The sequence below is a fragment of the Acomys minous genome (genome assembly GCF_964271855.1).
Source record: "Acomys minous genome assembly, chromosome: 11".
Classification (NCBI taxonomy): domain Eukaryota; kingdom Metazoa; phylum Chordata; class Mammalia; order Rodentia; family Muridae; genus Acomys; species Acomys minous.
In genome coordinates, this window is record NC_140492.1 from 3,529,515 (window position 1) to 3,804,057 (window position 274,543).

The window sequence follows — 274,543 nt, forward strand, 5'->3', positions numbered from 1 at the left end:
TCTCTCTCTCTCTCTCTCTCTCTCTCTCTCTCTCTCTCTCTCTCTCTCTTAAATATATTTTAAAGGTAGGAACTTAGAATAGAATATCAGTCATTGCTAAGAGCAGGTCTTGATGAGCCCTTCATCAGAAAGAGTCCCCTTGAATTGTGTGTTTTGTCGAATGAAAAGCCTCTTTTCTGAGGCTGCTAAGTAAACAGGATAGCCTGTTATTAAATGCGCCATTACAGAATCATCAGCCAATAGTGTCAATTACTTATGAAACTATTTCTCCTTGGGTTAAAGATGCAATAAACAGGGGTCTGATTCTGGGCAGAAGCCGGGTGTGAGAAGGCTTTAGAAATGAACTGCTCCCAATGACTTTAAAAGAAAGTCGGGTTGTAACGGGGTTCACTGTGCATCCCTCTGGGAAAAAAAAACATACAAAGCAGGCTAAATCCAGAGTAGGTAGCTGTCTGGAGGTGTGTGTTTGCAGGCAACTGGGATTATACCTGGAAAACCCACATCCTTTATCTCAGAATGTCTCAGAAAGGGATAACCACAGCAGGGATGAGGACAGCAGCTGGCACTAGATAGTCCCAGGAGCTGTGGATAGGATAGACAGAGAGAGAGCACTGGACCTGGCCTTGGATGAGTGTGAGCAAAGCCCTTGGGTGTAGACCCTCCCCTCAGACCCTCAGACCCTCAGACCCATCTTGCGGCTGGGCCCGCTCCAGGACTGTGCTGACCATGTGGGCGGGGGGGTGAGGGGGGGTGGGGGGGAGGTTGGGGGGAATTACAGCCCAGTGGGAGGCAACGAAGAAACCAACTTCACGTCTCCTCAAAGCCCGAAGAAAAGGTACAACAAGCAGGCATAAAGTGATGCCTGAGTTTAGAACTTACTAGTGACATGAGGACATAGGGTCCCCCGGGGATCTAAGCCCCAAAGGCAGCCCCTCAGCACTGGGCACTCCCATTTCCCGGTTCACTTTGGAGAGATATAAAGCCCGCCCGTTTCAGCACCCCAGTCAACCCGCAGGTTAAAAAGAGCGCGAGGCTTGTGTGGCTCCGGTCAGCTCCACCTCAGAGGCCCCCCGCCGCCGCCTCGCGGTGCTGCTGATGCCGCTGCCTGCATCGCCTCGGTTCTCCAGCGCGCGGCGCTGCGCCCGCTTTTATCCAGAGACGCGTCGCTTCGTGCGCTGACAGCGCGGCTCAGCCCGTGGGGCTGGAACCGAGTAGCATTCATTGAATCTGCGGCTTTCATGACGTCTCCCTGCTAGGTCTATCACTTTGCTCCTTAAAGGAGGATTTTTTTTTTTTTGCCCCCTTGCCACTCTAGGCTTTCTCTCGTCTCCTCGCAGCCCAGGCTCCCTCCTCCGTCCCTGCCCACACGCGCGCGCACTCCTCTGCCCCGTGGTGGCCCCAGCACCCAGCCCTCCAGCCAGAGGGAGCCAGTCACCAGACGGCAGCACCTGGCTGGAGAGGTTGGGCAGGCGGGCCGAGGGTGGGGATCCGCGGGAACCGGCGAGCCAGAGCTGGAGCCGGAGCAGGAGCCCGAGCTGGATCTACCGCCCCGCAGCAGAATGGAGTCTCCTGACAGCCTGCCGGGGCTGATGTGAAATTAGACCATCTGCTTCCAGTTGGTCTGTTTGCTCTTCTTTTTTTGTATTTTCTTTCCCTCGCCATCCACTGTGGAGTGAATGTTTAAATCTTGCTCCGTTCCGAGAGAGGAGATCACGATGGAGTGAACCCACCCTGTCCGCCACAAGGTAAGCAGTGCGCTGAGTTGCTGGAAGGCAAGGTGCTGGCATGGATCCCTGCCAGATGTTCCGCGTCCTAGGATCCCCTAGGCTTCGGGTCCTGGCTCCCAGGTCCCCAGCCCCACTGTGGCGGCATGCTTTCCCGACTCCGTGGAGACATGATGGTGAAGTCCACCAGAGGCAGGAAAAGCTAGTTACATAACGAAAGGAGATGTGTCTCAGAGGGTTTTCATTAGCAGCTTAAAAACTCGCCGGGGGGGGGGGGGAGGCTGGAGGGAGGAGGGGTCTGCCTGCCCTGGACGCAAAAGAATGGGTCAGTTACTATGGGCCTCACTTCAGCACCTCTGGTGAAGATCAAAGCTCTGATGAGCAGGCAGGCAGGCAGGAGCGGCTGGCGGCTGTAGGCAGCGAGAGTTAGGAAAAGCCCATTGTCTCCGGTGGAAGGCTGTAAGCCCTGTTCTGTTGTTTTGGCATAAAGAGGGGAGGATTCGAAGGAGGGAAAGTGGGCAGAAGAAAGGAACAAGCCATATGACAGGGGAGGACACCACATGGTCTTCACCAGTAAACCGGAGATGTGGCGTGCTGACTGAAGGCAGGGACTAAGAAGATGTCCCCACAAGTAAACTACCTGAGAGGAGGGAGCGCCTTGAATCAAAGGAAATGTTTATGGCATTTAGGGACTCGGTGACTCTCCTGATTCAGCTTTCTCCCCGAGTATGTGTTCATTTGCACCGAGACTTTGAGCTTGGATTACTTTGGGACTGAAATGGCATTCACATTTCCCAAGCCCAGTGAAGCCATGGGTGGATCCACAGGTAGAGAAAAAGGAGAGTCTTGGGGGGTGGGGGGGCGGGGAAACAGACCTCCATAAAAAGGGTCACAGAATAACAGAATTTTCCAAAACAACCCCTTCTCCACCTCGACTCCCCCACAAAGAGAGAGGGCGAGACCCTCCAGTGTCTGGGAGTTGGCAATTTATTACATTTTTAATGCACCCTCAACAGCTTTATCCAAAGTCTCGGGGTCCTAAGGAGCTCGCAGCTACCCGGCACTATGCCACTTCCCAGCAAGCACTATGCCCTGGCTATCTTTCTCTTTGCTGAAAAAAAAAAAATGGAGAATAGCAATGTCCGAGAAAGTGAGCTTGCCACAGTCAGGGCTGAGCTAACTAAGCTTCGCCCATTTTGCTTGGAGAAGGAAGAAGCCCAGTCTCCATGGCGACCCAGGTGGGAGGGGACATAGCAGCTCCACCAGTGACAGGAAAAAGCACTGAACAAACTTTCTTGGCTCCAGATATGCCCACCATGTGCTCCCCCATGGGGGTCCTAGGGCATCATCTGGGCCAAGCTCCTAGGGGTGACCCACAAGAGAGCACTTAGACCCGGCCAGGCTCTCCTCCAACCTGTCGAAGTTTCCGGAGTCCGTGGGAGCCATTCTGAGCAGGCTCCGGGTTCAGCACCAAGGCCAGAGCAAGGTGCGGAGGTTTCACCTCCCCAGTTGGATGGCTGCCCAGCAGGCAAACTCTACACCTCCTGGTCTTGGGAAGGCAATCATGTTCTGTCAAATTCCCTGCTCTCGCTGAATAGGGTTTCAGGTTACCCATGGAATTGTGTGTCCTACAGGAGTTAGCAAATCAACCATTTCATGCATGGTGGTGTGCCAGAGTAACTGTTCAGAACAAACACTCAAACTGCAAAGGATGAAAGCTGACCTAAGAATAGAGAAAAGATTCCTCCTCAGTGGAGAGGGACACACACACACACACACACACACACACACACACACACACACACACACACACACACACACACTCACCAGACCCTGAAGAAAACAGTTGATTTTGAACCAAGTGTCTGACTCACAGAAAACATCCCTTGGTTCCTGTCCCTCTCACTCAGGAAGGCTTCATGACCATGAGGGAGACCAGCTAATCAACTCCTGCCCGGGTCTAAGCTGTAGAGAGTGGAGAAGCAATTAACCCTTCATTTGGATGTAGCTGCATCCTCAGGGACATGAGGAGCTCTTGGGTTAGGGAGGTAGGAGCCAATGGTGAGCTGTTGTGGCCAGCGTGTGAAGGCAGGATCTGGTTTTCACACGTACAGACATAGCTAGGTGAAAGGGGTCAGTCCTGTTATTACAAACGAGGATAGAGCCTGTGCAGGCGGGGTGTCTCACTACTCACACTCACTCGGACACTGGTTCCGGTGAGCACCCGACCTTATCTTACTAGAAGTTGGCCTCGGCTTTGCCTCTTCCTTCACTGGTCCTGGGCCCTCACTGATTATGATTGATGCTAAAAATAAAAAATAAAAAAATTTTTAAAATTAAAAAAAAAAACAGCGCAGGCAGTTGCAAGTAAAAAGCCTTGACTGGTGGCATGCAGGTGCAGTGGGTACCGTTTAAACTGTGGAATTTCACCGAGGTTTAAGGAGCAGAAGGAATGCCAGTAGCACTTCTAAGGAAATCCTTCTCTTGAGGACGCATTTGAGTGCAAGATCTTAAGTTGGTACTGACTTGTTGTTCATAAAGGTAAACACAATATACCTTGGTATACATCTGGCCTTTCCAATACCACGGACATGCTGATGTTCCTGAAGAAAGTGTATGCAGAGTACTCGGGTGTGGTTAAAGCAACGTGTGGAGAGCTGTTGGACTTTTTAACATATCTGTGGGTGGATGTGAAAGTGGAGCCATGTATTCTGAACGTGGGCAGAGGGGTGAAAGATTACACTGTTTGTTGGTTTGTTTGTTTTTAATTTTGGATCCTGATGGATGCTGACACGTTTATGCATGTTTAATTTATATGGTTTGTTATCTGAAATAGAAGTGGTGTGTGGAGCATCCGGGGACCTAAGCAGTCCATCTGCTATTGCCAACAGGAGGGGAGCGGAGATTACAGGCGTGCCACAGTGGGGTCTCTTAGATAAAAAAGTGGCCTGAGTGTGAATTTGGAAGTTCGAATCCTCTCACAAACTTTAAAAGAGAGGGCTGTATATAAGCAAGTGCAGGAAACCGCTCTATCTTTAGTTCCAGTGACTTCTATGGAGCAACCAACTGATTTCTCAACCAACAGCCTTTGGTCCTGGCGGATTCTGTGCTTGCAGATCTGGTGCTCATTTTCCAAACTGTGACTTGCTGACTTCCTGGTGGCTAATTACTGAACAAAGTGCCATTGTGTCCTTATGTAGCTGACAGCACACTTTAGATTAACTGGTTTATCCATCGCAAGTAAGCTTAGTTAAGTAGAGCAACTTCTCAAGACTCATCCCACATGCAGTTCTGTTTTGCATTTTTTCAAAGATTATACAGCTGCCTCACTTTCATATTCCTGAAACATCAGCAAGCAGCACGTTTGTGTGTATGACCCAGGTCTTTACTGCGTCTGTAGGACTCACACATAGTTTCCTCCGCACTACGCAAATGCTTCTGTTCTCTCCCGTGTCCCTCCCTGTCCCCTTGCAAACCATCTCTACTTTACAGAATGGTTTAAGATAGAGAAGCCACCTTAGGATAAGCAGCAGGGATCTCACTGGTGATTAAAATAGGCGAACAGACCCTTATCAAAGCTTAGCACCATCGCCTGATGTTTACAAACAGAAAGTGAGTCGCCCTTCCAGGGCTCAGTGCTGACGGGAACCTGCATGAAGGGAAGCTCTGCCTAAAACAGGATAAAACCAAACCTCACCCTTGATTGAATAGAACATTAGTAACATGTGGGTTTGGGAGGAAAGGCGGCCAGGGAAAAGCACAGTAAGAGCAAGCAGAGAAACTCGGAGAAAGGCAGCTTTTGTTTTTTCATCAAAGTCCTTCTTCCCAGGTCACCTTTTAAATGATTTTTATCAGAACTTTAAGTTTGATGAAAATTGGATGCTTAAATGTAATTAATTCAGATTTATAATTTAATGAGATGGTGCCTACCATTTCCTTACTTCGTAATAATTGTCACATAAGTGCTGAAAGAGAGTTTATTCATTCTAGAACTTTACCAAACTATGAAATCTGCTCATATCAGGAAAGTGGGAATTGGCTGTTAGGATAAAATGGTTTCAAAATGCCCCCAACCCACGAGCAGCTTCATTTTAGCTGTGGTTCCCGTTCACTGTAGTTGAAGTGTTTGGGAATCTAGCAAAAGAGCATGCAGCCATTTGGGATTAAAATGTATTTTGAATAATTACAGGGAGTTACTTTTACCGATAACTAGGACCCTTCACAGAAGGCATCACAGTGACTGCAGGTAACGTGCTGACGGACTCGAGGTCTGCCCTTGCCCTAACATATGCACCTACCTGATGTCATTCAACAGCATTTTTAATGGCAGTGTTACCTGGCTTTGATAAAGGAAGAGTATGCCATCTTTAAACGCATCCTAATCTGTAGCCTTCATCCAGCCATTCCCCAAACCAATTATAGCCATTTGCTTATTAATGAATAGTTACTTAAACAAACCCTGAGGGAATTCGTTTGCTCAGGGTTCAAAGCTCACATAGTCCTTTGACTCGCTAGACTATTCAGAATTTAGCAAGGCCATCTCTCAACTTTCCAAATGGCAACACAGGAAGTTAGTGCTGAATTTTAACCAAAGGGTGGTCTGATTAGCACCAGGCAGGTCTAAAGCAGGCAGATGCATCCAGGCTGAGCTGACCGCCTTAACCCCTTCCTGCCCAGCTTCCTCTGAACTGATGATGCTTTCGGTAAATAAATGTTAGCTGACTCCCCCTCCACCCTGGAGTCCAATCCTCAGCCACGGAGACATCACTTCTGGTGTCAAATCTTAACAAAAGAACCGGCAAGTACATCTATCTGTGAGCGGAAAGATTCACACCCAGCAGCGGCTGTGTGAGGCAACCCGGGAGCAGCAAGAGACACATTTGCAGGGTTAGTTTAAAATCTTGGTTCTAGATAATCTCTCTTTAAACTTGCAGGCATTGACTTTTCCCCTGCACAACATGGGGGTTGGTTGGTTGGTTGGTTGGTTGGTTTTTTGTTTCCTTCATGACATTCAGCAGGAACTCCTGAGGGTGGCAGCGGGCAGATGGGTAATTAAGCCCTGGCTCTGGGGTCTCATAAATGTACTTAGATGGAGGTGTAGGTGTATCACTGCCTTCTCTCTGATTCAGTGGAGTCATAGCAGCCCCGCTGGCTGTAAACAGAGGCTTACTCCTCCCTTGCTGGCCAGTGGAGGCTCTGCCCCTGCGTCTTCTTCATACAGAGATCCCAGCTGAAGGGTCGGCATGGTCTGGAACGCTTTGTTCCTGGGTGAGGGGAAGGAGAATGTCAGCTAAGCCACACCCACTGCCAGTGTCTGACAGGATGGCAACATGCCTTCCCCCCACAGTGGGATAGCACAAGCCATTCAGCAATGATGAAGTCAGAGATGCCATCTTCCAGGACAGAAAGTCTGGTGGTGGTGCACACCTGTAACCACAACAGAGTCAGGTAGATCTCTACAAGATCAAGGCCTGCCTGGGCTGCGTGTTGAGATCCAGTCTAAAATAAGATTTAAAAAGAAAAGAACAGCATCGCAGGTGGACAACTAGGGACAATTAAACAATCTGTGATACTAGCTGTACCAACTTTGTGCTTTAGCCTTCCAGTCTATTCAGTGAAAATAATGACACAAGTATCTCCGCAGGGATGTCAGGACCAGCCTACAGTGTACAGCTCTGAGCAGCACCCAGCATGAAGGAAACATTGTATAAGTAGCAGGCACTGCTGTGGCTTTGTCCTCAGTGAGGCTGTGTGTGTTGTGTTGCAGTCGCTGCCCTCATCTTAAGGCTTCCTCGGCTTTTCAACTACCCCATCTGAACACTAACGTTTGTCTCAAGCCTTTGGGGACAGCATGCACTCACACAAGTTTTGCTAGATTGTGTTGTTCTATTTTATTCACCACATTATTGTTAATTTCCCACTCTGCCTAATCTATAAAACAAATGGCATCATCGGTGCATGTGTGAGCCACAGAGCATTTACAACATTTGGCACTGCCATCTGAGGTATTCACCGGGTGACTGGATTAGCTCCCCCATAGAGAACAGGGATTGCTATCATGGGGTAGCTGCTACAACAGAAAATCCCCCAAGTAAAGCAATTTAGCAAGATGGAAGGTTTTTCTCACTCCTCTAAATGGACTTTGCTGATGCTCCCCAGGAACCTAGATTGATGCGCACTGTTACTTTAAAACACGAATCCCCTGCTCTTCAGAGTGATAACACCAGCAAGAAAACAAGAGGGAGGAAAGGCCAACATTGCTTTATGTCTTTTAAGGCCATAGCTAACTGCAAGAAGACCTGAAAATCAGAGCTGAACTCTGCCCAAGACAAGAGAAACTTCTTAGAGACCACACACTGAAGATTTCAGCATATATACCATGATAAATATGTGGCACAAATGAGATACACCTAATACCGGCCAGGAAGAAGAAAAGGGAAGCGAAGCGCATACCTCAACTGCACGAAGGTTCAGGGCTGGGGTGCTGGGAGTAGAGTTTGGTGGTGCCCTTAAGCCATTGTTGGGTGACGTATTATTTAAAATAAATTAGTTGGGGGCCTTTTGACTTCAGAAGTGGGTGTAGATGGTGCTTAAACAAAAGAGATGCAAATTCATATGCTCTGACTTGCGCTTGCTGAGCTGTCGGAGAAGAGATACAAAGCAGAGCCCACTTCACAGCCCTTGCTCAGGAGTGGCTTTCTCATCCTGACAATTACACCCACGCTGTGTCTACACGCGTGCCGGAGAATTAGATGCTGTCTTCCAGCACCACCGGGTGCTCTCTGTTGACTAGCGATTTGAATTTTGTTTGGTTTCACATAACTGTCTGTAGGTTAGACACTCACCATAAGCTCGGGTTGAGCCTGCCTAACAGCGGTCCGTGTTCTCCTGGAGATGGACCGCTGGTGCTTCAGAGCCTCTGCTTGCGTCTTCTGGTAGAGCTGGGACCCTTGGGGACTGAGCTTTCCACATTCCTACTAGAAGCGAGGGGCGGTATAGTGCTGAGGGGCATCATGGGAAGGACTGAGCTTTCGACCTTCCTACTAGAAGCGAGGGGCGGGGTTAGTGCCGAGTGACGTCACGGGAGGGAGAAGCGCCATGACTGAGAGGGAGAAGCGGAAGGATCAAGGTGGAGACGGCCATGTTTCCATCTCTCTCGTATCATTTCTGCTCCCCAGGGAAGGGGAGATGACTCAGTGGTGTGAGGACCAGCCTGTGACAGCCTACCTGTACTTATAAGTACTCCAAAGGCAGAGACAGAGCTCTCTGAAGCAAGCTGGCTAATTAGATTAGCCATGTTAGTAAACTTAAGGTTCAACCGAGAGACCCTAATACACTGAATAAGATAAAGAGCAATCGAGAAAGATTCGAGATGTCAACCTCGGGAACATGTGTAGGCAGCACACACACACACAAAGTATTCACATATTACACACAAGGGAGTAAAAAGCCACAGTCCATCCACGCAAGACCCAGCCTGAAATAGTAAATACCACTGCTACACACCTCCTGTGGAGTACTTAACTGAGCCAAAGACCACTCTGTCTCATCATTCCAAAATAAGTAGTATCTCGTCATAGGTTTATGTTTCGTTTATTTGTTTGTGTGTGTGAATGGGGTGGCAGTGGAGGTGTGTATGCGGGTGTGATGTACATCCAGACGCATGCTATGATAAAACACCAACCGAAGGATGGCAGAAGTGCCTCAGCGGCCTTTCTTCTTGCCTCACCCCACCACAGAAGCAGAGACAGAAGGGCATCATAACTCAGCCCAGAACGAGCTGCTCAGAACAACTCACTGTTTTTGCAGTCTTGTCATCAGTCTCTGAGGACAAAGGCTTCCTCAGCAAATCCCTCCTATTAGGCCCTAACTCCCAGCACCATGGCGCCGAAGGCACACGCCAACATTGCATGACACTAATAGGATGTCGTTCCTACTCTCAAAGAAAGCAGTGTTGTAGGCTCAATTTTTTAACAATTATATTTTATTATGAACTTGTTAAACAAGCCTACCTCCCTTACAACCCGACTAACCCAAACAACAGGAGAAGGAGATTTAAGAACACAATAGTGAAACCTTAAGGATATTAGTTCTGAGGAACTCCTGGCATAGTCAGCAGAACTCAGCAGACCAGCAATCCCACCAAAGTTGCTGCTGGAACCTGAAGCCTCAGCTGGAGTCCAAAGCCTTGAAGCTTCCCCTGGAGCAGTTCTCCCAGGAGCGTCTCTGGAAGTGCAGGGAAAACAGCCAAAACAATCCCAAGTCCTTTCTCACAAGCCTCTTGTTTTGGATATATATACACTCAGAGTCTCTACTAGGATGTTTTCAGCTAGCAGCACCCAAGCTCCCCCAGGAAGTGGTTCAACTTCTAAGGAGATAAATATCCGGCTCTCTCACCAGTCTGTTCTTAATCCCACACTTGGGATCAACACAAAAACATGTTTATCTCTCCTACACAGTGTCACGGTAACAAAGAAGGGGCGCACACTTCAGTTTGCTTTCTCTTCTTTTTTTAAAAAAGACTTAGGTACACGGAGAGTTAGATGTGTATGAATGTGAACATAGGTGCCCACGGAGGTCAGAAGAGGGCATCAGAGCCCCTGGGACCTGAGCTACAAGCATCTGTGAGCTGCCTATTGTGTGTTTTCTGGGGACTGAGCTCGGGGCTTCTGGACAGGCAATACGTGCTCTAAGCCTCCGAGTCATGGCTCCATCAGCCTGCAGCTCTTTCTTGAGGTTCTCATGAGTAAATAAAAGTCGAGACTCACTGAGGAGTCAGGCAAAGTCAGACACACTCAGTCTTAAAACTTTTGTCATCTCTCCTGGAGCATCCAGGTCCAGAGCAGGGAAGAGTCTGGACAGAGAAGAGACGTTACATGACACACTAGCAGGCTAGGATCCCTGGTCTGGGAGGTCCCTACTCTCACCAGCACACCGAGGGCTCAGCCACTCTCTTAGCCTTTCCTACAATCTCCCAGAAGGAGGAGATCCGAGACAGGCTGCTCCTCGCAGCATTGTGGAGGCTCCAAGCATCGCTCGCTGAGGAGCCAGCAGAGTGACACCAGGCTCTGACGCAGGCCTGCCTTCCAGCTGTGGGCCGAGCTCACTGCCTGGCAGGACGGAGGAGGTTCCGGTCCAGCAAATCTAATCAGCCTGATCCTCCACGTCGCACGGATTTTGGCGAGGCAAGGCTCCTCTGTGTTATTAATGCATCTCTGGGACTTTGAGGTGATCCACCAAGAAGGTTTTCTTTTCTTTTTTGGAAAATCATTCTTTAGAGGAAAGACAGTATCAGCACGTAGGAACAGTGTGCCACATTAGGAAAATGAATAGAGACCTCGTCGGGGCAGGTGCTCCTTTGGGGGGGGTGGTTATAATCACGTAACATGTATTTCACTTAAAGCATCTCCTCTCTTCATGTTTCTAACTCATCTTTTAGTCACAACATCCTTTGTCATCCTGGCTCCTGGGGTTAGTGAATCAAATCGCTACGAATAAGTCAAAGCAGGGCCTCGGCGTAGATCATTTGCCCAGCACGTGCAGAAGCCTAGTTCCATCCCCAGTACACGTGTGTGTGTGTGTGTGTGTGTGTGTGTATGCACATGCATGTGTGCAGGTGCATGTGTGTATGAGTCTGTGTGTGCATGTGTGTGCATGTATGAGGGAGGATTATGAGACATACATAAACAACCAGGGCTAATGTCTACCACTCATGGAGAAGCCAGGGCCACATATTCCTATGGTATGTGAGTGTGCAGACCTTTGAGAAGTGACTGATTTAATTGGGAGCAACCTGGACAATAATACAGAAAGGATTTTCATCTGGCGGCCAGGAGTGAGGCGTTCTTGACAAGAGGTGTTGGGTTTGGGAGACAGATGGGAAAGGAAAGGTACCTAAGCATGCCCTAGCAGTAAACTAGCAACAGAAAAATGATCCAGGTTCCATGCTATCAGCATTGCTGAAAGCAGATGATCACTCATGAGCTCCGGGTGCCAGCTGATGATGGATCCTGCCCAAGGAAAGCTCCCACACTGTGCCCCGTGAGCAAGAGGAACCACACATGGCCAGGGTCCAGGTGCAGAGTGCTGGTTCCAGGGATAAACAGCCTTGCTGGAAAGGAGGCTCCTCGGGAGCTGCTGCACCATGCACCCAGAACCACAGTTGCTGGCTGGCAGCACTGAGGAGCACATCCTGAGGGACACATCCTTCCTCATGCATCGAGCCCAGGGAGCATTCGTAGCTGGTGACAAAGAGAAATTAGCTCATCCTCAGTGACAGTGGGTTGCAGGTAGGCAGAACAGGCATGCTTCTTGCTCTTTGTTACTGGGGTAAAACAATGTGTAGGAGAGAGAGTTCGTTTTGGCTTCAGGTTCCGGCGGGGAGAGTCCATAGTGATGGGGGGAAAGGGGCACGGCACTAGGGTGTCAGACAAGGAAGCTGAGAGAGCGCATCTTCAATGAACTGGAAGTAGTAACAGGTTATAAACCATCAAAGCCCTAGTGAACCACTTCTCCCGGCAAGGCTCTACCCCCCCCCACACACACACACACACAGGTTCCACAACCTCCCCAAACAGCGCCAAATGGACCCAAGTGTTCAAACGCTCTGAGACAGACAAAGGTGGAAATTTCTCATCCAAACCACCACAGTGGCCGGGGTCAGAGGGAGCAACACCGTGCAAGAGCTGAAAAGTAAGGAAAGGCAACCATTTCACGGTTGTCTCGGAGAAATCAATGGGATGCCACTGAATCTGAGACCTGGGTAGACAGGTGTAGCTGCATCTCTAAGCATCCTTTGCCTGAGGCCCTAGGACTTTAGCAGAACTTCCGGAGACTAGTCAAAATGATTTTCTCCGGAAGATGAAAGCAGACTGCATTTCCCATGTAGGCAAAGTGTAGACACTTGCATAAGGTCAACGAAGACGTGTGAGAAGTCAAAGTGCTTGGGTCCTGGGAATGGAGGTTTCAGGGGAAGGCCTGGGAGGGAGCGTGAGCCTTCTCTGGGCAGCTCACACTGTCCCTTGGGTGCAGTGTATCGACAATAGAGAAACAGGAATAGCCTGGTGTGTCAAGTGGGTAATGTTTCCTTCTCTGATGAATGTGGAAGCTGGAAAAGACAGGTCGTTGGTTTCTGAGGTTGCGGTGTTGGTGTCGTCCTTTGAGCTTGCTTTAGATAGCTTAGTTGGTAAAATGCGTGCCACACAAGCCTTGAGGACTGAATGATCTCAGTATGCACATAAAAGCCAGGCTGTGATCGAGGGATAATGAATGCCTGAAATCCCAGAACTGGGAGGTGAGTAGGAGCGGAGCCCAGGGCTCACTAGCCAGCCAGTCTAATCTAATTGATGAATCTCAGATCCCAGTGAGAGACGCCTGAGGTTGGCCTTCGCCTTCGACATCTGTGTGTCTCTATGAGCCCAGACATAGACACACACAGAGATGGGGACGCACAGATTTTCAAAATCTAGGACTTTATGCTGTTGGCTGTAATCATATTTCCTTCGAGAGGCCTGAGAAACTAGGGGCCGCAGTGTTATGGCACTCCATAGAAAGAGCTTTGATGGATCCAGAGCTCTTCTGGATAACAGGTTTGATTTCTTTGTGTACCACATTTTCCAGGTACAAAATAGGGACAGAGGAGGAAAACACATTTTGTGTTCCTCTTTATGCCCTCTGTCGCTAGGAGGATGTGAAATATTGTAATAGCTTTGTCATCTTACAATACTTGTTTTCCGTGCCAAGGCTACTTCGTGAAGTGGTAAGCTCAGAGACCCTGATGGAACTTTAAAGGGGAAACTGTGAGGCTTCAGGGCAGTTGTGTGGCCTCAACACATCAGACACTGCATTCTGAATGATGCAGGATCTCATATCTAGAGAGCATCTTTCTTAACAAGTGAACGTGGCATCCTGGGTTACAGTGCAGCTTGAGCCTAGGCTGGGAAAGATAACTTGAGAACGTACCTGAATCAGGCAGGTCTTCTCACAGCTCACAGCAACACTGAGGTCAGCACAGCGGTGATGACAAGTGAGACTCATCCTGAGTGTAGACGCGTGTGGGAGGTGGGAGGAGCACCCCACGCTTGTACCTATATCTGAGGGGGGTTCTTTTCGGATCCACCCCTGGAAACTTCTACCCACAGAAACGGAACTGGAATTTATGTGTGGCCTCGCTTTTCAAATCTCACCCACTTTCTCTTTGCTCACATTGAAAGTAGCTTCCAAGTTTCACTCTTTCTACTTTTGAGCCCTACAGAACAAGGGCGTTTCCCACAAGTCTTATGATGTCTACACTTATCAACTTGACCAGCAAAGGCAGAATCTCGTCCACTGCTCTTTCCCAGACCTTTCTCATTTGCGCACTGGACAGAGTTCTTTCTTCGTTGTGTTGCTATGACAAACACCATGACGCTGAGGGAATTGAGAGCAAGAACTCAGGCAGGAACTGAGGGGCCAGCCTGTGTGAAACATCACACAGCATCACCTCCTACCCAGGAACTCACTCGCAGCCAAGGAAGTGCAGTACCAACCATGGTGGGTGGGGGCTGGTACCCAGGCTCATGCCCAGGTAGCTTCTGATACAGCTCAGGGCCACCGGCTCAGGGAATGGTGCCGCCCACTGTGGGCTGAGCCGATCTGATCTAGGCAATGCCTCAACTGAAAATCCATTCTCAGATGACTCTAGCCTGTTAAAGTTAAAGTTAACTAGGCCAGGTCAGCTCTGTCAATGTGAGAGAGTGTGGGAATTCAGATAAGCTAAATCTAAAGGGAAGGCAGAAAGGAAGAAAATAAGGATGAGAAAGAAGAGGAGGAACAGAGGGGAGGAGAATAGGAAGAAAGGATGGAGAAAGAGATGAGGGGTGAAGAGAGGAAAAAGGAGAGAGACTGAGGGAGGAAATGACATATGCAGTAAACACAGCAGGTGTTTCATTGTTCTAGCTGAAATTGGATCATTCTGTAGACCATTTCACTGGAACATTCTATAGGCCATTTCATTGGTTCATTCTATAGACGATTTCACTGGATCATTTTATAGACTATTTCACTGGATTGCTTTATAGGTCACTTCACTGGATCATTTTATAGACCATTTCATTGGATCACTTTACAGACTATTTCATGCCTTCTTTCCTTACCAAACAGTGAGCACCTCCTTTCTGAGTTGGAACTGTGGGTGGGCGGTAGACTCCCTATTGCTGCTGCCACCTTGCAGGCATCTTGGGGCTCCTCAAGCTGGGCAGGTCAAAGGCTCTTAGCTGACTGTTGGTAGGGCCAGGAGATTCTTCAGCTTTCTTCTATCCTTTTGAAATTGCCACCTTCTAAGTCAGGGCCTCTGTCCACATGTTCCTCAAGCCGGGAGCAGGAGCACGTGTGCTCATCCAGACTGGGCTGTGCCCTCTTTATGGCCCTAACTCCCACCACAGCACTCCTCACCTCCTCCCCGCCAAATAAAGTAGATCCTGGTGTCATGGTTGGTGAGGTCTTCTGGAGCAGGTTTGTCTGTGCTCCCCACTGACATACATCTGGCATCACAGGTGTGGTCAGGCCCAGAACAGGTGGCTAATACCATTGGATAAATGTATGGCAGCCTTGTGGATACATTGGGGGATGTATTTTCATTCAATAAGTATTTACTGAACACTTACATTGCACTAGTTGCTGTACTAGTTTCTAGGTACAGCAACTCCGTACAATACAATATTTTTAATATATGGGTACATGTGTGCACAGGTGCATGTATGTGCAGGTGCATGACGATATATATATATATTACACACACACACACACACACACACACTTCTTTCAAGTCCAATGACCAGTGAGCAGGGTGGCCCAGTGTCACGGCTTGTACACTCAGTCCCCAGCTAGTGGCACTCTCTTGGGAATTTGTGGAAACTTATAAATAACAAGACGTGGCTAGGGCATCTCAAGGGCTATGTCTGGCTTCAGGCCCAGGCCAGCGCACTGATGTGGTAACCATCCACACCACAGGCTTCTGCCACCACACACAGACTGAGCCACGCCAGCTACCACGGCTCCTTGACATAATGGAACAGTTTCCTCTTTTCCCTGAACTGTGAGACAGGAAACCCTGCCTTCCTTCAGTGTTTTCATCAGGTACTCTGTCACAGAAATGAAAAGAAGTAACCACCTAGCTTGAACACAGTGTTCCTGAAGACTTGGGCTCAGCGCAGTGCCTGGCCCCACTCCAAGGCACCTAAACCCCAGGAGTGAGGCAGGGAAGCCAAACTGACAGCAGGGTGTGGGTGGAGCAGCTACCCGGGGAAGCCTGAGTCCTAGCGACCTGGAGGTTTACTTTGGGTGTTCATGTAGTCATGAAGTTCTCTGAGTGGAGGGCAACTTGGAGCAACAACAGGCAATAAAACCCCTTCCCATGGCTACAGAGGCACACCGCAGGTTAGAGGTGGACACACACTCCAACAGGACAGCAGGACCAGTGCTTAGGAAGGACACAGGCGACTAGGAGCTCAGGCTGGGGCTCGACCATGGGCATGCCGCCTCAGCCTGTCTGCTGCCTGTGGACTTGAAGGCAGCAGCAAGGTGGATGGCTGTACCTCTGCTGACAGCATCAGAAGATCTTGCTGCCGCCACACATCTAGAAATTTCCTTAAGTAAGGCAGGTCAAAAAAACTTTACCTAGGAGTACATACACACATACAGGAGCCCTGTGCCCAGAAGATAGTCGTTCCAAGGTGTCTTGATGCAGGGAGGCAGTTTGCAAACCCTGAAGTCCTCTTCTGATAACAACCTTCAGTGAAACTTCTCCTCGGGATTGCTGGGCCTGTGTCTGAGGTGAGCCCTCCACACACACCTGCATCCCACCCCATTCCCCCAAGAAGCTGGGGCTCATCTCTTAGACATGGTCTTATCTGGGGGCTACAGCTTCCAGGGAGAAACCAGAGGGAGACATTGGTGTTCACTTGGTGTCACCCTGGGGACGGGAGCATTAAAAGAGCACAGCAAATCCACTCCCTGCCTCACGAAGGTTTTCAGACACCATATGTTTGTGTCACCGCTTGCATTGCCCTCTGTGCACAGGGCTCAGTCAACTCCATGTTTCTAGAGCAGTCTGTTTCGCTGACACCTGTATTACCCAGAAACTGTCCTCTGTATCCTGCATTGGGAAGCTCATCTGTCCACCCAAGGCAGCATCTCCATCCTGGCTACAGCATTGGAAACTGGAGAGAGAAGTCATTCTGCACACACAGAAAAGCCCACCCGGACAGTGAACCCAGACAGCATCTCAGAGGAACAAGCCAAGGGCAGGGACAGCACCTCATCCAACGTGGATAGCGGTGCCAACGTCAGCTCCTGCCACAGAGAAAGGGTTGAGCACACACCTACTGAGCCCCCAAAGGAAGCCAGCAACCGTTGGCTCCCCTCCATCCCTCCAGGTCCGTGCCAGCTCACTTTCTCCTTTTGAAATAAGAAGTGTGGTGCCAGCGAACCAAAGTGTTTTCAGCTCCGACTCTGAGCTTTTCAAAGAACTCCAGACCCCTTCAGGTCCCAGTTTCAGGAGAGTTCTGCTTTTCTGCTGCCTTTTAAACACTCCCTTACTCGATCCATCTCTCTTCTAACCCGACCACAAGGCCCAAACACACACATACAGAAAAGAGGGAGAGAGATACACACAGGCAAAAAATAAACACATTCATACACAGAGGAGGAGAAAGAGAAAAATAGACACACACACACACACACACACACACACACACACACACACACACACGAGCATAAGTACATTCGCATAATCATATGCACTTCATTGTGAGTCAGACATTGAAGTGTTCCCAATATCTGGGCATCCGCTTCAAGCTCTGCATTGCCTATTTATAACTCTAAAAAATTCAGACCACCCCAGGCTTTCTCATGGGGAGGAAGATGTTATGTGGAGCACTAGGCCTCCCCTCGTATCAGGCACTGACCTCAGGTGAACCGAAGCAGGGTGCAGCCCCGGCTTTAGCTCCCGAGTGGCTGAGTCCACAGCAGCCCACATTTGTCACAGCTGACTCCTTGGCGAGGTGCCTGCTCAGCTGATGCTACAGCACCGGGAAGCCATGAGAAAGCACGGAATCCAACAGATCGTCACCAGGGAGACACTGGGTGCTTTCTGGAGGTCAGTAACACACCCCAACTTTGTTCACACTTCCTTTCCAGGCTCTCAGATTCAACAGTGGCTGGCATCCTAACTGATGCTCTAGGGAGCTGCCTCAAGTCTGTCACGCCGGCAGATAGGAAGGGCACTGAGGCCGCAGTCAGCACCTGCCCCTACAGGCTTCCAACCCCCCCACTCCAGGCTCAGCCCATTTTCTTGGCTGCACACAACCCGATCAGATTTTTTTTATTGACTTATAAAATATGTCATCGTTTTGTCTTCCTTAATTGACCCAATTAATACACAGTGGGTATGATCAGGCATAAGAAATGATCACTGCACAGCCCCTGCCTTTAGGATGCTCACAGTCTAGCAATAATGTGAGGTGGGCGGCATGGAAAGTGGGGGCGTGGTGGACATCACAGAGGAGCGATTTCTTCATCATCAGAACTTAGAGCCCGCCCTCTTTGCAGCCATTTCTGTCTCCTCTCCCACCCCGGCCCCTCTCTACTACTCACACCATCTTTCCTCCCTCGGCAGTCCACTGAGTCCTCCCTCGGCAATCCACTGAGGGGCAGAGTTTATTAGAGTTCCAGGTGTCACAACGGAATCTCAGCTGAGCAGCAAATCCAAACACCTGAGAAACCAAGAGGCTTCCTGGTGTGTGATGGCCAGACTGCTGCCGAGGGTGTCTGTCACCTGAGTCCTCCCTAGCTCATACCACTGCACTGGCTTAGGGTCAAGGGTCAAGTGGCCGCTTAGGGTCAAGGGTCAAGTGGCCACAGTGATGTCTACAAAGCCATCACTGCCTTCAAGTCATATAACTTCTTGCCTAGCTCAAAAAAAAAAAACCTTGCTAAATAAATCATTGCAAACCCTCACAGCTATTTACTTGGAATTTCAAATCACAGTTTAAGGGAAAGAGGTTGAAAATGAGCATATTTATAAGCAATGCTTATTAGCTCAGCTCCTCTCTAGAGAAGGTAATTCTTTTTTAAAAAAAATATGCCATAAAGGAAGCAATAATCACACAGGAATATGACATTATAGCTCTACACCCAGGAATAATTCAATTATCCTCAAAGGCGACTTATTTTGAAGGCGGCATTTTGAAGGGTGTGGGTTCTTCCCCGGGGCCCTCAGCATTCGATGCCAAACACTGTTTTTACGGTGCCCACCGACAGCTCATTGAACAGGTTTCCAGAAAAAAGAGCTCAACCCCCAAGGAAACCCTTTGGCCATGGCTTCTCCTGAACGTATCTTCAGACTCAAGTCCCTGCAGCTCTCCTTGAAGACACTCCTGGCCCGAGCCTTTTCCTTTCGTTGTGTTCTTCTCCAGCTTCTGTTTTATCTCTTCAACATGTCCAACACGTCAGGTGTTTGAACTTCCGGCACGCACGCCCGAAGGCGGCAGACAGCACACACCGCTTTTGTTCTAAAATCGAGCATTCTATTAAGTCCACAGAGACAAGTGTCCGAGCCTCACGCACAGTCCCAGGAAGTATGGCCTCTGCTCAGAAAGGAGGCAGCCAGGTGTGTGGTCCCAGGATATTCAGCTGCTGAGCAGACTGGGAGTTGGGGCAAACTCCGAAAAATCCTCTCGAAGAGAGAGCAAGCTCAGCCTGTAGGCCTCTGTCGTAGTGGCCTGGAGCCTGCCCAGTGCTTAGCACCACTCATTCATTTGCGTTGTATTGGCGAGCAGAAAAACATCCAAACTCCAGCCCCTGTTCTTGGGAAGCAAATTGCTCCTTGGGATTTTGCATCGAGCCCGGCATTTCTCCACCGAAGCAGCTCAGGGACCAGAGGCCTTGGTGCCTCTCACAGCAAACCATTAGGCAAGAGTGAGGGACAGCCATTTTCTCAGGCAGGCAGCTCCTCGTGAATCATTGATGCGCATGTTTTGTAGTAGAGACTGCAGATCTGAGCAGCCATGGGGGGAGATGGCCACTCTGGCTTAGAGCAGACTTATCAGGAGAGAGACCTGAGGAGGAGAAGAGCCAGTGGGGGAGGCTCCTGCCTCCTGATTGTGTCATTATAATCAAGACATTTCTCAAATCAAGCTTTGGCGTGCTTATCTGTTTCTTTAATATGTCACTGAAGTTCACTGGCAAAGCAGAAAATGCGCATAGTCCATGAAACACCCAATTGTCAAGCTTTAATAAAAGCCATTAGACATCAACTGCAGGGCCCAGCACTTCAAAACAGGGGGGGAAACGGTAGGCTTTCTGTGGCTGGGACCTCAACAGGGTGAGTACACAGCGAGCCACTGGTGTCCACAGGCAGAAAAGACAAACCAGGCACATTCGTGTTCCACAGGAGCGACAATGCTGCCCCCAGAGCACCTCCAAGCTTCAAAGGACGAAGCCGGGGATGAAGTTGCCTCCGTGTATGATGGATTGAATGTGAATTGTCTCCCATGGGGGCCCCTGTGCTGTTTGGGGAGGTTGTACAGTCCCTGGAAAGCGGGTCCTAGTTGGTAGATGGAAGTCACCAGGAGCAATCCTTGAGTGTTTAGCCCATCCCTGCTTCTGGTCCAATTCTCTCTGCATTCTGTATACCGAGATGTGAACAAGCCACATGCTGCAAGCTCGTCATCACAAATTGGGCCATGACAGCCACAAATGTTCCTTGCCAGAAAATTAAGAGCCTGAGTAAACATCTCTCCCCATAAGTTGCTTCTCTCATGGCAGTGAAAAAAGCCATAGATGGGAAGGTGGCTTTCAGGTTATGATTCTAATTGTGTATACATGTGTCTAATTGTGTATACTTAAGTGTGTATTGTGTGTGTGTGTGTGTGTGTGTGTGTGTGTGTGTGTGTGTGTGTTCGTTACTATTACCCCCAACCCCCATCCACCAACTGGTCAGTCCATCCACCTAGCTGTCAGACAATGGATGTTTGTTATCTATGGATAGACCCCTGTCTATAATGTGTACTTCATGTATAATATATGTTTAGATAAAACCAGGATATCTATGTGCTAATACCATAGGGTTGTTGTAATTTGCTTCTTTGTACTTTATTTTTCCAAATGCCCTGGGATAAATGGTGATGGTTGTATTCTAATACCAAAGTGAATATTAACTAACACAGGCATGGTGGTGTACACCAGGAGATCTAGGCAGGAGGATTACAATCAGGAAAGCTATTTAATGAGTTCCTGGGCTAGAGAGAGAGACTCTGTTTCAAAAACCTCATAAAATTGTAAACATGAAAATGTCATTTATAGAAGGAAGGAACAGTTGGCAAGAATACTAAAACCAGGTGTGTGGAGATGGTTCCTCGAGGGTCGCAACGTTGGGCTGCGTTAGTTAGGGCATTTGGACAAGGACTTTCATCTTGAAACCTTGGCTTTATCATCCATAGAAATTAAAATGATAGGGGTGTATGTCTCAACACATTTGGGTGAGGTTTTATTGAAACCCTTTGTGTGGCCCATGTACCTTAGAGCTAGCCCCAAGTCAGTACCACTGTGCGGCCAGCACAGTTGCCCGTGTGGCCCACGTACCTGAGAGCTAGCCCCGAGTCAGTACCACTGTGCGGCCAGCACAGTTGCCCATGTGGCCCACATACCTTAGAGCTAGCCCCGAGTCAGTACCACTGATATAAAGTACAGGGCCAATCTGGGAAGCAACTCCTTGGGGGCGACTAACAGAGAGAGCCAAGGCGACCAGAAATCTACTCAGAGAGCATGGGAGCCCAGCCCACTCGGGTGAAGTGGGTGTTGCCAAGCGTTACAATCGGTATCATATCCACACTAGAGGTTGTGACTCCCGTGTGGGCTGAGACCTTCCTGCTGGTGGCCAATATACCCCATCACCTAAGCAATGCCAGTGACATGAGGAAACCTGCGTGATGCCCCCCACCTAAGTCCAGACCTCAGACGGTCAATCCTCTGGGTGTCCTCATATGTTCTTCCTGGTTTTTCGGTACTGTTTGCTTTCTTCAGCACCATGGAAGCAGGGTTAGACTCCCAGGCTGGGCTGGGCTGTTCCGCCCTGGAAGGCACACACTCTCTCGATGGTCTCTGCAGATGATATCCCACATTGTAATCAATGAGTTACCAACTTAGCCCTCAGACAGCACTCCACACCTCTTCCCAGCTCTACGCTAACCTGCTCATGAGGTCTTGGCGCCACCCGTGCCCCACACAGCTTACTTTTGATGTTTCTACTTTTGCTTTTTAATGGTTAGCTTCCTCTCAGGGTAAGAAAAGAGCTAAGCTGCATGTCCATGGCTAACTTGCCTTGCAACCATCCACATACTAAATTTAAGAAAAAAAAAAAAAAAGAAATCCATATGTTTCTAGCTTATTTGTTATTTTAAAGCCATCAAAACATTTTAGCAGCTGCTTAATGGCCAAGAATCATTTTGATGTTTCTTAATAGGCTTCCAAAGGCTTTGCCTTTAAAAAATTAACAAAACAAGAGATGAAACAGGTGTCTGTGCTGGATGAATGAGAAATACAGCAAAACACCAAGCCCCTGTTGCACTGGCCTCATTTCATTATACAATCCCGCCTCTCTGTCACCAGCCATAAGGACATTCTTCCATGTACAGAGTCACACTGGTCTTCCAACAACTTCTTCCAGATTTGAACTGAAGCCATGAGTCATATAAGGAGTGTCCCACGGACATGGGTCTGATTGACATTCTGAGAAACATCTCAGAACCAAGTGAGAGTGTGCCCAGACTCTCGTCCTCCTCAAAGGGTGCAGTTGGCCTCCGCTCCTTGTCTGCCCTCCTCTGGAGACTGGTGGACAGGTAGAAGGTGTCCAGGGTCCATGTCTACCCTTATGGCATACCTTGATTCCAAGCCACAGAGAGCATCCAGTCTGGACTCAAGAGGGACGTTTACACTCATCTATGGTTGCATGAAAGCAGAACATCCATAGACCAGGGAAAAGGACACAACACGCACCTGTGGTGACTAGGTGCATGGTGGACTCTGCTACCTTCCTGGCTCCTGTCTTAGTCTTAGATAAGGCTTCACCACCACCACCATCACCACCACCACCACTACCACACAACCACAACCACCATCACCACCCAACCACCACCACCATCACCACCACCATCACCACCACCATCACCACCACCATCACCACCATCACCACCACCACCACCACCATCACCACCATCACCATCACCACCACTACCACACAACCACCATCACCACCACCATCACCACCATCATCACCACCACCACCACCACCATCACCACCACCATCACCACCACCACCACCACCACCATCACCACCACCACCATCACCACCACTACCACACAACCACAACCACCATCACCACCCAACCACCACCACCATCACCACCACCATCACCACCATCATCACCACCACCACCACCACCATCACCACCACCATCACCACCACCACCACCACCACCACCATCACCATCAGCACCACCATCAATCACCACCACCACCACCATCATCACCACCACCACCACCACCATCACCACCACCATTACCACCATCACCACCACCCCTCCACTGTCTTTATCTGTGATCACTGTTATCTACTCAAGACTGTCTCTGTCCCTGCAATATTATCACTATACAGAGAGCTGGAGATAGTCAGTGAGGACTTCAACATCCAGACAGGAAGTGAGGAAAAAGAAAACCACCTGGGGAGACAGAGATGATGTTGCATCTCTCAAGATTTGAATTGATGACAGAGTCAGTGATGCAGACTAGGAATTCCCCAGCTAAGGGCTAGAGGCTCATAGGAGCTGCGGGCCAAGTTCAGGACCAGAGACAGCCCCCAAAAGGCTGGAGGTTGAGGGACACTGTCCTCATCAAATTATCCTTTGCTGTGAGATGACACCATTAAAAAGTCATTGCAAAATTTGTAACTTCTTCCTAAATAGGAAATGCCTGATTATAAAAGAATTGATTTGTTACATTACCCTGTGTTTGATCCTCTCAAACGACTTTAAACCACTTTAAACATCCTCACAAGAGCTGCTTTTATTCACACAAAAAAAGAAGTTCTCGAATTGTTTCAAATACATGCCCACTGGAGTCTGAAGTCCCCCAGTTTATTCCAACAGAGGTCTTAAAGCGCGTAGGAGGGATGTGTTTTCTGCCTGACAGCCTGGGTTTGGGGCGCTCAAGGCACGGGTTGGATGGCTTTGGTTCCCTGCCAGTGAGGTACTTGGTCCTGAGCCAAAGAGATAAACACGGGGCTTCAAGCGAAACAGATGTTTAACAGGTCCGACTCGCTCCTGAGATCTTTGCTTAATGGAAGCCATTGCTATTGTTGGCATTGTTGCCTTCACATCTGCCCATCAATCTGGTCAGCGCTGCAAAGCCACCCACCTGCTCGCTGTCAGGAGGCCAGGGGAACACACCATGGGTCTACACAGGAGCAAGGAGTTCCTGTGCAGGACAGCAGCCTAAGAGAACTGAGGACTTGGTTTTCTTTATTCAACCTCTGCGGGGTCTGGAGGAAACAGGCTAACCGTTTGCTTGCCTGCTCTCACTGTCCCTGGAGAGCTGCCTTCCGGGATCCAGGCACTGAACTAAAGGGTCACAGCCATCCAGTCGGCCACAGTGCCACTGGGAAAGGGTGGGCATAAGTCGGACCTTGCTACCTAGCTCCGAAGTGTGAGTGACACATAGGTTTGAAAGAAATGTGAGGATAAAGTTGCCATGTTGCCCTGCAGTGGGAGAAGGCCCAGGGTGAAGTAAGGCCCTGTCTCATCCCTTCATGCCCCTCCAGGCCGTCAGCCACCTGTAGCCTATGTGGAAACTGGTCCAGTTCCCGTCAGAGTTCGAAATGAGCAGATGAACTCACCCCACGTTACACGTATGTGGGAGCCTGAGGTCAGTCTCCATGTACAAACTCGCCTCTGCTACATGTGAGACCTGCTGGAGCCGGCAGCTTGTGGAAATGGTTCTTTACTGAAAAGTCAAGCCAGCAGCTAGTTTATTTGTGATGAGGTTTTCCATCCCAGGCTCTGTAGACCTTCCCAGACTAGCTAGGGATCTACCCATGAAACTGTACCCAACAGCAGCTTTAAAAAACTGTTTATCATTGTTAAATCATAAAAAGGAGTGGTCCGGCAAGATGGCTCCGTGGGTAAGTACGCTTGCTAGCAAAGCTGATGACCTGAGGTCAATCCCCAGTGCTGGAAAGAGAAAGCAGACTCCGTAAACTTGTCCCCTGACTGCCACACATGTGCCACAGGCCTTCCTGCAGGGCCTTCCCCAGCACAGAGAGTCGGAGGGTCTTTGCTAACAAGGTGCCCACAGGGCTGAGCCAGGGGAAGGAGGGGGTCAAGCGACGGTCAGGAGAATTTAGCAGCTCTGACTGTCTGGCAATCAGGTCGCTTCTGTGGCTCTGACTTTTAGCAGCTGGGTGCTTCTTTATTTATATAAGTTTCAAAGAACAAAGACAGGCTAATTACTATCCAAATGGTACAGTTTGTGTGTTTTATTTTTCATTATATATCCAGGGTTACAAGTTTAGTTAGAATTAGAAAATACAAACAGAACAGATTTTGTTCTTATTATTAGCCCTATAACTCCAATTTAAAGAATCTAAGGACTGTCTTCTCCAAAGAAAACACATTTAATATATGAAAACCTGCTTTTAGGCTGGCAATGTTTGTAGTGTGAGAGCATTCCAGACAAATGTAAAATATCAGAACCAGTCTTTTTATGAATAGCAAATACTAATACTTAACTCCTTTTACTATTTGTGTCATTGCCTATGATATAAAGTAGGAAAAGTTTATTTTAGTCAATTTATCTTATTTACTGAATTTTACTCCTCTAGGAGTACTCCCTGTCCACCCCCTAACTTTAAATTATATTTTCAGAGAGCTCTAAGCCTATAATAAAAAGAGACTTGACTCTGGAACCTATTCTCCTAGCGAGTCAGGGTTTGTCAATTGTCTCTGTTTACTCTGCACCGATTATACTTTTGTGTTGGCTCAGGGGCGGAACCCCAAGAAGATTCCTGGAGTAACGGCCTCATCTAGCTATGTGCTTCTCTGTGCTTAAAGATCGCCAGGGCATAAGAAAACTTTCAAATAGTGGCCAGATAAAGTTAATTTTAGGATTTTTCCTAAAAAGACTCAGACATCATTTTCTCAGGAAAAGACATAAATTGAATCATAATCCAGAAAGTCCCCAATAATGCAATTCACAGAGACAAAAACCCAAAACTTATAGATAGAAGGATAGTGATTGTAGCAATCTGCTCAGCTGTGCTGGAGCTGTGTCAAGCAGCTGTGCTGGCTTCATGACTTTCTCGGTTTCCAACGGGTATGGCTGTGCCGCGCACACACACACACACACACACACACACACACACACACACACACACACGCACACACACACACCATACACACATACACACACACACACACACCATACACACATACACACACACATGCATGCACACACTTAATAACTAGTTAATTAGATTAGATTAATAATTTAAAGCAATAAAACTTAGGAATGGAGTGGCCTGTATGTTGAACGTGCCTTGGACACACAGAACCATAGAGACACGGTCCTCCTGCCTCACCAGTGCCATCTCCACACAGGCAGGGATGCCCGTGGCTCCACATCCCCCATTGTACAAGGCAAATACTGACTCCCCAACCCTACTACTGGCTGCTGCACAGACAAGGGCCACAGTCCCAAGAAAGAGCCCACTGCCAAGATTCACAGCTCGGGGCTCACAAAGTCTTGTCCTTCCATGGGCCACCGAGTGTCCCTTGCCCAGTGCACAGCAGTCGCCCCCCCCCCTGTCCTTCTCCGCCTTCGTTTTTGTTCTTCTAATCCACGAGCTAGACAGTGGCAGAACAGCTTGAGCCCATGCCGTAAAACCGTCACCCACACAAATAGCTTCCACGAATGCCGTGTTCCAAAGAACACATTTGCCTTGTTTTATAACCACCGGCCCCACTGCACCCTGACTCTGCCCTGCCCAGCATGGGAGCCCATTGTAAATCTGCCCAGAATATTACTCAGCTTTTGAGCCTCTGGGTTTGCACAGTGACTGGCTCTGGACTGATACCTTTCCAGGACTTTGAAGCTAGTCATCTCTATGTCCTGATGAACTTATGTGCACTGCTCCTTCCCTGTGGGCACGTGGACCACCAGGGCTTTGGGGCTATCAGCCCCTGTCACTGTTTCCCCCACATTCCCGGAAATTTATCCTTCTGTTCCTTGTCTAAGCTCAGTCTTAAGTCTGGAAACTGGTCTGAGCAGCAATCTGCAGACAGTAAAAGAGCTGATATTTTATCTTATCTATATAAAATAGGTGGTGTGCTTGTCCAAAGTGTGTGTGTGTGTGTGCGCGCGCTCGCTCACATGCCACTAGAGACCACAAGTTGACATCAAGTGTCTGTCTCAACCACTCCATTTTATAGTTTGGGACAGGGACTCTGAGCCTGAAGCTCACTGGTTGCACTAGGCTGGCCAGCCAGGGAACTCCTGAAGGACTCTGCCTCTCTCCGCCCTCCAGGCACGGGGGTCGCAGCTGCACACGTCTGCTCACAGCTTTTGTATGAGAGCTTGGGAATCCTAACTCAAGGCCCAGCACTCTGTTGATCGAGTCGACCCCACCCCCACCCCCCACAAAACACACAATTTCTCATAGTCTAGATGCACATGAGGTTTGCAAACCTCACATTTCATTCTATAGTGTTTTCCTTTATTAAAAAAAAGAAGAAGAAGAAGCTGCATTTTAGATAGTAACATAAACATCTGTAACCACGGATCTCTTACAACTCACGTCAGAGTTTGCTGCCCTCTCTCTTCTTCCACATGGAGCCATGAAGAAATAAGTAGCTTCCTCCCACTCCACTGACAGAGCCATCCTCACCTCAACGTGGGGCTGACAGCAAGGGACACGGATGGAAAGGACCTCCAGTGAGCAGGAAGTCTGGGATAAAGTCTGATTCTCCCATTGGCCCTGCCGTCTCACATTCCTGCCCCAAGGGCTCCAGTTATACAAAAGAACTAGCGATCTCTGCCAACATGGCTGGCACCGTTGTTCTCAGCCGTCCCCAGTAGGAGGACTAAGTTACGGTGAGGTGAGACCACACCCAGCTCTTTGGAGACAGTCGGCACATAAACCTAAAATAAGAGGTACCGCTACTATCTTAGAGTCAGTGACCTTGGATGGCCCGCCCCCTCCGGCTCTGGCCTCCCCCCTTCTGTTCATCAGCTCCTTGGTAGTCTAATTGTTGTAGCACATTTACCACCCAGCCTTCTGTTATTTTTATCATATGGTTTTCCACCATCTGCTCTGTGCTTCTACAGAGGACACTGCTCTGTGCAAGGTGAGGTCTGTTTGCTACCCAGGCATCTTTTCTCTCCTACTACGCATGCGTAGCCCATGTCAGGTGTGGTTTCTGGAGGCAGGTGGCATGCAAATTACTAATGTGCAAACAAATGTTTATATAAAGGTGAGACGGAAAATAGAGTTAATTCCTCACAAACTATAAAACACCCCTTAACATAATCTTAATAGATAAGAGTAATGATCCGTAGATTTGACCTGAATGAAGAAGGCGAATAAATAAGGGGTCGGTCAATAACGTGCTTGCTGCACCTGCATGACAGCCGGAGTTCAGAACCCAGACTCACACAAGAGCGTTGGCGGGCACGGCAGTGGCTGCCCTGGCGTTGGCGGGCACGGCGGTGGCTGCCCTGGCACTGCTGATGGGCGAGCTGCACATGCATACACACTTGTCCACCTCCATTACAAACAGTAAACTTTCGTTCTCATCATCCCATGTGAACAGGCTGGTTGCACAGATCATCCTGGGGGGCAGCGACTGCCCGGCATCCCTAACTGGGCGGGTTTGCAAACCTCACAGCTGACGTCAGTATTGCCTGGGATGTTCCGTCTTGTGTGTGGGCATCAAACATGCCTCAGGAGCTGGTTTTTTTTTTTTTAAGGGATTTTCTAAAAATTTAAAGGGAAAAAAACCCACAATCCTCATGAAAATTAAAGGTGGATGTGTCAAAATCTTTATTTAACTCACTGATTAAATAGCAAGGGAAATCACGAAAATGTCAAAGCAGGTTCAAGAAGAAGCTACAGAAAGATGGGTGTGTGTGGACAGGGAGAAGAAAGAGGCTGTTTCTGCAAGGACAGAGGTCATTTGAAGATTGCCCAGCAAGTCCCTACACTGCAGTCATTTGCATTGCTAATTACACTAATTATAATCACGCCGCCACCAGGTCCCTACAATTCACAGGTTACAAAATCAGCTCGACGCCAATTAATAACAAGAATCAAAAACCAACCTGGACGTGTGCACTGTAAACAGGACGCTGCTTTCCACTGAGGACACCCAGCAACCTTCACTGCCTGGTCTGGTTTGCACAGGAAAGAAGCGTACCTCCCATTCCCCCTCCTGCCTCCTCTCTGTGGCAGCCCTCCGATGTCGCCAGCTCCCTCTGTGCACTCCAGAGGCCTCTCTTGACCCGGCCTCAGGTACTTGGGATGAAGTTCTGACTTCCCAGAGACGGAGTGGACCCACTTGCTCACTCGTCCTTTCTAAGTTTCCGACTCCCACCTCTTTTGCCCACCTTTCCTTCCCACCCACCAAGCAGCGGATGTGGCCAGGACTCAGCAGTTGCAACTGACTTCACTATCCAGCAAAAGCCAAGACTTCTGCTTTGGCCAAAGCTACACAAAGATGTGGGAAAGTCAGCATCCTGGCTCAGTGAAACAGGGTCTGGGACCCTGGGACCCGTTTCCTCTTTCTGTCCTTCTGCACAAACTTGATTATATGTCCTCAGTTTGTCAAATTCAGTTTTGCTGTCGAATTCACCATAGGTAGCGACATCAGAGGGCAATAAAAGAAAAAAAGCTAAGCTAGTTGACCATCCAGTGTCCTGGGGTCCGTCTGCATCTCCTCCCATCCCGCCATGCCTGAGCACTGCACCTAGCTGGGGTCCATCTGCATCTCCTCCCATCCCGCCATGCCTGACCACTGCACCTAGCTGGCTACTTGGTTCCTGGGACCTACGTTCAGGTCATCATGCTTTGAGACAGGTGACTGATGGACTTGCCATCTCCCTGGCCCAGGACGTCAGTCTTGACAGTCATCATGATGGGATCCAGAACCGAATGGAGATAAAGTCTCTAGGCACAACTGTGAGAGTCTCCCCAAAAGGCTTCCATGAGGTGTGAGGAGTCACCCACCCTGATAAAGGCTTCCATGAGGTGGGAAGACTCACTCTGAATAGAAACAAAGCATCCTGAGGGTTGGGAACCTGAGCTGAATAAAAAGGAGAAATGACCTGAGCACCAGCCTTCCTCTCCAGTGTGAACACCAGCATTCCTCTCCGGTGTGAGCATCAGCCTTCCTCTCTGGTGTGAGCAGCTGCCTCACACTCACACTGTGACTTCCTGCCATGATGGGCCGCACCTCAGACTGTGAGACAAAGCAAACTTCTTCTCCTTAAGGTTCTTTTGGCATAGCAATGAAACAGTCACGAGTCCTGCCGCTGTTTCCAAGAAGAAGGTTTACTCAAGAATTGCCTGTTATCTCCCTGTGTCTCTGTCAAAACTCAACTATGGACTAATGTGCATTTACACGAAAGCCACCCATTGCTTCTGGATGGCATGGCTGCAGCCCACTTACAGCTCTGCGAGCTCCTGTTAGATGGACCCTCCTCCACCTTGGCCACTGGATCTGCTGTCCCAGGCAGCTCAGTCTCATCCCACACCCTGACAATAGGGCAGAAGCTCACCATTCCGCCCAAAGCTCCCCGAAATACTAAACTCTGCTGTCAGAGGAAAACACAAGGCGGCTTTTGAAAGCCACAGAGCAACTTGTCCCACACGCAAATTGAGCAGTGCATACAAGTATCAGCTAAATGTTATTTTAGAGCCAGAGCCTTTATGTTATAAACTTATCAGCATTTAATTCTGGCTAATTATGCATTTTGTCATGGGTTGCAAAGAACTTGTAGGAATCCATTTTAATAATATTTGATAACATTACTTCTTTATGCATAAAAAATGATTTGAGATGTCAACCCCACACTGAGAGTATAGCAAAATTCACTCCAAAACATCACACGTGTGGACATCTGGCACAGGATGCACTTCTAGAAGAATAAACTCCCAAGGGCTCAATAATAAAACAGACACTGCTCTCTTCACACCTCCCCGCAACCACTGGAAATCATATTTGCAATGTATCTAAGCTGGTACTTGTGAGACGCTCACCAGGGTTAGGACGTTGGAGACGTGCATGTGAGAAAAGAGCCTTGGCGCTCTCATCCGGTCATTGGATGTTATGGTCTCAATGCCTTTAGAGGCAAAATAACTAGGTCCGATATAATCCTTTGAAAGATATATTAATAGGTCAGGAATCAATCACCCATCTAAAAATATCAATATGTCCAAAATAAAGCATAACTTTTAAAGCAAAGAGACAAGCACGCAGCGCGCTCTGCCCGGCTCCTCTGTTTCATGAGGCTAATCCTCAACCTCGGTGTCTCCTGAGCGCTCAGCCTTTTACGAGCACTGCTCCCCTCCCCCCATCCACCTTCCCGTGTTTATCCATCAGAACCTCCTGCCCTTCCACTCTGCCTTTGGGAAAAGCCTCAGAAGTGTGTTCTCTTGTGTAGTTCTTCCTCGCTTGTCTTAACCCAACTCTGAGCTCTGAGGTGTCAACAAAGAATTCACACCTGTGCATGTCACCTGCCTCCTTCCAGGCTTGTCTGCAGGGAACGACTTAGCAGCTTCTGCATGGAAGGCATGAGAATTCTCTTTTACAAAACAGCTCACATTCACATTCACCAGAAAACACCTTAGGAGGAAGAAGCCCACTTCCTTCTTGCTTCCCTGGCCATCTCTGCAGAGGCCACCCAGGGCCCAGCAGGATGCCACAGGTGCCGTTCCAGGCTTTCCACGCTGCGACAGATGAAATGGCAATTATAATTCTTTCCAAGGTTTGAGCCACTTAATACAGCTTTCCATAGTTACAGTTAAGCTTTGGTGTTCACAGATAAGACTGAAAGAGTACATGTGAGAGCATATGGTTTCTGTATACAGATCACAGAAATCAGAAAAGGCACATCAGAAGGCTTCCCTGTCAAAATAGACACAGAATATTTATTATAAACAGTGGCCCCTCTAGTTCTGAAGAGTTAAGATAACTTGGACTTGAAGTTCACGTGCACCTTTGGGGGGCTCAAGTACTGTGCCGCGGTCTCTTCAACCTTTGTTTTATTTTCTGCCATTTTAATGAAAGCCAGAAAAAATACCACATAGAAATCTCTAGAAATGAATCATGTTTTAACTTTTGTTATAGTATATTGATGTAATTGCTCTGTTTTAATATTGATGGTGGTTATTGTGCTGTGTCTAATTTATAAACCGTCTCGCAGGTTATAAGAATACATGACGTATATGGAACTGAAAACTATGGGGCATCTGAGGGGGTTGCTGGAATGTGGTTCCATCTGGGTGAAAAGAAAATATTGTAAGGAATAAGGTTGATTGAAAAAAAATAATTGAAAGATAGTCCCTTTCTCTAGACTCACAGGAGGAGAGCTAATCATCAGCTGCTTGACAACTCATATAAGGTCAGCGCTCCTGCTAAGAAGTGTGCACCCAGGCTCCGTGAGGGCCTCCAGCAGCATGGCCAAGTGGGGACCAGGCTCCTCTGTGTGGTGGGGTGGGGTTATGCTGGCAGGCAGGAGCCTCGTGCAGCCCAGTCTCTGCATGGTCTTCCCCATCGTCCAGTCACCAAGTCACTCAGGAGCACAACGTAAGTGCCTCACGGGGCTCAGGAATCCCTCCAGGCTCCTTGACTATAAAAGAGCCATTTAAATGTTAGGGGACAAAGCCCAAGGCCTGAGCACCCCTCAGTTGATCCCCAGGCACCATCAGCTCTGATACTTCTGGATTGACAGAGAAGGGACAGTGAGCCAAAGAGTTCAGAGGTCATCTCGTGCTTCGGAACAGCCGAAATGTGCAGAGGAACACATGTCCAGAAAGTCCAGAAAGGAGCTTAAATATGACCCCGAGGTTCATGTATTGAACTTATAAGCCTCAGCTAGCTCCGAACATGACTGTATTAGGAGGTCCTCTCTAAAGAGATGACTAAGCTTAGGTAAGGTCATACAAGCGGTCCTCAATCCAGTACCACTGGTGCATAATAATGAGAGATTGGGCCACAGATACACACACTCTGGAGGAAAGATGTTGTCTAGAAGGACGCTGACTCAGAAAAGCCAACCTCTGGCTTCCGGGATGGCGAGACACTACATGTCTCCTTCAAGCCAACCACCTTGGGGTGCTCTTTAGGGAGCCTTAGCCAGATAACGCAACAGAGTTGACAGCCTAGGGTGGGGAGCCAAAGGAAGGAGGGTGAAACGAACTCTTATTTTATAACAATAGCAAATACTTGGGTTGTCCTCGCCACCTGCCTGCCCTTTCGTACGTGGTCTCCAGCTCTGCCTTGGATTTCAGAGGAAGAGCTGAGCTGAGGACGTGGCCAGTGTCCCATAGCATAAGGAGCTAGGTTCAGACCTAAGCCCAGGAAGACCTGCTCCATCCATGCAGGTGGCCAGGAAGAAAGTTACAGAGATAAATCTATCAGGGTGCTGTCAGAACACCCTGGGGGGCTGGGATATCAAACTGGATGATGTAGCAGCGAGCCTTGCAGGGACGTCATAGAAGAGCATCCATGGTACGTGAAGTGGCCTGGAGCAACCTGGGCTTGGCTTGAGTAGGAAATCCAGAGGCCGTGGGAGCTCGTGATGGGAAGAGGCAAGGAGACGAAGGCAGGCGGAATGGAGTATCCCGTGGGATGTTTCTGTCGCCCAGCGATGGGCTTGTCCCCGGCACACGGGAAAGTCCTCACTAGCTTTAAACTAGAGGGAGATATGATCTCTTTTGTGCTTTAAAGCCCACAATGGCCTAGACTGCCACGTAGGGAGCAGGCTGTGAGGCCCAAGTAGCAAAGCAAGGAGGCCCGTGATGACGCCAGATGAGGAAGGATGGGTGACTGCAGCTAAGCTGGGAGAGGGAGGGAAACGCTCTCCTGTTAGAGAGTGGGGCCTGCGCCTGCTCTTTTTCCTTAAAGGGCGTGAGCTTACGTTGGTGCAATATTGTCACAGCTGGAGAACAAGGAAGGGCTAGACTGGGAGAAAAAAATAATTCATGTGGGACTGAGGTGTGCTTGGGACTATTCCTGACTGGGAAGGCAGGCAGGCGACAGGCCAGGGTGAAAGGAAACGCTGCGTGTGTTATTCCCAGCCACCTGGAGCAGTGCATGCTGGGACCATGTTCCCCTGGGGGTCAGGAGTGTAGAACGGAACATGCCAGGGGCACCTACGGGAGCCGTGGTGCACAAAACACACAGGGTGAATATGGAAGAATGAGAGAGCTGGAGGCAGAGAGGTCAGCGTGCAGGACGTGAGCGAGAGGCCAGTCTGCTAGTTCAAGGTGTTAGAAGGGAGACGCTCCACCACCCAGAAGAGCTCAAAGCCCTGGCCCGCTGTATCTTAAAATCAAGACTTCTTTTTTTTTTTTTTTTTACCTTTCTTTAAGTTGACCTCAAGTTTCCTTTGAAACCAGGAAATTTCAAACACAAGTAAATCAATAAAACCATTTGCCGGTCTGCTCAAACCCAGCGTGAAATGGAGAGGTGGCGATAGGCTTTAATCCTACCGCTGAGAGACGATTAAACCAAACCGAGTGAGGCTTCGGGAGGCCTGAAATGAAAAGCCAGAGATCCTCGGTGCCGGGCACATTTCCAGATCACCTGTGGAGCTCTGGGTGTTAGCTGTATTCTGAGAAAATGATAAAAAGTATAATTAAAGCAAAACTCACCCTGTTGGAGATTACACACAAGAAAACCCTCCCCAGTCTTCTAGCCCAGAGTGGGGACTCTTAGCAGTGTGTGTGTGTGTGTGTGTGTGTGTGTGTGTGTGTGTGTGTGTGTGTGTGTGTGTACGTGCACATACACCTTTACAGAGACCTCTAGTCATAAGCTCAGATGTGTTTTTACATGTTCTCAATTGTTAGTGCCCGGCTGCAGCTGTGGAGAGGTCCAGGGCGGGGTCTCTGGGGCTGGATGCGGATGCCCTCCCAGTTTGCTTCCTCTCATGGGTGGCCAGAGCTGATGGCTCAGGCAACTGATCAGGACTGAAAGAGAAAGGAGGAGAGGGGAAAAAGAGCCCAAGGTTTCTTCTCTGGGACTGGCTCTACTGCAGCCAAGGAGAAGTTAAACTGACCACAAGTTTCCTATGGCTGAGGCTGTACAAGCAGCTTCTGGCTAGAAACTGCACTGGGGCTGTAAAAGGCGGCTCTTTGATCTGTAGCTAGGCCTCTTTGTGGAGACCTCCAGTAAGCTGGTGTAAACTTAGGTTTATTAGCCATAGAAGGCTGATGGCCCTGAGTCTGCTAACTTATTTGCAAATCTACAGAGAAATAAGAAGTAAGAGAGAGATAGAAAATAAACCACTCACACGCATACATTCAAGAGAAAAGGTAGATGGAATTAGGCATCTCGACTTCAACTGAAGTCAGGTTTCCCAATCTCAGCACATACATTCGAGAGAGAAGGATCAACAGAAGAGGTGGATGAAGTCAGGCATTTCAACTTCAACTGAAGGTAAACTTCCCAATCTCAGCCCCGTTTATTGTAGATGATCATACTTGTACTTCTGAGACAAGGGAATTACCTCACAGTCAAAAAGAGTACAATTAATCACAAAAACAGATGAATTCTAAAATATAACAGGTTACACATTTTAAAGCTAAACATTATTTATCTATGTATCCATTGCATAAGTTCATAGTGAGTTCAGAATGATGAAGGTTGGCAGGGCCTAAGGTTAATAGGGTCTGAAACTTACAAGAGTATATGACTCATCAATTAGGGCTGACCTAACTATACATTATCCAGCTATCTCTTAGTTCATAATGAGCTCAGGACAATGATTTTATCTGTCTTTCATTCTAAGAAACGGAGTAAATTCAGACCTCTCTAGGTAGCTTCATTTCACTTGGGTTCATGGGAAGTTTAAACAAACTTGTCTATATTTATGGTGAAATACCAGGATTCGTGGTGCCATCTGCAGTGGAGGCTTATGTGAAGCTACAAATCTGCTAGTAGGCTATCCTTAGTGAGGTATCTGGAGGTCCACAAAGGTATTTATTGCAGCCATAAACTAACTTTAACTTTTAAAACTATTTGAATCAAATTAGGAATTCCATAATCAGGAATTAATTCATCTGAATAACAAATAGTGCATCTTCAACAAGACCCTGCAGGAAGTTTGCTCAATGAGAGCTGGTCAGTACCCAGGAAATAACAATTCACCCAATGCCAGATTTATTTACTTTTGGTTTTTCGAGACAGGATTTCTCTGTGTAATCTTGACTGTCTTGGACTTGCTTTGTAGACCTGGCTGGCTATGAATGTAGTCCTGCCTGTCCTGGACTCGCTTTGTAGACCAAGCTGGCCTTAGACTCACAGTGATCCACCTGCCTCTGCCTCCCTGAGTGCTGGGATTAAAGGCGTGCACCACCATGCCCGGCTCCAATCCAGAGATTAGCATTGGATAAAGGTTAGAGAGATACAGCAAAGCACAATTGACAGGGTAGTCGGAGGTTGGAAGCAATTTGGGGTACATCACGGTACAGACCTTGCAAGTACCGGATCACCTCCAGAGATCTCTCATGCCTCCTAGCCTTCCCCAAATCAATGGCTCCTGACAGCATGTCAGAGGCTGCAAGCAGTTTGGGGGTGCATCGTGGTACAAGACCTTGCAAACACCAGATTACCTCCTAGACAGCGCACATGCCTAGTGAGCTCCTTTAACAGGATGGCTCCTGGCACTCAATGACAACATTTAAACTAGTTGGGGTGGTTTTCCCTCTCAAAAACAAGTTTAATACACACTAAAATACCAGCATGGTGGCACATGCCAATAATCCCAGCATTTGGGAGATGAAGGTTAAAGGTTCATAAATGTGTGACGATCCTTGGCTACATAGCAAGTTCGGAGCCAACCTGGACTACATGAAAACCTGTCCCAAGTGGAGAAAACACTACAACAAAAAGATAAGACAAAAAAACAAAACAAAAAATGTACATGACTTTTTTCCAAAGTAGCTTTTAGCTTAAAAATGTGCCTTGATTTTTTTATAACTAAAAGTATATTTTGTCCTTATTTTTATATTTCCATTAAGCCTGCAATCTTAGGGATATTTTTTCTTCCTGCTTCAGTTTTGCAGGGTGTGCTTTGAAATCTGGCAAATTCCATAGGCCCAGCCGTTGCCTTTTGCTTCTCCTTCCTGCATCCTGCATCCTGCGTCCCGAACTTCCGTCCCTGCCCTCAGGGCAGGATCTGTTCTCTCTGCCACACACACTGTTTACATTCACATGTTTCAGTTTTCTGTTTCCGTCTATATTTCTTCTGCCTCCTTCGCCATCTGTGATCAAATCTTTCATTACCCCTAATCCATGCGGAATGAACTTTATTTCCTTGAATAATTTTCTTATGGTTCCCTCACTTGAGGCATCTGCTTTAAACATTTCTGGCCCCTTCTACTCTGTAAGGGAAACCACTGAGCTCTGCCCTCCCCCTCACTACCACCAGGCTTTTCATCCTCCAAGCTGCGTGCACTCTGTCAGAGAAATGTTTTAACACCACTGTTGCTTTTCACTTCTCTTTTATTTTCATATTTTATTTTATGTGCATGAGTATTTTGCCTACATGCATGTCTGTGCACCACACGTATGCCTGATGCCCACAGAGACTAGAAGGGGGCATCAGATCCCCTGGAACTGGACACAGGTGGTTGTGAGGGACCACGAGAGTACTGAGAGGTGAAGCCAGGTCCTCTGGAAGAGCCCTGCTCCTAACCACTGAGCTCTCTCCCCAGCTTCCTCTTCTACTATTGTCTGTGTCCTTTGCTCCCTCTTTCTCATTCTTCCCAAAAGTTGTTGGGGTTTGTCTCCACGGTGCCTTCAAAACAGACTCCCTGAGAATTCCATCTGATGCATGAATCTTCAAGAACTCTGTGTGTGTGTGTGTGTGTGTGTGTCTGTCTGTCTGTCTGTCTGTCTGTCTGTCTGTCTGTTATCTGTCTCTGTCTCTCTGTCTCTCTGTCTCTCCCCCCCCCCACCTCTCTCTCTCTTTCTGGCACCATTTTGCCTTGTGCCAGTGTGACTATGTCAAGGTCAAGGTCAGTTATTTCTCCTCACAGTGCGTTCAATGTCTGCAGAATTATTTTCTGAAGCCAAGTAACCAGTCAGAATGTGTATGTATCCATGCCTATGAGCTTCCTTCCCCAAGATAGAATTGTCATAGTAGGTAGACATAAGAGATTGATTTAGCAGATAAGTGTAGTAGACATAGCAGACTGATGTAGTACACATAGTAGATAGATGTGGTAGAAATACTAGATAGATTTAGTAGATAGATGTAGTAGACTGATGTAGTAGACACAGTAGACTGATGCAATAGACACAGTAGACTGATGCAATAGACACAGTAGACTGATGCAATAGACACAGTAGACTGATGCAATAGACACAGTAGACTGATGCAGTAGACACAGTAGACTGATGTAGTAGACACAGTAGACTGATGTAGTAGACACAGTAGACTGATGTAGTAGACACAGTAGACTGATGTAGTAGACACAGTAGACTGATGTAGTAGACACAGTAGACTGATGTAGTAGACACAGTAGACTGATGCATTAGACACAGTAGACTGATGCATTAGACACAGTAGACTGATGTAGTAGACACAGTAGACTGATGTAGTAGACACAGTAGACTGATGTAGTAGACACAGTAGACTGATGTAGTAGACACAGTAGACTGATGCAATAGACATAGTAGACTGATGTAGTAGACACAGTAGACTGATGCAGTAGACACAGTAGACTGATGTTGTAGACACAGTAGATTGATGCAATAGACACAGTAGACTGATGCAGTAGACACAGTAGACTGATGCAGTAGACACAGTAGACTGATGTAGTAGACACAGTAGACTGATGTAGTAGACACAGTAGACTGATGTAGTAGACACAGTAGACTGATGCAGTAGACACAGTAGACTGATGTAGTAGACACAGTAGACTGATGTAGTAGACACAGTAGACTGATGCAGTAGACACAGTAGACTGATGCAGTAGACACAGTAGACTGATGCAGTAGACACAGTAGACTGATGTAGTAGACACAGTAGACTGATGCAATAGACACAGTAGACTGATGTAGTAGACACAGTAGACTGATGTAGTAGACACAGTAGACTGATGTAGTAGACACTGCAGTAGACACAGTAGACTGATGCAGTAGACACAGTAGACTGATGTAGTAGACACAGTAGACTGATGTAGTAGACACAGTAGACTGATGTGATAGACACAGTAGACTGATGTAGTAGACACAGTAGACTAATGCAGTAGACACAGTAGACTGATGCAATAGACACAGTAGCCTGATGCAATAGACACAGTAGACTAATTAGTAGACACAGTAGACTGATGTAGTAGACACAGTAGACTGATGCAGTAGACACAGTAGACTGATGCAGTAGACACAGTAGACTGATGCAGTAGACACAGTAGACTGATGCAGTAGACACAGTAGACTGATGTAGTAGACACAGTAGACTGATACAGTAGACACAGTAGACTGATGCAGTAGACACAGTAGACTGATGCAGTAGACACAGTAGACTGATGTAGTAGACACAGTAGACTGATGTAGTAGACACAGTAGACTGATGTAGTAGACACAGTAGACTGATGCAGTAGACACAGTAGACTGATGCAGTAGACACAGTAGACTGATGCAGTAGACACAGTAGACTGATGCAGTAGACACAGTAGACTGATGTAGTAGACACAGTAGACTGATGTAGTAGACACAGTAGACTGATGTAGTAGACACAGTAGACTGATGTGATAGACACAGTAGACTGATGTAGTAGACACAGTAGACTAATGCAGTAGACACAGTAGACTGATGCAATAGACACAGTAGCCTGATGCAATAGACACAGTAGACTAATTAGTAGACACAGTAGACTGATGTAGTAGACACAGTAGACTGATGCAGTAGACACAGTAGACTGATGCAGTAGACACAGTAGACTGATGCAGTAGACACAGTAGACTGATGCAGTAGACACAGTAGACTGATGCAATAGACACAGTAGACTGATGCAGTAGACACAGTAGACTGATGTAGTAGACACAGTAGACTGATACAGTAGACACAGTAGACTGATGCAGTAGACACAGTAGACTGATGCAGTAGACACAGTAGACTGATGTAGTAGACACAGTAGACTGATGTAGTAGACACAGTAGACTGATGTAGTAGACACAGTAGACTGATGTAGTAGACACAGTAGACTGATGCAATAGACACAGTAGACTGATGCAGTAGACACAGTAGACTGATGTAGTAGACACAGTAGACTGATGTAGTAGACACAGTAGACTGATGTAGTAGACACAGTAGACTGATGTAGTAGACACAGTAGACTGATGCAGTAGACACAGTAGACTGATGCAGTAGACACAGTAGACTGATGCAGTAGACACAGTAGACTGATGCAGTAGACACAGTAGACTGATGCAGTAGACACAGTAGACTGATGTAGTAGACACAGTAGACTGATGCAATAGACACAGTAGACTGATGTAGTAGACACAGTAGACTGATGTAGTAGACACAGTAGACTGATGTAGTAGACACTGCAGTAGACACAGTAGACTGATGCAGTAGACACAGTAGACTGATGTAGTAGACACAGTAGACTGATGTAGTAGACACAGTAGACTGATGTAGTAGACACAGTAGACTGATGTAGTAGACACAGTAGACTGATGCAATAGACACAGTAGACTGATGCAGTAGACACAGTAGACTGATGCAGTAGACACAGTAGACTGATGTAGTAGACACAGTAGACTGATGTAGTAGACACAGTAGACTGATGTAGTAGACACAGTAGACTGATGTAGTAGACACAGTAGACTGATGCAGTAGACACAGTAGACTGATGCAGTAGACACAGTAGACTGATGCAGTAGACACAGTAGACTGATGCAGTAGACACAGTAGACTGATGTAGTAGACACAGTAGACTGATGTAGTAGACACAGTAGACTGATGTGATAGACACAGTAGACTGATGTAGTAGACACAGTAGACTAATGCAGTAGACACAGTAGACTGATGCAATAGACACAGTAGCCTGATGCAATAGACACAGTAGACTAATTAGTAGACACAGTAGACTGATGTAGTAGACACAGTAGACTGATGCAGTAGACACAGTAGACTGATGCAGTAGACACAGTAGACTGATGCAGTAGACACAGTAGACTGATGCAGTAGACACAGTAGACTGATGTAGTAGACATAGTAGACTGATACAGTAGACACAGTAGACTGATGCAGTAGACACAGTAGACTGATGCAGTAGACACAGTAGACTGATGTAGTAGACACAGTAGACTGATGTAGTAGACACAGTAGACTGATGTAGTAGACACAGTAGACTGATGCAGTAGACACAGTAGACTGATGCAGTAGACACAGTAGACTGATGCAGTAGACACAGTAGACTGATGCAGTAGACACAGTAGACTGATGTAGTAGACACAGTAGACTGATGTAGTAGACACAGTAGACTGATGTAGTAGACACAGTAGACTGATGTGATAGACACAGTAGACTGATGTAGTAGACACAGTAGACTAATGCAGTAGACACAGTAGACTGATGCAATAGACACAGTAGCCTGATGCAATAGACACAGTAGACTAATTAGTAGACACAGTAGACTGATGTAGTAGACACAGTAGACTGATGCAGTAGACACAGTAGACTGATGCAGTAGACACAGTAGACTGATGCAGTAGACACAGTAGACTGATGCAGTAGACACAGTAGACTGATGCAATAGACACAGTAGACTGATGCAGTAGACACAGTAGACTGATGTAGTAGACACAGTAGACTGATACAGTAGACACAGTAGACTGATGCAGTAGACACAGTAGACTGATGCAGTAGACACAGTAGACTGATGTAGTAGACACAGTAGACTGATGTAGTAGACACAGTAGACTGATGTAGTAGACACAGTAGACTGATGTAGTAGACACAGTAGACTGATGCAATAGACACAGTAGAGTGATGCAGTAGACACAGTAGACTGATGCAGTAGACACAGTAGACTGATGCAGTAGACACAGTAGACTGATGCAGTAGACACAGTAGACTGATGTAGTAGACACAGTAGACTGATGCAATAGACACAGTAGACTGATGTAGTAGACACAGTAGACTGATGTAGTAGACACAGTAGACTGATGTAGTAGACACTGCAGTAGACACAGTAGACTGATGCAGTAGACACAGTAGACTGATGTAGTAGACACAGTAGACTGATGTAGTAGACACAGTAGACTGATGTAGTAGACACAGTAGACTGATGTAGTAGACACAGTAGACTGATGCAGTAGACACAGTAGACTGATGTAGTAGACACAGTAGACTGATGTGATAGACACAGTAGACTGATGTAGTAGACACAGTAGACTGATGTAGTAGACACAGTAGACTGATGCAGTAGACACAGTAGACTGATGCAGTAGACACAGTAGACTGATGCAGTAGACACAGTAGACTGATGCAGTAGACACAGTAGACTGATGTAGTAGACACAGTAGACTGATGTAGTAGACACAGTAGACTGATGTAGTAGACACAGTAGACTGATGTGATAGACACAGTAGACTGATGTAGTAGACACAGTAGACTGATGTAGTAGACACAGTAGACTGATGCAATAGACACAGTAGACTGATGTAGTAGACACAGTAGACTGATGCAGTAGACACAGTAGACTGATATAGTAGACACAGTAGACTGATGTAGTAGACACAGTAGACTGATGTAGTAGACACAGTAGACTGATGCAGTAGACACAGTAGACTGATGTAGTAGACACAGTAGACTGATGTGATAGACACAGTAGACTGATGTAGTAGACACAGTAGACTGATGTAGTAGACACAGTAGACTGATGCAATAGACACAGTAGACTGATGCAGTAGACACAGTAGACTGATGTAGTAGACACAGTAGACTGATACAGTAGACACAGTAGACTGATGCAGTAGACACAGTAGACTGATGCAGTAGACACAGTAGACTGATGTAGTAGACACAGTAGACTGATGTAGTAGACACAGTAGACTGATGTAGTAGACACAGTAGACTGATGTAGTAGACACAGTAGACTGATGCAATAGACACAGTAGACTGATGCAGTAGACACAGTAGACTGATGTAGTAGACACAGTAGACTGATGTAGTAGACACAGTAGACTGATGCAGTAGACACAGTAGACTGATGTAGTAGACACAGTAGACTGATGCAGTAGACACAGTAGACTGATGCAGTAGACACAGTAGACTGATGCAGTAGACACAGTAGACTGATGCAGTAGACACAGTAGACTGATGTAGTAGACACAGTAGACTGATGTAGTAGACACAGTAGACTGATGTAGTAGACACAGTAGACTGATGTGATAGACACAGTAGACTGATGTAGTAGACACAGTAGACTGATGTAGTAGACACAGTAGACTGATGCAATAGACACAGTAGACTGATGTAGTAGACACAGTAGACTGATGCAGTAGACACAGTAGACTGATATAGTAGACACAGTAGACTGATGTAGTAGACACAGTAGACTGATGTAGTAGACACAGTAGACTGATGCAGTAGACACAGTAGACTGATGTAGTAGACACAGTAGACTGATGTGATAGACACAGTAGACTGATGTAGTAGACACAGTAGACTGATGTAGTAGACACAGTAGACTGATACAGTAGACACAGTAGACTGATGCAGTAGACACAGTAGACTGATGTAGTAGACACGGTAGACTGATGCAGTAGACACAGTAGACTGATGTTGTCGACACAGTAGACTGATGTAGTAGACACAGTAGACTGATGTAGTAGACACAGTAGACTGATGTAGTAGACACAGTAGACTGATGCAGTAGACACAGTAGACTGATGTAGTAGACACAGTAGACTGATGCAGTAGAGTGATACAGAAGATAAAAGTAGTAGGTGTAGCTCTACTGCTAAGTACTACTGAGTAGACATAGTACCCTATCAATGGTAAAAATTGAACTTTCTCTGACATTTCCCTTAAATCATATGCTCATTCTCTACTAACTACTCAATTTTCCTCTTCAAAGATACAAGTTGTGGGTGTTGGAGAGATGGCTCAAGTGACACTTGCAAAGCATTGAAGCTCAGTCCCCAGCACCTATAGCAGGCAGTCCACAACCACCCCTACCTCTAGCTCCAAGTGATTTGATGCCTCTGGCCTCTCCTCACACACATGCATATACCTACACACATAAAAACACACACAAACACACAGACACACACACACAGATACACATACCTGCATATTCCCCCCCACACATACAGACAAGAACAGACACAAAGACACACACACACAGACACACATACCTGCATATTCCCCCCCCACACACACAGACACACAGACAAGAACACACACAAAGACACACACACAGACACACACATACCTGCATATACCCCCACACACATACAGACACACAGACAAGAACACACACACAGACACACATACCTGCATATTCCCCCACACACACACAGACACACAGACAAGAACACACACAAAGACACACACACACAGACACACATACCTGCATATACCCCCACACACATATAGACACACAGACAGGAACACACACAAAGATACATGGACACACACACCACACAAAATCCAAATTAATATAAATAAGTCTTTTGGTTGTTTTAAAGACAAATTATGTACACATGGAATCATCTTTTCTCATCTTCCATATCTGTCATTTTCTATTCAATCGTTTTTGTATTCTTTATACTTTGCTTTATTTCCTGAATTCTGTATTCCATATTCACGTGTGTGTGTGTGCGAGTGTGTATGTATTATGTATAGGCTTACATATATCCCTACATGTATACATGTATACCACATGCATGCTCAGTGCTCACAGAGGTCAGAAGAGGCGTCTGCATACCCTAGAACTGGAGTTGCAGGCAGTTGTAAGCCGTAAACAAGCGTGGGAACCTAACCCAGGTCTTCTATAAGAGCAACAAGTACTAAGCCATCTCCCCAGCCCCAGTTATATTTTATTAGCATACATTAACTCCACAACATAATGCTGTCACTAAGTATTTCCATATTTGATCCTGTTCTACAAGGCTCTTACCCTCTTTCATTCACTGCCCCGTTTTTCTCCACTCACCAGCTCAGTCCATTTGTTCTGAGTCCACACACTGGGAAACAGACCACACTGGGCAGCGTCTATCTGCTTAGCTTACAGTCTGTGGTGATCTCTAGCTCCACCCATCTTTCTGCACGTGACTTCTTCTTCTTTAAGGCTGAATAAAAGCCCTTTGTAAGTACTGGCCGCGCTCTCTTTCCACTCAGCTGTGGGGAGGGACCTACGCTGACCCTACAGTTTGGTAATACTCGTGGGTGGTGTCTACTGTACACTGCCTCTGTTTCCTTTGGGTGCAGAGTCACAAGTAGCCTAGCTGAGTCATGGCAGAACCCCCCTTTTCTGGTTTGTAGAGGAAGTCCCACACAGACGTGTACAAGGGAGGCGGGTTGTACTGGTTGTGTGACTCAAGTGGGGCAAAGGAATCTCCACAGAGGAACTCTCTGTCACACTGACCGGCAGGCAAGTCTGTGGACATTTTCTTGGTCTAGATTGATGTGAGAAGGCCCAGCCCTCCTGTGGGTGGTGGCACCCGTTGGTAGTCGGGCATGGGAGGCATAGCAAGGGTGAGACAGGTGAGCTTAGGACAAGACGTTAAACAGCTTCCCTCTGCTCCCTGCCTCGGCTCCCACTTCAGCTCCGCCCTCACTTGCCTGTGATTGACAGCCACACGGAAGCGTAAGCCAATCAAATCCTTGACTCACCAAGTCGCTCTCCATGGTATTTACCACAGCAATGGAAAGCAAAGGGGACCTGCTGCACCAGTTTCCAGTCACGAGGAAGAGGGTATAGGGCTCCTTTTTCTCTGCATTCTCGCCAGCATTTGCTGTTCAGTTTTTAGTCTGCTGTCCTGTTGATAGCCTTGATGATGTGAGTGAGGCCGGATCTCAGTGTAAGCGCCTCGTGGTTTTTCTGTCTGTCGTCTGTCTGTCTGTCTCTCTGCTTGCTTCTTATAATGCTGGGGTTTGAACTGAGGCCTCACGTATACTAGGCAAGCCTTCTACCACTGAGCTCTACCTGCAGCTCTCTGGTAGTTTTGCCTTCCCTGATGTTTATGGACAGCAAGCACCTTTCCTGCATTTGTTGCCCACTCGTGCTTCCTTGTTCTCCTGATTGCATATTCATCAGGGCCTTCACTCTTTTCCACAAAGCCCGATGTTGTCTTTATTTCTGTTTTCACTGCAGCACTTCACTTTAGTATTTGCTTTTATCTTCCCAGTCATGTTTCAGCTTCTAGGGTTTGTTGTTGTTGTTGTTGCTGTTTTGTTTTGTTTTGCAATATTCTGAATAGGTTAAGTGATGGTTTCTCATCAGCGAAGGGATGTCTTCCTGTGTCAGCAATCTGTGAGAACTGAGGACACCCAGGGAGGGCTGAGGGGACAGCTCAGCAAGCGAAGCGTTTGCTGCCCAAGCTGCCCAAGGACCTGAGGCTGAATCTCTGGACACACACAGTAGGATGTGTCTGAGGAGAATCCCACTCATGAGCCAGCTAGCCTGTGTCTGGTGCGAATGGGATGTGCCCAGGGTCTGGGGATGGCCATGGTCAGCCAAATCTGCTGTAGACTGTTGGGCCTGAACATGTTTGTCACCAAGTGCCTTCATCACACCCATCTGCTGCCGGAAACCTAGGTCTTCCCACATCCCTTCTTCAACTCACTGATGCACAGGCCTTTCGCAGGGCCACCTAAGTGAAGGTTGTGCATGTGCTGGGGACATGATGCTTAGTCTGTGAAATGTCCTCACAAGTGTGAGGACCTGAGTTCAAACCCTAGAACCCATTTAAAAAGCTGGTCAACATGTTCCCTGGATGGGGAGGCCTGACGGCACTCAGAGGAGGGATAGCAAGTTACCAAGAAGAGACTCAATATCCTAAGAGCATATATAGGGGGAGGAGATCTCCCTCAATCACAGACATAGGGGAGGGGAGAAGGGGGGAAGTGAGAGGGAGGGAAGAATGGGAGGAAAGAGGGGAAGGGCTAACAATCGAGAATAAATTAATAAAAACAAAACAAAACAAAAAAGCTGGTCAGGATGGCATGTGCCTGTAACTACAGGAGTGGCAAGAAGAAAACCAGAGACAGACAGATCCTGGAACTCATGAGCTAGCCTGGCCTACAGAGAAACTTCTAGACCAATGAGAGACCCTGTCACAAATGAAAGGTGGAAGGTGCCTAAAAACTAACACCTGAGATTGTCTTCTGACCTCCTACACTCTCTCTCTCTCTCTCTCTCTCTCTCTCTCTCTCTCTCTCTCTCTCTCTCTCTCTCTCTCACACACACACACACACACACACACACACACACACACACACACATTTCTGTTCTTTTTCTCACTAGCTTTCAGTAAGATGATTCCATAGCTTGCAGTAAGATGATTTGATAGCAAGTGGTTTGAAACAATGCATACCTCTGCTTCTGCCTTCAGAAATTTGGTGGAACCTCAAGGCACCTCAACACTCCACCAGAGGCACAGGCCACAAATCTGCAGTACATGGGCTGTGGCTCCATGCTGCACCTACCCTGAGTGTTGAATAGGGTGCCATACCATAACACCATGCCAGAGGAGCTGAAAAAAACCCAAGCAACTAGTGCATTCCTCCAAGTCCCCACCCTGACCACAAGTCCTCCTAGGTAAGAAAGACATTCATACTCCCCAAAATAATCTTCCCAATTTTTTTTGCCTTAAAAATCCTCTCTAGTGAACTCAGAAAAAGGCTACAGAGTAGATGGTGATGGAGCTTTTACTGAGATGCCCTGTAGGTTACAAATGTCACCTTGTGTCCTCTTCCCTTCTCCCTCTCTTCCTTCTCTATCCTGCTCCGTTCGAGTCATTTCTGGATGTCGGGATGTGTTCCCCACAAGTGCATGAGTGTGTATCTCCTGAGAGATATCCCTTCCTCACACTGTGTGGAAGTGCACCTGGTCCCCGGCCCTGATGTGCTCATCTCTATAGAAACAGAACTGGGAACAGAGATGCTGGCTTTGCCTAAAGCCAGAAGCACAAAACCATAGTGACTGGGGCCAGAAAAGAAGCAAGAAAAGTAACTCAGAGTCCGGGTGGAGGATCCTCACCTCAGGAAGGAAATGGAGGGGTGGAACCGGTTGCCCCCTCAGGCACATCAGTCAATCCCGGCCCACGGAATGACCAATCCCATAACAAGTCACTTCTGTGACGCTCTGCGACAAGGCAAATTCTGCAGTTCTAACGTTCAGAGAGCATCTGTAAAGTACATTTGGGCCTGTTTCCTCTCACCCACCCCCATGCCTCTGGCCACGACTGCCCAGCCAATGGAAAAGCAGGTGCCATCTGCCTCTGCCTAGTCCTGGGGAACACAGAGCCTTAGGAAGGAATCTCTGCCTTGGGATCCCTGGACTCTGCTCCATTCCCCCCCCCACCCCCCTCCCTTCTGCCTTCTGCTGTCCTTAGGGACAAGGAGTTGAGCAGCTGCTGCCCAGCAGAGACACAGGCCCCTGGCTGTGCTTGGCCAGCGGCCCACCTTTCAGCCCGTGATGAGGGAACTCATTCTTTGTTTCCTCTACATGTGCGTCCAAAACTCAGAGGCCCCAGGGTTGCCCGTGAGAAGGCTATTATGGGGAATATACGGTTTTGATAAAATAACCATATTTGGCAGAATAGGGTTCCATGGCTCAGCAATACAGAGGGTCACGTGAATACAGCACACTTATGCAACGGCTGGTCCACAGGGAGAGGCTGCCCAGCGGCTGCACCCAGACTGACTTCTGCCTTGTGAATTGGAAGTTTGTTGTTGGATTTCAGGTCTCATAAGGAAAGCTATTTTTCTGCTCCATTTAATTGTGTGTTTATTTGGGTTTGGGGAACTGTTTAAACACTGCCCATCCTCTGTAATATACAATCAGACCCCTCCATCTCCTACTGCCCTCTGATCTCATATAGAAAGGTTCAGGTACAGTCAAATGAGGTGGGGGTCATGAAACTCTCCAAAAGGAGAGAGAAGATTCCAGGTTTCAGAAAATGCAAAGTCCAGTCCTCTCATTTCTTTATAACCCTGCGTGAGAAAAGACACTCTACTCTAAAATCTTCCCCCTACTCTTCAAGCGAAGTTGACCAAAGTCAGAGGGGTAGAGAGGGGAGGAAGAGAACGGAAAACAGATGTGGGGCATAGAAGAAAGGGGAAAGATACACACTTTTTAGTTTATGATGCCAAAGTACAGTCTGTAGGGTTTCAATTCCTTTGTGTTGGCTGACATGCGTTCTATACCCCATCCTGCAGACGGCCTTTGAAAAGCAAGTGTGTTCTGCTGTTGTTGGGTGGATGCCACGTTAGCACTGACTACATCCTATAGCTGACAGAAGTGCTGAGTGGCTGTGTCCTGGCTGGTATCCTCTCTAATGGTCCCAGCGATTGTTAAAAGTTGATGCTTTCAACTACTTATAAAATTCCAACTTCTGCTGTGTGTACCAGCTTATGCTCACATAGCTTATGCTTCTACCGTTGGACTGCGCTTACCCCTTTGTGATTATGTTTGGCAGAGCTCTGATCTTACTAATGCTGCTCTTCACCTCTCATTTGGTGTTCGCATTGATCTACTCTCTATGGTAGAGCATCATACCTGCCTCGTTTTGGTTTTTCTTTGGGGGGGGGGTGTTTTGTTTTGTTGTTTTTGAGACAGGGATGTTCTGTTCGGTGCCAGCTGCCCTGGAACACGCTCTGTGGACCAAGCCAGCTTGAACTCAGAGATCTGCTTGCCTCTGCCTTCCAAATGCTGGAATTAAAAGTGTGCGCCACCACCATATAGCTTGTTTATATTTTTACGGTGTGTAATTTTCAGTGATTTTGCTTTAAATCTACAGAGCAATATTTAAATGGATCTCATTTAAACAGTTGTACTTCCAACATACAGATTTTTCACTTATACGTTCTTTTAATCTCTGCCTTTAAATTCACATGTTTAAACCATTCACATTTAATACAATTACTGGCGTATGAAGAACTGAGGTGTTGACAAATTCTCTTCATTTTCTTTCTCCCTGCTAAACAAATCTGTTAACTTCTGTCGTCAAGGTTGCTGTGTCTGTGTTCTGTCATATCCACTGAGGCTTTTATTTTGGTTACTGTAGTTTTTTGTTCCAAATTTTACCTTCAGTTCTTCTTATAGCTTCTAATATCCCCCAAGACCTACTATTTCTTTGTTGGAACTTTTTTCATAGTTTTGATCATGTCCATAATTGTCTTGAATATGGCATGCCTTAAACTCTTAACCCCTTTCTCATGTGAGTCTAAAAAAGCCATGTCACGGCAGTGTCTAGATTCGTGTTCTCTCATCCAATTTGAGCTTATTGATTCTTGGTGTTAAGCGTGACTCTTTTGGGGGCTGGAGAGATGGCTTAGAGGTTAAGAGCACTGTCTGATCTTCCGGAGGCCCTGAGTTCAATTTCCAGCAATGACATGGTGGCTCACAGCCATCTACAATGCGATCTGGTGCCCTCTTCTAGCAGGCAATCACACACGCAGGCAGAACATTGTATACATAATAAATAAATCTTTTTAAAAGGTGATTCTTTTTCTACTGGAACTTGGACACTTTGAGCGCTGTAAGATTCTGTCTCTCATTACAATTTTGTGTTGTAATAGGTCTGCTTTGAAACCACTGTGGTGAGTTAAGAGGGCATTCGTCGCCTTACTGGTCCCTGGGAGGCATCACGTGTCAGTGGCAGCTCTTCACCGGGGATGGTTAGAAACAAGGCCAGGCTCATCACTGAGCCTTCAGGGTGTCATGTGAACTAAGGCATAAAGGATGTGGTCTCATTGTTACTTTCCATGTGGCATCCACTGACCCTTCGTGGATATAGCTTGGCTGTGGTTGAGCAGGGTTTAACAGTGGCAAATGTCCCAAGTCCACCCTATTCCTAACACCACCTCAGTGTGGCTAGGCAGAGTCACCTCCTCCTGTCAGATTCCAGTAGATGTCTAGACCTCAGGACTGGTCTGTGAGGAGTCTCCCTACCCTCTACAGTTATAGGAATCCTTACTCCACACTCTGTCCCTCACAGGCTGGCAAAGGTAGCCACCTACCCTCATCACCTGACCTTGGCTTCCAGCATGGGTGCTGCTATTTCCTTTTCTAGCCAGAGTCAGAGAAATTATTAGACAAATGCTTTGTTTTAAATTTATGTTTTCTTGATTGTTTGGCTGGAGACTTCAGGGTGGTCTCCTGTAGCTTTATGTCTCTGAGACGCTGGCTTCTGTAATGCCCAGTCCTAGGCGTACAAAGCAAAGAGAAAACCCAGGAAGGCATGCCCAGTGTCCCAGGTCACTGTCCGGCCCGCTTCCTTCTGCGCACCTGTCAGAGCCTTCGTATATTAAAAAACAATGACCAGAGTCCAGGAGATAGCTCAGCCAGTAAAGTGCTTGCCTTGCAAGGACATGGTTTTAGCCTCATTAATCTATATTTTCTTTAAAAAGAAAAGAGTCAAGCATGGAGGAGTGAGGTTATGTTCACTCTACTGGAGACGCAGAACCACAGACCCTGTAGCTGCTTGGGCAGGCAGCCTGCCCTCCATGGTGTGCTTAGGATACCGGAGAGACCCTGTCTCAAAAAAGGATAGGTTGTACCTGAGGAAAGACACGCATGCTTTTCCCCTTGAAATCTACATGCATGAACACACATGAACTACATGAATATACACACATACACATACACACAAACTGTGTAAGTGAAAGGCATAATTGTCCAGAGCTTTTAAACTGCCTTTGGTGAGAGAAATGGGGAGAAGCATATGAATCTTGTCTTTTCAAATGCTGACATCAATTTAAAATTAAGAAATTCATCATAAATAGAAAAAAATAAAGAAGAAGCCAAGGAGTAATATGAGAGAACGGGTGATTTTCCCTCGTTCTTCTTAGAGATCCCTGCTGCCAAGAAGCAATTACTGGTGCTCACTGATGGGTCACCCTCCCTCCCTGCCCTCCGCTACCTAAATGCAAGCTCAAGCTGAAAGCACATGTGGGAGGAAGCACAAGAAAATGACACGCTTTCCACCCGTGAATTTCCCTCAATCTTCAGCTCCAGTAAATGTCAGTTTTGCTCATGGAGAAATTTTCAAAGTATTCCTTTTTGAAAACGCTCCCCTGACTGGGTGTCGCACATGACCACTGATGCCCCTGAACAGCTGAGAAACGGCCTCACAGCATCCGCCCCAGACCGACTTCCTAGGTGATTCCAGTGAGCAGGGTCCTTATGGCAACACATGATGGCTAGTGCTTTGCTTTGAAAATAAGCTTCTGTGCCAAAATCCTGGTGGCGCTCAGTCTCTTCTCAGAAAGCTGATCACAACCCTCCAAATGCATGTGCTTTAACACACACTTACACAGGTGGTCCATGAGTGGATAATTAATTAATTAATTAATTAATTAAAATAACTAATTAAAGACAGAGATAATTGAGTGGTGGGGGTACCGAAGCATCTGGCTGACACCTTTTGCAGGGGACTTTCTAACATAACACTAACTGTAGGCAAACCAAGCATTCTGGTGACTATTGTCACTGTCACCTTGGGACCACAGTGACTGCTTAAGCCAGGACAGCCTGTGGGCCAGGTGGCTATTCCCTAAACATCCTGTCTATGCCAAAGGAAGTCACCGTGCTAACTGTTGTAGTGTTCTCGTCACATCAACCCAATTCCCATTACCTTCTATCTACAGCAAAGCATTAGCTCCACACAAACAAAACTGAAGGACATCAAGGGCTCTCCTCAAAATAAGTCACAAGCAGATTGAGGCTGAGTGCAAACACTGGGCTTCTCCTGGCATTCAACATTGACACGTGGATCCTGGGAATCTGGGAATAGAACTTAGAACAGGTACATCTCATGGCCATGTGCATCCCAGGGCCATGTACATCCCAAGGACCAAGTGCACCCCAAGGGCCAGGTGCATCCCAGGACCAGGTACATCCCCAGAACCAGGTGCATTCCAAGAGCCAGGTGCATCCCAGGGCCATGTGCATCCCAAGGACCAGGTGCACCCCAAGGGTCAGGTGCATCCCAGGGCCATGTGCATCCCAGGGCCAGGTGCATCCCAGGGCCAGGTGCATCCTAGGTCAGGCACATCCCAACAGCCAGGTGCATCCCAAGGGCCAGGTACACCCCAAGGGCCAGGTGCATCCCAGGGCCAGGTGCACCCCAAGGGTCAGGTCATCCCAGGGCCAGGTGCATCCCAGAGTCAGGTGCATGCCAGGGCCAGGCACATCCCAGGGCCAGGTGCACCCCAAGGGCCAGGTGCATCCCAGGGCCAGGTGCATGCCAGGGCCAGGTGCATCCCAGGGCCAGGTGCATCCCAAGGGCCAGGTGCATCCCAGGGCCAGGTGCATCCCAAGGGCCAGGTGCACCCCAAGGGTCAGGTGCATCCCAAGGCCAGGTGCATCCCAAGGGCCAGGTGCATCCCAGGGTCAGGTGCATTCCAAGGAGCAGGTGCATCCCAAGGGCCAGGTGCATCCCAGGGTCAAGTGCACCCCAAGGGCCAGGTGTATCCCAGGGTCAGGTGCACCCCAGGGCCAGGTGCATCCCAGGGCCAGGTGCACCCTAAGGGCCAGGTGCATCCCAGGGTCAGGTGTATCCCAGGGCCAGGTGCATCCCAGGGCCCGGTGCATCCCAGGGTCAGGTGTATCTCAGGGCCAGGTCCATCCCAAGGGCCAGGTGCATCCCAGAGCCATGTGCATCCCAGGGCCAGGACCACCTGTCAGGATAAAGGACAGTGGTGATCAAGCAGCATGTCCTGGCTCTCTGGGATCCCCTGTCCTGGCTCATGTAAAGAAAGATGCTTGGTGGGGCTTGGGGAGTGATGCTCATTCTGGGATTTATCTTCCTGGCATCTAGGAAGACAGGATGAGTTTCTCATCAATATGCCACGAAGCTGTATACCTTGGGGGAACTCTCTAAACTCACCTGAACTTTATCAAGCACACTAGGATGGTGGTTGCTCCCAGGGAGGTTGCCTGTGGAGCAGAAATGTAGAGAACTCGGAAGGGATCGGCAGCTATGGCACCCAGCAGTGTCTCAGGCTTAGGCTACACCTGTTTCTCTTGGTGGGATCTCATGTGTTCAACACTCAGATAAATGCTCTGAAGAGGCTCCATGGACCTGCTTTCCTGTCATAGCCTTGCTCTGGGAGGAAGGACAGGGAAGCCCTGTCAGGTTCCTGGCTGCAGTCTCGCTGCCTTCATCTTCATCCTGTCAGCTGGGTTTGCTCTGGTGAACCGTCTCATTCCTTCATGGTGTCAGGGCCCATCTGATCAACCAGGCCACAGTGACGACAGCAGAGGGGACCAAGCAGGGCGTCCATGTGCTATAATCCTCAAGGGATGCTCTTTTTTTTTTTTTTTTTTTTTTGCAAGGAGGGATGCGTCACCAAAAGTGCCCTGTATATCCTGCCCGACAAAAGCTTCACCTCTGCCATCTAATACACCACACACATTTTCACCCCAAATGAAGAAATTTTGAGGTTGACTTGAGGGGTCTTTGTAAAGTTAGATTTGCTTTAAACTGGTATATAAAACCGCAGAACTGTATAGATTCATGTGGTGCCATGTGGTGCATGATATGTTTGTACACCGCGTGATGCTTAAGTCAGGGAAAACACATCCATCTCCCCAAACAGCGATCGTTTCTTTACACTAAACTTTTGGAACGCTTCCTTCTGGCTCCTGAAACGCAGAGAACATGATCATTACCAACACCCTGCGGCTCAACAGCACGTCAGAAGCCGCTCCCCTCCACAGGTTAGCTGGTCTTTAACTGAGTCTGACAGCAATGAAAGCCAACGGTCTGACTGAAAATGTCTCGCTCCCTAAATCCCCATATCACTTGGCATCCAGGAAGGAATTGCATCCCATGTCACCAGCCACTTCCCGTGGCTCATCAAGAAAGACAGGGAGCTTGCCCAGGTCCTGGCCTTGCCTGTCGCCTTCCTCTCTTCCTTCCCTCATCCTGACTGTGACAATTTTGATGGCCCCACCTCAGCTTTTTGAGTCTTCTGAGCCACCTACCTCCCCATACCTCCCCGCCCTGCCCCATGTCCCTGCCCCATGTCCCTGCCCCATGTCCCCTGCCCCCGCCCCGCCCCAGCGGACAGGAATGACTATTTCAGTTCAGAAAATAACTGCATGATGGTGTCTGTTTATAGCATTATATTCTAAATACATATTGTCCCCAAATCGTCCTAGCATGATGGCCACCCATTGCCATTAGTTTTGCACCAGGCAGAGTTACCTAGTGGTTCTTAAATGTTTGAGCCTGCATCTCTCTCGAGCTATTTGTGGCCATAGAAAGGATGCCACAGGCAAGGGGCACCCATGTGGCTGCCTGCCTAAGGATGCTCCTCCCTCATTCCATGTGTTTTCCAGGGACTTGTATAGCCTCAGGCCAGAAAAGGAAGCAGGGAGGAGCCAGGGACATCACTTGGAGAAACCGCCCCCCTACCCCCACCCCACCCCACCCCACCCCCGAAGACCACAGCAGAAGGCTTGAGGCCTTGCATAGCCTAGGGAGGAGGTCCGCTTGTAGATAAGAGCCGATGGACTGCCTCCCACCGTGCAGAAATGGTCCTTTGCCGGCTTGTAAAAGGAGATCACAGTTTTCTGGTGACTGTGAGCACAGTTTAGAGAGATAAAAATATCTGAGATGCAAATATGATTGGTTTGAAATATATCAGGCTGAATGAGCCTCTCCTCCATCCTGTATAGCTTCTGCCTACAGCCATCCCTACCTGGGGCCGAGGGTACCCCAAGCAGCAGGAGAGCCTCCTCCACCCTCTGAAAGCTCTAGTCTGTGAATGTCACCTCCCTCCTCTCTCTCTCTCTCTCTCTCTCTCTCTCTCTCTCTCTCTCTCTCTCTCCCACCCACATGTATATACAAACACACACTCACACATATGCACACATGGATGTATATACACATCACATGCATACATTACATTCCAACACATATGTATACATACATACACACACCACATTCACATGCATATACAAATTGTGTGCACATACACGTATACAGAAATCTCTCACACACACTCATGTGCATTCGTATACATATCACACACGAATACCCGCACATATCACATACACATACTAGCACATACAATACTCACATGCAAGCATGCATACACACTGGCACATGTGCATACACACTCAGTCACACACCAACCACTGAGCCTTCGGTGACTCCCAGGTGAGTCAGAGAGAATGCCACCAGACAGAACAGTAAGCATCATTACCCTTGGGAGTGGAGCTCCAGCGGGAGTCTCACGCCACTCTAACACAACAGTGAGAGCTCCCTCAGCACCGGTGACATGCTTGGTTCAACTTACAGAAAGAGGGCACCACCACAGGAGGCTGCCCTCGGAGCTAGAACCCAGCCCTCATGAGCAGTTCACCAGGTCCCAGGCCCTGGTGTCTCGTTTTGTTGGGCTGGGGTGAGTTCGCACGGTCTCACTCCTGGCGAGTCTACCCTGAGGGACTGGCAGTCTTGTCAACTCCAGGGAAGATTCTTTTGCCCGAATGTCAAAGTCAGCGTTTGTTCTCAGATGTGAAGGCAGCCGCAGCCGTACCCCAGCTTCTGCACGGCAGCTGAAGGGCACTGGGATAGGGGACACATGGAGCCCTAACTCCTCAGTGTGTTTGTGCCCACCGTCTAGTGTGCTTGGCAACAGGCTCCCAGACGGGGACGTTCACATGCCTCACATCCCCACTTACACAGAGGATGCTGAAATGCCCACAGAGAATTAGTAAACGGCTAAGAAGTGGTCACGCCAAGACCCCTTTTCCTCCAGGCTTTCCAACTCCCCCATTCAAATCTGCTTCCTCATAGCGTCTCCCTACCCCAAGCAAGACCCAAATAAACAAGAGCGCCACTCTGCAAGCCAGCCTGAGCTATTCTCGGAACAAGGAAGATTCTCTGGATTTCTTTTCCTTTGGAAGGGTACACTGAGATGATGGCGACCTCTGGTGCAGAACCCTTGGCTCCCCGCGGAAAGCCATCGCACAGGAAAGTCCCTGGCACACAGAGGCACTGTTTGTTTGTTCACCTTAGGAGGCCACCAGTAGTCACATTTAGAAGCGAATCACAGCCAAGTCTGGCAGCCCATTCCCAGGGCTGTGGTGGAGGTTGGGCAGGATCTGTGCTCAGCAAGCCACAACTAGCTTCTTCTCTGCTTATTTTTATTTAACTCATCTTTGGGTTTTTAAAAAAATGTTTTTATTGATTCTTTGATAATTTCATCTGAAATATTTTGATCACATTCTCCCCAACTCCTCCCAAATCCACCCCGACCTCCCTGCCCACTGTAGACTCCAATTTGTGCTGTTCATGCTTTCCTGTCAAGGGGCCATCCGCTAGAGTGTGGATGACCTGCCCATAGCTCCTCAGTTAGGCATGAGGGCTCATGGGCCCTGTCCCCTTCCACACAGGAAAGTATCTATGCATGAACACAGCGCTTACCAATTAAACCCAAGAAGGATGCTCGGAAAGAGTAATTAGAGACAGGACGGCAGCTAGTGGAGTTCTTCGGGATCACTTCTGGCGGCAGGGAAGAAGGGCAAACAGAATCTGGGCTGTCTAGACAGAAGGGATGGTACTAACCAGGCAGGAAGGTACAAAGCAGCCCTGGGATGCAGGGACACAGCCAGCCCTGACTAAGGACAAAGCTGACAGCATCTTTAGCTAGGAATACTCACTTCAAGCACAACACCTGTGCCTCTATGGCCACTACAACCAAATACTAAACAGTTGGAAGGGAAAGGGTTTATTTTGGCCTATGGCATCGGGACTGCAGTCCGCCATAGCAGGAAGGCACCTTGGCTGCAGCGGGTCCCTAGGGGAGCTCCCTGTATGGCTTGTTACATAACAGCAGCAGGCAGCAAGCGAAGAGCTGTACTGGAGCAGGGCTGGCCTAAGGCCTCTGGTGCCTGCATATACAGCCCCACACCCACCAGCTAAGCTCATGGACGGCAGGTTGTACAATCTCCCCCAAGCAGTGAGACCAGCGGAGCAGCAGGTGCTTGCAATTACAAAGCCTGGAGAAGCCGGTTACACTCAAACTGTAGTGGTGGTTAGGTCCAGCTTATGTGTTGAGGGTTCCCTGGGACAACTTAAAGTCACTCTTCGGTGTTTAGAGTGGAGGAAGGGAGGACGGCGCTGAGTGGACAGAGCTGGGAAGAACAAATGTAGGCCGACTGAGGTGCTGGGGCAGGGGAGGAAGAGGAAATGGGTGGTCACTGGGAGTCCCTCCCCTGGCACGGCTCTCTCTCCTGAGTTTAGTTGTATCGACTGCCATCTCTGTGGGGCTGGACTTGATCAGTGCTGGCAGAACGTCTTCCCGCTTTGCCGGGCTGTATTTCAGAATCTCTTCCCAGTAATGCAAATCCAACAACCAGGAAGCCACTTACTACGGAGGGAGCCTTGGCTTAGAATGTGGAGCGCTTACTTGGGACCAAGAATGGAATATGCAGGCTTTATTGGGTCCACATGCCATGCAATTGCAAACATCAGCCTTCTGATAATAAGGGGAGGCCATAAGGAGTTTAAAGACACCCAGTGGAGTGACTAAACTACTAACCCCGAAACATATGTCGTGATTTCCACTGTACGTTATGCTATAGATGAGTCAGTCTGAGATAGCTAAACTTGGGGTTTTTACAAACCCTTCCTTTTGCGATGTCAGAGCTTCCCTTTAAGTACAGAGAAGAGGGAAATGATGGCGCAACTAGGAACTGGTGTCTCTAAGCCTGAGACACTCGTTCACCACACTGGAGTGAAAAAGAGCTCCAAGGGCCGTCCAGTAGTAAGAGAAAGAGTCCAGGACATGGCCGGCAGGCTTGTCCTGAGAAGAGATGCAGCCACACACAAGAAGAGGGATTACCTTGAAGGGCATTTTTAAGGACAGAATGCCCCAAATCTGGGTGTCTCTGTGTCCAAGTGAGGGTTGCTTTCACTGTGAGAAAAACAAAGATTAAAAGCGCTTAAGGGGGAAAGGGTTTGCTCCACCTTACAGCTTGTAGCCCACCATCCAGGAAGGTGGTAGCAGGGACTCAAAGCAGGAGCTGATGCAGAAGCAGTGGAGGGGCGCTGCCTGCTGGACGGCCCCTCGCCGGTTTCTCAGCCTGCTCTCTGACCACCAGCACAGGGACGGCACTGCCTACAGTGAGCTGTGCCCCCCAACTCCACCCCCAGCAGTCACCAAAGGAGAAAACACCTCACAGGCTTTCCCACAGGCCAATCTGGTGGAGGCATTTTTCTCAGTTGACGTTCCTTCTTCCCAGAAGTGTTAACTTGCCATAAAACTAGCAGATTGTACTGTTGTGTTGGGGGTCTCACGCCTGGGCCAGGAAGAAGGGGACAGTTATCCAAAGGAGGTGTGAGGAACTCGGAGCTGGCCAATGAGAACGAAGGCCGAGGGCCAGATCGAGGGCGTGGGGGCAACAAATAGAGGGAGTTCAGATGCCAAGCCTCCACGGCAGAGGTTCCTGGAGGGCAAGGGTGAAACTCCCCGAGTCTCTTCCGGAACTGTCACAGCCTCCTCAGGCCTGCTGGTCCCTGCAGCCGTCCCTTTGCATACTGGGTATACATGGCATGAACCAGTGTCACATGACAGGCTCCTCTCGGCCACCGTACTTGTTTGTGCCACAGGACACTCAACATCTCCACTGGCCCACAACGTGTCTACGTGAACTACAGGGGGCTGGCTAGGGCTCTCAGTGCTTTGCTTTCACTGTCATCACTACGGGCTCAGTGACTCGGGACTCCTGTCAAAGCACACCTCTCAGTGTAGGAATATCCCACAGGAAGGGTGTCTAATGGTTCTGCTGGCCGAGCTGTGACACCTAAGCCAGCACAATACATTTCAGGTGTTAGCCAAGCAGCTGTGCTGTGCTCGGTATCCTGCGAGGCTGGCCACTGGGAAACGGAAACGCCACCCTGGGCTTCTAAGAACGTGTGTTGATGTCAGTGAAGCCGAAAAACGGCAGCATAAGCCAAAAGTTGATGGTTTATAAGCAAACAATGGCCAAGGAAAAAATATGTGTAATAACAAGGCACCAAGTTCCACCTGTCATTTTGTCAAAGATGGGGAGGCAGGTGTGGCTGTCATGGGCAAGCTGGCGAGCAAGGAGGGAGAGGCAGCTCTGCACACTAGTGAACGCTGCTTCCTGTGGGTGAACGCAGGGAGAGGCAGCTCTGCACACTAGTGAAGGCTGCTTCCTGTGGGCAAATGGGGCATTTTATAGAATAGCAGAAAACAAGTGAACAAATGAAAGGGAAAAGGAATACACTGTTGCAAATAAATTAAATAGAGATTTTTCTGGCCGCCAGGATGAAAGCCACAAAATCTTGAAATGATGATGTTGTCTTTTACTGACATGGGAAAATGTGAGCTCGGTATTCAAGATTCCATAGCTTAAAGCATCAGGTGTGCTGTGCTGACATTTATAATGCTGTGTTTCCATGTCAGTAAATAGGCAGACACAGGAATGGGGCTAGAAGACCAGGGAGATATGGCCCAGAGGGCAAGGCCCTCGCTACACAAAAGTGAGGACCTGAGTTTGGATCCCCAAACCCACACAACGCCAAACACACAATCCTAGCATTCCAAAGGAGACATAAGAGGTGGAGTCAGGAGAATCCCTGGAGCCTCACAGCCCAGTTAACCTAGGGTGTGCAGCACTGAACAGCATAGAGAGGTGAAGACTGACACCTGAGGCTGCCTTCTAACTTCCACATGCCCCCACACACATCCATACACACATGCACACACATACGCATGCACAAACATACATACACACGCACATAACACACATACATGCATGCCTATACACATTCACACACAAACACATGTACACACACAAATACACATATATCTACACGCACATACACACGTGCACATGCACACGTACACACACATACACATATACACATGTACATACACACACATGTACACACTCACACACAAACACACACACACATACACACACTCACACATACACACGCACATACACACACATGTGCCCATTCACACATATATGCCGATCCACACATGCATGCCCATACACACACATGTTAATGGGGACAGAAAGCTGCTCACTCCTGCTCCTGTGACTTTGTCAAGACATGGAGTTAGGAGGGAGCAGTTTTCCTGGGTAGTCTTCTGTACTTTATGGTAAAAATGTCTGATTCTCACAACCAGACAGTTACATGGAGCAAAGCCACCATCACTGATGTCTAACTGGCTGCTCAGGTGAGGAGCTGAGGGAGCAAAGGAAACCACCATCATCTGAAGGGGCGGGAGAGAGCTCAGAGAGAGGGGCTGCTGTCCTCTACACCCCCAGAGTCTGCCTTCAGTTAGGACAAGGCAGTCTCTGGGTGGCTCAGCTTGGCCACGGCTGGTTGCAGCCTCTATCTGGTTGAAACAAAATCTTCATCTCAAAATAGGTTAGAGAACCATCAAACAGACACAGGGACTCTCAGAAGACTCCAAAGGAACCCAAAAAGTAAGACAAAGGAAGATGTATAAAATCTATCTAGTTTTTTGGAAACTAAATGACTACAAAAATATCAACTCTAAAAATACCAAAAAAAAAAAAAAAAAAGGATCCATAAGGGAAAACAGAGAGCAAAAATTTGGCATATGGATGTCAAAACTCCAGTGTCAAAGAGGTTTTGAAAACTGGTCGTGCGTCACCAATTATATATATCCAAGATCAGTGTGACAGGCGCTCACTGCCAAGAGCAGTAGAAAGGTTTTTAATGCCTTAAAAAAAAAAAAAACCCTCTTTTCAGTGACTCTCTGGTAGCTGAGCTGTAATATGACTGACCTAGGGAAAAAAAAAGAGAGAGAGGTGGCTGCAACCGGTGTGCTATATCTATTCATATCTAAGACATGTTTTATTTATAATTATCTTTTCTTCTCTCCCCCAGGAAAAGCACAAAGAGGAAATGACCATGGCCAAGCTAACTGAATCCATGAGTGAGTAACTTAAATTTTATTATTTACTTTTGGCTTTGAATGAAGAAACACAAAATCCTGCAAAGACCGAATCCTGTTGCGGCCGTCTGATCTGTGCTCCATCTTTAATTCTGGGAAGGGCAGAGGTCTATCTGATTTAGTGTACTGCACGGTATCAATATCGCTTTATGCAATGCTTAAAATTCATCTTGGTTAGGATCAAGTTTCCAGACTAAACACGGTGCCCAAAAACGGAGCTAAAGTACGGAGGTAGGTTCATTTTGTGTTGCTGCTTTGGGAGTTGGGAATCCACAATAATTTCAGTCTGACTCGCCGGACATTCAGCCCAGGTTAGAAGAAGCTTTAGGTGTGCCTGGCCCATGGGCTGGATGGTGTCAGAAGAGGAGGAAGGAATGCTGAGTCATAGCTAAGACAAGAGGAAGGAATGCTGAGTCATGGCTAAGACACTCAGGTGTCATGCAGCCTCCCAACAGAAAAAAGCAGATTGCACCAAGTGTAAGTAGCTTGCAGTGATTTTCATTCTGAATAGATACGTGTCACGATGCCCTAAGCTCTTAAGCTGAGTGAATGGAATCCGCAAAGCATCTTTAAGAAGGAAGGGAAAATAATTTTAATAAATCACTCTGCAAATGACAAGTGCAATTTCCTCCACTGACATTTAAGTATTAAAGACCGCGAGACAGGAGTAAGCTGACTATGGCTTCTTTCGAAATTACACCTTGCTCCTGAGAATGCTTCCGCGTGGACAGTCCCAGAAGGCCTGCAAATGCTTGTGTGTCGTCACCAGGGTATGGGCTGCCTTCCTTTACTCCTCTGATGATGTGGCTACTAATGGTGAGAACGCCCCTCTGTGACAAAGTGCCTCCTGCTTGCCTGGTTTTGGCCCTGGAACCCTAAGGCCAATAAGAGAATGACAGACCCACGGACACAGAAAAGCTGAGGCTGGGTGGGCTGTGTGCATTCCTGTGGAGAAGCCACAGCACTGAGGATGCTCCGCGCGCACGTGTCTGTTATATGTGGTTAAACAGGAAGGCAGGATCGCACATAGAGATGAACAAGGAGGTAAGGTTAGCTCATTTCTGCAGGAGGCCATCCTCAGGACATCCAGGGAGAAAGACAGGATGGACATTTTCTGTACTGTCAGCATTCACATGCAAACAAGACAAAGGCTTTGCCATCCCTCCAAGCCTTACTCAGGAAAAGTTTTGCCACTTCCATGAGGCTGCGGCTTTGGTATGTGACATGGCAGTACCCTTGTCAGCAATACATATTCACTCAAGACCTCACCCAGTCCCTACAGCAGAGTCAAAAGTCTCAATACCAAATGCCTTCCATACCTAGATAAGACGCTCTTGAAATGTCGTTAGCTCCTGACCTCAAGCCTCTGCGTTAGTTCAGATAAGTCCTAATGTAGGCTGATGTCATTGTGTAAGCAAGAACCATGTCATCAGGTGGAACAGACACACTAAGCATCATCCTTGGTCTCTTCAGCTCTCCCGTTCTGTATCACTCTCTGCTCTCTTGCCTGCCCCATCTGCGCCACCCGTGATCTTACACACACTGGAAACATCCCCCTCTTGGTCTGAGGCATGACAAATTGGGTCTTTATAACTAAAGCCTTCCCAATTCCACACTGTGTGTGCACTTGTCAGATCTGGCATGAAACAGAGTCACACAACTTTCACAATGTGGCACAAATATGGAGAGGGACTGTGGGCAGTGGCCACTCCTTCGCTACCCACAGTCAAAACCTAAGTCCTCGTCTCTGTGTCTTAAGGACCACTGTAAATGACTTCTTCTTCTTCTTCTTCTTCTTCTTCTTCTTCTTCTTCTTCTTCTTCTTCTTCTTCTTCTTCTTCTTCCTCCTCCTCCTCCTCCTCCTCCTCTTCCTCCTCCTCCTCTTCCTCCTCCTCCTCTTCCTCCTCCTCCTCTTCTTCCTCCTCCTCAGCCTCCTCTCTCCTGTTTTTCATTTCTCCTTATTTTTTTTTTATTCTGCATCTCCTCCTCACTCTACAACCCAGACTGCCCTGTAATTCATGGAAGTCGTCCCACCTCAGTCTTGTGTGTGCTCGGATTACAGACATGAGCCTCTATGCCCAGTCCCACAGTTCCCCTGTGTGCTGAAAACAGCAACAGCTTAGAACCTAGCATCACTGTCCACAAATGTGAATTCAGTCTCCAGTGTGTGAGTAAACTAAGGCAGAGAGTATTAAGCATGGGCTGTGCAGCTAAAACTTCTCCACAGGGCCTCTGTGAGAAACTTACTCTCGGCTGCAGTTAACACCATGTTTTAGCTCTCCTAACTGAATGAAACAAAAAAAAAAAATATTGCACTGTCCTGGTCACTGTTTGTGATTAAAACGTTTGAATTCTCCTATCCTGCTGGACTCGGGATCTTCTCTGGCGGTCATGGGGTTGGTGTCAAGTTTCAGATTTGTCTCCTATTTTTTTTTAATGGCTTTGGATCCTCTAACTCAGAAAAACACTATCAAAATTGGGTTCTGGGTTCTTAAGAGCAGAGAAGGAGACAGCCATTCTCAATCACTTTGTCTTGGGGGGGGGGCGGGGAGGCGATGTTAATCACAGCAATTTCCAATGTACAAGGAAATTTAAGGTTAAAGAAAAGAGTTTATAATCATGCCCAAATGTAGCAGTTCACCGATTCCTAGGAAGATGCCCCACGTTAGGATGTATACCAGATATGCTGTCACTCTTCTAGGCTCCGTGAAATAGAATCATGGGTTAACAAATAAACACTATATTAGAATTAAATTCATGAATGATGAAATACACAACTGAATATTTACTCTGCATTAAAGACTACTGAGGGAAGAGGAGCACCGTTATGTAAGGAAGTTCAAACCAGTAAAGTGACGAGAGGTGAACAGTCACCACTCCATAAAACGAATGGGAACACCACATCCATGGCCACCGGAGGACAGGGACATAAACAGAGCCACAGACACCCAGGACATGGTGCCCTGAGATGGGTTGGCAGAGCTGTAAACACTGCACTTGACACACGGCCAAGCAAAAGCCATCTGGTTACCAGATCTTGTCTCTGTGTTTGACAAGAGCTGTGACGGAGCTTCTCGGGCCACTGTCAGAGTACCGCTGAAGACCCAGCCGCTTGCACCTTCCTCTCTCCATCTTCCCGTCCCCTGCCACCAACAGCCACAGCCACCTCAAGAAACTCAGCGGTGAAAAGCAAAAATATCAATGGACTGCTAAGTTTCCAATGAAAAGCAGCCATGTTTAATACATAGAATACTTTAAAAATGACTTATCTTTGAAGTGAGGAGGGGCAGAGGAAAGGAGATTAAAAACTGGATGAAAGAAAAATGATGTGGAGAAATAGAGAAAGCAAAAGCACAGAAAATTTATATTATGGAAGTCATGAGAGAGTAAACAAGAAAAATGGTGAGGGGTAAGGCAAGGCATGAGAGCTACGTGAGGCACAAGAGAGGCCAGTGGGGAGAAAACTTAGCACAGTGCACAGACCATAACTGGCTGCCTACTTACAACCTTCCAAAGGCTACTTCTTAAATAGCCTTTAAAGTTGTAATCTCTGTTTGCATTTATGAAATGGATATTTTCCTACTTTATCAGAAACCCCATTTTAAAAGAGTAGACAGAGGCTAGTGAGGGGATTCCATAGTTAAGATCACTAACTGTTCTTCTAGAGGACCCAAGTTCAATTCGCAGCACCCACATTGCAGCTCACAACCATCAGTAACTGCAGCTCCACAGGCACATGGAACACACATGGTGCACAGACATGTATGCCGACAAAACACTTACACACAAAAAATAATTTTTTTTTTTTTTTGGTTTTGTTTTGGTTTGGTTTGGCTTTTCAAGACAGGGTTTCTCTGTGTAGCTTTGGCTATCTTGGACTAACTTTGTAGACCAGGCTGGCCTTGAACACACAGAGATTCGTCTGCCTCTGCCTCCTGAGTGCTGGGATCTCACATTGGAAGAAGTCTCTGAACTAGGCCTTCAGGTACCCAGGAGTTAATGCCCATCCACTCAGTGGCCTGAAAGGCAGAGCCCAGCAGTCGAATGCTGTCTATAAATAGACACACAAAGACTCAGGCGGTGCCATCATCAGAGGTGACACTGGAGCAACCAAGTCCTGACATGAGCTCACAAACCGAAGCCCCAGGATGACAAATGGGAGGTGTGAGGCTGTGCAGAAACTTCCAAGGCCCTCTAGAGCCACCGTCGGCACCTGTGGGCTGTTCTTGCATAAACATCCTAGGCAAATGACTTCAGGGTCACACCCTTTTCCTGTTCCTCCTGGCCCCCACTTCCGGACTCATGGGAATGCGTTGGGAAACCCCGTCACACAGGCCCATCCATGGGGCGGACTGCAGTCAGAATATGACCCTGTAGGGCTGCAGGGATGAAGCAGGCTGAGGACCTGAACTGGCACCGTCTCCAGCCCCGTGAAGTCCCCACGCAGCCCCTGCTAGTGTCCTGAACTGTGCTCCTGCCTCCTTGCCCTAAACAGCAGATGTTTGCAGGGTGTTGCTGCCTCAGTGGATAGAGGCCTCCCAGTACACATGGGGTTCATCCCAACAGTCCTGGAGATGAACTGCTGCCCTCTGCCTCCCTCTCACCTGCCTCTCTCAGGCTCACGTGTCTCAAGCCTTTCCTTCCCTATCAAGTGTCCCTTGTGGTCTTTGCGGTCTTTCTGTCCTGAACATGCACTTCACCTGGATATCACAACCACAGCACAAATCCTGGGAAAGGGAGGAAGTGCTCGGCTCCCTTCAGGATGGAGACAGAGCAGCCGGCTGCAGGCTCCTTCTCAGAGGCTTCAGAGACCGTCCCGATCCAGCCAGGGAGAGACAGCAGTCTCCAGAGCCACGGACCCTTCGCAGACGGTGCCCAGAGGGTGTGCCCACGTGCTTTAAAGTAGAGGGACTGCCTACCCTGATTAAAGAGACAGATCAAATGCAGCTCAGATTTGAACATTCCTCCTGTCACATGAGATGAGGAGACGGAACAGATTACAATCGCCACACATTACATTAGCTCTATTAAAGCAAAGTGGTTTTTAATCATGTATCCTTTGAGGAGCAGCTGGTGTAATCTGGCGTTGTGTTAAGGCGCGTAAAGGCGAGAGGATGGGTGCCTCCCGCACCACGTGCAGCCTTGGGAGCTGACACCTACGGCTCTCGGCATACGTGTTGCAGTGTAACCCAACAGGTTGGCACTGGTGGCAGTCACAGGCCAGCAAGGCTTTTCCTTCAGATCCTAGCATGCCCCCGGATCTGAAGGTCAACCAAAGGGTGAGCAAGCTTCCAGCAGGCTGATGATGATGGTGATGAGAGCGTGGGTGTCCAGTGTAGAACAGACAGAGCAGCATAAGAAGTCCGAGATGGGAAAGCAGCTCAGAGAAGCGGGGAGCACAGACGGCAGACAGTGGGTAACATGCCTGTGAGTGGCTAGGAGTCTTCCTGTGGGAGCGGAACCTAAGGTGTTGAAGCAGCTTAGCGGTTTTTAGAATGGTTCTACAAAGGCATTATGGGTAGACTGCGGCATGTTGGACAAAAGTAGAGAACTGCAGCTGGAAGCCTGAAGAACAGATACACTGAGAGACCGCATGCAACATAGGGTGGATCTAGAGTGTACCAGAGGATGCGGTGGACAGCAGGAGTAACCGAAAGGCAGGGGGGGACCTAGTGATGTGGCTTCCTGGGCTTAGGGAGGGGCCTGGCCGAAGCAGGGAAGGAAGCAACAGGCAGCGGCAGGAAGGGTGTGAGAATCCGGTGCCGGTGGGTTTGAATTTTAATGCATTAAAATTGAGGGCTCAGCAATGGCAGGAATGTGCTTCCCTGGTCTAGAGTTGTTTTTGCCATACAGTCAGCAGACTACGAAGGAAGGATGCCCCTCCTCTTGCAGCAGGCAGGCACAGCAGGAGGATACATGGTGCTGTCATGACAAAAACACTGCCAGGGCTCAACAAGACACAAGTATACTGTACCAGGTCCATTCGGCAGTACTTAGGCTCCCCCCACCCCGACCCCCACCCCTCACCCGCCACTGCCTGCCAAAGCTCTGCCTTAAATATGGAAACCTGCTTCTCCGGCTCACAGAGACTACAGCATCATCTCAAGTGCACCTGGACTTGAAGTTACCCCTCCCGAATACTCAGTTCGTCTCGGGGCACTGAACCACCGCTTCTGGTAGGACAGCACCTTCCCGGACCCCAGGACTCACCTCTAGTGGAGTCTTCCACCCACTGGGGTAGCTAGATAGCCACAGCTTTGAGGCCTCTAGCTCCTCATCACAGCAAAGAGGCGCATTGAGAGGCAAGGATTGGTAAGGAGAGTGGGCAGCCAGGCTGCTGCGGGGCAGGTATTCCTGCAGGCTTTAATTGGCTGGCCACGGACAGAAGTGGCCCCACCATTACCCTGAAGCTTTGTTTAAAAAAAAAAAAAGAAAGAAAGAAAGAAAGAACAGGACTAGGTCCTGGAGGCCCCTCTTAAAGATGGGTTCTGCCTGTGACGCTAAGAGCTAATCCACACCCTGAGAGCTGTCCACACTGGCTTCCTCTCACCCGCATGGTCCCTGTTGTCTCCACTAGCAACACCAGCCATAAAACAGATGCTCAGGGGGGCCCTTAGAGTACCACCAAACACACTGCTCGCATCCCAGATCACAGGAGAGCAGCGTTCGCTCGATGCATCATTTCAGTTTCAACGCTAAGCAGAGGTGGGTTGGCAGCCTCTTCCTCTTACCTGTTGCATTCTGAGAAACTGTTGTCTTTCCCTGTAAGACCTTCGACCGACTGGGCTAGGAACATGGGGTAAAGTGTTTGCTGCACACGTCTGAGGAGCCGGGCTGGACTACCAGAAAGCCCATTAAAAACCATGAAGTATTGGTGCATGCTTGTATGTCCACCTTTCCCGAGCTCTGATGTCAACCAGCCTCGCATAACTGGTGAGCCTCAGGTTCTTATGAGAGGCTCGTAAGACAAGGTAGATGGTACCTAATGGATGACTCGTGCACACACGCGCGCGCGCGCACGCGCACGCGCACACGCACACACACACACACACACACACACACACACACACACACTGTATGTGCACAGGAATTGCCACTACTAGGAACACACAAGATCTATAAAACAGCAAAGTCAGCACGCACACCTCGGTCTCCTTATGCCTGAGGCTCTTGCTAGTTATGGGAGCTCATTCAAATGGAAGTTAAGGAGACTCGCCTTCTTAAACGTATGGCCTTTCCGTTTGCATCTTAGAAGTCACGGTGACCCTCACCTTCTAATAAATATGTGAGTAGGTGAAAAAATCACTCTCTAACCCCCTCACCATACTCTTTCTCTGATACTAAAAACAAAAACAAAAACAAAAACCAATGAAAACAAAAACAAAAATAAAAGTAGTCTTGGGATTTCTCAACTTGGCACCATTGGCATTTGGGGGCCAGTGGGATCACAGGATGTTGATCAGCTGGTGTGATTCTACCCACGGCAGGATGTTAAGGGAGCATTCTTGACTTTTAACCTACTAGGTGCCAGTAGCATCCTCCTCATAGACATGAGAGCCAGCAGTCTCCAGATATCACGAAACTTGAGCTGGGGGGGGGGGGGAGCTAGGGAGGGGACATAGTCACTCCTGGCTAAAAGACCGAAGGTCGGGTCTACACTGAAGGAGGAAGGCAGGGGAGGGCAGGGGAGGGCAGGCCACCCTGTTTCTTCTTCCACAGTAATGGCAGCATTTGTTCTTGATGCCCTAACCCTTCCCAAGCCCACCAGCCCCAGTGTTAGTCGCACCACTCCCTCTCGTGCCCTCTTTATTCATGATTGATTCAGAATTGGCCGGTGTGTGCCATTTCGTGGTGGCCATCTGCTCAGTCACCTGACCTGGAGAACGCGGAGCCCTCAGCGCTTCTGCCCTGTCCAGATGCACCTGAGCCTCAGCCCTGCAGAGAGGCAGCGCTCGTGAGTAGCAGCACCAGCACAGCCTTTGGGGCTGGCAGATACCGGAGCAGGCGAGGGGGTGGCAGAGGAGGCTGGCTCCAGAGCACAGTTGTCATTCTGTCCCGGAAGCTGGGACAACAGTTTTTAGGACCTGCCTGTTGACTTTCAGAAGAAACCACTCTCCTCACTCGTTTCTTTTTTCCAAGCCGTTGCTCATGTCAAACCCAGCTTGAAGACATCCGTGTCTCCTCCTGCCATCCTCATCTGCTTCCATCGGGCTCTGTTTCAGTGTCACGGGCCGGGTCCCGCATGGCATTTCGCTCAGTGTCTACCCCCTCACTCAGGATCGCGGGGATCTGGGTCCTCGTTCATCCTTTACTTCCTTTACAACGGGTGACCACAGACAAAATAGCTTTGTGTCACCAGTAGTCAGCTCAGCTTCCCGATCAAGAGGCAGTGGCCTGAGCCAAGCTGCCACTACCATCTGCTGGACCACCATGCTCTGGACCACGGTCTATCTGCTGGACCAGCACTTCCAGAAGTCCTGAGCACCACTGCCATTGTCCCCTTACTTTCCCACTTCTGCCAGTGATGCCTTGCTTCTGGCTCTGCAGACTTCTCTCTAAGCTAATATGGTTGGGGTCCTGGTCCCACTCTGGACCCAAAACACAAAGTAATCCCCACGAGGGGGTCCAGACCTCCACTCCGACTTGCCTTTGCCGCAGCCCACAGAGGAGAGTAAGTACATTTTAGACTCCTCGCCCCACACTTCACTCCCTTACACTCCCCCTCACACCACCCCTGCCAAGCCCATCGCAGGGTCCAGCCCCTCCCTCCTCCCACAAGCTGCCACCTGGCTCTGAGCGCCTGCTCCTCCAGGCGCCTGCCAAGCCCAGGGTTCGTCCCCTCCTCCCACCCACGGCGCCAGCCCCCTCTCGCATCAACCTCTGAAAACAACAGGTTTCAAGGCAGGAAAAAGAGAAACTCTTTCTGAGGCGGTGCAGGTCCCGCTCAGGCTGTGAGGCTAGAGTCTGAGATACCAAGCTTTCCTTGGTCCCTTCTGTGAGTGGAAGAGAAATCTCAAAAAAAAAAAAAACAAAAACAAAAACAAAAAACCGATGCCCATAAGAACAGAACACCTAGTCATGGTCCTGAGTGAGGCCACAGGGATACCGAGGCAGCCAGCCAGAGATACAGCCCACCCACAAGGAAGGCATGCTCAAGGGAGCAGAGCCTCCCATGATGCTCTGGGAGAGCGAGCAGATGGCCAGGGCGAGCAGCAAAGAACACTGCATTTTAATGGCTCAGACACCTCAGAGTACAGCAACCAAAGACAACTGGAGCTGGCTTTTTATCCAGCCCAGCCCGCTTTGGCAGTTCCCAGTCCCTTCAGGCAATTGTTACCAGTAATCTGCTGCCCTCGCTACCTTGCCCTACCCTCCCACTCACACCCTGCTCTGCACCCCCATTTCCCAACCTGGCTCTTCATCCTGCGACAGATGCATGTGCGGAGCCAGCCTATGGACTTCCTGCATTCACCCTAGGAAAAGAAGCTTCCAGTCTTCTCCCACTGAGCTGGATTAAACTCGGGAAACAGAGGGCACCTGCAGATGGGTACCACCTTCTAAGCGCAGCGCAGAACGGGCTGCTGAGGGGCACAGCAGGAGACCCCTCCCGTGTTCCTGGGCACGGCCCTGCTTTGCCTCCATCTTGCTCTTCTCAGGCGCCAGTGCACAGGAGGTGGTATCTCGGTGCTTAAATAGTGACTCTGGGAACTGCTCATCGGCCCAGAATGCAGTCATGAAAGTTTCTAGGCATTCAGCAAAACGTTCCTGATGGTTCAATGGGGTCCTAAGAGGCGTCAGGGTGGCCTGACTGTGGTACCAAGAGGCTGTGGGCACATCACTCAGGCCCTTCCCTCTGAGCTTCTGCAAATGAGCTTCACAAAACTGCATAGCGAGGCTAGAGCTGAACAGCATGTGCGCTCAAGCCGACGCCTGTGGTCATGCCTACAACTACACATAATAAATTTATTACATCGAATGTACATGTGTGTGTGAATAAGCTAATAGGCACACTGAAGGCTAATGTTATATGTTGAATATATATTTATATGTGAAAAGCCAATGCATAGTGAACATAAAATTAGCGGCAATTGTCCCCTACAAGGCATTCAAAGCAAATGGTCTCCTTATTTATCTTATACCACATTTTTATTATTATCAAGGCCATCTAAGGATACTTAGAGCACTGGGCTGAGAAGTCTCCCTTGGTAAAGCACATGTCACATAAACACAAAGAGTGCGATTGATGTTCGGTACCAATGTGAAAACCAGGTGCAGTGGCATGTACCTGCCATCCCAGTTTGGGAGAGCTCAAAAAGGACGGACATTAACTTTCCTTGAATGTTTGGTAGAAGCCTCCAGGAGGCAAGCTGAGTCTCGGGCTTTTCTTGGACATCTTTTGGTCATGGGCTCCCTGTCCTGGCATGATACTGGTTACCTGTGAATCGCTGCCTCTTCATGGTCCACCTCATTTGGCTCCAGATTTATACACCTCCAGTGTGCTCTGTCACAGTCACAGCGACTCGACTCGACTCATGAGCTCTGGCCTCTGGTGGTGGCAGTCGGGTGCCTCTGCCCTTTCTGCCCTTACCTGGGCCCACCTCCCTCCCTTTTAATTTTAAGGCAGATAAAGTTCATTCTGTTTACCTTTTCAAGAAACCAACACTTGGCCTATTTGTGTGCTCCACTACTGTGCCAACTTGGCCATTTTCTTGTCATTTGGTCTTAGCTGTCTTTCTTTTCCTAGTTCCCTGAGGCACAGAGTCTGGCCGTGGAGGTCTTTCTTTTTCATCAGCGCACACATTTATTGCCGCACCTGCTCCTCTCAGAAGCCGCTGGGCCAGCTCCTGTGAGTTTTGATACACTGCTTCCATTTTCATAGGAAACATCTTATCTGGAGATATTTTTAAATATCTTTTAAGTTTCTTTGATGCATTGTTGGCTCAGGGGTGGTGTTTGATTTCCACATGAGTTTTCCATTTGTCCTGTTGTTAGCTTTCCTAATTCTCAACTCCTATGGCAAGGGGGGAAAACCTTATGTGGTTGCAATGGGTATAAATTATTAAGATTTGCCTGTGTCCCAACCTACAATCTATACAGAGAACACTTTGCCCACTCTTCAGGAGAACGTGTGCTCTCTGCTTGGATGGGATGTTCTGTGGGTTTTTATTTGGCCGATTAGGTCTGGGGTGAGGTAACATTCCTGGTGGTTTCATATTGATTTTTTAAGCCCAGGTGATCAATCCACTGCCAACAAGCAAAGGAATGAAGTTCTCTGCAGTCTGCAAATCTCTGCTTCTCTTCTGTTCATATTTGCTTTCCTATTCAGGGTCTCCAACACTGGATGCTTCTTATGTGTTGGTAATCTGAACTCCTTAGGGTTCACTAAAGATGCTCTCATCTTATGTGACAGTTCTTGACTTGAATTCCTGTCTCTTCCAGCTAGCGTCTTGTTTCTGTGCTAGACCCAGGTGCCCCGTTTTATCTGGTCTAGTCTCCTTTCTATGGAGGCATTTTCATGTGAAGAAGGTGGCAAGTGAAGCCCTGCTACACCAACATGCAGCTGCTTTCAGGAGCCTTTGTTATGACAATTTTGTTAACAGGGTTTGTTAGCATGATTTGTTAAAAACAGGTTGAGTAGGAGCTGAGGAGATGGCTCAGTCAGTCAAGTGCCTGCACACAAGCATAGGGACCTGAGTTCAGAGTCTCAGCACCCACATGTGACCCTGGGGTGGCGACAGGACCTCTAACACCTCCTGGCCGGCCAGCCTGCCAGGGTTCAGAGAGACCCTATTCCAAAGAATGGAAGCAATGGAGCAGTCACCCAGGGTTGAACTCTGGCCTTCTTATGCAAATACACATACCACATGTGACACACGCCACACATTACACACACATACCGCACACCACACACACACAACATACCACACACACACATCACACACTCCATACATACACACCACACACACACTGCCACTTAGGGGTTCACTGTGCATCACCAGTCAGGGGCCTTTCTGTTGTGTTGACCATGGATAAGACAAAAGTGCCCGATCTACTTGCCCCATTAAGTCACAGTTTCTGAGGAGATATGTCCACCTGGGGTCTGGTCTACTTGGAGCTTTACTTATAAATACGTATTCCTCAAAGAGAAAGAGCTCTGCAGCTGATGTCTCAGGCGTGTGTGACCTCCACTCACACCAGGGAAGAGCATCCTGGGAGCCAGTTACTGGTTCCAGGTAAGGAGAAGGAGACAGAAGCAGGTGAGCAGTAGGCATATCCGAACATCCACGCTAAGGGAACGATTTCCCGCATAGGACGCAGAGTTTGGAGAGACAGAATTCAAGAATAAAATAGCTAAAATAACAGTTTGGGGAGGGAACAAAGCTCACATGCCTCGGTGGTTTGACGTATTTTTGGCAGACGGTGTGACGCTTGATGGTAATTCCAGAGAGGAAGTGAAAATTTGACCATGACATACCTAATACTGTAGAAGAAATGAGGCTTTGTCGAGGGGGGGCGGGGCTTGTCAGTCATTCCTGGACTGTGCCATCATATAGACTGCCATATCTGTGTGGCTCCCTGGGTTCTGATAAACAAAAATGCTTCGTGGTAGAATTCCCTTAGTAATGAAAGAGTCTTCCTTATGTAAATGAGGTGAATTATGATGGTAGGCCAGATAGCTCCAGGATACACTGTCCAAACAGGACCTCTAAGAAGGGAGGAGGCAAGAGGCTTGAGTCTGGCTGTGGGACCAGCGCTTTGGGTGTCTGCCTCACTTGTTCATGCCTGGTAGTTGAACCCCAGTAAGAGCTCTAGACACAGAGTTCAGTGGAGTAGTGGGACACAAAAGCCCCAGGCTGCCCGTCAGAACGAACCTCTGAGCATCCACCACCATACAATGTACAGAAATATAGCAAACAGCCAACCCTCTGCGTGGCTGGAAGGTTGATTCGAGCATCTCTGGATAGCAAACCTCAGGTACTCAAGTCCCTCCTAACAAGTACTGTGATGTATGCCCAGAGACTGCAGACATCCTCGTGGGAACTCTAAGTCACTGCTAGATGCCTTGTCATGCCTAACCCCGAGTAAGTGCTGTGGAAACGGCTGTGACAGTTTGTCACCTAGAGAACAGTGACAAGGAGAAAGTCTGCACAGCAGCCTTGGGAGCCTAGGATCCCCAGTCAGGTGCTAGGGAAGCAGAGTACAGGCACTGGCCACATTGGAGGGACAAAGAAGCAAGGTTCTAAAGGCAGCAACACTGACAGCGGCAGCCATAACAGAGCAGAGGCGGTCACCCAGTCACCGATGCCAGCAAGCTCCCTCCAGCAATAGTTTTCTCCATAACTCTCCATGTATCTGGGCAACTTCCAGAAGATGCTGCCCACCCCGGATCAGACAAAACTAGACTTTCTAGGAAATATCCCCACAGACGTACCCAGAGGCATGTCCCTCATTTGACTCCAGACCCAGGAAAGATCAATCACTGTCTTATCTAACCTGAGGGGGCGTCAAGGAGAACATTAGAATTTTAACAAGGAGTGTGCAGAGAATGAAGGTCGGATGAGTAAATGGCTTGCGACCCCTGGTGTGTAGCTGGCACCTGAGAGCAGGACAGAGCTGCAGAGGATGGGCCCCACCTTGCAGGATCCAACGTGGATCCACACTTTACAACGCAGTTAGGAAGGGGATGCTCTAGGACCTTGCTGTGACGTCCTCGCAGCTTCCAGGTCCTTCTGATCATGATCACCAGGATTTAGATGGGGCACAGACTGTTGTACAGAAGACAGGCAGAATTTACTACGTATCTTGAGGTAGGGGTGCTCTCAAGGAGTGACAGTAGGCAGTGGCCAGAGAGATGACCCACCAACCCTCCCGCTTGGGCTTCCTCGGGGGCTGTGCATCACCTCAGTGCTTGCCAGGACCATTTGGAGCGGCTGCTAGGAGCCCAATCTCTCTTGCTGTGGCTTTGAGCCTTACCACAGATCTTCAGCCAAGCAATCACCTTACACCTCCCAGGCCACTCAGGATGTCATCACCACCCAAGCCAGAGACAGGCCATGCCTCAGAGCAGGAATCAGTGCCGTGTGGCTTCAGTTCCTGGTTATGAAGGAAGGTCCATCCCCAAAGACCTTCAAGCTAACTACCTCCCAGGAGCATAGTCACATAGGTCAGCTTCTTCACACAATAAAAACACCCTTCCTGTTGCTATAACTAAGCACCTGAGATAGCCAACTTATGAAGATGGCGTCTTACTTTGGCTCACAATTTTAAAGATTTCAGCCATTAGCCTGGCACATCCACAGTTTGAGGGGGGGGGCTGTCACAGAATAATATATGTCATGAGAGGAGACAGGTGGTAGAGTGAAGTCACTCGCCTCCTGGCCACAGAAAGAAGAGGCCTGGGTCCTACGGTCCTCTTCAAGTACACACCCTAGTGATGTAGATCTCCTCCAAGCTCCACTTTTCTTCACAGGAGGGTCCACCTCCCAAGCCTTCCACATACAGGCCTTTGGAGGACATGTTAAGACCTCAGCCAGGGTGAGTTCTGGCAGGGGCGTTAACTACAATCATCATAGAAGATGATAAAGCCATAGCAGTTAGTGCAAGAAAAGAAAGCTGGCTCATAGTTCCATTCAGGAGTGAGGGTTATTGGGAGGAAGGGCCTTGCGCAGCCAGGTAGGAGAAAGAGTATTAGAGAGAAAATGGGGCAAGTGTGAGAGAGAAAGGGGTGGAGCATAAAGGGAAAGAAGGGGAGCTTCATTAGGATTGAGAGTAAGATAAGATAGTCACCGTGCCACATGTGGGGGAGGGGAGGCAAGCAGGGGAATCTACAGAGGCTTCTTCAGAGCAACCCCTGACCCCCGGAACCCCCACACACACACCAGCAGCAATCCAAGGACCTAAGGAAATACCAGGATTTCATAAGTTTGGGGGACTGGCTGAAAGTTTGACACCATGTGGTTTAGCTCACATCATAGTGTGAAGGAGGCAGTTGTATTCAGGGCCAGGTTTGTTCTAAGGAGTTGAGCTTTGCAAAGCAAACAAGAAAAGCTCCTTTGCCGCTTCACTGTACAGTTCCTTTTCATGCAAAACCGTGAAGTCTCTAATGCAGATCCCATCTCGGGTCCTTTGTCCCCAGCACAGGCAATATTACGTCTACTTGGTGTGAAGTCACAAGTGTGTGTAGGCCTGTTAACCTATGTTCTTGCTTGCTGTTCATTTGTTCAGATTTTTCTAGGAAAATATTACCTAGAATTTAATGAATATCTTCTAGATGACCTGGCTTTCTTAATACAGAAACGACTTTGTTTTAAGTAAATAATAAACAAACTCGGCACCATTTTTAAGGATTTACTTCATTCTGAAGGGTGTCCTCGCTCAGATAGGAACCTCTAAGGTGAAAGCACAGAGAATGCAAGCTTGAGGGCCAGCACGGTCACTAACATGCAGACCACGTGTGGCTGCCAGAAGCTCCTCACCTGGGAGGAACGACAGCTCCAGAAGTTACTTTGCCCCTAAAAAAGTCATTGCCCTTTGGATTTGGTGGATGGAATTTCCATGTCTGAGCATGCTCAAAATAACACGGGTGGGTGTTTTAAATGCCAGCCATTAAGAAGTCAGAGAGGCAAATCAGACAACAATGCTGAGGCAAAGACACCCTGGTCCCTCTTCTGCAAGGGCAGACACCTTAGCACAGTTTGCTTCTCAAATGAACCGATCCTGTGGGCTTTCTTTTTCCTTCCTGAAGGAAAAAAAAAAGGCTAATTAGTTGAACTTTAGAAGTGTTCACCACTTCCTGCCAGGGAGACCCATAAAGATCCACACAAGAAACTATAAACAAAATGAACGCGGTGACAAACTGGGGCAAATAATCAGCCCGTCGCTGTTTGGGGTGTCGTGGAAAGCTGCTGCTTTTCGCAAAAGAGATCAGTGACCCTAGAGGAGGGGCAGGTGACACGCCTGTGGGAAAGCTCTGGACTGGATATTTTTAACTCACCAGATAATAATTTTTATCCCATCTGCCAATACTTATAACTTCCTAACTAACCCTTGAAGCCCAGCTTCCATAGGTCACTCCTCTCACCAGCCAGAGACATACGCATTTAGAGCCCTGTGAGAAACTTTAAACGATTGACTGTGCATTGATTGGAGCCTCAATATCCATTCCCTAATGCACAGAGGGGAGAGGAAGGAGCAAGACAAGAAAAAAAATTTAAAAAAAGAAAAGAAAAGAAAAAGAGAGAAAGACAGCCCCAGACTAACAGGGATACTTTTCTTGAAATCATTCCATTCTTCTCCGTGAATTGAAAAATATCCATGGAGGAAGAGGAGCGAGGGGAGGGCGGAGAATTATGCCAACAGTAGAAATATAAATGGCTTCTCCGTGGTTGGAGAGTTTTGTCTTTACGGAGAAATTATCATTTTAAAGTGATTGCGTTGCAGGTTACTATGGAGACCTCTATGTGGTGGCTCTGTGAGGGGGACACCCCAAAACTGTCCAAACATCAAAAGTGGGAACCTGGGAGCTTTATGAAGCACAGCACCTGAGTCATTCAGAGGCCTGCAGCTAATTAGAGGCTGGAGGGACGGAGCTCTGTTCTAGAAGGTCCTGGTGTGCGTTCCATTAGGTTGCCTCATTAGTCCCAGCCCGCCTTGAGGATTATGCATTCACACCACAGCGGCCTGATGGATGGAGAGCCAGTTTCCATGGAGACACTTTACAGCTTTGCTGGTTCTCCACACAGAAAGGAAAGAAACCACTCAGCGTGCCGTATGCACAGGCACACGCACATACCTCACCACACAGGCATGCACACACATACAGAGGTGTACATACACACCACACAGATGAGATGACATAGCACATACATCCAAGCATGCAAGCCAAACATACACAGCGGCACAAAACACACAGCACACCTATGCACTTACCACACAGACATACACACAGACATAGCACATGGACACCACACACACACACACACACACACACACACACACACACACACCAGTTAAACCAGTTGGCTCTATACAGCCGGAGCCGTAAGATGACTAAGAGAGAGGCTCAGGGCCTGGCTGGGGAAATGTTTGGGGCAGACAGATGCTTTTCAGACCTCTAGAAGCGTAGAGTTAGCTGAGAAAGGAGAGGGTACTTCCCACAGCACCTGTCAGCAAGCCCACAGGTGCATGGGAAAACATGCTTCCTACGCAGGGGATTTCAGAAACAAGGTGTGGGTTCTCCTGAAGACTTCTCTGGAAAGAGCTGCGCATGGCCTGCTGGGTGTTAGGGCCACAGGAATGGCTCCGCCCACCTCACAAAGGGAAACTTTGGAGAACACAGGGGCACTTCTCCTCAAATGCAGGTGTGTGGCCTTTCGTGGGCTCAGCACTGCTGTTGCACCACTGTCTCTATGGCTTCAGGGAAATCACTTAATCTCCGTTTCCTCGTTAGTAACACAAAACACATTAAACTAATAAACTCATAACACTTAGGATGTTTCCCAAACAAAACAGGTTTTTTTTCTCCCAGGAATCCTTCAGCAGCCTTTGGTTTTAATGGAGTTTGTGCTGGAGGTGAGGGGTGGGTGGAACACAGACAGGAGAAAGAGTCCTTGTGACAGGACTCCACAGGTGCCTGGGTGAACACAAGCACTCGCTGCACAAGTGGGACAGCTGCGGTTCTGATCGCCAGCGCCCCCCTGAAAGCCAGGCAGTGTGGCACATGTCTGTAGCCAGCTCCTCTATGCACAGGGTGGTGCACGGCCCTGGCTCTGTGAAATACACCGTATTTTATTGCTAAACTATACAGTGCTATAGAACCCTAGCGCTTACAAGTCTCAGGTGAATGTTTTCTACACAACCTCTTCCCGTCTCTGTGTGGGAGCATGTCCTCGGTGTCTGCACCTGGTTTGTTTTCCTGACATGACATCCTCCAGGCTCACCCACAACGCTGCAAGAGACAGGATGCTGGGTTTCCCTTAGGCGGGTACCGTCCCTGTGTATATTCAGGATGCTTTCCTACTTCTTCGCTAGGTTGGGGCCGCGCGGCAGTCGTTGCGAATTCTGCTGCAGCGCCACGAACACTTCTCCATGATCGAGTCAGGTGACTCTTCAGCTCACTTATCCTGTCTGGAATGATGGGCCACAAAGGACACCACAGTGAAGGTGGTGTGGCCTCGGCGTTTCAGTTTATGGCGTATTTTACGTTCTCTCTGGCATTACAGGGAGAGTCATTCAGCTTCTCCAGTGTCGCCCTCTAATGGGCTCTCCACCTGAGCCCTAGGAAAAGCTGTGTAGCATCCTCCCACCACATCTGTGGACCGTGCTTCATTCTTAAAGGTATCTTTATGTTGGCAGAGCATCTCACCAATGCTCGCCTCCCAGCCGGTCTCCCAGGATAGACGCTTTGCTTGCAAGATCACCCTTAGTCAGCTCTGCACAAGCCTTGCTTCTACAAAACCACAGGCATTCCGACAGTTTGAGGTTGACAGGAAGTGCCCCTAAGTTCCCCAAAGGTCATATAAACTCTAGCACTCGAGTTATGGAAGCTTTCCTTTAGAACATTCCACCATCCAAAAGCACAAGTATGTTGCACAGAGGGCAAGCTCATGCCAGTGGGCTCAGACGAACTCCCTAGGAAGAGCAGCACTCATGACGACGTCACATGACACTCTGATGCTCAGTCATTAGTTCCAGTGCTGAGGCACTAGAGTCTGGTCTAGTCAGGCAGGGTAGGCCCTGCTGCGTTGAGAAATAGCCTGATGTGTGAATACCAGCACAGGGGGGCTGCCTCCCCAGGTCCAGCCCAGGGACTGGCATGATAAGCTGGGTACTTGGAAGGCACAGGCCTTCGATGGCTCAGTGAAGCTTTAGAGTAGCCGAAAGTCTTAAGAGACTGTGGGGTGCAAGGCAACATAGGCACAGCTGCTTGTGTACTCTGTGGTCCTTTTCTTTTGCTTTCTTTCTTTCTTTCTTTCTTTCTTTCTTTCTTTCTTCCTTCCTTCCTTCCTTCCTTCCTTCCTTTTCTTTTTTTCTTTTTTTCTTCATCGAAGATAGAGTTTTTCTGTGTAGCCCGGGCATCCTGGACTTACTTTGTAGACCAGGCTGGGCTCAAACTCACAGAGATCTGCCTGTCTCTGCCCCACAGAGTACTGGGATTACAGGTGTGTGTCACCAAGTCCAGCTTCTGTGGTGCTTTTCTGTGTCCAGTATGTAGATTCCAAGGTCACTCTGTGAGGTGACTCTGTGAGTCACGCTATAGGTTACTCTGTGAGGTCACTCTGTGGGTCACGCTATAAGTCACTCTGTGACGTAAACACTAAGCATCACATGGAAGGGTTTGGACAAGCTAGCCCAAAAAGCTAGGCCTCGAGGCCCTTGCTAGGATGGAGGCTGAGATATCAGTGCAGCCAGCAAGGAGGAGGGCAGGAAGTGGCACTGACGACGCCAAATCCCAGATATAGCAAGTGTTTTTGGCTTTTGTCATTTTCTGGGTTGCTTGAATTTCCCCCCAAAATTTTTTTCTTTTTTATTTTTACTTATTCAATGATTTATTTATTCGTTTATCTGTTTGTTTATTCATTTACTTACTTACTTTGTGGAGGCCAGAGCTTAGCATCAGTGTCTTCCTCTATCCCTCATTACCTTGTTTTTTTGTTTTTGTTTTTTGTTTTTTGTTTTTGTTTTTTGGGGTTTTTTTTTTGAGACAGTCTCTACCTGAAACCAAAATTCACCAATTAATTAGACTCAATGGTCACAAGAATCCTCCTGTGTGTACATCCCCAGCATTCCCAGCTAACTCACTTGCTCACTCTCTCTCTCTGTCTCTCTCTGTGTCTCTGTGTGTGTGTGTCTTTGTGTGTGTGTATGTCTCTGTGTGTGTATGTCTCTGTGTGTGTATGTCTGTGTGTGTGTGTGTGTGTGTCTTTGTGTGTGTGTATGTCTCTGTGTGTGTATGTCTCTCTCTCTCTCTCTCTCTCTCTCTCTCTCTCTCTCTCTGTGTGTGTGTGTGTGTGTGTGTGTGTGTGTGTGTGTGTGTGTGTGTACTGGGGATCTACCTCAGGTTCCTGCCTGTGCAGTAATCACTTTATTGACAGAGCCATGTCCCCAGCCTGCATGCATTGCCTTAATAATCAAATATTTATTACAACAAATAGTGGGAGGGGGTGAGGGGGACAGAGAGAACCTGGACAGTCTGGAAGAGGTGACCCAGGAGGGCACAGCTTAGAGACTTGCAAGGCCAATGTAACTGGGGGTCTGGCTCTTTCACCCCAGAGGCAGGAAATGCCTCTTGCTGGATGTTCATACCTTTAACGTCATTCAGCAGGAGTCTAGGAAATGGAACGGTCTTGGCTTTGTAGAATTAGTCTTTCCATTCTAACATCTCAGCTCTTTGGGACACAAAATAGAATGATGTAGTTAAACTTTATTTTTAATGCAAGGAGAAGTGGGTGTCTTCACTAACAGATAACCTGGTACCTTTGAGATGTGCGTGCCAGGCCAGGAGTGGAGTAGTCTATGGTGAAGGGCCCTGTGTAATAGATTCCTCAGATGAGGGGCTGGGGTCTTGTTAAAAGTTTTCACCTAGCTTTCCCACAGTCTGTCACCACATCTATTCAGACTTTAGCTGTTTCTTGGCTCCGTCTGTAGAGTAATAAGGCAGAGCTAACTTGGTAGCCACAGCCAAAGCCCTGAGCCTGCTGAGGCTGTGCACAATGGCCACTCAGAACATGCTGCTTCATAAGCTCCCATAGAACAGAACAGGTCTTGCAAACTTCAGTGGACAAGCTGCAAATATGTGTCTGCAGCTCATGTTACTGTTCAGTACATAAAAGAAAGCATGTGATCTGTGCACATCTGACCCCCATAGGCTGTAGGTGGCTGCCATGAACTCTGTAGAAAGGATCCTTCTCAGGAAGAAAGTGACAAATTAGGCACGTGCCCCTGGCAGCATCCTGTGGCATCACTTTGTCAACATGGAGTGTTCTCACTGTCACCTCAACCCCTGCTCGCCTGAGTGGCTCCCTGACACTTCTGCCATGTGGGAAACGCTGGCTGCTCAGAGGCAGGCACAGTTCTCAGCTAGCCCAGTGTCTCAAGGGCCTCCAAGCTCTGAGGTAACTAAAGCTGCCAATTACTTGTTAGGGAGGGAGGAGGCATCAAGGCACAAGTAGTTGCCCGTTTGGCTCTGGTCCTACAGAAGAAAATCTCTGGTTCAGGCAGGCCGGGGCTCAAGCCTGGTGACCTTGAGGAACAAATCACGCTGGCCAGGGGTGGGCAGCTTGTCCAGGTGCTGACCTTTACACTCCTTCTTAACGGTTCAACTCAATCATCATGTATTGTTTTCTGCCCATGCTTCTCAAGACTGTTACGGAACGGAACAAACTGTCCCCAATCACATCAACAATTGCTCTAATGAAAATAATCTCCAAAGATTATGTAACAGCGCCATTTAACTACGCACGATGTCCTCAACACGCGGGTGAGCGTGGGTCGTGTGGTATTAAAAGCTGTCCCCAAGTGCGCAGACAGGTCAGCTATTTCAAAATAAGCCAGTCCTCTCACGGGTCCCTGAGAAGATGGAGAGAGGAAACAAATAGCCACCTTTCGAAACTGCTATAAACATATTTCTTTTAACTCCTATGGGGGAGATGAAGAGGAGACGGTTAGCATCACAGCTGCGCTTGCCGAGGACCCACGTTCAGTTCCCAGCACGCTTGTCAGGCAGCTCACACCACCTGTAACTCCAACCCCAGGGCATGCCAACGCCTCTAACACTCAACAACACAAACCCGTGCACAGACACACATTTACGCTCATCATTTAAAAGAAAATACTTTTCTAAATTCTAAAACTTACTCAGACAAGTAGAATGTTCTCTACATCCTGTTAAAGTTATTTCTACTTACCCCTGCAAAGACAACGAAGCAATACAATCTCCAAGTATTTTATAGGGATGTAAATATCCATCAGTCATATCACCTAGGAGAAATGGAGGTTGAACCTCGGGCTAAAGGATAAGTGAGTCCTTCATTGACAGAGGACATTGTGAGGGCATTGAGGTGGGTTAGTGGGTAAATCCACTTGCCACATAAGTCTGAACACACCTGATTCAATCCCTGGGACCCACGTAAAGACACAAGAAGGGAACTGGCACCATGAAGTTGCCCTTTAGCCACAGACACAAGAATAAAAACAGAGAAAAAAAGGTATTATGTATCTTAATATATGACCCTCACAAGGGAAAAGTTAAGCCTCAAATATCAACAACATTATCTTTGTCTCATGAAACATAAGAAAAGGGTTTTTTTTTAATGACTATAGATCAAGCCCACAATACACAGTAGGTAAATAAGGAGATTGCAACTTTTCGTTTTGTTTTGTTTTGTTTTGTTTCTTTTCTTCTTGTTGTTGTTCAGAGACAGTGTTTCTCTCTGCATAGCCTTGGCTGTCCTGGACTTGCTTTGTTGACCAGGCTGGCCTCGAACTCACAGAGACCTGCCTGCCTCTGCCTCCTGAGTGCTGGGATTACAGGCGTGCACCACCACACCTGGTTGCAACTTTTTGTTTTCAACCTGAGTTTTGCAGGATGAGTGGACCTTCAGTAACTTGCAAACATACCTGGAAGTTTAAGACGTTTGAGAGCTGCGTGAAGAACAGGTTTCTTAGATGGCCAGCCACAGAGCAGGGTCTGGGAGCCCTAAGAATCTGAGGCAGAGTTCTGGTGTTACCATTTACTAAGTGACACCAGACATAGGGCTAACTGACCTCTGACTTCATGCCACCTGCCCAGGTCTCAGGAGTGTGGACGAAGAGGTAGCATGTCATGTAGGGCTATTGAAATAACAGTCAAACATCACCACGGGCTCCTGTGACAAAGATCTTCCCTTGTCTATCAACGTCACTGGCTCAGAGCTGGAAGACCCCAGTGACTTCTGGGCACCCGACTCTGATCCCTCTCCGGGGACCCCACATCCATCTGGGTTGCCCCTTGTACTGACAGGCTAAGGTTTCTGGGATCTCGTTTTGTTGGTGCTAGGAGTTGGAAGCTACCTCCCCTACCCAACATGTCTATTTTTATCACCCTATTCCTGGGGCTCCTTTCGTCACAGACACCACAGGCCATACCAAAGCAGATGCGCTGTGTGCTCAGCAAGCATGCTTGGACCTCTTTGTGCCAGATCCCAGGCCAAAAATGAAATGTATTTCCTATGTGAGAAAACAGCACAACATGGGCTGCTCGACACTGCAGAAATTCATTACTCACCATTGTTGAGGCCAGACCTCCATCATTAAGGGGTCAGTAGATGCGTGTTACCTGGAGGCTCTGGGCTAGGGCACTGTCCTTCCTAGCCTCTTCCAGGTGATAGAAGCCTGTGGCCAGCAGCCTCTGTCATTGCACACTTTCTCCCTGTATATATTCACAGCCTATTACTTTTGGCCTGTGCCTCTGTGTCCACGCTTGCTTCAAGGTTGTGGTGGTTTAATCCAGCATTGCCTCTGTTCTAGTGTGCTTCCTGTTGCTGTGATAGAACACTCTGACCAAAAGCAATCTAGGGAGGAAAGGGTTAATCTGGTTTACACTTCCAGATCACAGTCTGTCTCTGAGGAAAGCTACAGCAGGCTCTCAAGGCAGGAGCTCGAGGCAAAACACATGGAGGAATGCTTCTTGCTGGCTTGTCCACTGCCACCCCTTCCCCCGCCCCAGCACCTGCATAGGGATAGCACCGCCCACGGTGAGCTGAGCCACCCTACATCAATTAGCAATCAAGGAAATGCCCCCACAGACCATGCCCACATGACCGAGGCAGTTCCTCAACTGAAAGCCTTTCTTCCCATGAGCTGTCAAATTGACAACCAAAATCGGCCACCACAGCCTTATGTAAGCTTGGCCATTCCTGTGGAGACATGATTTCCAAGTAACACCGAGTTCACAGACCTGGGGAGTGAGGCCTTGATTGTCTTTTTTTAGGAGACACAATTCAACCAGCAAGTAGAGCTACCTTGGTGCTGAGACCCTGGGAGCTTGAGGTCCTGGCTGTTGGCTCAGAGAGCAACGAGATCAAGCCTAGTGTGTGAATGGTGGGAAGATGCATTGGCCCAGGTGCTCAGGAAGGGAGAGCCAGTCACCGGACATCAAGATGGAAAGGTGATCGTCCCCAAGGCTGGCAAGCTTATTCTTACACGTTTATCATGACTTTTTTTCAGAATATGATTTTGAAAATTCAAACAGAATAGAACCACAATCCTGCCCCCAGTTTCATTCCTCAAAGATGATTTTTTTCTCGTATAAGTTTTTTACTGAAATATTTACTTTCTGGAGCTGGGAAAATAGTTCAGAGGGTTAAGAGTGCTTTTTGTGCAAACCTGAGGACCCCATATCAAATCTTAAATATCCATATAAAAGCTAGGAATGGTGGTGCGAGCCTATGACCTCAGCTCGTGGGAGCAGAGTCGGGAGACAGCGGTTGTGACAGAGGCAGGAGGATCACTGGATTTCTCTAGCTGCCAGTCTAGCCAAATATTGATGAGCTCTGACTTCAGAGAGAGACTCTGTCCCAACTAGCTAAGAAGAGAACTTGCCAATAGACAGGCATTCAGCTGTTTTCACTGCCTGGCTACTGTGAATAACAGTGTTTAAATATTCATTTGTGAGTTATCTATCATCTATCCATCCATCTATCACCTATCTATCTATCCATCCATCTATTTATCAATCTGTCATCTATCTATGTATTCATCTATCATCTATCTATGTGTTCACTTGAGACAGGCTGGCAAACACAGATGCCTCACTGGTAAATGGTAACCTAACAGAGACGAACCATTGACAACAAGAGAAGGAAATCATCTGGAAGATGGCAGGCTGGGTAACCTTTCAGGATGATGAGTATCAGGAGATGCAGGGACACTTAGAGGTGTGACCCTGCTTGTCTTTGCATGAGGACCCTCTCTGTGACCTTGTAGATGAGCTTGGTATACAAAATGGCCACCGTGGATTCTTGGCAGTAAAAAAAATATCACCCAAGCAAAAAGCAATCCATACTTTATTCTTGATTTTTCCCCCCAAGAACTTGAGTTTTCTATAACCAACATTCTACTGCCTGTGAGAAAATCAAGCCGTGTTCACAATTCGTGCTTCTGGTTTCAGGGGGAGGTTTCAGTAACTCTGCATTCTTTTAAAATTTATTTTACTATTCAATAGAGAGCTTTGACCCCCACTTTAATAAGTGGGTTCCCCTATATGGCCTTCCTATAACTCATGAGGGCCGCTGCACCCCATCTTCTCCTTGCCATCCTGTATGAATAAGTGGGTGCCTTGGTGCCTTGCCAGCTCGTGCTGGCCAGCTGCCTCTGCAGGAGTCCCTCTATTCCAGAGAAATGGAGCACAGTTTGTTCCAGCAAAGCCTTCCTTCAGCTCTCGGTACATGCTCCGTTGCCAGCATCTAGAGCTGCAGCTCAGAGCCACCGTTCCATCTGAGCTGACTCTTAGAAAAGCCAATGGCGAATGTGCCGTGACCTTTGACACTGTCTGAGGGATCACAGTCAGGACTTAATAGGCAAAGCCATTGGGTGCCTCTCTTACCCAAACCCACACTTCCATGGGAATTCTTGAAGGAGAAAAACTAATAAACTGATAACTTTATATTAGAATCCATAGGGAAAATAATAAAGAAAACAAATCTGTGGCTCAAGAAGTCCTTTGCAGTTAGCACTCCTGAGGAGATACCCAAAGCAGGCCTGTGAGAGCATACATCAGGGACGGTCAGTGGTGCAACTAAGTAACATCTGAGAAACTTAGATGCTCCATAAAAGAAAACCAAACAAGTTATTTTCAGACATGGGACAAAAATGTGAGCAGATATTTCCTGAGTATATATTCTTCTCCACAAGATGGAAATGTTTGAGCTCCTTGTACAAAATTCTGTTTTAGTGAGACTTTTATTCTTTGAATTTCTCATACATTTTATACAATGTATTTGATCATGTCAATCCACCATTACCTGCTCTGAATATACCTGTGGCTAATGCTGTCACTTCCCCACTTCCTGCCCTCCTTTTAGAACTGTATGTATAATAAACCCAGGTCCACTGCAGGGGCTCACACTGTGTAAGTCGGGATAACAGCCACGCCTTGACGAGACGCCAGCGTGTCATGGTTCTCCTCATCTGTTCGCTCCTACGTCTTCCCTCCCACTGTTCTGTTATGTTGCCTGAGCCTTGCATGGAGTAGGTTAGCATGGATGAATCAGCCATAGCTAAGCACTCACATTTGGCTTTGATTTGACACTTGGACCAGCTATGCACCTCTGCATAAACTGTTACCCACTGTGGGAAGAGGTTTCTCTGATCAAAGTTGAGAGCACACGAATCTATGTGCATAAGTATAAATATTTAGAAGGTGGTTCAACAATCAACAACAATGCTAGGTTCGCCTTGTAGAGCCTCCAATCTCCAAAGCCCTGGGTACCAGTCATAAGATCCCCATTGAGGAAGAGGTCTCACATACAATCAGGAAGTAGTTAGTTAACCCCATAACTATTATGCCACTGTACCACACAAGGCCCAGCACTGAGTAAAGCCATACATGTTTTCTCCCCCAGCAGCCTGCACAGCAACTTCTAGAATGATGTTCAGACACGCATGGTCTCCATCTTCAAATGCACAGTCCCGTATTGGGGTGCAGCCCATAACTCCTCAACCAACTAGGAAGCATTCTCCTTAAACTGTTCTTAAACACAACAGTTAATTATGAAGAATTAAGACATTTGAACCATCGTTCTCAGCACATGAATATCAGATTAGTCTATCTTTGGTTTATCTTAAATTAGACAAGCAAACATGTTCACTTTTGGTATGCAAGTTTGCCCTTTAATAAATGGTAAATTTTTATATATACATGTATATGTACAGAGAGAGAGAGAGAGAGAGAGAGAGAGAGAGAGAGAGAGAGAGGAGAGAGAGGAGAGAGAGAGGAGAGAGAGGTGGTACATACAAATTTCTTTGTGGTCTCACAGGCCCATGAGCAAGCTTGGCTGCCCAATCACGTGCCACAGGACCTTACTCAGTATGTCTTGCAGAAATGTCCAAGCCTATAACCACCAAAATAATATATTCCTTAATAGCATTATTTTAAATAATAATAATAATAATAATAATAATAATAATAATAATAATAATAATATCACATAGCCTGCCAGAATGATCAGCCTTTACAAAATATGGGTGTGTGTGCATTCTCTCATGCCCTTTCTCTGAGAAACACTTCTTAATTAAAGTGGACATTGCGGATCCTGTCCTGGCCAAGGGGATGCAGTGAGTGGTGAGACCTTTAATCCCAGCGCTTCAGAGGCAGAGGCAGTTGCAGCTATGAGTCCAGTCTGGGCTACATAGAAAGACCAAGAACAACTACACAGTGAGATCTTGTCTCTAAAAACAAAAAAAGTAGCTCTAGGCTCTCAGGAGCAAAACCTGAAGCTACACCTGAAGTCCCTAAGCCTGTGACCTCCATCTACGCAGGTATTAGAGAAGTGGCCACCATCACAGGGACCCATGGCTCACAAAATGTGGAGAATAGCAATCCCTTAACCTACTGAGGGGAGCAAATGAGAAGCTCACACCGTCAGCACACAGTAGGTACTTTGTAAGCCTCTGATGTTCCTCCTTCTCTGTTTCTGTCCCCACCTTAGCCAGTTCCAAACCCGGCGCTCTGGCCACAGAACTGGCTTGCTGGCGAATTGTCAGCATCCCCGCTCATCAAAGAGACAGGCAAGAGAAGAAGTATATTTTCCATGGAGATGAGATGAGGAGCGGGAGCTAAGTTTGAAGGCACAGTGATCTTGCTGACAGAACTAGGCAGCCACGGGCTACACCAGAGTCTGAGCCAAGACCACGAAACACCACCATCTTCTGGAGATGGGTGGAGCTCCCTGAGGCGCGAAGCCTACAACGGAGTCGGATAACCCTACCAGGGAGCAGCCATGAGCCTGCATCGTGGCCCGTGCACTGAGTTTTTCTTTAATTACTCTTTTGTGATCCATCTCACAAAACACACTGATCCACAGGAATGTACACCTACCTCTGTGACCTCTTTGGCAGTTAAACAGCCGCCATGGAGCCTGGAGATACGGCTCAGCAGTGAAGAGCACTTGCTGCTCTCCCAGAGGACTTAGGTTCTATTCCAAGCTCCTGTCTGCTGGCTCACAAAGGCCAGTCATCTGACCTCTTGGGGTGCCAGGCATACACGTGGTGCATAGATATGAATGCAGGATAAATAGCCATATACATACAATTAAAAATAATAAAGTGTCGATTGTAGAAGTGAAGAGGTGGCTCGGGGTTATGAGCATCTGCTGCTGCTGTAGAGGGCTTAGGTTCAGTTCCCAGAACTCATCCATAACTCGGTTCCAAAGGGTACAGTGCCCTCTTCCAACTTCCAAAGGGCATCAGACACAAATGTGGTCCATAGACACACAAGGAGGCAAAAGAAAAACCTCATACACATAAAAGAAAATTAAAATTAGTCTAGGGAGAAAAAAGAACTATACACAGACCCGTGACAACTCAGCAATGGCTGGGCCAAGTCACCACTCCTCCACAGCTGGAGAGTGCCTGTGTCCAGCTGGGTTGAAGAGAATATGGCGGAAGACCATGACAACACCGATAAAGCCTGGTATAAGAAAAAAATACAAGTAAACATGCAAACTCTACAAGAAATAAACACTTTTAAAAGAAGATATTTCACTCTTTGCCAGCAGACCAGAGAAGCAATGCTGCCAGGCGTATTTTATTTATCTTGGGGGATGGTAGCCAAGGAAGCCAAATAAGCAATGAAGATCTCCCGTGAAGAAAACCCTCTTCAAACATGAGACAGCCATGGTCAAGAATATTCTAGAGTGACATTTTCTGCTATGTATCTTGGCGCCTTCTTCGATGAAGAGATGGTGCCAGTAACAACAGTCATCCCAGACTGCCAAGCCAGTTGTGAAAGTGTCCTTTCTTGTCAGAAGACAGTGTGTTCACACTCCATGGATCCCTTCAAGCCTGGCCTCCAGCTCCATGCGCGGTGGTCCCTGCATGGACCACAGAAACTGTAGTAGAAGTCAGGTCAGGCACAGAAGCCCCTGTCTCTCATAGGGGTGGAATCTGGCCCCACAAACCCCACACCAGAGACACAAAGAGTGACACACATGATCACTTTTCTTCATTGTAGACTACAGAGGGAATGTGCTTTTAAACTCCCCTGACTTGGGGCTAATCAGCATCCTCCCTAGAGAAGAGAGGGGGAAAGCTGAAGGCATATTGGAAGACAGAAGTAGCCTCATGACCTCACACTGGGCCCAGAGGAAGCTGCATGGCTGGAGGACAGGGTCCCTTTTGCAGCTGATGCTCCAACGGCATCATTGAGCAGAAGCGCCCAACTGGATTGTGAGACATGTTTAAAAATAGACAGAAAAGACCTAGTGGAGAAGAAACCCAACGTAAATTGGCTTTTGCGATCCGACTGTGATAAACAGTGGGAAGTAATGGAAATGTAATTGTCGAGGCCTTGGATGAGGTATTAAGCTTTGAACAGGAAGGATTCACATTAGCAAGCGCCAGGGTGAGCCTCTGGAGGGCCGGGTGATTTCCATTAGATGAGCTTTACTGCCTCAGTCCTGTTTACAGATTTCTTCAAGGCGCATGAAAGGTATAGGTGGGGGGGGGGGAAGGGGGGTAAGCAATAAGTTATCCCGAAATGCAGAACCTCTGCATTTTAAAGAAACCAAAGCCACAATCCCTCGCTAGTGTCCAGATCCATCAACACTCAGCAGAAATCCACACCGGGTCTAAATTCTGTGGTTTTGTTATACATAACACTAAAGTCGGCGGCCGTCAGAGATGGAACTACTTCATTCCACTTTGGAGTCACTCAGATGTCACTCTCGAAGCCCACAGCATCCCTGGCCCTCTCCTAGCCCCACCCTCACACATCCAGATACACGATTTCTTTTTAACTATTGGGTGTTTTGAATCATTGATCATATAGTCACTTGAGTCATTGATCCTAGGCACTAATAGATTATTAGCCCAAGGAGCTTGAGACACTGAAGCTGTCACTCAAAGTATCGCTTAGGAAGGCTTTGGGCCTCAAACAAGATGAGCTATGCAACAGAGAGATGTTGGTAAATCGGTTGGTATCAACTCAGTGACCGGTGAGACCATCCGGAATCCTAGGCTCTGCATGGGGGCAGGGGGGGCCTACAACTTCCTGAACACAGTGCTGCATGGGGAGGCTAAGGAGAGGGCTCCCTCCAGGCTTGCAGGGGAACACCTTCTTGCATCTTTAAGTCTTTCCTAGCATAAGGAAGGGATATGGGGGAGAGGCAGAGGGAGGGCCGCGGTCACAGGCAGAGATGGGGAAGAAGGTGGATGTGGCCGAGGCCAGACAGTTCTACACCTATCCTGGGCAGGCTGGTTCTGTTTCGTCCACAAGAAGCCTGCTGAAATGTGAAAATTGCTCTTAAGTAAAAATGTTAAAAGAGCAAAGAGAAGATCTATGTCTGCTGCTAGAGACTGGAATTTTAGGTCTAAAACTGTTAAATTTTCACATGCCTCATTTTTTTGTTAAAGAGAGAACAAGCATTTTGATGAATATTATTTGGCTAAGATGAAGGCAGAACTGCGGAGGGAAGCTGGAGATCCATGCGCGGCTCCATTACGTGCTCGATAATCAAAGAACGATGCTAAAACCACGTGAGAAAAATGCCTCCAGCCTCGCCAAGTCTCCTCCTCGGCTTGGGGTCGGGGGCTGCACAGGAGTGCCAGACCATAATCCCTTTAGCTTTCTGAGCATGACCTTCAAGAAGACGGCTCCCTGCCCGAGGCCGCCATGGCCCAGGGACGAGAACAGAGGCTCTCCAATCCATTGTTCTTAATTAAAGAAATCGCTGATGGAGCTGAGAGACCTTAAGGAAACATTTTTGACCTTCCCATGACGAGGCTCAAATTGTAACTTTAATTAATAGTCCTTTCTAATTCCATCTCAGATTCACTGGCTGATTTTTTTTTTAAGGCCAATTCCCTTATGCTTTCTGAAACAATCAGTATTACATTCCTGCGGGCATTGGCCATCACTCCTCTGGGTCTTTCCCAGCATAACTGTGTCCATCAGAATCCACCGTGTGGCCCCGAACATGCTTCTGCATTTGGAGACGCTTCCTCTTAGCTATGGCATCTAAAAGTTCTGTACGCCGCAGGGCAGCTGGACATACGGGATTCACAGCCGTGTCAGCACACGGGAGCTCCAGGCAAGCTGGAGCCCAGACCCAGCTTGGAGGGCATGTGGCCATGAGCCCTTCTCCCCCCCCCCACCCAAGGAGTTATCTATCGGCAACTAATAACGCTGGGACAGGGAGAGTCTGTTTTCCTTCACGGTATTGCTACTGTGCTACTCTGCTGGAAGGCCACACATCCATGAACCCATGAGAAGTACACATGGTCTTGGAAGAAAGGAAGAAAAAAAAGACACGTGTTTTGGTGAACAGGAAGGGAGGGTTGGATCTGAAAGGAGTTGGGAGAGGAGGTGAATATAGTCAAAACTACACAAAATTCCCAACAATCTATGTCTTTAAATAATTAAGCTAATAATAATGTGATAATTCTCAGAGTGGAAAAGCCGCCAGAGGCCATCTCCACCCCCTGACCTTACTTCGTAAGCCATGAACACTCCAGTCGCTTTAGCAACTTCTGAAGAAGGAAGAAGAGAGAGACGGCCTTGGCTTGGTGTCCCCACGGATACTGCCCGCTCCGACATGGAGAACATAGGGAGCAGTATCCACAAGTCTCTGCGCGGCTCCTCCGACACTGAACATGCAGCAACGGGCGGGCATTGTCTTAATTTGCTCACAGTGTCATTATCAGGGCCGTGTGACATGGAGGATGGCAACCCCATGTACGTCACCACCTTCCTCGGCTGTAAGCTGTGGGGGCCTGTTATTGCAGGGAGTTTGACGACTAACATAGGATGTATTAGCAGGATAGTTTCCCACTGACAGATGCAGGGTGGCTTGTGAGCATTTTACGAGAGACGCAGAACTCACCTAGGGCAGAAGTTCTTGATCGTTGTCACCCTTGGCCACATGTTAGGCACATGAACATGGCATGAATCCCCGGGCCTGGTGCTTCCAGCCTTCTCTATGGTCCCTGAAGGTCTTGCAGACAAGCGATGGTCCTGGAGACATTTCTCATAAGTAAATCTTCCCTTTTCTAGTGCTGTGCAATCAGGGTCTCCGTGGTCACTGGTGATGCCTCCCCTTGCCCCCTGCCCAGGTCTGCTTGAAACATGTGCTCTTTAAATAAGCAAAGGCAAGCACGGGACTCTTAAGATCCAAGTCTGCAAGAGTCTCCCAAGTGCTCAGTGTCAGCCATCACCATGCCCCGGAGGCTGAGACTCAGACGAGTTCCTGGGGGGCCACAGTAAACTCTCCTGGGAGAGAACTTTCCGAGAGACAAGTCACAGCAAACAGATGGGGAAGCGAGGGTGCTGGCTGGGAATTTCAGCACCTAGCTCTGCCAGTAATTCACACCTCCCGGGAGCCAGGTGGACTCACTCTGCACAGCGTGGAACTGAGATCCGAATGGTGGCCCCAAGCAGTAGCATACATAAGAGACACTTGGTCTGGGGACCCGCACTTGGACTCAGTGCACCGTGGCAGTTTGGAAGCTTTGTGGGTGGCGGGAGCTCGGCAAGATCATGTGCGGCCAGGGTAAAGTCGCCATCCTGAAAGACAAAGATGGACCCAAATACCTAAGAGGATGGACATCAGCTTCTAGCTTCCTCTGTAACAAAACACAAGGAAGACCATAGCTTAAAACAACAGGAATTTATTCTGTCACCACCTAGATGCCAAACTTCACACACCTGGTGAGATCGTGGCTGCATGTCCCCCAGCGGCCCTTGAAGAGTGGTTTCCCACTTTTTCCAGGCTCTTGCAGTTCCCAGGACTCCTTGGTTTGTGTCTGCCTCACTTCGTACTCCATGTGTCTTTCTCGTGACCCCCTCCCCCCCCCCCCCCCCCCCGCTGCCTTCTGTCTCTGATGCTGCTTCTCTGTGAACAAGGACACGACACGAGCCACTGGGTTTAGCTCTAACCTGGATGTAAACATGATCTCTATACTAGAGAGCCTCATTGTTGTTCTAGCAAATTCTTAAGAAAAGCAACCTTGTGTATGTGTGGCAGGGAGTATTGTTTAAGGTTAGGATTTAGGGGAATACAGTCTGCTAGGGAAGCCAAGGCAGACTGAAGTGGTGGGCCACGTGGCAGCCACGGCAGACGGAAGCAGTGGGTCACGTGGCAGCAGCCACTGTCAGAAAGCAGAGGGGATGAGTGCCTGTGCTCAGCCAGCTTGCCTCTGAGAACCCAGCCTGAGAGGAAGGTTGACAATAAAGGGTGCTGTCATAAATTCACCTCAATTCAAGATTCTTAATCACAGGAAAAGTATTTCCAAGCCCCCCTCCTTTATTCTGAGGCTCTTGGTAGGGGAGATGGGGGGATAAGTTGGACACGGGACATCTTGCCACACATGGCTGCCATGAAGCTCCCCCCCCCCCCACGCGACTCTGGCATCTAGGCTGGCTATCTAGCTCAGAATTTGGAAAAGTCCAGGGCCTCTCAAGCTGGGCCTCTGTCTGGGTGGCAGAAAGTGCAAGGCCACAGAAAGTCAGCTAAGACAGTGTAGACCAGGCATGCAGTTTAGAAAAACCAGCGCCCCCTTAAGTGGGCTGTGAGTAGGTTGTGTTGTGAAATGATGGTACATGAGGGAGAATGTTAATTGGGGGGTTGGGCGTTGTGCTATGTGACCTGTTGAACCCCTAGTCCCAGGTGCAATGCCATTTAGGAGGTGCTGGGACCCTGAGGCAGTGAAGTTTGCTTGAAGAGGTGACTCACAGGATTCAAGCGTAAAGGTTGTAGCGGAGCTTCCCTTCCTGTCAGCCCTCTGCTTCCTGACTGCAGACACAATCTTGTCAGTCACTCCTGTCACCACTCCTCCACCTCCAGGGTGGACCATACCCTTTCTTAAACTGCGGCCAAAACCAGCCCTTCTGGCTTTTGGTCGCATTTGTCAGGCGTTCTATCCCAGCAACAGGAAAAAGAGCCAACGTAGAAACACACACTGAGGGTTCAAGGAGAGATCGTTGTATCAGCCAGTTCACATGGCCGTGACAGAAATTCATAGGCCTGGTGGTTGAAGCAACAGAGAAGTATTTTCTGATGGTTTGGGAAGGTGGAAGTTTAAGATCAGGATGCGGGGCATGCAGTGGAGGTAGGGCACTCTGCACGTGCACATGGCCACCTGCCAACTGCACCTCCATGTGGCCTTTCAATACACATGTGCAGAAGACGACAAAGCAAGTAGCACCCCTGGTGCCTCTTCCTAAGAAACTTTAATTCCACTGGGCCAAGGCCCCTTCCACATGACACTATTTAACCTTAATTAAATCCTAAGATTTAGAATTCTAATCCAGCCACACTGGCATTGATAGCTCCTCCACTGCACCCCCTCTGTGTCCTTTAGAGAGGAAGTAGCATTCCATCCATAGCGACAGCGGAAGTTGTTAAGTGATGGACACCGCAGAGGAGAGACCACAGAGTCCCCAGGGCTGGGGTAGCAGGGCTGGCAGGCCCACAGTAATCTGGTGATGCAGAGGCTCCTTCATGGTTGGACTCTGCTGGTCTGACCTTCCCACCACGGTGTATGGAGCTAGTGCACTTCCACAGACTCCCTGGACTACACTGAGACCCTTGAGGTCAGGCCTGGCTATGGCACTGGTGTCTTCATTCTTGACTACTGTGGGCCTTGGTTACCTTCTCTAGAGAACTAGGGGGCTTGGCGGTTTTTAGGGTAACATCATGACTCAGGGAGGTGCTGTCAGTAGTTGCCGGGTGACAGAGAAGGCAAACCTAGAATTAAGATGCTCCGTGTAAGTCACATGCAGGCAGTGAAGGTGAACTGAGATGGAGCGACTATATAATTTGTCCTCCAAACCAGGTCCCTATTTCAGGTTGGAAAGTAGGACCTTGCCACATTTGTTCCGGGGACACCAGAACAATCTTGAGCGCCCTGGGCAACCCCTACTGCAGACAAATAGCAAATTCATAACAAGAGGTCAGAGGCAGCCAACACAGCCCTAAGGGACAAAAATGGACCTAAATATGTGTAAATATGTATGTGTGCGCTCTTTGTGAGTCTTTGGAGAGCTAGCATAGAGATGTATTAGTTTCCTGTGGCTGCTAAAACATCACAAACTTGGTGGCTTAAAGTCTCTCCATTAGTTTTGCTGTCAAAAAAAAATCTGAAAACTGAGTAATTTCTGAAAAGTAAAAGCTTACCTGCCTCAAGGCTCTGGAGGCAGGAAACCTGAGCATGTGTTGCTGGCAGGCATCCGCTGGGGACTTCTAACTGTGTCCTAATAGCAGAGGGTGTCACTTGACAGGGCAATCCGTCTGCCTCTTCTGGTTGCTAATACTGTCAAGGGGGCCACGCCCACAAGTCTATCAAATTCTAATCGTTTCTCAAACATCGTCAACTTGTGAGTTTGGGGATTCAACTTCCAATGCCTGCAGTTTGGGGGAACACGTTCAAGCCATAGTTGAACAACTAAGCTTGTCTGAGGTTCAAAGGCCTGAAGCCATGGAGTCAGCAGAGCTCGGCTGCTTCCGCAGGCTCCTCTAGAATCCTTCCCTGGCCTTCCAGCCTCTCATCACAGGTAAAGGCAGCATGTGGGCAGCAGACTGGTGAGCTTGTGGCCGTAACCTGTTACCAAGTGACGAGCCAAGGACCTTGAGTTGGTTAGTGGGGTCCCAGCTTTGCTTTGACTCCTAATGATAATTCAATCTTATCCAAGTCACTTCCTGTGTCTAGTATCAGTCTTCTCTCGTAGTGAGAGTGACAGCCCCTGCATCTGTCTGGCTCATGACAGACATCAGGAAGACATGGCTGTCATCAGATCCCTCATCCACCGTCATTATCATCATCCACATTGTTATCACTGTTGCTTGGACGTCACACCGCAAGCCCATCTGTAAGTCTGTTGTCTCTGCCATCAGCAGTAAATCCAGTCCTGGCTAAGCCCTCTCGGGGCTCCTGCGAGGAGGATACAGCATGCTTCCCTTTTTTCTGAATCCAGCCTCTCGACAGGCTGATTGGACTCCTTGTAGCTGCATCCTCGCCCAGCCCCTGCCAAGATTTGAATTACTCACGTGCAAAGAAATATCTGTCACATAGTCAAGGCAGCAAGTGTGCTCAGCAAAAGGGCATGATCAGACTTGACAACCCTGAGGGGGCATTTGCCTTGTCCGGAAGTTTCTGTCATGACCACGTTACTGAAGTTCCCACACGCGTTCATCTGAGATGAGCAGTGCGTCGGAGACGACACACTGTGCGACAGACACAGGGCAAGAGCCAGGCCTCACCTCTCCCACCTCATCCTTCCCTTGAGTGACTTCTAAAGCTAAGGATGCTCATTGTAAGATGAGGGATGCGAGCCATGAGCCTCTGTTGTTCTTTCATCCCCCAACCCTGCCTTTATTATTTTTTTCTTTTTAAGACAGGGTCTTGACCTCGTGCTGTAGCCAAGGATAGCCTTGCCCCCCAACACACACACACACACACACACACACACACACACACACACACACACACACTTCTACATCCTCCTCCTCTCTAAGTGCAAGCGTTACCAGCATGTACCACCGAGCCTGGTTTTACGTGGCATTAGGGATCAAATCCAAGGCTTTGTGGACACTTAGCTGCATCACCAAACCCAACCTCTTTTCTACTAATAAACTTTATTCTTACAATAATTTTAAGTTTGTGAGAAATCAGATGGAAAGTAAAGTATACCCTCGCCAAACCTCACATGGAGATCACATGCAATCCCCCAGCGCACGTCAGCAGGGACACCAGCTACAACTGCAGCAACCCTGATGGGCCAGGGCTGGTACACAATCCTCAGCTAAAGTCCAAAGTCTGTGCCATGCGTTCCGTAGGATTTGACAGGTGCACAATGTCCCGTGTCCCCCCATTACAGGACAGACCAGTGTCAATGTCCTAAAGGTGCTGAGCCTCCCTTGCTCATTCCTCTGGCCACACCCCCAAGCCCTCAATAACCACTGATGGTGTTCTTGTCTCTTCCACGTTTCCTCTAGGTAGGACCACACAGTGTGCAGCCGCCACAGACTAACTTACCTCTGGTTCCACCATACCGGTGGGGACTTTAACAACCATCCCAATCCCACCCTACCCGTGTGTGTGTGTGTGTGTGTGTGTGTGTGTGTGTGTGTGTGTATGTGAATATGCACAATTTTCCAGAGTAGGTTCTATCCTTCCATTTGTTTTGAGGCAGGGTCTCTCCTGTCCAGCCGTGCTGCAACCTCTGGCTTCCCTGGCCCTAAGATTCCCAGCTGACTCTCCCAGACCTGCCTCCCACCTTGTCAGGAATGGGCTGTGATTACAGATATGCATCTGTGTATCTGGCTTGTTTTGTTGTTGCTACTGTTGCTATTTTGTTTTGGGGGTTGAGGTTGCTGTTACTTTTTTTTTTTCTGTGAGTTCAAGGGAACACTCAGGCCACTAGAGTCACATGCCAAGTGGGTGGCAAAAGCGGACAGCAAGCACTTTCTCTGCCTGCTGAGCCACCTCCCTGGCCCATCATCTCTGCCTGCTAAGCCACCCAACACCACCCATGGCCACCCATGTCTTTTGAATTACTAAATAACACTCCCATCCTTTTCTTGGCTTGTCCTTTCCAGTTAATCATGCTAACCCACGCTCTACCCATAGTGCAACTGTCAGAATGACCCCGTATGAGTTCAGGGCAAGTGGCCGTCAGAGATCCCAGCACTGCCTTATGCCCTCCCTGTGCATATGTTGAGAAGCAGAGTGTTTTCCAGAACTGATGTAAAGCCCGTCACGGGGAGACCTTAACGGCACTCCATCACACGAGGGCACATTCAAAGGCACACACCACATCCTGGTTCCAAAGGCAGGAGGCTCATACATATACAGTTCCCTTTGGAGTACAAAATCTATCTCTGCAACACCAGACTGTGTTGGCAAACCTCTCAAGGTCGTGGTCACCTCTGAAGCGTTAGGGTACATTCTATCAGGAAATTCAAGCCTCGTCTCAAGGAACCCTCCCCCGCACCCGCCCCCCCCCCCCCCGTCAGAAACAGAAGCTCCCATGGCCCAACCACCTTCAGCATCCCACAGCCCCTGACGGTTCATCCTCACAATCGTTTTAGCCTGATAGCTACACTTCCATCAACACGCATGGAATTCTTCCTTCCTTCCTTCCTTCCTTCCTTCCTTCCTTCCTTCCTTCCTCCCTTCCTTCCTTGCTTCTTTCCTTCTTGTCATTTCTTTTATTTCTTTTTCTGTTTTTCTTTGAGACAAGGTCTCTCTGTGTAGCCTTGGCCGTCCTAGACTCACTTTGCAGAGCAGGCTGGCCTCGAACTCACAGAGATCCTCCTGCCTCTGCCTCCCAAGTGCTGGGTTTACAGGCATATGCCACAGCACCTGGCTAGCATGGAACTTCTAAAACACTCCCCTAAGGCTGATGGGTAAGCAGATGGATGTCCCAAGCAGGTCAGGTGGTGCCTGCGCCTCCTCCGCGTGCAGAGTCACCACTGTTGAGGACCAGCATCTTCTCCCTGGCACAGGTTGACACATATGGAGAAGAGGGACCAGCAGGAGGCAAGAGCTGGCCTGAGAGGAAGGGGAGGTGTGAGGTCAGCACTTCCTGAGAGTGGGAGAAACCAGCTTTATCGCTGGGAAATGGACCCTCCAGCGGACACCTTAGAGAAGGTCCAAATGCAAGTGATCAAGAAAAAATATAATTTTAATTCAAAGGTTTAAAAAAAAATTTATAGTGAACAAAAGAAATCTACATTTAGAATAAGACTCCCCGTACAATCCTGGCAGGACTCTAAGCTTGAATGTGTCACTCTCTTTAACCCAATCCTACCCCCTAAGATGAGGTAATAAATATGAACATTGCATAACGTCAAGGAGTAACTCAAACGTATTGTGAGGCCTTTTATTATCCATGTACAGTAAGATCAACCCACAGAAGGAAGCAGAGCAGCATACCCAGGGAACCCCAGGCGTTTGCCAGCCAGTCAACCCTCAGCACACGGGTCTGATTACAGAGGCACAGAGTAGGGCGTGCTACAAGGGAGGTCGCAGATAAACGGAGGCACAGCAAAGAGTACACGAGGGGAGAAGGGAGCAGGGGGCACAGTGACAGGCAGGAGTTGAGAGATGCCATCTTGATGTGGAAACATAGATGAAAGTTTAGCAGGAAGAGCCAGCCCTGAAAAATCTTATCAAAGCCTTTAGAGGACACAGCAGCGAGAGTAACTTCTACGCACAAATATAATCTATCATCAAGTCAAAGGCAAGAAGTAAAGGACAGTTACTGTTGCTACTTCTTAAATACTTAACTTTCTCATGAATTTCGGTGGGGGGAATTGTGGGGGCATCTGGGAGGAAGGTGTGAGGATAGATATGACCTAAATATATTATATCTGTGTACAAAACTGTCAAAGGATAAATTAAATGTGTTATTTTCAAAATAAATATTTGACTTATTTGTCATTATAAAAATAATATAAGCTTATTCTATAAAATCAGAATAAAGCAAGTATAGGTGAGACACTCCCAGTATATAACACATATAACATATAACACATGCCCTTGCTATATTCCCCAGGAACAGACCATTTTCTCAAAAATATTTGGACAGCTGACGCCACAATCTAAAAAAGGGGGGGGGTTGTAAGTCGGGTTCATGAAAACAATGACTTTAGGAAAACAGAATTGGGTTATGTGGATATGTGAGTCTTTCCTTCAGGGACTCATGTGTGTGGCAAGTGCTTGCTGGGGTCAAAGTCACTCCTGATTAACGCGCGTGTCCTGACAAGCTCCACAGGTCTCCTCAGACATAACCATGCGGTTCTCCTGCTGGCATGAGGAGTCACACGGCCTTCATGCTTTGCGACCCTGTTGCTCTCCTCCTTTCCAAACATCAGCTGCCAGCTTAGTACGCTAAGAGCATGGGGCCATCTCTCCTGTTTTGAGGAAGGTGCTGTCCCATCCTTGGGCCTTTGACCCACAGAAGGGGTGTGGCTTGGTCCTGAGGTCCAGGTGTGCTAGGCTGCAGCGGACAATGGAGTCTCTGCTTCAGGGGCCTGCTTCCTTCTGAAGAGCTACAGATTCTTTCACAGGCACTCATGTACCGTCTCTTGCCATTATCAGATGCTGGGAACACTGGGACAGAGCCAGGCTGGCAAGACTGCAGCAGGCTCTTAGCTCCCTTCAAGCAAACAGGCAAGGTTGTATTGCACAACTCCCCTGATCCGTCAGTGATAAGATGGCCATTAACTCTTCCTTGTGCAAAAACCTTAAAAACACAATGCCGCGTTGGGGGTTTAGCTCAGTGGTAGAGCGCTTGCCTAGCAAGAGCAAGGCCCTGGGTTTGGTCCTCAGCTCTGAAAAAAAAAAAAGCTATGCCAAAAATGCAATGTCATTTATCACTAAAAGACACCAATCGTCTGCTTTTATAACCAACCGAGAGCAGCACTTGGTCCCCAGTGAGTCACAGAAGCTCCACGGTGGCAGTTCTGGTCCCAGCAGCGGAGCACATGGCTCAGTGAGGGCAGAGAGTGGCTGTAATGGCTCCAGATGAAACATCACAGAGCAGGAACAAGGCCTTGGGATCAAAAGGCAAGAGCCAGATCATCGCTGAATAGGCTAGTGAGAGAGAAGCTGGGAAAGACTACAGAGGTGGGGCCCAAGAGACAGCATGGAGGCAGACAGTAATAAATGGACTTTGTTTCAAACAGCCTAAGTAACAAATTATTATGTAAATAACAAGACAAAAATAATGAATGAAAGGGTCCGACAGTGATATGGAATCCCAGGGAGCTGAGATCTAATGGACAGGAGCAGATAGGCTAAGTTGTGGGAAAAATGGTGCGATAAGAAAAGAGCACAGCAACAACAAAAACAACTGGGGCAGGGTGTGGCTGGAGAGATGACTCTGTGGCTACGAGTGTATACAGATCTGCAAACTGATAAAACAAGTTTAGTCTCCAGCCTTATGTAGAGTGGCAGGTGGCTCACATCCACCTGTGATTCAAGCTCTAGGGGGATCTGACTTTGTCTTCTGTCCTCCACAGTGCTGGCACGCTCGTGCGTATACCACACAAAAAGGCATATATACCAAATAAAAATAAAACAAATCTCTCTTTAAAACCAAGACTTAGGAGAAGCATCATGCCAGGGTGACAAGAGAGGGCAAAGGGAGCCATCCCGAGCCAAGGGTGACATCAAGAAGATGTGGCTACCTGGAAAAGACACTTAAAACTGAGATTGACAGCATCCCACGCACAAGACTCAGGGAACACTGTGGAAGAGGGGAGGAATGAACTTAGCAGCCAGAGAGTGGGCAGAGGTGCTGGGATTGTCACAGCCACTGTGCTCACAGCCACCTGCAGGAGATCAGGCCAACAAGACCAGTGAGCATTCCTTCAGGCAGCGATAATTGGGCTTGGTTGGCTAGCAAAATACAAAGGGGGAAGACATGAAGATGGGAGGGGGGCACAGAGGAGCAGTGAGGGGGTGGATCCGAGCAAGACACATTGTATACAAGTATAACATTGTCAAAGAATAAATAAAAGATGCCCGTTTTATAAAGTAGAGCCTGAGACTCTCCAGAAATGGGTAAATCAACCAGCTCAGAGAACTCAAGGAATGGACAGTGCCCTCAGGCGAGCATCCAGGAGGTTTAATTCTCCAGTGTTACAAGCCCAAATGCCGGCTGAGGGCAGGGCACGCCCTTGGGGCCCCGCACTGGAGCAACCTGAGAGCTAGAGGGAAGATGTCCGTCCCGGACATACTGTGTTCATGTGCTCTGAAGGTTCACCTGATCGTGTCTGTGAGGGACCTCCAGAAAGGATTAGCCCAACGCAGAAAGACCCCCTCTGGATGTAGGTGGCACCCTTTAGTGGGCTGAGGTTATGATGTGAATCAAACAGTGCCATCCCCCTCCCTCTACCAATGGATACAATGTGACCAGCCGCCTCAGTCCTGGGCCACGCCTTCCCTCTTTGATTGACTATCCCCTCAGACTGCAAACCAAACTTGAGCCCTTCCTTATGTGGTGTCTGTCAGACATTTTTTGTCTCAACAATGAGGAATAACTAAGACCTGTGTTGAGAAAACAATCACAGGAAGGTCATTAATCCCAGCATCTGCCTCCCCAAAGGAAGCCCACTCCACATGGATACACAGTGACAGGGCGCATGGGGAGGGCTGGGAGAGCTGAAGCCGTGAGGAGAGAAGAGCTGAGCTGCAGTTAGCACCTTCCCACCTCCCACTAGTCCCTAGCCTAGGAAGGAGAAAACAGTAGCTGCCTGCCAGGAGCTATCTTGGTCCTGGGAGAGAAAGATAAACAGGACAGGCTCTTGCCCTTGGAAATAAAGACAAGAGGGTGGAGCCGCCGTCCCACGAGCTGAGCTGCAGTCCCACTTCAGGCACCCAGCTGACAGTGCTGAGACAGGAGCCCAAGATGCTGCAGGAATGTCACACCAGGAGGCCTCTGGGTGCTGCCACCGCCCCCACCCCAGCCTCTGACAGCCTCGCCCATCCCAGGAAATCAAGCACACAGGCAACAGAGGCTAAAGAAAACAGGAAGTGATGGATGTGCCCTGCTGTCATCAGCGCCTGCAACACAGTTACTGTGCAACCCACCTGGTCCTCTGATGTGCCAGACCACCTATTGTCTTAGCATGATAAACAATAGACTTTCTCACTGCTGCTCCCTGTGTGTTGCGGGTTTGAAATTTACCAAGTGGATGAATCGTGTTTCCCGAGAGGTCGCAGATGTCCCGTGACACTGTGTGAAGTTCATACTATGATACAGCACGTGGTTGCATGGCTGCATATCCAAGTAATGCATTCAGCACAGTAGCTTGATGCTGCTGACGTTGAAATGGCACATCCCATTAAAGGTGTCCTCTCATCTCAGTGAGGGGTAAAGATTTCTAGAAGGCTTAGGGAAATTGAGTAACGCAAGTGCATTGTTAGTGGATCAAATGGTGGTCGTGTCAATTACTAGTCTATTTTTATCACAATAATATACATCCTAGGTTAACAGATAGATATGATTCTATAGATGTATAAGGTAAAATAGATAAGGTCTTCAAAAGCCTCAGAGACCTACAGAATATGGCATTTAAAGATGTTTTTTAAAGATTCACTGACAACAAGACAGTTATCCTGGCAACACCTAGCCTACCTCAAAGAAAATGATGAGCATCAAAGAACCTCCTTATGGAGATGGCTTCAGATGTGGCAAAGAAGCCACTGGGCAAAATGTCCTCGTTTCTACCACAGACAGAATTCTGTCTAAAACTGAGCAAGCTTGGGTACAGGTAGAGTTGACAGCCAAACTCTGCCAAGACAGTGTAAGCAAGTCCTCAGTAGTTCCTGCCTCACAAATATGTCTGTCAGATATACTGGGCCAGAAGGCTGAAGATGATGCTCCAACGTTATAGAGAGAGTTGGGTGACTGTTCAGGCAGCAAAATGTCTATCTTTTTTTTTTTTTTTTTTTCATTTTGGAAGCTGCTAATCTGCACTTTCAGTTCACTCAAGTAATTAAGTTTTATTCCTTCTCAAGTCTCTGATGGGGTTGGAAACCAGATAGTTTAGTCTTACAATTACCTTAGCTGTTTACGGGTTAAGATGTCTTTATGTCTAGATGGATGTTTTACGTTGATAGAGATGAGATATGATAATACTGATTTTCATTCAGAATTTTAGACTCACCAAAATAGGAAAGATGTTTTCTTCAAGGTTGTCAAATACTAATAGCCAAAACACTATGAATGTAACATTTACATAATTCCTTATTGTTTCATGGTTCTTCTTGCTGTAGGTAGTTTATTGTATATGTGTGTAATAATATAAATGTATATGTAAAAAAAGAGAAGAATTTTTAAAAGTTAAAAAATAAATAAATATCTCATTTAATAAAAGATTTCTAGGAGGAATATTAAATTAAAGATGAAAAGAAAGCCATAAGGCCCCTCCCCTCCCCTTGACTGAAAGACATTAAAGGGCAAAAGAAATATGCAGTGCAGATGAAAAATCAGAAAACTCGGAGGGAAGGGTGTCAGCGTAAGGTGGTCCCTCCCTCTCCTAACGGTCTCCCTCTGCCTCTGTAAATCAAACCCACTCAGAACAGTGGACACCGCCATGGTGCTTACTTTTTTCTCTTTTCACCCTTGGGGGAAAAAACAAGGAAAATAGGATAATGATTCTAAAATAAATATCAAATACCTGAATAAAAACTGGTGATTTAGATCTGTTGTAGCCAGTAAGTATGAAAGATTTCTAACACAAATTGTGTGCCTGTTTATGTGCATGTGTATGTATGTATATGTGTACATGTATGTGTGTGTTGTATGGGTGTGTAGGTGCGTATAGACATGTGCATACATGCATTGTGTGCATAAATGTGTGCATGTGTCCATGTGAGTTGACATGTATGTGTAATTTATAGTAGAGTGTGGATGTATCTGTACACATGTGTGTGTTTTGTGTTACATACATTATATGTATATGCATGTGTGTGTCTCTATGAAGAAACTCTGAGGGTTCACACTAGATTTCCACTTCACCAACTAGAGAGAAACACTAGTAGTAAATTCTCTGGACACCCTCTGCTTCCACCAGGAAACATTTTTGAGACTCAGATTTGAAAATTCTTCTTTCAAATATCATGTTGCAGCAGACTTTAATGTTTAGTTATTTGCTTTTATAATAAAACATCTCAAAAAAAGCAGAACCAGGGTATAATTATAATTCACCACGGGTAATGTAAAAAGCTAGCTAACAAGCTAAGGTTTAGACAGGACCACTTCATCCGTGGCCACAGGTGGGTGTGGAGTGTGTCCAAACATAGCTCTTCTGAGAACCACTCCATGTTCAGGTAAGATGGGACGCTGAGAACAGGGGACAGTCTGCTCTGCTGCTGTGGACCTCTTGTGCCCAGAAGCATCATAAAGACCATAAAAGTCCTGAAACACAATGTTCTCCTCAGCATCATCTAAACCATATCTGCCTCGTGGAGGAAGAAAGGCAAGAGAGTAAAAGAGAGATTTAAGAAGTTAAAAGTGATGCACACAAAACTGTGTTGACATCAGCCCGAAAGGACCAGTGGCCACAGCACCGTTGCCAGCTACACATGGAAATAAGCTGCCCTGAGATCTCCCACTGGATGCTACTTACCGCAGCCTCTCTGTGAGGACCAAACACTCATGAGCAGATCCCCCACCCACTCCCTGTCTGTCAGAGGGCAGAGCAAGCGGAGGCCGGCACTGAGAGACCTGCTGCGAGGCACAGATCTGTGCGGGGGGGGGGGGGGGGCAGGGGGGCGATGGGGGGTGTCAGGGTGCTGCCAGGCTGCGAGGTACAGATCTGGGGGGGGGGGGTTGTCAGGGTGCTGCCAGGCTGCAAGGCACAGATCTGGGGGGAGGGTGTCGGGGTGCTGCCAGGCTGTGAGGCAGGTCTCGCGTGCAGCCAAGCAGACACCGGGTACAGCAGCCTGAACTCGGGCACAGGCCGAAGCTCCCAACTGCCAGCAGCATTTCTTCTCCCAGGGAAGTGTCAGCCGTTTCATTCCTGTTGTCTCAGAGGACAAGGAAAGACCCTTAAACAATGGCAAAAAGCCTAAAACAGACAAATAGGGCTACAGTAGATTAAAAAGCAAAGGAGACGACCAATACAGTGAAGAACAAGTTATGTATGTGCTAAGAGGTTGATATCCGGACTATCTAAGGGGCTCAAACTACCACAAAGACCCGGGGGACACAGTGCCTGCCACGCAAACATAAGGTGTCAGCATCCACATCAAACCCTGGCATGGAGGTTTATGCTATATAGTTCCTCACTAGGAGTTAGGACAGGCGGATTTCTGGAGCCCACTGGCAGTCGGTATGAAAAAATCATCAAGCCCTGGCTTTAGTGAGAGACCTTGTCTCAAAAACAGCAACATGGACAATGATGAGGCGAGACATCCAAGCTCTGGCCTTCAAGTGCATGCATGAACATACACACAATATTTTTAAAACAGCAAAAACCTAAATTGGTTCTTTAAAAAATAAAACAAACCCACAGAAGCGGTGAGCAGTGTAAGCTGCGCTAAGCCTCGCTGGCCGCTCTCAAAAGCTCAAGTGCAGATCAGGACCAGAAGGGGAAAGCGTCTCCCTCCAGTTAGAAAAAGACAGAAGATCAGTGCTAAAGAGGACATGAGGCAGCGAGGGAGAAGAGGAAAACCTCAGACACTCAGCGGGAACGTAAATTACTGCGGCTATTATAGAACACAGTATGGCAGCTCCTTTACAATTAAAAAAACAGACGGCCATATGACTCAGAAATCCCCCTGCTAGGTGTTCATCCAAAACCCTTTCCTCCAAAGACGATGGCAGGAAGACGGTGAGGGTCCGCTCTGCTCAACTCCACTCGCCTGCCAATAGCCTCAGAGAGTCTCTGCGCCACTGCCTCCGCCAGCACGGTTAGATCTGCTGGTTCAAACACTCAAGTGGCAGAGCAGCTTGTGTGACAGCATGGACCTGTTGCGGGGCCTCTTCTTGTTCCAGTCCCCCTTGGAGCTCACAGCTTTGCAGCTGAGTGGCCCAGAGCAGCACAGCCAAACGGGGAATATGCTGCTTTTTAAATCTGTGAGGAGGGCTCACCGAGCACCCGGGACTCACTGGGTCAGGCGAGGGCCTTGCTTTTACAGCAACTCAGCCGTCACTTTAGGAAGGATAACTCGGGAGGGCGGGGGGCTGCCTGTACCACCAGGACCCTGGGTATTCCCTTGAGCTTGCTGGGGAAGGACAGAGACAATTCCAGCTGCTCCCACTCAGCCTTACCTACCACAGTAGCCCTCACTCTGTGGGTTGAGTGCCTAAGTCAGAGATTCTGCAGAGCTGGCCGATGCAATGAGTCTGGCTTGTGACTGCTACAGCTGTTACCAACAATAAGGCCAGGCCTTCAAAACCCATCCCCACAGACACTGACCAGACTGCTATCTCTGCAGCTTGAAGGATGCATATCTTTTGAAACGTGGGCCACCCCCTCACAGGGCACACTCGGCCCCTCTCCCTGCCATAGAACAAGCAGGGGGTCAGGAAGTGGAGGAAGCAAATCCTAAGAAGAACCAGCAGTGCATGCTGGGAGACCAGTGCAGCCTCCCAGACGAGGCAGGGGAAGCCTCAGATGGGGAGAGAAAGGCTTTATCCATCCACAGAGAGGACAGGAGATCGGCAGCCACTGCTCCATGAGTACCTGGCCAGCTCTTCTTGTCATGGTCCAGCTGTACTTCAACAGAACACATAGCGCGCACCAGTTTCTAACTGCACGCCGCTCTTTTCTTACTGCCTCAGATACTGGGAGGTATTAGGTCAGATCAGCTGAGCCAGCGGTCTACTGAGAACCAGCTCCAGGGTGAATTTTTCATCAGTGAAGAGCACTGCGTCCCTCAAGGTAGCAGGAGAGAGCTGACCTCCTAAGAGCTGCCCTTTCACTTCCACGTGCACACCGTGACTCGTGTGCGCTCTCTCTCTCTCTCTCTCTCTCTCTCTCTCTCTCTCTCTCTCTCATTCCCTCCCCTCTTTCTGTCTCCTTTGCTCTCTTTCTCTCTCTTTCTTTCTCCCCCAACCCCATAAATGTTTTTAAGTAATAAAATTCAGAAAACAAAATAAAAGTAAGTGCTTCCTGGGGAGGGTCGGTGGACCCTGCTGGTGCTGGTGACTGTATTATGTAACGCACATCACGTGATCTATACTTGATGGCCTCAGAGGACCAGATCTGCAAACACACAGCCTAGGAAGGACCAACGGGCTGACATGTGGCTGAGAAGAAGCCAGACAACTCAAGCTGACTCATACAGACGATCCATTTTTTTTTTAATCCACACACAGCCACCTACGGTATTTTAATTTAAAATTTTTACCCAAGTCCTTTGGAAATAGAATTTTCATGAAAGCCCACATGTCTAAAAAGATTTTCAGTTCCCACGTCTGATTCCCCAGACCTTCAGGCTTCTGTGCCTCTCTCCAAGCGCAGATCGTTTTTCCAGGCTTTGGTGTATAAAATACAAACACTGCTTCAAGCTGAAATCTAATCAATCTACACTTAGTCGAAACACAAAAATCAAATTCTCATCTCAGAAGTTTTTTTTCATGAACAACTGCAGCATATTTCTTCTGGGAGACAGAAGAGAACCGAGCCGTCTGACCATGGCTCCCTCCCCGGTTCCTCCCAGTCCTGCCTGCTCCCTCAGTTGTTCACAGGGAGGCTGATAAGCAGGGAGAGGTCAGGACTGACAGCCAGGACAACTTCCTGTGTCCACCATCCTCCCAGGCCCAGGCCAGTCTCACTGCCCGCTTCCCTGTGCATGGTGGAGTCTGAGCTCAGGCCTCTAAGTGCCACAGTCAGTGGCGCTATGACTTAAACCTACCCGCCCCACCCCAGTTATCAAGCCGGAAGCCAATATACAAAGGCGAATGATGACTCTCAAAGTCCCCATCTTTCTCGCCAGGATAAAGACATCTGGTCTCTGGTTCCTCAAATGACCGTATCCTGGGTGCCCAGCACTAAGACGTGGCCTGCCCAGTCCGAGCAATCAAAGCTGGCTTTGCAAGACTTGTGGGTCATCTGTCTCCACTTGGTCTCAGTTTCCTCTGATGCAGCTGAAGCAACTATGGTCCTGCCTCTCGCTCTCCTCGGATGCCCTCCAGGGCTGTGTGCTCTTGACTTCTACCACCTACCGTCTCATCAATCTGTGGAGCCCACGTTGCTGCCGTTCTCCCTCCCATCAAAGCTCCCTGGGCCTCCGCGAGGCTGTTTCAGGCTCCCGCTCAGGATGGGCTACAGAGGGATCTAGTAAATTTAATGCAGGAATAAATTCCTGCCAAATTCCAAGCAGACACCGTTACCCACCCCCTCCCCTTCTGTGCCTGATCCCATTCCTTCCTACCCTGGCGACAACCCACACGCCTCCAAAATGGCCCACGTCAAACACTGAAGACAGGTCCCCAGAGTGGATACGTGGGGGTGGTTATAGCCTTCCACCGTGTTCTGGTCATACAGTGGAGGCAGCGTGCGATTGACTCCCACCCAAAAGGGAGCCAAGTGGTGCAGAATCTGTGCTCACCTCATACATAGTCACCCGTAGCCATAAAGTCCACGGACACATTGTGTGAGATGCAGAATGAGGGTGTTGTTGCCTTGAAAATCACATCACTCTGAAACCTCGACATAGTGTTGTGCTGGCAAATGTTTATCAGCAAGCTGTTTGGGAAAAGTAAAACAGGGGTGCATGTTCCTGAGCTAAAGGCCAAGTGATCGTCATCTGCACGATGATAAATTCTACGTAACGGATTGGTCCCTGAGGCATAAGCTCTTGGAGGTGAAGATGAAGGCCTGGAGAGATGCCTCAAGGGGCAAAGTGCCTGCTGAGCAAGTGTGCAAACAGGTTCAGATCCTCAGACCTGTGTAAAGATGGCAGCATACATACATGATCCTTGTGCACACTGTAAGATGGGAGGTGGAGGCAGGGCAATCCACCCAAGTTTGGGGCTCAGCTAGCCTGGGGTACACATTGGTGAGCAAGAGGTCCTGCCTCAAACAAGGTGGAAGGAAAAAACCAGCACTCAAGTTGTCCTTTTACCTCCACAAGTATCTAGAGTAAATGAGCATCCACATTCACACATATGAACACACACATGTACACACATGTCATGTGCATCACACACACACACACACATGATGAAGATGACCAATAAAACTTTCCTCATTTGCCAACATTTGAACAATGTCCATAGTGACTTATATAATAGTTTTCAAATGCCAAAGAACTGGGTCTTGTTTTTGTGGTGTGTGCGTGTATGTGTGTGTGTGTGTGTGTGTGTGTGTGTGTGTGTGTGTGCATGCATACATACACATGTGTAGTTTGCACAGTATAACAAGCATAGAAATGACACCCCAAGTTTGTTTTATATAGTTAACTACTTTTTTTATTTCCATTACATTTCTTTGGAGGAACAGCAGCACAGGACTCAGGCTACACCATAGTGCACACAGCGGTCAGAGGACAGCTTTCAGAAATGTTTTCCTTCCCCAATACGGGTCTCTGAGATCAAGCTCGGGTCATGAGGCTGGCAGCAGGCGCCTCTGCCTGCTGAGCCAACTCCTCAGCCACATTAGTGCAATTTTCCCGTCACTTTTTAAATTCTAGATCAGGATTTCTCAGCTTTAGCATTATTGAAATTTTGGGTGTAACAATCAGATGACAAACACAGATGTGTCTTTTTCTGAGAGTCAGGGATGACACACGCTGCCCTGTGTGTTGTGAGATATTTGGCATTTTCCCTGACTTCTCTTCTCTGGATGCCTAAGCACCCGAGCCCGTGGTTTGGGACCATCAGAAGTGTCTCCGGATATTGCCAAGTGTCTCCTGGAGGCAAAATCTGCCCAGCTCAGAGCAACTACACCATAACAGATCGACCTGCACCAGCTGCTTGAGTGTGGTACACACACACTCCCACCACAGCCAGTGTGGCTATGGAAGTAATGTCACAAACCGGAAGTGATCAGATATGACATGCTGCATTAACGCCACACAGACACAGTGGCCCTAAGAGCGCTGGTGCAGAGCTGGGGTGTGGTTAGTTAGTCAGGTGCTTAGCCAGCATCCACAAGGCCATAGACTCTGTCCCAGCGTAAACCAGACCTGTAACCGCAGCCCGCAGAAGCGGAGGCAGGAGGATCACAAGTTCAAGGTCATCCTCAGCTACATAGTAAGTTTGAGGCCAGCTTCGGATGCTTGAAACCCTGTCTCACATTTTTAAAATAGAAGCATTGGCACATTAAGCAGAAGGAATGTGATATCTTGAATATTATACCTTAGCACTTTTATATTCTTAATGTAAAAGTTCACAGAACTTAATTATAAAATGGATGCGTTTAACAACTGCCTCCTAAACTTGCCAAAACTTTAAGGTCAGCTCCAGAAAGCCAGCATGGCTGACTCCAGCACTCTCTGCTTCTCCACTACCGGGAGCTTCAGGATTAGAAAAAGCAGGGTGCGTGTGTGTGTGTGTGTGTGAGTGTGTGTGTGTGTGTGTGTGTGTGGTGTGTTATGTATGGGGTGAGGGTGTGTGATGTGATGTGTAGCATATGGGGGTGTGAGTGTGTGCATGTGTGTGTGTGGTGTGTATGTGGTGTGATATGTGTGTTATATATGGGGTGAGGGTGTGTGATGTGGTATGTGGTGTATGGGGGTGTGAGTGTGTGCATGTGTGTGTATGTGTGGTGTAGTATTGTGTGGTATATGTCTGTGTGGTGTGTGTATGTTGTGTGGTGTGTGTGTTATGTGGGGGTTGAGGGAGTGTGATATGGTGTGTGGTATATGTGGGGGGTAAGGTGCATGTGGTGTCAGGAGGTGAGTGCATGCATGTGTGTGTGTGCAGTATGTAGTATGTATGTGGTGTGTGTGGTATATGTATGTGGTGTGTGGTATGTGTGTGTGTGTGTAGTATGTGTGTGGTGTGTGTATAGGACCTAAGACTCAGCTTTATTTTAAAGTCAACTGTGCTGCAACCACCACCTTGGGATCAGAGGAAGACTTGGTTCACAAGCACGGCCTCTGAGTACGTGTCTTCAGTCATCAGTTCTTGGCTGTGGATTCTACGTCCTTGGATTCAGCCAAGCATGAATGGAAACGTAAGCACTGAGCATGTGCAGATGTTTCCTAAGTAATGCAGTGTGACATCAATTTACACAGCATTTATATTATAGCAAGTGTTAATAGTAACCTAGAAGTGATGTGCACAAACAGGAGGATATGCAAACACTGCAAACAGGAGGATATGCAAACATGGAGCCATTTACAGAGAGATCTAGAGTGCATCAATGAAGTCCTGGGACCAAGCCCCATGAGTACAGAGGAATTGCTGTATGTTGCATAAGTACGAGGTGGGGTCTCAGGGGGAAGTGATCCAAAAGCTGGCAACAGAGTCAATGTCAGAGACAGCCCCTGCTCTCCTTCCTAGGGGACCCACATGAAACCTGAGCTGCCCATCGGCTACATCTGTGTAGGGGGCCGGGGTCCAGTTTATGCATGGTCCTTGGTTGGGTCTCAGGTAGGGCCAGGCATTGGCTGGGCATTCCCTCAATCTCTGCTCAATCTTTATCCCTGCATGTATTGTAGGCAGGATATATTTTGGGTCATAGTTTTTGTGGGTGGGTTGGGGTTCCCCTCCCTCTACTGAGAGTCAAGTCTAGTTAGAGGGTGGCCTCTTCAGTCTCCATGACTCCTGCTACCTGAAGTCTCAGCTAGAGTCACCCCCATATCCTACCCTGTCCTAGGTTTCCAGCTTGTCTCTCTCTCTCTCTCTCACACACACACACACACACACATACACACACACACACGTCTCTCTTCTCTCTGTAGGCCCTCTGTCCTCCTGCCCCCTTACACACACACACACACACACACACACACACGGTCTCTCTCCTCTCTGTAGGCCCTCTGTCCTCCTGCCCCCTTACACACACACACACACACACACACACACACACACACACACACACGGTCTCTCTTCTCTCTGTAGGCCCTCTGTCCTCCTGCCCCCTTACACACACACACACACACACACACACACACACACACACACACACGGTCTCTCTTCTCTCTGTAGGCCCTCTGTCCTCCTGCCCCCTTACACACACACACACACACACACACACACACACACACGGTCTCTCTTCTCTCTGTAGGCCCTCTGTCCTCTTGCCCCCTTACACACACACACACACACACACACACACACACACACACGGTCTCTCTTCTCTCTGTAGGCCCTCTGTCCTCCTGCCCCCTTACACACACACACACACACACACACACACACACACACACACACGTCTCTCTTCTCTCTGTAGGCCCTCTGTCCTCCTGCCCCCTTACACACACACACACACACACACACACACACACACGTCTCTCTTCTCTCTGTAGGCCCTCTGTCCTCCTGCCCCCTTACACACACACACACACACACACACACACACACACACACACACACACGGTCTCTCTTCTCTCTGTAGGCCCTCTGTCCTCTTGCCCCCTTACACACACACACACACACACACACACACACACACACACACACGTCTCTCTTCTCTCTGTAGGCCCTCTGTCCTCCTGCCCCCTTACACACACACACACACACACACACACACACACACACACACACACACACGGTCTCTCTTCTCTCTGTAGGCCCTCTGTCCTCTTGCCCCCTTACACACACACACACACACACACACACACACACACGTCTCTCTTCTCTCTGTAGGCCCTCTGTCCTCCTGCCCCCTTACACACACACACACACACACACACACACACACACACGGTCTCTCTTCTCTCTGTAGGCCCTCTGTCCTCCTGCCCCCTTACACACACACACACACACACACACACACACACACACACACACACGTCTCTCTTCTCTCTGTAGGCCCTCTGTCCTCCTGCCCCCTTACACACACACACACACACACACACACACACACACACACACGTCTCTCTTCTCTCTGTAGGCCCTCTGTCCTCCTGCCCCCTTACACACACACACACACACACACACACACACACACACACACACACGGTCTCTCTTCTCTCTGTAGGCCCTCTGTCCTCTTGCCCCCTTACACACACACACACACACACACACACACACACACACACGTCTCTCTTCTCTCTGTAGGCCCTCTGTCCTCCTGCCCCCTTACACACACACACACACACACACACACACACACACACACACACGGTCTCTCTTCTCTCTGTAGGCCCTCTGTCCTCTTGCCCCCTTACACACACACACACACACACACACACACACACACACACACACACACGTCTCTCTTCTCTCTGTAGGCCCTCTGTCCTCCTGCCCCCTTACACACACACACACACACACACACACACACACACACACACACACGGTCTCTCTTCTCTCTGTAGGCCCTCTGTCCTCTTGCCCCCTTACACACACACACACACACACACACACACACACACACACGGTCTCTCTTCTCTCTGTAGGCCCTCTGTCCTCCTGCCCCCTTACACACACACACACACACACACACACACACACACACACACGTCTCTCTTCTCTCTGTAGGCCCTCTGTCCTCCTGCCCCCTTACACACACACACACACACACACACACACACACACACGTCTCTCTTCTCTCTGTAGGCCCTCTGTCCTCCTGCCCCCTTACACACACACACACACACACACACACACACACACACACACACACGGTCTCTCTTCTCTCTGTAGGCCCTCTGTCCTCTTGCCCCCTTACACACACACACACACACACACACACACACACACACACACGGTCTCTCTTCTCTCTGTAGGCCCTCTGTCCTCCTGCCCCCTTACACACACACACACACACACACACACACACACACACACGTCTCTCTTCTCTCTGTAGGCCCTCTGTCCTCCTGCCCCCTTACACACACACACACACACACACACACACACACACACGTCTCTCTTCTCTCTGTAGGCCCTCTGTCCTCCTGCCCCCTTACACACACACACACACACACACACACACACACACACACACACACGGTCTCTCTTCTCTCTGTAGGCCCTCTGTCCTCTTGCCCCCTTACACACACACACACACACACACACACACACACACACACACACGTCTCTCTTCTCTCTGTAGGCCCTCTGTCCTCCTGCCCCCTTACACACACACACACACACACACACACACACACACACACACGGTCTCTCTTCTCTCTGTAGGCCCTCTGTCCTCTTGCCCCCTTACACACACACACACACACACACACACACACACACACACACACACGTCTCTCTTCTCTCTGTAGGCCCTCTGTCCTCCTGCCCCCTTACACACACACACACACACACACACACACACACACACACACGGTCTCTCTTCTCTCTGTAGGCCCTCTGTCCTCCTGCCCCCTTACACACACACACACACACACACACACACACACACACACACACACGTCTCTCTTCTCTCTGTAGGCCCTCTGTCCTCCTGCCCCCTTACACACACACACACACACACACACACACACACACGTCTCTCTTCTCTCTGTAGGCCCTCTGTCCTCCTGCCCCCTTACACACACACACACACACACACACACACACACACACACACACACACGGTCTCTCTTCTCTCTGTAGGCCCTCTGTCCTCTTGCCCCCTTACACACACACACACACACACACACACACACACACACACACACACACGTCTCTCTTCTCTCTGTAGGCCCTCTGTCCTCCTGCCCCCTTACACACACACACACACACACACACACACACACACACACACGGTCTCTCTTCTCTCTGTAGGCCCTCTGTCCTCTTGCCCCCTTACACACACACACACACACACACACACACACACACACACACACGTCTCTCTTCTCTCTGTAGGCCCTCTGTCCTCCTGCCCCCTTACACACACACACACACACACACACACACACACACACACACGGTCTCTCTTCTCTCTGTAGGCCCTCTGTCCTCTTGCCCCCTTACACACACACACACACACACACACACACACACACACACACACACACGTCTCTCTTCTCTCTGTAGGCCCTCTGTCCTCCTGCCCCCTTACACACACACACACACACACACACACACACACACACACACGGTCTCTCTTCTCTCTGTAGGCCCTCTGTCCTCCTGCCCCCTTACACACACACACACACACACACACACACACACACACACACACACACGTCTCTCTTCTCTCTGTAGGCCCTCTGTCCTCCTGCCCCCTTACACACACACACACACACACACACACACACACACGTCTCTCTTCTCTCTGTAGGCCCTCTGTCCTCCTGCCCCCTTACACACACACACACACACACACACACACACACACACACACACACACACGGTCTCTCTTCTCTCTGTAGGCCCTCTGTCCTCTTGCCCCCTTACACACACACACACACACACACACACACACACACACACACACACGTCTCTCTTCTCTCTGTAGGCCCTCTGTCCTCCTGCCCCCTTACACACACACACACACACACACACACACACACACACACACACACGGTCTCTCTTCTCTCTGTAGGCCCTCTGTCCTCTTGCCCCCTTACACACACACACACACACACACACACACACACACACACACACGTCTCTCTTCTCTCTGTAGGCCCTCTGTCCTCCTGCCCCCTTACACACACACACACACACACACACACACACGTCTCTCTTCTCTCTGTAGGCCCTCTGTCCTCCTGCCCCCTTACACACACACACACACACACACACACACACACACACACACACACACGGTCTCTCTTCTCTCTGTAGGCCCTCTGTCCTCCTGCCCCCTTACACACACACACACACACACACACACACACACACACACACGTCTCTCTTCTCTCTGTAGGCCCTCTGTCCTCCTGCCCCCTTACACACACACACACACACACACACACACACACACGTCTCTCTTCTCTCTGTAGGCCCTCTGTCCTCCTGCCCCCTTACACACACACACACACACACACACACACACACACACACGGTCTCTCTTCTCTCTGTAGGCCCTCTGTCCTCTTGCCCCCTTACACACACACACACACACACACACACACACACACACACACACGTCTCTCTTCTCTCTGTAGGCCCTCTGTCCTCCTGCCCCCTTACACACACACACACACACACACACACACACACACACACACACACGTCTCTCTTCTCTCTGTAGGCCCTCTGTCCTCCTGCCCCCTTACACACACACACACACACACACACACACACACACGTCTCTCTTCTCTCTGTAGGCCCTCTGTCCTCCTGCCCCCTCCCCCTCACACACACACACACACACACACACACACACACACGGTCTCTCTTCTCTCTGTAGGCCCTCTGTCCTCCTGCCCCCTTACACACACACACACACACACACACACACACACACGGTCTCTCTTCTCTCTGTAGGCCCTCTGTCCTCCTGCCCCTTTACACACACACACACACACACACACACACACACACACACACGTCTCTCTTCTCTCTGTAGGCCCTCTGTCCTCCTGCCCCCTTACACACACACACACACACACACACACACACACACGGTCTCTCTTCTCTCTGTAGGCCCTCTGTCCTCCTGCCCCTTTACACACACACACACACACACACACACACACACACACGTCTCTCTTCTCTCTGTAGGCCCTCTGTCCTCCTGCCCCCTCCCCCTCACACACACACACACACACACACACACACGGTCTCTCTTCTCTCTGTAGGCCCTCTGTCCTCCTCCCCCTCACACACACACACACACACACACACACACACACACACACACACACACACTATCTCCAGGTCTGATCTCCACTCCTACTTCTCTCTACAATCCTTCTACTGTGCTCCTTCTCTTCAGCCACTTCCAGCATCTATTCCATGTCCCCTTCTGAGTGAGACATAAGCGTCCTCCCTTGGTTCCTCCTTGTTCCTTATCTTCTTTGGGTCTGTGCACTGTAGCATGTTTACCCTGCACTATGTGGCTATAATCCACTTATAAGCGAGTGCACACCATGTGTGTCTTTCTGGGTCTGGGTTACCTCACTGAGGATGATCTTTTCTAGTTCCAGCCATTTGCCTACAAATTCATGATTTCCTTGTTTTTAGTAGCTGAGTAGTATTCCATTATGTAAATGTACCGCAATTTCTCTATCCATTCTTTTTTATAATTTTCTCTATCCATTTTTCACTTGAGGGTCTTCTAGGTTGTTTCCAGGTTATGGCTATTATGAATAATGTTGCTATGAACATAATTGAGCAAATGTCCTTGTTGTGTGGTGGAGAAAATTTTGGAATTGTATACCTGGGAGTGGAATACCTGGATCTTGAGGTAAAGCTAGTCCCAATTTTCTGAGACAGCACCAGATTGATTTCCAAAGTGCTTGTACAAGTTTGCACTCCCATCACCAATGGAGGAGTGTTCCTCTTTCTCCACATCCTCACCAGCAAGTGCTGTCACTTGAGTTTTTGCTCTTAGCCATTCTGAAAAGTGTAAGATGGAATCTCAGAGTCATTTTGATTTGCAGCTCCGTGATGACTATGGACGTTGAGCATTTCTTTAAGTCCTGGGTTCAAATTTGACCCTTCTCCCTGCTGTTGTAGGAAACTAGGATCTGGCTGTGTGCACCGTGAGCTATAAACCACCCATGTGGGAATGAGAGAAGCTTTGTACACAATGAATGGCTGCCGTTTAAATGATCTGAACTACTGTGGGACTGGGTTCCATAAAGTCAATGGATAAAGAGCTGCTCCACTTAGTTGTCTGAGGAGGTGCTGTGTACTCAGTTGTCTGAGGAGGTGCTGTGTACTCAGTTCTCCGGATTAGTGAGTAAAGCAGACTCTCCCATGGTCAGGATCCTGGTCACGTAGCAGGCCATAGGAGGCCAAGTAGAGTGGCTGCTGACCCCTTCCCAGGACTGGACACAGCATCTTAAGATGGCAAAGGTGTTCCTGGGAATGCCTGCATATGTGGGGGAAGCCCCACAGCCACTGTGTAGGTGACAGCCTAGATGAATGAGGAAGAATGGGGCCTGAGGATCAGGCTCACTGCCTTTCCTTGTGCACGCCTATCCCTAGGAGCCATGACCAAGCGGATGTATGAGCACCAATCCAGAGGTCCAGGGTACTCACGAGCCCTGGACAAAAGCTGACGTCTGTCCAGGCTGTCAAGATCTTGAGAGCGACTTGAGCATTCCCCTGAGAAATACACCCATGAGTCAGGGTTGTCTGAGTCTTTGCTGGAAATGGGTGTTTGCCCACTTCCCTATGGGGATGAGTCAAGGTTCTTGGGCTAAGATGAAGGTGCCTGCGGTGTTTGGGATGTCATTTGAACGTGTCCCCAAGAGGGTCGTGTGCAGAAAGCTTGGTCCCTCACTATGATGGAACTGACAGTAGCAGAAAAGGGGGCTCAGTGGGAAGTAGCTGAGTCCTGGCTGTAACAGCCTCCGAGGGATTAACGCAGGCAGCACTGTGAGTGGAATTAGGCCCTCAAGAATGTGCTGTTGTAAAAGGAGTCAAGCCCGTGTGGCTCCTCCATGGCCTCTTGCCATGAGATCTCGTCTGTACTTAGTATCTTAGGCCTTCGCCACAGCTGGTTCCATGTCCTCAAACCTCTGAAACAGGGAGCTAAATAAACCTCCCTTCTTTGTAAACTTCCCAGCATTCTGCGTTTTGTTACAGTAACGCAGCATCCCAGTGTAGTTGAGGGTAGAGAGGAGCAGCAGATGAGTCACATGACATCACTGGACCACAGATCTCAGAGAAGGGCATCCCAGAGGCCTGAATGGAACATGGCTTCTCAGGGGACCCCTGAGAACCTGCCTCTCATCTTTGAAGGGGTGTGATAGAAAGAGTCAGGAATATCCGTACCCCCGCCCTCCAGACCTTGCTTCTCCACACTTATTACTACTACACCCCATCTGCTAAGAGCTTCCAAGACTCGGCCAGCTGCTGCCCCACACGCTGCTTCTTTCACGTCAGTCCTGGGAGCTCGCAAGGCTGGTCCTGCTGCAGTCAGGCCATGGTCCTATTGTGAGGCCTCTAAGAAAGATATGGCCTGGTCTATGGCAGAAGTCTGAGCAACAAAGGGCACAAGTATCCTGAAACCAAGAGTGGAAGGTCCCAAGTCTGGAAACTTCCAAGACGTCCGCAGCAGAGATGACTCGTGGTACCCCACTCCTTTGGCCAGGAGCCATGCTGCCTGCAATGTGCACCAGCAAAGTCCTGCTGAGGTGCCTGGGTCAGGGAGACGGGGTCCTCTGTAGTCTAGGCCTGACCAGTGTCTGCTCAACCCCTCAGGATCTGTCATCATCAGGACATGGGGGTCAGGGGAGACTCAGTCCTTTCTTGTCAGTGGGAAGAGAAGGCCCAGGAGTGATCCTGAAAGAACCCTGTTGGCCCACAGTGCACGCCCAGCTGCACATTCAGAGAAGAGCAGGCTCTGAGGCCATCCGGTTGCAACCCCGGTGCCGCCCTTCAAGCCCTCAGGAGTCCTCAGCAGAACTGCAGCCCCTCCCACAGGAGACACACAGGCAGCCAGCGTGGGGAAGAACACCAACAGGATCCGACCCTGGGGAACAGCACGCAGCTGACGCTGGGTGACAATCTGAAACACACTGTTCCCGAAGCTCTGGAAAATTCCTCTTGTCATGATTCAAAGCTGCAAATGAGTGATTTTTTTTTTCGGTGAATCTGGGAGGCCTGCGGTCACGGGAGGCTACCCAGCTCTGAGAGCAATCCTGTACCCACCTACACTCGGTCTCCAGGAGACTCCGTTTGAAGAGGGCCGTCCCTTGCTGAAGGAGCCAGCGTGTGATAGTCTCCATGCTGGAACTAGCTGCAAGCTGGCAGGTCCACACAGCCCCACCCCAGGGGCTAGGTTTCAGTAGCTTGGATGGGGCTTAGAAGCAAGAGTATGCATGCGTGCATGTGTGTGCACATATATGTTGGCATGTGCTTGTGCACATGTGTGCTGGTACGTGTGTGTATATGTGCATGTAGAGGCTACAGGACAACTTCAGGTATCACCGCTCAGGGGCCATCCACCTTGTTTGTTGAGTCCAGGCTTTGCTGATGAAGCTAGGCTGGCCGGCCAGCAAGGCCTGGGGAATCTACCTGTCTCTGACTTCTCAGCTGAAATCCCAGGCCACGCCCTCACATGTGTTTAGGGATCAAACTCAAGCTTCTCACGTTTGCACACCAAGCACTTTAGCCGCCAGTCTCCCCAGCCCTTAGTCTGGACATTTTTCAAACCTCCCCAAAGGACATTCACTCGGGCAGCAGGTCTGGAGGCCACGGCCTCTCGGTCATAAAACACAGCAAGGCTTGTCACTGTGTGGTCTGGCTCTCCCACGGGCCCAGTTCATGTATCAGCTCAGACTCTCAGATGTCATGGGTCAGCACAGAGCTGTGAGCATTGGGAACGTAGGAGTGAATCTCAAGGGACTCAGACCCCGTTAATCCCCAGCATTTGCCTTCTACCCAGGCCTCAGGCTGTCCGCAGCTCTCTGCTCTGGGGTTTTCAGTTCCCAGCTGCGCCTGCAGGAAGCCTCTGTACCTGCTGCACCGGGGTCTTGTCTTCAGGAACTGTGACTTGCTGTGTGGTACGCATCAGAGAAGACTGCTCAGACATGGGTTTCAGCCAATAGGAAGCCTTTCCTAGCCAGCAGGTGACTAGAACCCCAGTGCAGCCCCGAGCCTTTCTCAGAGTACAAAAACCATGTTCTGGGTTGATATACTTCAGTTAACAGAAACAGCCAGAAGTATAATTACAGAAGCTAAAAAGCAAGGTCAGCACATGTAGAGACTCTCCCAGAACTGCGGACTTTGGTGGATTAGGTCTTTGGTTTCCTTTATGGCTGGTGGCATTGTCTACATGCAGCATTTTATGGTCTGTGTTACTTCCATCATGGAGTCAGTTGTGCTAAGGTCTGGGGCCTGTTACAAACTCAGTTTACAATTGCTATACCTCAGCCAGGAGAGGCTTCTTCATGAGTAACTCTGGGAGTGTCCATTTATGCAAGATGCTAAATCTAGAAGCACTGAGCCAGGGATTCTGGGAAAGGTTTGAAACCACACCGGCGGCACTGGCTTTTCTCACTTAGGTACTGTGAAATACTTAATTTTCATTTGTGAAATACTAAATCCCTCTGGATAAGGGATTTAGACACAAGGAGAGGCCTTAGGACTCTTCCTATGCACTGTGACACCAGCTCACTGCCCACCCTGCCACCAGCTGTGACGAGCAACACACTGAGAAAACAGCCCGAGGTGTCGACCCTAACCAGCAAACCTCTCACCCACACACTAAGGCATGAACCAGAATCCGACGGTGAGCAATGCTCCACAGACCTGGGTAAACACTGAGATAGCTGGCCAAAACCGGATCAGATGCTAAGATCTGAGAGTCCCAGGTGTCGGCCACGTTGTTGTTTCAATTAGGAATTATTTGCTGAGGAAAATATTTTGTGAGAATCACTCCTACAACCTGGGCTCAAGCTAGATCGATGAGTGATCTATGAAACCAACTTCCGTCCCCTTCTTCTATAATATGGAGTGAGGGTGTGTGCATGTGAGTGCCTGTGTGCATGAGTACGTGTGTGTGTGTGTGTGTGTGTGTGTGTGTGTGTGTGTGTGTGTGTGTGCATGTGTGTGTTCATGTATGAAGAGTCCAGAAAACAACCTCAGGTATCAGTGCTCAAGTAATACCTCCTCCCCTTTTTTTTCCCTCTCATCCTCCTCTGCTTCCTCCACCCCTCCACCCTCCCCATCCCCCACCTCCACCCCTCCACCCCTCCACCCTCCCCATCCCCCACCTCCACCCCTCCACCCTCCCATCCCCCACCTCCACCCCTCCACCCTCCACCCTCCCCATCCCCCACCTCCACCCCTCCACCCCTCCACCCTCCCCATCCCCCACCTCCACCCCTCCACCCTCCACCCTCCCCATCCCCCACCTCCACCCCTCCACCCCTCTGCCCTGCCCCCGCCCACCCCCATCTCTCATTGGTCTGGAACTCATTACCTAATCTAGGCTGGCTGGCCAGTGAACCCACGACCTGCCCGTCTCTACATGAGATTACAAGCACACACCACCATGCCTGGTGGTTTTTATGTAGCTTCTGGGAAGTGAACACTTCACCAGCTGAGCAGGGAATAGGTGCCAACACATGTGACCTTTATTCTATAAACCCTGGAGCACCCACAGATGGACGCCACCTTCCCCTTCCCAAGCGTCTGCCCTGAGTGCATCTCGGTGAAGCTGACCCCTTGGGAACTTACTCCCCCTCTTTGCCTCTGCTGAGAGACCCTCAGAGCCCCTGAATTTGGCCACATGCAGTGCACTCCTGCAGCTGAAACACTCACCCCGCAGGGGTCTCCCCAAAGGCTGAAAGCAAGCTGAGCATCCATGGCTCCACATGTGCCCTGTGCCTACGTCACCCACGCCCCCATCTCCAGCCTCAGCCTGAAGCTGCCCTTCCCAGGAGCACCCGCCTCACTTGGTACCACTTCTCATAAGGAGGCTGGAACTCCCAGCAGCTCCGCTGTGCTGCCCCACCACTGGCTAAGGCAGAGGGTGTCCTTGCAAGTCCCTCAGCAGAGGCCATCTTACTGTGAGTGGCTGAGAGCCCTTCTTCCTGCAGTCGCCCCTAAGGCGGGAACACAGAAGGGTTTACACCCTAAGACAGTCCATCTGAGACAGCCTGTGTCTCCTTGCTTTCTTTTGGTGGTCTTCTTCAGGCATTGTTTTGTTTTTAAACTTTGAACTCCAGATGAGAAGGTCGCTGGTAGCTTCTGAAGATTTCCGCAGGAGCTAAGACAACAAAGAAAGCCCTCAGAAAAGAGGCTCCTAGCCCAGGCACAGCTCTTCCTCCCCGCTCGCTGCCTTTGAGAGCGGTTGCCTGTGTGCCTTCACTATGACATAGGAGCTATTCCAGAAATAGAAAAGCAGGACTAGAAAGTCAGCCATGTCTTTTTTACTCTATTTCTTCACAATAAAGTGAATTCTCTGCCTTCCACTCTATCAGACACTCACTCCACTTAGATACTTTGTGTTTCCTCACTTAGATTTCAGAGTCGGTCTCACTGGGGTCTGTGAGGAGGCTGTCTCGAGCTCTCTTCCTAGTGTACCTGTTTTATCAATGAGTGCACCACAGCAGTGTGCATGCACAGGTGCACTTCACATGTGTGTGCCACATTTGGAGGCCAGAGATCACCCTTGGGTGACTTTCTTGGTTGCTCATGACATTCATTTCTTCAGACAGAAGCACTGGCAGGCAGCCTAACCTCAGGGATCCCGGTGGCTCTGCCTCCCTAGAGCCGGGGTTACAAACACAAGCTCCCACCCGGACGCACTTCCTGTGGGTATGTTCTGGTGTGCACAGAGCACTCTGCTACCTGTGCAGCTCACACCCGGACGCACTTCCTGTGGGTATGTTCTGGTGTGCACAGAGCACTCTGCTACCTGTGCAGCTCACACCTGGACGACACTTTCTCACATCACAGTTGATCCTTATCCTCCGCGGTCCCCAGAAAGAGCAGCCCATGTGATCCCAAACGTTCCCAGGGAACTCGGGAGGTTCTAAGGTTACCACAGCCCCCAAGTCAGGACACGCCATCTGGGGCCCTAACTTCCATGCTTCCGGGCATGAGAGGGGTCCCACAGGGGTGCAGGGGTGCACGCAGGTGCCTTCCTTCCCTAGCTACAGTGTTGGAGACTCACGTGTTTGAAAGAACTTTGTGTGGTACTCAGCCTCTTCCTCAGGGCTTCCTCAAGCTCTCTGCCCAGTTACTTTGTTTTCTTCATCATCTATTCCTGACGTTTCATATTCTCCTCTCGTTTTGACTGTTTAATGTATTCGCCATCTTGAATACCTGTATATGGATTTTTTTCTTGCTCCAGGAATAGGATCGGCCCCTCCCCCTGTTTTCTCTACCCTTCTGGGGACAGACGCCTTCTACCTTCCCACATCCCATCAGTTCCCTGCCACAATCGGACTCCTACAGTCATAAGTCCTGATGCTGTATCGTCTTGACCGTCCCTGTGGGCTGCCTTGGCCCATGGGGTCTGTTTAACTTCACCCATGGCCATCTAGGTAGGCGTCTTGGAAACTGGAGCCTCATTCATCATTAGGATCTGTTAGCAGCTGTGGGGCCTCCAGAGACCCAGCAGCGCTGTATCCACCATGAGACCAGCATTTCCAGCTCTGGCCTCCGGCTGCCACATTGCTCCTTGCTTTGGCCTCCTCTCCATCCTCCCCTTCAATGTAGCTGCCTGCTGCAGACACTTGAAAGAGAGGGCACTGTCTCCATCTTCCCTCGGCCTCTGCCATGTCAGGGATTCTCCATTTAGCTCACATGTGGCCCCTCTGGGTAAGGGCTTGACTGGGTGACCCAGCCACCAATCTCCTAATTGGACAAAACTGCACATCTGGCCACCCCATCTGATGCCGGCTAACTATCGGTGACCAAAGGAGCAGAGCCACTTGGAGTGAACCATGGCCCTTAATTCTGGGGGGGGGGGGGGGGGGCAGTAATCCCTCTAAAGGGAGGTTCCAGGCAGTGTGTCCAAGGTCCCAAGAAAATACAGCGCACATGCCTGCCATCCAGTCCCTTCATTTCCTAATGTGTGAATGACAGATCTCTGGGGCTGCAGGAGTTTAAATACCTTCCTATTTAAACGGCAGCACTCTGGGCTCCCTTGAAGGCTGATTGGATTGACAAAGGCACAGACTTTAGTGCATTCCAGAAGCTTTCCATGTCTGGCCATTTTTAACTGCTCCTACGGCACACTTTGACCTGAACCCAATGTCATCCTAGCCTCCTTCATTCGTTCACTCACCAAGATTGCATCAAGGAGTTAACGTACACCAAGTGCTCTGCAAAGGCCAGGCGACACAGACCTCAGTGTAACAAGGCTGGAGAGACGGCTCAGGGGGCTAAGCGCTTATCATACACGTGTGACAAACTGATGTAAAGCTAAGCACAATAGTACATGTGTGTTACCCCTGTGCTTTTATCGTGAGACAGGAAACACAGGCAGGAGAATTCCTGAAGCTATCAGACCAGTCAGCTTGGCACACAAAACATTGGAACAAGAGATCCTGCCTAAAACCAAGTGAAAGACAGGAACCAGCACCTAGGATGACCTCTGACCTCTACATGAATGTACCTGCCCCTGTGCACATCTCTCTCTCTCTCTCTCTCTCTCTCTCTCTCTCTCTCTCTCTCTCTCTCTCTCTCCTCCCTCCCCTCTCTCTCTCCTCTCTCCTCTCTCTCCCTCCCTCTCTCCCTCTCTCTCTCCACCTCTTACCCTTTCTCTCTCCCCTCTCTCCCCCCTCCTCTCTGAGAAGGAAGACTTCAGGACACTTTGTTACACATTCTTCCTTTTCTGCAGCAGCCCCCCTGCTGGTGAGGATTTGGGGGAAAGTCTCTTCAAAGAAGTTACAACCAACACCAAGTGCTCAGCGCCAGATTGGCCTTTTAATCAGTGACCTCCTGTGCCTCCCCCAAAAACCACTGCCTTTGGGGAGAGCTCACATCAGAATCAAGGCACCCCTGCACAGATGGATGCCCACCAGCCCCACCCCCTAGAACTGCTCAGCAAGACACTTTCTCATCGCGCTCAGCAAGTGCGAACAGGATCCAAACACAGGAATGTCCGCCTTTGCACCAGGATCCCAGGGCTCTCTAAGTGTTAGTGTGAAAACAGGCACATAACAATAGCAAGTTGCCTCCGCTTCTGTCCAGGTTGCCAGGGCCCACAGGACCACAGGGAGAGGAGAACCAAGCCTGAGCTCTCAGCTTCTGCAGGGAGCACCTTGCATGAATTGCTAATAAAATGTCCAATGGTGCAGTACAAACCTCAATGCAGTCCATGGTGAGCTACTTCAGGCTTAAAGAATTCCAAGGGGAAATCAGACAATTAGCGACTTTTACTGAGATAGAAGGCAGAGGTGGTTGCCTTCTGAGTGTGAGAACTGCTGTCTCTGGCATCTGCTTGAACTTGCTTTAGGCGTACCCTTCAGGAAACAACTGCTCCTTCAAGCCCACAAGGATGCTCTCACACCTGTCTCACTGGCTTTCATTAAAGAGTCTTCATAAAAAACAAACAGACAAACAGAACTCTCTCATTTCAGAGCTTTGTGCTTAATTTTGTAAATCCTCTTAACTCTAAACACGTAACAAGGGTCTCTCCTAAATGCGTGAAAAGAGAGCAGTATGTGGCAGGCTTCCATTGTTCAATTTTTTAAGGTTTATTTTTATTTTGTGTGTAGGAGTGCTTTTGCCTGCATGAATTTATGTATACCATGTGTGTGTAGTACCTGGGGAGGCCAGAAGAGGGCATCAGAGTCCATGGAACTAAAGTTACAGGTTGTTTCCAGCCACCACGTGGGTGCTCGGAGCCAAACCCAGGTTCCTCTACAAGAGCAGAGCGTGCTCTTAGCCGCTGAACTATCTCTCCATACCCAGGTTTTCCATTCTTACCATGTTTTAGTTCCTAAAAAGATCATTGAATGTATGTGGCTTTATACAAAGGATACGAAAGTTTTTAAGATGTGCACATACGAACGTCATCCCCCATAGATAAAGACTGTGTGTCTGTGTGTGCCTGTGTGTGTGTGTGTGTGTGTGTGTGTGTGTGTGTGTGTGTGTTGTGGTTAACACCATGTGGATGCTCAGGGCTGACTGCCCTTTATGTAATAGAGCAGAACACTGCAGACATGAGTGTGGAAGGCCTTGTGTCTGCTCCACAGCTTTGTCCTCACACCCGTCCCGCTGTGACTGCAGCTTGGAGACTCTGAAGTCTTTGATGGGTGTCTCATGAGAGAGCTCAGAGTCTGACTTGTGTGTTACAAAGCAAGTGTGAACCTGTGTCGTAAAAGAAAAAAAAATTAGCTTCAAGTTCCTGGAGCAAATGTCCAAAGTCAGGGAAGCCTGCTTGGGATTAAGAGTCCATGAGAAAAGAAGGCCCCAGCTCACACGGGAGGACAGGGGCCTTCAGACACTCTGCTGATACCGGCCCTGTTGCACGTATGTACCTATTTTGTCATGTTTCCACTGGCCTGGGCTGAACAAAAAACGCTGCTGAGAGTCAGCCGTGGGTACCCAGTATCTAGTGTTCAAAGTCTTCTCTCCCAACACTCTTGAAGCCCTTGACTGCAGTCTCTCCTCCCTACACACCCACTCTCTCTGTGACAAACAGAGCTGGAAACCCAGCCCTTTGTACACTCACTGTGACAAGGGCAAGTTTGCAGCAATTAGCATTTCTTTTAAGAAAACTTCAATGAGCCTGGCAGCTGGAAACCCACTCACCATCCACAGGTGGAAAATTCATTGCAAACCATAATTTTCCTGGATCCAATTAACAGGCTCTAAGCACCTGCTGCCCAGGCTTGGTGAGCCATTTTGCATCAGCCACTGTTGAGAGACACCGTCTCTGCCGTGGGTTGTGCAGACAGCCCAAGTGGTTCACACCACTGCACAAATCGTACAAGAGGCTTGTAGACATGGTCTTCTCCTGTGTCTGCACCATCTGCTTGAATGTGCAAGACTTGCACACACAGTCACTCCCCTGTTCCCACAAAAGCCACTGAGACCCTCCCCATCTCAGCCCTGTGGCCTTTTGTCAAGGAACGCCCATAACACTGTGTGCTGTTTGTGGACTAAGCTTACATAAACTTGGCAAACAACACAATGCGTCATCTAGCAATGCTGCAGTGTAAACTCCAGCACAGGTCTCAGCAGGCTAAACGTGAGCTTTCAGCAGGACTGAGTTAACCTCTGCAGGGCTCTGGACCACAGCTGGCTCCCTAAGTGTGGAGGTGCCCCCACCCACAGTCTCAGGCACTTGAGTCCTTAGTCCCCAACAGATGGCATTGTCCATTTAGGACGTATGCCCTTGTTGGAGGAAGTCTGTCTCTGAGGGCTGGCTTTGAGCGTTTAAAGACTCATGCAGTGTCAGATTTAGTCTCCCTGCTTGGTGCTTACAGATAGAAGCCCTGACTTCCCGCTTCTGCAGCCTGCCTGCGCTCTGCTATCATGGACTCTGGTCCCTCTGGAACTGTAGGCTGAGCAAACCCTTGTTTCGCTGAGTTCCCTTGGTGCTGGTGTTCTCTGTCAGTACCGGAAACAGAACCGAGACTCCGGTGTGATCCATCTTCCAGGGACTACTGAGATCCTTGCTCATGGCTCCAAAGCCAGTCACGAGGCCAAGTCCTCCTCCCTCTGCCCTTTCTCTTGCGTGCTCCCTCACTCTCCTGCTCCCTCATATGTCTCCATCCTCCACTTATGATACCCTTGTGGTGACCTGGGGCCACCCAATGACCCAGAATCTTCCTGACTGGCAGCCTTGGTGCCAACGGCAACCTCAATTTCCCCTTTGCAAAGTATCACATTCGCACAGATTCCAGGGGTGAGGGGGTGGGCACCGCTGTGGCACACTATCTAATAAAACAGGCTGAGGGAAGAAGTGTTCATAGTTGCTTCATGTTAGAGGTTTCAGCCTATGATGAGCCAGTTGTTTATTTCTGGAAAAATTTCCCATGGCAAGGGAAAGAGAGAGGTGGGCAGAAAGAGGAAGAAGAGGAAGGGGAGAGAAGGGGGAAAGAGGGAGGAAGGCTCATCTTTCCAGGGCGTATCCCTAGCAAACTTACTTTCTTTGACCACTTTCCAGCAGTGCCATCAAGTTTTGAGCCCCTCGGAGAGATTAATCTACCATAAAGCCAGAACCCTGGTGACCCAATCACTCCCTCAAAGCCCCAGCTCTGAACACTGCTCCTCTGGGATCTGAGCCCCCAACACAGGAGCCTTTCAGAGTATACCTCCTATTGAAACCATGACAGTAGCGTCAGCATTGTTCTGCCTGTCATACTGTAAACCCCAGCATTTTACTCCACGTAGGCTTCCATTCCAAGTGACTAAACCTAGCGAGAGGACATGACTAGTTCCTGAGCTCCTGTGGTCTCCAGCACTGTCTGTAGCTCGAGGTTCCTGACCCTTCAGAGGCCTTCTGCTCTTTTCCTATTCCCTCGGTTATCCAGAGAGGAGTGGCTTACTAAATAAAGGAAAAATTCTAAAACGTACAAGCTTCGAAAGTCAGACCTGCTGGGCAAATTAAGGGACTTTCTATAACCTCCTCTACCCCGTCACTGAACAAGAATGAGCCATTGGTTATTGTCCTGCTGCAGTGATAAACACACATGACCAAGGCAACTTATAAAAGAACTTATTTGGACTTATGGATCCAGAGGAAGAAGAGTCCACCACGTCAGGGGCCATCACAGCAGGCGGGCATGGACGCCGGAGCAGAAAGCTGAGAGCTCAGGTCCTCAGCAGCAAGCACAAGGCAGAGGAAGCAAACCAGGGGTTGGGCACGGCTGTGTACTCGTTTCTTTTAGCAAGGCCAGACCTCCTAAACCTCCCCAATAGCATCGTCATCTGAGGACCAAGTGTTCAGATATTCAAGCCTATGGGGGACATTTCTCATTCAGATCACACTGCACTCACTGACCCCGTAGCCCCATGGCTACGTCATAAAGCAAATGCATTTAGTCCCCATAGCCTTTCAGTCTCAACACCAGTCAAAAGTCCAAAGTCTCTTCTGAAACCCAGGGCTATCTCTGACCATGGTCACCTCAAATACAATGTGATCTCCTCTCTTAGATTTTTCTAAACCGTTTACTCTTTTCTACATGAAGATGAATTATTCCTATAACCCAGGACAACATCAAAATCGTTGTTTATTGGAAGTTGGCAATGACCTGAGGAAAACACTAGGCAAACAGAGCCTAGCCAAGACCATATAGAGAATGGTACCCACAGCCTGTGGCCACTTGCCCAGGAGACCAACCCTTTACCTACAGCAGACACCCCCCACGAAGCCAATCGTCTGTAAGTCAGGCTCAGAGGATGGGGCGCACGGCTAGTCCAGGACTGATGCACGAGGCGCACAGCTAGTCTAGGACTGATCCAGGAAACTCATAACAACTGACCCTGAGACCAAACTCTGACTGACAGCTTCCCTGAACATACAACCAATCAGAGAACCCAAAAATATTCCCATCCAATCAGGAGGGTGCTCCCTTCCCGGTGGTGACAGCTTTCCTGAGGACCCACCCGTCATCCCACTCCCGTCATCCTTCCAGCCCTGCTAAGTGCAGTGGTGATGGCGGCCTCTCTGCAGGAACCAATCCAGATGAACCGCCTCAGCTGTCCTGATTTGGATGGTGTTGTAGTTCATATGTGATTTGAGGTGTCCCCAAGACTCCAGAGTTAGGGTACTGCAGATAATGGTGGGGCCTTTAAAAGGTAGGAGCTAGCAGCCGGTCACTGGGTCACTGGTCAGGGATGTGATATGTCCAAAAGTCATTTATGTCATTATGAAGGAATCTGGTTGGCCTCCCTAAGATTAGTGTAGACAAGTAAGCCCACCCCCATCCCCCATTCCCCCCTCCATCTGCCCACCCCCCCACTTACTGTGGCTTCCTGTCTCGCCTCTCGCAATGCACTCCCACCATGTTGACATCTGCTGGGCAGTCCTCACCAGAGCCACAGTGATGCTGGTACTGTGCATGCCCTTGCGCTAAAGAAGCCTCTTTTCTTTTTAAACACTCACAGCTTTAGGCTTTCATTATGGTGACACGGTTGTTTTGCTTTGTTTTGTTTTGTTTTGTTTTGTTTTGTTTATTTATTCTCCACAATCGACATGGTCCTGTTAAAGAGGCCACAGGGAGGAGCATGTAGGAAAGAAAACCCTGAGAGTCTGTGTCTAGTCGCCGTGGTAGCAAAGATGCCACTGGTTTCTCAGCTGGTGTCACCCACACTTATGCAGAGGGACAGGACATGCCAATAGAAGAGCCTGGGCCCAGAGCTTTGCAGACATAGAGGGAAATGGAGGGATATTAGAAAAGTTCTAAGGTGGTACAGGCGGGGGGGGGGGGTGCTGGTTAATTTTTGTCTACTTGACACAAGTTAGAATCATCTGGAAAGAGGGAACCTCATTGAAGGAACTGCCTCCATCAGAGTAACCTGTAGGCAAGTCTGTGGGACATTTTCCTGACTGTGGGCAGTGACAGCCATGGGCAGGTGGTCCTGGGTTGTGTAAGAAAGCAACTGCGTGAGCTAGAGAGAGCAAGCCCCTAAACAGCACCCCGCCATGGTTGCTGCCTGGCTGCTCTTGTCGATGGGCCGTCAGCTGTAAGGCGGATGAACCCTTTCCTCCCAGAGTTGCTTTTGGTTGTCGTATTTGTTATAGCAGCAGAACGCGCACTAGGACATACGAAGAGGTAGCCTGTGGCCGACACAGCTGGACCCATCAGACCTCTGAGCCGAAAGGGACCAGAAGAGGAGGGAATCTACCTAGAAGAGAGGAGTCTCCGGATGGGGCCTGGGGATGGTGAGGAGGACCAAACCCATTTCAATCCAGCCAAAGCCCTAAGAGGGGTGGCCCATCCTGCTCCTGCTTTGGTGTGCCCTACCTGTGCCTTCCGTGAGCCAAACCCAAGAGGGAGAGATGAGGAGCAGGACGCACCCAGGAAGGTCACGCCCATGAGGTTCAGAGAAGGTGTGCAAGATGCAGGGGGCACAGACCATGCGCGCAGCAATGGTGAGCACCATCTTGAGATTTTGAAACTCTTCCTGGAAACCCAGGTGGTGTCTCATAAGTCAGTTTGGCAGTGAGGAAATTGGAAGAAAAGACTGGAGTTCAGGGTGAGCTGGGGAATCAGCCATGCACGTACGATGAGAAGGGACACAGGATTGAGACAAACCCTGGGAGAAGGCAACAGCCACGCGGCAGGTGGGGGGGGGGGGCGGGGAAGGAGGGGAAACTCAGTGAGAATTAGTCGCAAGTCCTGAAAGCAGTATCACAGTGGTTATCAGGGTCTTGTATCCACTATGATCAGGGTCTGGAATGCCCCGCCCCCATCAAAAGGCCATGTGTTCAAGAATCAGTCCTCAATTGGGTGCTGTTAAAAAGTGAGGTCTAAAGCCAGGCTTTTATTTATTTATGCACGGCTTTAATCCCAGCACTTGGGAGGCAGAGCGAGGTGGATCTCTGTGAATTCAAGGCTAACCTGGCCTACAAAAGCGAGTCCAGAATAATCAAGGCTACACAGAGAAACCTTGTCTCGGAAAAAAACAAAAAACAAAAGTGAGGTCTCGTGACCAGATTTGGTCATTGGAAACGTGTCCTTGAAGAGGACTATGGGAGTCTGGGTTATTTTTCTTCCTCTTCTACTTGGCCATGAGGTGACCCAGCTTCTTGTAGCCCATGTGCTCACCTTGATGCTCTCTGCCAGCTCAGACCCCAAGCAACCAGGCTAAACCAGAGACAGCTGAAAACTACAGCTGCAAGACAAAGTGAGCCGCTCCTCTTTTTATGTTCCTTTTGTGTATTATTTTGTATTATTATTATTATCATTATTAATTAGCATGGAGTGTGTGTGTGTGTGTGTGTGTGTGTGTGTGTGTGAGAATGTGGGCATGTGAGTGCCACAACACACATGTGGAAGTGACGACTTTCAGAAGCCAGTTCTCCCCCTTCCACCTTCTTGTGACCAGGTCTCTCTTGTTTGCTATAGTCTCCAGGCTAGCTAGCCAACGGGCTTAGAGCTAATTCTCCTGTGTCACCTCCTGTCTTACCTTAGGAGTGCTGGGATTACAGATGCCCCAACACATCTGGTTTTTGTGAGGGTTCTAAGAATCGAACTCGGGTCATCGATTTTGCACAGCAAGTTCACTTACCTGCTCAGCCATCCAACCAGCCTTTCAATTCATCCCTTTTGGGTTGAAGAGGGCGGAGTGACGAGAGACAGACACTACGTAGGATCTGACCTTTTGGATTAGAATGAAACAAAACTGAAGCCAAAAGGAATAGATTCAAATCAACTCCTGGCCCACAGGTTCAAGGATAGGAGGCTGAGGGGAGACTGTCGTCGTTTGAAGTGTACCTCTCAGCGTTTGCCGTTTTTCATCCAGCATGAGCCAGAAGCTTGATTCCTGCATTTTCCAGTCTGCCTCCAACAAACAGCATTAGGGCCTGGCTGAGCCCTGACACTGCAGATGTGAGGCCAGCCTCATGTGTCTCAAGTTCTATAGTGTGAAAACTTAAAAAAAAAGTAACTGTGCGCTGGAGGGATGCTCAGGGATTGAGAGCACACACTGTTCTTGTAGAGGCCTTCACTCAGTCCCCATCAGCTTATCCTGCTCTGGGTATCAACATCTGCCTCTTCCAAAGACACCTGAACTTATGTGCCTGTGTGCATACACACACACACACACACACACACACTTAGCACATGATATACTGTGTAACCCGCTATAGCCAGAGCATCATCATTCAAACATGTGATCATGTGTCACTCTCACATCCCATGTCCAAGAGGCATGCATGGTTGGGCTGACTGCACGTCTCAATTAAGACCAGACTCACTTCAGATGCTCAGTAGACACCCATGGCTGGTGGCTGCCATCCTGGAGAGTACAAGTCCTCACGATGACAACACACTTCCTATGCCTCTGGTGACCTCCAGAATTCTCCCCACCATGGTTGACCTTTTTCCTCCCAGGCAACCTTTACCCTTCAGCCTCTCTCTCTCCATGGGAGAATTTGTTGGCTCTGTTTCTTAACCATTAGACTTTACTATACAACCCAACTATCCTATACAGGAGGGGAAAGAGGTTAAGAGGAACAAGAATAAACCTTCTGTGTATCAGTTCCACAGGAGGGATCCCTAGGTGTCTCCAGGCCTGCATGCTGATCCTCTGCCCGATAGAAGCGATAGCACCTCGTGGTCTGAACCTGCAGCCTTCTCTCTCGCAGCTCTGCCTGTGTCTCTCCCTTAGGCCACTTTAAACTCTATGGAGAAAAGTTCAGTTCCTTCTCCCTTTCTAGTTGCCAGAAACTCCGCCTCACATTTCTCCACTCTCTGCCTTTATCCATGAACCTTTTTAGAGAAGGTAAGGAGAAGTGTGATTATGACTGAGCCCATTGCAAACAAATTCATAAACACCAAAACAAAGCCAGAAAGGATCCAGGAGCCTCCTGCCATGGCACCTTGGAAAGGGACCATAGCAGTTTTTATTTTATTATTATTTTAGGCAGTTAACTCCATGTTCTAGGCCAGATTATAAGACTGCCAGCCTCCTAGTTCCGCCTCTCCAACTGGCCATGTGAATGTGGCTGTCTTTGCTCTGGCTCATGGATGCTTTCTGGGAGCTATTACCACCTTTTAGACTATGGCAAAATATGATTTTTAAGAATGTGGATACCTGCCCCACTTGGGCGCCACTTATTGTTTTAAAATTGCTAGTGCTATTAGTAGGCCCAGCTAGCGATCAACTGAGACACAGACACTTGTTATATTTTAATATAGCCTTAGTAACCTGGGGCAGGGCAGACATTAATCCTCTAAACTACTCCCACAGTGGGGCAGGTATGTGATCCCTGCCCCAATCCCATGCCATCTGCTTCTAATAACTTCTATCAAGCTACCTCTCATCCATAATCCCACATACTTGCTAATGTTCTTCATCTGGGCCCGGATTCTCCATCCACACCGGCCATGTGCTTCTCCTCCATCTAACCCATGGCAGCCTTCCTCTCCTCTTCTTGGGGTCTCTTTTTTTCTTCCTCGTGGTGCTCTTTCTCTTCCTCCCAGGATTCCGTTCTCTCCTCCTTGGGACCCTTAGCCACACCTATCTCCTCCGCCCTGCCTAGGTGGGATGCATCAAAATACATCAGACTGGCCCTCAACAAGAATTTGCAGAATGCAGTCGGGCCTGGAAGAAGAGCTAGCCAGCTCATACCCTGCCACGCCTTTCCATGTGACAGCTGCACTGAGTCAGAGCTGGCTCCACAGGACACCTGCACACAGACAAGCCTCCCCGGACCCAGGAGAGAACTTACCTGAGGAGCATGTCTCGGAAATGTTCTTGAAAAGTGTGGAAATAAGAATGTCAGGACTCAGGTTGGAAGCACCCACACTTCTAAATGTATGTTACAGATCAGAGGCTTAGCAGGCTGAGTGACATTTCAAGGGCATGTCTGTGACAGATGTTGATTCCACGGCCCAGGTAGTGCACAGACAGGAGCACAGATCTGTAGCTTTCCTTCTAAAAGGACATGTGTGATGGCCCCGGTGTGTGTGCTTGAGTTGGGAACTCTATCAAGAAACTTTAAAGAAATCAAACAAGCCTTTGCTGGTGACCCAAATGGCAGGCGTGATTGAGTAGTAAGCTAAGAGCAGCAGGGAGAAGTGCCAGGGCCCCCGGGGGATGATGGCAGAATCAAGGAGAAATTTGGTTTTAAAAGGATCCATATCCTAAGCACACAAAGGCCAGACAGTACTGCAGCAAGCCACCCACAGGCTAGTCACAAGTCGGCCTCAGGAGACAGAATGCCAAGTGGGCATCAAAGTCACACCAGGGCTTCTGCATGGCAGGGACCAGTTATCTGCATGAGCAGACTCAGAAAGACCCACAGCCTCCCAGCTTGAAAGGGGCAAGATATAAATACTGAATGGGCACAGTCCTTGGAAGTACCTGAAGCTACAGCCCCGAGTGACTTCTCCTACCAGCTTCTGAGAGGCTGACCTGGGACACCATGCCCCAATGGGGGAGAGGGCTAACTTGGGACAGCATGCCCCCATGAGGGAGAGGGCTAACCTGGGACAGCATGCCCCCAAGGGGAAGAGGGCTAACCTGGGACAGCATGCCCCCATGGAGGAGAGGGCTAACCTGGGACAGCATGCCCCCAAGGGGGAAAGGGCTAACCTGGGACAGCATGCCCCCATGGAGGAGAGGGCTAACCTGGGACAGCATGCCCCCAAGGGGGAGAGGGCTAACCTGGGACAACATGCCCCCATGGAGGAGAGGGCTAACCTGGGACAGCATGCCCCCATGGAGGAGAGGGCTAACCTGGGACAGCATGCCCCCAAGGGGGAGAGGGCTAACCTGGGACAGCATGCCCCCAAGGGGGAGAGGGCTAACCTGGGACAGCATGCCCCCATGGAGGAAGCACCCACACTGAATCCCAGCCCCACCACTCCCTACAGTAGCCACTATGAGTAGGACACTTCAGCCACAGACCCTTCTAATCAGCTTAAACTGTTGGTTTTGAAAACACAGGAGCAAAATGGCTCAGGGTACCCAGACAGGTCCACTGGAGCCATCCATCAGGGGTTTGGGGCTGGGGGGGGGTCTTCCCCTTTCCTGTGGAGAGGCAGGATGCATAGCTTGGTGGCTTTTGTGACAGGTCAGCCCTATCCCCAGCAGTCCGGGCTCCCCTCAGTAGACTGTGTCTTCCCTGCGCCTCACTTCACAAATGATCTTCCTTTTACAAGAGAAAAACCTTGCAAGCTGGGAAGAGAAGAACCGTGCAATCTTCCCATGTCAGCCTGGGGCAGGAAGCGCCTCCAGGAGCAAACAAATGACAGGCACCAGTGTGGTTCACTCAGGGTCGAGGCCTCCTCCTCAGCACAAGGAGACACCGAATGAAAGGGGCTCTGGCTAGATCAGGTGCTGATGCAGGGCAGTGAGGCCTGCAGAGAGGGAAGAAACCGTGCTGTCTAAGGAAACTGCAGCTCCCCACCACACAGCAGTGCAGCCCAGGGAAGGACGCTGAGCGATGACAGGGAAAGTCCACCTTCCCAACAAAGCTGATCAAAGAACAGTGTTGCCCTGCCAACTGCAGCAGCCCTGAGTGGCCGCTTCCCGGAGCTTCCAGCTGGGGGCCCACGGAATGCCAGGGGCCTTTGGAACTCTGAGGTGATTATCAAAGTCTCATGTGGCTATTAGCTACTGTCACGCTAGGTGAGGTGGCCTAGCTTCCAGCATGGGCCACGGAGGTGAGTGGGACAGCATCCAGGCTGAGATGGAGACCATCCTCCTACTGCCTCACACAGCAGTGGCCGCCAACCAACATGCTTAGCCACCCAGCTGCCTGAGCCCACGGTTTGGATCTTCAGGCGTAGGCAGGTGGGAAGGCATGACTTTCCAGAGATCCTTAATTTCTAGACATACACCAGGCAATGCTACGTTTTTATGCATATGTACGTGCTCCTGTGTGAGTCTGTACACACCACGCGAGCGCAGGTGCCTCAAGTACCAAAGGAGGGTGTCAGATTCCCTGGAACTGGAAAGTGTTTGTAAGCTTCCTGGTGTGGGTGCTAGGAACCAAATCATGGTCCCCTGCAAGAGCAGCGAGCACCATTAACTGACCAGTCAGCTCTTCAGCCCCCCACAGCTGTATTTTAAGGGAAATCTGCACACCACAAAATAAGCGGCTCTGAAGTGTGTATTTCAGCGCCATTAGATGCTCTGACAGCACTATGCAGCCATTTCAGGGCGTAAAGCATTCCAGCCACCCCAAGAGGAAATCACATGTGTGTGGAACTGTGACTTACCATTTCAAAACAACCTTTAAAACAGCGCCTTAACTAACTAACCTTCCATCTCTAATTCCACCTGGGGAGTGACCAGGGGCTTGGCTGGGGGTCAGGCTGGCTCTGCACTCCCTCACTCAGGAATCATGGTTCCCTTGACCCAAGACACACAGGGAGAAGGGAGGGTAAGGGTCAAAGCTCTGAAAGGTTGGCAGCCAGGAATGCTGACCTGGGTGGGAGGGGGTTCCTGCTGCCCTGAAGGCAGCCCCAGCTCACACAGAGCTGTGCCATTTTTAAGCTGGGAGGAATCACCAAGGGAGGTGGAGGCGGAAGTCAGCAGGAGTCTTTGGGGGATCCCAGCCTTGGGCGGCCTTGATTTCCCTTCTGTGAGTCTATTTTGGAGTCTCCTTTGTCCTCCGCTCAGAGTCTAACAACAGTCTAAGCCAACCTAGCATTTGTGTCAGAGAATCTTCCTCTATTTGGATAATATGCCACTCTTACTTTTGTTCTTTGCTGGTTGACTGAGTCACGTCTCCTCCTCGGCTGAGATGAGGCGAGGGGAGGGAAGAGGGGGAGAGGGGGAGTCAAGCGGGTGGCGGGGGGCTGACAGTGATGCAGAGGCTGGCAGCTTTGGGCTGTGCCAGAGGCAGAGGAGCACAGGCTGGACTGGCTCTGAGTGAGCAGCCATGAAGTCCAAAACAAGGACGCTGACCACCTGGGTTTGAAAGAGCTTGGAGAATGCTGGGGAAACAAACTAAGCAGCATACATAAACGTAGGGTATCTCAGCGCACTCCTTGCACTGGCATGTTTAGAGACACAGGGAACGCAGCATTTCCCAGACCTTTATCCCCGTTTCCCTTCCCTTCACCCCCTACTCCCCACCAGCTCCCAGATAAACAGGCTCCATCCGCCCCCCCCAACCCCGCCCTGCTCAATCTAGTGCAGCGCACAGATGAGTGTGCACAAGCCTCTGGCAGCAGCGTGTCAGACAGGGAGTGTGGAGAGCTGGTAGTGATCCCCATGGGCCCCCCCGACCCTTCACCAGCACCCCCTCCACTGAGTTCACTCTCTGGAATCTTCCTGCAGAGGGCGAGTTTCCCTGGCACCTAAGGACCCCTCATCTTGTTCGCTCCTTCACAGAACTCTTGGACCACGTTCTGCTTGCTCTACAACCCTTCTGAGGCCGCAGCAACTACACACACACACACACACACACACACACACACACACACACAGAGGCCTCAGGTCACTCCACTCCCACAATGGGAACCCCTCAAACTATCCTAAAGAGGGAACTGCACCACTTACCATTCCATATGTACGTGTGTCTGTGTTTTGGGGGCAGTGCCTATGCATGTGTGTTTGAGGGGGCCTATGTACAAGGGGGCGGGAGCGGTTCGTGCACATGTACATGTAAGCACATAAAGGCTCAAGGTTAGCGAAAGGTGTTTTTATACAGTGCTCTCCACCTTAGTTTTTAAGACAGGCTCTCATACTGCACCTGGAGCTTCTCGATTTGGCCAGACTGGTGGTCAGAGAGCCCCAGGCATTCCACTGTCTGCCCCACCAGCTCTGGGGCTGTCAGCAGCCAGCAGCGCAGCCATGTTTGACTTGTGTGGTGGTTGTTGTTCGTTTGTTTGCTTTAAGGATTTTTAAAGTTTTATGTGTAAAGTGTGGACTGCGTTGTAAGTTTGCGTGCCACCCACGTGTAAGGGCCCTTTATAACTTCAGTGTATGCACTGCGGAGGCAGGTACGCAGGCCTTCGAGCTCACATGGCAGCTCCACGTGTACTAAGTGGCCCCCCACTGCCCCCCAGTGACTAGTACTTATTATTAATAAAATGTCCTCATCTGGCAAAAGTGTCCAGTGTCCAGGAGCTTGGTCCTGTCTGCCTATCCAGGGAACCTCGGGTGCACATCCCAGTGGCCCAGTGAGTAAGGAAAACACATGCAGGAGGCTGCTGAAGATGAAGCGGGAGATTAAATATCCTCTGACCCTGGTGGCCAGCATGGGCTTGGGGGGGGCGGTGCTGACTCCAGCCGATAAGGAGAACAGAGGCTGTCCTGGTAGGATTTGCAGCATTAACTGTGGGAGAGGACAAACACAGGGCCCCGTGGAAGCAAGAGGCTTTCCTCTATGAAGCACAGGCCCCAGGAGACAACACTGGTTGGTTCCCAGCATTGCTGAAGCCACGTGGAGACACATTACTGAAGACGTTTCATTGCATCCAAGCTGGCCACTCAGCCCTGTAGCCGCTGCAGCTACTCCAACAGGCACAAAGCAGTAAGATCAGACGTGTGAGGTCAGCCCAGCGCTACAGAGTGAGTTCAAGAATAGCCTGAGCAACTTGGTGATACCTTGTCTCAAATATTTCAAAGCAAATGAAAGGGCTAGATGCGGCCGAGTGTGCACAGCACATGGGCCCAACTTCCATTCCCAACACCATAAACAAGAAGACGTAACTTAGACGCTCCACAGATGCATCCGGAATCTCAATCAAAGAGCAAGGCACTTGGGCAGGTCACCATCGACGGTGGCCGGAAGAGGGACACTGAGACGCAGAGGTTAGGCCAGGGGTGTGTGAAGTGCTGAGTCCTCGGGCCTCAAGCGGGTTCCTCCACACACACATTTCATCAGCCCCCACCCCAGGCAGAGGATGGAACAGTTCCCGAGAGTTAAAGCAAACATGCTGAGATGGCGGTGGGCGCCCTTCACTTGGAGAGCCCCTCGGACGCTCACGCACGGTCTTCCAGAGCAATGAGGATTTAATGGAGTATAAAAAGCAAGGCCTTTTGCATTCTGAGTGACTTGCCTCAGCAATTCAAACCACACTGAGGTAAACGTAACTCTGCTTTACTGATGTAGGAACTCGTGTGGTTGTGGAAAACATTCAAGGGGCTCAGGCTTTCACAGAGGAGGAAGTGTTAGCATTAATATGTCCAAACTGTGGCCACCTGACCTGCGTGCAGCATGGTGACGGGCGGAGGGGACAGGAAGGGCATGCCAGGACATAATGGCTTTCCTGTAACGCTAAGCACATTTCATGAGTACAGAGAAGGTGAACTCCCCTGCCTGCCAGGCTCCTTTCTCTGTGCTGTCACAGGCAGGGCCACCCACGGGCGCTCAGTCCTGGGCACACTTGTCTAGAGCCCTCAGTTACACAGCAGCTGCTGTGTGACATGGACCTAGGGCCTCTCTGGGTTTCCCTCTCTGAACCCTAGCTCCTGTCACTAGCAGGAAGAGAAAGAGCGAGGAGATGAAACCCAACTTTCCACTTGCTCTGCTGAGTGACTGGCAGGTCTGTGGGAAGTGGGGCCTTCCTCTGAAATGGAACCCCTATTTTTTGGGGGGTTCCCCCACCCATCCCAGCTCATCAAGTCTATCAGGACTGATTGCAGCCTCTTCCCCTGCGGCCTGGCAAGGCAGTCCCATCAGGGGGAAGGGATGGAAACGCTGGCAACAGAGTCCATATCAGACGCAGCCCCTGCTCCCCTCACTAGTGGACCCACAGGAACCCTGAGCTGCCCATCACCTACATCCGTGTGGACAGCCTACTTTTCTTGCTGCTATGACCAAACTGCCAAGACGTGGCGACTGAGGGAGGGAGGGTTATTGCAGCTCCAGGTTATGAAAGGAAAGTATAGCAGCGGATGTGTGAGGCAACTGCTCAGATCACACAAGCACTGAGGAGGCCGAGAGGACAGGAAGCAATGCCAGACGCTAACCCCAAGGCCTGTTCCCAGTGAGCCACCTCCTCCCACAGCCTCCAGAGCAGTGCCATCAGCGGGGGTCCAAGTGTCCCGACACACGAGCCTGTGGTAAGGCAGCTCACACTCAGGCTCGAGCATCTCACCTCACCTGCGCCTGTGTAGAGGGGATGGCCTCAGTCCACCGACAGGAAGAAGGAAGACAGAACAGCTGTCTCCATCTTGGTGAGGGACAGACCTTCCACAGACAGGGAAGGGCTGCTTTTCTCTCTGAAGGCAACTTTGACCTTCATTGCATTTCCTCCTGGTCTCTTGAGGCCTCGCCGCTTCCCAATCAGAGCTGGTCCATTGCTTCATCGCTCCCTCTCCATCGTCTAGAAAACTGGGTCTGGGTCACTGTCCCTAGCAGTCACTCTGCCATCTTCCTCTACTTATAGACAAAGGAATCTCCTGATGCATCATGGGTAACACCACCATCTATCCCTGGCCATCCTGTGCAAGCCTTCATGGTTTCCTGAGCGTCAGTCCCAGGGCCTCTTCTCTATCAGATGCATACCCCGGCCTCCCGCCCTGGGCCCTGACAGCCAACAGAACCTCCTCCTCCTCCTCCTCCTCCTCCTCCTCCTCCTCTTCCTCCTCCTCCCTCTCCTCCTCCTCCTCCTCTTCCTCCTCTTCCTGCTCCTCCTCCTCCCTCTCCTCTTCCCCCACTCCTCTTCCCTTTCCTCCTCGTCCTCCCTCTCCTTCCCCTCCTCCTCTTCCTCCTCCTCCCTCCCTCGCTCCCTCCCCCTGCTCTCTCTGCTCCTTCTGAGCCCTCCGTGGATATCTCCTCTGGTGTTTGCTCAGCCTGGTCCTCCAAGCGTCCCTCTTCACGTTTCTGTAGACCCTGAACTGGGACTGTTCACCTTGCTGGGCTGGCCCTAGCTACGCAGCCCCAGGCTGGGAACTAGACCTACATCAAGTCTATGACGCCATCTGCCACACGGACACATGACGGATGGGAATGAACCTAAGGTATTTATGAAACTGCCAAGCTTAATTTCTTCACTCAAATGACACAGGGAGAACAGAGTCTTCTTGTTGTGAAGACACACAAATGTGTATACACACACACACACACACACATACATTCACAAATACATATATTCACACACATGGGACATACATTATATGGACATATACATGGACACATGTACATTCACATATGATACCATTCTCACACATAAAACATATATATACATATACACATATGTGTACACTCACATAATTCTAACATTCTCACACACACATATGCATCATGCACATAGACATGTGCACCCACACAATTCAAACATTCTCACACATATGGACATACATACATGCATGCGCATACACACACTCACAGATGCTAACATTCTCTCACATACACATATACCCTCACGTATACACACATTCTCAATCATACATACACTCGGGCATGCACACATTCACATACACACACACACAAACTCAAGTATGCACTCACTCACACATATGCTCACATACACATGTACAAACACACACACCCTCCCCTCTCTTCAGTGCTAGAAAGGAAAGCGTTTGCAGTGCTGAACAAGGCCACATGCCCTCAGATCTGCCTCTCCTCTCCACCACACACAAACTGTGTCAGCCCTAGCGAGCACCTGAACTGTGCATGCCACCTTCCTTGTGTGTAAGGCTGGGCATCACTTCCTGTGGGCGTCACTTCCTGTGGGTATCACTTCCTGTGGGCATCACTTCCTGTGGGCGTCACTGCTGGGCTCATCCCCTGCCTGAGGTGGAGTACATGTTTGGTGAAGATCGACTTTCCCCTTTCCCTCCTCAGAGCCAGTCGTCCCCACTTTCCCTTGCGAAACCTTCACCGATGACTCCAGCCACTGCCAACTGTGGCTTTTCATGTGCTAGAACATTCGTGGGCTCTCTTCCACAGTGAAGGACGCGCGTGGCCACACGGGACTTTGCGCAAGTTCTGTGTCACCATGCCCTACTCTGAGCTTCCAGATGGTTCTTCCCATCTGTGTCTTAGGCTGTTTCTGGATTTCACACAGTTTCCAGGGCAATGTTGGATTTATAAAAATAGGGACTATTCTACTTACAAATGGTGCCCCTCGTAGGACACAGATTCGAGTGTAACTGCTACCATGTGATCAAGTCTGTATTTGATTTCTCGTGGTCACTCCTCAATATAGACCTTTGTTCTTTGTTTTCCTTCTTTTTTTTTTTTTTTTTTTTTTTTTTCCTGAGACAGGGTCTCCTTATATACAGCCCTGGCTGGCCTGGAACTTACTACACACCCAGATGCCCCCAATATCTAATCCACCTGAGCCCCCGCCAAGTGCTGGCACTGCGGGACTGAGCTGGACAAAGTCCTGCTGGTCTAGTCCCACCTCAGAGACTCAGAGGTAGAAGTGGCCAGAGCAGACACGCACAGCCAGCAGAGCAGGATTCCCAGCAGGCCCGCCTGGGACACCAGCCTGCGCCTCCCCATGTGTATTAAGTCTCTTAGCTCTTCCGGCAGCCAGGAAGGTGGGTTCCCCACTTCCTGAAGGCTGTGGGTCCCAGTGTGAAGGAGCAACTGAGACACACGCACACACCACATGCACGTACTCGTACACTCACTGATTCCGACAGGCTGGCCTTCCTGCTTTAGGAAGGAAGACAACACCACCCGGGTCCCTAGGGAGAAAACAGGCCTGTAGCAGCCACCACTTCTAAAAACACAGAAGGTGCTAATTACAGACTGGACCCCAGGAGACCCCACCTCCTGGTTGCCTAGGTCTTCACTGTGCTGAATAACAAAGAAAGAAGGGGAAGGTTGGCTGAGGCCCAGTGCTCTAGACAGGCTGCCAGCCCTTACTAAGCCTCGGTGAAGATTACCAAAGGTGTCCTTGCTGTGAGCAAACGTGGGCCTGTGAAGGGGCCAACGGCTTGACTGGCAAACACTGGATTAGGGTCTTCTGGCTTCTCTGCCAGGTAATGACAGCTTCTGCAAGTGACTGTGGTAATCCCGAGAGGCCCCCAAAAGTTCTTGCTGCGGTCTGATAACTGAGATGCCTTTCAAAGAAAAATCACTGGGTGTCTGTCTCCTCAGTGCAGCCCAGGGTGACCTGTCAGTGTTTCTCCTTCAAGCAATAACCTCACATTTCACAAAGTCAGCATCAGTGTCCTAACCTTACGAGAGCGTAGCAGACATCCTAAATCCACACTCAAATCCCGGGACCCCCGAGCTAAGTTTCTAACAGGCTCCTTTGCCCTTTAGCGGCCGTCACAAGCTCCCACTGCAAGACAGGACTTGGTTCATCACCCACACCTGTGACCTGAAACCTGCGGTCCTGTCTAGACTCCTGATTATACCGTCTGCAGAGGTCACACGAGCTCGAGCACGGAGCCCTCTGGAAAGCCGTTTCACACAGCACATCAGACAGGACGGGCAAGCAAGTGACGAGCCCCGCAGGGTGAGGCCCCAGATAAGGATGCAGAGCAGGAGGACAGCAAAGGACCTGGTGCTGGGCTCAGCCAGTTCCTGTAAACACAACTCAAGAGCAGCCACTTCTCCCCTGTGACTGGGACAAGGAGGGGATCGGCTCTCTCCCTCTCTGCATCTCCTTTACACTACGGACATTTACTGCACGCCCAGAGGCTTCAGGGCCTGGTGAGAAATAGGACAGCTCAAAGGCTGGAAAGGGAGCAAGCCACCCTCTACCCTCCGCAGTGCCTCAGTTCTCTACAAACCTCTGCACCGAGACAGGGACCCACCTAACAAGCGATGCCTGCTCTCACTGTCTACTTGGCTTCCCCCTTTACAACACAAAGATTAACATGTAACCACACATGTGCAGACATGCATGTGATGTGTGCACATGCCACGTGCACACCAAAGGGCACTGCCATGCATCCTCTAGAAGGCTTTCCTCCTTATAACCTGAGGCCCAGAGAACCCAGAGGCCCCTGATTCAGCTAGGCTGCCTGGCCAAAAAGACCTTCCTGTCTCTCCTCCTCCGCAGTGCTGGGAGGGGGCCTCCAGGCAGGCCCCACCATTCCACTTTTGTTTTGTTTTTCAAAGAAGCGTTGGGCATCTGACCCTGGGTCCTCGAACTCCCATGGTCTTTACTGGCTGAGCCATCTCTCTGCGCCACTTTCACCATTCCTGAGGCTGCCACTCGGGTGCATTCACGCTCTGTGCCACCATCACTGCCAGCCATCTCTAGAACTTTCCACTTTCCCAAACAGAACCTTGAGACAGCAGCTCCCCAGCTCCAGCCCGTTGTCCACCATATGTTCTCTGCCTCTGAGGTGAATGTTGCTAGGGACTGCACCTAGTGTGACAGACTCGGCCATATTTGTTTTCCTGTGACTAACTTCCCTCAGTGTGCACACCATCCCCCAGGTTCATCCATGTGTCAGGACCTCTCTCCTCCAAGTGAAGTTATGCTCACTTGGACCACTAATCTGTACATAAACTCCACCTTGGCATCCTGTGAACAGCACAGCGCTCCTATGACCCAGTGTATGGCAGGCCATGAAATTCACTCTCTAAACAGAGCCAACACGAGGCTCTCTCAGGATGCAAAGCCTGCAGGAAATGTCCCCAGCGTCCCATTGTTCCCCACATTGGGCTCTGTCTCTGCTGGTAAGTGTACCCAGGCCTCTCCCATTCTCAGACACTCATGGCCCACACATGAGTCCCTCCTCTGACCAGCTCCCCTCCAGCCCTCTCTGCCTCCTGTCACACCGTCTCCACCACCCGGCCTTGCCTCTGCACACTGCAGCAGCGCTCTGACCTGTCACTCCATAAACACCTCCCTTGGTGTGGCTTCCTGGGGAACCCGCAACAAGGCACTGTGAACTGAAAGCTCTAAAGCACAGAAACTTGTTTTCTCTGAGTCCTGGGGATCAGAGTTCAAAGTCGAGGCAAAAGCGGAACCTCCTTGCTCTGCAAGCTGAAAGGAGGGGCCACGTGCTCTCAGTGACTTGTGGCCACACAATTCTCCTTCACCGTCACCGTCATGTTCTGCGTTCTGGTGTGCCCTGGCCCTTATGAGGTGTCTCAGTGGGTGTAGGTTCTGACCTGACCCAGTACAACTTTACCTTGGTCTTCAGCCGACTTAATTCTGCAAAGCCCCTTTGCCGAGTGAGATCACACTTCCGGGCTTGGAGTGGGCGTGAGTTTGGGAGGACACCCGTCAACCCACACCGCTGCACCCTATCACCAAGTCCAGCAGCCTCCTGGTGTCTTATACAACACGCGTTTGGGATGACAAAAACCAGAAAGAAAAAACAAAAACCATTATGCTTCCCACTGATATTTTTAAGTGAAAGAAAATGTATTAAGGGGAAGATTAAAATATAGAAAAATTGAAAGAGAAAGTAAAAACACCCTCACAAACTTACAGCTCAGAAATGGATCAAAATTCATATTTCGGAGAACATTTTCCATGTACATATGACACACATTCACAAGCACATACATGCTACTATAAGAAGGGCAACATATGCAAAGTGGGCGCGTGTTCTCCTCAACACGGCAGTGTGGACCACTGGCCAGGCCAATGAACACATGCCCCTCATCAGGGCATCGCACTGGGGGCCCGCTGCGTGGACAGGGCCCTCTTGCCAGTGCCAGGGGGTCACGTCTCCCATGCTGGAGGCAGAAAGAGCCAAGGAAAAGCAAGACCAAGCAATGGCGACAGAATCCTGGGAGGCAGGGATCGTGACATTAAATGGCAGCCACCTTGGAAAGATGGCCAGTCGCAGGCCCTACAAGACTGTAACATATGCCAACTGTTTAGTTACAACCACACGGGAGTCCATTGATGTCATCTGCCAGCGTTTAGTGAGGGCTGCTGAAAGACAACTGGCTTAGTATATTCTGTTTATTGTTAATTTTGGTTTACTTGGAGGTTTTAATGTTATTTTATGTGCTTTGCTTTTGCTTCGCTGTGGTTGACCAGTGCAACCTGAACTTTCTGGCTTGATATTTTCTTCTCTCAGAAATGTCTTATCTGCTGTGTGGCCACTTTTCTGGCCAACTGTCTGCGCTTTCGCAAGTGGGGAGCATGCATGCTGCATTCGGCAGATATTTTCCCTGGTTTGTCCCCTTATATTTTTAATAGACATTTAAATTTCTATGCTGTCAAAAATACCAGTCTTTTAGTGTATCTCCTAGATTCCTAACGTGGTTTTAGAAGGGGCCTTCTCAAACTCTTGGTGTTACTTTTAAAAATAGCATCTTCCTCACTTACAGCTGTAGTTTTACATTTTGCATTCAAATCCTTGATCTGTCTCGAATTCACTGTGACAAATAAAGAAAGGAGAGTCTCTTCTCCGTCCAAGTGGGCCACCTCCGTGCCCGGCATGTGCAGGATGAGGCCCCAAATACTGTTTGCTGGTCCTGCACCTGGTGGTCCCCATCCTCTAGCACGCACCCCGCCCCCCTCGCCCCTTCCTCTGGCTTGTCGCTCATGTGACTGTTTTCCGGGTTCTGTGTCCTGCTTGTTCTTCACTCTCCAACCTTTGATTTGTTCTCTGCTCACTTGGTCAGACCCTTCCCCCCAACTTAACATCCACACCTGTAACCGCAGCTCTCCGCTCACACTGAGGGTATCGTCCAGACCTAGAGCCTGCCTCTCCCCTGTCTTCTTTCCAGACAGGTCACCTGGGTGTCTTCGGATGCTTCCAACTAACCCAGCTCCATCCTCTCCTCACTCCGCCACACACACACACACACACACACACACACATACACACACACACACATACACACACACACACACACACACACACACACACACACACACATACACACACACACATACACACATACACACATACACACATACATACACACACACACACACACACACACACACACACACATACACACACACACATACACACATACACACATACACACACACACACACATACACACACACACACATACACACACACACATACACACACACATACACACACACATACACACATACACACACACACATACACACATACACACACACACACATACACACACACACACATACACACACACACACACACACACATACACACACACATACACACACATACACACATACACACACACACATACACACACACACACATATACACACACACATACACACACACACACATACACACACACACATACCCATACACACACATACACACATATACACACACACACACACACACACACATACACACACACACACACTAGTCCCCGCTTATTGGTTTTCCCTCTTCTTCAGCCTCAGCCCATGGCCACCTCCTCTCGCTGGCAGCTTCTTCCTTGGGTCAATCTTTCTTCTAGCACACCTCTAATCCAGGGCTTGGCAATCCCAGCAGTTTTGAATTTTGTAAAGTTTTCAGAAAAGAAAGGAAGAAAGGATGGAAAATGAGGGGAGAGAAAGCAAAAGAGGAAGTAAAGAAAGAGAGGGAAGGAAGAAGGAAAGAAGGGAGGAAGAAGACAAACCCCGCCTTTTGACCTCTTTCCTTCTGTCCAGAGATGTTTCTTCTGAGGTTTCTGGCGTCTTAGCCCCCTTTGGAGCTAAGCAGTAGGTCTCATGTGGCAAGATGCCCAATTCTTCACCCCCACCCTACCCCACTCTACTGACAAGTCCTAAAACAAAGGGACAGCACTGTCTTATTTGGGGGCTGCAGCAGAGGAGCTGAGGGGAGCAGCAACTTTGGGCACTATAGGGACTATTTCTCAATAGCACAGGGACTATCTAAGAAAGCCATACTGTGATAAAGCATACGTGGTCGTACATTTATCACTTTAGCCATTTTAAACACACAATTCAGCAGCGCTGAGGGGAAAGGAAAGTCGCATTCTGGAGCCACCCTTGCTTACCTTTCCTGGAACCTTTTGTCATCCCAATCAAAGGATTCCAGCCCCTGCTGTGCACTTTTCTACCCCCTCTCCACACTTCCCCATAGAAGTGGGGTCTTCTGTATTCCATCACCCAGTACAGCGTCATCAAGGTCACTCACAGAGCATCCATGTCTGAATTGTCTTACTTTGAGAGTGAAATCCCCATCCCACCCCTCCCCGCCCCACCCTCCCACGGTGTCTGTTTCTCTTTCTGCTCACCCATTCCAGAACTGATGGGAAACAGTTATTCCTGCCCCTTAGCCTTTGTGAATGAGGCTGCAGGGGGTAGGGGGTGGGCAGGGGGGGCTGACACACAAGAAGCCATCGCAGGCCTTGCTATCCACTCTGTTGGGTTTGGATAGTAAAGTGTCATTGCTGGACCAGGTGATCAGTCTGGGTCTTTTTTAAATTTAACTTTGGGGGCAGGGGGGAGTTGTCTGTCTGTGAACTGTACATGTGCCTTGTCCTTGAGGAGGCCAGGAGAGGGTACCAGGTCCCCTAGAACTGTGTGTGAGCTGCCATGAAGGTACCAGGAATTGAACCCATGCCCTCTGCTGAGTCATCTCTCCAGATCCGTAAAATTTAACTTCGAGCAACTGACACTGCCTTCCATGGTGGCTGCAGGACCTCCCACACCTATCACCCATGTCTCAGGGTTTCCGAGTCTCTGCTTCTCGCAAGTACTGGTCATTTTTCTTTTTCCTCCTTTTTTATAATAGCCTTTGTAATGTCTATGAATTGGTAGCTCATTATGGTTTTGATTTGCATTTTTCCAGTGCCTAGCTATGCTGAATATAGTCTGTGGGCTCACTGGGCATTTGTGTGGCTTCTTCAGAGAGCTATCTGTAGTCCTTTGCCCATTTCTGCACAGGTTGGTCCTCACACCTCCTGGCTACTGATGCCCTGCAGCATGCATGGCTGGAACCCACTCTCTCCCGTTTTGTGGGTTATGTCTGACTTTCCATGCAGCAAGCCATGTTCAACAGCGACCACATTTCCATGCACATAGGACCCTGCCTGAACTACTGAAACCAGGCCAGCTCACTGGGGACCATGTCCCTGTGCCCTTCCTGACACTTGCTGCAAGAGCCTGACCAGGCTAACAGGCTACAGATGCCCCCTCCTGTGAGCCCAGACAGTCAATCGTAGGCAGACTGAGTTCCTACAGGACCCGTGCCTCAGCCGCAGGAACCTGAGGCCAGCAGTCAAGAAGCAGAGAGGGGCAGGGGACAGACTACACAACCTCAAACTCCACTGTATGCGTAGTTGTATACTTCTCCCAGCAAGACTGCACCTCTTAAGGGTCCCATCACCTGCCCAAACAGTGTCACCTTCTGAGAACCAAGCATTCAAACTCATGAACTTGTGGGGACATTTCTAATTCAAATTGCCGCAGCTCCAAAGATACTGTGTGTGTCACAGGCTGTGCAAAGACGCAGAAGAAACGCTCCCAGCTGCAGCTTGCACTACCACGCAACTTGGAGAGCTCTAGAGCTGTCATTTAGATCATCTCTCAGGTCCACACACATCGTAAGAAAGAGCTGCTAACCGGCACCAACGGCATTTCCTTCTGTAATTCCTCGGAACGCCTGCACGTGGACTCATGGGCACTGCTCACAGCTCACAGCTGCAGTGGTCCCTTCCCCCTGGACACAGTCCCTGTGATGTCACAGTCATTAAGCTGTCCTGGTCCCATCACCAGCCCTCCCTACACCGTACTCTCTTGCATGGTTTTGCCCTTCCTCTGGGCACCGACCAGGCCCCAACACCAGCCTCCGCTACTCTCCCAGTCCGTCCTCTTGGGTTTTTCTTTCAACTCTGTGCTGTTTCTGCCTACTCCCCATTCTCCCATGATGCACGTGGCCAGCACCCATCGCCTCAGATGAGGGAGCCCCACCAAGACCACCTTCTCTTCACACTCCCGAGGAGGCCTGGCTCCTTCTGCCTGTTTTTGAGGTCACTGATGTGGTGCGTGTATCTCCACTTTCCCCGCCACTAACCACAGCATCCAATTAACCACACACTGGCTCTTACAAGCACTAACTCAGGCAGGCATTCCGTCTTTGCCTTTCTTCCTGCCTCCCTTCGGTCTTCCTCTTAACTGCTCCCTTGACTGGTAACAAACGCTTCCGTCGTCTTATAGGCAGTGTGTACTCCTGGCTATAAAATTAGAGGTAGGCTTGACAACAGAGGCAGAATGTGCAATGCTAATCATAGCTCTGGTTTGTCTTGCTCCTAGACAGACGGCAGGTCACACCCACACTGCTCGGGACCCAGCTTCCTTCATCTCTTGACTTCTCAGCCCCCCCACATATGACAGAAAAGGCAAAGGTGTCAGAGGGATCCATGCCTGCTGTTCAAAAGCTTGGTCCTGAAGGTCATGCCCCAGTCTAGATGGAGTATGATTGTCCCTGAGGCCACCAGGTGACAGGACTCTGGCATAGAAGTAACAGGAGAAAGGGAGCCAAGTCACATGCTCTCAACAAGACGAAGTGTCTTAATTGGCAGCTCAGCTGTCTGACTCAAGCCAGAAGGAGGCAGCACTGAGCAGAGGTGACCAGGCTGTCAACACAGGGCACACCAAGCCTTCATCAATGTGGGGTGAGGCACCTACTGTGTCTCGTCCTCAATCAATCAATTCTGGATGTGACATGAAGCAGTTTTTATTTTCTCCTCTGATGCACAAGACTCTTAGGCCTGGAAGACTCTGAGATAGAGCCTCGGTCAAAACGTTTCTCAAATGAGGGGCAGATCTGTGCATAAGACAGTGAGCCTAATCAATGATGCAATCAAGGATTGGTGGTGCCTAACATAGCTTTGAATGTTCCTGAGAGGGCACCCAGACAACTCTTACCGTAGTCCATGCATTGGGGTGTTATCAAATGAGTGGGGTTAAGTGTGACCTCCAAAGTTAGTGGGTTTTAAGCCAACCATGAGCAAAAGCGTCTACTGGGCTGACGGAGGCTTCACTCAGCAGCTGGTCTTTCTTGTCTTTGTTAGTCATGCTGTTTGGTCCTCTCAGACCCTGCACATTTGAGCTTGGTCAGATCATAAGGCTCCCCGCTCTATAAACACAGTGGCCTGTGGTCTGGCATTTACGACAACGGTGTTGATAGATCTTGAAGGGGGATCAGAGGAAAATGCACTGATCTTTCTATAGGGGCGGCGATGGTTAATGCTGTCAACTGGGCAGGATCAAGAAATGCCTAGAAGACAAGCATCTGGGATCTGAAGACTCAGTTGCTTGGGGCAGATACCCACCTAAACCTGGGCAATGCCACCTCACGGGCTGGCATCATCAAAGCAAGAAGGCAGCTGACATGAGGCTCCATAAAGGGCGGGCAGTAACAAACACGAGATTCCACACATCTCTTTCCCTGACCGCGTGACCAGCTGCCACAGGCTCCTGCCATGTGCCTCCCCCAGCGTGATGACCGCACACTCCAACTGTGAGCAGCACAAACCCTTCCTTCCTGGGGCTTCGTCTGTCAGGTGTTTTGTCATAGTGAGGAGAAAAGTAATTGAATCGAAAGGTAACAACCAGGGGCCCAGAGTTTGTCTGCCTCTGGTTGCCTCGCTGTGATCTCTACCTTACTGAGCCCTGAACACAAAGAAGATGGGAATGTGGCGCTCACAGTTCCTGAGACTGTCTCAGCAGATACTCCGTCCAGCCTGCCCAGAGCACTAGCAGCTCCTCAGCCTTTCAGAGGCCTTCCTCAGTTCACGATAAACACCTGCAGCTGGGGCCAAGCCACCAAGTCAAAACAGCTTCCAGCTGGAGGCTGATGCCCCCTCCATGGTGGACCAAATATAAAACACCCAGAAGGCCGCTCAGAGGTGGCTAATACACAACCCTCTCCTTCCACTTCAGGGCTCAGAGAGACAGAGGTTCAGAGTGTCCATGCACCACACGGCCGGCCAGTGGTCCAGGCCTCAGCATGCTCCGGGCCCGCTGGGGACTCTGCGAGCTTGCCGGCAAAGCCCTCCCACGCTGCCATGGGTTGGTCTCTGTTGTCACCTAGATGCAATCCTATTTAGAGGCCACTGAGGAAGGGTGAGCAAGAACCAGGACCAGAAGCATCCTCCTGCATAAGGGCTTTGGCAGGGGGTAGGGATGGAGCCCTCCACCCACATACATAGCCTACCTGCAGCCCCTCCCTACTTCTGCGATCCAGGCCCAGCATCTGTTGTCTACACATTGAAGGACTATTGAGGCCAATGATCTGAGGACAAAGCTATCAAGTCACACAATAGGCTCTATACAGTCATTAGGTCCATCCTTGGGGAGGAGCCAAAAAACAGATCCATGCAATTAATGTTAAAGGGAACTAACCAATCATAAGCAAGGTTGAGCCACAGGGGAAGGGTCCCAGCTCTGGCTGCTTTCTTATTCAAAAGAGTGGCCAGCTTCGCTTCTCCGTGAAAAGGAAACTCAGGCACCACTAGCAAATGCTCAGCTGAAGGACCCAAGTGAAATCCTGGGGGAAGAAACTGCTCATAAAACTTTCAGCAGCTCTGAAATTACCAGCTAAACAAGTCATTGCAGGCAGCGGTTTCTATGCATTTAATAGCAGACTCCGGTCTAACACTCCCCTTGCCCCACTCTGCAGCAGAGAGAGAGCGCGTTCCTAATGCGTTGCTAACTGGTACCTTCTTCAAGAAGGCTATCAGAAGGAAATAGCTTCGCATGCCAAAGTGCAGATGCTCAAAGCCAAGACAGAGAGTGAACCAAATGTGTGAATACACAGAGAGAGAACATTGTGCCGTGCTTCTGTTTTAACCTTGGCATCGAACCAACCATTAAAGTATGAGGCATGCTTCCTTCCCCACAAAATCGAGAAAATGTTTGAGCGGTACTTAAAGAGCTTGCTCAAAATTCTTGCCCTCAATAGAAAGAAGCAAGTTATTGCAGAAGGGTGTTTAAGGGCATGCCATGTAGACCCGTGTCACCTGTGTGGCTTTGTGTCCCCCTGTAATGACCCCATGACTTGGCCCAGTGGGCATTTTGCAATGAAGAAGTGCAGGCTGTGAATTTGGATAGTTTGTTTGGAGACTGGAAGGCAAAGGTCAAGCTGTCTGCAGGGCTGGTTTCTGGAGATGTGTCTCTGTCTCTGTCGCTCTGTGTGTGTGGGGGGGGGTGGTAGGTGGGTGGGTGGGTGTGTCTGTGTCTCTCTCTTTTTCTATGTCTCTCTTTGTCTCTCTTCTCTGCCTTTGTCTGTTTCTCTCTCCCTCCCTCCTCCCTCCCTGTCTCTCTCTGTGTCTTTGGGATGGTGTCTTTTGCTCTGTGTGGCCTTCCACTTCTCCAAGCATCCCAATGTCTCTCTTCTCCTAAGGGCATGCTTGGTTTGAATTAGATTAGGCCCTGCTCAGCCTGTAACTATATCTTTGAAAGCTTGTATTCATGACTTCTCTCGTCACTGTGACAGGACACCTGAGGAAAGAAACTTAAAGGATGATGTTTCTTTTTGGCTCGAAGTTTTAAGGCATGGCAGAAAAAGCAAAAGCACCCAGCATCTCATTTGAACTTTGTTTTCTTTTCTTCAAACCGCCAGCTAACGTCCTGGAGGGTGATTCCATGGACCAGGACGTGGAAAGCCCAGTGGCCATTCACCAACCAAAGTTGCCAAAGCAGGCCAGGGACGACCTTCCAAGACACATCAGCCGAGACAGAACCAAGCGGAAAATCCAGAGGTACGTGAGGAAGGACGGGAAATGTAACGTCCACCACGGCAACGTGCGGGAGACGTACCGATACCTGACGGACATCTTCACCACCCTGGTGGACCTGAAGTGGAGGTTCAACCTGCTCATCTTTGTCATGGTCTACACAGTGACGTGGCTTTTCTTTGGGATGATCTGGTGGCTAATTGCATACATCCGAGGAGATATGGACCACATAGAAGACCCCTCATGGACTCCCTGTGTCACCAACCTCAATGGATTTGTCTCTGCTTTTTTATTTTCAATAGAGACAGAAACCACCATCGGTTATGGCTACCGAGTCATCACGGACAAGTGCCCCGAGGGGATTGTGCTCCTCTTAATCCAGTCTGTGTTGGGGTCCATCGTCAACGCATTCATGGTAGGGTGCATGTTTGTGAAAATATCCCAACCCAAGAAGAGGGCGGAGACATTGGTCTTTTCCACCCATGCAGTGATCTCCATGCGGGACGGGAAACTGTGCCTGATGTTCCGCGTGGGGGACTTGAGGAACTCCCACATCGTGGAGGCTTCCATCAGAGCCAAGCTGATCAAGTCCAAACAGACCTCAGAAGGGGAGTTCATCCCCCTCAACCAGACAGATATCAACGTGGGGTACTACACCGGGGACGACCGCCTCTTTTTGGTGTCGCCATTGATTATTAGCCACGAAATTAACCAACAGAGTCCCTTCTGGGAGATCTCCAAAGCCCAGCTGCCTAAAGAGGAACTGGAGATTGTGGTCATTCTGGAGGGGATGGTGGAAGCCACAGGTAAGACAGGGGGTTCACTCTGGGTTCTCTGCAGGAAATGCACTCAGGTGAAACTCTGATGTGAAATAATACGGTGCCCTCGTGTGTCCTGCAACTGTAAGTACGCACTCCAGGCTGTCTAGCCATTTCACTTTTCAATTCTTTTAATTTTAAGATCTGGTCGCCGTTGTCATTGCTGTTGTTTTTATCAGCATGAGTGTTTTGTCTGAGTGTGTGTATGTGCGCCACCTGCATGGCTGCTGCCAGTGGAGGCCACAAGAGGGCGCCAAGTTCCCTGGAACTGGAGTCACGGAAACAGTTGTGAGGCGCCATGTAGAAGGCTGGGAAACTGAACCAGGGTCCTCTGGGAGAGCAGCCAGTGCGCTAAACTGCTGGGCCACCTCTCCAGCTCCACATTTACCTTTGTAAAAAGCTATTTAAAGCTGGGCAGTGTTGGTGCAAACCTTTCATCCCAGCACTTTGGGAGGCAGAGGCAGGTGGATCTCTGTGAGTTTGAGGCCAGCCTGGTCTTTGCTCACATCAAAATTTCATACGCAGTCCATGTTCTGAGAGCAAAGTGTGTTCGGCCCACATTTACTGGCAGTATGCCACGAAACAGTCAGAAGTCTTGAACAGAGCTACAGGAAGCCTATGAATCCAATCCCTGCTGTTCACCTGTTCTTCTGAGTTCTGAACCACTGCTACCCAGCCTGGCTTCCCTTTTTGGCTACCAACCTGGCTTCCCCTCCCCCCTTTTTTTTCCTCCGCACAGCCTGTCTTGTGTTTAGAAGCCTCCAACTTTGAAGCTTCAGGTTGGTCTGTCATGGGAAAAATGTATACTGTGTGGGTCAGCCCAATTCTTCACTAACCTGGTACCCTTTTCTAAACGAAAGTCCTGTACTTCTGTCTTGTTGTCTCCTACAGCAAAAGGAGGCAAAGCCACAGCTCCAACCAAGTAGTTCTTACAGGGAAGGGCAACTTGTCCAGTAAGTGTTTAGAGCTCAGCAAACTGAAAATGTGGGTCTCTGGTCCAGGGCTTTGCTTTTCACAGAACAAGCAGAATTTTAAAGAATAAAAATATATACTTGGCCCTCAGTGTCTAAGGAAGCCATATTCATGGATTCCACCAGCCATGGATTCAACACATTACAAAAAAAAAATCTGGTATTGATGCCAGGTAGTGGTGGTGCACACCTTTAATCCCAGCACTTTTGAGCCAGAGGCAGGTGGATCTCTGTGAGTTCGGGGCCAGCCTGGTCTACAGAGCCAACCCCAGGACAGCCAGAGCGGTTACACGGAGCAACCCTGTCTCAATAAGTTAAAAAAAAAAAAAGAAGAAGAAGAAGAAGCATCTGGCAATGATCACTTTCCCAGCATTTGCCATTATTTCCTAAATAATACAGTATAAATATTTAACATGGTGCTGGGCATTATAAGTAATCTAAAGATGATCTAAATATGTGGATACGTGTGTGTCTATGCAAACACTACTATTTTGTAAGAGGGACTTAAGCATTTGACGGCCTGGGTGTCCTTTGGGAGTCCTGGGATCCCTGCCTTCTGGATATGAGGGGTTTAGCTCACACCTGCTCTGGAGCCAGGCACAAGCCTGTAAGCGGGGTATGCAAAAAGGAGTGAGAAACTGACTCCCCCCTCACGTTGGGGGGGAACCAGGGTGGGGGGGGGGGCAGCTGCTGCTCCAGCCTGCACTGCCATAGGAAAGACCATCGCTTACCTCTAAGTCACAAGCTCTTGGTTCCTAAAAGACTTCAGTCTGTATTCCGACCCAGAGCCCTGGCTGTGTGCTGTAGAACTCTAAGTAGGTACTGCAGGCAGTAGCGGGGCTAGCGGCACCTGTTCTCCTGAGGGAAAATTAACTGGAGCAAAGGAGAACTAAGGAGAAGAAAGGGGGCGCGGTGAGAGAAGAGGAAAAGAAGGAGGAAAGGGGAGGGAAGGGGGTAGAAAAGGAACGGGGGAAAGGAGGAAGGAACAGATGAGAAAGGAGGAAGAGGTTGAAGTAAAGAGGAAAGGGAGGGATTGAGGGCAGTGAGGAAAGAAACAAGAAGGGGTGGGTTCCCCCCGAGATAGGGAACTCGGCCACTCTCAGGCAGACCAGCAGCCTGGTCAGCACTCTGGGGAGCACAGGGACTCCCCCTAGTGGTGTCTGCGAGACACAGCCTCCAGCAGCAGGTGCTGGCCATTGCAGAGGGTCCTTCCCACTGGACAGGGCTTGTTCCTGTGTGGGGCCTATGCACAGGAGAATCCAAGCCCCTGGCTCGCAGCGCCAGCGCCAGTCCCTGGCTCCCAGCGCCACGCCCCTGGCTCCCAGCACCACGCCCCTGGCTCCCAGCACCACGCCCCTGGCTCCCAGCGCCAGCTCCAGCCCCGCCTCCACATAGCAGCAGCCAAGCTCTGCGCTCCCTCCAACCGAAGCCCGGCCTCAAAAAATAAATGAATCTGAGCGAGAAAATCGTTTATGCACCGTCCCCGGGGTAGACCTTGTCTTTCTGATGACAGCTTATGTGGAACAAGACTATCTGCAGTGAGAAACTCCTTTTTATGGTAATTAACAGTGATATTTGCCTGGAAGCATTCTCGTCTTTCTGGGGTTCTTAGCCACACCTGGGTAGTTGCCAGCAAAAAGAATCAAACTCTCTACCACTCATGAGAAAAAGCAGCCAGTATTGATTTTCTTTTTAAATATATACTTTATATACTTAAATGCAGATATATAGTTAAATACATACATAAACATACACACATATGTATGTATTATATGCATATAGACAGTATATATGCATATGTATGTTTGTGTGTATATATGTATACATAGTCACATATAAGGTATATATGTACACACACACACACACACACACACACACACACATTGTTTCCTACCTTCTAGTTAGAAGAAGAAAGGTGTTCTAGAATGTTCTGGGGGGTGTTTGGAAGCTGAACATGTCTTGGCCCTTTCCATGTGGGTTTCCTACTGCTTAGTACCTCCCACAGAACTCATTTCTGAAACTTCAGCAAGACGTGTTCTTTGAAAATGAAAACCACAATTGGGATTTACAGGCAATTAAAGACAGGGAAAAAATTTAAAGAGAAAAAAAATGTTTCAGTGTCTCAAAGGCACAGAAAAAGAAAAATGTACAGACTGGAGGAAACGAATTGAGAAGGTTCCGGCTACTCACTGGCACGCAGGGCTGGAGCGTGCCGGCCGAGAACAGCTTTCCAAGAGCTCAAGGCTTCTCTCAAAAGTGTCCCCCCAGCCCAGAGAGATGGCTCAGAGCCTAAGAGGACTAGATGTTCTCGCAGAGGACCCAGCTGCAATTCCCAGCACCCACACGGTGGCTCGTGACTATCTGCAACCCCAGCTGCAGGGATCCATCGTCCTCCTCTGGGCTCCAAGTACACTGCACATGTGTAGTAACTCCTGGGTCGCCCCCTACCATAACCTCCTCATAGCATTTTGTCTTTTTTTTAATTTGTTCAATAACCTCTGAGTCTAATCAGTGCTGTACCCCCTGAAGCCCTGGGGGAGGGCGGGACTGGCTCTCTCTTCCCCTGATGTCCTCAATTGCCAACAGCTCCTGAACCAGAGCAGGGCCTTGTGGGCCCCTCCCCCACCCGCGCTGGACTGCTGACCAGCTTGGTCTTGTGCAGCCTTTGTGCAGACAACCCAGCCGCGTGGGTTCTCGAGGGCAACAGTCCTGTCACGTCACGTCCAGGAGACACCGTCTCACAGACATTCTCCCAGATCTCTGGCTCCTACAATGTTTCCATTCTACTCCATCGTCCTGGAGTTGTGGGTCTCACAGATGTCCTGTCTGTGGCAGAGCGCTCCACAGTCACGGCCACTTAGTCTCTGCACTTGGACCATCAGCATGCCCTTTCCGTCACAGACATCGTGGGCTCTCAGTGACGTTAACAAATTCTAGATGCCTGAGTTGTCTTGCAAGTGACCTGACCTACCAAGGTCTGGGGCGTGCTGGGAGCTCAGCTAGTGGGACAGGCAGCAAGGTCTGGGGCATGCTGGGAGCTCAGCTAGTGGGACAGGCAGCAAGGTCTGGGGCATGCTGGGAACTCAGTTAGTGGGACAGGCAGCAAGGTCTGGGGCGTGCTGGGCACTCAGCTAGTGGGACAGGCAGCAAGGTCTGGGGCGTGCTGGGAGCTCAGCTAGTGGGACAGGCAGCAAGGGCGGCACAGTGATAACTTCGTGAGATCCTCATGTTCCAATAGCAGTTGTACTGCAGACTCCAATTCCGCCCCAGAAAATGAAATCAAGAGTTGCCGGGCCACGGTGGCACACACCTTTAATCCCAGCACTTGGGAGGCAGAGGCAGGCAGATCGCTGTGAGTTCAAGGCCAGCCTGGTCTACAAAGCGAGTCGAGGACAGCCAAGGCTACACAGAGAAACCCTGTCTTGAAAAATACTGAGAGAGAGAGAGAGAGAGAGAGAGAGAGAGAGAGAGACAGAGACAGAGACAGAGAGACAGAGAGACAGAGACAGAGTGAGTCATGGGTTGTGCCCTGCTTGCCTAACACACTAGAGACTGGCTGGATCCCCAGCACCACATAAAACTGGGAGTGGTGGTACACGCCTGTAACCCCAACACTGCTACAGAAGAGGCAGATGCATCAGAAGTCCAAGGTCATTATCCACGCTACCCCGTGAACCTTCAGGACAGCACGGGATACAGGAGAGAGGGAGGGAGGGGAAGAGAGAATGGCAAAAGCCCCTGGGAGGCAGGAAGCAAGCCTTGTCTACGCTTAATGCCATGAAGGGATGCCATCAAAGTCCAGCTGACACCCGTAAAGGACAGGCACACATTCTCCAAGGACTGCTTGGTCCTGGTCCTGCCTGTAGTCCAGGGGACGGGAGGGTGATGGAGGCAACCTCCTGAGAAACTTCCAGTCATGTGATTCTATTTTTGAGCATAAATCAAACCCTGGAAAATTCTGGCATCAGCCACCCAGACACCCCGGAGCTGGCTGTGTGTCATCTGCAAATATATTTTTGAAGGGGCCTTTATGTCCCCAGCACATGGGCAATTTTGAGGTACTGCTGTTTACAGAAGGTTTCTTAGCTACGTAAACAACGCTCAGCAGCTGTGGCGAATGCGCGTTAAAATAGTAGAGCATTCATACAGACTGTTATTTATAGAGGGCAAATGGGCCTCGCAGCTAGAAGACAGCCACCCAGCGCCGGGCCCAGGGCCAACCGATGCCTCATTGTAGCCTTTCTGACTGAACTTCCATATTTACCCCGAGGGGATTATGGAGCGATGACAGGCGGCCTGGCCCAATACCCCGAGCGTGTGCCTCGGTGGCACAAACCTCCACTAAGCATTTTTCAGTCTGGACTTCACACTTTTTATTCTAAAAACTGTACAAACTGATAGAAAAATGAGCCAAACTATGTCATAAATCCCTGGGTGCCTGCCAGTTGGTTCCGATAATTGTCAATTCAGGACCAAACATGCTCCATCTCCATTGTCACTAAAATTCTCCAGCATCGCACGACTTTAGCTATAAATGTCTTAGTCCTTCCATACAAAAGATAAAGATTTTATTTTTCATAGATAAGTGTATTGTATTTTGATTAACTAGTTGATTGACTGATGATTGTCTGGGGCGGGGGGGGGGGGGGTGAGGGCGGGTTTCAGAGTATACGCTGCAGCACAGGTATAGAGATCAGAGGACAACTTCCGGGAGTTGGTCCTCTCCTCCTGCCACGTGGGTTCCACACAGCTAGCACGTTCCCTGCTCAACAATCTCACCAGTGGGAGACTGGGGTCGGGATGGGGGGCTGGGGGCGTGGCTTACGGGGCAAAGTGAGTTCTGCGCAAGCTTGTAGTCCTGAGTTCAGATCTTCAGAGCACACCTCAAGCTGGAGGAACTGGTGTGAATCTTAATCCTAGAGCTCCTAAAGCCGCCTGGGAGACAAGAGCGTGGCCTGACTCTCACGGCCCAGCTAGCCTAGTGTATATGCAGAGAAACAGCAAAGAGAACCTGTCCCAAACAAGACAGGAGGACAAGCGCCATGAACGTGTGCGTATGATGCGTGCGCAGGCGCAGGGGAGGGGGCGGGAATTCAAGCATGGTTAACTCAGTGTAGCTGGGGAAGGTCTCTTCTCAGCCCTGGGGTCTTTTACTTCTTTTTCCATCTGTGATTTTTGTTTCTTCCCTGTAAGCTTCCCCCCCCCTGTCCCCAGCAAAGAGAACATACTAAAGTTTCACAAACTGCAGAAAACTGGAGAGAACAAAACACAGGACGGAGCTTGCTGTATACCACCCCGTGTCGGTCCGTCTACATCTGCAGGCCCTGCATTTAAAGAGTCAGTACATAGACATTTAAATTTTTTTTTGAGAAAAATGCATCTGTTGTAAACACTCAGAGACTACTTCTCGTCGTTATCACACACGATACAGTATAGATGCTATTTCTGTGCCGTTGACATTATGTGAGATATTATAAGCAGTCTAGAGAATATTTAGCATATGGGAAGATATGTGTAGGTTCTATGCAAATTCTATACCAAAATATGTTTATCTATTAATATCTTTATGAGGACTTGAGCTCCTGTGGATACAGTTACCCCCCCGACCCCACCCCCTCCCACCCGCCCAAGACCTCCAAAAGCCGTTCTTTCCGGCAACACGCAGACCAGGCAGCAGGACCACTTTTTGTGTAACCAAGGAGGCTAGGAAAGCTCTGGAGACGGAGGAGTCTGCCGCTCCGCCCCCTCAGGATGTATTCATGTAAAAAGGCCTATCACAGAGCATGGGGCTTCTGAGACAAACTCTTCACCCAGCTCTTGATTTAAGGGTGAGGAAAAAGTTTCCAAATCCAAGAAGCCGATGTGGCTGAGGTTAAGTAGGCACTTAGAGGGCAGGTCTCTGGGGCTCGAGGGACTGGTACTGATGCTGAGCTCTCTGAGTGGGGTTCTGGGCATCATCGTTTCTGTGGTTCATGAAGATGCTACAGAGAAATGTACCCAGAAGAGTGAACTAGTATTTAAATGTGGAAACGTCAGGCATCAATCAGTGCGCTCTCATCTTTTCTCCCTCGGTTTTTCTTTAAGGTTCCTTTGTTGGTTTCCCAACTTAATCAATTCTCTTTAAAACCCCTGATGAGATTTGTAACAACCATATATTAAAACAAGATGTGTTGGTGTGCGGCAGCTCTGAAATCGAAGTTAAGCATTGTCTATAGGAACCCCTGAGAGACCCGCTGCTGCTGCTGGGCCTCGATTCCAAGAACTGTTTTTATTTGCTGTAATCAAAATGCCAGTCTGCTCTGATAGGAGAGGGTACTGAGACTGAGTGTGAGGGAGAGCAGGCACCCCGCAGGGCTGAGAGCTGGTGGGGCAGCTCTCCTATATGCCCTCGTCGGGCTCAGTCACCGGAGCCCTCATCATGACCAAGCCTTAGTTCCGTCCTGGGCAGGCCATTGCCTCCAGATTTTCCACTGGTTTTTGTTTGTTGTTGTTTTCTTTTCTTTTTCTTTTAAGAGCTGTCAGCCCAGTTACCTCATCTGGGGAGGAAGTTAAGTGATAAGATCTTAAATGCTAAGCGGGTGAGTGAAAGCCCTCTGCAAAGAGAGACACCTTTGCTAAGCCCCTACTGAGAGAGATCGTAGGACAGTCACAGAAGGTCAGAGTGTCACTTCCATTCGGAGAGACCCACCCATCCTCTTAGTGCTCTACTCATCTACCAAAATTTCTTTCCAAGGTATTGGTATCAGCTATCCCAGGAGTCGCTTTGCTGTGTAGAAACGGCCCCGCCCCCAGAAGAGGGTGAAGCCAGCAGTCTTACAGCTGGGGAGTCTGTGTGTGACCTTGCTCCCTGTCCTGTGTGAGGCTGAGGCAGTGGAGTATCTGCACACAGAGATTGGGGCTTGCCACGCCCTCTCTTCTAAAACAAAACATTGTGAGAGACCTAACACAGCCGCTGCTGCAAACATTTCTCAGGGCTGGGGAAAAGGCTTGGTCCATAAAGTGCTTGAGGACTTGGCCTGGATCTCTAACATGCATGTAAGAAGCCATGTGTGGTAGGCCACACTTCATCCCAGAGTTGGGAAGGTGAGACACGCAGGTTCCTGGAGCTCGTAAGCTCAGCCCAAGGAGAGGCTCTGTCTACAAAAGAGAGGTGGGTAGCTCCTGAGGAATGACAGCCAACGTTGACCTCTGGCATCTATCCCATCTGCACACACACAGGCAGTAAACACATAAATACACACACAATTGTGTGCATACACATATACACACATACATACGCACATATACACATGTATACATACACAAACATAGACAGACACACACACACTTGCAATTACAAACAATACAAATTCTCATACTTCAGAGGGCACTGGCAGAATTCCATAACTCAAAAAGTAAGGAGGCATCAAGATTACCATAAATGATTTTGGTTGAAAAGACTAAAATACTAGGTAAAATATTTCATTATTAAAACACCCTTACCTGAAAATTACTGTTCTTCTTTCTCCAAATGGACTATGCAGAGATCCACAGGTAGCTGCCCAGGAGCTATTAGTGATGGTCACATGGTATGCACAACATGGAGTTCATCCCAAGGCCACACCGGGCCAGTGTCCAAACCAACCATGACCCAGATGCTGACCAGCACGCTTATCTTACAAAGAGACAACGGCGCTCCCACTGGGAGGTGGCTGTCAAGTGCTGCAGTGTCTCTAATCACCACACCCTTAAGTCAGGGAAGTCTTTTACTTCCTATGAGTGCTGACAGCAGATGACCAAGGAAACAATTCAACCTGACAATTTCTAAATGCCCAGAAGAGAATCGCTGGGGGAAACTGCAGCAAATTATTGATGAATACGCATGTGAGCACACACTCCTGCAAAACAACTCCACAGCCAGAAGTGCCTCTCAGTTAGCCAAGCCCTGACACCCACCTTTGGCCCTGTCTGTTAGTTACTTAGCTTCTTTCTGAGAACCACGTCCCGGCCACAGGCCTGCTCATCCATACCCTCTCAATTCCAACCCTCGCTTGCATCATTCACTGCCTTGCCTCAGTTTCTCCAGCTCTAAAATGGGAACAGCAACACTGTTTCCCACACCGGTGACCTTCCTGCGCACCGACTCCCTCCAGGACAGACCATTTCCCTCTCACAGGCCACACGGTGCAGCACGGTAAGGAGCAAAGCTCTGCGCTTTGCGGGGAGGCAGAGAGGAAGACCGGTCCTCGCAGAGGCTCCATTGTTTCCGGGGACTTTGAAGCTTGGACAGAATGTCAAATGATCCCCTTTGAAGGTCCCCTGCCTGAATAGTCAACCTGGAAAATAATGACTGATGTGAGCCTGTGCACACAAGCCAAGGTGGCCTCTGCCCTGGTCACCTACCGTGAATTATAAATTGATGATATTTGAGATACTGAGGAACGCTCGAGCCAGTCAGGAAAGATCCTGCATCCCCATAAATAGCAGCATTCACCACTACAGTGTCTGCCAAGGGTGGCCGTGAATGCAGATTACCCTGAGCTCTTCTGAGGCCAGCAAGGACAGGACAAACAGTGCATCTGAAAATAATATTTCACTGTTCCTTATCCCTCTTCTAAACGTCTCATGGGATTTTTGTAGACATCTGCCCATACTCCTGTCTGGAAGATTCAGCTTTATTCTATTAACTTGACCCAACCAAACCATTTTGACTCCCAGAAGCCTCTACTCTAGAATACAGACTTATTTCTACATCATGGACAACAAATAGAACTTTCTCCTAAGAAAAAATGATAACGATCCTGTACCAGTCTGCCCTGACTTGGTTGTGCTGCAGTAACAAATAGACCCAAGGGCTTTAAACAGTGAAGGCTTATTTCTCATTCATAAGATGTGTCCTCTGCAGTTCTGTCTCTATCCGGGTCACTGCACGATGCAGGCCTGGGACATGCCATTCTCCTATCAGAGGAAAACAGAGAAATGGAAAGATGCCCCACTTCTGCTCTCACTTTATTAGCATAGAAAGTCTGTGGTAGAATGGTACAATATACATACTTCTCTCAGGATGATTTGGAGCAATTAATCGAGGTCAATGACTTAATCTACCACAGATCCCCTCAGAGTTTTTAGAAAATGGTGCCTAGAGCTGAAAACATTCTGTGAGGTGCAGTTTAAGACGTGTGGTCATCATTAGTTCATCCTACAAAGCCACCCAGCCCTCAGATGGATGTGGATCCGAGATCAGAGGAGCTACAGTTGTGTTTCCCCGTTCCTCTTGACCTGAGGCCATAGGGATCAGCAGTCCCATCAACGGAAGCAGACATGGTGGGCATCCACTTGTTGGCAAACCTACAAGCTGGTGTGTGACAGCCCTGCCACTTTGGGTTCTTATGGCACAGTCTGAGTCCTCGACCCCTGGCCAAGTCACCGAAGGCAGGAAGCATGATTGAGCAATGACATCACTTTGAGCAAGGTCACTGTGACTGGTTGCTTGTTAGCATGGCAAATCTAGCCCACCTTGCCTGATACAAAATGTCACCATGACACTGTGACAAGTGGGCCATTGCATACGCCAAGCACACCAGACTCGCCAGGAAGTGCGTTTGGAGCTAGCATCTTTGCAGAATGTCTTCGTCCTGCTGTAAATTTGCTCTTCCTTGGGGAAGACTCTAATACCAAACAAGCTGAACTTAATCTGTCTCCATTCCTGTAAGTCGGTGTGTCTGGATGCATCACATTCCTTAACTTTACCATAGCTCTTCTCCGTATATATTATATATTATAGGTAGATAAATATGTATGTGTATGTGTGTAGATACACACACACACACACACACACACACACACACACACATCACATCACATGTAGACCTTTATGGTGGGACCTGATATACACTAACTGCCTCATATATATATAAGGAGAAACTGTGATTATGCATGTTTTTTAGCCTCATCACTATCTAGCATTTGGCAACTACTGGCTATCATTTTACACTTATTTATTTACTTTTATTTATGTTGAGTATATGTGTACACGCGTATGCATATATCCTGGCCCATTATGTGGAAATCAAAGGTCAGTTCTCGTGATCCTGAGGATGAAACTCGGGTCACCAGGCTTGGCAGCACACACCTCACCTGCTCTGCTAGCTCACTGGCCCCAGTGGTTATTTCAGTAGATGTCTTCCAAGGATTGTTTTCATGCCCAAAAGGTTAAAACCATTCCCATCTGACAAATAATGAAGGTTGGCTCTTAGATGAAGGTACAGTGGAAGTGACGTGCCCAGGGTCCCACGGCTGCAGTGGTAAAATCACAGTCAAGCCCCAGGGCTGTCCAGCTCCCAGCCGCCACCTGTCCACCTGCCTCTCCACCTGAGGGTCACCGCGATGCTGACCCTGACTGCAGTTCATCACTGAGCAGGAACAATGTCTGATGCTATGACCTCTTAGCCGCTAACTTTCCTGTCCTAAGCTCACCTAGCCTGAGCACGGAAGGCAAGCAGGGTGACCCACAGGCCTGGCTTGTCACAGTGTCATCATGACATTTTTCTATCAGAAGGTATAGTGCTTGCCTTATAAGCATGAGGGCTTGGGATTGTCTTCTCAGAACCCAGGTATTTAAAAGTATAGTGGATGTGTATAAGGTCAGTGCTAGCAAGTAAAGAACAAGTTACAAGTTGGAAAAACAAACAAACCAACAAGAACAGGTGACAGGATGCTGAGGGACATCTAAGGTTATCCCTAAATTCCACACTCAAACATTCACACATACACACACACACGCACACACACACACACACACACGCACACGCACACGCACACGCACATGCACATGTGTACACACACATATACATACAGGAAATAAAGGAATAAACTTAAAAATATAAAACAAAAACAGTCCATGAGCCTTTTCTCTGCAGGTCTAACCAGTTCAATGTTATTTCACTGGGTGACTGTGCCAGAAAAAGCTCTGGGCCAACCTGAGCCCATGTGGCCCAGTGTGGTGCCAAGAACAACCCACAATGCAACCAAAAAGCCAGCTGACAGACCATAGGGAAGGAAAAATAAAAATCCAATGTTAAAAAAGAAGAATCAATACTAAGTCTGAGCTCCCTGCCAGAAAGCCCCATGGGCAGGGAGTCCGTTAGGCCAGCCTCGCTCAGCTTGGCTGGGGTTTCCACTTCACTGTGAGACACCAGCGAGAGCTCCTCGTGGGAGGAGGAGGAGGTGGGTGGTGGTGGCAGCGATGCCGATGGCAATGGTGATGGGGGTGAGGATGATGGTGGTGATGACAGCGGCGGGCGGGCGGTGACTGTCACGATGGTGATGATGGTGATGAGGATGGGGTGAGGGTGATGAGGATGATGGTGGTGGTGACAATGGTGATGATGGGGTGGTGACTGTCACGATGGTGATGATGGTGATGAGGATGGGGTGAGGGTGATGAGGATGATGGTGGTGGTGACAGTGGTGATGATGGGGGTGGTGACTGTCACTTTGGTGATGATGGTGATGAGGATGGGGGTGAGGGTGATGAGGATGATGGTGGTGGTGACAGTGGTGATGATGGGGGCGGTGACTGTCATGATGGTGATGATGGTGATGATGATGGGGTGAGAGTGATGAGGATGATGGTGGTGGTGACAGTGGTGATGATGGGGGCGGTGACTGTCACGATGGTGATGATGGTGATGATGATGGGGTGAGAGTGATGAGGATGATGGTGGTGGTGACAGTGGTGATGATGGGGGCGGTGACTGTCACTTTGGTGATGATGGTGATGATGATGGGGTGAGGGTGATGAGGATGATGGTGGTGGTGACAGTGGTGATGATGGGGGTGGTGACTGTCATGATGGTGATGGTAGTGATGGGGGTGAGGGTGATGAGGAGGAGGATGGTGGTGACAGTGGTGATAGTGATGATGATGGGGGTAAGGGTGACTAGGATGATGGTGATGGCGGTGGTGATGATGGAGGTGTCACAATGATGATGGTTGTGATGGGGTGATGGGGGTGATGGGGGTGGTAGCGATGATAGCGATAGTGGTGAAGGTAATTCCCTAGACACAAAATCATCTTTAGAAGATTTTAGTTATCTATTAATTAAATGCGTTTCCTTCTACATTTTCTCAGATGTTTTATGTAACATGGTATTTATAATAGGAGTTTGTGGATAACAGTATTCGGAATAACACTGAGAAGAAAGGACCCCAAAAACCAATTCTAAAGTAGTCCAATGTTACATTGCCATTGGCCCCAAATCAGATGGCTTAGTTCAGCTCAGAAAACTACGTAATAATAAAGGTTGTATTTGCTTATGATACTTTAAGGCTATGGGGAGCAAGAGGCCACACTCACTGACCCACTACAGATGGGGCTTGACTATATGTGCGGTCACCATGTCCAGCACAAGCACGGTAGAGCACCCCCAACTCTCCACTGTCATCGTGGAGTCTTGTACATACACACTCCAGCTTTTGGCAGAAAACCCTCACCTTGGCTGGACACACCCATCCCTGGTATGGAAGAGACTCACTGTGGAAACTCTACGGCCTCCATTTGTCAAAGCAAAGCATTCGTTGCTGTCACATAAGCAGATAGGATGACAAGAATGGCGAAGCATCAGATAGAGTGAGCACACGCTAGCAAAGCGTTAGACCGGGCACAGCAGGGCATCTCGTGACCAGTGGCCAAGCACAACGCAGGATGAGGGGACATTTCTTGTCACATGTCTCATCCTAGGGTCTCTTCCTGTGAGGAAGTGAAGCCGCAGATGGGTCTGAGTACACACTTAAGTGTTCCATCTGCTCATCTTCCCACCCCCACACTCTGGATTTTCATTCCCTTTTTTCCCGTTACCCTTCTAGCACCGTCTTCTCTTGGCTAACAAACCCGGCATTATGTTAGCTGGGAATTGATCAGACTGGATGAAGCGCATCTTCATGAAGTCATATGGACCTCCCATGTCGGGTCTCATCTCTCTGGTCCCATCTCCTCTCGCCAAGGGCTAGCTCTTGCTCCTACTCTCTGACACTAAGCCTCGTCTGCCCACCTCTCCTTTTTCTCTACTGAACCCCCTCACCCTCCAACATTTCCATTAACATTAAACATTCATAGTGTCTGCCATCCTAAAAGCATTCTAGCTTATAATGTTACATGTGCCTGTGAGCTGGCATTTGGGAGACACTGGCAGGAAGATTTTTATCTCAAGTTCAAGGCTAGCCTGGTCTACACAGTAAGTTACAAACCAGCTATGCGGGAGACCCTTACCGCACCTTCAAAAGTAAACCGATGCGTCTCATGGCTCTACATCCCTTTCAGCTCCCCCCTGCTTCTTAGCTCTCCTCCCACATCACCTTAAAAAGAACCGCCTGCTGCTCCCATTGCCCCTGGAAGCTGCCTCCTCCCTAACGCTCTTCCCTGACGTCATGGCTCCCTGCTTCCACTCTCTCCCCAGCACCCTTGAGCCTGCTCCATCCGGAGCTCCTTCTCTCCTGGTACCTCCAGGCAGACCCCAGGATTTCATTGCTAACTTCTGCGTGTGGCCTTGGGCCATAGAACCTCCTCTCCCAACCTCTCTGCTGGGAGATCCAGCTGCATGCTTGGCCTACTCCTGTGTACCCAGGTGCCCCCATGAGCTCACATAACCTATGCAGCCAACGCAGGAGGTGGCACTGCTCAGTTCACCCACGCACGGCTTTCTCCGTCCTCCTCATGAGCATCATGGACATCATCCACACAGTGACATGGGACAAAAAGGCAGCATCTTCCTGCTTCTACCTCTTTTACCTCCACAGCAGATGTCCCAGATCAAGTTGTCAGGGCTGAAGGGCCACAGCATGCACCTGGTCCCTCTGTGATTGACACTCACAGAAGCCAAGGCTCTCCTAACAAAATACTAATAGGAGACAATAACTTCCCCTGCTTAAAAGTCACCAGCAGGCTGGTTGTGGAGGTGCACTCTGAGGCCAGCCTGGTCTACAGAGCAAGTTCCAGGGCTGTACTGTAAGACCTTGTCTCAAAAATAAATAAGTCATTAAAATTTGAAAGCTTCCAGAGAGTCCCACTGCCTTAGAAAAATCTAGATACTTTCTCTTGAGACCCTGCAGAGCCCCCCGGCCTGCACCCTGTGTGCCCTGCTCCTGTCTCCAGCCAGTTGCTCAGCTGACTCAAGCTGAGCCACCTGAGTTTTTAATTCTATCCCAGAGAAGCCATCTCAGAAACCATCAATAGGCGCCACTTCCTGCACAGTGAACACGGCACAGGCTGTGTGCTCATCTCTGCTGGCGAACGTCCCTCAATCATCCAATTATTATTAGCAGGCAGGCCGTGGACTCTGGAAGAATGGTACCTTGCCTTGCTCAGTGCTGTGCTCACAGAGCCCAGAACCAAGCAAATTGAGAATCAATTAAATCATCCTGTATGGTCACAAACCAGTTTGACTTCTTAAGGGGCTAGAGTCTTTTAAAGTTGCCAAGTCAACAAAGTCAACAGTCGTGGTCAGCCCGAAGCTTTCTGTCTTCTGTGGGACTCACTCCAGAGAGCCAGGTGGGTCAGGTGACTCCATTGAGCTGCAAACTAGACCCCTATCCTGGATAGCTCTCTCTATCCGGGGTCCCACCACTACCCCTAGTCCAAAGCTCTCACCTACCCCTCTGATACTCCACACCTCAGTGAAGGGAACGCTTGTCTCTCAGCTGCCTAGGTCACAAATCTGGCTGACAATCCTGCCCTGTGTTCTCTCCTTCTCTTAATGCTTTGACCAACAACTCCTCAAGCCCTGAGCTGCAGCTAGTTCATGGGGCTTCCTGATGCAAAGGGGAAGGCATGCTTCCTCTGGACTCTCCACTGCCATCTGCTGGAAAATTCATGTCATAACTATGCAAATCTATGCCTCTCAGAACTGAGATGTGCAGTAAACAACCTACACAACCTAAGGTACATGGTGGCCCCAGGCGACCCTGTCCACGTGGTCCTGTACTTGTCTCTGATACCCAGACATCCTCACTCTCCAGTATTTGGGGTTCACATCACTGTGTCCTGTCCCAGGACCTTTACACTGCTTCCAGGCTGGTCTCGCTCGCTAATTGTGGTACCTCATTTGGGATGTCCCCCTCCACACTGTGCAGAAACAAATCCTGCTTCTTTATCCCCTAACCAAGCATCCCTGGTCACTTCAGTGGAGCTAAAGTATAAAAACCAATCACTTTTGCATGTCACAGTGCGCAGCCTATACAAAAACTCTGTCCTCCACTCTGCCACCCACAAGCACATGAGCCCTAAGCTTGCATCTAGCCTTACACCTACTGTGTCTTCCTTTCTGACAACTGTTCACCCCCGGAACCTCCAGAGGAGCCATTTGGAGGGTTTGGCAGACTCGGGAGCCCACCCTGTGTCCCTGACGCTTTTCCATGGAGGTGACAGACCACGTGTAGGTGGCTCCATCTGACTGTTAGGATAAGAGTCGCCCTTTGTTTTCTATTTTTAGCATGTACCACAACCTGGCCTGTGACTGGTGCTCGATAAAAGAGATAAAATCAGTAATTTCTTACACACAAGATCCGACCTTTCTGAATGTGTCCTCCTCACCTGTGTGGCATCGGCAGCCAGGCAGCACCTAGCTTTCCTCCGGAGCCGCCATGTTGCTCCTGTTTGTTGTTCTTGAGTTTAAACATGGCCCCAGCAGGCTCCTGGGTTGAGTACTCAGAGTCTAGAGCTTGTGGTACTGAGTCTGTGGAGCCTTCAGATGGTGGGACTTAGCTGGAAGAGATGCTGGGAGATTCGGCCTGGTTGTTTCCAGTCCAAGCTCTTTGCCTCTTTGATCTGCCCAGCTAGGAGGTGTCTCACCAACGCGATTCTGATGCCACAAGCATAGCCAGGCATCTCTGAGACAGACTGCACCCACTCATGTGACCCAGGATAGAGCCTTTCTCTCTTAAGTTGCTGCCGTCGGCAGTCCTCACGGTGATGAGAAAAGCGTGTGGTGTTTTATTGAAGGTCTTCTCCTTATTCTGTGTAGTCCTTTCCCAGCTCAGGAAACTCTATCTGACGTGAAGCGGTAATCCAAAAGGTGAACTTAGACCCAGCCTGGACAAATCCAGTCTCAGAACTTCACACAAGGTCCTGCGTTACAGAAGTCGGACCCCATCCTCTCTGAGGAAGACCTCGTTGTCTGTTGAAAGCCGGTTAGGTGGGAAGGCTGGGCTGTGGTGGGCGGTCTCTAGGACTTTATTCCCCTTAAGAGGCCCTTGATGCTTTATCACCAAGTCCCAGCAAGCGAGCCTCTCAGGAGACAAGGTGTGGGAAAGGGGCCAAAGGCAGTCTGCCACTCACCCTCCCACTGCAGCGATGACAACAAAGGCTCAAAGGTCAGGACACATCCAGGACCTCCCACCACCTTCCAAGAGCTTTACTTTTAACTAAGAAAGTAAAACTGTGTTTATTATGTATAACATGATTTTTTTACCACACGCATGCATGATATGCTAACACGACAAGTCTTAACTTTGTTTTCTGAGTAATTCTTAAATTTGCTTTGTGGTTTTATTTTGACAGCTTTACACATGTTCGTGAGGAGTTTGGGCTTTTTTTTTAGCCCCCGTCCCACCCCCTCCCTGTTTCCCCCCCACTGAAATGCCTCTCTCACACCACAGTCCTCTTCCACTTTCATGCCTTGTTTTGTGTGTGACCAACTGAGTTTAATTAGGGCGCCTGCATGAGTGTGTGCGGGGGTTATTCACAAAAGCGCAGACAACTCGCTAGTGACCACACCACTGAAGAAAGTGACAATGGCTGTGAACTTACAGTCTTCCTGCTGGGAACGCAGGTGTGGAGCACCAACCCACTTCATGAAAACCCGGGGATGGAACCCAGGGCTTCCTGCATGCGAGGCAGGAACTCTATGCACCGAGCTACAGGCCCCAAGCTCCTAACAAGACCATTCTGAAGGTTTTTTTTTAAAGGCTCAGGCTGTGCTCTGTCCTCAGTGAGGAGCTCCACACCTGGCTCTGTGCAACGAAAGAATCAGTCCCACCTTTGAGGGCCTTGCAGTTTAGAGCAGGCCTTCAAGCCCAATGGGCCAGAGAGGCTGGGGGGACAGCCCAGCCTCTGCAATAACCGCTCAGCCTTGTTAACTACTGAGAAGCAGCTACAGGAAGTAAGGGGAAAAAATAAACAGGGTTGTGTCCTGACAAAATTGTATTTTATAGACACATTGTCATTTTCATGTGTCATAAAGTGTTATTCCTCTTGGGACTTTCTTTTCAACCCTTTAAAGAATGTCAAAAGCACACTTAGCTCTCTCTCCCCTAGTCATGCGTGAACAGAAAGGCAGCTCACACAGCAGGGGGTGCACGAGAGAGCTACACACCTTGCTTCAGATGGGTCAAGACCAGTGCTGAGCCCCAGCAGGCTGCGCGGCTGAAGGAGCCTGCCTGAGCCTGGAGAGCCCACATTGCATTTGCACTTCTCCTCTGAGTGGAAATCTACGAGGAAGCAGAGGTCACCGGACCTTTTGCACAGCTCGGACTGAGCTTGCATGTGGAAGCAGGGCTCCGTCAGTAAGCAGTGCTCTTACTGGCGCTGTATTTTCAAAGAAAAAGACCATTTTGCTTTAATGGATTTTCGCATGGACTCGTTCCATTTCTGACTTGCTTTTGTCTCCTTGGATGGAAACTTCTCCCCAACTTCAAGCTCCCCAGCTGCTCTCCAAGGAACATTTACTCTCAGCCTTGGTTCATTTGGAGTCTCAAGGTCCTCAACTCCATCCCACCCCAAGAGAGCCAGGGTTTGTCCAAACCCTCTCTTCCAGCAACCCCCAGATTCTGCAGGAGGCTAAGAACCCTCTGGCCATTAGTCATCAACCAGAGCTTGGCACCTTTGCTATAAATGGCATGTCCGTAGGGTAGGAGAGATGGCGCGACAGCTAAGAGCACTTGATACGCTTTGCGGAGGACCCAGCTCTGTTCTCAGAGCCCACAGTGCGGTTCACAACTACCCCCAACTCAGATTCCAGGGAACCCCAACATTTCCCTCTGCCCTCCCAGGGCACGAGACATAGACATGGTGCACACACATACACTCAGGGAGAACACCCGTGCACATAAGGTAAGTAAACCTAAAAGCCTCAAAGCGAAATAACGGATTCCATATCCACACTGCAAACCTTGATGCCTGTCAGGCCAGTTTGGAAGCCTGCCTGAAACAGCCACTGCCAACGCAGCACCCACATGACACCGTTCAGACTTCCTAGTCACTAACTGTCCTGGCCAGTCTTATGCCAACTTGACACAAGTTAGAATCATTTCGGAAACAGGAACTTCAGTCGAGAAAACTTCAGGCCCTGACTTCACTTGGTGATGGGCTGTGACCTGAGAGCTGTAAGCTGTAAGTCCTCTCCTTCCTGGCCGCTTCTATTCCTGGTGTTTATTACAGCAATAGAGACGCTAACAAAACAGAAGCAGGACAAAACACGGCAGGTAGAAAGCTCACGAAGACCTCAGATCGTGAGTGACAGTAATTGTGACAAGCTCTTAACAGGACACATCTGGACCTGCCTGGGGGGAAAAAAGCCACTTTTCCCTACTGGAGATCTTGGTTGGAAAACACATCTGGTTCTCTATGGCTGTTTCTCCTGTCTTTCCACGGTGCTTTCTTTGGGCTTTTTCTCATACCAGCTAGGGAATCATCGGCATTCTCCGTGCTGCCTCATTTTGAACCCCCTTCTCTCCCCCACCCCCCTCTCACACTGCTGACTTTTTCTCAGAGTACAAGTCGACTGTTGGGTAGAATGTTCCTCCTGTGTTTGGGAATGCAGTCAGTGGAAAGGGGGCTGTGCCCATGTCAGACATGGTACCAGGAGGCATGCACATTGATTGTTCCCAGCTGGAGCCGTGTTACCTTTGAGGCTGGTGAAGGGGTTTTCTGCGAAATTGTTGTCTCTTAATTTGTAAAGGTTGCCATCTGAGTAAATATTCTGACATGGAGGCAAGTTCCTGGATAATGCCATGCTTCCTGTAGAACTGTCTTTGAGCAGTCATTAGTGGCTCATGGGTTGGCTATGCCACCAAGTGGCAGCCTTCAACTGAGTGCAAGTCTGTTCTGGCTTTAGCTATGAAAATAGCCCCTACCCATCTCTTGTCTTCTGGCCTTTGTATCTGTGACTCTTTTCCTCGGTGAGTTTAATCCGTTGCTTCCATTATTTACTTATGATGCTCACATTAGCCTGGTGTTTCCCCATCATCGGATTTCCTCACACTTCTGAGGAACTCACCTTGGGTTTTCCCCACCTCAGCTTTCCACGTGGGCATGCATGGAGGCTCACTGCACCTCTGAGTCAGAAACGCTCTTTAGAAGCCAAGAGCTGACACAGCCATGCTGAGCAAGCCTTCCTCTTATCAGGATCCTCAGATTACCACAGTGAAAGCCCAATGTCTGCCAAGTGCACATCCCTAAACTAAACTGGGAGGTCTAGATTACCTCCCTCCTGTGCTGGGATATACAGCTCAGTAGTAGAGCGCCTCCTTAGCATGTGTGAGGCCCTAGGGTCAACCTCCACTGCTCCCCAAACTGGTAACATTTAAAGTCATGGTCCTCTAAGAACTCTTCGTGGGGAAATCCCAGGCCCGTTCCCTCCAGCCGTCCCACAGTTTCTCCATCCTTCTATGGCGTGCTGGCCAAAGTTTGGTACCCAAAGAAGAACAATGGTCATACCAGCCAACAGTGGAGATACAGGGGGAAGGTCTCCACTGAGCCACCCGACACAGGGGACTGAGCCCATCCCAGCCACCTGGTTGCTCCGTGTCCCTGTCGCTGGAGGCAGTTGGCCTCCTCAGTGGTGGCAGACACCGTAAGCTCCCTTGTCATCAGAACTATCCTAGCATCAGATCCAAGGGGCAGCAATCTGGGGTCACCATGCTGTGTGTCCTCGTGATGTTTTGGGACCTTCTTGCCTAAGTCCCGCCTTCAGAGTGATGCTTGCTGTTCCTATGCTGTGTGCACTTGCTGACTTGTGCTGCCATCACAGATTAGGAGTAACTGGTGCCTTCAACAGCCTTTATGTCCTCAAAGTCTGGAGACTGGGAGTCTCGGGTGGAGGAAAAGTCCAGTTTCTTCCTGGTGAGAGGCCCCCTCCTAGCCCAGGGTTGCCTCCTCACACAGCCCTTCCTCCTCAGGCACAGATGGGGCCTTTTCACTCACTTCCTCTTTCACTCACTTCCTCTTCCTGTAACGACATCAGTCCTGTTGGACCCAACTCCCTTCGCTGCCCATGACTATGCCTTAATTACTCTTGTAGCCTCATCCCTCAAACAAATCAAGGCCTAGGACCTCGGTGTATGGCTTTGGGGGAGACACAGTTCAGTCCACGCGGCTTCAGAAGCTTCCTACATCCTTTCTGAGTCAAGCCAGGGTAATAGTAAAGGGACAACACGACGTTTCCACTGTCACTAGGGATCCTTGCCCTCCGCCTCAGTTCCCCACACTCCACTGGAACCCAGACAGAGGGCATGGCCTCTGCAGCTGAAGCTCAGGGCTGCTCCTGTAAGTGCTAAACTCCTCACATAAATCCTGACTGCGTTATGCTAGCTCTTTCTCCCATCTGGTGGTGCTAAGAAGGCCAAAAATCCTGTTGCCCCGTCCAAAGCTTCCTACTTTCCCCTCTGTATTTGAGTATGTGAGTTTCCCACTGCTAAAAGAGGCATCTAGAAGCATGGTGTGGAGGCACATAGGAGCAACCCCAGGATCTGGGAGGGGAAATCAGGAGTTCAAGGTCATCCTCAGCTGCATAGCAGGTTCAAGGCCATGCTAGATTACAGGAGGCTCTATCTTTAAGAGCAAAATCATCCAGGGCAAAAAGGCAGAGGGGATCTGTGTATAGGTGGCAAGAACTACTGAAGAGAGCCAACAAGGGGACTGAAGAGATGGCTCAGCAGTTAAGAGCACTGACTGCTCTTCCAGAGGACCCAGGTTCAATTCTACGCCCCACTATACCAGCTCACACCTGTCTGTAACTCCAAGTTCTGACACTCTCACACAGACACACATGCAGGCAAAACACCAATGCACATAAGATAAAAAGAAATAATTATTTCAGAGAGAGAGAGAGAGAGAGAGAGAGAGAGAGAGAGAGAGAGAGAGAGAGAGAGCTAACAAGATAAATACCAGGACATGGACTCTAGAGCCACCTTCCTCACCTTGTAGCAGCATCCAGGAAGGCTCACAGGAGACAGTCACTGGCAGGAAGGACACTGTCTGGCGGCTGGGACAGCATTTGGCACTGCTGTCCACAGGTCCGAAGGGCACTATTCAAATTCACCCAGTGCTGTATGCAGCTCTATCCCAACATCCAATACAGAGTCATTCTGAACCATTGATCCTGTTGGGTGGCCCAGGCTCCTACAGTCCCACCCTGACAGCGATTGCTAGAGGCTGCAGATCCTCAGAGGCGAGCACTCACTGCTATAAAGATCCTGGGGGTGTGGGCAGGTGCCTGGCCCGGCCCATCCGCAAGGTCCATATGACCCATTTGGGTCATGGCTTTTATTTGCCACTAATCCTAAGGAGCCTGCCTGTGGACTCATCTGTCATAGCCAGTCCTAGGTGCCCTTTGTTCACTCAGGCCAATCCTGATTCCTTGTCACAGATGGCATGGCACCACCATAATCCAAAACTGACATTAATCAGACGCAGCAGCATTGTCAGACCTCATCCCACAACACTAAGCTTTGTCCTTGCTTGAGTCACAAACTGAGTTAGTCAGCTTTCTGTCACTATGATGAAATACCTGAAATGATCAATTTATAAAGAAATAATGGGGCTAGAGAGATGGCTCAGAGGTTAAGAGCACTGACTGCTTGTCCAGAGGTACTGAGTTCAATTCCCAGCAACCACATGGTGGCTCAAAACCATCTATAATGTGATCTGATGCCCTCTTCTGGCCTGCAAGTATACATGCAGGCAGAGCACTGTATACATAATAATAAATAAATCTTTAATTAATTAATTAATTAATAATGTTTGTTTGGGCATACAGTTTCGGAGATTTTGGCCCCTGACCAGCTGCCATCGCTTCAGGTGTTGTGCGATGGCTCCATATGGCAGAGCAGAGCTGCTGACTGCACAAACCACAAAACAAAGAAGACAGCCAGTGGCCTCGCCTTGCTACCCTCAAGGGTACATCTCAGTCACCTAGCCACCTTCCAGAATGTCCCATCTCTCATCAACACCCAGCACATCCTCTCAGTATGTATTGGTACCAGGAACCAAGCATTTTCAATATGAGCCTTTGGTCAACAGTGCTCTTAAAGCATCATTTTGTCTGTAGGTAGCAGGAAAACAGCCACAACATAGCACTTGGTATGATCTCAGAAAGAAAGGGTGACACTTAAAGCCTTTTATGTGTGAGTGTATGTGTGCCTTCATGTACGTATGTGTGTGTGCCATATATGTACAGTGCCGCTGGAGGCCAGAAGAGGGCACTGCATCCCCTGGAACTGGAGTTCTAAACATTTGTGAGCCACCATGTGGGTGCTGGGAACTTAACCCTGGTCTCTCCAGGCACTCGTAACTGTTGAGCCATTTCTCTGCCCCCACGTGCCACATCTAAGTAAGTTATTTGGTGATTCAAACATGGTTGGGGTGATTTATCTCCTGATGTTAAAACAGAGCATACTCCACCAACAGCTCTGCCTTTCCCTTGACATTTTCTTTAACACTACAAGCAAAGCTGGGGTGTAAGTGGTGTCTCGAGGCCGCAGACAGGAGCTTGGTTCTTCTTCCTTTGGCCTCAGTTACTAATGTTCAACTGAAACTCAAACATTCAACAAAAAAAAAAAAAGTTCAAAAATAACCCCCAAGTTTTTAATTACATGGCATTTATGGAGGTGTGATCTGATCCCTCACTTTCAGGAATCTGAATCATTCTTTGTCCCATATATCCACTCTGTGTGACACACACATGTCAGTCACATGGCCACCTCAGTTACCAGACTGACTATGTGGTGGAGGTGCTCACCAACAATGGCCCCTAAGTACAAGAGTGGTGGAGGTGAAGATCCCGCTACCTTGTCCTCTTCTACAGTGGCTACATTGTATCATTGGTCATTGTTTTTAAACTCTTTCTATGGGTAATTACAAAATACGCATTTTGTAACGTAATTACATTATCAAAGGTCTGAACACATAAAACATTAGTATAAGATCTAGAACTGGGTGTGGTTCTGAGTGTTTTAGAGCATATTTCCTGATGAAACTACAGTTCATCTCTTTGAGAGATAATTTTAAGTGTTTTCTCATCCTTCTGACTCACCGCAGGGACAGGGTTTACACTTGCCCAGGAGAGGGAGAAGGTATTGACCATTGGATCAAAAAGTCCTGTTAGACCCAAAGAACACAGACCCTACCCTGCCAAGTGGCCTCCGGCTACGTCCAATACACCCCGCTGGTGTCGCTGGGGTTTAACTCATGCCAAGACCGAGCAAAGCTGGAGCAGAGGCAGTGGCCATGGAGCGGCAGGCTCAAGCTGTTCCTGGGGCTTGTCCAAGCCAGAGGCCAAATGATGAATCAGAGCAGAACAAGCCGCCTGAGGGAGCGCTTCAGAAGCTCCCTCCCTGCGCGCCCATGCTCCCGCCCTCCCTCCCAGAGCTCCCAGCACAGCTGCAGGCTGCAGAGAGCAAATCTTTCAGGCCCAATTTTGTGGCACACCAAACTCACCACCCACACTGACCTTACATGACCTTACACCAAAATGAGAGAGTGTGATTTGGGACCATTATAGTCCCCGTGTTGGGAGCCTATTACAGTCTCCGAGCTGGGGGGGACAATGTCTCCCTCTTCTGCCAATGAATAAAACACTCGTAGAAATCCTCAAAGTTCCTGTCATACACCCACTGAGGCCTGAGAGGGCCACGGAACTGCTTTCTGACCCAAAGCTAGCTAGGGGCCCCGTGTAGGGGCTCTCTAATCTGACACGCGCGCGCACGCGCGCGCACACACACACACACACACACACATACACAATCCCCCATATCCTTTCTTCCACCTCCAAGGTGCCCGCTTAAGCTGCTGTGGCTAAAAATTGAAAAGTAAAATGAAATCTCACCTAGGGACACATCACTTTGGCTGATTTCTGCCTGTGTCCGTTCTCTTCTTTGGAAACGTGACGCTTCTGTGCAGTTTTTAAGTCCCTAACCTGAGTGCAGGTGCAGGCTAACTGGGCCTGTGACGTCGCACAGACCTTGACTCCAGGGAAACCCTCTCAGGCCTCAAGTTCAAACATCTCACAGCTTTCCCAGCTCCTTTTGTCCAGGCACTGCTCACTGCAGAGCGCTACGAGGTACAGGTGTTCACCCGCACAGCACTCACGCATTCCCGTGCACACGGGCACTCACGCATTCCCGTGCACACAGGCATCCCATAGAGGTCATCAGGAAGGCTGGCCTTGAGCCTCTCCAGGCCTTAATAACCGCGTCCACATTCGGCATTTCAACCAACCCCAGATGGAGGGTAGAACAGAAACCTTTGCTTTGGTCACTCCCCATGCAACTCGATTTAAGTATTTACATAGGATTTGCCTCACATTAGATATTGTTAGTAATCTATAATAGACAGTGTGCAGGAATAAGTGCATCACTTAGGAAAACACTCCACCAGTTTATATAAGGGGCTTGTGCATCTTCAGACGTTGGTCTCCTCGGGGGGCCAGGAGTCACATCACGTTCGTGTAGAGCGGGGAATGAGGTAGGGAGAAACAGGGAGTATATCTCTGTGTATTGAGTAGTTCATAATGACAACACACAACAGTAGTAGGTAATTTACCCTATGTATGGACATCTCAAAATAATTATACAATGCATTGATTGAACTTAGTTTGAAACACATCACCCTATACCTGAAAGACGGGGACTTCTAGTGAGGTAGATTCCAGTAGGTTGTAGTGGAATGTCTCCCACTCTCCAAGCTGGTTGACTAACTCATGAATCTCTCAGGGACTCTGCTGTGTGAGGCAGTGGTGAGGAGCAGCAACACTGGGCTCCTGGCCTCTAGGGTCACTCTGAGGCTCCAGATGTCTAAGCCAGTCTTGCTGGTGGAGAGCAGCCCTGGGCTTCCCAGTTACAACGAATTGGTGAGATATGGGCGCTTTCTCCTCGTCTCCCTCTTTCAGTGGGTTCTACCTGCACTGGCATACCTGAAGATGCCAGCAAACTCGGGCCTTTGTGGGGTTCATGGTGCAGAACAGGAAAATGTCTTAAAAGGAGGAGAAGGAAAAGGGTGAGAAGGGAGAACTGATGGATCTTTGGACACTGAGTGGCTCATGGTGGCACATGATCACAGTAGAGGATAGCTTGTCATGTATGTGGGTGTCATAAATCATGCATCGATTAATCCAAGCCAGAAGGCCTGGGTTCCAGACAAGTATCATAAGGAACAGGTGTTATCACCAAATAATCTCAGGCACTTCACTTCACTCAAACGTCCTTGACCCTACAGCCATAGAGATCAAGATCACAGACAAGCCTGACCAGCAATGGCCACAGACAGGCCTGACCAGCAATGGCCACAGACAGGCCTGACCAGCGATGGCCACAGACAGGCCTGACCAGCGATGGCCACAGACAGGCCTGACCAGCGATGGCCACAGACAGGCCTGACCAGCGATGGCCACAGACAGGCCTGACCAGCGATGGCCACAGACAGGCCTGACCAGCGATGGCCACAGACAGGCCTGACCAGCGATGGCCACAGACAGGCCTGACCAGCGATGGCCACAGACAAGCCTGACCAGCGATGGCCACAGACAGGCCTGACCAGCGATGGCCACAGACAGGCCTGACCAGCGATGGCCACAGACAGGCCTGACCAGCGATGGCCACAGACAGGCCTGACCAGCGATGGCCACAGATTGCTAGGACAATCCCTGGGCCTGGAGCCACCGTCACACTAGGGTCCTGACCCTCCTGCCCATTAGCTGTGTCTCTTCCGGTCATCTGACTTTCCTGGACCTCAGGCCCTGTATCTGATGTGACATCTGCTCAGCCTGGCCCCAAGGAGTCTTAAATGGCAGAATAAAAAGCCTCACTTGGAATGTGATGTGAAGTAGACAGTTAAACACTGGGACATCTGGAGCCCTTGGAGTCCCCACTGACCTGTGAAAGGGCAGATGGTTCAAACATGTAAAAAAAAAAAAAGTCAACCTAGCAAACGTGGTTATTGGCCTCAGTAGCTGGCAACTCCCTCCTGGATGGGCTCTTGATGAGAAAGGCCACACATGTAAAGCCCAAATATGTTAGAACACTTTAGCTCTGAAAATATCCCCATACGAGAAAAACAAAGGAAGAAAAAGGCACACCTGTCCACCAAATAATCCCAAGTTGAAAGGTCTCTGTGTCTCACCCACACATTTTATACCTCACACGAGCCAGGCCAAGGGATACCCCTCATCTTCAGTGGCGGGACGCGGTAAACAATCCATCACCTAGAGTAACTGCACGTCACAAACAGGACAAGGAAAACTTGGTCCACCAACCTTATCCATCAAAGATCCGTAATTAAAAACCCTAAAATGGAGCCGGGTGTGGTGGCGCAGGCCTTTGCAGGGTAGCTGCCTTCAGTTAGGAGCTGTGCACCTGCTTACATTGCCGCTCAAAGATGAGCCTCCTCCATCGCCTGGAGCCCCATCTTGGGCCACAGACCCAAGCCCATGGCTGACCTGGTAGCTGAGCCATAGCTGCTCCCCTTTCTTCCTCCCAGCACGGCTGCCCCAGCCCAGGCATTCTTAGTTGTGAGACCCCCCCGCCATGCCATGCTAACTCCAGCCAGCTAGGAGCAGCCGCCATAGCCTGTAGCCATTACCCTAAGTGCCAGGAGTAGCCAGCCCTCAGCCTTAGGGGTCCATGCAGGACGCTGGGTGCAGGCCTCCACTGGCAGCCATGGCTCTGAGGTCAGAAGGTTGTAGCAGAAAGAGGAGAGGCTCCGGGGCCTGGGGAGAAAGTCCTGTGCACAGCTGCCTAGCAGCAGGCTCCCTACTCTGTAAGTCCCCTGGGGGTTCACCTTTGCATGCCTTGAGGAAGAGCTGCTGGTTCAGTCCCCAGGGAGCCATCACACAGAAAGCATGCACATCTGCCTCCTGGAACCTGGGGGGCCGAGTCCACAAGCCATGCGCATGTGCTGTCTCAGGTGACTCCTGCTTAGCACCTCCCATGGGAGAGTAAGCATGTCGGGTCAAAGGTCAGAAAGACCAAGTTCAAATCAAAGGGTCCTTCCACCCCAGCACAGCACCCCCCATGCTTGTTGGGGTGTGTTTCCCTTCACTTGCCTCAGTCTGAAGCAACTGGCTTTTCCTGTCACTGTCCTCAAGCAAGCCTGGAAGGGCACATAAGACGACCCAGAGCAAACCCTCTCTGCTGTGGAGCAGGGCACACTGCCTGATTCTCATTATCCATCTTTAATGTTGACATTTTAAAACAAAAAGTCATACTTGCACATAACCTGTTCAAATAGCACAAGTGAATATGCAATGAAAATACAAGCCCCCTGCTAGACTCTCTCCTCTAGCACGCAGAACCCATGCAGGCTTGAATGTCACCAAAAATGTTATTTTCTTATTAAAATATGTGTAATACGCACCATTGAATCGTGTATTATCTACACAAGAGCTTGCATCTGCACTCCATTAATTGTTTCTAAATATTATATGTGCAGCAGATTTTTATTAACACACTGACAGGTTACCTTAGTTTCAGTGTTCAGAAAGAAATGGGATTTGTTTATCAGCTGGCTTGCAAAATGATAGGTTTATTATGATATCTTAAAATAAGTATTTAATTTTTTTTTAATTTCTGTGTACATGTGTGCCTGAGGGTATATGTGTGTGTACCGTGTGTGTGCAATTGCCAACAGAATCCAGAAGAGGGCATCAGATCTCCAGGCAGGAGTTACAAGCGGTTATGAGCCGCTGGGTGCTGGGATCGGAACCCAGATCCTTTCCAAGAGCAGCAAGTGCTCTTAACCACTGAGCCATCTCCCTCGGCCCTCATCACACACACAGACACACACACACACACATGCACATACACATACACACACGTGCACACACATGCACATACACACACACACATGCACGCACACACACACACACCATTGTACTTTGTTCACATTCACCCCCACTACTAATTCCTTGCCCCCTTCCTCCTCTCACTGATCCTACTGGCCCCATACAGCCCTTCAGCAGGAACACGCACACATACACGCATGTGAGAGAACGCAGGCCACATCAGGCTATCCGTCTCTGCAGTCAGCCTTGGGTGACAGAGGGTGCGGTTAGTCACTCCTAACTGAGCCTCTCTCCATCCGAGCTTCTGCACCTTGCCCTCAGTGCTCTCTGTAACTGCCTGCCCTGGCTGTCTCCTGCCTGGGAGCTGTTCCTGTCATCATCAGGCTCGCAGGCGCCAAAACAGCTCAGTCAGTCAACATCCTTTTCACATATCACCTGGCCTCAGCCTCAGGAGACGTGAGCAGTGACGGAACAGACACTGTCTCCCTGCCAAGGCGCCACTACCTCCCCAAATCTCTCAACTGAATCTTATTAATAATGGCCCCCAAAAGCTGTGGGCACGTCCTGTGGTCAGGACTACCAGTCGGCCCTCACCAGGGACACCCTGCTTAGCTCTAAATGGAGGTTATGTGTGCCACTTCCACCCCACCAGGGGCCACACTGGAGCCATGGGCTGCCACGCCTTTTCCCTGTAGCATTTCTTTCCTCTCCTTCGATCTCAGAGTTCCTCCCATCTTATCTGTTAGTGCAGTCTGCTCTTCACCCTTCTCTTCGCATCACAGAAGGCAGCTTCTCACCCACAATCCCAGGCTTGTCCTTTTTTCCGACTGCAAAGCACTACCCCACTTGGTGGGTATCACTCGTTTATGTGGGTGCTTCCCTTCGGAAGGCCATGTAAGGGAGCCGCCCTTTCATTCAACAACACTGCAACGAGCCTCTGATTTTCCACAGGAATGGTTCTTAGAAGACTGATGGGATTAAAAAGGGCTTGCGTATACTGGTTTTAAAGAGTTCCGAATTATATAGCATTGTGAGTTTACTGTCTCTCTGCAGGGGCAAGCACAGCCGTGTGTGTACATATCCCAGACACTCTGCAAATGAGCAACACATTCGTCTTTGCCAATAAGACAGTGGAGCTGGGTAGCGTTTGTATTTCTTGGAGTGTAATTGGGAATATATTGATGTGTGTCTTTTGCTGCTGCTTGCGTGTTTTCTTGGGGAGTTTTGTCTCGTCTGGATGACAAGACGTAAAGTCAATCAGCCCCCTGCCAGCCACGAGTTCTGCAAACATCCCTCACAGCCTGTCTCACCTCACAGGTTTCTTTAGTAATTGATTTTTTGTTACAGCCTTTTGGCTATAGGACTTTATGTTTCATGGGGCTAGTTTTGTTGGCATCTTTCCTCACGTAGCCACTGTTTAGGAAGCGCTCAGAGAGCCTCCTCTAGCCCTCCCGGCTGACCACAAGGTGACTCTCTTGTCTCCTTACAGAGCTTTCAGTGTTCTGCTTTTGTATTTTTTTGTTTTGTTTTGTTTTGTTTCTGGCTGAAATTTTTTATGCAGTAGACTCAGTAAGGCAACCAGCTTGTCCCTAGGACAGCCCCGCCCCCTTCAGAGTGGCCATAAGCTTTGTGCTTCCTCTTTCTACCTGACCCTCTCAGCAAAAGAAAAATGTCAAATAGTCCTGCTGTTATGGCTCCATGGACTGTGTCTTCACCCTCAAGCAGGCCGAGAAATGGTGCCACCCACTTTCAGTGTGAGTCCTCGCACCTGAATTAACAATCAAGACAGCCACCTAGGGCAGCCTGATGTAGCTATCCCTCGCTGACTCTTTCCCCAGATGATGCTAAGATGTATAAGGTTGGCAATAAAAACTTACACAGAGATTTTCTTTATTTTAAAAAAAGAAAAAGCGCATGCTGAGGCGGCTCAGGTGTGTGAGTTGGCATCACTCTCACGGGGCACTAACTTCCCAAGTTAAACAGCACCATCGCTGTGGGTGATCATACCTGTGTGGTCTGTGACTTCATGCATCCGCTGAGGGGTCTTGGAACACACTCCCTACACAGAGACGCGTCTCGTGTATTCTGAAGCCTCATCTTTGCTGCTGGAGGCCAGTGCACGCAGTCATTCCTCCTTTGCCACACTCCCTCAGAGAACACAGTCCCTGTGCAGCCTGGGCAGCCAGAAAAGCTCACTCCTGGCCTCATGCCACACCAGCTCAGCAGGCATTGCATGCAGCCAGCTCCTCGCGGGCTGCAAACGCCACCCTCTGCTCCTCTGCAAGCTCCACTCAGTGTCCCTTCTCTGAGACACATCAGAAAGGCCCACGGTCCAGACCGTCAGCCCAGGGTTAGGTGGTTTTTCGCGAGAACCTACAGGTTCCTCCCACTGCCTTGGAGTTCCTAGGTCCTCTCTTCCTTCTTCATCCTGCCCCCCTGTCCTGTGCTGAGCAGAGCAAATACTGCTGCGACCCTTAAAGAGACAGTGCGCCTGAAGACCTGCAGAGAGCGGTCCCATGGCTGTGTAGAAGACAGCTACCAGAAACCGATGGACCAAGAGGAGGAGAAGAAAGAGGGAGAAGGGACAGAGAGAGGGGGAGGTGGAGACAGAGAAAAGATGAGGTTTTAGGGAACCTTTGGGATGGAGACAAAGCTGTCCCTTTCTAAGTGTGCTTTTTCAAAGGCAGGGACTTTGAAAGCCACCAGGAAGGAAGCTTCCCCTGCTACAGAGCCTGGATCCAAAGCCATCGCCGGGACGGGGAAGCCAGAGCCGGCACAAGAGCTCCTTCCCTTGTGCACACAGCATTTTTCTTCCAAGCTCGCTGTATGCTTGTGTGTGAATTTTTGGTGATATCCCACAGCCAATTTCTTCCCCTGGGAACACGTAGCCGAAGGAACTATAATGTAAGTGATGTTACTGAGAAGAGGAGCTTTTCCAGGAACGCCTCCCTGGCTTGTCACTAGAGACCGTGAAACTGTGGGCAGAAGCAAGGTGTCCGAGCTTAGAAAAACAAAGTCAGGCTTGTACAAAATCAGGTTCCTGTCTGCCTTCCCCATCGGCTCACAGCAGCTTCCTGTCAGGCTTGAGGGACAGGTGGCTACAGGGCACCCAGTAGGACCAGCTCTGCACCCACCCCAAGGAACATACATCAGCTGTTCTTGGTGAAAAGAAAACTACCTTGGTCACTACACCAAGACACCATGCCCGTTTTGTAGCGGGCTGACTGGTGGCTACCACAAAGACGTGCGTACACCATAAGCTCCTGTGCTGCACAGAAACTTGTCTTTGCTTACTCACTTAGCTTAAAGATCTCAAGATGGGGTTGTCCTGGATGATGGATGGGCAAAAGCCCAATGCGTGTCCTTAGAGACACACAGAGACAGGAGGCCAAAGGACAGTCGAGCAACACCAGAAGTAGAACAAGCAAAGAGGAGTTCCAGAAGCCTTTGTGGGGAGCACAGCCCTTCCACATCTCGATTTCACACCTGTTGCCTCCTGACCTGCGTCAAACGTTCTGAGGTTCTGAGTCCTGTTAGCCCCTCCCCTTCTGTAACCATAGGAGAGAGACTGCTGCGTCTGTACTGAGAGTGGGCCCTCGCCTAGTGACTGTATGAACAGGGTTGCTGTGAAATGAGAAATCTACAGGACAGGAGGGCAGCAGGCAGGACAGTCCCCGGGGTTCGGGCAAGCCTGAGACCTTCCCACCGGTGAAGGAAGAAATGAGGCACCAGACACTCACCAAAGAAGACAGGCGCCATGTTCTATACCTCAGAGTACACAGAAAGAGTGCAGGAAGGGAGGGGGAGAGGAGGGAGGAGAAGGGAAGAAAGGGAGGGAGGGAAAAGGGATGAGAAGGAGGGAAGGAGAAATGGAAGAAGAGAGAGGGGAGGGAGGGAAGGAGGAAGGAAGGAAAAAAGAAGGAAGGGAGGGACAGAGCGAAGGAAACTGGGTGGAGGGAGGGAGGGAGGGAGGGAGGGAGGGAGGGAGGGGGGAAGGGAGGGAGGGAGGGAGGGAGGGCCTCACTGTAGCTGGTGTTTGCCTGTACCCTGGCTAATCAGACTCGGATGTTTCAGGGACCGCCCCCCCATCTTCACTCCACACACTAGTCTTTGTCACCCTCAGTTGTCTTAAGAAAGCTTGCCTCCTCAAAAATGTCTTCTCTAGTTAGAACTTCATAACCTTTTTCCACTCTAGAAGGAAAAAAAAAAATGAGTAAATGACTATTTGAACATTTCTCCAGCCAATGGGCGTACCAGCTGAAAAGCAGCAAGACTCATGACTTGAACTTTCAACCAGATCAGTCAATGCCTGACTATGCTGAACATGGATCACAGTCGCGGCTGCCCTCTCCTCCTGGCTAGAGCTTCCCTGAGCACCACGGTCTGTGCTGCCCTTGGCTGTCTCACACACACATGCAGAAGTTTGGCAGACCTCCTCTGCCACACAGGACTCACGCAGGCTTGCCTACAGAACTATGTGCATGTGGGGTGCTGAAACACAGCCAACGGCAGCCAAGAGAAATCACTGAAATTAGAAGGGTTTGAGGCTTTGTCCAATCCTTGCTGTACACGGAATATCCCTCCCAATGAAGCTCAGCATCCTCAGCCCCTACTGACCAGTGACCACCCCTAGGCTGAGGTGGGATGAGCAACACTTGCCAGCTGGTCACCTGTTGACCCCACCCTCCACTCATTTGGCAAGAACTTGATCTCTTTCCTGTCTTTGTCTGATATCAGAGCACTGGCTGTGAGTGTGCTCTGCGTGCCTCACACGTGTTCACTCACAAATCAATGACTGTGTGTGTGTGCTCTGCGTGCCTCACACAAATTCATTCAGATCCTCACAGTTCCGCTATGATGCACCCTTCATTCAGGGCACCCTACACAGGGGAGGGCCCACAAGCACAGGAGACACAATTAACTTGCCCAAGAACACACACATCACAGTCAGCTACACAACAGCCTGCTGCAAAGCTTAGTACCTGAGAGCAGCCAGCTCGCCTTGCAGCCCCTAGGACTTCGTATACAACAGTCAGATTGCCCTTAATAACGTGTGCCCAATCTATCCTCCACTAGAGAGAGATGCTGGGTGATATTTCAATGGGCAGAAAGAAAGCGGGCATTGCAGGTGTTTGCAGATGGATGGATGGACAGACGGACGGACGGACAGACAGATGATGGATGGATGATGGGTGAATGGTTATAGAGGTGAGTGGATGAAGGGTTTGCTGGGTAGGTTGACGATGAGTGGGTGGGTCAATGAGCAGGTACATGGATGGATGGATGGATGATGGACAGATAATGGATGGATGATGGACAGATGGATGGATGGATGGATGGATGGATAGATGGATGAATGGATGGACAGATGAATGAATGGATGGATGGACAGATGATGGATGGATGGATGGATGGCTGTATATGTCATCAAGTAGAAAGGCAGGAAGGAAGAGGCAAGTTTCTGATTTGATGGAGTCAAGTAAAAGTGGTACCCACTATATATTCTAGAGCCATTTATGAATGAAACTTACAGAAAATATAGCTAATCAGGATAAACTCATATGAAAAAGAAGTTCTGAAACTTAATTACAAATGTAAAAGGGATGAAGAGAAGCAGGAGATGGGAAAAGCAGAGAAGGAAAGGCAAATAAAATAATAATTTGCACATCCCAGAATTTTGTTCTTTCTAGCCAAATAAAGGCTATTTGGGATTGTTTTCTTGTTTTTCCTCTAAAGAACTGAAAAGCCAATCCTTTTACCCAGCTTGCCTCTGTGTCGGATGCAGGGGATACCTGCCCAATATCTGCCACGCCCAGGGCTGAGCTGTCACCATGGAAAAGCCTCAGCTCAGGACTGTGTTTGCTGGAGCCCTTCCCAAGCTTCCCCATCCTAGGGAGCATGCAGCGTCAGACTGGCTGGAGGCAGAGGAGGGACTGGTCACTGTGGCCACCATCCGCTGCTAGTAGGGCAGAGGGCACTACAGCATCCCTGGAATCTGGGGACGGAGCTCAAAGCAATTACCCGTTTCTAGTCAGTTTGGCTGCTGGGCACTGCATGAGCCCAGTTGGGAGCCCTGTGCCCACAGCCACCCCGGGCAGGCGGGTGGGCGGGCAGACCAGAGCCACAGTCACTCCTAATAAGGTCTCAGACCTTTGCATTGAGGGCAGGAGTTGAAAGCTACTGGACCTGCAGCTTTCTCTCCTGTCCTTGAGCTCAGCACTGGTGACATTGGGGCTGGATTGTCAAAGTTATAGGGGTGTGCTTTACGTGATGGGGTCCTTACCGATCCCTGACTTCTGTCCTCTAAGCCCAGTAACATGCCCCATCAGCTGTGACCATCAAAAATGTCCCCCAAGAGCTGATTTCCCCAGGTGGGTAATCACACACACACACTCACTCACTCACACACACACACTCACACACTCACTCACACACACACACTCACACACTCACTCACACACACACACTCACACACACACACACACACACACACACACACACACACACACCTAGAATTCCCCGCTGTGACCTGAATGTCACCCCCTTTCTTACCCTTGGATTGTTTTGGTTTTGGTTTTTTCCTCTGCAACTCTAAAGATGAACCTAGGGTTCTTGCTAGACACGGGGTACCTGGGCTCCTCACCAGCCCATCCCCCAGGGCCTGCTCACTCACTCTCCACCCCTTCAACCCGCAGGCCCTGGGCACCGGTTAAATAAAGGTGAAAAAAGTCTATCTTGAATACAGCCTTTGTGCCAAGGTCCCAGCATCCACAGACCAAGCCGGGCTTCTGGGTACCCTACACGCCCCACCCCCACCCTCACCACGTACACCACTGGATTCTCCATGGCACCTTACAGGCCGTTAGGATTCTCCACCCTTTCACTCCTGAGGCGACAACAAACAGCTGCCTGGTGTTGCCTGGCTGCAGAGCTCAGTGTGTGAGCGAAGAGCAGGACTTCCCTGATAAGCTCAGCACTTACTTTGTCTACGGAAACATTAGTTCCTTGTGATGCCAGAACCTTCCAGAAGGGCTCCTGTGCTTTCTCTTAGTCTTGGCCCAGGGGTCATTGCCTTAGACTACAGACGCCAAGGGGTCTTCCACAGCAGTTCTGTAACTGTACAGAGCCCCAGGTCACATGTGGGTCTGGCTGAAATGCTGGCTCGGAGTCAGCCAACAGGGCATCCACATTTCCGGCACATTGGCAGGAGCCCCACCCCCACCCCCTCCCCCGGTGGAGCAGTGCGATTGCGGACCTCCTGTGCCAAGCCACAGCTAGAAACTTCACCAGCAGGTTTCTCCACTGCCTTCTGAAGATCTGTTCGACTTACAGATGGTTCTGGAAATATAAATGTGCAAGTCAGGGTAACCAATGGAACTCCCGTTCTGAGAGGGAGATAAGGCATGAAAGAGTGAGCCTGTTGGTTTGCTGTTGCCTGCCGAAGAACTCCAAAGTCTCTAGGGACATCTTCAGAGCCTAGAGTTCAGCTCCTTAGGGCCTCCCAACTTCTGCGAATGGAAGATTCTGCCTAGGCAAGGCAAACTGGCTGTATCCAGGGACCAGGGTTTCAGAGCACCCCTGGAGCCATAGACACCACGACTGCCCCTCTCAGAGGTACAGGGGCCTGAGGAGCAGACATATCCTGTGACCCCAGAACCCGGAGCTTTTCGATAAGCCACAAACCGGGCAGTAACCTGGAGCTTCGGACCAGGCATGAAGATGTGCAGGCTCCAGCGCCACCTGGCGGCGCAGCAGCCACACAGCCCGCCTGTGCCAAGGCGGAGGCAGAGCCTCTGTCACAGGCCTAACAGTCACATCTCTGAAATGCAGCTGCTGCCTGTAAAACTCCAGACGCAAGGAAAGACTTTGGGTTTTCAGAGGCCATTGCTTCGAAGTGAGCCACGCGCTACTTCAGCTGATGGGAAAATGCAGGCCCCAGGAGGCACCTAGGGAGCTGTGCAAAGGAGGGGTGTCGAGGCACTTGCTGCTCTTTCAAAGGACCAAGGGTTCAGTTCCCAGCACCCACAGCAAGCCGCTCACAAATGCGTGGAAGTCTAGTTTAGGAAATCTGACTCCTTCAGATTCCAGGGAGAGACACACAGAGACATGGAAGGGAGGGAGGGCGGAAGGGAGGCAGGGGGGGAGGATCATCTAGGCTAAGCAGATGTTTCCTCATCCACCTGAAAGGCTGGGAGACGGGGCGGGGTGGGGGCGCTCTGGGAAGGGGACCCTTAGTCACTCTGAAGCTGTCCAGATGTTTTGCATCCGTCCATCAATTGCCCATATTACCCATCATGCAGCGAGTTAGAAAGCAGCTGTCCAGCAGGGAATACACATGCGCACGCGCACACACGCACACGCACACGCACACATCCAAGTGATCGGGGAGGCTGAGCAGGAAGGGGACAGGGATCTGTGGGGGGTGGGAAGCTGGACCATGCCCCTGAGCAGGCAGAAGGAGCAGGCGAGAGCCCTGCGGGCCTTAGGGTGCACTTCCTTCCGAGCAGACAGGAGTGCAGGGGCCTGGGACAGAAGGGTGGCTTTGAAAAACTTCAGGAAGCCTGTGAGCGAGGCTGAAACCGAGGGCCTGGGGAAAGCAGGGTGCAGCACATAGGGGTGCAACATGCGCTGCAGACTGGGAGGGACTCGCAGGCCTCTGTAAAGACGTGGCTTTTGCTCTGAGAGAGTAGTTTTGGGTGTATTCTGTGCTGGTGTTGGTGCGTGAGCTATGGCTGACCAGCGTCTTGGGTTGGGTCTTGGTTTGTGGGAACTCAGGGGTTTCTGGGAAGTAGGACGTTCAGGGCTAAGCTTGAGTGGGATAAGGAGGCAGAAAAAAGTGATTCCAGAAAGCTCCAAGGCCTCACCCGGAGTGTACAGGAGGGAACAGGTTCTCCCCAGCCGCACACCCCAGAGCAGCCTGATCCTGCTTCCCCACCGATCTCCAGCCAAAAGGGTGGTGGGTAACTGTGAGGGGAGCCTCGGTTGAACAGCTGTGCGTGCGTGCGTGCGTGCGTGCGTGCGTGCGTGCGTGCGTGCATGACAGCGCAGATACCCTGACTCTCAGCCTCTTCAGCTACCACAAGTGCCTCAGGGACCCTCTTCCCTCAGCTTTCCCTAATAAACTCCTCATCTTCAAAGCCCAGCCCTCTTTTGTAAGAACATCCCTGTGTCACTGCCACCCTGTGAGCCTCTTCCTTCTTGCCATCTCCTCTCGCCCTAAAGACCCCTCACAGCTATGGGATGCACCCATCGGCTTACTGTGTCACTGGGTGCAGCGTCCAGTGTATGGGGAGAGCCATCAGGATTTAACAAGCAAGCTGTAGCTCCCTGAGGGAAGAAGAGGCACAAGAAAGCATGGCTAGAGGAGGCTGCCACCCTGGCACCCCTCTGTCACCCAGGTGGGACAGGAATGCCTGGCCTTCAGGAGCTGGGGGGCAGTTTGTCAGAGGACACTGGGAGTCATCCAGAAGTGGGACTGCTTTCAACCCTCCTGAAAGGCCAGCCTGGTGTGAGCCAGGTCACGTGGGCACCGCGGACAGGGCTAGTCACTTCCTGCCTTCACTCCTCTTCCCTCAGCGTCTCACCTGCCCCCTTTCTCCAAACCCTCCAACCCGCTCTATCTCATTTAATATCCCATAATGACCACAGGTCATTTTAAATGTCTAGAGAAAAATACATTATAAAGGTAATTTAACACAAAAAAAGCATTTGTCATTTAAAAGAACACACACACACACACACACACACACACACACACACACACATCTTATCTTTTGATTAAATAAAAAGTCTACAGGAAACAACCAGGGATAGTAAATTTTAAACATGTATCTTGGAACTTTAAAAAAAAATGTTTTTAATCAAAAAGCAATATCAGAGAAACCAAACCAATGTCTGCAAAAGAAAAGCAGGAAACGACAAAGGGCCCTGTGGCTTACATAACCAATTCCTGCCAGAAGGAATGTGCATTGGTCAGTCAGCTTTCCATCGTGTGACAAAATGCCTGAGGAAATCGAGTCAAGTGGGAGGAAGTTCGTGTGGATTCCGGGGGTCTGAGGTGACTTGGCCTCGTTGCTTTAGGCCTGAGGTGAGGTAGAAAAAGTATTAACTTGTTGAGGTTTCGTGTGTGTGCATTGGCTACCCAGGTGGTTTGCTTATTTTAAAGTTAATTATTGCTATTTTTAGGTGTGTGTGTGTGTGTGTGTGTGTGTGTGTGTGTGTGTGTGTGCACCTGAGTGCAATTGCCCAAGGAGGCCAGAAGAGGGTGTCAGATCCCCTGAAGCTGGGGTCGCAGGCAGGTGTGAGCCACCAGACATGGGTGCTAGGGACTGGACTCAGGTCCTGTGGAGAAGTAGCAAGCGTTTTTAACTGCCGAGCCATCTCCCTAGCCGTATTATAAATGTATAATAATTATTTTTAATTGTGCACATCCTGTAGATGTCCTAGATGCTAGGCCCTTAGCTGATACTTTCAACAATTTTCTCCACTCCTTGATGTTTTTCCACTTTCTTGATACTGACCTTTAATACACAGGACTTTATTTTGATGAAGTCATATCTTGACAAAGTCTTAGTGCGTCTACTTGTGGGTCTAGTGAAGCACCTGCCAACACACCCAAAGCCATGATGGCCGCCTCCTGTGCTGTGCTCCCATGCATCCAGGGGCACTTCCAAAGGGGCTGCTATTTCCCATTACACGATTGTGACATCCTTGCTGAAAATTGAATGGCCGTGGGTGATTGTCCCTAGTCCCTGATGCGCAGCTTTATTGCATTGTTTTATGTGGTAAAATCCAGTCAGAGTGACCACTGCAGTTTTGACCAGGAGGTGAAATGCTCTCATGTCTGCCCTTCCTTTTCAGTGATACTTTAACCATGTGGGGCTCCCTGTGACTCCCTTACTTTAACCATGTGGGGCTCCCTGTGACTCCCTTACTTTAACCATGTGGGGCTCCCTGTAACCCCCTTATTTTAATCATGTGGGGCTCCCTGTGACCCCCCCTTACTTTAACCATGTGGGGCTCCCTGTGACTCCCTTACTTTAACCATGTGGGGCTCCCTGTGACCCCCCCTTACTTTAACCATGTGGGGCTCCCTGTGACCCCCCTTTAACCATGTGGGGCTCCCTGTGACCCCCCTTACTTTAACCATGTGGGGCTCCCTGTGACCCCCCCCTTACTTTAACCATGTGGGGCTCCCTGTAACCCCCTTACTTTAACCATGTGGGGCTCCCTGTAACCCCCTTACTTTAACCATGTGGAGCTCCCTGTGACCCCCCTTACTTTAACCATGTGGGGCTCCCTGTGAGCCCCCCTTACTTTAACCATGTGGGGCTCCCTGTGACCCCCTTACTTTAACCATGTGGGGCTCCCTGTAACCCCCTTACTTTAACCATGTGGGGCTCCCTCAACTGGCTTTTCACAGGGATTGCACTAAGGCTATAGACACTTTGGGTAGGGTTGCCATCTGAACGGTATGGAGTCTTCCCACCTGTGAACACAGAGTATCATTTCACTTATTTGGATTTTTTTCAGCATTACCTTGTGTGGTAGTCTATCACTCTCTTAGTTAAGCTTATTTTTAGTCCTTAAGAGTCTTTTTTAAATATTGTGTGTGTGTTGTTGTTGTTGTTGGTTTTTTGAGAGAGGGTTTCTCTGTGTAGCCCTGGCTGTCCTGGACTCACTTTGTAGACCAGGCTGGCCTCGAACTCACAGCGATCCGCCTGCCTCTGCCTCCCGTGTGCTGGGATTAAAGGCGTGCACCTCCACCACACACTGAATACAGTGCGTTTTGAGCACAGTCACCTTGCAGCCCGCCTCCACTCCTCCAGGGCATCCCCAACACATCACCCTCTCAACTTCATGCCATTTTTTTAACCATTTAGTGCTGACCATATGTGTATGGGTGTGAGGCCATTCACGGGAGCCACACCACTGGAGTCATGTTTTAGTCATATATCGGTTATAAAAAACATCTGAAATGATTGAAAATCCGATGCATGAATTATGCTCTACTTAAGTTTAGTAGAAAACAACTATCATGGCCACTGAGCTTGCTGAAGGGCTTGTCGACCATCATGGTCCACCTTCTCCTCCAAGGAATTTAAACGGGGGGGGGGGGGGGGGGAGGGGGGAGCAGGTCCTTGATCATGACTCATCAAGACTTATCAAACAACTATTAACTCTGTTACTCCTTTTAACATATCTTTACTTATTCTTTGAGAAGTTCATACATGTGTACAATGTATTTTGGTGACATCTGCCTCTCACTCTCCCCTCCAACCCCTCTCAGGACCCTCCACCATGGCCCTATCCCAACCACACGCCCTCTGTTTTTGACCCACTGAATTAATGTTGCCATGTGCACGTGGCTGTGGGGCGGGGCCACGCATCGTGTGGGGCGGGGCCAGGCACCGGAGCATGGACTCCAGGAGCCACACCCCTGAAGAAAACTGCCTCTCCCTCCCCAAGCCTCCACAGACCCCCGCCAGCCTTACAGCCTCCACAGCCCCCACAGCCGGCCCCTGAGACAGTACCTAGAATGTGTGCCCCTAGCCACTGCCAGCTGTTCTTTTCTGGCTACCCTTCTATTTCTTGTACCTGCTTTCTTTCTCCATGCTCTCACCCTATTTTCAGTGACACCCCAGGCCTGCCTGTACACCTCAAACAGAGGATACCATCTGCAGCACTTGGAGATGGAGCAGCCACCCCCCCCTATCCCACCCACCCCCGTCCCCACCCCCGTCCCCGTCCCCACCCCCACCCCCGTGCCCGCCTCTCCAAGCACAAGAGCTTTGCGGCCTTGCAGGTGTCCTAAAAGCACGTGTGGGTTCATCCTCCTTGTCCACACCCCCTTCTTCCCCATTGCTGATCTATTCACGCTCAGCTTCAGTTGGGAACAGCCCAGAATTGCACACCATTCTTTTGGGATGATACTGTCTAGTCTTTGATGCTGTTTCCAGGACACTTGGGGGGGAAAAACAAAACAGGAAGTTGAGAGTTTGCATGGCTGACAACCGTGAGCAGCCCCTGGGGCCCTGGAGCAGTGTTTTGATGTAGCTGACCTGAGTTCTGAGCAAAGTCAACTCTGACAGAGCAGCAGAGCAGCAGAGCAGCCCTCGCAAGAAAACTATTTAAAAAACAACTCTTTGGAAAAATGAGTTAGGATTTTCCCCCACTTGGTTTCTGGCTAATGTAAACACTGAAAACAAATTAATCCTTTGGGGAGAAGGGAGGAGTTTTTATGTTCTGAATGTGGGCGCCAACACTTCCAGGCAGAGAAAAGGGGAAAGGTCTGGGCTTTGTTCCTGGGCAGCTGAGAGGCTCAGCACCCGTGGCCGCTGCCTGTTTCCCTATCTGTACCAGGAGGGGCCTCTGAAGAAAAGCCATACGCACTGGCTGCCTTTGGCTGGGTCACGCTCTCTCTACCCTTGAGACCTATCTCTGGCGCTCACCGGGTGTACCAGGGAAGGTGTACAGCTTCCAAGTGTGTGTTCTTGTTTCCACAGACAAGCCAAAAAGAAATAGAAATCTCTCTATCTGCACCACCCACTTCTGCGGGCTTTCTAAATCCATCGAAAGTCACACACAAACAGCCCTTCTGCCTGCTGCAGCGTCCCGGCAAATGAGAAACACTCCTCAGCGTTCTGCACTGCAGATATTTTAGGACCGGCTTTAAACGGCTGCGGCTGCGCAGTAACAGGAACTTAGAGAAAGCCGGCATGCGTGGGTTGGCGTTTCCAAGAGGCGTCAGTTTTCCCATCACTACTAAATTGCAATGTCATGCTTGTCTTCAGAAACCAAACGCCCTCAGTTCACCGTGTGTTCCTGTCAGGCGCTTGCAGTGGCCCCAGTCTTGCTTTTATTTTCTACTTAATCTCCAAAAATGAACGCTTCGGTCATGCTGCGGCACTATGAAATCAGTTAATTGGGCCCTGACTGCCATAGGCCACTGCCCCGCCCCAGCCCTGTCCTGTTTGCTGTAGCCACGCATGCACACTAACAGAAACTGGAGCCCCGTCCCAAGGGGGGAAACCCCACATTTCAAATGGGAGTCTCCATACTTAAGCCTAGCCATCTTAGCATGGTGAGATGAACGTGGGCCAGAGTTCAAATCCTGTCTCACACCCCAGCGGCTTGCAAACCACCACAGGAAAGATATAATTGTGCCGTTGTAAAACACGGCTTCGGAAGACAGCATGTGCCCCCTGAGAACCTGGCGTCCCAGAGACTCTTCTCCCATGTACGCATGGGTAACAGAGAAAAATCGCAGCCTGGCTTCACTGCCTTCTAATTCCTCGTTCTCTTAACTAACTCTTCATCCAGAAGAAGACTGCAAAGTTAGACGTGTGATTTTTCTTTTTCACCAAGTTCTGAATGTTACTGTCACCCTATTGTTCACTGTTCAGCTTCCGTAGCCTAGCTCTCTCATCCTTAACAGAGAGCCAGGCTGCCCCCGACCCCACCCCTGTGATGATAAGGCAAATTCTGCCTACCTCAGAATCAGTCATCCCCACATCAGATTTCTGCCAAGAGCCCCTGGCATGAGCCTCAGTGAAGGCCACCCCTGAAGTGTGCAGGGCCAGAACAGGGACATCGGTGGAGCCATAGGCAGCCTCCTCTCTACAACCGTTACTGCCCCGCTTGTTCACCAAGGGGCCTCAGAAGGCACGTATGCGACATCCCTAGTAGGGAGGCTAGCAATCCTTCCACGGCCTAGGTACTCCAGGAAGTACCCACAAGTTCCCACACAAACAACGCTAGGACTCCAATCTACAGACCCCAGCTCAAGGCCTTTAGGGACCCGCGTGCCTGGGGATTGGTCAGGCCAGGGACCCAGGTGCCTGGGGATTGGTCAGGCCAGGGACCCAGGTGCCTGGGGATTGGTCAGGCCAGGGACCCGCGTGCCTGGGGATTGGTCAGGCCATGGACCCCAGGTGCCTGGGGATTGGTCAGGCCATGGACCCAGGTGCCTGGGGATTGGTCAGGCCAGGGACCCGCGTGCCTGGGGATTGGTCAGGCCATGGACCCAGGTGCCTGGGGATTGGTCAGGCCAGGGCGTGGGTTCTGAACAGACTGGCTCTATCTCAGGCCAAGCTCAATTGCTTGGAGGAGAAAAACCAACAAACAAGCAAGCCTTGGTTCTCCCCAGTCTCTTCCATCAGGGTGAAGAAAGCAAGGACAAAAGCCACCCTACCTCCCCAGAGCAGAGAGATGAGAGACCCACAGGCACACCTTAGCTGGCAGTTCTCTCAGCTCAGCTCTGAGGACAACAGCCCAGCCCCTTGGGTTCAAAACTGCCCCTTGCCACAATGTCCCCTACCCACGGCAAAGAAGGAAAGGGGCTGCATTTGGTTAAAGAGGAGGGGCCAGAGCCGGGCTTGGTGGCACCGGCCTTTAATCCCAGCACTCAGGAGGCAGAGGCAGGTGGACCGCAGTGAGTTCAAGGCAGCCTGATCTACAAAGTGAGTCTAGGACAGCCAAGGCCACACAGAGAAACCCTGTCTCGAAAAAAAAACAAAAAAAAAATTAAAAAAAGAGGAGGGGCCAGATGCTATCCAGGGTAGAAGGCCCCAAAACCAGAATTCCTTGTCCACATGCCCAAACCAACCACTTCGTGTCAGCCCAAGGCTGCACAGTGACCTCAGAAGAGTATAACAAACAAGACGGCTGTTGCAACCCCACAGCAGGCTGAGGAGTTCCTGTTCCTGAGGAGTCTGAAGGGAGAAGGACAGGAAGGAATTTTCCAAACTCCTCGGACCCTGACGGCAGCTTGTTGAAACCACAACACCCAGATGGGTATCGTGACCCAGCGTATGGAGCTTTTCATAGGGCTTGGGCAAGGACAGAGATGGCAGCTGGGGACAGCGTGGGTGTACCATCTGCGGAGGGTGTCTCCAGGTGACTCTGCACCCAGTCACCATCTTCTGCAGCCGCTGTTGTACCCCGCCCTTGCCACGTCTGACCCATGCACTGTGGAGTGCTCCTGCATGACTGGAGAGGAATGCAAAGAAAGAGACTGACATAGGAGGTCACAGTATGGTCCACTGCCACACTCCCAGGGTCGCGGTACGGTCCACTGCCACACTCCTGGGGTCGCGATATGGTCCACTGCCACACTCCCGGGGTCGCGATATGGTCCACTGCCACACTCCTGGGGTCACGATATAGTCCACTGCTATACTCCTGAGGTCGCGATATGGTCCACTGCCACACTCCTGGGGTCGCGATATGGTCCACTGCTATACTCCCAGGGTCGCGGTATAGTCCACTGCCACACTCCTGGGGTCGCGATATAGTCCACTGCTATACTCCTGAGGTCGCGATATGGTCCACTGCCACACTCCTGGGGTCGCGATATGGTCCACTGCTATACTCCCAGGGTCGCGGTATAGTCCACTGCCACACTCCTGGGGTCGCGGTATAGTCCACTGCTATACTCCTGAGGTCGGGCAGCAGTGTGAGAGGGAGAGACATGTCCCTGTGCTCAGCTCTGGGGTCAGCCTTACCTCTCCTATGACTTAAGGCCCAGCTCAGGGTCACTGAGGGGAAGTTCTACCTCCACTAGGGGGTGGGCTGATCAGGAACCACTCTGTGTCTGTTCATAACCTAGAAAGTCCCCTGAGCAAAACAGTAGTCTTAGCCAACGCACCCTGAACCCAAGATCACGTGTGTAAGACTTTCCGCTTTGCAAATGCTTTTCACGTCACCCCTCTCACCCAGCCCGTCTCTCTAACTCTCGACATCACTAGTGCGAGAGTACACACATGCACAAAAACACTCACACTACACACACTCACACACTATACACACTAGCATACACAAAAATGCATGCAACTTTTTTAAATAACAGCTAGTGAGTTCACTTGGCTTCTGTATAAATAATAGCTTTGATTTGTCATTATTACTTCATAAAGTAATCTGGCTTCCACTGTGGAGGACACGGCTAGCAGCTCAAAGGCACACATTATTACTGGAGACGTATGTCTGTTCTCTCATTCTCTCTGTCTGTCTCTTTTATACACACACATAAACACACACATACACACACACACACACACACACAACATTGCATAAGGAGTATAAAGCCAGTGGATAGAACCAGGCGTGTGTCTTCTAGACCTCATAGACCTCACATATAGAATGTATGACTGCAGCAATGAAATGAAATGCTAATGGCTCAAGTGTGTGGGCAGCTCCAAGAGGAAAATATCTATTTTGTGCATATGTACATATGTGTGTACATGTATACATGTGTGTGCATGCGTGTATGTCCATATGTGTGCATGTGTGTGTGCACATGTGTGTACATGCATGCAAGTGAGTTCAGGTGCCTATGGAGGCAGGAAAAGAACATCAGATCCCTGGATCTGGAGTGACAGGTGCTTGTAAATCACCCTCCGTGGGAGCTGTGAGCCAAACTCCAACCCTCTGCCAGAGCGGCGAGTGCGCTTAACCATGAGCCATCTCTTTACCCCTTCGCTTGGTCATTCTTTTGTCCCCAAATCGACGTAGGACCTGACTCAGATACTAAGAGTGAACACTTAGTAAATTACTGACTTTTGATGCATATACATGAATTTATTAGATAATATATATCTCACCTGATTTATGAGACACTTCAAAATAACAGAAGAGCCACAGTACCTGTAAAAGCCATAATGTGCCCACTTCTGAGTTGCTGTCAAGTACTTTCATCTACTGGCTGCCATTAAGTATTTATTGGGTTTTGTGTGCAGAAGATATAAAATCCTAGTGAAGTAACCCACTTAGGGCGTGAAACTGGGTGCACAAAAGTGTACAAAGCCAACAGGTTTACTAACCTCTAGGGACTTACAACCTGGTTGAAGAGGGGAAATGTCCACCAAAACTGTTCTGATAACAGTAACGAATCAGACAAAAGATACAGTCAAGCGAAAAGCAATGGGCAAGCTGTGTGATGGCCAACATAGGACAGACTGGGCCACACCTGGGTAGCCATCAGAGGTGGTCAGGAGGCAGAAAATGAGAGCAGTTGGGAACGTGTGCCTTCCGATGGTCCCAGGAGGAGTGGACAGGCTCTATTGGCATACAGTCATCCCCACAGACTCTGGGCAACACAGCTGCCCCTGGCTGTGTGACATTTGACCCTGGGCATATGGGCAGGTATACGGTGACCCAGACTATGAGATCCCACAGTGGAGGAGGCAGTTGTAGAAACATAGGCTTTGGACTGGATGGTCTGCATTTGAAAACAATCCCATGAGTAAGTCCTACGCTCCCTCTAGCAGTTTGGTCAGCAAAACTCTAAGTGTGAAAGAACTGGAACACGGAAAACAAAAGTGCTAACTCAGTCCAGTGGCCCAGCATCCAGCCCTTGTGGTTTGGAGGAGCTGTCCCCATGGTCTCCGGTGCTTATACTTGGTACCCATTGGTGGTGGTCTGTGGAGGCGTGGGAGGTGTGAGCTCATTGGAGGAGGTGTGTCACTGGAGGCAGACTCTGAGCATCAAAGGCTCACATCATCTCCAGCTCACAGACCCGGCTGTGTCCTTCAGTTGAAGACTTGAGCCCTCATCTTCTGCTCTGGCTGACGTGCCCGCTGCTTACTGTCACGCTTCCACACCACAATGGGCTCCCACGCCTCTGAAGCCGCACACCAAATCCACCTTCCTTCTGTGCGGGGCTTTGCTACTGGTGTCTTATCACAGTAACAGGAAAGTAACTAACACACAAGCGGATTCTGAAGCAGACATGAAACACTGCTGTTCTGTCCCGTACACACATGTGTGTGCAGAGAGGCGGCGGGGGGGGGGGGGGGAAGGGGGGAACTCCTCAATCTTTACTTCCTTTAGAAAAACCAAAAAAGTATCTTTATGGGATCCAAAACAAACGAGCTAAGAACTAAGGCTCAATCCGCACCTTCAGACCATAATAAGCCTAATGATAATAGCCTGTGATCCATAAACAACGTCCTTAAGATGCTAAACACTCTGTGGTGAACAAGACACCCGCGTATTACACCATCTGGTCCTCAGCTTTCCCTGCAGGAGAGACGGGAAGGTCCCACCCTCCCCTTTAGTCTGATGCACACACAGTCTGCCTCACCGCTGCGGAAGTTCTCGCTCTCTCTGTATCTTCTTGCTTGTCACAATGGCGTCAGCAGCTGGAACACGGAGGATCTTCCTCCCAGGAGGAACAGATTGATGAAAGGACAGAGGTTAGCTCAAAGAGGAGTACAACGTGTTGCCTAGTTCTTCCTTCTCTTAAAACCAGAGGCAAGTGTCCTCCAGGGATGACGACGTGCTCGGCACGTGAATATAGCACCAGGACGTAGCAGCCAGGGTACAGCTTGGTCCCCTGCTGCTGACTCTCGGCGTGGCATGGGGTTGTTCCGTCACACCAGGTCTCCATCTGTGCCTGGAAGTATTCGGTTCTAACTAACTATCCAAAGTCTGTACCTGGTGCCGTCAGAATCTCCTGGGTTACGTCTCTACCATACATGGACCAGCAGAAGGACTACAGAGATTAGCTGGGATGTGTAGTCTAAAAATACTTCAACACTGGATGCAGACTCACTTCTAACATCATTATGCATACGTTTGCAGGGATGTCCTGGTTCAGAGAGCTTGCCTCACACTCTAAACAAAACCAGGTTCTGACAGCCGGGGCAGTGTTCCAAGTATGAAGGGCGTGTGAGGGCTCTGCACGGAGTCACAAGCAGACTTTACCCCGACTTTACTGACCACCCAGTGCTAGTTGAAGAACTGGGTTCCATCTTGTACGTCACAAGAAAGGCGTAGGCCGTGCTCAGCCTGTGGGCACCGAGGGACGGGGAGCGCCAAGGATTGGGTTAGTGAGGAACACTGGAGGTGCTGTGGACTCTGCTTAGATTTTACTAAGACAACAATACGCCCTGGGACACGTATGGATGCGTACCTGCCCTGGGGCACTCAGTGGACCGTCCCAAGGAAGCTTACCTACTGAACAGCGCTCACCCAGCCCACTGTTGCTAATTTCCAGGGACCTTCATAAACATACAAGATACAAACTGGTTTTCCAATGTTTGTCCGATATTTCAGTTTGAGACTGCACTTGGTTGATGAACCAGCGGCGGCGGCCGTTGTTTTTCTGTATGTCCTTAGCTCACCTTTCTGGTTGCTGTGGTTTCAGTACGCCCTCTGTGAATTCATGTAGTGGGCTCTCCATCCCACAGCACTGCAGTGTGCAAAGGCAGGGGATGGTGGGAGGCACTTAGCTCATGGAGGCAGAGCCCTCAGACAGGAACTAAGGATTCTGGGTAGTTTGCCCCACCCTGCCCTGCCCCTGCTTCCTTCGTGCGCACCAGTTTTCTGGTGCTTCCCCTGTCTGCCACAGGCTATGGCATGGCAGGCTCTGACTGACGAGGCAGATTGGTAGCCCCTTACTTTTGGACAACCCAGCTCCCAGAACCATGCTTACAACACCCTTTCTTCATTACAAGCCACTTTGTCTCAGGCATGGCAACGCAACAGAAACCGCGTGAAGACGCTGGTGCTGGACTTGAGAATCATTCTGCAAATGTCATGTGTGTTTTCAAAACCCCACTGGGTTTGGTTTTTGTTTTTGTTTTTGTTTTTTAATTAGAAATCCTTTAAAGTCTATTTTGCTGAAGAAAATCACTTGTTTTTAGTCAATAGTCTCTCACTTGCTGTTTGCTCATACCCGCTCCTCCCTAATGAGAAGGTGCCTTAAACTCATCTTGATGGTTCAGAGGTTAAGAGCACTGACTGTTCAAACAGAGGTCCTGAGTTCAATTCCCAGCACCCACATGGTGGCTCACAACTGTCTATAATGAGATCTGGTGCCCTCTTCTGGCCTGCAGGTGTGCATGCAGGCTGAACATTGTATACATAATTAATTTTTTTTAATGAAATGGCAGTGGAAAGTGAGAGTGGGAACTTAGATCATGACTTTACCCCTGTGCCCTAAGACACGCTCGAGGCATCTTCTCTGCCAGGCTATCTGGCCTCGAGGAGCCAGGAGGCCCTTGACCTGCAAGCTTCTCGTTGTGGCCTCGTCCACCCACAGCTGTTCACTATCCGGTACATTTTTTTCATGGGTAAATACATCATCTTTCAGACTGCATCTGTGTCCTAGGAGAGGCTATTAGCATAGGAAACATTGGCTACAATGTGATTGTCATGTATGACCTTTATGCCCTAAATCTTTACTAAGCTCTTCCCATCAGAGCTCTTCTCCATCCGAGAAGAGTCGTTGGTAAAGCATCACAGGTGTCCCCAGGCAGGGACAAGCTGAGAGTGGTGGATGGTGGCAAAGATCTGACCCAGTGTGACATCAGCAAAGACCCATTGCGGGAGGAACTCTATCCTCCAGCAGGGAGACAGCCAGCCAAGAGGAGGAAGGTGTGGCCAGATAAGGGAGGAGGAGGAGGGACATCAAAAGATGCTGTTGGAGTTCGGGTGTCATTTAGGAGCATGTGGTGATTAACTCTGATCATCAGTTCGATTGAATTTAAATTTTTACCTTCATAATGGCATTTCTAGCATCTTGACCCAATGAACGGTTTGATCGCTAAGTGGGCTCATAATATATGAAGGCATTATTGGGGTGGGTGAAGACGGGGTGTGCCAGTCACTGGGTCTGTCTGGCCTCTTCTTGTATCGCTCTCTCCATTTCCTGCCTGCCCTAAAGGAACTCTTCTTCCACATGGTCCCACCATGAGAGCCACCCAGGAATTTAGGGCAAAAGACTGTGCACTGAAGTCTCTGAAATCATGAGCCAAAACAAGTACATCTTCCCTTGATGCTGTTCTCTCAGCATCTTAGTTGCTCTGACAGACACCTGACCAACACAGAGCAAGACCGCCTGCTCTGAGCTCACGCCAGTCATGGGAAGGTGACTAGCAAGAGGGTAGCAAGGCTTGGATGAAGTTCCTGAGGTGAAACAGAGATGGGGTGGCATGGGGGGGACAGCAATGAATTCGTGCCAGGGGTCCAAGAAGATCCCAAATGTCCCACCAGCCATGTGCATTAAGGGATTGAATGCTAGGACCAGGAAAAGGACTGGGCCCAAGTAATAGCCAATTGGTTGAATTCCAGATTGTGGGTGAGGGCGGGGTCTGGAGGGGAAAGGTTAGCCATGCTGGGTCAAGGGCATTTAACTAAGCTATCTGGGAAAAGAGACCTAACTGATGGGGATACAGGGGACAGAGATCAGGAGTGACTCTATATAGAGATACCTGTGTGTGCTGTCACTCCAGATGGAAAGTGCTGTGGATGGGACAGGAGACCTCAGAGAAGGATCCTGAAGGCCTTGGAGTAAGGAATAGCAGGCAGGGCAGGTTCAAGGCCATGTAGCAATCGTTCATAGGGGAGAAACTCCAGAACTACTTAAGTGACTCTTACAAGCACTTGGAATGTTTTGCTGTAGTGGAGTCTGCCACCGATGTACCCATCAGGCAGCTCCCGCTGAGCTGCTGGCTCGTGAGCAGTTAGTTAAGGGGGGGTGGATCTAGAGCCTCTTCTGTCTTCAGCCCCAACTGCAAGAGACACAACATGCTCAGGGTTTGCGTGAGCTGCTGTCTTCTCACGGACCCATTAAGTAGCGAGAACCATTGCTAAGCGAGAACCCAAAGACCCATCACACGGGCCGTGGGAATGTCCTTCCCCAACAAACCCTGCCTCTCAGCCACAGCCGCCCTGAATCTCTTCCTTGATCTAATTATCAAACTCAAAGTCTGCTTGAGTTATAGATAGATGATAGATTGATTGATAGATGCCTGATAGATGATAGATAATAGATGACTGATAGTTGATAGAGGATAGACAGATAGGTGATAGATGATAGATAAATAGAAAGATAGATGATAGATAGATAGATAGACGATAGATAGATATGATAGTGTCGTTTCTCTAATTATCAAACTCAAACTTTGAGGTCTGTTGTTTATATAATTGATATACATTCTCTAAATTGTATAAGTACATAGTTATATATTATATAACAAATATATTCTTAGAATCTATTGAAAGAAGACAACAGAGGAGCTACCCTGCCACCCTGAAGCTCTGTTCCCTGGAAAGGCAGTCAGGATCTCAGGCCCTGCCCTTTGTTAGTGAAGGTACTTCAACACATTTTTTAGTCTTATTTGCAACGAAAGGATTTTTAAAATTCTAAGCCAAAGTTTTTAAATATACTTCAAGAGAGTTCATAATTTATACACACAACACTTGAGATAAGCAAATGGACCCGACTTCATTTCTCTGCAGTGTGAACGGCCCAGCCTGATCTACAAAGTGAGTCCAGAATAGCCAGGGCTCTGTTATACAGAGAAACCCTGTCTCTAAAACAAATAAAAACAAAACCGTGAGAGCACGCAGTGTGTCAGAGTTGACATGACCCGCACCCCAGCCTTCTCCACAATTCCATGAAGTATAGATCCAAGACAGCCAGGGACACAAGTCAGTAAGGACAGCAGGAGACATGGTCAAAATACAGACCTCGAGTGACTTCCCTCCACATTTCCTTCTCCAGAAAAGTCCAGACTCCACAAATAATCTAGCATGTAGTATTTCCTTGGCCAACAGTCAGAGCAGTGAACACCCAGACCCTTGGGGTCTCTGACGTCATCTCTATAGCATTGTTGTGTCACTTCCTGTTTATTCCCTCCACATCTTCCTACTATTTCTTCCCCCAGGTTGTTTCCCTTCCACAGCCTCAGCAACCTTTTCATGTGGAACCAAGCTCCCTCCGCCATATTGTCTGCTGATGGTTGCTCTGCTCACAGAGACCATGCCCCCTCCCTCATCTTCAAGTCTCACCTCAAACACTATACCCTCTAGGATATTTTTATTAATTCTCACACCTGAGCACAGTGGCCTTTTCTGTTGGTCATATGAAAAAACCTGCTTTTTATTCTTATCTCTACAATTGCAATTTTACATTCATGTGAAAAGTCTCCTTCATTCTCAGCAGAACATGCGTCTGGTGAATCTGGGGACCATGGTCTTTCTACCCACAGAGTCCACACAAGAGCCTGACACAACACAGGCCTCTAGTTAGCTGAAGATGGATACAATGATTGCCACCTGCATCCTTCTGTCCATTTGACTTTTCCAAATATTAGCTGGATGTTTCATCAAACACGAACCCGGGGTAAGGAAGCCAAGACAGAGCTCCAGTCCTCAGAACAGCGAACAACGCTGACTGTTACAGGGTGGTGAGGGATGTGTACCAGCTAGCGTTGGGATACGCAGGGGCCCTGGAATTCAGTCAGCTTAAGCAAATCCTTTTCCTTCCTTGTTGAATTCCCCTGAACGCCACTTTTACACGCATGCACACACCTCCCGAGTACAGCGGTTTCCTTAGCTTTTCTTTCCTTGTGTTTCATTTGAATCAGGAACCCCACTGGCTTTAGTAGGGAATGAATACATGGCTGTTTGCAAAGTGCGTGTGTGTGTGTGTGTGTGTGTGTGTGTGTGTGTGTGTGTATGATGCTAAAACTCCTTCTGGGGGGGCAGAGTAAGCAGCACCTGCCCCTCCCCCTCCCCCTAAGGTCCCAAGGACAAACACAGATACAATTGCTTCAAAGCCCACCCTGGGGAGCCAGTGGGTTTATATATAGGCTTGCTTAGAGAGCAGTGGGAGAGGGGGGACGGGGAGGAGCAGGAGCTTGAGGGACCTTACAGAAGCCACACTGGAGGGCCTGCACCCAGGGCAGATGATGACTCAACAGTCACAGGAACGGAGCCGCCGGTCCCCCCGCCCCTCACATTCCCAGCTGGCCACATACAATTAGGGTAGAATTGTACACAAATGGTTGTGAGGAGCGACTGGATAGTCGGATTCCCCCACCCCCTGGGCTTCATTCTGTGAGGAATGTCAAGTCAACAAGCCCAGCTGAGGTTGATCTCAAGCCCATGGCAGCCGCCGTTAGGTCCGAGGATACTCCTGCACAACACTGATTTTCAGAGACAGGGATCCGTGAGTCTCCTCAGATTCCCTGAAGGGTCCTGGAGTGAAATGGTCAGAGCTGCCCCCTGAGAAACTAACTACCAGGAGGCGGTGGAGATGGTGAGATGTCCAGAGAACGATAAATTCAGCAAGCAAAGACACAGCGCCACCCGGCGGCTCCCTGAGGGGCTTTTATCCCACACGAACCAGTTAACAACAAAACAAAACAAAACACTGGTTGTGAGGAACAAGCAATCTTGACCTATGTTGCTCAGACTACAATCAGCAATTGCTCTCAGAGGCCACGAAGGAAGGGAGGGTAGCAATCAGGACAACTCAATTGATTTGGCCAGAAAATAATCACAACTTCAAATTAATAAAATAGTTTATGCAAAGCCAAAACGCAAATGCTACCCTCTGGAAATACAAACTCAAGTTACTCAAAGTGACATGGGTCCTCCGGACTGTGGTCATCCTGGGAAAGGGTTATACAAGCTCCTATAATCACAGAAGAACGTCGCTGGACTCACCAAGTAGGGAAACAAGACTGAGGAAGTCTCCCACGACATTCCGGTTCCGCCTTCGCAAGGCAGTTACTCCCCTGCAGCCCAATTCATCCCCAGCCTGAGGCTGACCCTATGCAGGACCCATAAAACGCCACGCCGAGAACAAACCGCTCCAGAGAGAAGCTAAGGGCACCTCAGAGAAAGCTCGGCTTTGGGATCTACGATCGTCCATCTCCCCACAAAGCCATGGCGCTTCAGTCAGCTCAACTCAAACAACCTGGCAACTCTTTTTGATGTTGTTTCTGAGCTCACATCTCATGTCACTCGGATTGGCCTCAAACGTATAATGTCGCCAAGACTTACCGTGAACTCCTGGGCCTGCTGCCTCCATTCGAGAGCTGGTGTTGCAGGCGCAAGACCCTGCACCCGGCTATGTGAACGCGCTTCCAACACAAACGTGACCCCTTAAAGACTCATTGGTCGCACCTGTACTGACAGCTTCGGGTGCGCAATCCCACCTGGTACCTCTAGCCTGCGCATCATTTCTCAGTAACGATACAGGAACAACTGAGCGAGGGCGTCTTCTGTCCCCTTGCAAGGTCACATAGCCACTCTGCAGCCTGCCTCCATCTCTCTCAGGATGACTCCATGCCCATGCCCACGTGCCCCGCCCTGGTGAGCACACTTGGTGACTTCGGATGAGTAAAAGGGACCTATCGGCCATCCTTCCGTCACAGAGAAAGAGTCAGGAGTAAGACCGCGGATGCGGGAGGGGGCGGGGCAGGCGGCGTGGCGGGCAGACATGGGAATGAGACTAGATAAGTCATTTGGTGCTGACCAAGTTTTTAATCATTCAAGTGATTTACAAATTTAAATACAAAAACAAAGTAAACCCTGAGAGAAGACTGTGGGTAGAAACAAATGAAGGCAGTTAGCTGTCTAAGGGGCAACATGACTACAAATATAAGAGACGGTGATGAAATAACACTGAGATGTAAGGCTGACTTCGTGGCCTCAATGCGGCTATTCTGAGCTTAGAAAAAAATTCACTGCCATAACCAGCCACTGGGCAAAAGGTCCTCACTTCTACCACAGACAGAATTCTGCCTAAAAAAAGGACAAGCTTGGATGCAAGCAGAGTTGACGGCCAAACTCTGCCAAGACAGGGTAAGCAAGTCCTCAATATTTCCTGCCTCACAAATATGTCTGCAAGATACATTGGGCCAGAAGGCTGAAGAAGATACTCCAACGTTATGGTTTTGGGTGACTGTTCAGGTAAAAATAAATAAATAAATAAAGTAAAAACAAAAACAAGAAACTGTCTCTGTCATCTTTTCATTTGGAAAGCTACTAACCCGCACTCCCAGCATACTCAGGTAATCAAGTTTATTCCTTCTCAAGTCTCTGGTGGAGCTGAAGACCAGGTAGCTTAGTTTTACAACGAAGCTTAATTGTTTAGGGGTTAAGATGTTTTTAGGTCTAGATAGGTATTCTAAGTTGATAATGGCAATATGTGATGAAGATTGATTTACATTCAGAAATTCAGATGCACCAAAATAGGAACGATGTCTTCTTCAAGGCTGTTAAGTACAAATAGCCAGAACACTAAGAATGTAACATTCATATAATTCCTGATTGTGTCGCGGTTCTTCTTGCCATAGTTTATCTATTGTATATATGTGTAATAATTATTTTTTTAAAAATCATTGATATCACCCAGGTTTGTGGCCAGTGGGGTCAAAGCAGTGACGTGGACAGGATGCACAAAAGGCTGCTGACTGAAAGGAGCCTGGGCACGGCAGTGAGTGGACAGATTTGATTGGTAGGCATTCTGTTAGGGGCGGGCTTTTGAAAGCAGAGAAGGTTTCTGATTGGCTTTAGGGTGCATGCAGTGGTCTCCGGCTCATGCTATGCGGTGTGTATCGAGGACTTTCTGGGCTGAGTAAGGCCAAGTGGATTTCCCTGTTTCAACTGGAAGAGTGCTGGGTCCGTGGGTCTGGGAGAGCCAGTCTTGTGTAAGCAGTCCCTCTGACGCTTCTCAGGTTTTGTAGAGGAACGGTGGTAAACACGCTGCGTTAGGACCTCAGGGACCCCTGTTGAAGAGCAGATAGAATGGGGCCAATGACACAGGAATCGGGACTTGAGGTTTGAGTTGAGGGTGTTCCATGACCTCTCTGCACGCATGAGTGTGTTTTCACAACTTGAACTTTTAAAGACTTTTTAAAAATTAGTTCTTTGAGAATTTCATTCAACATTGTTGATCATATTAATCCCGCTTCCATCTTTTCCCAGAACTTCCACCCTTCCCTACCACCCAGTTTTGTGTCTTTTTTCTTTTTCTTTTTCTTTCTTTCTTTCTTTCTTTCTTTCTTTCTTTCTTTCTTTCTTTCTTTCTTTCTTTTTTAACCTATCAAGTCCAGTTTGTGCTACCCATATACACTTGGGTATTTGGTTGACTTAGCAGGGGCTACACTCTTAGGAAAATCAACTCTCCCAGGAGCTGGCAATTGCCAATTGCTCCTCTGCTCGGGGCGGGACTTCATGCCCACCGCCCCTCTCACGCTGGGATCTGGTACGGCTTGAGTATGCACGGGTCTTGTGCGCTCTGTCATAACTACTGTGAATTCCTATGAGAGCTTTCCCTGCCGTGTTCAGAGGACACTCTTCCCTTGTCGTCACCCTCTGGCTCTGGCTCTTACAGGCTTTCCACCCTCTCATGTGCTGTGACCCCTGAGCCTTTGGAGGGCGGGATGTGATATCGTTGTTCCATTGGAGGGTGATCATTGTGCCGTCTCTGAACCTCAGCCAGTTGCTGGTCTCTGGGTTAATAACCATCTACTGCAAATAAATACATCTCTGATGATGGTTGAGAGATGCATTAATCTATATGTATTATAAAAGTCCTAGGAGGTAGTTTAATGCTGTGTGCATTTAACAGAAAAAAAAATTACTAGGTTCTCCCCTAGGGCCTAGGGCCTGTCTAGCCACAGGTTCTCGGCCAGGTAACGATGCCAGCTGTGGTTTTATTTTGTGGAGTGGGTCTTAATTGAATCAGAAAATGGTTGGTTACTCCCGTGGCATTTGTGTCACTACTGCACCAGTGGGCGTACCTCACCAGGTCAGTCACTACTGTATCCTGCAGCATTCACAACGGGGTAAGAATAATGACTAGTTTTCTCCTCCAGAGGTGAGCATGGAACCTTCTAGCACTATGAAAGCTAGCCAGCAAGGAAATACTTCCAAATGAGTACCATCTTGATTTCTCCAAATTCTATGACTCAGCTGTGTGGTGTCTTCAACAATAGCATCTTATTGTCAAATTCTGGAGGGTAACCCAAAACATGTCACTTGTCTGCAATGTTTGAAGGTACATGAGACCTCACTGGCCAGTAACTCCAAAAGAGGTAGCACATGTTTGGCTCTGGGCATTTTGTTAGCCTGTGGTATTCAGTAAGGGCTTGTCGCCCCATTATAGGATAGCTCCATTTTAACTCTTTCACATATAACACCCTAAAGACCCCACAAGAACACTCCTACCCCAGGTATACACATCCATCAAAGTAGCAGGATATAAAACCAAGACACAAAATTCAAGAGCCTTACCGTGCAAATGTGAAGACCAGAGTTCAGATCCCCAACACCCCAATAAAAAGCCCAGGAGGACAGAGTAGCTAGCCTATATAACCCAGAACCTGGAAGCCAGTAAAAGGTATCCCCAGGGTAGGCTGCCTAGACAGCCTAGCCAAATCCAGGAGCTCTAGGATGACATGAGAGACCCTGCCTCAGTAATAAAGTAGAGGCAATCAAAGAAGAAAATAAAACACCTGACATCAATCTCTGGACACACACACACACACACACACACACACACACACACACACACACACACACACACACACCAAGCAGCACAAACAATAATAAATAAATATTATTTTTGTGTTTCCATGCAATTTACTGAAGATGGTAGTAAGTGCCCCAATCATGGTAGAAGATACAGAACCTGTGTGGAAGACGAGGGAAGCACAGAGAGGCTTAGAGGGCGCGTGGTAAAGGGAAACCAGGTGATGGGGAAGGCAGCCTGGAGAGAACAGCAGCAGCGCTGCTCGGCTGCAAAGGTACCACCCATGGCTGCGTTGCTGCACAGCTCCTAGGCACCTACTTTATTTCATATAATATACAATATTTTGGTGACTACACTACAAACCTTGAAGTGTAGGATGCTGTGAGAGTTACGTAGATCAAAATTAGCACACAGTCCCTGACTTAAAAATAAAAGAATATGAAAATACCTCTGGAGCCCAACTTCCCAGATGGGAGGCCAGATTCCACTCACTGTGACGGTCAGGAGGCCAGAGCAAAGGACCTCAGCCAGGGAGACTCCCAGGGCGGGCTCTTCTCTTCTTGGCTCTAGGCCAGGCATCTGAGAGTGAAGCCCAGCAGCAGCAGCCCTCCCTGGGCAGGCTCTGTACCTGGCTCGTGGGCAATGGTCTTCTGGGTAGGCCCTACGTGTGAGTGCCCATGTTCTGGCTTTTCTGGTTCCGCTTCTTTTTCTCTCTGTTTTTAAAACATGGTCTTGTCTCATGTAGCCCAGGCTGGCCTGGAACCCACTGTTGGGCCTTAGAATGACCTTGAACTCCTGATCATCCTCCTGCCTCCCACCTCCCAAGTGCTATGATTATAGGTATTGCCACCACTCCTGGACCTTTCCTCTACTGAAGAAGTGATGGGAGTGTTGAGCCGGTCCCCACAAGACACAATCTCCATATATACTCAGGTTTTCAAGACGTGAAGTTAGAACCGCAGCATCGAGCCCATAGCTCTGTGCTGTCCAGAGTTCCTAACCCTCTCTCTGTTTACCGTGCTCACCTGCAGGCTAGAGATGACTGCAGCATCCACTCAGGGGCTGCTGCAAGGGTGAGATGACCCATGCAAACAAAACATGACTCATCTCCAAAGGGATTAAGCCATAGTGTATCCTGATTGACCATGGCCTGGGACTCTGCGTTCACGTCTCCTTGAAAGGCATGTTCCACCGTGGCAGTGGCTACGGGAACTGTAAGGAATGGAGGGCAGCTGTAAATCAAGTCGGCAGCAAGCACGCCGGCAGGAAGCGGGCCAGCAGGCAGGGGACCTCCTCTATCGTCCTCAGGTGCCATCTGAGAGTGTCCTTAGCTTTTGAGTTGGTGGAAGCTAGTGGTCTGCTAAGTTAATGCATTCCAGGAGTTCTACCTAATAACCACAAAGTTGTTAGTTCAATAAAGAGGCTGGCAATGATTGGCTATTACAAGGACCAAGATAACCTGAGATAGTTTGGGCTTTTTATAAGCAACACTCCAACTCTCCAGAGTCATGCAGCTCTGGCAACATTCCAACTCTCCACAGTCATGCAGCTCTGGCAACATTCCAACTCTCCAGTCATGCAGCTCTGACAACATTCCAACTCTCCACAGTCATGCAGCTCTGGCAACATTCCAACTCTCCAGTCATGCAGCTCTGGCAACACTCCAATTCTCCACAGTCACGCAGCTCTGGCAACATTCCAACTCTCCATAATCATATAGTTCTGGACAGCCAATCATTCCTTAGAATCTTCAGCCCAGATGTGGTGTCAGAAAACATCAGTTCCTGGCACAGAGCACCACTCAGTATGTAGCATTTATTACTTGTTTCAATATTTAAGCTATGACTGCACCAAGTACTTTAGCAAGAGTAAGAGCAGAGATGTAGAGTGTCTTTCCTTGGGTCATTTGAGGGGGGAATGTGAGGAGGGGGTGTGAGAGTGGGACTGGGAGGAGAGGGGGGAGGGGGCTGGGAACAGGCTGCAAAGTGATTTAAAAAAAAAAAACCTTTTAAAGCATGCATTTCAATTTGCTTCTGCATAGTTGTAAGCCAGCCGCAGTGGACCACCACCAATTTAGGGTGAAGGAAAGCGTGGTTGCTCATCGAAGGGACTTTGAGCCCGAGCATAAAGCACGTTGTGTTTTCACACTGGATTCAGCCAGGTTTACATCCTTGCGTCATATTAGAGCACACTGCCCTGCAGGCATCTGGCAGTGGGCTCAGGAAGTCGGCATCCGCCCACAGCCCAGCGCTGAGGCTCCAGCACAGCCAGGCTCGGCACTGTGCTCACTGCTGATTGGTGCAGTTCTTCCTGAGATGAGTGAGTGTTGGGGAAAAAAAGGAAAACAGCTGTCACACGACCTGATCTTTGAAGTGAAATGAGAAGTAGGAAAGTGTCTGTAATGGAGTCCCTCTTTGCTGTGGAATGCCAGCCGTGTAGATCTATTTTACATGATTCAGAAGTGGGGTGCCTTATTTTACTGTGACGAGGCAGGTTTGGCGCGTCACTTGTCTGCTGCTGCCACCTCTCTCGGGGTGGCTTTCATCTTGTCACTATTCTGCACACAGACCTCTCCCACTGTAACTTGTCACTGAGTCTAAAAATAGGACTTCGGCTGCTAAATTTAAATCCTGCGGGGTCTGCCTCAGAGCAAGGAGTCTGCAGACTCCTTAGCTATATGTCTGTGTGTTTTCCTGGAGATGGAGTGAGCCTTGCACTCCTTCACTTGTGGTCTTATCCAGGAGCAACGTGGATAACCAATGACAGGCTGTGTCCACGTACCGCCCTGCAACACTCAGGAAACGCAGTGTGGACACAGAGTTCTCAGTAAAGGAACTGTAAGATTAAATAATTTTTAGGAAAAAAAAAACAAAGGCTAGGGAGATGGTCCAGTCAGCAGAGTGCTTCCTGCATGAGCACAGAGGCCTGAGTTCAGTCCCCAAGAGCCACATAAAAATATAAAGTAAATAAAACAAAAATACAGAGCTGGGCATGGCAGCGCATGCCTATAATCCCCACTGTGGGGGAAGCACAGACAAGAGGATCCCTGGGGACTGATGGACCACCATCTAGCCAAACCAGTGAGCTCCGGGTTCAGTGAGAAATCCTGTCTTAAAAATTATGGTGGAGAACATGGTAGTTACATCACTTCCACCCTTCCCTCTCCCCAATGCAATCCCTCCCATGCCACACCCCCTCTCACATTCTTACCTTTAATTATTATTGTTTACACAAATATATACATATGCATATATACACATATACATATGAATACATATGTATGTATGTATGTATGTATGTATGTATGTATGTATGAACTTCTTCTGTTGGTTGTATATCTGATGTGAGAGTTGCCTGCCTCTGCTGAGTGAAAGTTTGGTTTCAGTTTTCTGGTTTTCCTGTGTTTGTCGATTTCATATCAGGTACAAAGAGCTGGTAGGAGGATACTTAGATTTTCTGTTGATTTTTGGTTGCAGGGACAGGGTTGATCCAAATTCAATGGAACCCAAGAATGCCTGTGAACGTGACTGGGTCGGCCTGCGCAGGTGTGAAAGTTGCACTACAAGAACCAGGCCTTCCCAGGCTGCAAGGATGGCACACACCAAACACTTCTGAATTACTTTGTTTTAGTGGATAAATAAGCTATTGTATACTGTATCATGAAACAGAATTGTTATCATAGAATGTAGTCAGCACAAAATTACACTGAAGGGAAAAATTTGTATTTCCCTTCACAGTTCTCCACACCAGCATCTGTTTCATGTGGATCTACATTGTCACCCAGAGTCCTTCCGTTTCCTTGAAGGACTCCTTTCATGGTTTCATGTAGTGCAGAACTGCTACCAAAGACACTTCTCCACTTCTGCGCACTGACTGCCTTCATACAACCTTCAATTTGTACAGGATAGTTTTGCTGGGTATAGTATTCTCAGTTGGCAGTATTTTCCATGCAGTATTTTGAAAACTGTCCTTTCACTGCCCGTTGCAGAGTATCTGCCAGAGAAGACCACTCTGACATGGGTTTAAGCCAATAGAAAGTATTAACTGACCAGTGAGTACACTGGGTGTTTGGGATCACAGTGTAGCATAGAGCCTTTCTTGGGGTGAGGTCTTAAACATTAAAAACTATGTCCTGAGTTTACATACTTCAATTAACAAAAGCAGTTAGCCAGAAGCAGAACTTCAGAAGCTAAAAAGCAAGGTTAGTACATTTAGAGGCTTCCCCAGAACTGTGGACGTCGATGGATTAGGTCTTTGTTTTCGTTTCGGCTGGTGTTATGTGCTGTTCTAAGCTGTATAGCCCGAGTGGCACTTCCATCGTGGAGTTGGCTGTGCTGAGGTCAATACGTGCCTTTGGCATCCACTTCTGTTTTGTTTGCTTTTGCAAGAAATACTTTTATCGATTCTTTAAGAATGCCAGGAGCTGGAGAGATAGCTAAGTGGTTAAGAGTACTGGTTGCTCTTCTAGAGGTCCTGAGTTCAATTCCCAGCACATGGTGGCTCACAACCATCTATAATGTGATCTGATGCCCTTTTCTGGCATGCAGGTGTACATGCAAGTAGAGCACTGTATTCATAATAATTTTTTAAATTTTTAAATGAGATGGGTGTGGTGGCGCACACCTTTAAACCCAGCACTCAGGAGGCAGAGGCAGGTGGATCACTGTGAGTTTAAGGCTAGCCTGGTCTACAAAGTGAGTCCAGGACAGCCAAGGCTACACAGAGAAACCCTGTCTCAGAAAAAGAAAGAAAGAAGAATGTCAAACAGTGTACTTTGATCATTCTCAATACGAACTCCTCCCCTTAACTCCTCCCAGATCCTCCTTACCTAACACCAATTCATGTCTTCTTTTTTTTTTTTTTTTAATAACCTATCAATTCAATTTATGCTGTCCATTACTTCTGTTTGTGGGGCCATCCACTAGAATGTGACCAGCACACCAGAAGCCAACTCCTTGGAGAAAACTAACTCTCTCTCACCTCAGAGCCATCAACTGTCCATAACCTCTCAGTGAGGAGTGGAAGCCCATGAACCCCTCCCGTGGCATGCTGGGATATGGTCTGGCTTGATGGTGTGCAGGCAGCCATGACTGCTGTGAGTCCATGAGTGTAACAGTCCTGTCATGTCCAGAAGCCGCCTTTGGAAGAGGGAGTGCCATATAGATGTCCCTTCTGTGGCTGAACACTCCATAGTCACTTATTCGCTGCCCTTTAAGAAGAGTTTCTTAATTTTTTTATTTATTAATGTCTATGTGAGTGTGTAAATGAATTGTGTGCGTGGAGGATGCATCTCCACTGTATGTGTGTGGCAGTCAAATGACAACTTTGTGGAGTCAGGAATCTCCCACCTTTACATGAGATTTGGGTGACTGAGTTTCAGCAAGTCCTGGAATTCCATGGCATATGTCTATAATGTGAAAGACAGCCCCACAGCTGTCACCCTCCTAATGCAGGTCACAGTCAGCATAAATATCTGCACATAAAAGCCCTGCTCAGTCTCCCTGGCCTTGGAAAGCCCAAGCATGCATCCTAAAGCCAGTTTTCTCCTCTCCACAGGAATGACGTGCCAAGCTCGAAGCTCCTACATCACCAGTGAGATCTTGTGGGGTTACCGGTTCACGCCTGTTCTAACACTGGAGGACGGGTTCTACGAAGTTGACTACAACAGCTTCCATGAGACCTATGAGACCAGCACCCCATCCCTTAGTGCCAAAGAGCTGGCCGAGCTGGCTAACAGGGCAGAGCTGCCTCTGAGTTGGTCTGTGTCCAGCAAACTGAACCAACACGCAGAACTGGAGACGGAGGAGGAAGAGAAGAACCCAGAAGAACAAACAGAGAGGAATGGTGACGTGGCAAATCTAGAGAATGAATCCAAAGTGTAGGCCCTGCCGGGTCAGCCTTTCCCTCCCCTCAGCCATGGCCAGGCCTTGTCTCCCAGTGCCCTTCCTTTCTGTCTCTCTCACTTTGATCTTGATTTGTTTATATTTAATTTTGGCATTTCCAGAAAACAAATCTTCAAGGTGTAAAATACCTACCTGCCCTTCCTCAGACATTCAGATGGACAAGTAGTCGGGGATTTGGTTAAGGTCATTTGTGCCCAAGCCTGGTCTCCACCCACAGAAGAGACTTAGCGACTTACCCACTTTATTGTCCAACACAAACTACTCAAAAGAGCTGTCAGGGTTTTACCCAATGTCACAAAGAACACAACCTGTTTACTGTGGCCACCGGTCATGCAGAATAGCCTCTCAGTTTTATAGAGCCTAGTCCATCTCTTAGCACAGGGCAGGTGCTTGCCCAAAGAGACACTGATGGTACAGGACCCAGGTGAGCTAAGGATAGACCACTGTACCCTGGTGAGCTAAGGATAGACCTCTGTACATAGATCTGCCCTCTGGAATTATTTTTCTTTTGGCAATTTGTGACAAACACAGCATGCACAAACGTAGTATGGAGCAGAACTCCTAATAATGTACATAATGTATCATTCATGTAGCTTTAGATAAATAACTTTAGAAATAAGGAGAAAAAAAGATTCCCAATGTACAGCAGGCATTTCTGGTTTGATGTCTGAGTCTTCTGACTACTCTGATCCCTTGACTGCTGGCCCTCTACATGCATGGCCTTTGTTCCAGGTGCCAGGCTGACAGTCCCTAGGGTCCCTCTCTGTTCCCTTGTCCTCTTTCTGTCAACTTTAACAAGCCATAGGTCTGGGGACAGTCTAGAGGCCTAATAGATGGCAAGACCACCATCCAAAAAGCTGATAACACTGTGACACACTTACAAAACAGGTGTCATTTGTTCATAGATAACAAGGGGTTTCCCTGACCAGCCTGGGAGGGACTGCCAGGCACGGGAATCTAGCACAGCCCCACGTGACGCTTCCTGTGAACTTGGGGAGTCGCAGTTTAAGAAGCCTTTTGGTAAAGATATTGATTGTTCTCTATCTAATCATGAGAAACTGTAGCCTTCTCACGTGAGCTGCCAAGTCGGCAGGAGATGGCTTGGGGGCAAAGCCACAGCCTCCAGGAAGGCACGCAGTGAGGGAAACGATTACTGTCTCACCGACTTCCTGCCCCCTCACTCCACCCGGCATGTCTGTCCCGGGGGCCTGGCCTTACCATTTCTTACACTGGGACTTTTTTGTCTTCTGTCATTATAACCGTTACTATTATCATGAAATGACCAGAATTCGGCATACAAAGAGTACATAACAGGCTTTGTGGCAACTGACAAGTCTCTCTAGGATGTGGGAATATGCCACCATTTGAAAATCTAATCTAAGTGTCCCCTCGATCAAGATCACAAACGTCAACAGATATCAAACAGCTCTCCCTCCCTCTGTCTCATTTTAGTCTTCAAAGGAGGAAGGAAGGAACAAAGGGAGGCAGGCAACATGTGTAGTAACCTAAATTCAAAACGAAGTGAAAGTAAGACCGGGAAGGAAATCTTCAGTGGGAGCTCAGGGGCAGGTGGAGATTTTGCACTGTAACCGACCTTTCTCTCTCGTGGATGTTTCGTTTATAAGCTGTCCTTTGACACCACTGCCCATCATAATTACACATCGAAGGGACCTAAATGTATTTCAGTTCCTGCAGAGGTGCTCAGTTTGCGTCTCTGCACCGTGGAGGTCAAAGAGATCAAACTAGCCGTCCCCTCCTGCTGCCCCTGACCAGACTGCACAGGGCTTTGTTGAAGTCTGGGACCTTGTTTATAAAAGAGTTGCCCCCAGAAACTATGGGAAGTGGCTCCTCCACGCAGCATCTTGGTTGCTCCTCTCCCTCTGCAGAGATCTTGCCACCCAAACAACCATTTCTTGGCACTGATTCTGGAAAACAAAGCTATCGGCTGTAGCCCTCCCTTGCCTGCCGCCTGCCAGCATTTCCTTTTGGCATTGGCTATTTATCAGTGGAGCCAGGCGCTCACTCTTAGCTGGAGGTGGTGGTGGACGAAGTCTGACACAATTGCCAAGAGGCTCTGGGACGTCCCGTGGCCTGGCCTTGTTTTAGACGCCCTGCTTTGGGGTACTCTGCAGCAGCCCAGGGCAGGGCCTGTGTAGCACAAAGTAAGATGGGGAAAGCCTGCAAATTATCTGCTGACTTAGCTCTTGAAGGCTCATTGGGCCTTTTAAAATCCCTTACTGAGGTCTGAGGGATCACCCATTGATGGGTTGGAAGAGCAGTGCTGAGGTTGGTGGCTTCCTGCCTGCTTTTCAGCACCACTGGACAATAGGCCCGAGCAACACCTGCCTCATCCCCACAGCCATGCTGTGACCTCAACAGGGCACTGTGACGGGAGGTCCCGCTCTGACTGTCATGTCTTTGTCACCGTGGCTGGTGATGCAAGCGGAACTAACTCCTGTGTGTAATATGAGCTCAGAATCTTTAAAGGAAAGCATTCCTAAAGGACTTTTTATTAGAATGTCCTTATCAAACATGTCTATTTTTCTACAGTTACTGAGAAAATGGTTTAACAGTGTATTTTGTGTCAACTGTTAAAAGGTTATTATGACTGAATTTTCTAAGCAGCAAGTAGTCAGTGGGGTTTTTTCATTAAGGTAATTCAACAAAAGGGACCCCATGCCGCCTTCTCTAGTCCTCAGTCCCAAGTTCCTATCCCCACTGTATCTCCACCAGTAGATCAAGTGCTATGCAAATATGTCAGCCTATTAATGCACCAAGACCCATAACCACTGGAGAGAGATCTCTGCTTTTGTATCTCTCTCTATCTATCTATCTCTCTATCTATCTATCTATCTATCTATCTCTCCTTGGTGTTCTGGGCTACCTGGTTGGTGACTCTGAGTCATTTTCCGCCCACAAAGCACAGTAAGATCCATGGGCCAGATAAGAACCTCAAACCCAAGGCTGACAGCCCCCGCAGCTGACCCCAATCTGACAGAGCACGTTAGCTCCTTGAGGAAAGAGACAGTTTGTCTGGAAGGATGGGGCTAAAGAGACCCTCGCAGGCTTTGTTCTACTGACACGCCCCCCCCCCCACTGGCTCTCCAACAGGAAGTGTGTCTCTCCATTTACAGATTGAGATTATGTCATTGCTACAGCTGTCTGGTTCTGACATCCTCTGGGCACATGGCATGCCTGTGTCAACACGGCAGACTTGGCCCATCCTCCCCAGTCCTCCTGCGTATCATGTTGGGGTGTGGTTGTGTCTGCGTCCACGAGGTAGAATCCTCTCTTCCTTTATTTACTCCCTTCCTTTCTGCCGCCCCCGCCCCCGCCCCCCCCATCCCACCCCACCCCCCACCCCCCCCACCCCCGTTCTCTCTAGGTCCCATACTCACTGATTTAATCTGGTACCTGAGTTCCCTAACAGAAATCTAACTACTGTGTCAAAATGTCCACCTATCTCTTCAGCACAACTTTTCTCTCACAGGGTTAATTAACCAAATTAGACGCCTGTTGTTTGCCTTATACTCTAATTTAAAAGTTAATTACTGCTTCGTTTTAAAGCCCAGATGTTCAAGTTTCTTGCTTTCTTCCCCCCTACCTGTTGCTTTTATGTTTGAATTTAAGACTGTATCTTGGAGTGTTTGGAGGCTGTTTGACCAAGGTATGCAAGAGGAAGTGCACAGATGCTCTGGAAGAGCCCATGAGCACACTGGGAAAAGCCAGACCCTTTAGCTGAGAGAAACTGTGAACGCACAGAGTCACCACCACTGAGACCACTTACCAAGAGTCAACGTTTCACTCCTCCCCGACTGCAGGCATGCTCTACGTGACACAAAAGCCGAGGAGGCGACTTAAAATGACATGACCCGTATGCATGACCAGCATTACTACAAGGTCACTTCTATGGCTTTATTTCAGTGGATGGCAACTTTTACATAATAGATTGACTGATATTACAACACAGTTAAACAACTTATCTTGAGTTAAGACTTTATGTCCAAACTGTATTTAAGAAACCGTTAGCTTTTGCTTTAGAACAGACTAGAACGTTCCTTCCCAGTGTGTGCACCCTCAGAGTCTCAGATGGGACTTTTGATTCTGATGTCACAGTAGATGTCCAGACTGTCAGCAGTTTGCTAAGGGACTTGGACAATACATACAGTTTTGACAGTGCATACACAACAACAAAACAATATTTTGCCTGACACTGTACATTCAGAACACTCCCACAAATTACCTCATAGAGCTCTAGGCCACCATGAGAGGCTGAGTACTGTCATAGACACCTTTATAATTGGAGACGTAGAGCTTGGGCCAATTGAATAACTTTGGCCTGGAGGCCAGTGAGTGACAAATCCTGGTCTCCATGCGGGTCACAAAGCTGTAAGCCTGAGATGTTTTTATTATGAAAAAAAGTTTGGCATACCCACCTGCGGAGACAGTCTGATGTTATTACAGTCTTTCAAGCAGATGCTAATTTTTACATTTATAAATGGTTGGGAGGAAAACAAACAAAGAATACTTGAAGTCCACATAAAATTCAAATTTCAGCTGCCAGGGATGGAACATGGTAGAATGCTTGCCTAGTTTGCACAAGGCCCCAGGTTTGGTCCCTAGCACTGCATAAACAAAGTATATTGGCACACACCTATGACAGCATTTCAAAAGTGGAGCAGAAAGGTCAGAAGTTCAAGGTCATCCTCAGCCACATAGAGAGTTTGGGATTAGCCTGAGCTACATGAGACCCTGCCTCAAAAGAAAATGACAATACAAATCATGGTCCATACATAGTTTCGTTGGAACACAGCATACTGTCAGTGCATGCGTTACCTGTGGCTATTTGGACTCTGTACTAGGGGAGCTGAGCAACTGCAAGAGGGATTTACTAAATAGCACTAACCATTTTGTGTGTGTGTGTGTGTGTGTGTCAGGACTGTTAAGAATTTAACTAGTCTCGTGGGCTTCTGAGAACATCAGACAACAACCTCCTTTCCCATCCCAAATCTCCAGGAAAACATACTGTGGATTTTGTTTTGTTTTGTTTTGTTTTGTTGTTGTTGTTTTAGAGTAGATCCTATAGGCCAGGCTGTCAGAGAGAAGGGTTCCTTTTCCTACACAGCCTTCTGGGATCCAGCATCCACCTAGGAAGTAGCTAGAGGGAAACTATTCCCTGATGAGCAGTAACAACATAAAAGTTCCTGGCCCATCGATCGAATGTGGTTTCTCTGGTGCCTGGTGCCCGTGGGCTTTAGGGTCTACAGAGCGCTCAGCTGGTGTCTGCTCCGGTGAGGCTGCCTGCAGGGAGGTGAAGGACCCGGCTGCTGCAGTGGTCCTCACAAGCCTGACGGGAACTCAGGATTAATGTGTGTGGTGAAAAGGACTCAGGAGCCACTGTCACTGTTTTCACACTGGCCCTGGCCCTCGCTGGCCTTCAGCTAGAAGCTCAGCATACAGATGACTGACTGCCCTTCTCTGAGGCCTCGGGACGTCTCTGTGGGCGTGGGGGAAGGCGAAGGGTGAGAGACAAGACCAAACAGACCAAATCACAATGACTAAAGTTTTAGATGTGACGACACTCAATGGCATTGTTTAGAGTCACAAATTTGCTTTACTTTTGTTCTGTGGAAACATTTCTCATACCAGTCATCCAAATTTGGCCCTTTAATATTATCAGTTCTATGAGAGAGATGGGGGGGGGGGCCGGGGGGAAGCAAACATACCATGTTCTCTTATGAATGCTTTCCAGGAAATTAGATGGACAAGAAAATATTTTGTGAAAAATTATTGCATGTTGTGTTGCTGACAGACAAATGACAGCTGTGGTCCCACATCCCAAACTAAGTAGGTAATGCCATCTGCCTCAGAGGCCATGCAGAATAACATTTACCTGTCTTCAACCACTTAGAAGAAACAACCAGGTCACACCACCTCCAAGTCCAACACCATGAAACTCAGATAAGTGTAAAAGGAGCCAAACTTCTCCTTGGCCTTGTTGCCTTAGCAGAAGAAGGCTCCAGGCAGCCGCCTGCTCGTGTGAGGCAGCCCAAGGGAAGACGGTGATGCTCTAAGATGTACGAGATAAGTTCACGAGTGTGTTGAGTTTGCCGCTGTTGAACACGGGTCTGTGATGTTCTTAGACGCTTCCCCCCAGATCTGAATCTGGGGGGGATCCTGAAGTGTGTGGTTGGCAGGCAACAATGTCCACAGAGTCCTCAGGTCTCAGTTTCTGAGGTACAAAGCTTCCTACATGCAATTCACCATCTTAAGATCAAGGCTCAAGTGCCCACTGTATTAACAACACTCACCATTAAAGCTGTGACATCAACGTAGCCAATCTTTATAAGGACACGAAGGGTTGTTTTCCTCAGGCAATGTAAATATCCGCTGCCAACAAGCACTAGTGACAGAAACGTGCCAATCATCAGAGCTTCTAAAGTTTAAACAGCACTCATGGTATGTTCAACCGAAGAAGCAAGAGACATCTCAGGTGTCTAAGATCAGACCCAAATTGAGGCTGAAGGCCCTTCAGAGTTTTCCAATGCTAGATGTGCAGTCATAAAATACAATTAACAGGTCAGCTGGGGCTACAGCGTCAGATTACAGGCAGCTGTGGGCATCAGAACCTCTGCGTCTCCATCAGTGTTCTCCGAGAAGAGACAACACTATGCTCAGATCTGCCCTGGTACTCTCTCTCAGGCCCTCTGCCTATGAGAGTGACTGTGAACAGCACCCTCTCGAGCTCAGCTTGGGCAGTCCACTAGGGTCACTACGCCCACCTGCTGAGGCCTCTCTGAATGAGTGTCCCCACAAAGGAGCTGCTTCTTGCACATCTAGACAATGATCCCTCCCCATAGAGGTGTCTTCTGAGGACTTTGAACTTTTAAGGATACCTGGAAGGCATTGACTCCACAGAGCACTTCCTGGGTCAGGAGTGAATTTAGACCTTTGGACTTGTTAGGTACCAGGGAACCAACCACACCCATATGTAAATCCAACAAAGTACTGAGGCAAATGGAGCACACACAGGGAAATCCCCAGCAGCCCTGCTTTCTCTCCAGAGTTGTCATCTCAGTGGTTTTTGTATTTCTCTTTGCATTAGATATCACCTTCTTCATACCTAAGAAATTCTCACTCAGTGGCCTCCAATGCTGTGAGGACAGGAAGTCAGTCACTCAGTGGCCTCCAATGCTGTGAGGACAGGAAGTCAGTCACTCAGGGGCCTCCAATGCTGTGGTGACAGGAAGTCAGTCATTTAGGGACCTCACAGTGCTGTGAGGACAGGAAGTCAGTCATTTAGGGACCTCACAGTGCTGTGAGGACAGGAAGTCACTTAAGATATCAATCATCTTTCTGGGTAGTTGAACCTGTCCCCTCTGTTTAAGCAAGTCTCAGAGTTGCTCTGTTGGAACTCACCTTACAGCCAATATTAATCCCACCCAGGTCAAAGCATCTACATACATTCCCCTAACAGAGCTGCCAAAGGAGGCCAGCTGTTTGTTTTCATCCTTGAGCAGTGGCCACACCTGCAGCACTGCCTCTTCCACTCACTCACTGATGCTGAATTTGCTGGAGTCTGACACCTGAAATCAAACGCTTAGAATACTTTGCTCCTCCAGCCAGGCAGTGATGGCACACACCTTTAATCTCAACACTTGGGAGGCAGAGGCAGGTGGATCACTGTGAGTTTGAGGACAGCCTGGCCTACAAAGTGAGTCCAGGACAGCCAAGTATACACAGAGAACCCTTGTCTAAAACAAACAAACAAAAAAGAATACTTTGCTCCTGCCATTAGACGCCTTGAGCTTATTACTGGTGTCTGTACACCTCTGACCCCAGGCAGCAAATGACCAGAGCAGGGTCAAGTGAAGCCTCAGGGGGAAAGGACAGATGGGCTTGCCAGCTTGGGTCTTTCTCTTTCCATCCTTTGTAACCTGTGATTATGTAGACAGCTTCCCCCGGAATGTCCTGAGTACCTTTAATCAGCTCAGTACCCCTCCTCTAAAATCAGAGGCAACAGGGGGCTACACACACACACACACACACACACACACACACACACACACACACACACGTGACTGCATTGGAGCGGCCTCTTCCCTGCCCACAGTCTGTACAAACTGTGCTCTGGGAGAAACACCCAGCACTCTGGGATGACTGCTGCCAAGGGGGTGTTGTTCAGCTGTTGCCATGACAACCCTCCATCTGTGAGCAGGGACCACTCTTGCACAGCATGAAGCAGGCTTAGAGGAGGCCCCAAAGGCTGAAAGTCTGAGGGGTGAACCACCTGCAGACAGCCTTGAGGGAGCCCAAAGAAATGAGAGTAGCACCCAGTAAGTGTGTACTCACATAACACACACACACACACACACACACACACATACACACAAAATCACACTTGTTTACATTGACAGTATCAAATGTAACAGATGCCCAAAGAATTGCCATTTTCTTAATCAACAAATAAGCACTGTTTGCCAAATTAAGATTGGCCAAAAACAAATAATGGTTCAATAACAGCAATAAAAAGCATTTTATTCAAAATTGCTGGGTGTAGTGGCACATGCCTGTAATCCCAGCACTTAGGAAGTGGATGGAGGAAGATCAGGAGTTCAAGGCCAGCCTGAGCTACATGAGACCTTACCTCAAAAACAAAAACAAAAAAAAGTGAAAATAAATTGACGTAGAGTTTATTGTTGGAAATCTTATTTCAAGTTAGAGATACTAATTTTTATCCCGCATTCAGAGTTCTCAGAATTCTACTTCTTCTTGAGCCACTTCCATCTGGCGTTGAGCCTGGGAAAAAGCTCCTGCTACAGTGAACACACTGTAGTGTTCAGCATGCAAGGCAGCCTGGCCTCTGGAGCAGACAGAAACAGGGTCATCTGGACAGGCACAGCTCTATAGCAACCTCAGAGGGCAGAGGGAGGGAACTGGGGTGCAGCGGGCCCTCAGATGAGAGAGCTGTGAGGACCTGCTCACACAGAGGGACATTCGTACTCAGACCTCTGCACACTCATTTCAGCACCCAGGGCTCACGCAGTGGGTTTGCTGCCTTCAGGGACATCGAAGGTCCAATGAGCATTGCCCACAGCCTCCGAAGACCACACTGTAGGACTGGCCCCCGTCTGGTTTTCTGCTTCTGTTATAACAGCCATCAAGGCTCCTGGTTGTTCCCACACAATCCCTCCGCGTTACAGCATTCCCTCCACCCACCCCCTGTGCCGAAGGAACAAAGACCCTGAATGCTACTCAGTGTGGTCAGCTGATCCCAAACCCTCACAGCTAACCAACTGGAAAACATAAAATAGCCGCTCACAAACCCATGTGCACACGCAGACCACCGCACTCTTACGCCTCCCAGCTGGAGACAGCCGAGTCCACATAAGTCTGCAGAAGACTGAGGCTGGACAGATGGCTCAGCAGCTAAGCGCACTCGCGGCTCTTGCAGAGGTGCCAAAGTTTGGTTCCTAGCACCAAAGTCAGCCATCTCCCAAACACCTGTAACTCCAGCTCCAGGGCAATGTGACAGCTCTGAACTATGCAGGCAACCACACCTGTACACACACACACACACACACACACACACACACACACACACACACTAAACATGAATGAGGATTGCTCTCTCCTGTCATCACAGTGACATTAGCTCTTAAACAGTCTTACACATCGCTGCCTCACACACAGGCAATGGGCGGTAAGGACCCTTCATGGGTGTCCCGTTGGAGCCTGGGAGCCTGGTCCTGGGTCTGATGAGCTGTGTGCTCTTCGGTGCATCACTGAACCACTCTCAAACTTTTTTCTTAAATGACAAGTTCAATTTTTTTTTAAGAGACACTTTCAGCTCACAGAAAAAGCAAGCAGAAAGTAGACCCCCATCTGTCCCTCCCCTTCTCAACCTCCCCCATGACTGACGAGACGCACCACAGTATGTTTGTCGCCGTTCATGAACCTACCTCACTATGCCACTATCACCCACATTCGGAGATGACAGTAGGGGACACTCTTGACCATGAACAGGTACGACAGGCTCCCACTGTCACCATGTCACCTGAGGCAGGCTACCTGCCCCACGGCTCCTCTGCAGACCACTGAGTTTCCCTCCCTACCCTGCACGGCTCGGCCTCTTCCAGAACAGAGCGTGGCTGGGTCCCCCGTGAAAAGCCTTCTGAAATTGTATTCTTCCACCTGCTCAGATGCATTTAAAGTGCCTCCTCATGGCTTCATAGCTCTTCATTTTCCAGTACTAAACAATGCTCCGTTTTCTGGACAGACCAGACTTTATTTAACCACTGACTTAATGGCATCTCGGCTGCTCGGCTGTCCGCATTTTATGCACTAGTGTCTGTGCGTGTTATATAGAAATAAGCTTTGGGCAAGTGTCAGGGATCAGGGTTCCCGTACTGTGCAGTGAGACATCTCCCTGATGGTTTCCCCCAGCTCAAGGCAGGGCTGTTCTGTCTGGCCTTGGCTGTAGGACTTGCTTTGTAGACCAAGCTGGCCCTGAATTCACAGAGCTCCGGCTGCCTCTGCCTCCCTGAGTGCTGGGGTTACAGGCGGGTGCCACCGCACCTGGCGACACTTCTCTTGTAAACTGGCAAAGTGTCTTCCTGAGTGGCTGTACTACTCCCCCCCCCCCATTCTCCCAGGAGTAAATGAAAACTCTGGTAGCTCCTTCCTGGTGTTTAGCGGTGTCAGTGTTTTGGAGTTGTGCCCTTCTGATAGGTGTGCCGTGGTTGTGTTATGGCTGTGCCATGCAGTTCACCGTGGCATTAAACAGCTTCTTGGATACTTCCTGTCTGTAGGTTGGTCCTGCAGGAGCGTCTGGTCACATCTTTGTCCATGCTGTCTGTGGGTTGTCCGTTTCCCTGTTCTTGAACTGCAAAGGCTCTCAGTATCTTTTAGGAACCTGTGCTTCATTAGCTGTGTGTTCTGCAAATGTTCCTCTTTGCTGGGCATTCTCTGAGAGCATCTTTTGCTCTGCAGAAGTTTCTTATTTCAATGAGTTCCAGCCTGGCAACTGTCCCTGGTGGACCGAGCCTTTGGAGCTGAATCTAAGATGTCACCACCATCCAGACCTTCCGTCTCTCCTGGGAGCTTCATCCTTTTACCTAGTCCATGGCGGTTTTCAGTTGATGTTTTGTGACTTGTGTGAAGTCTGTGTTCAGATTCTTTTTTTTTTTTTAATCTTCTTCTAGCAGTGAGCCTGATAGCTCCAGTACCATTTGCTGAGATAGCAGCAGCCTTTGCTCCCTTGTCAAAAGCAAGTCCGTCCTGCACAGGTCGACCACTCAGCTCATGAGGCCTGTTTCTGCGCTTTCTGTGTTATCCTCTTCGCCTGGGCACCCACTCTTTGCCTGGGGACCCCCTCTTCCACCAGGACCTCGCTGTCTCCACTGATATAAGTGGTAGTCAGTCTTGGCTTTTGGTAGCACAGTCCTCTGTCTTTGCGGTTTCTTCAGTATTGAACGGTCAATTTTGTCTATTCTGGGTCTTTTAAAGTTTCTCTTATCACCTTCAGCGTGATAGCTGATCGACACTGGACTGCAATCACGCTAACTCCGTCTGTAGATCAAGCTGAGCCCCTGACAAGGCTGGTCCTTCCTTCCCACGGACATGCGATGTCCTTTTATTTAGTTCTTCGGTATCTTTAACCTTTTATACTTTTCCTTACCCAATTCTGGTACATACTTTATGTATGTCATTTCAGGGGGTGCTAACTTAAACGCTCTTGTTTTTCATCTCATATTCTAATTGGCCATTGCGGATATATAAGAAAGCAGTTGGGTTTTGTATATTAATTTGTGTCCAACACCCTTATGTAATTTTTTTTTAATTTTGGTTTTGTAAAGTGTGGTGCACAGGCCTTTAGTCCCAGCACTCAGGAGGCAGAGGCAGGTGGATCTATATGAATTCAAGCCCAGCCTGATCCTCAAAGCAAGATCCAGGACATCCAGGATTACACAGAGACACCTGTCTTAGGAAAAAAATAACTTGAGTTTGTGGTTTGCTTGTTTGCTTGTTTGCTTGTTTGTTTGTTTGTTTTTGTCAATTCTTGTTTTTCTAGAGGTGAGCATGTCATCTATAAATGATAAATTTTTCTTCCCTTCTAATCTGTATATCTCTTATTAACTTTTCTTGTCTTATTGCATCATCTGACTTCTAGAATCATGTTAAAAAACAATGGTTCCTGTTTTGGGTCTAATCAGAAAACAAGTTTCTGACAGAAATGACCCAAAAGGAAGTTTTGAATACCACCCCCTTAGTTCAAAAACATCTCTCTAATCATACCTTATGGAGAGAGACCCTTTTGTTGTTTATAAAAGTTTTACTAATAACCACAAATGGCTTAGAGATCAAGATGTACTCTTATGACAAATGAATAAACAAGCATATATCTAAACAATGAAGCATTTCATAATTGAAAAACATAAAACCATGGAGCAACACAGAATAACCTTAAAGCACACATTATTAAGTTTAAAAAAAAATTCTTGAAAGACCACAATACCATGTGACTTCACCTATATGGTTCTTACAGAGGACTTTCATATCGAATAGAAGTTGGGTTTTATCAGACTCTCCTGTATCTTCCAATATTACCACATTTAATTTGTCCTACTCTGCCCACCAACGTGGATTATAGGCATCTATTTTCTAATGTTGAACTTGATTATGGTGTATAATTCTTTTCAAATTGTTAGATTCGGTTTGCGAGTGGTTTGATGTTGAGCCTTTTTGGATCTGTGTTGGTGGAAGCGATTGATTTGAAGTTTTCATTTACTGAAGTATCTTTTCCTCGTTTGCTCTTAGGGTGATGCTGGACTCCTAGTGTGGACTGAGAAGTGTTTCTTCTAATTACCTCCTCTGAGAGAGATTACAGCTTGATGTATTTTCCTCCTTAACTACTCGGAAGAGCTCATCATCTGGATCTAGTGCTTTCTGGTTGGGAAGGGTCATCAATAAGTTACTTAAAGTCGGGGCTGGAGAAATGACTCAGCGGTTGAGATCGCTGGACTGTTCTTGCAAAGGGCCTGGCTCAGTGCGTAGTGCACACACACGCGAGCTCACGGTCACCATAACTCCAGTTCCGAGGGACCTGGCACCTTCTTCTGGCTTCCGTGAGCTACTGCATTGTGTGTGATACACATATACTCAAGCAGGCATCTACACTCATACACATAAATAAAAATAAATACTGCATTAAAGTCTTTAATGTATAGACCTTTTGGGTTATCTATTTCCTCTCATGTAAGTTTTGCCAAACTGTATGTTTCTATTAGTCAGTCTACTTCTCCCAGGCAGAGAACGGTGGATACATCCCTTGGTGTCCTTTCCATGTCCGTGGGGTCTGTTGTAAGGCTCCCCTGCTCGCCTCTGAGCATACGAGTGCTCTTGCGCTCTCTCTCTCTCTCTCTCTCTCTCTCTCTCTCTCTCTCTCTCTCTCTTCTCTCTCTCTCCCCCCCCCCAATAGAAATGTAATTATTTTATTTCAAAGAGCTAGCTCTTGATCCCATCGGTTTTAATTGACTTCCTGGTTTCAGCGTCATAGGTTTCAATGCGATTGGTTTGTGTCCCATCTTTACTTCCTTGCCGACTTTGGACTTAAATCACTCCTCCAGCCTAGATGACTGAGCTCAGATTTCTTCTCCGATTGATGCATTCGATGCTATGAATTTACATTCGGGCTCTGTTTTCACTTTGTGTCTAAAATTGTGGTTTCATCTTCACTTAGTTCAAAGTCCATATATATATATATATATACTTTTTAATTTCTCTTGCTGTTTCATCTGTGTCCCAAGTTACCAGGAACTGTGTTGTTTAACCTTAAAGTGTTTGGCGACCTCCCAGCTCTCTTTCCATTACTGACTTCCAGCTTAACCCCACTGTGTTCTGAAAGGAAACACTGCGCAATGTTAGTATGAATGTGGTAAGGTGTGTCTGAGGGCCCAGAGGGATTGTACTAATGAATGTTCTCCCTGTGACCTTGAGAAAAATCTGCCACCTGATGTTCGATTCCTTATTTTTCCAGCAACCATTTGGCCCCCGCTGTCTCTGTCTCTATGACCCTGACATGAACTTTAGTTACACCTCCATCAGTTCAAGCCTATGTCACTCTTAAACTCATGACCCTAATTGAGTCAGCTTTTAACTTTTAACTTTTTAAAAAATTCTTCCTTTGTTTGCAAGGGTGAAGTTCAGCTACCTAAAATATTCCTGCGTCCCTTCACCAACCACACCCCATCCCATCTCCCACCATACTACCCCAGGGAGCAGACAGGCTTGCTGTGAGTAGGTACTTTGTTAAGACACAGTGACCTCTTCCACAGTAGAAGAACACTTCACGGAGGCTTAGCAGTGCCGATTTAAGATAAACACACAGCTGCATATTAAGTGGGAAAGTCCTCCAGGGGACAGACACTCACCACACTTGCAGAGGAGCAGTGTCTGGCTCCCGGACCTGTGTCAGGAGGCAGCCACCTGTATCTCCAGCCATGGCATCCCAGGCACCTGAACGTCTGTGTGCGTTCTAGCACAAGCAGATACCCATCATAAAAATCATTTTTAAGTAACCCAATACCAGCATGTTATTGGCAAATGGTATTCAACACAACTCCAGCTCTGCCCTGCAGGAAACACACATGTAGGGACTTCACCAAAATCATGTTAATAGTAAACCAAACGCATCGTAAAGAGAAGCCAGCCTAAGCCTTAAGAACATCCAATAGCCCCGCTGTGTCTTAGCTGTAATGCTAACTGTCACTTTTCTTTTTCTGCCATTTTAGTTATTTGCCCAAAAGCAGAAAAAAGAAATCCTGCTCACTATTAGTTTAAAAATAATGACTTGTATATTCCTTTTCCAGTAAAGGGTCAGATGCTTGCTGTGGCTGAGAAAAATAAGTCGTTTCTCTGTAAGCTATTTCCTAGGATAGGAAAAAAAAAAGTATTCTGGAAAATCCATTACTTCAAAAGTCCATTATCAGTGTCAACTTTTCAACGTCCTTTTATTGTGATTCTGTGAAATGGAGGGTAAGATGGGGTCTGGTCTGCAGAAACGCTCACTTGTGCTTCCATGAAAGCCTCACCGAGCTGCCCCCACAGCCCTGCCAAGACCTAGAACTGCATCATGAAGTGGAGGTGTCACGAGGCCCCCACTGGAATCCACTCCTAAGGAACAGCAAGGGTGGAGCCGGAGCTCAGGGGTCAGTGCCGCTCTTCTTCCAGGGGAGCCAAGCTCTGCTCCCGGTAGCCATGGTGGGCAGCTCACAACGGCCCACAGCTCCAGCCCCAGAGGGTTAGCACCCCCTTCTGAAGTTCTCAGGCACCCACACACAAGTGGCATAAACTCACAGACATGCACACATACACATAAATTAAAATTTAAAATATTTTATGAAAAAGTAAATCCTCTCCCCCCCAAAAAAGAAAACACAAATAGACTTAATTTTCAACTCTGTCTCTGCAATTTTCCTAAGAACTTGAGTTTTTATAAAATACTGTCGTCCTACAAAGAAATGTTTCCACGTTCAGGCCTGTGGCAGTCTTCAAGGCTGAGAACATGCCAGAACTTGTTTTTGTCCTAAAAGATCCAAGCAGCTAACTACAACTAGGCAAGGCCAACGGCGTCTAGAAGGTGTCTGAGTGTTGGCTATGGACACTTAGTGAGGGCTTGCTGTCCAGTGGGCAACATCTTTAAGCAAGGCATGCTGGGGACACTCACTAATAAACAGTAACATCTCCATTGTCCTCAACAAGCTGACACCCTATGGCCACCAGCTCCTACTGAGTGGCCACACAAACCCCTGTGAACAGATGCTGATTCCCACATCACACATGGAGAGAGTGACTCTAATCCAGAGGGGCCTTCCAGAACCAACTGCCTGGGGTTTAGGACAGCAAAGCAGCCTCTGTGTAGATGGTCAGCAAATGTATCACGTGGCAGGAAGGGGCATGTCTTGGGGGTCCAGGGCAAAGGGGTGCCATAATATGGGGCCAGCTTGAGACGTAAATTGAAGATTTGGCTGCAGAGGGTCAGGGGACAGTGCCTAGGCTGGTCTGCAAAGGGATGTGGCTTCCCAGGGGATTTGGTAAAAATTCATTGTGAAAACTGGTGCTAAATTGTAGATGATTCTGTGCTGAGGGTGGAGGAACACAGGCTGCAGTTTATTAAAGCCATCACAGTATCAAAATAGCTCCTAGGGCAGGAGAGGTGGCTCAGAGGTTAAGAGCACTGCCTGCTCTTCCAAAGGTCCGGAGTTCAATTCCCAGCAGCCACATGGTGGCTCACAACCATCTAGAATGAGATCTGGTGCCCTCTTCTGGCCTGCAGGTGTACATGCAGGCAAAAACACTGTATACATAATAAATCTTTAATTTAAAAAAAAAAAAGAAAAAAAACTCCTAACTCTTTAAGGTTGAACAAAAGGACAGTTTCCACTGACCTGAAACAAGATGTCCTGGACACAGCCATCAAGCACTCTAAAATAATTCAGCAAATCTGTTTTTTTTTTTAAAAAAGGAAAGGAAAGGAAAGAGAAAGTGGAATTTCAGTGTCAGGTAATAGCAAATTACAAGCCCAGCAAAATGATACACAGAGAACGTGGGAACTCTCACTGTAGCTCTCTTTATGCAAAAACCAATGATCTTTTAGCGATGTACAGGGAGCACAGCGAGAATCACACATCTTCCCCAAAACCCCTGTCACGGCTTCAACTTCCTTCGCAGTAAAGCAGCTGACACCTGCTCTGAGTCCACTGTTGCCAACCTCCCCACCAAACCTCTAAGCACGGAAGCCAGGCAGAGCTCCAGTTCGACTCACCTTCTGACCCTTCTGTAATCCCCTTTACTCAGCTCCAAGTATGTCTGCACACCGACAACGAGGTGAAAGCATGCTAAATGCGAAAGCACAAATTTACGTATTGAGAAATCTCTACGATGCCAAATTTTTTTAGAGTAAATAAATAAATATATATATTTAAGAACTTGCTGTGTTAGGGAAACTGTTTACATATTGAGACGCTCCTCTTTTTTTGACTGGAACAATAAAAGAATAATTTGATATGGCCTTGGTTTCTTTTTTTATATAAGTACATCCAAATAAGTCAATCTATTCTACAGGCGGGAGAGTGAATTCATCTCAACGTGCTATGGGCTGCCACAGAGTCATTCAAAATATGGGAGCTTGCACCCCAAATCCATGGACAGCATCATAACTGTGCAGTGTCCCCTGTTTTCCTCTCCCTGTCTCTCCCTCTGTTCTGTGACCTTCCTGCCTAGACCTCCTCAGTATTCTGGACTGGAAGGCACCAGGGCTCCCTCTTTCTCTTTCAGTGGTGGGTGGTGAATACTCCACGGGCACGCACTCCCACTGCTGTGTTCATAAACACGTTAGCCTGCAAACACCTCACTCACCAGCCGGGAACTATTATCTAGTGCTCCCGCCCACCCTCAGCAGCCAGCTGTTTATTCTCTGCGTGTCTAACATTTTGACAAACTGCACCACCCTTCTAACACCTTTGTGGGGAACCACCGCTCACTCTGTGAGCCAGGCACTTAAGGAGAAGAGGACGCACTCGGTCCCTCAGTCAGCACATGGCCACGGAAGGACGTGTGCTTCCACACTCCCCACCCACGCGGGGCTAGTCAAAAGGGATAGACTTTACACCCACAGGGACTCAAAAGAGCACAGTGAGGTGGGGGGGGGGAACTGTGACAGGAAGCATTCCCCACGGGTGATGCTGCCCTGAGCTTCATTGCTTTCATCTACAGCCAGCACACATGCCATGATATGTCATCCAGCCATGGAGGCTGAGACAGGCTGAGACAGGCTGGGACTGTCTTCAAGTGCCAGCCTGTACATTTCCAAGGAGTCTTCGTTTGTTACTAAACACAAATTATAACAATTTACAACTGAATTACGTTTAAAAAAAATAAACAGTTGAAAAGCATTTTTAAAAATCACCTGTTCCTAATTGTCTAACTAGATCTGATAATTACCTGTTGCACCTGTGGCAGCATGTCCCTTTCCAGCTCCATAGTTGTTGACAGCAAGTTGGGAGTTCAAAGCCAGTCTTGGTGGGAAATTTTAAACGATGGAGATTGACACATTCTATAAACAATGTCTTAAGTTTCTCTGGAAAGCCTGTTGTTAAAAACACTTGAGAGAAGGTTGTGAAAGACAACAGAGCAGGTGGGTCTTTTCAGCTGGCTGGACTCCGAGGGTATTTTCTTTGTCCACATTATCCACCACGGAGCTGACTAGACTGTGTCTCTCAGACAGTGGACAGCGGGTTCGATGGCAGTGAAGGTCATCGCAAGAAGCCCGACTGCATGACTGGTGTGAAGAAATCAGGATGCATGTGTCCCTGGTCTGAGTGCGGAGTGTGTGGATGCTGCTGTCACGTGACTGCTCATCAGTGGGCTCCAGGCAGGGTGGCCTTGGTCACCTGAAAGGCAAAGAGTATGGCCTTCTGGAAGAGGAGAAATCAAGTTGTGGGGCCCTTCGGCCATCTAGCTTGTCTGGAATGCGAATGTGCTGTCAGCTTGACACAAACTAGACTCATCCATTGAGAAAATGCACCTGTGAGAAAGCCTGGAACTTTCTCTTGGCCGATGACTGACATGCTGGGCCCATCTGTGAGTATACACCCATCCCACAGAGGTTGGCTCCACCTCTACTTGGGTGGAGGCTCCCGGCACCAGGACCAGAGTGAAGTTCTTGGTGGAATGACTGTGACCTGGGCCAGCATGTCCACTCTGAGTGACCTCTACACACACAGGGATCTCCTGGGATCAGTCACGACTCTGTCACCAAGGGCCAGTGTTACATGTTTGTCCTGGCCTGTGGGTAGGTGACTAGTGGGGATGGGTCCACTAGCTATGACAGAAGAGCAAGGCTTGTGTGTGCAGATGGAAGGGAGATGTCACGTCTTAGCCGTGGTGCCCAGGGCGCGGCCTTCTCACAGCCTCATCCCCAGAAACAGCATGGAGGCCACTTCACGACTCCGTCCCTCATGTGTCCTCCACAGGATTCCACCCCCAGCCCAGAGGCCTCAGAGAAGCACGTCTTGATCACAACTTGCTGGGTTGGACATTTGGGGAGGGCGTGCCCAGGAAGTGCGCCTCTGAGCCATCTGTGAGATGCCTCAGCTCCTTTGAGTTGCTTTCTGTGTCCGCTTCCGCCCAGGGACTCCCTCACAGGAGGGAGACACAGCAGCTTCCACAGGATGAGACGCTGAAGCCCGTCAAGGGCGACACCAAGAAGAAGTAGTCTTCTGCCGAGCTCTGGGCTCCACATAGTCAGATGCAGAAGGTAGAGACACTACCACAAAATCACGGCAAGTCTGAGTCTCAGAAGGAACATGCCAAGAATCCAGTGGCCGGATGTGCAGGCCCCTGGCCACATGTGCAGGCCCCTGTGTCTGACTGTATTAGTCACCATTCTTTATTAAGGTTTCTGTCTCTATGATAAAACACCATGACCAAAAACAACAGTTTATTTCAGCTCACACCTTCCACATCACAGTCATCGCTGAGGGAAGTCAGGACAGGACCCCCAAGCAGGAGCTGGGGGCAGGAGCTGATGCAGAGGCCATGGAGGGTGCTGCTTACCGGCTTGCTCAGCCTGATTTCTTATATCTCCCAGAACCACCAGGCCAGGAAGATGCCCACATAGGTCTGCCTACACCCAATCTAGTAGGGGAATTTTCTCAATTTTGGGTTCCTTTTCTCAGATGACTGAAGTTTGTGTTCACATAAAACAAGCCAGCACGGTTACTTTCCTGTCGCTGTGATACAATACCCTGGCAAGAAGCAGCTTAGAGGAGGGAGGGTTTATTTGGCTCCCAGCCCCAGAGCCAATCACCACAGGGTAGCATGAAGAAAGGAGCAGGACAGAGAGAGACTGAAGAGGGGACAGGCTATAGAACCTCACCACATATCCCCTGACATAGTTCAGCAAGGTCCCACCGCTGCGTTCCATCACGTTCACAAGAGCCACCAATGAGGGCTCAGACCCATGAGCCAACAGAGAACACTTCATATTAAGATCAGGAAATCAGGCTCTTTGGTCTTTCTGTTGTCATTCGTCCCTTGTAGGGAGGCATTTGAGGCAGTGGATTTATACTGGCCATAGGACTGTGGGTGACAAATAGATGTACTTCTGATTCTCTGGCACACAGAGGAGCCTGTGTGCCACGAGGCCTCCAGATGTGGGTGACACGGAGGAGCCTGTGTGCCACGAGGCCTCCAGATGTGGGTGACACAGAGGGGCCTGTGTGCCACGAGGCCTCCAGATGTGGGTGACACAGAGGAGCCTGTGTGCCACGAGGCCTCCAGATGTGGGTGACACGGAGGAGCCTGTGTGCCACGAGGCCTCCAGATGTGGGTGACACGGAGGAGCCTGTGTGCCACGAGGCCTCCAGATGTGGGTGACACGGAGGAGCCTGTGTGCCACGAGGCCTCCAGATGTGGGTGACACGGAGGGGCCTGTGTGCCACGAGGCCTCCAGATGTGGGTGACACAGAGGAGCCTAATATTTGCTATTTGAAAGGGCCTATAGACAATTCCAAGAGAGTTGCGGGAGGCAGAGACAGACAGACAGACAGACAGACAGACAGACAGATAAAGAAAAAGAAGAGGTTAATATTCTGAAACTGAAAAAGTACAAAAAACCTGCTATTTCTGTTCACTAGCAGAACTCAAAGCAATTTTGGGGGTAAATCATCTGAGATTATCTAGACTAAAAAGAGGGGAGCAACTTAGTCATCTTGAGCTGTTAAGACAAAAAAACCCACAAACTGGTTAACTTAAGCAACAAACATTTTGCAGAACTAATGTTATAAACAGGCCATAATATTGAAAGCAATCCCACCAAACCCCCAATAACTTTTTCTTTTTTTATGATTTATTTATTTATTATTTACACAGTATTCCACATGCATGTGAGCCAGAAGGCCAGAAGAGGGCACAAAACCTCATTATAGATGGTTGTGAGCCACCATGTGGTTGCTGGGAATTGAACTCAGGACCTTTGGAAGAACAGACAGTGCTCTTAACCTCTGAGCCATCTCTCCAGGCCACCACCACCACCACCACCACCACCACAAATAACTTTCTTAAGAGAAATGGGGGAAAATAGCTTAAGATGAGTGCAGAAGGTGGGTGTGGTGGTCACCCTTTAACCCCAGCTCTTGGGCAGCAGTAGCCGGTGGATCTCTGTGAGTTGCAGACCAGCCGGGGCAACACAGTGAGACTCTATCTTTTAAAAGAGTCATCAACTGAACTGCTGGAGTGCACGAAGGGGCAGGCCCTGCAGATGCATAGTTCCGGCATCTCTGTGACACAGGGCAGCAACAGGATGTCCAGGAGGTGTCCCGGTAAGGACCCAGTATTGACTGTGTAGCAGAAGCCAGAGGCCTCGGACCAGACCAACGAGTCATTGCAGTGAGCATTTGCAAGCAAAGAAGTTAGGGGGAGGTTGCGAGGGTGGAGAGTGGGTACCAGGGGAGCGGAAGGGGAGTGAGAGTGGGGTGCATGACGTGGAATTCACAAAGGGCCAATAACAAGTCACCACGGTTCCAGTAACTGTGGTCCTCTGTCACCGCGGGCTGCTTTTCAGGCCTAGTGGGTCTGAGGGCCTCAGGCTGCCAAAATCTAGGGCCTTCAAGCAGCCGAAATTCGCCTCTCAATGTACTACTTTGCCCTGGGGGCTTGAGTTTCTGGCCCCTCAGAGAGCCCCACACCTGACAAGAAAGATGGCAGGAGGTGAGGAACAAACCCACACTAGGAAAGAAACTCTACCCTGGGGAGCCGTTTTAACCCCATGACAGGCCCTTGTGGAGACTTGTCACGCGATCACACCTGTGCTGGTTCATTTCCTTGCAGCCTTACGTGTGCCTAGGTGGCATACAAAGACAGAGCTGCCTAAGTAGGCCTTGATCAGTCTAGCCTGGGCGCTTACAGCGGCACGGTGGCCTCAGATAGTTTCGCCTGAAGAGATTTCCCGTCTCAGAATTCTTCTCACCTACGGGATTTTCCCTTTTCAGTCTTCTTGTTGAATTGCTTTCAATTCTCTCCTGACAGAGAGGTGCAAACGTTCTGGCAAGCCTGCAATGATCAGACATGGATCTTGAATAGGCGTGGAGGTGTTCACCAGACAGGGCGCCTGCACTCACGGATCCTCCTGCCTGTGTGAGGAGCCCCGTGGGCGTCTGTTTGACAGGCTCTGCCGGGAGCTGCAGTGCGACTTCCTGACAGGGAAGAGTGAATGCCAGACACACCACCCATAGCTGCTGCTGCAGGACTGTAGGCAGATCTTTCAGGGTGCCGACATCTGCTTGGCATTCTGGAGGTTTCTCTAATATATGTAGAAAGCTCCTTTTTGTGTCTGCTCAGTTTCAAGTGTCCTGTAGACCTTCCAGTTTACTCCACCCACCAGTTTGCTCTGGACCCCAAATTCCAGCCCCTCAAAAGGCATCACTCCATCAAGAGACCGGTGTCCCTCAGGTGACCAGTTTCACTAGTCAGGAGCCAGCAGTTCAGCCTCTTCGTTCAGTGCTCTGCACAGAACCCTTTCTGCCCAGGAGCTCCTCCTTCAGGCGGGGCTCCATTATGCTCAGTTTCCAGGCTTAGTGGTCCCCAAGCCCTACAATCTGGGCCCAGCGGCAGCAGAGGTTTGCCTGCACGTATCCGGGTTCTCAGCCCTGAGTTTGCTCACACAAAGCCCTTAGACTTTTCACAGGGAATTTTCTGAGCACCAGGAGAGGACCAGGGTTTCCCCAGGAAAAGGGGACCTGTTGTGTGAGTTTTCCTGAGGAGACAGGAGCAAATGTCTGTTCACCTCAGAAAGAACAGTAAGAACAAACCAAAGGAACTATTCCACAAGTCTGGCTGATGGCGAACCAAGGTGACGCCCAGGACCGTGGCACTGCCTCTAGGACTGTTAGAAATAAATGCTCCTTGTCCCTCACCGCCCCACAGGTTGAGACCCCGCACTCTAGAATGTGACATTAACAACAGTAAAGAGAGCCGGTCTCAAACGAGGTGGAAAGTGAAGGTGACACCTGAAGGCTGACCTCTGATCTCCACATACATGCCATGGTATGTGTGTAACACACACACAATGTGAACAAGTGGAAAGCCCAGATGGCCACCTGGAGTAAATAGAATACACACACACACACACACACGTATGTAGGTTGGATGGATGGCTGAGATGCTCACCAGCGAAGGGAGAAATATAGTTGCTGACTGCTGCAAAGGCCGAGTGCTACACTGCCATGGGGTTGGAAAGGACCAAAAACTGAGAACATCCTGAAGGGGAAGATGATGGAAGTTAGCCAGCAACTGGATATGAGGGGCAGTGCCTGAGACAACCTGGGCTACAGTCCCAGTGAAATCGGGACTGAGGGCGAGCAGCCAGAGCGGTCGCTCAGGCACAAGCAGCCTGGGAGACGCTGAGAGCTGGGGACCCACAGGACAACAGGTGATGGATATGGCACCGCAGTCCCCGTGCACTGGGCGCAAGGCCAGGACAGGTGAGTGCCCACAGCAAAGCAGCCGGCTTAGGCTTCAAGTACCTTACTGCTCTCACTAGGGGTAAGGCTGGACTGTGGGGAACCTGAATTGTGGGATCAGAAAGATCTGGATCCAAAATCTAATTGTGCCACATACCAGCTGTGTGACCTAAGTTAGTCACCTCTTGAGTCTCAGTCCTCTGGGGTGAAAGGAGACGGCACATAACCCATAGGAGCTGAGGACGTGGGGGTGACACCCGGAAACGCTGCACCGCTTGCTAGGGACCCGGGCTCCCCCTTCTCTGCCGCTAGGCGCCTTCTGGGCAAAGAGCCTTCTTCCTGACTCACAAGCAGACAGTGGGAGGAGGCTGCTAGGAATCCCTTAGTCAGCGGGCTGTGACGTCAAGACCGCACGTGACTTCCCAGACTTGCACAGGCCAGTATCCGCCTGCTGCCTTCTTCCCGGAAGTTAACAGCAGCCTTCCCGGGGAAGACGCTGGAGTTTCAGCGCAGATGCACCCTGGGATCCCGCAGGCTACTCAGGTCCTATCAGCATTCTGCAAGGGGACACGGCATTGGGGCTTCTGCAGGGAGACCGCGTCCCCGCTCCCGTACACGCGCGCAAAGCACCCCGGAAAGGAAACCTGCACCCGCCCCGCGCAGAGAACCAATCAAGGCGCCCGCCAAGCGGAGCCGCTGTCACGGGACCAGCGCGGCCAGAGCCCAGCCCTTGAGCGTCTCCTTGCCCAAAGGTTCAGTGTGCTTGGCAACCACACCCCAAGGCCGGCTGAGGCGTTGAAGCTCAGAAGGATGAGAACCTTGCCCTGCCCACACCTAGACCTTTTGTCTCGGCCACGTGGCATCTCCTCACCTGCACACCCCTCCCTGATCCTAAGTGACCTAAGATCCTTCAGAGGGGCTTGTAGTGGGACCTCATCTGACCTGGGCACTGTGACTGGGCCCTGCCTAAAGAATGGACTTTAGTGGTGATGGCATGCCTGAAAGACCCTAACCCGTCGGCCACAGAGCAGACAGAGGCTTCCGAACTGGGCCAGAGCCCACGCACTCAGAAGAAAGATCCCAGGTGCTTAGGCAGCCGGGCAGGCGCCACCCCTCCCTGGGGCACCCAACAGGTGTCATCACAGACAACGTCCTGTGAAGTCAACCCCTCTCCCTTCCTACATGCATCCTCTAATGCCTGGGAGATTAGGATTCCCTTCAGCCGGATACCAAAAGTGAGACGATCGAGTCCCCTAAACAAAATGGTGCGGTGTTTAACATATAATCTATGCGTTCTCCTGTAGAGAGTCAAACCACCTCAAGATTACTCACACTGAATGCTGTCAGCTGCAAAGTAATGATTGTCCCGCGACACCAATCAGGCCTCTGCTCCCTCTCTCTCCCCCTCCCTCCCTTTTCCTCTCCCTCTCCCCCTCCCTCCCTCTCCCCTCCCTCTCCCCTCCCTCTCCCCTCCCTCTCTCCCTCTCTCCCCTTTCTCTTCCCTCCTCTGTTCCCTCACTCCTCTCTCTTCGTCCCTCTGAAAGAGCCACGGTAATTAATAATGGGATTCTGGGAAATTCTGGAACTCCTCACAGCAGAATGTGGAGAGCGAACTTACAGAGTGAGAGGAGACTCTCTGTCAGCTATATACTTCAGATTCATAACTAATATGAAAGTCTTCAAAAAAAATGAAACACACACACAAAGAAACACACAAACCAACCTTCCAGCCAGTAAATAAGCCAATGAACCAGAGGATTCTCAAAGGGAGAAATACAAACAGTCAATGAATATTTCCAAGTGTTCAACACCCTTAGCTATCAGTGAAATGCAAATCAAAACTGTTTTTGAGGTTTTTGTGTCACTCCAGTCAGAATGGCTGAAACCAAGGGGGGGGCTAGGGGGACTTGGAGGAGGGGGGCCGGGGAATGACAGGAACGTTGCTGAAGCTGTGGAGAAAGAGGGGGTCCTTGTACAAAGTTAGTGAGGTGTACCCCGATACACCACTATGGAAATCAGAGCTAGTTCCTCACAAGCTAAAGATAGAACCACCATGTGACCCAGCTGCCACGCTGACCATACACCCAAAGGACTGAGTTCTGTCTCAGAGCCCCTCATACAAAGTAAAGAGACAGAATGAGCCAGGGCATCTGTCTTAGTTACCGTCCCTGTGGTTGTGACAAAACACCTTCAAAAAAGGCATCCCCAGAGGGAAAGAGATTTGGGCCACAGTTCATCCCAGGGGGAAGCCCTCAAAGGCCGGAGTCACAGAGCCAAGAGCGTGAGGCAGGCACGGTCAAGAAAGACGAGAATGTGTGCTTGCTGTGATTCGACTCGCCTTCCCCGTGTCATACCGTCCGACAGCCTCTGCCTACAGAATGGCCTCGCCCACAGTTAGGATGGGTCAGTTAGCACGGGCTAGCCAGAGGCCCGCCTCCCAGGTGATTCTAGAGGCCGTCAGCCGGCAAACTGGAAAGGATGCACTCTCTGGCCCCTCCATGTCTGATCCTGCCTTGACCTCTCTCTTCTCCCTCCCCCCCACCCCAATGCTCTCTGCTAAACCCCAACCCAAGACAGCAGGGCCCTGTCAGAGGCACGGCCAGTGGGCTCTGGCGGGAGTTCCAACAGGATCACGGGCCTCTTCCATCAGGCCCCACTTCCTGAAAGCACCACAGCTCAGCACTGGTGCCCCAGGCTGGTACTGAAGCCTCTAACATTCCACCTTTGGCAGACCCTTGAGCTCCAAACCACAACATACACAGATGTTTACCCCAGAGAGTAACGAGTGCTTTGGATAAAATAAAGGAGAGGACACCAGCTTGGAGGATCCAGCATTTGAGTTAGATGGGGTGGCCGTTCTGCACGGCCCACTCAATCTGTCTACCACAGCATCATCTTCCCCAGATCCCAGAATCACCTCCACCATCCCATCCACTCCAGATGTTTGCAATGGTTACAGCTCAGTTGTCCAGCTCACTTGCCACAAGCACCTGTCAGCTGTGTACTAAACAGGGCTTGGCACTCTCCAAAGATAGTCCCAGAACAGGAGGCATCAGCTGCTGAGAAAGGCGTATCAGAGCCGGCGACTTTCAGAGCCTTCCTGGGGCTTCAGCCCTCTATATAAGGCTGTGCAGCTGCGGGCGCGCTCAGGCCCACAGAACCGTCAGCCGGATTTGACAGCTGCTATCTTTGGAAACGGCATGTGCCTTTTGAGTCCACCTGTGGTTATCTTTTGGCAGTGCTGTCAGCCTTAAAAAGACACACACATGGCCACGCCACTCAAACCAAAGGAATTCCGCCGCTTTTGCCTCAGAGCTCTGAAAATAATACTCCCCATTTAGGGACTGCAGAGGGGAGCGGCTCGGAGCTCAGCTCCACTTGCTAAGACGATGCAACAAAAACCAAGGAGGTATGTGTGAGGCAAATGCAGATCCCCTCATCCCTTCACCCAGAAATCTAAACCCATGCGGCGCATCGGGAGAGGAGCTGGGAGGCTGTAGTTAGCGGGCTCCTGCAGCTGTGCATGCTGGTGACGCACAGAGCCCCCTTCAATGCCCTCAGGCTTTAGTGTCTAACGATGCTGCCTCCGGAAGCCTAGAGATGTGCAGGCCCTCTGTAGGCTCCCAGGGAAGGGAAGTAGGTGGGGGTGGGGGTGGGGCGCTTGGGAGGTGAGGGGTTACTTAACACCTAGGATGCCCAGGTCAGCCTTCCTTGTAGACCCATGGTCACTACCATTTTAGCTCTGATTTAAAACATGCCTATGGAAAGTTACTAGATGAGACAGCTGCCACAGTCCCCAGGCTGTGACTCAGGTCAGAGCTTCGCTCAGCTCTCATTAGAGAGGCTTCTTGTTGCCCCAGAAGGTAACCAGCACAGAGCCCCCCAGCTGAGGGATGTGAGAGAGTTCCTCAAACCTGGCCCTACGTGGGCGCCTCTCCGTCTCCTCACAGCGCGGGGACCTGTGCGGAGGAGAAGGCAGAAAGAGCGTAAGAGGGAAAGGTGATGGGTGACTCCCGGGAAAACAGCATCTGAGTCACAACAGAACTGTCGCACCTGTGAACTCAGAGCCTGACAGCACGGAGCAGACCTGGGTCCCAGCGCTGAGTGGGGCGTGAACAGCCAGTAAAGCTCCCCACCAAGAAGCAATGGAGTGACACTGGGCACACCAGCCACGCTCCAGGGCAGCCCTGTGCCCAGGAGCGCTTGGCCAACACAAAATCCACCTCCATGTTCTGTTTTGTTGTTTTGGTAAATTTTTTTTAACCTTATTGAAGTTCTTAAAAATTGTTTCGACTTTTTTTGTTTTCTCTTAGCTGTTTGTTTCACTTAAGTGTTGTTGGTTTTTGTTTTTGTTTTTAAGAGAAAACATGAAGTTGAGTGGTAGGGAGGTGGGGAGGATCTGGGAAAAGTTGGAGAAGAGGAGAGAATATAATTAAAATATATTATATAAAAAATTTAGTAATTGTTTTTAATCCCCTCAATCAATGGTTCTCACCTTCCTAATGCTGTGACCCTTTAACACAGTTCCTCATGGTGTGCTGACCTCCAGCCATAACATTATTTTCACTGCTACTTCATAACTGTGGTTTTACTACTGTTCTGAATCATAATGTAACATCTGTGTTTTCCAATGGTCTTAGGTGACCCATGTGAAAGGGTCATTTGACCCCAAAGGTGACCCGCAGGTTGAGAACCGCTGCCCTGGATCAAGTGTCCCTTCCCTCTCATCCTCTGAATGCAAATCAGAAGATATTTGCAGTAAGACTAAAAGTAAGAAAAATAAAAAGATTCATAGTTGCAGACACCCAGATTTCTAAAAAATGGATTTCTAACGCTAAAGTGACCATCCACCAGTGCGGATGGGTGTTCCCCACCCTCATAGCCCTTGGCTCCTAGACGCCCGGCCTTCACGTCATCTCCTAGACACCTGGCCTTCGTGTCATCTTCTAGACGCCCAGCCTCCTCCATGTCATCTGCAGAACACAGAGATGAGCTTCTCAGCCTTGTATATGTCCTTGAGTTTACGGCTCACAGCAGCAGGACCCCGTGCCCCAGCCTGAGTGCCTGTCTCTGGTCCTCCCTGCTCTGAAGCATCCCTTTCGGCACACATCTGGCATGCGCTGGCACAGAAGAGAGAGCAGCTCACACACCTGTGACCAGAGCATTATGGAAGATGGTCTGTACCAAGTACGGCAGAAACCGGAAAGCCTGTTCCTTGGGTTTATATCCCACAAAACATTGAGCCAAACATGCAGGTGCCGCTCTCCACCTCAGACCCTGCATTTGACAAACATCTTCCCAATTCTCCACCAGTCCTCAACTGTAGGGCAGGACCGCAGCCCAGGGCACACGGCAGCGATGACCATATGTACTTTTCATAACAGAAAGGCAGAGTCATGGCGTGACGAAGAGTTTGTTTGCAGCTATGAATTAATGTGTAAGCGGCAACACAGACCTGTGTAATGTTAAGTCCCACTATACACACTCACCAGAGCCTCTTTCTCGGGAAAAAAAAATCAGAATCAACCAAACTGAGCCTGCCCTGCAAACTCTGGGGTGTGTGGTCTCTGTGGTAATTGATGCCTTCTAGAACAAACCCAAGCCTGGCTAATTACAGCTCCTCTCCACTCTTGTCCCCCAGCCCTGCGTTTCTCCAGGACACCAGCAATGAAATACTATTCTTGCCACCAGCCCTGCCTGCGCTGGTTCAGAACTTGCTCGCAGCCGACCCCGGTACATAAAGACCCACTGGATGCCTTCGAAGGGCACCTACACAAAGCTACACAAACAGTGACACAGACTTCTGGGACTATGTCCCATTTATGAGCCCCCAGGGCTGAGGGGAAGGGTGGCTCCTTGTTGGCCTATAGCCTCCCAGAGCCACACCCAGGCCACCATGTGGCGTCCTGGTACCTCTGTGGGGACAGGTCATGAGATGTGTGTAAATCACCTCTCTAGAGCGTGCTGGCCTGTATCAGAGGTAGCCCCCAGGCCACAGAGAAGCTTCCAACAGCCTTCCAGGCTGAAAGCAAAGTCCCACCACCTCCACCTGGAGGCTGTCCTTCCCTTCCCACCACAGGACTGACAGACACCCTGAGAACTGGCAAATCAGCCAACATCACTCACTCTCTTCCTGGTCTTGGGCTTCTAGATCAAAGCGCCAAAACGGGACTTGAGTGAAAGAGTCATCTCCTTTAGCAGTTCTGGGGGCTTTGAGTCTGACTTTGACCTTACCAGCAGGGATGTGCCCCTCAACTGTACCAGACCCACCTTCCAGGTCCCTGTCAACTTTTAGTTCCTGGATTGGAGATGCATCCCTGATGGCTGGCTTCTCCTCACATGTGCCCTTCCTAGCAGGTATAGACCTCATTTCTACAAAAACACCAAGCTACCTGGTTAGGACCCACCCTACAGGAGATCCCTGAGGTTCACTGGCCAACGAGTTTAGCCAAATTGATAGTTCAGTGAAAGACATCATCCAACACAGTGGAGAGTGATCGAGGAAAGGCCCAGGACCAAGCCCTGGCCCTCACACACAGGTGCGTGTGCACCCACACCAACACCGCCACTAGCTGCACACAGGGCTGGGAGGGTAGCTGGCTGGTTAGGATGCTCCTGCACAAGGCCCGATTCAATTCCCAGCACCCAGGCCAGACAGCTCACATCTACTTGTAACTGCAGCTCCAGGGTGTCCAACGCTATCTCGTGGCCTACAGGAGTACTGCACTCACATGTATAGACACATACACAGACACACAGTAAAAGGTTAAATCAAATAAACACACATATAAAAAGTGAACGGAGGGGCTGGAGAGATGGCTCAGTGGCTAAGAGCACTGACTGCTCTTCCAGAGGACCAAGGTTCAATTCCCAGCACCCACTTGGCAGCGCACAACTGCCTGCAACTCCAGTTCTAGGGGACCTGGCACCCTCACACAGACACATACCTGCAGCCAAAACATGGAAACAAACCTTTTTTAAAAAAAGTGAATAGAGTGAATTTCTGTGCCAGTTCTAAGTTTCTCAGCAGGAAGTGATGGAGAGTTGGGGTGGAGAGTGGGGGTCCCCTTCCCTGGCCCTCCCTCACAGCACAGTTTTGAGCACAGCTCTGGAGTCCTGGGCCAGACCTATGAAAGGAAAGGTAAAGGGGACTCCATGCTTGGAGACCTGGCTCGGTTGGTAGAATGCCGGAAGGTGTGGGGGGGCAAACCAGGGCTCCAGAGGCAGAGGCAGAAAGACCCTAAGTTCAAAGTCATCCTTGGCTACATATAAAAGTCAAGACTAGCCCAGGCCAGAAGCAATGCCTCAAAGGGGGGGGGTAATAAGGAAGAAAAGGGGGGAGGACAAGAGAGGGACCCTGCCAGGGACACTCGTTACCCCCAGCTGCAGGCAGACGAAGAGGCCCAAATACCCACAAGTAGCTAGAATTTGAGATACAATGTTTAAAACAGATTACTAGTTCCAGATGCTGGGGGGGGGGGGGAGGAAGATAAAACACGATTGTCACAGTTTTTAAAAAAAAATTACAGACTTTCAAGTCAACAGGACAACGTGTCCAATCTCTCTGCAGGACAAGAAGAAATCTGAACCCCAGAGAGGTAGGGTAAGGGATGTTCCTAACTGCACAGCGGCTGGGGAAGGGACAGGAGCCAGGGTCTCCTCTGCCATCCCTGCCTTTCACAGCCTTGTCTGCCGACCCGAACTGCACCGGCTTCCCTGGGGAAGACTTCAGTTCCCTGGGATGGGAGTGTCTCCTCCGAGAGGCACTCAGAACCTGTGAGCGGCTGCTGGGTACACACCAAACCCACGGGCGAGCAACCGAGGAAGCGTGGGCTGAACGCTGATGGCTTCCGGTTGGTTTCTGGCTTTTTCCCACGTAGACTCACCCAGTGACTGTGGAGGGAGGCGAGACAGGACAGCAGGGCTTTTCACGTGAGGAGCAGCGATGTCTCAATGACCCCAGAGCCTGCTTTGCTGCTCCCAGAGCCCTGGAAAGGCATGAGTTAGAGGCCTCTTCTCCTGCCTGGAGGCATTAAATTATGCGAATAGCCTGGCAACCAACTCCTAACTGCCCGGCCCATTAATCAGGCCAAGCCATAAATCCCCTGCCTCGTTGCCCTGTGGAGAACCTTTCTGGAAGACAGGCAGGCTGAAGTAACTGTGGCGCTCCAGCGGGCGGGTGGCCACCTCCGGTCAGCAGGTGGCCCCCGGAGGGCAGCCCAGGCCCTGAGGTAGCTGTTCTTTATGTTGTGTGCGCCTGGACAAGCTTCTTCGCCACTCTGGGCTCTTCGCTGGTTTGCAGGACCTGGGCACAATTCCTAGTATCCACACTGTGCCTCGCAGACGTTTGTAACTCTAACTCCAGGGACTCTGATGCCCAGTTCGGGCTGCTGGCACATGGTGCACAGACATACATGCAGGCAAAACACCTACACACATAAAATCATACAATTGACTTTAAAAAAAAACAGATGGCTTGGAAGGCTAGTAAAATGAGGTATATGAACTATGAGGTTATACTAAAGGTTTGGGGCTACAGAAATGGATCAACCGAGCCCACAAACCAGTGTCACCCAAAAACTTCCTCGCTCACATTACCCTGGCTTGCTAGGAGAAGGCCCCGCCCTTCTCACCTACCTAACTAAAGTCACTGAACCAAGGTGCACCAGCTTCAGAAGGTCGCAAGATCCAACGGGCCTGGAATTTACTGTAAACCAAACCTAGTTCTGATTTTTTTTTTTCTTTCCTTTTTTTTTCCTTAAGCACCATGTACGCAAAGAGGACTCTGGCTGGCTGCAGAGGCTGCGTCCCGCACCGGCCAGTCTGCAGCAGCTCCAGCAGGGGGCGCTGTGGCCTCCGCTGCATTCCTCACAGGGCCCAACTCTGATCAGGTACATAGCGGGTGTGTGCTAAGGCTCGGGGTACCTGGCAGGTCCCAAGCCCCAGGAGCTGCTGGTTTCCAGGAGAAGGCTGTCATACTTGTACAATTCACAAACGCTATGCTAAAGCTTCAGCCTGAAACCGCAGGGGCTCCTCGTCATGGCAAAGATCCAAGCTGTGCTGGCATCCCTCACATGGATGCTTAGGCTGAGGTCCCTCACACGGATGCTTAGGCTGAGGTCCCTCACATGGATGCTTAGGCTGACGTCCCTCACACGGATGCTTAGGCTGAGGTCCCTCACACGGATGCTTAGGCTGAGGTCCCTCACACGGATGCTTAGGCTGAGGTCCCTCACACGGATGCTTAGGCTGAGGTCCCTTCACTAGTAGACCAGGCTGCCTTGAACTCAGATACCCAGCTACCTCTGTCTCCAAATGCTGCGATTAAAGGCATGCATCCTTAACATCACACACGCATGCACGCTCTCACATACACACACAGATGCGGCAACCTCTGCCCCGGCCACTGTACAATCCTCTCCTACGTTGAAGAGGGCTGATGTGGGCACCGACACAGCCAGCTGCAGCAAGGACGGGCAGGAGTAAGTCATGCAGAGTGGTGGCCTTCGTCCTCATGTTCTTACATAGTCCATCTGGCAGGGGTCGGCGCTGGGTGCCTGGTCTGGTGGCTGGAAAGCCACCGTCACTGTTTTCCATAGGGAACTAATGGGCAGACGTGAGGTTATAAACACGGACTGTCCGGTGTCATAGCCGGCTGGAAATGTAGCTCAGTCAGTAGAGTACTTGCCTGGGCATGAAGTCCTGTGCATGGTCCCTGGCACGAACCAGGCATGGCGGCGTGAGGGCCAGCACTCAGGAAGTGGAGCCACAAAGATCAGAAGTTCAAGGTCATCCTTAGCTTTAGAGTGAATTCAAAGTCGTGGGACTCTGCTGGATAAGGCTGAACTCTGACTTCCGGGGATAGCCGTTTTGCGCTGCTGAATGCCTGGGGCTTGACTGCCAATGAAGGTGCTCAAGGCACTGATGGTGGAGCTTCCTTGGCAGCTGCTCCACCACTGCTAGCTCAGAGCTGACCACCCAGTGAGGCGGGAACTCACCCTAAAGCAACCTAGCTGCCTCTGAGCAAGAAACTGGCCCTTGGGACCTTTGATCCTGAGGTCCGTCCGTTCTCGTCCAGAGGCAGCCAGTGCCTGGACCGACCCAGGCTGGATGCGGAGCCCAGGCCAAGCTGCCAGATGCTGAATGACAAAAGTCAGTATGAGCTATGTAAGACTTTCTCTTTGCTTGTTTGTCTGTCTTGTTTTGTTTCTTGTTTTCAATTTTTTTAATTTACTTTTCATTATTGATTTTTTTTACATATACATCTATATTATTACACCTACGTAAAACAAACTCCATACAGCAAAAGAGCCACAGAACTATCAGGAATTACATTCATGTTACATTTTTAGTGTTTTGGCTGTATGAATTTGGCAGCCTCAAAGAAAACATCTTTCCTATCTGGTGAGTCTAAAATTCTGAATGTAAATCAGTATCTATCATATCTCATCTCTATCAACTTAAAACATCTACCTAGACCTAAAAATCATCTTAAGCCCTAACCAACTAAGCTTAATTGTGAAACTAAACTATTTGGTCTTCAAGCCCATCAGAGACTTAAGAAGGAGTAAACATCTTCAAATGCCATACTCTGAGGTTTCTGAAGACCGTATCTGTTATAGGAGCATGCCTATCTGTCACATCCAGCATGTATATTCTTGTGGTAGAAACAGAGTAGCAATTGAAATGACTTGTCTAACTTATTTATCCTAAACAGCCTGCAGTAGCGTTTTTAAAATAGGAGGCAAACCTTGTATTCTACTTGAGTGGTATAGGTACAACACCTCACAATACAGTGTACACACACACACACACACACACACACACACACACACACATATACACACATATACATAACGTGAGTGAAGAACAATCTTACATTTGAATTCTAAATCAATGGATCCAAATTAAAACTTATTTTGCCTCAACATATAAATTTCTATAGCAATGAATTAAAAATAACCTTGTGTGTACAGTGAAGGTCTTAAGTTGAGGATAAACTCAACAACCCACGTTTTGTCCTATCTTCCCCATGCACCTCCACATCCCCCTTCTCTCTTTTCATCCCCATCTCCACACCCAAGACAGAATGATAAAGGAAAAGGGAGACATCCCTGAGTCCAACCTTGTTTTCTCTCTGGGTAAAACCAATAGTAACTTATACCCAACTCCCAGTGACAATAAACACCTGAAGCCCGAGAGAGCCCAAGGAACACGGGTGTCATTCTCTTAAGGTTTCTTCCAGCTGATAAGGAACAAATAACACCTTTGTAGAGGCCCAAATAAAATTGGGGAAAAGGTAGGAATATTATTTGTGGTCTAGTTTCTGAATGTTGAGAGCGGTCAGACTTAATTAAAAGCCCTGTGTGGGACAGTCTGAAATGCTGGACCAATTGGGTACAGAAGCTTTCTTCAAAGCTGTCCTGTTCTGATGGAGAAAGGCAACTGAAGCACTTGGTGCTGGAACATGAAGGATGCAGGATGTCAGTGTCCAGCATGCTGAGAGGAATGAATCCTGTCAGGTCTGATCCAGCTTCAAAGTCTGGTTCTTTTGCTCTGAAAACATAGTTTCTCACAAGCATTATACAGCCCTAAAATTATAAGTGTATGAGGTGTGCATGGTGCACATGACAATCAAGGCTGGTTCTCTGCTCATTGCAAGAGCACAAGAAAGACATCTGTAAATCTTCATTCATGCCATACAAAGAACGGCATCTGGTCCTAAGTCATATGTGTTCTGTAGCCAAGAAGCATTGTCTATGCATAGACATTCATGTCTCAGCCTGTCTCTGAGCTGTTCCCATGTAGTGGCATTAGGAATATAAGCTACCTGCTTGTTCTGCAGCTTTATTTATTTATTTATTTATTTATTTTAACGCCCTGATTGTGGTCCCCTCACTCATTACCTACCAATCGCACCGTCCCTCCCTCATCCCCCTTCCATCCCTCCCCTAGCCCTCAGAACGGGCAGACCTCCTCCCCTAGTATCTGATTTCAGCTCTTCCTGCATCCTCTTCCTCTGTGGTCTGGTAAGTCCTCCCAACAAGGAGGAAGTGATCCACACTGGAGGACCAGAGTCTATGTCAGAAGTAGTCCCTACATCCCATGTGGTATGGAGACTGTGCTGCCTATGGCCTGCAACTGAGCTGAGTGTCTAGGTCCTCGCCATGCACGGTCCTTGGTTGGTACATCAGTCTCTGCAACAACACCCTCCTCCATGTAGATATTTTAAGTGTATATTTTATTTATTATAATTTATTCACCTTACCTCCCGATTGTTATCTGTGAAAGGCCGCGCTCACATTCGCCATTACAAGATGGCGCTGACATCCTGTGTCCCATGCTGACAAACAACTAATCTGCGCATGTGCGAAGGGATTTTCCACTTGTTGTGCTCTGCCTCTCCCGTGGCGTCATCTCGCCCGATGAGCAACAGCCAATCGGGGACTGACACATCCTAAGCGGAGGACAGTTTCCTATATAAGGGATGGGTTTCTGCTGTTTGGGGTCTCCATTTTACTTGCTGTAAGCTTATGCTCTCCCTCTCAAGATGCATTAAAGCTTTACTGCAGAAGGCTCCTGTGTGTGTGTGCAGCGTCGTTCTTGCTGGCGAGACGGTAACGCTAGCCACAGTCATCCCCGCCCTCTCATCTTCCCTTTGCCACCCTCCCTCTTCTATTTAGTCCTCTCCCTTAGCCCTCTGGGAACAGCCTATCATCAGGGTAGTCTGCATCCCCTTCCACTATGTGCCCACAAGGCCACCTTGCTAAGGAGCAGTGACCAAGTACTGGGCCACTGAGTGCATGTCAGAGGGTCAGCAGCAGTCCCCCCCTCCACCACGTGGAGAATTGGCAGTTCACTGGCTACATCTGAGAAAGGGGTCTTGGTTCTCTGACTGCATTGTTCTTGACTGGAGACTCAGTGCAATCCCCCTGTGGCTCAATCCGCAGGCCCCTCCCATGTCCCCACTCTTACCTGCAACTCAGCACACTGCCCAGAGTCCAGCTCCAAGTCTGAGTATCTGTCCCTATCCCCCGCTGGGTGGAGACTCTGAGGACACCTACGTTGGGCTAAAAATCCATTTATAAGTGAGTATATACCATGCGTGTCTGAGTAACCTCACTCAGGATGATCGTTTCTAGTTCCATCCATTTGTCTGCGAATTTCAAGATTTCCTTGTTTTTAATAGCTGAGTATTCTATTGTGTACCACAGGTTCTTTACCCATTCTTCAGTTGAAGGACATCTAAGTTGTTTCCAGATTCTGGCTATGATGAATAAAGCTGTTATGATCATAGTTGAGCAAATGTCCTTGTTGTGTGGTGGAGCATCTTCTGGGTCTATGGCCAGGAGTGGTATAGCCGGGTCTTGTAGAACTATTCCTAATAGTTCCTGAGAACTATTTCTGAGAAAGTGCCATATTGATTTCCAATGTGGTTGTACAAGTTTTGCACTCCAACCAGCAGTGGAGGAGTGTTCCCCTTTCTCCACATCCTTGCCAGCATGTGTTGTCACTGAGTTATTGATCTTTGCCATTCGGATAGGTGTAAGATGGAATCTCAAAGTCATTTTGATTTGCATTTCCCTGATGACTAGGGATGTTGAGCATTTCTTTAAGTGTTTCTCAGCCATTTGATATTCCTCTGTTGAGAAGCTTCTGTTTAGCTCTGTACCCCATTTTTTAATTGGATTATTTGGTTTGGTGGTGTTTAATTTCCTGAGTTCTTTATATATTTTAGATATTAGCCCTTTGTTGAATGTAGGGTTGGTAAAGATCTTTTCCCAATCTGTGGGCTGTCGCTTTGTTCTGTTGACAGTGTCTTTTGCCTTACAGAAGCTTTTCAGCTTCATGAGGTCCCATTTATTAATTGTTGATCTTAGAGCCTGAGCTGTTGGTGTTCTGTTCAGGAAGTTGTCTCCTGTGCCAATGAGTTCTAGGTCCTTTCCAACTTTTTCTTCTAACAGATTTAGTGTGTCTATTTTTATGTTGAGGTCTCTAATACACTTGGACCTTAGTTTTGTACAGGGTGATAAATATGAATCTAAATGCATCTTTTACAAGTAGACATCCAGTTAGACCAGCACCGTTTGTTGAAGATGCTGCCTTTTTTTCCACTGTATGGTTTTGGCTTCTTTGACAAAAATCAAATAGCCATAGTTGTGTGGATTTATTTCTGGGTCTTCAATTTGACTCCAATTGTCAACAGGCCTATTCCTATGCCAGTACCATGCTGTTTTTATTACTGTTGCTCTATAGTACAACTTGAGATCTGAAGTCTGGAAGATCTTTTATTGTACAGGATTGTCTTAGCTGTCCTGAGTATTTTGTTTTTCTATATGAAGTTGAGTATTGATCTTTTCAGTTCCATAAAATATTGTGTAGGTATTTTAATAGGGACTGCATTGAATCTGCAGATTGCTTTTGGTAGTAAGGCCATTTTTACTGTTTCTCCCAATCCATGAGCATGGGAGATCTTTCCATTTTCTGATATCTTCTTTGATTTCTTTCTGCAGAGACTTGAAGTCTTTTCATATAAATCTTCCACTTGCTTAGTTAGAGTTATACCGAGATACTTTTATTATTTGTGGCTATTGTGAAGGGTGTGGTTTCCCTAATTTCTTTCTCAGCTCATTTGTCATTTGTATACAGGAGGGCTACTGAGTTTTTCAATATTATTTGAAAATTGCCACTTTGCTGAAGTTGTTTATCATCTGTAGGAGATCCTTGGTAGAATTTTAGGGGTCATTGATGTATACTATCATATCATCTGCGAATACAGAAACTTTAACTTCTTTCCTATTTGTATCCCCTTGATCTCCTTTAGCTGTCTTATTGCTCTAGCTAGGACTTCAAGTACTATATTGAAGAGAAATGAAGAGTGGGCAACATGAGATTTTTGAAGTGATCTTGGATTCTGTTTGCAAGTATTTTATTGAGTATTTCTGCATCTGTATTCAAAAGGGAAATTGGTCTGAAATTATCTTTCTTTGTTGGGTATTTGTGTGGCTAGGTATCAAAGTGACTGTGGCTTCATGGAATGAGTCTGGTAGTGATCCTTCTGTTTCTATTTTGTGGAACAGTTTGAGGAGTATTGGTATTAGTTCTTCTTTGAATGTCTGGTAGAATTCTGAGCTGAATCCACCTGGCTCTGGGCTTTGTTGTTGTTCGAAGACTTTCGATGACTGCTTCGATTTCCTTATAGGATATAGGACTATTTAATTTGTTTGCCTGCTCTTGAGTCAACTTTGGTAGGTGGAATTTATCAAGAGAATGGTCCATCATCATTTAGATTTTCAAATTTTATGGCATTAGACTTTTGAAGTACGATCCAATGATTCTTTGTATTTCCTTGGTATCTGTTGTTATGTTTCCCTTTTCATTTCTGATTTTGTTAATTTGGGTATTCTTCCTTTGCCTTTTAGTTAGTTTGGCAAAGGGTGTGTCTATCTTGATTTTCTCAAAGAACCAGCTCTTGGTTTCATTGATTCTTTGAATTGTTTTCTTTGTTTCTAATGTATTGATTTCAGCCCTGAGTTTGATTATTTCCAGCCATCTATTACTCTTGGGTGTGTCTGTTTCCTTTTTTCCCCTAGGTTTTTCAGGTGTTCCATAAGTTGCTTGTATGCGATGTCTCCAATTTCTTTATGAAGGCACTTAGTGCTGTGAACTTTCCTCTTAGCACTACTTTCATTGTGTCCCAAAGATTTAGGTATATTGTGCCTTCATTTTCATTTGACTCTAAGAAGTCTTTAATTTCTTCCTTTATTTTATCCTTGACCCAATTATCATTGAGTAGAACATTGTTCATTTCCATGTGTTTATAGGCTGTTTGTTAATTCTGTTGTTGTTGATGCTCAGCTTTAGGCTGTGGTGGTCTGATAAAATACAGGGGATTGTTTCAGGTTTTTGTTTTGTTTTGTTTTGTTGAGGCTTGTTTTGTGACTGATTATATGGTCGATTTTGGAGAAGGTTCCATGTGGTGGGGAGAAGAAGGGTGTTTGGGTGAAAAATCCTGTGGATGTCTATTTGATTCATGACTTCTATTACCTTGATTATTTCTCTATTTAGTTTCTTCCTTGAAGATCTTTCTCAAAAAACAAACAAGGGAGTACATGACAAGGGGCAGAGGCTGCTGGAGATGGCATGTGGCTGAGGGGACAGTGTGTGGCTGAGGAGACAGCGTGTGCCTGAGGGGACAGCGTGTGGCTGAGGAGACAGCGTGTGGCTGAGGAGACGGCGTGTGGCTGAGGGGACGGCGTGTGCCTGAGCGGACAGTGTGTGGCTGAGGAGACGGCGTGTGGCTGAGGGGACAGTGTGTGGCTGAGGAGACGGCGTGTGGCTGAGGGGACAGCGTGTGGCTGAGGGGACAGCGTGTGGCTGAGGAGACGGCGTGTGCCTGAGGGGACAGCGTGTGGCTGAGGAGACGGCGTGTGGCTGAGGAGACGGCGTGTGGCTGAGGAGACGGCGTGTGCCTGAGGGGACAGCGTGTGGCTGAGGAGACGGCGTGTGGCTGAGGAGACGGCGTGTGGCTGAGGGGACGGCGTGTGGCTGAGGGGACAGCGTGTGGCTGAGGAGACGGCGTGTGGCTGAGGAGACAGCGTGTGGCTGAGGGGACGGCGTGTGCCTGAGGGGACAGCGTGTGGCTGAGGAGACGGCGTGTGGCTGAGGAGACAGCGTGTGGCTGAGGGGACGGCGTGTGCCTGAGCAGACAGTGTGTGGCTGAGGAGACGGCGTGTGGCTGAGGGGACAGTGTATGGCTGAGGAGACGGCGTGTGCCTGAGGGGACAGCGTGTGGCTGAGGGGACAGCGTGTGGCTGAGGAGACAGCGTGTGCCTGAGGGGACGGCGTGTGGCTGAGGAGACGGCGTGTGGCTGAGGGGACAGCGTGTGGCTGAGGAGACGGCGTGTGGCTGAGGGGACAGCGAGTGGCTGAGGGGACAGCGTGTGGCTGAGGAGACGGCGTGTGGCTGAGGGGACAGCGTGTGGCTGAGGGGACGGCGTGTGGCTGAGGAGACGGCGTGTGGCTGAGGGGACGGCGTGTGCCTGAGGGGACAGCGTGTGGCTGAGGAGACAGTGTGTGGCTGAGGGGACAGCGTGTGGCTGAGGGGACAGTGTGTGGCTGAGGGGACAGCGTGTGGCTGAGGAGACAGTGTGTGGCTGAGGAGACAGTGTGTGGCTGAGGAGACAGTGTGGCTGAGGGGACAGCGTGTGGCTGAGGGGACAGCGTGTGGCTGAGGGACAGCGTGTGGCTGAGGGGACAGTGTGTGGCTGAGGCCTGTGAGGAGTGATGCTGTGACCCTTTAATACAGTTCTTCATGCATAGTGACCCCCCACAACCATAAAGCTATTTTCATTGCTACTTTATAACTGTGATTTTGCTTCTATTATGAATAATAATGTAAATGCCTGATGTGCAGGTATTTGATATTTGACCCCACAGGGTTTCGACCCACGTGTTGAGAACCACTGTCTTAGACACTGATACGCCAGCCACAGTGAACCCTTCACTGACCGGAGTGAGTACAACTCCATCTTGAGTGACTCAAGCAAGAACCCGTTCCTACTGCTCCAGAGTTCCTAACCCCAGAAAACTGTGACGTCAGAGATGTGTGGTGCCCATGATACTAACCTATAGGTTACTTGTTCCACAGCGATTGCCTCAAACGGCCTCCCACACAGCAGCTCTCTTAATGAATCACTGGGTACTTCACCAAGGAAAGAGGTTTAATCAAACAAAGCCAACAGCAGGGAGGGGCATCAAAAGCAGTCAGCTTGCCAGGCGTGGTGCCACACACCTCTAGTCCCAGCACTAGGAACCCAGGCAGGTGGAGCTCTGCAAGTTCTAGACCAGCCTGATCTACATATCAAGTTGCAGACCAGCCAGAACTGTGTGGTGAGACCCTGTTTCAAAAGCACAAAATCGAGGCAGGTGCGTCCTGTTGCACACCAAGAACAACACATCACTTTTTGGTATGTTAGTCAAAAATGCATAGGCGAAGTGTGTGCGTAACATGGAGGGAGGGAGTCAAAACTAACAGGAGTTTTATAAAATAAAAGGTCAGGATTGTGAATGGTAACAACAGAGGGACCATCCAGATTAAAGGAGAGGGGAGACAGGGACCGCCTAGCCCAACATGGGAGCTCTGAAGAGCAGCGTTAGTAGCGCTCCTGCAGCTCAGCGAGTGTGCGTCAGCTGGCAGAGGGGTCAGAGCCAGCCTCACACTGGACTCCAGGCGCATCCACAGCACAGCAGTCAGGCTGGGAATGCTGAGAAACCTTTTATACTGTTTTTGTCACCTTTTTTGTAAGGATATTATTTGTAATGAAAAATATTCAGAAATAAAAGTAATGTGTTCTTTACAAAAAGTTAACTAATTCACAACTAGCAACTTTAAGAAAGAAAAAAGCTAAAAGATGCACTTTGAGCAAAAGGAAGACAATCTTGGTGGAGAATCTAGAGATGTCGAGAGCAAGGAGTGAAAAAATGTAAAGTAAGCTGGAGAGGCGGCTCAGTGGGTAAGGAAGCATCCTGACAAACCTCAGGCCTCACGTGGTGGAGGGAGAGAACATTTTCTCATTCTCTCTCTCTCTCTCTCTCTCTCTCTCTCTCTCTCTCTCTCTCTCTTTGTGTGTGTGTGTGTGTGTGTGTGTGTGTGTGTGTGTGTGTGTGATATCTGTCTGTCTATCTGTCTCTGTCTCTGTCTGTATTCGAAATAAATTGAAACAGGCAGGAGGACTGAGAGTTCCTAGCTAGTCTGAGCTACACATTAACACTTGGTCACACACACACACACACACACACACACACACACACACACACACATACACACACACATACACACACACACACATACACACACACACATACACACACATACACACACACACACATACACACACACACACACACACACACACACACAGAGGTTGAGGGACAAGGAGGAAGAGGGAGAAGGGGACAAGGAAGAGGAAGGAGAGACAGAAAGGTAGAAAGACAGACAGATGATAGATCAGACAAACAGACGATAGATAGACAGACAGACAGACAGACAGACAGACAGACAGACAAATAGATTGATTTTCTGGCAGGATCTCAGCACAGGCTGGCCATTTCACTGTGGAACCAAGGGCTGGAATTATAGGTGCGTACTACCACACCATACAAAAAAAAAAAATTCTTAAAAAGTCAAGACCCACTGACCACTGCTGTACATGTATAATATATATATACAATTATATATTTACAATGATAATGTATATGGGCTAAAAAACATGCAAAATAAGATCCTGCCAGTGATGGCATGTAACCTGTGTGTTTGCAGTTGGTGAGGCTGTGTTTGTATCATCCAGGCCATGCAAGTGCCTAAATAACAATGCTCTTTGATGAAAAATGTCCCTTCATGGTCACCATAGAAACCGCTAAAAGAAAAGCAGGATGTTGTACAATTTCTAAGCTAATAGGGAAACCTCGACAGTAACTGAAAGATACCCAAGAATCCACAGAGAATAAGGAGCAGAGAAATGGAGGCGCCAGCGAGGGGTGGGGGTCAGCCTCACTCCGGATGCCAGGACTTAGCGGAAGTCTACAGGGACAGACAGAAAATAAATAAATAAAAATAACAGGACTTGTAGCATAAGAAGGGAAGATATAGGAACAGATGTTTCTAAGACTGAGACACACAAGACAGGCAGACAACTGATAGGAAAAATAAGCAGTCCCAGGCAGGCACAGTGGCAACGTGCCTTTAATCCCAGCTGGGAAGCAGAGGCGGGAAGGTCTGAGTTTGAGACCGGCCCAGTCTGAATACTGAGACCTAGTTTCACACACACAGAAGAACGCATAACACCTCCAACCATAGTATCAGCACTACCATGAGGCACCGCGTAGTCCAGCGGTACAGCCGCTGACCATCTGACTGAAGGTAAGTACCCGCAAGGCAGGCTATGAGAGTAACACAACAGCGGGACAGACATCACAGCAGCCATATGCACATAGTAGAGCATCTTAAGAACATGGAAGAATGCACAACACAGCGCTCAGGAGGCAGAGGCAGATGGATCGCTGTGAGTTTGAGGCCAGCCCAGTCTACAAAGTGAGTTCAGGACAGCCAAGGTTACGCAGAGAGACCCTGTCTCAAAAAACCTGCCAACCCAAAACAACAAACAGAACACCACCTCCTCACTTAGTCCAGCATGGGTGTCCAGCTGGACACCTTCGCAGCTCACTGATGTTTCCGGGTGTCCTATGAAGAGCTGCGATATCTGAGGACACGTGAGCAGAACACTGAGGTTTCCATCTCGCCTGCCTCCAGTCACCCTCAGCACACCTCAGACTGCCCAGCATGAACACCCCTGGGATGGTTCTATAAGAAGTGGCCTCCCCCGAGGCTCATGTGTTGAAGGCTTGGTTGCCAAGGCGGTGGCATTCAGTAAATCTGACAGCCAGATTTTTTTAGAAGGTGGCAGGGTCCTGAGCACGCTGACATCTTCAGTACATGCGTCCACGGACAAGTTCACTACAGACCGCACAGATTCACCAGCCAATGCGGCTCACCAAGGGCGAGTGACAAAGCAGGAAGTGCTGGGAAGAAAGTATAAAAGATCCTGTCAGCAGGCAATAACATTGTTAACTAAAAAAACAAAAACAACCCAAAAGGCTCAGCCGGCAGATGACAGAGAGACGCACCGGCTTCCACGCATCCACATCACAGGCAAACGCAAGACACAGAGAAGGAGGAAGTCCCTCTCACAGTACAAACAGAACTGAGCCGTAGTGTCACCATAACAAGGCTGAGTAAATCTTTACACAGAACGCTTCCAAGCCCTCCTGAGACACAGAAGTGGACTTCGCAGGAGCACTCCGAAGTAAGACCGCCCCACTGAAACGATGTGTTTGTTCTCTAATTCACGGAAAAACACCCCCACTGGAGTACGGAAACTCCCAAGGTGAGTGAATGCTGAGCTGCCAGGCTGTGAGATATTAGGCCCCTCCCCGTCCCTGTGCAGTTTATGAACGACCTACAGACCAGCACAACCCAGAGGGAGCCCAGAGGACTTCAGTATGACGGGGCTCACCACCCGACAAACAAACGCCTTTCACAGCCACAGCGAATATAGATTTTTTTTTTTAATAATCAGTACTGAAACAACCTGCCAGCTACTAAGAAAGATCAGATAAGTCCGTGCCTCGCGGTCTACAGTGGGAGAAAGTCCAAAGGATCAATGGTTTACACATAAGGACTAAATCCTGGTGAAGAGTCAGTCTTCATCCCTTTCAGCCTGGTTCTGGCTCCCCACCCTGAGGACCCAGGCTGGCTGCTGAGGCTTGCCACAAACGTCCGGGAAGCCACTCAGGGGCATCTTTTCTCCTGACTGCCGAGCCGTGTGGCTCCATTGCCAACTCATTCTCAGACCTGTGCACACGAAGGCAAGTTCTCTATCTCACATACCCATCCGAGAACGGTGCCCTGATCGGCCAACAGATCAGTCAGCAGCTCATTTTTTCCACTTCGTTTTTTAAGATTTATTAATTGTAGGCGTCTTGCCTGCATGTATGTCTGTGTACCACACATATGTTTGGTGGTGCTTTGAAGTCAGAGGAGTCGGACCCCCTGAAACAGGTGTTATGGATGGTTGTAAACCACCATGTGGGTGTTGGCAACCAAACCCTGGTCCTCTTCAACCACCGAGCCATCTCTCCAGCCTCTCACTATTATAATAAAAGCCTATATTCTATGACGTGATTTCTTATTTTTTCTGATCATGACTTTGTGAATTGAAAATATCCTTTTTTACTACCAAAATTTTATTTACTTGTATGTGTTTACCTTCATGTATGTCTGTGTTCCCTGTACATGCAGAATCCCAACGTGGCTAGAAGAAGGCATTGGATTTCCTGGAGTTGGAGTTGCGTGTGGCTGTGAGCTGCCCTGTGGATGCTGGGAACTGAGCCTGGGTTCTCTGCAGGAGAGACATCTCTGCACCCCTCTGAAGCGGAAGTGAATAGCAACAAGAGACTGTCCCTTGAGATGATAGCTGACATGTCTCTGCCACTTACCTCAACAACTCAGATTCCATCCTCCACCTTACGTCAAAGCATAGTGGCACTTGGTTCTGCAGAAGAGTACAAGAGAAATGACCATCTTTATTAGAGCATCTGTGGCTCCCTCAAGACTGGGCTCTTCGTGTCCCCTCACAAGACTCAGGGGGAAGGTCTTAGGGGGTTCTACCCTAACTGCAGGGAAGACTCCATCTGCACAGCTGTGAGGATGTCCTCACCCACTGGGTGAGAGGCTACTGTGCTGCACCCCGTAAGTAACCCCTCACCATGCCCTAGGTATGCTGGATAAACCTGCTGGCCCGCTGAGCTGGGCTTGGGTGGAATTCTGGTCTGTCATGGGGCACTAGGATGTCATCAAGCTATGCCGCATCACTGCAGGTCCAGCGAGGGCACACGGTCTCTGCAACAACCACCCAACCACCACCACAGCACCAAAACCACCACGAGACAATGTAGAAACTAGAGTGGCTAAATTCCAGCGAAATCCTGTTCACACTGTAAGGTCAAGTTAGAGGGCTTCCATTTTTCCCAGCCATTTAGAAATGTAAAGCCCGTGCTTACTTTGGTGGGCCGTACACAAACAGGAAGTGGGTTGTAATTGGCTGATGCTTAATCAATCTTTTGCCAGGGGCAGGAAACTGAAAGCACTTCACCCAGTCCTTCAGAACTTTCCTGCCAAGGAGACAAAAAAGGAAACAGTCTCTGATGGTTGCTAGAGTGTAATAAATCCCCTTGGTGTCACCTTCACCTAGGATCCAGTGTCCTCTATTTCTGCACTCGAGGTGTGGCCCTCAGAAGTCTCCTAAGGGCCTACGTGAAAATTCACGTGGATGAGGAACAATACTTGAAGGCTGGTGTGCAAGTAGGCAGGAGGAATTATGGCTGCCAGTGTATCTCTGGCAGTGTGGTGCCGGCAGTGTGGCACTGGTGGTGTAGCACTGCAAGGCCCCTGTGCCAGTGACCCTGTGTGCTGCCATTCACACCTGTCACCACAGTGAGTCAAGTGGACACTGGATCTAGCAGATACATGGGCCTTGGAAGAGAGCGAATGGTCCAGGGAAAGGCAGGGGAAACGTAGTGTGGATTCTTCAGGGGCTTCTGGGAGCTCTTCTCATGTCACAGTAAACGCAGACAGTATCAGAGATAAACCTCACCAACATTTCCATTTTCACAGTAGACTTGTCCAAATAAAAACCTTGTAGGAACCCTGTATGTCATTCTTTTTTTTTTTTTTTTTCTCCCGGTTTTTCGAGACAGAGACCGGTCTCTCTGTGTAACCACCCTGGCTGTCCTGGACTCACTCTGTAGACCAGGCTGGCCTCGAACTCAGAGATCTGCCTGCCTCTGCCTCCCAAGTGCTGGGATTACAGGCATGTGCCACCATGCCCAGTACTGTGTGTCATTCTTAACCCATGTGGGAAAGCCTGCGTTAACGGTCGCTGTCACTTTCATTCCTAACTGTGCTGGTGGTCTCTACAGCCGGAAGGAATGCATTAACAGTCGCTGTCACTTTCACCCCTAACTGTGCTGGTGGTCTCTGCAGCTGGAAGAAATAGCCACCAAAAGGGTTTGGTCTGTGGACCTCAAGTCAGCGTGCATGGAGATTTGGAAAGAGGGCTGGACTAGAAGGCAGAGCAATCCCTTGTCAGTTGGCTCATCCGCAACAGGAACTCTTAGCTTTCCACAAATCTAGAGAGGTATTGACCCGTTTCTTGAACCCATGGCACAGTGCACTTGCCACCAAGCCTAATGACCTGAGTTCAATCTCTGGAACTCACTTGGAGTCCTCTGACCTCAAGTGCCATGGTACAGGGGCCCTCACTCACATGCACACATAATAATAAAATTATTTCTTTTTGTTTTATGTGCATTGGTGTTTTGTCTGCATGTATAACTGTGTGAAGGTGCCAGATCCCTTGGAACTGGAGTTAGGCAGTTGTAAGAGGTCTTGTGGGAGTTGGGAATTGAACCCAGGTCCTCTAGAAGAGCAGCCAGTGCTCGTAACTGCTAAGCTGTCTCTCCAGCCCAATAATAAAAAATTTAAACTTTAAAGCAACGGAAAAAAAACTTAAAAGTAAAAATAACATGCTTTGCGAAATCATCAGGGTCCAAGCAGATGTTGGTGAGACCTGGCTGTGGCCCAAAGCTTTGCGCTGCTGGCAGGCTCTGCCTTGGACAGCAAATGGCTTCTGCTCAAAGCACAGGTTAAACACGTCCACATAACAGTGATTTCAACCTGCGCTGAGAAGAGGTCGTGGGGTTCCTCCCAGCCCTTCCTCCACCTCACATTGCTGGCCTTTTGCCTTGCTTCCTATAAGTCATGACACTTGCCGCAGGCACGGTGGAGAGGGACTGGGTTCTTGCTCCCTAGTTTAGCCAAACAACAAATAAATTCACTTTCCTTTTCCTGTTCTTAAAGTGGGGACACAGAGACAGGCAGATATCCGAGTTTGAGGCTAGTCTACTATTCCTAGATAGCAAGTTCCAGGACAGCCAGGGCTACACAGTGGGGGGTGGGGGTGCAGTGCCCGTCCTTATCACAGTCACACGGAAGACGCTATCAAAAACCCCAAAAGCCAATGACCTTCCCAATTGTAAACTGACATCATGTGGTAGCCAAGCCAACTAAACAAAGGTAAGGCCCAGCCAGGCTCCAGAGTAACCGCAGGCGGCTCAATACTCACTCCGTGTGGAAGATGCAGGTTTCACTGATGCTACGCCAAGCTCTGAAGCTGGGTGTGGTGCGTCTAGACAGCACGCTAAGGCTTTTCTCTGCACCACACACGGTGCTACATGTGAACACAGGAGACAGCTGTTATGCAGGCCGAGGCTGAAGAAGAGGATCTGCCAGAGCGAATGGTGCACCAGACAGTGTTCAGCCTGCCCATGATCCAGCTGAAACCTGAACTGCTACACAAACCACTGGCCCGGGCGGGGAGGGGAAGTCCACTGGCCTCCAAAGGCCACACAGGAGTGAGGTACAAGGAAGCAAATCCCAGATCAATAATGGGAAATACATTGAACACAGGGCTTCTCACAGGACATCTGACCACTACTGCTGGGATGCCCACGTCCACAATGGAAGATAACGTAAGTAACACCGCATGCTTTGTGCACTGTACTTCCTGAGTTTCTGCCTTTCTTGTAACACTGTGTAATCCAAGTGTAACTCAAGAGTCCATATATGTAAACGACAGCAGTCAGCCCTTTCTAGGACGCTCTCGTGGCCACATGCCTCTCCTCGCTCTCGTCATGTCTGGCTGCTGGTTTGGAACCTTAACCAAGGCTTTCTAAAAAGATGACCCGGCCGGGTGTGGTGGCGCACGCCTTTAATCCCAGCACTCGGGAGGCAGAGGCAGGTGGATCTCTGTGAGTTCGAGGCCAGCCTGGTCTACAAAGTGAGTCCAGGACAGCCAGGGCTACACAGAGAAACCCTGTCTTGAAAAATCAAACAACAACAACAACAAAAAGACCCAAAAAGATGACCTGACCCCATTCCAACTTCCTGAGTCAAACACTTGGTAGGGCTTCTGTGATTGACCAAAGATCCCTGACCTGTTTTTAAACAGGTAGGCACAGAGGTAGCAGTTTGCTAAGATCACTAGTTAATCAAAACCATCCTTTCCCCCAAAGAGTGGTACCTCAGCATAGGTGACTGCTTCACGTCTGCCAGCAATTCATACGTCTCTTTAGGCTGGTTCTCTGCCTCCTACTTTTGCTTTCAATACACAGGCTGCCAGAAGCCAATAATGCAGGAATGGACTTGAAGCAAGCAAGCTAACTGGAGGTGGCCCACGCTGCAGTATCTGTGATGGGCGTGACCTAGCAGGCAGAGTCCCCAGGGACGCTGTCTCCAGACTGTTTCCTGCTGCTGACAGCCTTTCCATGCGTGTATTTGCTGTACTCTTCCCATGTGAGTGTGTGAGAGCGTACACATAAAACAGCACGGATGTATATATTTTTTCATTGTCTATGCTCTGACGTAACTGCTTCCCTCTGCCGGGCAGGTTCTTGCAGAATCATCATGAGGAGGATTTTATAATTGTTGATGATGACTCCTAAATTGATTCAAGTGGCTTTTTCAGCCCTTCCTGCAGAATAACTAAATCTGCTAGAAATTCTGTGATTTTTTTCACTTGTCAGTGACACATAAACTTCACTAGGATAGATAGAGCCTTGAATCAGATTTGTGACTTCAGTCGACACAATGAATCCTGGTATGCACCATAAATTCAGGCAAGTTGATCTTAACTTCCCATGAACCCAAATCATAGCAGGGCTACCAAGTAATGTCTAATTAAGCACAAACCTTAATGTCAAAATATACAAACTGTTTCATTGTAATTCCTTATACCTTGGCAGCTTATGGCATAAAATACTGTCATTCTAATTTTACTTTGTATCTTGGAATGAAAGACAGATGAAATTATTGTCTTGAACTCACTATAAACTAATAGATGGAAAATGTGTAGCCAGGTCAGCCCTAACTGAAGACCCGTACCTTGTTGTGACCTCTTGGACCCTTGTTAACCTTTAGGCCTTGTCAACCTGTCATTCTCAACTATGAACTTACATAATAGATACATAGATGAGAAATGTTTAGTTTTTTATGAAAAACCACGTAACGTGTAGAATTTCAGAATCCATCTGTTTTTGTGATTAATTACCTTTTTGACTATGAAGTAATTCTTTTTCTTAGATAGAGCTTAGTCTCAGAAGTATAAGACTGTGGTCAGACATGCTCCTTTCCCTCTTGAAAGCTTGTGGTTTGAGTGGTCTATTCTGTCTCTGTCTCTGCCTCTCTCCTATTTATTTCCCTGTAGATAAACAAGTTAACAGACTCAGGGTATTACCTTCTAAGATAAGCAGGCTGAAGTTTGCTTTAGGTTGCTGTAACAGCCTGCTCCTCTGTAGGAGCTAATCTCAGAACAGAGAGCCTTTACAACCCCTTGCAGTTTTTGGCTAGAGGCTGCTTTTACAGCCCTGGCTACAGGAAAAATGTGGTCAGTTACGGTTTCTTCCTTAGCCAGTCCCCAGCAGCAAGAGATGGAATACTGCCCACCCCCCTTCTTGTGATCAGCAGCTGCCTGAGATACCGCTGAATTCTGCGTCCAGTCCCAGAGTCTCCCCTAGACTAGCCAAAGCAGAGGAGTTTGGCAAAGCCATTTCACACAAGTAATTCATTGCCAAAGGTTGCCCACCCATCCTTCCCCACCTCCATAGGGACCACTCTACAATGGCCTGTGACAGATGAACTGCCAACTCCCATAAGACTGTGTCCCAAAAGGCCAACCCTTCAACCTTAGGTAGGCCTCTCCTCTTTCATGGGCAGCGGCAAGGCACCACAAGCCACACCTGCTGGGCTGAGGCCCACTCCCCAAACATCTGTCACTCAACGCTGGTGCTCACCCTGTCCAGTCTACTGCTTTCAGCTAAAGAGCTAGGGGACAGCTGAAGGAACTTACACTTACAAGAATAAAATGAAAACCCAAAGGTAGCAATCTTAGAAATTTAACTGCAAAGATGATCAAATCAACTATCTTCATCCAGACAGGGTAAGTGGCAACACTGACGTGGTCTTTCCAGAATGCTGCTGCTGTCCCACACCAAGGGTGAAGGTGCATTTTGTTAGCCAGCTTGACTCCTCTCCGAGCAATTCCTTCAGAACTCAACTCGGCCTAGCCAGGGTAGGTTAGAGAGCAGGTGAAAGACCCGTGTACAGCCCTCTCAACAGGATCAGGATTTGGGGGGAGGGGGGCGGGTTCCAGGTGAGGACAGAGAAAGCATCTACACAGCAGCTCAATACTAAAGAATCCAGGGCAGCCGCTCTCAACGTCCCTAGCGCTGTGACCCTGTAATACACCTCCTCATGTTGTGGTGACCCCTCCACCATAAAATTGTCCTGTTGCTACTTCATAACTGCAATTTTTGCTGTTATGAATCATAATCTGTGTTTCCTGACGTCTTAGGTAGTTGAACCCCAGAGGGGCCCACAGGTTGAGAACCATTCAGTTACTTGGTGCTTACTTACGTGAGTGTCCAGTTGGAGAAAAGCTTTGTTTCAACACAGAGTAATTTTGGAAGCAACAAAGTGCTTGTGCTCAGCCAGCACTAAGAGCGTTGACAAGCCCAGCCCCCAGAGCAGCCTGGCTCCTTACCTTTTCCTGCTGACAGTGGTTGAAACCTCGGCCCTGGCAAAGCAGGGTATGAGGAGGAGACGTGCAGGACAGCGGCCTGGGTCTTTGGCGGCTTGTGTGCACTTGGGCTGTTCAGAGGCGACATGCTGCCCT

The 274,543-nt window shown here is 49.2% G+C and overlaps 1 protein-coding gene across 3 annotated transcripts; it reads left to right on the forward strand.

The window, feature by feature from the left end:
• The first annotated feature begins 1,145 nt into the window (after window positions 1-1,145).
• On the forward strand, window positions 1,146-239,186 carry KCNJ6 (potassium inwardly rectifying channel subfamily J member 6). Of its 3 annotated transcripts, none has more exons than XM_084802333.1 (5): window positions 1,146-1,745; window positions 62,131-62,179; window positions 157,563-158,483; window positions 222,326-222,661; window positions 235,492-239,186. In XM_084802333.1, exons 2-4 carry the CDS (start codon window positions 62,149-62,151, stop codon window positions 222,649-222,651), a joined length of 1,278 nt encoding a protein of 425 aa, XP_084658459.1. In that variant the 5' UTR covers window positions 1,146-1,745; window positions 62,131-62,148; the 3' UTR covers window positions 222,652-222,661; window positions 235,492-239,186. The 3 variants fall into 3 exon arrangements, with proteins under 3 accessions (XP_084658459.1, XP_084658458.1, XP_084658460.1); XM_084802332.1 differs by having other exon boundaries at window positions 222,326-222,647; XM_084802334.1 differs by having other exon boundaries at window positions 222,326-222,613.
• The last annotated feature ends 35,357 nt before the right edge of the window (window positions 239,187-274,543 follow it).

Coding starts and splice junctions, on each gene's coding strand:
- KCNJ6 (XM_084802332.1), top strand. CDS start 62,149: ATGACCATGGCCAAGCTAACTGAATCCATGA. Junction 62,180..157,562: donor CAAGCTAACTGAATCCATGA/GTGAGTAACTTA, acceptor TCAAACCGCCAG/CTAACGTCCTGGAGGGTGAT. Junction 158,484..222,325: donor GGGGATGGTGGAAGCCACAG/GTAAGACAGGGG, acceptor TCCTCTCCACAG/GAATGACGTGCCAAGCTCGA.